This window comes from Podarcis raffonei, chromosome 9 (genome assembly GCF_027172205.1).
Source record: "Podarcis raffonei isolate rPodRaf1 chromosome 9, rPodRaf1.pri, whole genome shotgun sequence".
NCBI classification, from domain to species: Eukaryota; Metazoa; Chordata; class Lepidosauria; order Squamata; family Lacertidae; genus Podarcis; species Podarcis raffonei.
This window is the reverse complement of record NC_070610.1, coordinates 71,817,170-72,105,527: the sequence shown is the minus strand read 5'-3', so window position 1 is coordinate 72,105,527 and position 288,358 is coordinate 71,817,170. Positions and strand designations below refer to the sequence as shown.

The following is a 288,358-nucleotide window of genomic DNA, read 5'->3' as shown; positions in this document are numbered from 1 at the left end:
TTCTGAGATACATGTGTTACCAGAAAGATGCTGGAGGAATCTGAGCTCAGTCCTGAAGCTTCTTCTATGAGAGGTGCTCCAGCGATGCAGGGAAAATAGCCCATACATTGAAGAAGCTGGAGCAAAGAGCTTTAGACAATAGCTGCTGGTCCAAGAGATCTGATGACCAGCACTCTGATCTCCAACCCAGTTAAGGCCCATTCTTAGCCATTTCCAAGGCATCTTTCCTAGGGAGGCCCCCTTCGCATTTTGAGAACCGAGTCTGCCAGTCTAGAGAACTTCTTCAGTCTTATATTCAAGCCCAAACTACAAAGTGTTCCTTTGATGGGTTGCTCCCCTCCCTTGCTTTTAGCAGATGCAGATTCTAGTATTATCTCAGACAGCTGCTTCCCACACCTCCAGATGAATCATGGGTAATTCCAGTTGATTATCATGGGTCTCCATGCAGGAGTTCAGAAGCTCTCCTTGATCTTCCCCAGCCTTATTTTCTTCTGCTCTCACTTCTGTCTGTTCCCCTGGCTTCCACCCAAGCCTTTCTCGGGAACAGCTGTGACCACATGGCTTGGGTGTGTGCTTGCCGACTGGAGTGTATTATGCACATTTTCGCTATAAAACCTGTTGTTTCGATATCTGCAGTTAGGGTTGGGGGGAGAAATTTGGCTTGGCCCACATTTGAATAAGAACCTATCTCATTTGTGCTTCCAGGAAGAATGCGTGAACTGAAACATAGATTTCCTTTGAAATTGACAAAAGAACACAAGAAGACCCTGCAGGATCAGGCCAATAGGCAACTAGTCCAGCATCTTGTTCTCACAGTGGCCAACTAGCTTCCTGTGGGAAACCCACAAGAAGGATTCAGGACAAGAGCCCTCTCCCGTCCTGTGGTTTCTAGCAGCTGATATTCAGAAGCCTTGCTTTCTCCCACTGTGGAGGAAAGAGCATAGCCATCAGTCTAGTAGCTGTTGATATTCGTCTCCTCCATGCAGTACTCCGAATTTCTTTCTCCCCCCCCCCAAAAAAAATTTATACATTTTATAACACAAATAAACAACACAAACAGAAAAACAAACAAATTCTTGTCTTGTCCTTATTTTTTCTAAACATTGTTAGGTGAGCATCCCCAAGTCCCCCCATCTGATTTTCATTTTACCTCATCTTTAGCAGTTTACATATATCATAATTTTTAACCATTTTCTTTTCTATCACACTTACTTTTACCATAAAAATCTTCACATATTATCCCTTACAAACAATACTATTTTAAAATACACTATCTTCTACTTCTAACCCTACAGCCTATATCCCCTTCCAAAGCTATTCTAAGATTTAAATATTAACATATTTTTTCAAATATTCTTTAAACTTCTTCCAATCTTCTTCCACTGTCTCTTCTCTCCATATAGTCCATCATCTTCATCTGCCATTCTTCGATGGTTGGTAAATCTTGTTTCTTCCAATTCTTCGCAGCAGTACTCCGAATTTCTTAATGCCATTCTCCAACCCAAAACGTGTACAAAAATGTGTATATTGTGGGAAATTGCACATTAAAATGCAGGCATTCCTGAAAACAACATTTTAAAAGGGAGTGAATTAGGGCTGGCTCCTGAACCATTTCAATTAAAGAATTTAAAGCGGATTGGTGACCTTTTCCTTCAAAATTACAGGAAGGGCTTCATACGCCAGCTTCGTCATTTCCTTCCGTCACTGCAGATATTTTCATTATAAACAGGCAATGCTTTTTTTCTGGGGGAACACAGGGAGACGTATACCCCTAAACATTTTATGAATCTTTGTACTTTTATCTGCTTACTGTATTTATTTTCCCCGATCTACAAAAACTACAAAATGGTGATTTTCTTGAGTCAAAATGAGAGTACCCCTAAACATTTATTTATTTTTAGCACTGTAAAAATAAAAAAGCACTGTAAACAGGTCTCCATTTTTGCACCTACACAAACACATGCACCACATTTAATTGTTCTCTGAGATGTGGAGGAGAGGAAAAAGGGGAAATGGGACATTCCAGGGTCAAACTGAAACCTGGATGGCTTCTGTAATTCCATGACTATCCCTGTAAAACTGGGACACTTGGATGGAATGAAATAGTTCATCCTCCTAAGGCTTACTTGTCTGCTATTTAACTACATTCATGCATTCAGCTATGTGATTTTACACACACACACACACACACACACACACACACACACACACATTATTATTATTATTTTGGAGGACTGGCAAGGTACAAAGAAATGGTCTCATTTAGTTTTATGTGGAAACCCAGCTGCTTGTCGAATTAGCAATGGCAAAGCTGGAAAATATGATTTTGTGATATTTTTATAACAGGGTTAACACACAGCCAGCACAGGTGGCACCACAATTAGTGCATCACGTCGAAATCAGCCTACACGGTGCGCACAGACTCATGCATCTGTTTCTGGGGCTTAGCTCAGCCCAATTCAGAGAGGGCTGTTGTTCACATGGCAGATCCCGCTGCTCTTCTGGCAATTTCATCCCATGGCGCCTTTGCAATTTAATGCAATTTGGATTAGAGTCACTGCCAGCACATCAGCCAGAGCAAAACGGGAAGTGAACTTGAAGGGTCTTTCTTGGATGAAACATTAGACGATAAGGGGATGATAAGTGGGACACAGGTGGCGCTGTGGCCTAAATCACTGAGCCTCTTGGGCTTGCCAATCAGAAGGTCGGTGGTTCGAATCCCCACGACGGGGTGAGCTCCCATTGCTCTGTCCCAGCTCCTGCTAAACTAGCAGTTTGAAAGCACGCCAGTGCAAGTAGATAAATAGGCACCACTGTGGCGGGAAGGTAAACAGCATTTCTGTGTGCTCTGGTTTCCGTTACAATGTTCCATTGTGCCAGAAGCGGTTTAGTCCTGCTAGCCACATGACCCGGAAAGCTGTCTGTGGACAAACGCCGGCTTCCTCAGCCTGAAAGCGAGATGAGTGCCACACCCCATAGTCACCTTAGACTGGACTTAACTGTCCAGGGGTCCTTTACCTTTACCTTTTACATTAGAAGAGGAGTGGGAAGCCCCTGTGGTCAACTGTGGCCCTCCAGGAATTTTCGTCTGGCTCTCCAGATTTGGTCCAAGCATCATACGCTCCCCAGACCACACGTTTTCTTCCTGGATCCAATCTCTCACTGGCCCTTGCTCTATGGCCTTGAGTGCTATTTTATATTTATATTTATATTTCGGAGCACAATTCTGAGCACAAATCAAAGTGTTGCTGCTGACCTTTAAAGCCCTAAAATGGCCTCGGTCCAGTCTACCTGAAGGAGCGTCTCTACCCCCATCGTCCTGCCGGATACTGAGGTCCAGTGCCGAGGGCCTTCTGGCCGTTCCTTCCCTGCGAGAAGCCAAGTTACAGGGAACCAGGCGGAGGGCCTTCTCGTTAGTGGCACCCACCCTGTGGAACACCCTCCCACCAGATGTCAAAGAGAAAAACAACTACCAGACTTTTAGAAGACATCTGAAGGCAGCCCTGTTTAGGGAAGCATTTAATGTTTAATAGACTATTGTATTTTAATAATCTGTTGGAAGCCGCCCAGAGTGGCTGGGGAAAACCAAACAGATGGGTGGGGTATCAATAAATAAATTATCATCATCATCATCACCATCATATTTATATACCACCCTTCATAACACGATCTCAGGATGGTTCACCCTGGTCCCATGCCAGGGGTTGGAAATGTTGGGCAGATGCCAAGGCCCAGCATTCCAAAATGGGCCACATTGCCACCCGTTTAGGCTACCAGGAAGGGAAGTGAGGGCAGCAGCCATCACTGTTCCCTCACTTGCCCTCAGAGTAAAAAAATTGAAAGACAAATACAAAATACAAATGTACATATAACACTTAGGAACAATTTAAAACACCCCCTGCACACAAATAAAAACACCCACCCAGGGGTGCCAACTTGAATAAAATATTGGCAGGGGACGACAGATAAGTGCCGCCCTACATAATTGATCACATGACATGGCACAGCACATACCATTTGAATGGCAATGCCCATCAACTTGGGGGGGGCACAAATATTTTGTGGTGTAGTGGTTAGAGCATCATACCAGGACCTGGGGGACCGAGGTTCAAATCCCCACTCAGCCATGAAGCTCACTAGGTGACCTTGGGCCAGTCGCTGCCTTTCAGCCTAACCTACCTCACAGGGTTGTTGTGAAGACAAGGAGAATTGTGTAAACCACCCTGAACGCCTTGGAGGAAAGGTGGGAAATGAAGGCAATAATCAAATAAAATGAAAAATAGATAAATGAGGGGTGGATGAAGGGGCTGCTGGGGGAAGGGAGAATTGCCCCAAATCGGCCTTAGAACCTAAAATAGATTAAGTTAAGGAAGTTCGTGGATGGAAAGTCTCTTGTCACCTCCTCAAAACAGCCCCTTGTGTCTTGTTGCACATTGTTCAAAGGGACCCAAACTTCCAATGAATTTATATGTTAATTTGAAGCATTCAGTGTGTTTGGTTTTAGTTATAATCCCCAGAACAACTCCGCAAAGTAAATCAGTATTTTTATAATTAATGTCCTCTATCTACCCACACAACTTTGATTTCATCCACCGTACCAGACTCTTCATAAGTCTTGCAGTAATTATTCCCTTCCTCTTGTGCTCTTCGGAAGGCATCCACAAGCTTTGAGCTGATACAATGGGATGCGCTTACTTCGTTAAAACCAGCCATGCTAGTGGATTTGAAGAAACTCGAACCTCAAGATTGCAACACTGTGCTTTGCTTGTGTCTCTCAGGGGGCTGCAATAGCATCAGGGGCAGAAAAGGGGGGTTGGTTTTAAAACCCCAATGCTCCCCCTCCACATACACTTTTTATTCTGCCGCCATGAATTACTCTTTGCACCACAGACTTGGGTCTTTAAAAAAACAAGACACCAATCATAAACCACCCCGATTTCAGCTGTCAGACAAACTGTATTCCAGGAAAATTGGCCGAGCCCCCAGAAAAATGGAACTTACTAGCAGAAAGTATTAAAATCATAAAACTTTTATAGAATTCTTACTTTATTATACTTCCATCCCTTGGTATTTAGTGTATGTGTGTGCATATATATATATATATCTATACATAGTACACAAATCATATACTGCCCGATTCATTTTGGGCTTCTGTCAGTTTCACCGGCAATGCAATCCATACAAGATGTGACTGGCTCATCTCATTAAAATGCAGTAGATGAAAAAAGGGAGGGAGGAAGGAGGGGAGACATAGAATCTTATACAATTTTAGAGTCGTAAGGGACCCCAAGGGTCATCTAGTCCAACCCCCTGCAATGCATGAATTTGCAGCTGTCCCACATGGGGATTGAACTTGCAACCTTGGCGATATCAGCACCATACTTCAACCCATGTCAGAGGAAAGGGGGCTCTCACAAGATCAAGAATGCATTATGCATGGCTCTGGTGTTCCCTTTTAGAGAAGCTGTTTATAAAGTGTGCCACACAGCAAGAAGGAGAGAAAGGGTAACAAGGTTGTGACCAAGGGAGAGGTGATCTGCTTCTCTGGCATGGCCATTCAGTATGGTGGACTTCAGGTGGTGGCACATGGCCAGAAGTGGCTACCAGAAAGTATGTGGCCCTTGGTCTAATGTTAACTCTGCAAGCCATCAGTTCAGACTTTTGCAGACAGCCACCTGCATCTTCCTTGCACCCCACTAGGAAGGAAGGGAGAGATGGAAAAGGTCTATCGAGCCTGTAGGCCTCCAGATGTTTATGTTGTTGTTTAGTCATTTAGCTGTGTCCGACTCTTCGTGACCCCATGGACCAGAGCATGCCAGACACTCCTGTCTTCCACTGCCTCCCGCAGTTTGGTCAAACTCATGCTGGTAGCTTCAAGAACACTGTCCAACAATCTCATCCTCTTTCATCCCCTTCTCCTTGGTGCCCTCAGTCTTTCCCAACATCAAGGTCTTTTCCAGGGAGTCTACTCTTCTCATGAGGTGGCCAAAGTATTGGAGCCTCAGCTTCAGGATCTGTCCTTCCAGTGAGCACTCAAGGCTGATTTCCTTCAGAATGGAGAGGTTTGATCTTCTTGCAGTCCATGGGACTCTCAAGAGTCTCCTCCAGCACCAGAATTCAAAAGCCTCAATTCTTCAGCTATCAGCCTTCTTTATGGTCCAGCTCTCACTTCCATACATTGCTACTGGGAAAACCATCGCTTTAACTATACGGACCTTTTTTGGCAAGGTGGAGTTGGGAGGGACTCTGGGGGTCATCTAGCCATGTGAGCATTCCACAAACGGGGAGCCACCACAGAAAAAGCCCATTGTCACCCTCTGAACCTCTCAGGGAGGGGGACAAAGGGCTTTGAGGTCAAGAGCAACACCTTGAATCGGGCCTGAAAACTATTAGACAGCCAGTGAACCTGGAACATCGCTGAGGCAATATTGTCTGAATGGGTCACACTAGATGATAATCTGCTTAGAGCGTTTCTGAATCCAGGGCCCTCAGATGTTGTTGGACTACAACTCCAAACATTCCCCTGGGTATCATGGATTTGTAGTACAACAACGTCTGGGATTCAAATTTGGGGAAAGCTGTTCTAAGCCAAATTAATTTTCTGAGCACTTTTCAAGGGTAGCTTCAAACAGAGCATGCTCCAATGAGATGGAAGTGAGCAAAGCACCATCTGTACCAAACGTTCAAAGCAGTATCATACAGTCATGGCTTTCCCTGAAGACTCCTAGGTCCTGTAGTAGAAGGTGTAATGGGTTTTGAAGAAGCTTGAACTCAGGACGAAAGGGAGAAATGTGCTAAGAGGAAGGCACACTTGAAAAACCCTCACTGTGATCAACTCCCACCTGGAAACTTATGTCCCCACTGTGGAAAGACGTGTGGATCCAGAATTGGCCTCCACAATCACTTATGGACTCACTTTTAAAACCATGTTTATGGAAGGCAATCTTACTTGGCTACGAATGACCACAGAAGAAGAAGAAGAAGAAGAAGAAGAAGAAGAAGAAGAAGAAGAAGAGGAAGAGGAAGAAGAAGGGGTGCTGAGAGTTATTAGGAGACCTCCTGTTCTCCGCACAGAGCCAGTGTTCTCAGGGATCCCCAGGAAGAGGGATTGATTGTTAAACCATTCTGGGAAATGAATGAATAAAGCTTTGCTGGGGGGCAGAGGCAAGGAGATAAGTGCTAGGAAGGAAATATCCTAGCTGCTCAATTTACACATTTTGGCTGCTCTTTAAAGGGAGAGGAGCAAAGCAAGCGAAAACAGGTTGACGAACGGAGTTGTCAAGGAAGCTTGGCTAGGCTACTGAGGCGGCAAACTGGATTTGGAGCTGCTCATGGAAAGGCCTTGCCGGATCAGGTCCCTGATCCCCAAAGCGTTTTCCAGTGCATCGAAGCAGCTGTTCTTGGGATGCTTTGAAAGAAGAAGGAAAAAAGGCCTTGTAAAAATGAAAGTCAAGTCCATTGAGTGATTCCAACTTTCTTTTATTTAAAAAGGAAAAAATGCAAGGTATTCCTTTTGCTTAAATCTGAAGTGTTGGGGGGTTTTTCATGGTAAAGGTTGTGGTTATTGGCTGTTTGGGTGAATTTCGAGAGAGGAGAGAGTTCTTGATTCACCACTTTACTACAGGGCGTGAAAGACATCTGTGTGCAATCAGTCAAGTCTGAAATACAGGAAAAAAACATATGAGATATAGCAGCAGATACGATTTTCCCAGTGGATTTTAAGAAGCAAGTCCAAAAATTATTGTAGTTTGGGTGTCTTCTGACTGGTCAATCCATGAAGGTAGGGGATTGTGGGCTACTGGAGAGGGGTCTACAAGATCTTATTGCAACAATGATAGTGTATTAGTGTGGATTCTGCTTTCTTTGTTGTTTTGTAATGCTTACCCAATGTTACCACATTACTGCCAACTGGAGAGGCACTTTGAATGTTGGAAGATTCAGAACAGATAAATGAAAATACTTCTCCACTCAGTGCATAGTTAAACTATGGAACTTGCTCCCTCAGGAGGCAGTGATGGCCACTGATTCAGAGCTGTGAGAATCGCAGAATACGGGTCTCCTAAAAACTCTCATCACTCTCAAACTACAGTTCCCAGGATTCTTTGGGAGAAGCCAAAGAATGTATAGTGTATGGTGAGGATGGGGCCCTAGAATATCTCCCAGAATCCTATGCAAAGTGGTGTGGGGGTGCAGGGGTTGGACTAGATGATTCGTGGGGTCCCTTCCAACTCCGTGACTCTATGATATGCAGAAAGAGCTCCTTCAATCAAGGTTGAAAGTTCAAAAACAAATTGGTCTATTCCAGAGGTTTTCAACGTTTTTTAGTCCACGGCTCATTGACCAACTAAATTCTGTGTGGTGTAGAGGTTAAGAGTGGTAGACTCGTAATCTGGTGAACCGGGTTCATGTCTCCGCTCCTCCTCCACATGCAGCTGCTGGGTGACCTTGGGCTGGTCACACTTCTCTGAAGTCTCTCAGCCTCACTCACTTCACAGAGTGTTTGTTGTGGGGGAAGAAGGGAAAGGAGAATGTGAGCCGCTTTGAGACTCCTTTGGGTAGTGATAAAGCAGGATATCAAATCCAAACTCCTCCTCCTCCTCCTCCTCCTCCTCCTCCTCCTCCTCCTCCTCCTCCTCCTCTTCTTCTTTCTGTGGGGCTCAGGAGCCCAGTTATGTCACCTCTTGCTTGCAGAGCTGGCAGGCTCTCACCTGAAGTGTAGGTGGGTTCCCACGAAGCAGGACACAATAATAACAGCAAGAACCTTTATTGAACTAACAGAACTGGACAACAGGGGCAAAGCAACTGCTTATATACATTTCTAAAGACCTGGGCCACTCCCACTCTTAACGTGACTGGCTGTCTAAACTCCCAAGCTGCAAATCATAACTCAGAGTTTAAGGGCCAATGGCAGGGGCCCAAATCCTGAAATGTTCTGTGATTGGATATCATGCATCAAATCAGAACATAAGGGCTCAGAATCCTTAGTCCAGAACTCAAGCTCAGGCAAACATAGACCACTGAAAACATAACACATCCTTTTTCAAGCACCCTCCTTTGTGGAGTGTTTCCTCAGCCTCCTCTCCTTAGAATCATAGAATCATAGAGTTGGAAGAGACCACAAGGGCCATCGAGTCCAACCCCCTGCCAAGCAGGAAACACCATCAGAGCACTCCTGACATATGGTTGTCAAGCCTCTGCTTAAAGACCTCCAAAGAAAGAGACTCCACCACACTCCTTGGCAGCAAATTCCACTGTCGAACAGCTCTTACTGTCAGGAAGTTCTTCCTAATGTTTAGGTGGAATCTTCTTTCCTGCAGTTTGGATCCATTGCTCCGTGTCCGCTTCTCTGGAGCAGCAGAAAACTGCTGAGAGTCCTCTGGGCAGCTGCTGCTGCTGCCCCTGGTCTCTGAGCTGCACCCCCCTGCCCCAAAGAGAGGTGCCTCCTCATAATGCCCCACAGGGACCTGAGACTTCTTTGTCCATTCCCAACAGCAAAGGCTGAGGGGACTGGGCAGGCTCCCTCGGTCGATTGCTTGCTTCCTCTGAGACCACCCCAGCTCCTGGCAACCAGCACCCCCTGGCCAGCCTCAGAGGCACCATTCGCCTGGGGAGCTTGTATCCAGGGCTGCTGCAACAAACAGTCACACAAGCCTTTGAGAGGCAGAGACATGAGAGGGTATCAAAGGAGGGAATGACAGAGGCCAGTATTGCTCATGGCACCCCTGGCCATCATTCGAGTCACTCAAGGGTGCCATGGCACACTAGTTGAAAACCACTGGTCTATACTAAAGTGATATGTGCACAGTATCAGAGTTTGGTGTATCTATAGCAGCACAGCGCAGAAATGAATAGTCTGGGGCAGTTGAAAGAATATTTTGGGTTCCTGGGGAAACAAAGCCATTTTGGGTATAGGCAAGGCATTTGGCTATTATGAAGTCACAAGGAGGAAGGAGAAGACAATCTTCATATCAGCAAGTAGTCACTCATGAAGGAATCTGGGAGGAGATATTAGGTTGCCTTTCTGTCTATCCCCACCTCAGGTTATTTGTTATGAGTGCTGGTGTTTTATTCACAGCGTGCAAAACCTGCATCTTCCCCCAGGTTACCTGAAGTAGGTCTTCCACCCCAAAGATTTCGGAGGTTTGACTGGAATGCCATCTGGTTCTGCGTAGCTGATTTCCCCCTGTTTTATTGGGTTTGGCAGCAGAATGCTTCTGGTCCGAGAGCTGCAAAAATGCTTTCTGCATATAGGTATAAAACTTAATATTCTCCAGCACTCAGATTTTTCTCTTTCTTTTACAATTTCAGCCCTTCTCTCTCTCAACACTGGTGGTAGTGTTGGGGGAGGGGATTGCAGGGAGTGAAAGAGGAAGTGGGAACTTCCAAGAGGCAGTGTGGTTGAGTGGTTAGAAGGTCTGATTCAGAAAATCCAAGTTTGCATCCCTACTCAGCCACAAAACTCCCTGGGTGATCATGGACCAGTTTTTGCTACTTCTCGGCCTATCCTACCTCACGGGGCAGATTTGAGGATAAAATGGAATAAATATCATTTGTGATTCCCAACGGAGATGGAACACAGCCAATGTAGCTAGTGACCATTGACAGCCTTATCCATGAATTTGTCTCACGATCCACCCAAGTTGATAGCCATCCCTACTTCTGCTATGAGCAAATTCCATAGTTTAACTAAGGAAGGTGTGAAGCAGTCCCATATTTATCTGTGTGAAATCATTGGTTGGCTCCATTTAGGGTTGCCAAGTCAGGGTTGCATCCCAGAACCTGAGATTTCAGGGCCTCAACCTGAGACCTAGGTGTGGCCCCATGGTGACGTCATTCAACACAACATGTTGTGTCTGCATCCTTATATCTTGTGCCAGTTGCACATGCGCACTCAAAACGCTCTCACAAATCTCCTCCTCCTCTTCAGTCCAGCCCAGTTCTCTTTCTTCCTCTGTGTCCCTTTAACCACTGAGTCCTGGAGATGGAAGTTAATTGGGAGCAGGGAGGAGGGAGCAGAGGTGTCAAAAGTTTGCAAACTGCCATCACAGTAGATAGAAAGACAGATAGGTACTCTTACTCACCTAGAGATTCAAGATCTCCACCTGAGACCTGGAGGAAGTGAGGGAAACCTGAAGATTTCAGGTCAGCCCTGGAAGTCTGCCAGCTCTAAACCCAGTGTCTAGGATACCGAGTTAATACAATTCATAGGTTTATTGTTCTAGCAATGACCATGACAAATTTGTAGCAATAGTATTAATAAAATAATGCAGAACATATTTCCATAATATGAGTTGACTTCCATGCTGTAAGAGAGAGAAGATACCAGAGCTTAAATCTAGCTTTATTTCAGTTTAAACCTTCAAATACATAAAATCACTATATGTGGTTTTGGTTAACTCCTTTTCCTGATCTTTTTTGCAGCCAGTGACTAGAAGGCCAATCTGTGTTATGAAAAAACAAAGCAAATAATTTCTGCTGGGGTGTCCCAGCTTGAAACTGTCCCACAAACTCCAGTGGGTGCAGAATGCTGCACTGAGGCTCCTCACGGGGTCCCTGCCATGGGAGCATATTCACCCAGTGCTGTACCAGTTGCACGGGCTCCCGGTGGAGTATAGGGTCAGGTTCAAGGTGCTGGTCTTGACCTTTAAAGCCCTTTGTGGCTTAGGGCCCTCGTACCTACGGGACCGCCTCTCCTGGTATGCCCCGCAGAGGACCTTAAGGTCCATGAATTACCATAGTTTAGAGGTCCGGGGCCCTAAGGAAGTCAGACTATCCTCCACCAGGGCCAGGGCCTTTTCAGTGATGGCTCCGACCTGGTGGAATGCTCTGTCCCATGAGACTAGGGCCCTTCAGGATTTAACCTCCTTCCATTGGGTCTGTAAGACAGAGCTATTCCGCCTGGCCTTTAATTTGAATTCAGCCTGATCTTTTATTTACCTTCTCTTCCCTCCCCCTCCCCTTTTATGAAGATCACCCGCTCTGAGACCCCACAGCTAATTTTCCCCTGGTCTCCTCGCTGGCCCAAGTAGGACCAGTTCAGCCAGCTAGCCCTGGGGATTATCTAATTGATTTTTGAATTTTGAATTTTATTGTTATTCATGTTTTTATACTGTATTTTATGCTGCTTTTATAATTAAGAGTTTTAAAGTGTTTTAAATTTGTTGTTTGCCCTGAGCCCGGCTTTTGAACCGGAAAGGGTGGGATATAAATAAAAAATTATTATTATTATTATTAGAACAAAGGTTTCAGAAAGCGTTATTTTGAGTCATATGCAGAAGGAGATAGAGGTGGGCAGGCAATATGAATGAGAGAAGTGGTGGAAGGCGAATGAGAGAGATAAGTGGGTACCAGAGAGAGGGAGCCGTCATCAAGGATTGAGAAACAAAAAAGCACAGGTTAGGAAAAAAGAATATCTAACAGTTGGCTGAGGTACCACTCCGGTGGGAAGGTAAACGGCGTTTCCATGTGCTGCTCTGGTTCGCCAGAAGCGGCTTAGTCATGCTGGCCACATGACCCGGAAGCTGTCTGCGGACAAACGCTGGCTCCCTCGGCCTATAGAGTGAGATGAGCGCACAACCCCAGAGTCGGTCACGACTGGACCTAATGGTCAGGGGCCCCTTTACCTTTACCTTTAACAGTTGGCTGACCAGGAGCTGACCAGGGAGTAAGGAGTTGCTATGTGTGTGCATATTGGAATTTAACAGCCCAAACTCTGGCTGGATGCAGACTACTCATTTTTTTGCTGAGTTTATAGTGGCGAAGTTTTGGGCACCAATTGGCTGAGCTGATGTGATGACACGGAACGTTCATACACATTCCAACTTCTCAGGGAGCAAAGGTGTCAGGATGCTTGCAGTTCACCTTCTAAGTGTAGGTTACACACATTCTCACTCACAAACACACATTCTCTCTCTCTCTCTCTCTCTCACACACACACATAGGTTTTGTTTTTTGTCTTTTTGAGAATGACCTTACAGAGATGAGTAGCTTTGTGGAGTAGTTTGAGGACTAGGAAAAGGCTTGAGGAGGTAGGGAACTTGCAAACAAGGTGGCCGAAGGAGGGGTACTGAATAGGCAGTGTGAAATGGCAAGGTGGGCAACCTAAGACTAAGAAAAAGGGAGGAATGGGGGAATATTTGTATGTTGGGAGAAGAATGAATTTCACACACACACACACACACACACACATATATATATAAAACAAAATTTTTTCTTTTCTTCCAGTAGCACCTTAAAGACCAACTAAGTTAGTTCTTGGTATGAGCTTTCGTGTGCATGCACACTTCTTCAGATACACAGTGTATCTGAAGAAGTGTGCATGCACACGAAAGCTCATACCAAGAACTAACTTAGTTGGTCTTTAAGGTGCTACTGGAAGGAAAAAAAAAAAATTGTTTTGACTATGGCAGACCAACACGGCTACCTTTCTGTAACACATATATATAGTGTGTGTGTGTGTGTGTGCGTGTGTGTGCGTGTGTGTGTGTCCTGCATGACAGATAGTCTACCATTCAAATTATAAGTTCAAGATTCTTTCAAAAAGAAATCCTCGGGCCCCATCCCAACATAGGCCCTGCCTCAGACGAGCATAGCATAGTGTTGAAGCGCTTCCACCATCATATGACTGATCTTACGTCCTTCAGGTTACCACCCAAAAATTTAAATCGAAACGAGTATACTTACGGTGCCCCCTGGTATAATTCTCAGTGCAAACAAGCAAGACAGCGCCTCCGTGCTATATATAATGTATACAAGACCTCCAATGCATCTACTCTGCCAGCTAGCTATGCACATGCCAAGCAAGTTTACAAATGCACGCAGAAAATTGCCAAGCGTGAGTGGCAACATAATCGTTGGCAGGCTTTGATCACTGCTTCAAAACCACACAGATCCAGGGAATTCTGGTCTTTGATTAATAGAAGGGGGAGGAATTCCCCAAGGGCAGTCATCTCTGCACCGACATGGGAACTGTTCCTGAAGAGATGCTTCTCACAGGCAGATGCTCCCTCCGACCATCTGATGCACCTGTTTACCCACCTACCTATTTGGCCTCCCACCGATCCTGACGAAATAGCCAAGTTAATAGCTCAGCTGAAACCGGGCAAGGCCCCTGGGGCCGACCTGATCCCTGCTGAAGCCATCAAACTACACCCAAAATGGTGGGCCGGCATCTTGGCCAAAACCTTCGATGCAATCAATGCTTCCGGTCTCATCCCCAAAATATGGAAGGAGGCCATAATAGTACCAATTCATAAAAAAGGTTCTCCAACGGAGCCGGAAAACTACCGTAACATCAGCCTCCTTTCGATCATAGGGAAAATTTATGCCAGCTTTTTGCTGACTAAATTATTGCGATGGGTAGACGAGACTAACCAGATTGGTCACGAACAAGCAGGGTTCAGAACTAAACGCTCTACAATCGATCATGCGACAGTTCTTTATCACCTGGCACGGAAGTACTCCTCCCCTCCCCGGGGCTACCTCTGTGCCGCCTTCTTAGATCTAAAGGCAGCCTTTGATAGCGTTCCTAGAAATATTCTTTGGGAGAAACTTGCGAAACAGGGCATTGATAGAAGACTCTTATGGCTCATAAGCCAGCTCCACGAAGGTACCCTTGCCAGAGTGAGACTCACTCCTGCGGGCGACCTCACAAATTCGATACCAATAAACAAGGGAGTGCGCCAAGGATGCATATTGGCTCCCTGCCTATTCAACCTATTCATCAGTGACATGCGAGCACCCCTAGTTAACTCATCTCCAAGTATACACGCGCCTAGACTAGCGGATTACCGCTGTCCACTCCTCTTATATGCGGACGACGCGGTAATTCTATCTTATACACGTGTTGGACTAACCAGAGCTCTGAAGATCTTTGCCACGTATTGTCAACTCAATCAATTAACCATCAACCATGCTAAGTCCAAGATTCTGATTTTCTCCAGAAGCCGGAGATTATACAAATGGAAGCTTGGTGGAGCAAAAATAGAGCAAGTCCTAAAATTTCAATACCTAGGAGTTATTTTTCAATACAATTTGGGGTGGAAAGCTCAAATTCAACACCTACTTAACAAGGCCAAAACCTTGTCATATGCGCTCCTCCGATTCTTCTTTTCAGATGGAGCTTTGCATGTTCCCTCGGCCCTAAAGGTGTTCAAGGCAAAAGTGGTTGCCATGCTTGCTTATGCTGCCCCGCTCTGGGCCGTGATGTCAGATCTTGCTCCCCTCGAGACTCTGCAAAGCCAATTCCTACGTTGGCTCCTAATGCTCCCCCTGTGCGTAAGCAACGCAGCCATGCGACTAGAATTGAAGATCGCATCCTTAGAAACTTGTCTGTGGAAGCAAGTCTTCAATTACTGGTTATCACTGTGGCATAGATTACCAAACCATTACCTTGTCCAATGCTTATGGCGAGATGAATTCTCTAGCCTTTGGACTAGTAGAATTCATGCCAAACTCCTGAGTTATGGAATCTCTCCCTCAGATTCCCTAAAACTAGACCAAATCACTGCTCAAAGATTGATCCGCCAAAGACTGGATGACATCGACTTACAGCGAAATTATATGCTGGGGGGAGGTGTTTGCTCGCCCCAGAACATTGGTATCACTTTAACTTACTGCGTCCCATCATACCTCTCCTCCCTTTCGACTGTTGCCCATAGACTGGCCTTCACCAAAGCGAGGTTTAACGTTTTCCCCTCCAATGTCCTGAGACATAGATTCTCAAAGGGCCAAGCCCCCGCCGTGTGCGAATGTGATAAGGTGACGCCGGAGTCGCTCCAGCACATTATGTTCTTTTGCCCCTTGTTCAATGTGCCACGGGCAAATTTGCTGGGACCAATCATTCAGAAACTAGAGGGTACCCCATCAAAATTCCACCTTGCCCAAATCTTGCAGGACAAGGATACCCACACGACCCTGAAGGTGGCTAGATTCCTGGTCGCTGTCCTTTCCCAAAAGCGACGACAAGGAGCACTACAAGCTAATTAAGGCGTAGTATGCCTTTCCATCTTATAGTATTTTATTGTTATAGTGGTGTTTTAGCGACTGTTTTTTGTTTTTGTTTTTTTTCCCCCTACGGCACAAGCTGTCACTTATGTGTTGTTTTTACCTGTATGGGCCTATGGCCGTAATAAATGAATGATGATGATGAGACTAGGAAAAAGGGAGGAATGGGGGAATATTTGTATGTTGGGAGAAGAATGAATTTCACACACACACACACACACACACATATATATAAAACAAAAATTTTTTTTTTCTTCCAGTAGCACCTTAAAGACCAACTAAGTTAGTTCTTGGTATGAGCTTTCGTGTGCATGCACACTTCTTCAGATACACTGTGTATCTGAAGAAGTGTGCATGCACACGAAAGCTCATACCAAGAACTAACTTAGTTGGTCTTTAAGGTGCTACTGGAAGGAAAAAAAAATTTTTTGTTTTGACTATGGCAGACCAACACGGCTACCTTTCTGTAACACATATATATAGTGTGTGTGTGTGTGTGTGTGTGTGTGTGTGTGTGTGCGTGTGTGTGTGTCCTGCATGACAGATAGTCTACCATTCAAATTATAAGTTCAATTAAGAGCAGCAAGCGAGATCTTGACCCCGGAAAGAAAACCACCAACTATTCCTCTATTTTGTTTCATTTATAATGCTTATATGCTTGCTGCCAGTTTTCCTAATTCAAGCAACATGGGAAAATAGCAAAGAGCTCCATGCTGCCTTACCTATAAAATGCTGACAATAACATTGCAAGCAAGGCAAGCCAGTTCATAAACAAAATTAGGGGATAAATAAATAGAATTATTTCCCACTAATTCCCTGCAGGATCAGGGCCAGTATGCAAGCCCCAGCTTGTTTAGGTGTTCGTTTTTGGCAAGCCTTGTTAAATGTTTGCATTGGAGGCCCACAGCTAATTTTAATGAAAAACATGCGGCCCAATGTTTTCGTTGGAGGAAAGTTTGACCATTGGCCACAATGGACTAACACAGATTCCCCAAAACAAATATCCAATTCAACGTGTGTGTGTCTGTGTTCTTAGTTTATAATGAGCAGGCAATTTATTAAAGTTGGGAGACAATTTTACACACATTGTTCTATCTGGGAGGAGTTGGCAATAAATCAGAAGGAATTGAAGGTCCGTCTGGTAGATAGGATGAACTGGATTTAAAAAATAATTTAAAAATTCTTCAATAAGTGTCAGGAAGGGTCGCCAACTGCTGAAACCACCCATGATCCTGTGTCTTAATAGCAGCATGAGGAGCAGATAGGGATGAAATTTTCTGAAAATCATAGGTTTGTGTTTATCTGCACAGGTTTTTTTCCTAATTCCCCTCTCACAGTTTGATTGCAGTGAGAAGCAATATATTTTTTACCAGTACTGCTGAAGTTGTGAAAAATGCTTGCAAATTTTATGCACTATTATATCCCTGATATTTACATGATTCAGGTTTCCTAGAGTAACCAGGTACAAAAGCAGATATGTACAACAATGTGTAATGTAAAAAATAATGTATGTTTATAAATTATGCTGCAGAAAAGTAGTACTGCATGAGAGCTGACTTTTCTATACATATCTTCCTATACACATTGAAATGTAAGGCTGTCATCACGCAGCTCGCATTGCAGGATTTGTAGTGCTGCATCACAATCCTGGATTTGCATGCAGAAATGAGGTTGGGAAGGCAAAAACTGATCTTAGTAGTTGCATGGGATGAGAAGAGGGAGCTCTAGGGATTAATGTAGCATGGGCAAGGCCTCAAGTTATATGTAAAATACATATATTTTTCCCCCATACAATTTTGGATATATTTAGTTGCGCTTTAAAGAAAAAATGGCAATGCACGGATGGCTTGAACCTAAGTGGCCACTCAGTGCAAGAGGCAGTCTCATGTGGGAAAAATTGAATGTATGAATCAGTTTAAAATGGATTCTGATTCCATCCCTATGTGCAGACATTAACAGGTGATGTTTATCTCCATTGCATGCTGTGAAAGCTTCTTCTACTGATTTTCACTTTCATTTTATTTACTTTAAAATTCAAGAGCAGCCCAAGCCATTCTTCTAGTCAGCTGGCAGCCCAGCTGCTAGGTAACTTTTTGAGACAAACACAGTGCTTGATCAAATAAGAGCTGTACATACAGAAGATATCCTTACCTCAAACATTCTAATGTCACCTTCTTCCTGAGTAGGAACAATGGAGATCAGCACCCAAGAGTACTAGAGGAGTTTCTGTCTATAATGTTCGAGAATTCTGAGGTCGCTGCAGACTGGAGTAGAGCAAATGTTGTCCCCATCTTCAAAAAGGGGAAAAAGAAGACCCAGGTAGCTTACTGACCGGTCAATACCAGGAAAGGGCCTAGAACAAATGAGAAAACAGTCAGTCTGTGAAGACTTAGAAAAGGATGCTGTGATTACAAAGATCCATCACTGGTTTCTCAAAAACAAACCATGCCAGACAAATCCCATTTCTTTTATCAATGGATTTACAAGCTTGGTGGATCAGGGTGATTCTATGGATATACAGTGGTACCTCTGGTTACGTACTTAATTCGTTCCAGAGGTCTGTTCTTAACCTGAAACTGTTCTTAACCTGAAGCACCACATTAGCTAATGGGGCCTCCTGCTGCTGTCGTGCCGCTGCTGAGTGATTTCTGTTCTCATTCTGAAGCAAAGTTCTTAACCCAAGGTACTATTTCCGGGTTAGTGGAGTCTGTAACCTGAAGCGTATGTAACCTGAAGCGTATGTAACCCGAGGTACCACTGTAGTGTATCTTGATTTCAGGAAGGCTTTTGACAAAGTCCCCCATGATATTCTCACAAGGAAGCTGGCAAAATGTGGGTTGAATGAGGTAACTGTTAGGTGGATTTGTAGCTGGCTGACTGACCAAACCCAAAGAGTACTCATTAATGGTTCCTCATTATCCTGGGGGAAAGTGAAGGTGGGGTGGACCAGGGTCAGCACCTGTCTAATTGATGGCTGCTAGGCATGATGGCTATGTGGGATGCGAGTGGCACTGTGGGTTAAACCACAGAGCCCAGGACTTGCTGATCAGAAGGTCGGCGGTTCAAATCCCCGCGATGGGGTGAGCTCCCGTTGCTCGGTCCCTGCTCCTGCCAACCTAGCAGTTCAAAAGCGCATCAAAGTGCAAGTAAATAAATAGGTACAGCTCCGGCGGGAAGGTAAATGGCATTTCCGTGCGCTGCTCTGGTTCACCAGAAGCGGCTTAGTCATGCTGGCCACATGACCCGGAAGCTGTACGCCAGCTCCCTCGGCCAGTAAAGCGAGATGAGCGCCGCAACCCCAGAGTCGGCCACGACTGGACCTAATGGTCAGGGGTTCCTTTACCTTTACCTTTAGGCATGATGGCTATGTTCTGCCACCACAGTTGGAAGCAGTTGGAAGCAGTTCTGAATACCAGTTGCTGGAAGCCACACAAGCGGAGGGTGCTGTTGTGCTCCAATCTTGCCTGCAAGTTTCCCACAGGAATCTGGTTGGCCATTGTAAGAAAAGGATGCTAGGCTAGATGGGCTATTGGCCTGATCCAGCAGGCTGTTCTCATGCTCTTGTGTTCCTAAACTTTCGCTGGAGGATATTCCAAACTGCAGGTGCCATAACACCAAAAATCTGATTCCTGTTTTTTTTTTTTGTGGGCCTCCCAGTAATACGGCAACTGCAGGGTGCAGTGATCAATTGGGTGTATAAGGCGTGAGACGATCTTCCATGTCTCCAGGTCCCACGTGGTATAGGGCTTTTTACAGTCAAGCCAGCACCTTGAACTTAGCCCAGTACCACGAGTGAACAAGAATAATAGTTTTGTTTTTTATGGCAAAAAACCCCATTTCACTAGCAGATGAAATCTGAGTCCAATATAGTTTTGGATAATTGTGGAGGAAAACTGGAGGTGCCACATTCCTCTTTTGCCTGCTAGGCTCTGAGCAGAATACCATTGTAATATCCACAATAGCAGCCATTTGTGTGTCAATACAGTAATAATATTTTCCTACCTCCTCATCCAAATTGGCTTCCGCACTGTCCGTCTGGGATTTGGACCACCCAAGTGATCCAGAACAGTAAGTGTTACAGACAAAAGGTAACTGCAGCTAAATAAAGACACACACACAGAGAGAGAGACCCAACAACCCTGCAAAAAAGGAGGAGTGTTAGAAAAATTTGTAAAAAAATACCAACCTGCCCCCCAAATGCTATTATTTCAATCTGTGGTTTTTTTGTTTTTTGTTTTTGAAGTAACCAGAAAAAATGAGAATTGGAAGATAGAAAGGGGTTGGTGCATTAAAAAGTGCAGTGAAACTTATTGTGAGGCAGTGAAGACCTGGGGTGTGAATGCTCACCTGTGGACAATTGGATAGATGACTCTGACACTAACCCAGGGTGAAATAATTGCAGACTCTGGGAGGTTAGCATAAGGTTAACAGATTTTTTTCAAAGAATCTGGGGACACTTAAAAAAAAATAGAGGGGGGAAAGTTATTTTTTTAAAAATTAAGAAGTAATATCTTCTCTTCTGTGGTCTCCTCTATTGCATGACCTTCCACTGGGCCCTGGCCTGCTCTCTTGGAGTGCTAGCCGCCATGGAGTAGGCTCAGGTCGGGTCTGGGCTCGGCCACATGTCCTTGCCCTTCCGGTGCTCTCCTACCTCTCCTCCTCAGTGGCAGCAATGCTGCAAGGTCGGGGCTCCCCTCTTTTTTCTCCTTCCTCTTTCTCTCTCTTCCTTCTCCTTCTCTTCTCCTCCATCTCCCTGCATCAGCTCTGGGGCTTTCCTGGCTCTGGAGCGCCACTGGGCAGTTGGCTGGGTGGCCGGGCGCTCTTGCTCCTGGCTCGATTTGGGTCACAGGGGGGTGGGGTGTCAGCGGTTCCTCCAGTTGACATGCCGGGCATCCCCGGTTCCCCCTCAGCAGTGGCAGCAGCAGTCTCAGCAGCCCGGAGCTAGCCTGGTAGCACAGTTGGCTCTGGCAGGCTTCAGGAGCTGCTTGCTGCCGTGGTGCCCGCCAGTTTGCCTCGCTTGAAGTCCCCATATGATGTGTCTTGTGCCATTGAACCAATCACGCAACATTCATTCCCTACTAATAAATCTACAACACTTAAAATACAAATCCAGGGACATTAAATGAAATCCGGGGACATTCCGGGGATGGGTTTTGTCCAGGGACAGATTTGTAAATCTGGGGACTGTCCCCGGGAAACAGGGACGTCTGGTAACAATAGGTTAGCAGCATCTCAGGAGTTTCCCTAAAGGAGGTGTATCTAACCATTTATGCAACTGTCACCTCTTACTGGGTTACTGCAGTGATGCAGCAACAGCCATTGCATCAGTTGCTCATCAGGAAGTCCTGACTGCATTTCAGGATTGGTTCCCTGCTTCTTGACCCACTGGGTCTGTAAATGGAACAGTAGGCAGGTCAAGCTGGAACATGACCCCCACAGCCAAGCATCTTCCAAGGTCTAGGTAGGAATCATGGGACATAGGAGAGACAATTCTGTGCCACTTCATATTACAAAGCTCCCATATCAACTGATAATCCTCAGGATGTTGGTAGAAAACATATTCTCTGGTTTGCAAAGATTTGTTCATTTATTTATTTTTTAATTAAAGCAGTTTTAAACTACTCAAAATTTAAACTGAAGCTGTAATTTGCAATGGCATTTCTGGGAGATCTCACCCACTTAAGCCTACGAAATTTCCAAAACAAGAGGTAGATTGAAATGTAGCAATCCTTTGAAATTCTTGCTTCCCTGAAATTTGAAATTTGCTCTTCAGCCAAGTAACGGGTACAAAAGTGCATATGCTTGGGTAAGCTGTGCCTCAGCATGCGTGCATTATATCAGAGGGAATTGTTTATATTAGGCAGAATGCCATTTAAAATATGTCTGGCAGGAGGATTTCACATGAAAATGTTGATGAATTTTCATGAAAACTTTTTTTTAAAAATTGCAAACTGATATGGATATGTGCAGAACTGAATTTAGGACTGAGGGAAAAACAGAAACAGAGAGAAAGTGAAGTTGGAATATTTGCCCATCCCTAGAGTAGCCTCTCTCTTGGGAGAAAAGCAATGACAAACCTTGACAGCATCTTAAAAAGCAGAGACATCACCTTGCCAACATAGTTAGAGCTATGGTTTTCCCAGTAGTGATGTATGGAAGGGAGAGCTGGACCATAAAGAAGGCTGATCACTGAAGAATTGATGCTTTTGAATTATGGTGCTGGAGGAGACTCTTGAGAGTCCCGTGGACTGCAAGAAGATCAAACCTATCCATTCTTAAGGAAATCAGCCCTGAGTGCTCACTGGAAGGACAGATCCTGAAGCTGAGGCTCCAATACTTTGGCCACCTCATGAGAAGAGAAGACTCCCTGGAAAAGACCCTGATGTTGGGAAAGATGGAGGGCATAAGGAGAAGGAGATGGAGGGCATAAGGAGAAGGGGACGACAGAGGATGAGATGGCTGGACAGTGTTCTTGAAGCTACCAGCATGAGTTTGACCAAACTGCAAGAGGCACTAGAAAACAGGAGTGCCTGGAGTGCTCTGGTCCAGGGGGTCACGAAGAGTCGGACACGACTAAACGACTAAACAAAAACAACAACAGAGTAGCCTCTCAAAGATGGGAAGGACAACTGAGAAAACTTCAGGAATGACACTGCCATGAGATGGCAATGAGTGTTCCTCCATATGATCATTGTAGGGGTCAGGCATGCTGGGGACCCTGGGAAATGCAGTTCCTAGGATGCCAACCTCTGTGCATATTATAGAGAAGATGTACAACATTGTCCAGGGATTCTGGGAATGATGAGAACAATTGAGATTGGGAACATGTGCAGAAATGCATTGTGCATACCTCTCAGCTGAGATTAGACATGCATTAGTTCATGCATTTGATGAGGGAACTTACAGCAAAAAAAAAAAAACTTTTGCCATTAGTAATGTGTACTACAAAACTTATTTGCTGAAAAATGGACAGTAACATGGCTACCCTCTGGAAGTGGTTGCATCAGCTGACATATTCATCAAACGTTCATCATGAGCAGATCAATCCATGCAAATTTCATACATGCTAATTCCTAAATCTATTCCATCCTGTTTTTGCATGAATTTGTGGTGTTTTATTGGGGGGGGGAGTGAATGAAAATTCTTACTGTAATAGAACTTTGAATATATATTTATTTTATACATACTTTCATATAAACTTACTTTTAATATATATATTACCACTAAGTACAGACTTTAATGTATATTTTATCTATGCATACATTTCTAATGTACATCTCCTACCCTAAAATACACTTTGCAAATTATACTTGCCAGATTCTGAGAAATTCAGAGTATAATTATCATGTTCTGGTCCACACAGTTTGCATTGTAAATAACATGAGCTGAATTCCCAAGCATCCCTGCATGATATGCAAATGTGTTTATGTGCCACTCATTGTATAGATCACCATGTGCTGGAAAAAGACTAAAAGAGAGAAAGAAAAAGGAATAGTTTACTGGTGATCTCATGGCAAAGAGCTTATCACCAGAGTAGAATGGTACTATAAACACAGCACTTCTAGGGAACAGATGCTCATTAGCAAAGCCACTGTTACATATCATTAGTGGCTGAGTCAGAATCTATAGAAAGACCAGACCAAAAAAAAGAGAGGTTGGACCCAGGTAACCTAATGAGGGCATAAGAAAGAATGGGTATCAAATGCAACCTCTCCTTGATTGTTGGAGATCCCCCAAGGGAAGTCTCTGGGCATGACAACACCGATTGGCAAAGGCACCCACTGCTGGTGCAGACAGACCGGGTGAGAATTACTGCCCCGGGGGGAAGAAATTATTTTTAAACAACAAAGTCTATTGTCACGAAGAGCATCCAGTCGGAGGATCAGCCTTTACAAGTTCTGAGAAGCCTTCCCCGGGTGCAAACTCAGATTTATAGACAAAAATGGTTGTGGGTCGGGTGCTGTTGGTGCTCCTGTTTCTCGTGCTTGTCGAAGAATGGATGAAGTCATAGCATGTGGCCTCACTTTGACCGAGGACGGCGTCCACAAATGCCATTGGGATGAGCGACGTGGTTTCTGCTCAGGCATTCCGCTTTTTATTGCCTCGTTAAGGGTCAGCAAGGGGCCAGACGGGCAAGGGATGTGGTAAAACCAAGCATGTCCCTGTATGGTAGAATCCAAACAGCGAAGCTGCAACTTTGGCACGATCAGCACCATGCTCTAACCAAAGGAACTATCCAGACCGGTCTGTTGAGCTCAATATTGTCTATGCTGCATCGGGTGGGATGGACTACATGATGCTCATAATCCCTTCAAACTCTACAGTTCTATGATTGTAGTTTGACTCAGGGGAAGGCAGCTTCTTGTGCAAGAACACATTTAGAATTGGGACTGACTTGACTGAGGATGGGATATTTAAGGTGTTCGGCTTCTCGGAAGAGCCAGTGTATTGTAGTGGTTAGAGTGGCAGACTAGGACCTCGGAGACCAGGGTTCAGATCCCCATTTAGTCATGAAGCTCACTGGTAACCTCAGGCTGGTTACTGCTTCTCAGCCTAACCCACCTCACTGGGTTGGGTATTGAATTAGAATGCAGAGAACCAGGTGCACCACCTTGAGCTCCTTGGAGAACAGGTGGGCTAGAAGTGCAATTTATAAACACAGTGTTCTGTTAGCTATGCTAAGCCTGTGGATGTTGATCACCCATCCCTGTTGCTTATCCCAAGCAACAGGCATTTGGGGGGTAGACTGCATCCACAGATGAAGGTTCCATTAACCCACCATGGTTCAAATCACTATAAAAGAGAAGTGATGCGTTTGGAAGTTCTCTCCTCCTCTCGCTCAGTCTCCTGCCCAAGCATGTCTCGCTCGAGAATTTTTTGACTGGAAAAGCAGACAGAGTCTGGTAATGGTTACAAGTATTTGAAAAACTCTTTTCTTTTTCTTTCTTTTTCTTTTTGCTGACTTCTCCATTCTTTGCCAGCTGTGAAATCCTAAAGTAGCTGAGGTTTCACCTTGGGAGGTTAGTCCTCCGTTTCCCATCCAGAATTCAGAAAGAAGAGCAGTTTCTTACAGGGCAAAGATCTGGACAGTGGCAAAGAGCTGCCGGTTAGCAATATTATCAATGACAATTTTGCACTGCAACATTAAAAGGTAAAGGTACCCCTGCCCGTACGGGCCAGTCGTGACCGACTCTAGGGTTGCCCGCTCATCTCGCTCAAGAGGCTGGGAGCCGGCGCCGTCCGAAGACACTTCCGGGTCACGTGGCCAGGGTGACGAAGCTGTAACTGGAGAGCCAGCACCAGTGCTGCACACAGAAATGCCATTTACCTTCCCACTATAAAGCGGTACCTATTTATCTACTTGCACTTAGGGGTGCTTTCGAACTGCTAGGTGGGCAGGAGCTGGGACCGAACGACGGGAGCTCACCCCGCCTCGGGGATTCGAACCGCCGACCTTACGACCAGCAAGTCCTAGGCACTGAGGTTTTACCCACAGTGCCACCCGCGTCTCTTCTACTGCAACATTACATTCCTGTAAAACCGGTGCTCTCATAAGAATGCATGGAACATAGTAACATATGGTTAGGAATGGTCTATCTCAGGCTGCAGTCGTACTCAGAAGGAAGCCCAGTTGAATTCAAGGAGGTTTACTCCCAGGTCAGTGAAGCTAGGACTGCAGCCTTTGTCTATTCCATTTCCACTCCTCCCCTTTCTACATTAATCAGAAGAGGGAAATCCCATTTAAATCCATATGCATTAAATATGTATTTCAGCATGTTTTCTCCCAAATGATGCACTGCTAAAAGGGATGTGGGTGGCGCTGTGGTCTAAACCACTGAGCCTCTTGGGCTTGCTGATCAGAAGGTTGGCGGTTCGAAACCACACAACAAGGTGAGCTCCCATTGCTCTGTCCCAGCTCCTGGCTACCTAGCAGTTCAAAAGCACGGCAGTGCAAGTAGATAAATAGGTACCACTGTGGCGGGAAGGTAAATGGCATTTCCGTGTGCTCTGGTTTCTGTCACAGTATTCCCATTGCACCAGAAGCGGTTTAGCCATGCTGGCCACATGACCCAGAAAGAAGAAGAAGAGTTTGGATTTGATATCCGGCTTTATCACTACCCTAAGGAGTCTCAAAGCGGCTAACATTCTCCTTTCCCTTCCTCCCCCACAACAAACACTCTGTGAGGTGAGTGAGGCTGAGAGACTTCAAAGAAGTGTGACTGGCCCAAGGTCACCCAGCAGTTGCATGTGGAGGAGCGGAGACGCGAACCCGGTTCACCAGATTACGAGACTACCGCTCCTAACCTCTACACCACACTGGCTCCCTGAAAGCTGTCTGTGGACAAGTGCCGGCTCCCTCAGCCTGAAAGTGAGATGAGCGCCACAACCCCAGCATCGCCTTTGACTTGACTTAACCATCCAGGGGCCCTTTACCTTTACTGCTAAGCCTGTTTTCTCTCAATATATACTTCGATAAAAAGATTGGTCAGTTAGTGACTTCCCCTGCAAGTGAAGACAGGCTTCAACAGAATGGGCAGACAAGACTAATTGTGGGACCAATGGTCAAGAAGGCAATTTCCGCATGAGCTGTAGGGGATGTGAGGGGCAGATGTGGCCCATCAACCTGGGAAGGTAGCCCATCTAGGAGAAGGAAAGCTCTGGTCCTAAACCTCTGCTGCCTTGAAAGATATCTCTAGGAGAAGAAATGGCTAAGGCATAAACCCTGCACAAATGCAAAGTGAGGTCCCTAAGGTGGTTGGATGGCACCTTGTATGCCTCCTCCTGGCAACTCCTGCAGCCCATCTGATGCCCAACGTATTGCTCTGCTTTCCTTTGGACCACATCAGTGAGGCCGAGAGAGGGTGTTGTTTTCTGAGTAGCCCAGGACCTCCATCCACACTGCCCAGGCTTGCGTCCCAAGAAGGTCACTTCAGTGCTGCTAACACAGCAGTTTGACTCCACCCCTGGAGGCACACTCCATTGTCTCTTGAGACACATGGATGCCAACTAACAACCCATGGGTTCCTTGATGCTTATCAGGAGCTCCTCAACAAGGAACTTAGTAATAGTGGAAGAGCTTCATTGAAAGACAGCTTGCCCATCACTTCCTCTGCCATGCACAGCCATGGTTGTGTGGTGTAGATGTTCTAATTCATGTTCTCTGTTCAGGTGAGGCCCCAATGCCAGGACCTTCCATAAGCTGAGGTCTTAAATATGCTCCACAATTTTGCATAGACCACGCTTCCTGCATAGACAAATCATGGGGAAATGGAAGGTTTGCAAAGCACCCTGTGATCCTCGGATGAAGAGTGATATTGAAATGTAATAAATAAAATAACAAAATAAAGAGTTGATAGCCTCAAGGATATAAGTATGATGGGCACAACCTCAATGGCCTAGAAGCATTCCTTCCTACCAAGAGGAAGGGAAAGTTTTGTGAGAGATGGGATCATACCTTGGCTATACCCAGCATGAATATTGGAAGATTCAGGACAGATAAAAGGAAGTGTGTGTGTGTGTGTGTGTGTGTGTGTGTGTGTGTGTGTATGCGCTTGCTTTACAATTTAAAATATTCATTTTACATCCTTAAGATATCAATGACTTCCCTTCTTCTCTTTCCATGATTTATTTTACATATCATAAATCCCTGCATATTTTACAAAAAACTATACCATCCAGTATTCCATTATTGCATCCATCAAAACTTGTTCACACTGTTGAATTCATCTTTACACTGCCAGCGTTTTCCCATATATCCAGTGTTTTCCAATCTTCTCTAAACGTATATTCTTCTTGTTCTCTTATTCTATATGTTAAGTCTGTGAGTTGCCATTCTTCTCCGGTTGGGACCTCACTCCTTTTTCCATTTTGGGGCTAACAAAACCTGGGGCCACAGTAGTAGCTGCTTCTTCATTCAGTGCATAGTTAATCTATGGAACTCCCTTCCACAGGAGGAAGTGATGCCCACCAAACTAGATGGCTTTAGAGAGGATTGGAGAAAATAATGGAGGAGAGGGCAAATGATGGCTACAAGCCATGGTGGTTGCGCCTCAAGGCCCCAAGACCCACCCCCAAAATAATTACACACAGACACTTAGTTTAAGTTTTGGGGCAAATTTTGGCCACAACTTTATTGAAATACAATCACGTGAGCAGTATTGGCTTAGGCATTGACTCCCCACTATGACTGACTCCACCTCTCAGGGTGATCGTCCAATGGGGTAAACCAAACGAGGGAGCTAGGTTGATGAGGACCAACCTAAGCTCACCCCGGGGTTCCTGTGGTCCTGGCATGGCCCTAGCCCCTCAAGCGGATTTCGAACGAGATCCAGGACCCCCAGATTCCTTTAATGGACTACCCAGTTCCTGGAGGGGCAGGTGATGGCCGCACCTCCCCTCCCCACAATCCAACTGAGCCAATGCCTAACCGCCACCTTACAAGTTGTGACAATTTGCTAAGGGTAGGCAAAAACCCAATGGCTAATGCCATTCTGCCAAATGGAAAAATTCCTACCCAGCCTCTGTTCCAAAACAGGCGACCCAAACCAAAGCAAGGCCAAGCGACTCTCCCTAAACTAGGGAGGGTGGGCGGGTGTTCAGCAGTGCGAAGCAAGTGCCCCTGCTTGCATCACGCTGCCATTTTTAAAGCCCCTGGCATCACACCACCTACTGGCTATTGGCTAAAACAGCCTGGCATGATCCCAGGGGAATGGCCAGGAATTCCTGCTCCCCCCCCCACTCATTTTAACCCTGTCAGATGAGCTCTTGGGTCCCGCGCACAACCAGGACCCTCTGTTATGAGGAGCCCATATGTGCTCTGGAGGCACCAATGCTTATGAATATCAGTTGCTGGAAACCACAAGAAGGGAAAGGGCTCTTGTGCTTGGGTCATGCTTGAAGGTTTCCCACGGGCTTCTGCTTGGCCACTGGGACAACAGGGTACTGGACCTCATGGGTCATTCACCTGATCCATTGTCCTAAAGCACCCCTTTCCTTTCCTCCTCCCTGTTTGTCCCCATTCCCATTCTGGGTTGACCCGGATTACGCAACACCTTTTGAAGATCGTGGTGCCCTTCAAAGACATTGGCCTTTGGGCGACCTTTCCGAAGATCAAGAGGACACCTCCAGAATAGGAAGCAAACAAAAAGCCCTTCCCTAGAAAATGTGGACCTGTCCGAGCGGTGGCACATTGCAGAATAGCTATTGGAGGCAGACCCTCCGCTTGCCAGAAGTCAAATACCGTCCATGCGGAATGCCCAGCATGTGGACTGAAGCCACGGAGGAGTCCCATGCCAGGCGACTGAATAAATAAATAAATAAAAGCGCCCCTCTGCCCTGTTACGCCAGCGGGGAATGGCATTACATAAAGGAGTAGCATTCTCCAATGTTTAAGCAATCACATAACTAAGTCAGGTGCTGGAGTCTGCGATGAATGCTGGACAGCTCTCAGAGCAAGAATTGGGTCTCCTAGTTGCTCCCTTGTCTGAGTTACTCCCTTGTCTGATTCTTACCAGGATCTGCAATAGTAATAATAATAACAACAACTGTATTATTCTGCAATAATACTGGCACTGTTGTGTTTCCACAGTGCACTTTAGAATAGCCCTATGTCCTGCTTTACAGAGGACAGCTTTCTTTGAAGACCTGTTAAGCAGGCACAAAAAGTTGCCTTATACTGAACAAGAGTTTTGATGCGTTTAGCGCAGTATTCCCAAGAGTGGCTGGCAGTATATTTCCGGGGTTAACATAAGGACACAAGAAGAGCCTGCTGGACCAGTGAGGAGACCAGGGGAGAATTAGCTGTGGGATCCCAGAGCGGGTAATCTTCATAAAAAGGGGAGCGGGATGGAAGGAAGGGGAATAAAAGATCAGGCTAAGTTCAAATTGAAAGCCAGGCGGAAGAGCTGTCTTACAGGCCCTGCGGAAGGAAGTTAAATCTGTTCTGCACTCCCTACATTTTACCTGTTGCTGCATGACCAGTGACTGCCACATGTTTGGGATGCAGCTATAGCAGTCGCTATGGAATTTCCATTACAGTCGTACCTTGGAAGTCAAACACCTTGCTAGTCAAACATTTTGGCTTCCGCACGCCGCAAACCCGGAAGTGAGCGTTCTGGTTTTGCGAAAGTTCTTCGGAACCTGAATGTCTGATGTGGGTTCCGTGGCTTCTGATTGGCTGCAGGAGCTTCCTGCAGCCAATCAGAAGCCATGCCTTGGTTTCCAAATGTTTTGGAAGTCTAACTGACCTCCGAAACGGATTCTGTTCGCCTTCTGAAGTACGACTGTAGTTGCGGAAGATAATGCAATCCTAAATTTTCACACACCACACTCAGTCTTGCCCAGAAGTTGCAGAAGTTAGACTTAAGAACAAAAAATAGTCTCCTGGATCTGGTTAGTGGCCCATCAAGATGCCTGTTTGAAGTCTCCAAGCAAGACCTCAGACTAAGAGCTTTCTCCCTTCCTGTGATTTCCAGCAGCTGGTATCTGACTATAGTGACAGAAGAAGAAGAGTTTGGATTTGATATCCCGCCTTTCACTCCCTTTCAGGAGTCTCAAAGCGGCTAACATTCTCCTTTCCCTTCCTCCCCCACAACAAACACTCTGTGAGGTGAGTGAGGCTGAGAGACTTCAAAGAAGTGTGACTGGCCCAAGGTCACCCAGCAGCTGCATGTGGAGGAGCGGAGAAGCGAACCCGGTTCCCCAGATTACGAGTCCACCGCTCTTAACCACCACACCATGCTGGCTCTCTGAAGAGCCACATCTCACTGCCCAAAGCAGGGGTTCCAGGCACCACCAACCAGATGCTCATGGGAAACCTGCAAGCAGGATTCAAACACAAGAGCACTCTGCTTGCCTGCGGTTTCAAGCAACTGTTATTCAGAAGTTATTCAGAACATAGCGAGACTTCTTTCTCATGGGAAGTGAGGTACGCTCAATAGCTTGTGTCCACCAGCCATCAATGGTCCCTTAAGCAAGTGTCTCCTGGTTCTAAAGGCCCATTGCTAGTTATGTGGTGTAGTGGTTTGAGTGTCAGACTGGCACCCAGGAGACCAGGGTTCAAATCTACACTCGGCCATGAAACTCACCGAATGACCCTTGGTCCAGTCACTGCCTCTCAGCCTAATCTACCTCATAGGGTTGCTGTGGGGGTTAAATAAGGAGGGGGGAGAACCACGTGTGCCACCTTGAGCTTCTTGGAGAAAAGGTGGGACAGAAATGGAATAAAGAATCACAAAAATTAAAAACGCTGTTGCTTCTGCAACTGCAACTGCAATACCCTCCTGTTTCCAGCAGGGGGCTCTTTCCATGGACAGGGGAGGCTGAGATTCGCCATCACATCGTTCAGGCTGGAATATTACATTTTCTTCAAACCACGTGCTTTTCTGAAATGTGGAAAGCCACATGGGGGGAAAAACTGGAAGTTTTTTTTTTTTTAATTGGGAAAAAAATTAAACATCTGTTGGTTCAGAAAGCGACTGCTGAGCTTTGCATTAGCATCCAAGAGAGGAAACACCTGTCCACGTTTTATGAAGGTCTTGATGCCCACTCAGTGCACAGCACAGATGATTCAAGCCAGGGCATGCAAGGACATGGGCAATTAGCAGTGGGGCTTGGCCCCGGCTCCTGGCTCTTGACTGCTCCTCCATGATTAGCAGTGTGTGTGCAGAATTGGCCCATGCCAGAAACTGCATCATATGTTCACAAAGCAGGTTCTGTGTCCATTCTTCTGATTCATCCCTCGCCCTTTATGTGCCACCCCTCTGCCCGAACTCAGACCCTTCCAGCGTCCCTATTTTCCAGGGACAGTCCTGGATTTACAGAAGCCGTCCTGGTTTCTGATTTGATCCCGGAACGTTCCGCTTTTCCTTAGGATCAGTGCCAGATTTACGTATAAGTGAAACAAGCTATAGCTTAGGAGCCCACTTTCTTGCCCCCCCAAAAAAAAATTAAAGGAAAAACAACTGGATGTACATTTCCAAAGTATAAGATAAAAAACAAATAAAATAAAACCTACATACATACAGCAACAGTGTTTTGTGTTGTGTAGGCTCCTATTTGTTGTGTGCAAATGGCTTTAGATACCTAGTAGAGTGGTACCTCGGGTTAAGAACTTAATTCGTTCTGGAGCTCTGTTCTTAACCTGAAACTGTTCTTAACCTGAAGCACCACTTTAGCTAACGGGGTCTCCTGCTGCTGCCACGCCACCGGAGCACGATATCTGTTCTCATCCTGAAGCAAAGTTCTTAACCCAAGGTACTATTTCTGGGTTAGCTGAGTCTGTAACCTGAAGCGTCTGTAACCCGAGGTACCACTGCAGGTCCATTAATTACCATATAGCATATATTCAACACAAAAAACCAGAGACAATTTGTTGTTGACAAAGGACAGCTGGACATATAAAGGGCCCCATTACCTTCAGTAAATTAGGGCCTCATCAAACCTAAATCCTTCCCTGCTTAGGATGTCCCTATTTTCATTAGAGGAATGTTGGAGGGTATGGACTTATGCGACCCCCAAGCCAAGGAAATAAGTCACTATACCATCTTTAAAAGGCATCTGAAGGCAGCCCTGTATAGGAAAAGTTGTTTCTTGAAAAAATATTAATGTTTCATTATGTTTTTATACATGTTGGAAGCCACCCAGAGTGGCTGAGGAGACCCAGTCAGATGGGTGGAATATTGATGATAATGATGGACATCCCTATTTTCATTGGAGAAATGTTGGAAGGTATGTGAATGTGCTTCTAGTGGCCAACTTTGATCTTCATAATGTGTGAAAAGGCCCCAGATAGCAGTGCCGTGTTTTTTTTCCTTTCTTTTCTTTTTTTTTTTTAAACCCAGCTGATTTAAATCAGGAATAGTAAGGTGGCACAACAGTCTCAATGCAGTCCGTCTAATATCTGAAGTGTCAGTATTGGCAGATTCGTCAGCCCCGGTGCCTCTTTGATGAGGTGTGAAAGCAGCTAAAGAAACCAGGTTCCCATCCCAGCTTCTCTCACCTAAATATTGCTGGGAATAATCCCAGCGTCTGGTTTTGAGTCATGCCGAACTCACAGGCGCGCGCGCACACACACACACACATTTGAACGGAAGGGAAGGGTCTTCAGAAATATATGATGGAATCATTCTGGGTGGTCCTTGGTTCACAACTCGCCCACCCCTCTCCAAAAGCCCCTTCAGTTTCCAGCCTCTGTTTGCTATTTTGCCTTCAATAAAATACTAATTATCCACCTCAAGCCTCTACCCTGAAAGAAAGGAGGGGGCATTAGGAGAGGAGGAACTTCTGGCAATATTTTCAGGGTAAAAAAAGAGAGAGACCTCAGACCTTGCTCACAAGCCAACTTTTCACTGCTGTCTAATAAAATGAAATAAGAGTGAAAAGTTCAAATATTAGACTTTCCTGTGGAGCTGGTTTCATTGGGGTGGCTGGGATGTGAGGGCCAATGTAAACAGTGTCCGAGTGGCGAATTCATGTCTCTGTCTCGTCTGTGGCGAATGCATGTGAGGGCATCTGCTTAGAGGAATAAAACCTCCTTTGCAAAAGACAGAAGGGATAATATATGCAACTCTCCTGTATATAGATCATTGGGTCTGGTGACCTAAAGGTGAGATAATCTCTCTTTGTCTTACCCTCCTCCATCTGCCTTGATGTTGTAGTTACAGAACACATTGAAAACCTCTAAGTTAAGATTACCAGACGTCCCCATTTCCTGGGGAAAAGTCCCCTGACAAAATCTATCTGTTTAGTAGGAAGTTGAAAAGTGTCCCCAGATTCATTGGGGGGGGGGAGCTGTTAACCTTACTTTAAGTCCTTTTTGGCCAAAAAGTAGAGGGTGGGGGAGATTGGATCATGACTTTTGAAATATTTTCTGTTTTTGTTTTAAATTGCAAAACCCTCCAGTCTTGGGATTTATTTATTTCCCCCTCCAACTGTCCTAGGGACATGGGCACAGAACTTGTAATGTGTGGATAGTCAGGCTGAGGAATAGCAGGACTGGAGATTGAGCCATATTGATCTCACCATCGTAGTTGCTCTAACCATCTTGGTTGATTTGTTCATCCATCAATTCCTCTCCACGATGCACATTCTGGACACTAGTTTGTTATTAAACCACGCTGGGAAGCCAATAGATAGAGACGAGTTGGGAAATATAATGATCATAAAAACTAATCCCTAAGGAGAATTACTCTAAAAGATTATAAGGTTATGACTAGTATGAAGGCGGGAGGGAGATTTTTCTTCCTTTCTCATCATGCTAGAACTTGGGTGATATCACACTGAATCTGGAAAGTGCTACAGCTATAGACAGAATTCTGGATTCAACAGAACTTCAGTCATACCCAACCACCTCTGCTTATGACATAAACTTATCTGGAAACATGACTGTTCAAGGGTGTTCATCAGATGGAATGCCTTCCATCAGCTTCAGCTGGTGGCCCAGCTACGCCCCTATCTGGACAGGGATAGCCTAACTACTGTTGTCTATGGTAACCTCAAGGTTAGATTACTGCGATGCGTCATACATAGGGCTGCCTTTGAAGACGGTTCAGAAACTTCAGCTGGTGCAGAATTCAGCGGCCAGGCTGTTCACCGGAGCAAGAAGGTTTGAGCATATTACACAAATCCTGGTCCAACTGCACTGGCTACCGATTAGTTTCCAGGCCCAATTCAAAGTGCTGGTTTTGACCTACAAAGCCTCAAATGGCTCAGGACCTACCTGGACCCTGAGATCATCTCCCGAGGCCCTTCTTGGTGTGCCTTCTCCGCGAGAGGTCTGGAGGGTGGCAACACAAGAATGGGCCTTCTCTGCAGTGGCTCCCTGTCTGTGGAATGCTCTCCCCAAGGAAGTTTGCCTGGCACCTTCACTATAAACCTTTAGGTGCCTGGCAAAAACGTTCCTTCTCAACCAGGCCTTTGCCTGACTTGATCTACATCCTATACCCTTTTTAAAAATGCTGGCTCTTTGGTGTTTTTTTTTTTTATTGGGTTGTTGGTTTTGTTTTGATATATTTTGTTTTGATGTATTTGATATTTTATGTGAACCACCCTGAGACCTTCTGGTATAGGGCGGTATAGAAATTAAATTAATAACAATAATGTTGTTGTTTAGTCGTTTAGTCATGTCCCACTCTTCGTGACCCCATGGACCAGAGCACGCCAGGCACTCCTGTCTTCCACTGCCTCCTGCAGTTTGGTCAAACTCATGTTCGTAGCTTCAAGAACACTGTCCAACCATCTCGTCCTCTGTTGTCCCCTTCTCCTTGTGCCCTCCATATATCCCAACATCCTAGTCTTTTCCAGGGAGTCTTCTCTTCTCATGAGGTGGCCAAAGTACTGGAGCCTCAGCTTCACAATCTGTCCTTCCAGTGAGCACTCAGGGCTGATTTCTTTAAGAATGGATGGGTTTGATCTTAATAATAATAATAATGACATACCTTGCAAGAATTGTTTGCCCAATGTGGGATTCAAACCCACAACCCTGAGATTAAGAGTCTTAGAGCATGGCGCTGATAACACCAAGGTTTCAGATTCAATCCCTGTATGGGACAGCTGCATATTCCTGCATTGCAGGGGGTTGGACTAGATGACCCTCATGGTCCCTTCCAACTCGATGATTCTGTGACCTATGCTGTACCAATTGAGTCTTTACAGGAAGCCTGATGCCACACGGCTGCTGAAATCAGACAGTACTGGGGGAGATTTTGTGCAAAGCAAGCTCTTGGCATGTGGAGAAATCCTGGCCAGCTTGGAAATGCTGTCTTCTTTTCTTGTTTCCTTGCATTTCTCTGAGATTTGTACGTGACACTGTGGAAAAAGCACTGTTTTGGTCTCCCCAAGCACTGTGTAATCTACTCAAGCCACCTCTAGAGTGTGTCCCTACCGGCCAATGGAAAGGTGTGAGTCACACTGAAATTGCCTAGAGGAGGCTTAGGCATTCAGACCAATATCTCTGTGGTATTGGAGATTCTCTGCTCAAGGATAGCATTCCATGCTGTCTCAGCATGCTCCCTGGATTAGCACACACATTGAATTTCTACTTTAGGCTCTGCTGAAACAGCAAAATAATAGGGATGAAAGCTACGATGGAAGTACTTAACGCCTGAGCTGGGGAGATATCGGTGGTGCAGCAATAAAACCGCTAGCCCATTTGCAAAGCTAAGTAGGGGCCAGTATGGGTTCTAATTTGGTGGTTGAGATTCCTGCATTGCAGGGGGTTAGACTAGATGACCCCCAGGAACCCCTTCCAGCTCTCTGATTCTATGATCTTAAAGAGACCACCAGAAAAGCTTTGCAAAGATGTTTTTGGAAGTTTCGTTTGCTTCCCTGGGCATGTACTGGATGTGTACTGGTTGAGGAGCCCAGAAGCAAATGTAGCAGAGAGCTCCTGTATAGGGTTGCAATATGTCTGGAATTTCCTAGACGTACCCAGGATACTGTGTCCGGATTTCCACTTTTTGAAATATGGCAACCCTACTCCTGTATGATCACTGGGAGTTGCAACAAAATGTTGCAGGACAGAATGCTCTTGCTCAGAGTTCTTGTCTGCCAGTCATGCTATCATCCATGATACATCATTGCATTCAACTTCCTCTATTTCAACCCCCTTCCCAATGCACACTCAAATACGAATTCCTTGTTCACCGAGTGTATTGAGAACTGAAGTTTGTTTCTTCGTTTGCACCCTTTTTTGCCTTTGGATCACTTTGCGTAGCACACCCCTGTCACATAAAGGCTAATGTGATCCACCAACATCCACCATAAACATTATAAATTATTTGTAGCTGCATAATGATCTTGATATACACTGTTGCATAAAAGTTTTTTGAGGGGAGGGGATCGAATAGGTCAACAGAAATTGTGCAAAATAAATTCTGTTTGCTAGATACCGATCACTGCAGAAGTTACAAAACTCAGCAGATAAAGGCAAAACTAACTTCGTCAATAAATATTGTGCTTTCTTGAAATCTTTTGGAATCTATCTGGGTTGTCTTGGAGGAAGGGCAAACAGTCTTTTATGACGTATTTCAGCTTCGATTAACCCAGAAGGTCCAATTCGAGCCTGGAGAAGGAATCATTCTCAGCCTGAAAGCTTCATTCCATGAGAGGTGCATTCCAGAATTCACATGCTATGTTGTGAGTTGGGGACCTAGGCAAAAGTGGGCAGACCAGTTTGACATGCCATCCAGACTAAAACACACAAGTTTTGACACATACACACACCTCTTCACTGTCCATCCGGGAAAGTAAGAGGCACTGACATAGTCCAGCCAGGCAAAAGCTCTCAAGGAGGGCACAGAGTGAGGGGTGTGGTTCAGGCGCACGGGCGTTGTCTCATGGGGACCAGACAGAGAGCCACATTCTGCCTCAAAGTTCTGCACTCCTGCGTTAAAGCAGGTGTTTTGCTATATTTGAACTTTGCTCGCTGTCTTTAAGGTTTATTGAGATGAGGTCCATGGAGCTAAGGCTTGCAATGCTGGATTCGTGCTGCTTTCCCCTGCAAACGAATGCCCTTCTTGTCCAGGTATGTCAGCTTGCACGATGACGACCACGATGCGATATAGCTATTTGCTCATAAACGTCCCTGAGTATTTAGAGAGCCCGGAGAACAGGATGCCATGCATCTCTGGTCAACGGACAGGGGAATTTTTACGAGAGCAACCCAAAAAAGGGTAACATGGCTTGTTGGGCACAGCCTCATTTATGGAAGAAAGTTGCAAAGAGCTATGCAAAGCCAAAGTCATGCCAAAGGCTGGACGAAAGAGCTGCCTGCCAACATATTTGTCCTTGCTTTTGAAGCTATCCGTGGCCTTGTCCCCATCCTAGGTTTTTGCCCTTCTTTCTGCCCTGTAACTTGTGGTGTTTCACATATATTGTTGCACCCCAATCTCTGAGCAGTGAGAGACTCCAGGGTTCCCAGTGCTCACCCCTGAAATGCAGGAATATGCAGCTTTCCAATACAGGAATCTAACCTGCAACCTTGACATTATCAGCACTACGCTCTAACCAACCAAGCTACCCAGGTTCCTTGGAATGAAGGTCAGCAGAGACTGCAGTGTCTTTAGGATATATGGTTTTATTTACACATACATTTACACATACACGTACCAACCTTGGAACTTAATCCATTCCAAGAGTCCATTCGACTCCTGTGACCGTTCAAAAACCAAGGCATGGCTTCCAATTCACTGCAGGAGCTTCCTGCACTCCAGCAAAAGCCGCGTTGGACGTTCGGCTTCCAAAAAACATTCACAAACCAGAGCACCTACTTGTGGGTTTGCGGCATTCAGGAGCCAATTTGTTCAACAACTAAGCCATTCAGCAACCAAGGTTCCACTGTATATACAACCTGAGCATCTTGTGCATTAACACTCCAGTACATCTTGGTTCCCATTAAGGTTCCAATGCAGTCTCAAGTCACAGCTTTCGGTCGAGCACCGAGCAAGACATGCCTCTGTCTCTCCAGCTTCCAGCATCAGCCAAAAATGACACACATATAGCTTACCTTAGCTGATTATTCTCCATCCTAGAATTATGTGGCATGCAGATGAGTGAAATGAGAAAAGGCCCACCTATTTATCTCTATGGCAACAGAGCCCACTCTTTGGACATGTAAATGGTGGTGCTTCTCCGGTCAGTTACAGCCATTGTCTTACAAAGGACTGGTCTAACCATCCTGGTTCATCCTGAACTAGGACAACACGGTTCTTCAGCCATATTATTTCTGACCTACATATCAAGGCCTACCAAGATGGTCCAAGTGAGTTACCTACAGAACTCCAAAGTGCCTGAGAAACCTTAATCCACAATATGCTGCTTGAAATTGATTCAGCTGTGAGCCTTCCAACACATTTTATTAGCTATAGATATTCCTTGGGAGGGATTGCGGAAAGGGAAATCCTTTTCCTGGGGGGCGGGGGAAAGAAGTCGCTTATACTGGACTTCTGGGTTGGCGCCATCGTCTAATGGCGGATTCCCTCCAAGCTCCGGAGGGAATCTGCTCAACAGGGGTCGGGTTCTGCCGCGGCGGCGACGCGGGGACCCTTAGAAACCACAGGCGCTGAAGCCTGTGGACCTGGTGACTCGGCGGGCACCATTTGCGCCCCCCCGACCCGCAAAGGAGCCTTTTTAAAGGCTCTGGAACGGGGGACGGAGAGCGGCGTGGTGCTGAGAGTTCAATTGCTTCCCCTGCTGAGTGAAGCCGCATGCCATGGATGGAGAGCGCTAACTTCTTCCTTTGAACATTTGGATTAAAAGTAACGACCTGTGAGTAACACGGTAATTGGATTTAAAAGGGAAATTTATTTCTGGGAATTCGGCACGATCGGGCAAGGTGTTTAAAAGGAAGTCAGCCTACCCGCCTTGTAGACATCATAAAGCAAGGATTTTATTACTAAGGTTGGGAGAATACCTTTCTTTTTGTGGAAAAAAGCAATTAACTTTATATTGGGCCAATTTAAGTGACTGCGCTGGAGGATAAGAGCTAACATTGAGAACGGAATTCACCCCTCCCCCAAAACCCGGGAACGATCGGGGAGAGAGCCTGCGTAAGAGGTTTATAGATTTTGACAGCTGTCAAATTAGCTGTCAAAGTTGTGGGGGGGGGGAAGGAGAACTTTGTCTCTGCTGTCTTTGCTGGTTACATTTGATACAATTTGGTAACAAATTGTTAAAAATAAAGAAGAAAAGGTTAACTATTGGAAGACATTAAGTAACTAGAATCCCTCTAGAGGGGGTTCAGGACATTACAAAAATGGCTGTAAGTGGAAAAATACTGGCTGAATTGGAAAAGACCTTCCTTCTCTTGGGAAAACTACAGGAGCAGACAAATGTTTTGACTGCGAATGTAATAACAATGAAGGGAACAGTAAATAAAGTTGCTGAGCCTGGAAAGGATATGATCCAAGCTCCTGCAGATGAACAGGGAAGTGTTGTTGCTGATCTAAAAATCCTTACAGCCAAAAAGGAGAAGGAATCTGAGTCATTTGTGGAGGCGTTTAAACAGGAACATGAGAAAGAAGGAGGCGCTGTGATGCTGCAGACGACTAAAGAGAGCCAGAGGCCTGTGAAGCTGGATACAAAGGAAAATAAGAACATGACGATGAAAATCTGGTTGGAAGTGAAGAATGGAAATTGGAGAGATCTCCTTTTATGGGGATCTGAAGACATATGGAATATAAATATGGCCAATGCAGAATTTGGAGCCTTTGGGACATTTGGACTTATGAGAAGTAAGAAACAAGATTTTGGCTCCATTGTTAAATATGGAGGTCTGGCTGGAAGAAATATGGAGCTTATTGGAACAGAGCCTCTTCGAGATTCGGAATTTAAAATAAAGGACTATCAAGAAAACCGGCAGAGAGAAATTGAGAGAGGGTTAAGTGCCTCGGATGTGAGATCGCCAGGCTGATTTTGGACAGACTGATGGACTTTGGTTGGGGATCGAAACCGGGAAAGGGGGCGGTAGGGCTTCGGGAATCCAAAGGGTGTATAAATATATTCTGTTTTAATTAAGTTGGTTTTGCCACTAACACAAAAATGGGGATTTTGGGGAGGGATTTGGGGCCGACCTTAGCAAAAGATTGTTAAGAATAAGTGTAGGTGTATAAAGACTGAGATTTTTAAGTTAAAATAGATTAATTAAATTGATGGGGGGAATTTAGGAAAAGTATTTTAAGAATAAGTTTTGAAATATAAAGATTGAGGTTTAGAAGTTAAAATTGATTAAGCAAATTGAATTAGAGGAAACAAGGTAAAGTGGGGGACAAAAATTGCTGAACTAAAAATTGGAATTGGAATACAAGAAGGGCAGGTGTGGGGAAGCCAAGGAAATTGGGTATGGAATGTAATTAAGGGAAACTTTTTCAACTGTTGTTTTTTCTTTTTTTCTTTTTCTTCTTTCTTTTTTTTCTTCTCTGTTTTTCTTTTATACTTTTTTGAAAACTTTAATAAACATTTTTTTTTAAAAAAAGAAGTTGCTTATACTGTACCCTTTTGGTATAAATCTCGCTCTTAATAAATGTGGGTATTAGGAGCGCTGTGCACCAGATTTGGCTGATCTCCAAACTGAACTGAGCCAATTCAGGGGCATCTGGGTGTTGTTTTGATTTGGGATGAGACAGCCCCAGATCTCCATGGGGTGGGTGGACCAGAGTGACCCTGAGCTGCCAGGGGGTGGGACATCAGGCAGGAAAACCCATGAAAAGGCCTAGACCCATCTGACAGCTGGCTGTAGCTTCCTGGGAGAACAGGTGTGTGAGTGCCTTCAGTTATGGACAATTCTTTCCAACCTGATGTCCTTCCACTCCAACACCACCTGACTCTCCTTCCTGTAGATACCCAGGTCCTGTAGGATTGTCGCCTCTGTGCCACAGCTGTTGAGCAGGGAAATCGATCCTATGGGATGTAGGGTGCTCCTTTGTGAAGCAGTGCCCCACAGGATCCAAGTCCCTGAGCAACAGCTGTTGCGCAGAAGCACCAATCCTGCAGGGAGCAGGCTTCTCATTCACATGTGCACCTTCTCTGCACAGAAGCTGCTTGCAAAACAGCACCCTGCAGAGTTGAACCCCCCTCCCCAATTTCCTTCCCCAGTGCCCCTCCTGACCATATAATTAATTAGGGTTTTGTGTTCTCTTTTTAAAACCTAATTAAACATTAGCTCCACCCCTGAACTAATTCAGGACTAAACCCAGGGCATTCTTGTCTGGGCCCAAGGTGGGTTCCCAGGGCAGATTGGTGTGTGTGCGTGTGTGCGCGCACAACATTAGTTATTACTCCCCCAGTTGCAACTTTAAACATGGCATGAGAAATCCATGTTCTGAGTCTTTAAATGCACTGCTCTAATCTTTCGTCAGGAAGGTTATTATTTTGACAGGAACTCGGGTCTCTGTTCTGCATGTGTGCGGTGTATGCATTTGTTTAGCAGCTGTTCCGAATTAAGAGAGGGGATAGGTGTATTGATCTTGGGAAGTGGACAGATGTTCTTACTTCTCTCTTGAACGAAATGCGGGCCACAGGCAAGCAACGATAATTCACTAAACCTTGATCCCTTCCTAAATCTGGAGCTGAACAATTTCCCTTGGAATGAATGGGCAATTTTTCCGCACAATTCTGAGCAAGCTGTCAGAATGGTGTGATTGCTCAAGAAATACCCTAACTCTGCTGATGCAATTGCTGTGGCCAGCTTCTTTAATCAAAGATGAATGCAGTGGGTTTTTCTTTTTTCTTTTAGCAGTAAACTGCACGGCATCCAACAGAGCCATCTCTGAATTTGTTGGCATCCCTCTGTCTCGAGAGACAATAGAGTGCACCTTCAAGGGTGAAGTCAAACCACTGAGTTAACAGGATCTAAGTGACTTCCAAGGGTGCAAGCCTGGGCAGTGTGTATGGAGGTCCTGGGCTGCCCAGATGACAGCCTCGCTGATGTGGTCAAAGGAAAGCAGAGCAATGTGTTTGGTACTAACTTGCCTGCAGGAGTTGCCAGAATAAGATGTGCAATATGCCGGGCAACTGGCTTAGGGAATCCAGTCTGCATTTGTGTAGGGTTTTCTCCTTACCCTTTTCTTCTCCTGAAGATGTCCTACAAGGCAGGAGAAGTTTAGAGCAAGAGTTTTCCTTCTAGATGGGCTACCTTCCTGGGTGCAATGAGTTCCACCTGCCTATCATTTCCTTCTATACCACATGCAAAAACGACCTTCTTGACTGTTGGTCTCGTCTGATCAATCCACTTTGCATGCACAGGAAGTCCCTAACTCACTGAGGGTTTGAAACCCACCAGCTACCCTCACCTGGTTTAGCTGGCCAGTCAGAGCTCAAGGGCACATTCCAGCCAGGCAAAAACCCTTAAGGATGGTGCAGTGAGGGGCATGGCTTGGTGCAGAGGTGTGTGTCCTGAGGACCAAATAAAGATGCTTGGAAGACTGCCTTTGGTTCCATCAGCCCCATCCAGCATGGCCAAGGACCAGGAATGAGGAGGGATGGAATCCATCTACACCGTAAGGATGACAGGTCCTCCATCCCTAATTTCTGAGATCTCCAGGTATAGGGAGATATAATAATAATAATAATAATAATAATAATAATAATAATAATAATAATAATTTAGAGTCATCATTAACTGCTAGTGATTGTCAGCCTTCTGCTCTCTGAAAAGCATCTACGCTTTTAGGGCAGCACAGCTTCTGTCAATTGTGCCCTTACGTAGCATGACATTTCAGTGTTCACCATTACTCATTCCGCATTGGTCCTCTGAGAGAACAGGAAGCTAGACTACACAAGCCATTGGCCTAAACCAGCAGTCTTCTTATATTATTATTTTCTCATTATGCTTGCTTGTAGGGGTGAATGAATCTGTCAGTTTTGGTTGTTCTCACATTCTCATTTTCGCAGCCCTAAGGGCCTGTTATTCCCATTTTCATATCAGTTTCCATTTTAAAAAAAAAAGTCCCCAAGAAAATTTTAGCTCGTATTTCCCCTAAAATATACATTTTTGTTTGTGGTTTTGATGCACATTTTTGCAAGCAATTGTGCAAATGTTTGTGTGTGTGTGTGTGTGATGTTTGTGTGTGATGTTGACATATATATCCACACATACACACTTTTCCTCAATGCATGCATTACATAGAAACATAGAATTGCAGAATTGGTAGGGTCCCTAAGGCTAATCTTTTCCAACCCTTTGCAATGCAGGAATCACTGCTAAAGATTCCTTGATAGACGTCCGTCCAACCTCTGTTTGAAAACCTCCAATGAATGAGCATTCACCCCTTTTCAAGGTAGTCCATTCCACTGTTCAACAGCTCTTGCCGTCAGAACATTCTTGCGTGCACATTTTTGGGTGGGAGGACAGCACCCCAAAATTTGGAGAAGTGTCGATCTGGAACGAGAGCTGTGTTTTGCTCATGAATTGTTCCGCATTGAGTGGCCCTTCTTGCGAGTGCGCTTATCCTAGCCATTAAGTGCTTGCATAAATATTTGCTGGATGGGAGCCCACAATGCATAATGTATTCGGAGCAAAAATAGCTCTCCCTAGTATGCTTACCTCTCCGCTGGTCAAACATATGTACATCATCTCATAACAGAAGACTTTTAAGCAGCCTGCACATTTCAGCTGTCTCTTTTTAAAATGCCCTTTGATCCATTAGCAGTTTACGGGAATAGCACTATCTCCTGGGCTTCTGCTCTGACTCTGTGTTAAAAATGCTTACAAAATTGGAGGATCTTGGCAAGCGGGGGCGGGTTATTTTTACACATACGCCACAACCTTTCATAATGAAATCAAGGAAATGGGCGGGGAGGGGGAGCAGGAGAGGGAGAGAGAGAGAGGTGCAAGTTCACTGTGTGAGTAGGCCTTTTCGGATGAAATCCCGACAGGAATTACACATTCCAGGGCAACCACACGGAAGGTAGCGTTCTATCCCACTTCTTCTGAAAAAGGCATTTCCTACTGTACAGCGGGCCAAATTGGCTGCTTGCTATTGATTCTGAACCAGCCTTTTTCCACCCATTTCTATTGTACTTTTTAATTGCTCAGGGAAGGTTTTGTTGGCTCCTTCGCCTTCATTCTCTGTTTGGTTGGCTGCCTAGATACATGGAGAGGCTGGCTGGGCTGCTGCGTAGTAAAAGAGCCACAGAAAACGCAAGTAGGAATGTGGCTGAAGAACAAATCTGAGATTAAGGGCGTATCTGCACCACAGATTTTGGGTCTCATCTTTGTTCTCTCTCCTTGGGGGACTGTAGTTCCATTAAGAGATGCTTGGCATTCCTAGAATGGCAAATCTGGGCATTTGCACCAAATGTCATTTCCCAAGATTCTTTGGTAGGTTTCTGGCATTGCGAATATGACTCGGAGGCACCAGCTTGCAAGGGCGATTGTGGGGGGGTCAGCGCCGTGCGTGTGACACCAGGACATTGGGAGGAGCCAGGAGCAGAGCAGAACATGGTGGTCACATCATCATCATCATAAAATTAATAAAAATAAAAATAAATTTTATTTATACCCCACCCTCCCCGGCCAGAGTCGGCCTCAGGGCGGCTAACACCAATAAAATCACAGTAAAAACATAATAGGGGAAACAGAAAAAGAAAAAGAAAAATTAAAATACAGGTTAAAATGCAGCCTCATTTTAAAAGTAGCCAATAAATCAAGACCATAAGGGGAGGGAAACATAAGGGTCAGACTGAGTCCAAACCAAAGGCCAGGCGGAACAGCTCTGTCTTGCAGGCCCTGCGGAAAGATGTCAAGTCCTGCAGGGCCCTGGTCTCTTGTGACAGAGCATTCCACCACATCGGGGCCAGTACTGAAAAAGCCCTGGCCCTAGTTGAGACCAATCTAACCACCTTGCGACTTGGGACCTCCAAAATGTTGTCATTTGTGGACCTTAAGGTCCTCCGCAGGGCATACCAGGAGAGGCGGTCCTGTGGGTACGTGGGTCCTAGGCTGCTTCAATGGCTTCTCCTCCACACTTTTCGGACACTGGGGCCCCCAGCCCTGACCCCCAAAATATTGAGGGGGCCCGAAAGTGCTTGGCCCCCAGGAGCTGGTGCACTGATATTACTGTATGGCGCACCGTGAATAAATAAGTCAGCGTCTTGATGAGAAGATTTTCATGTTTCTTTGCAGCTGGGCTAACTCATTGAAATGGCAAATCACAGAGCCAGGATCTCTGTGCTCTGCTGAGGTGCACATGAGAAACTAGAACTTTTCAGAATTCCAAAGTGGGGCACACACAGCAAGTATGTCCCATGGAAACTTTTAGCAGTTGCATTAATATTCTGGGCATTTATTTTAACAACCTATTTTTTAAGGTCACCAATATCCTAGAAATCTAAACGATTTTATAAATACTGTAGCTAGCTGCACTTCAGCTCATTTGCTCTACATTGACTTTTGCATAGCTGGAGTGAAATAAATATTTTACAGTCTTCTCCCGCTCCTGACTACATTCTATGTTGGACTCAGAACTTCACTTTCACGGGTCTTGCTGTTAAATCTCTGCCATAAATTCTACTCTCCGGCACTATGAAATAATAAAGCCACCGAATTTCTCCCATTTCATGCTCTTGTGGAATTGAGGGCGTCTTTTAAAGCAATTAACTTTGGCTCGTGTAATACAATATTCTCCACGGTTTCTAACGTATGGAAAAGATGTTGTTTCATTAAGAAAGTCCATCCTAGAAGGAGATTATTTGTGATCATGAACTGTAAACGCATGCCCCCTTCCCCACCCCCCAAAAAACCTTGGGGTCTGGAATTGAGCTGTTGCATGTATGCATGTTTGCACATGTGTGCTCAGTTAAACTTTTTCCTGCATGCTGCATTTTCTGTGCAAAATGTCCAGAAACTGCTTTCCTCAAATAGAGTTTGCAGCATGTTTGCAAAGGCAATTATTTGAAGCCCATATGTGGGCCAATCCATACCTTGGCTTAATGTGGATTGTAAACCCCTCATGTCTCATTTAATTAGAATAATAGAATTGTAGAGTTGGAAGGGACACCAGGGTCATCTAGTCCAACCCTCTGCAATGCAGGAATCTCAGCAATTCTTCCTTGTCAATGTGACATTCTGCAACCCCTAGGCACAGTTAATGGAGCCTTAATTTTGGGTGGTGCAGGCAGTTCTCCTGCACAGGGCACCAAGTCAAGGGGGTGCAAAACTATGATGTAGCACACTTAAAAGCATGCACAGAATGGGAGGCAAGAGGAGGGGGAGGACACCAGATTTGGTCCTTGCTCAGGGCACTGTAGGACCCAAGTCCATCCCTGACCTTAGTAGATTCCAATAGGCTTAAAGGTAAAGGGACCCCTGACCATTAGGTCCAGTCGTGGCCAACTCTGGGATTGTGGCGCTCATCTCACTTTACTGGCCGAGGGAGCCAGTGTACAGTTTCCAGGTCATGTGGCCATCATGACTAAGCCACTCCTGGTGAACCAGAGCAGTGCACGGAAACACCGTTTACCTTCCTGCCAGATCGGTACCTATTTATCTACTTGCACTTTGACGTGCTTTCAAACTGCTAGGTTGGCAAGAGCAGGGACCGAGCGACGGGAGCTCACCCCGTTGCAGGGATTCGAGCCGCCAACCTTCTGATTGGCAAGTTCTAGGCTCTGTGGTTTAACCCACAGCACCACCCGCATCCCTCCAATAGGCTGAAGCATGCCTAATTCAGCACATTATCAGACCATGTCACCTATAAAAGTGACTTTAGGATCAGTTTGCTGGCATGTCAAATGGGCATATGAATGGCTTCCCTCAGAGTCTTGTTGCAAAGATGCATGATGCACAGATTGTATAATGCCCTTGACAAAACCAAGAGTGCTATAGAAATGAGTTGTGGTGGTGATGCTTGGGATATTTGGTTGGTCTGAAATTTTATGACCGGCTCTGGGATTCCTGTTGCAATGAAGAGCTGGTAATAAATATTTAAAATAAGAAATACAATTAGATAGCATGCACACTTGTCTGTGCACACACACACACACACACAAAATATAGGTTGTATTCTGAAATGTTTATATCTGCCCTGGGGCTGAAGGGCTGTAGCTCAGTGATAAAAAACATGCAGGACGTGTCAGAAGTCCCAGTTTCAATCCTTGATATCTCCAGATAGGAAAGACTCCTCCTAACTAAAAACCTGGAGATCTGCAACAGCCAATGTTTATAATATTGGGCTAGATGATCTGATGATTTGATGAGGGTATATGCTAGCTGCCTATTTTTCTGAGATATACGTCTTCTTCCAATCTGAGGGCTGTTAAACAAAGGGAAAATGCCTTCTGCGTGAATTCTGCCGTGTTCAGACTTGCATTCCTGGAGTCTTGCAACCCTCCTCCCCAATCAGAGGCTGATTCAAGTGTGTGAAAGGGGAACTTCGACTGCCCAATATTCCACCCAGCCTTGGTTCATTCTGTGCTGGGGTGCCCACTGCAGTTATAAACCAGCATGAAGCAAACTTTGCCCAGAGTTTCACAGAAAAGGGTGTATAAAGAAGACTCGAGATGAAGAATTGTGAAGGGGGAAAGGTTATATTTATCAAATATAGCAGCCTAGAGGATCTGCAAACCGAAGTAAAACTAGTTAAACCATAATATTCTCTGGGCAGGAAAGCTCCCTAAAACAGCAGGAACCTTGTTACTCTCTACTTCTTCGCTCCACAGAAAAGGATTTTGCTCCAATTTATTATTATTATTATTATTATTATTATTATTATTATTATTATTATTCATTTATACCCCACCCATCCGGCTGTTTCCCCAGCCACTCTGGGTGGCTCCCAACAGAATACTAAAAACATGATAAAAGATCAAACAATAACAACTTCCCAAAACAGGGCTGCTTTCAGATGTCTTCTAAAAGTCAGATAGTTGTTTATTTCCTTCACATCTTATGGGAGGGCGTTCCACAGGGCGGGTGCCACTACCGAGAAGGCCCTCTGCCTGGTTCCCTGTAACCTCACTTCTTACAATGAGGGAACCGCCAGAAGACCCTCGGCGCTGGACCTCAGTGTCTGGGCTGAACGATGGGGGTGGAGATGCTCCTTTGGGTATACTGGGTCGAGGCCATTTAAGGCTTTAAAGCACCAACACTTTGAATTGTGCTTGGAAACATACTGGGAGCCAATGTAGGTTTTTCAAGACCGGTGTTATGTGGTCTCGGCAGCCGCTCCCAGTCACTAGTCTAGCTGCAGCATTCTGGATTAATTGTAGTTTCCGGGTCACCTTCAAAGGTAGCCCCACATACAGCACATTGCAGTAATCCAAGCGGGAGATAACCAGAGCATGCACCACTCTGGCAAGACAGTCCGCGGACAGGTAGGGTCTCAGCCTGCATAGCAGATGGACACAGAACTGACCTGCGCCTCCATGGACAGCTATGAGTCCAAAATGACTCCCAGGCTGCGCACCTGGTCTTTCAGGGGCACAGTTACCCCATTCAGGACCAGGGAGTCCTCCACACCTACCCGCCCCTTATCCCCCAGCAACAGTACTTATGTCTTGTTCAGTACTTATGTCAATCTGTTAGCCGCCATCCATCCTCCAACCTTGGGTATGTAAGTTGGCAAGTGCACAGTGGCTCCACCAGCTCATCATTCAACCCAATGTTCATGCCAGGCATAAGGGGAACCCCAGTGACCCCAGTGCCCTTTACTCAGTTCTTTACTCCGTCTATTGACTTGCTATTCCTTCCCGGACTAATAGCTAATGAAACCCAACGAAACCCAATGCCGCTGCAGACACAAAAGTCCTGACAATTTGAAGAAGGTGAAAAAGAGGAGTTCCAAGGCCACTTAGGGGCTCCCCCCCAAAATATTCTACTCACCTCCCAAATGGGCAGCTAGTCAAGACCCATGCAGCATAGAGGGGCAGGGACTCAGAAGATTGGGGGTTGCTTAAAAACCTGCTCCCCTCTTCTTCAAAAATTGGTCCACACTGAGAGGTGCACCAGTCACAACTCTTCCCCAGGATGATACCACCTGAGTCTTCTTTCCCAAGGGAAAAGGTGGATGGCAATTTCATGCCCACTCAAGAGTGGGAGCTGCATTTTTAGAGGCCTGTCAAATGTCAGCTTCCCATGTTTCTGTGGAAGCCTCTTAAATGTTTTGAGACCCATTTGCAGCTGCAGCGCTCTCTGAGATTTATCAAAGAGCGTAGCCAAAACCAGAAATGCCCCCTTTTCTATTAATGTGCATTTCTGTCATTCATAAGTTATGCTGATTCAGCTCCAAATCCAACCACACCAGCTATCCAGAAGAAAACACTTCCAGCTGATGCCTCTCATACCGCCTTGTAAGTCCATCCTGCTATCCTGCCATTTCTCTGCCTCGCCATCCTTTACCTTTCTCTCCCTATCTGATCTCCAGGGAAACTGATAAGGTTAGGGCAGGGAGAGTGAATATTGGAGGGAATGGGGACTCTGCAGCATTTGGGACTTTTTAGCTTAGAGAAAGGTGAGAGGTGACTCACATCACTTATAATATGATGCATGGCGTGGAGGAAAAGTTTTCCCTCCTCTCTCATACCCCTGGAATTCAACGAAGCTGAATGTTGGGAGATTTGGGACAGATATCTCCACTGCCATAGACAGCAATGCTTCTGAATACTAATTGCTGGAAACCACAGAGGACGGGCAAGAATGGTTTTTTGTTCCGATCCTGCTAGCAGTTTCCCAAAGGCATCTGGTTGGCCACTGTGAGAACAGGATACTGAACTAGGTGTGCCATTGGCCTGATCCAGCGGGCTCTCCTTACGGTCTTATTTGCAGAAAATGTGAACTGGTGAAACTAACCCCACTGCCATTCTGTACAAGAGAGCAGAGGTTAACATCTGTGTCTGCAAATGTCTGCAAGTCTGTGCAAGTCTGCATTTGCTAATGTCTACAAGTCCAGTTATATTATTATTATTATTATTATTATTATTATTATTATTATTATTATTATTATTAATTTATACCCCGCCCATCTGACTGAGTTTCCCCAGCCACTCTGGGCGGCTCCCAATCGAGTGTTAAAAACAATACAGCATTAAATATTAAAAACTTCCCTAAACAGGGCTGCCTCCAGATGTCTTTTAAAGATAAGATAGCTGCTTATTTCCTTCACATATGAAGGTGCCACTACCAAGAAGGCCCTCTGCCTGGTTCCTTGTAACCTCACTTCTTGCAATGAGGGAACCACCAGAAGGCATTCGGCGCTGGATCTCAGCGTTCGGGCTGAACGATGGGGGTGGAGACGCTCCTTCAGGTATACAGGACAGAGGCCCTTTAGGGCTTTAAAGGTCAGCACCAACACTTTGAATTGTGCTCGGAAACGTACTGGGAGCCAATGATGGAATCACAGGAGGGAAGAGGGCTCTTGCCCTCAGGTTCTGCTTGAGGGTTTCTCGCAGGCATCTGCAAGGCCACTGTGAGAACAGGATGCTGGACTAGAAGGGACAATGGCCTGATCCAGCAACCTAAAAACCGTGCGTGAAGAAACACAAGCAACTGACATACTGCAAGCACTGGTCTATCCACCTCTACACTAACTGGCAGAGATTCTCCAAGGTTTCAGACCCAGGTTTCACCCTCCGCGTTGAACCGTCAGCTTTTGCAGATAGCAGAGGCTCAGTCCCTGATATCTCCAGGCACAACAGCCGGAGAATGCCCTCTGGCTGAAACCCAGAAGGGCAGCTGCCAGTCAAGGTAAGCAATGCTGAGCGAGGTGCTCCAAAGGTGAGACTTCGGATAAAGCTTCTCCCTCCATCTGCAGTTTCACGGGTCTCCTCGACTCCCGCGCCGTGCGCTCTCAGGCACCGGCCGGCCCGCGCTCTTTCCGCTAGCTTGCGCCTGGCGCAGCTCAGCTGTGCGCCCCTGCTCCGGAGCGCCGGTGCCCGCGCTCCAGTCCGAGCGCAGCCAAAGGCGCTTCCCGCCTCGCCAGAGCGTGGATGTCTCTGGCTGGAGAGGTGGAGCGTGGCCAAGAGGGGCGGACTCCCGAGCGGTGGCTTTATTAGCGCGCCCAGCAGGTTACAATGAGAGGAGCTGGCGAAAGAGGAGGCTGTGCGCTCTCGCCCTTTCCCGGCCGCCTAGGAAGAGACCTCGCGCAGCGGGAGAGGGGAAGGAAGGAAGGAAGGAAGGGGATCTTCAAAGAGGGCTTGTCCGTGCCTCCAGGCAGGAGTCGCCCACCCTTCTCCCCCGCCTCCTCCGCCCTCCTTGGCTTTCTCCGCCCCTCGCCACGGCTCTGCCTCTCCTCCGGCGCGGCGAAGGAGCTGCTTTGCGAGAGAGCGCGGGCTGCCAGCCGGGACGGGAGCGCGCGCGCTGCGGGCTGTGCAAAGCGCCAAAGAGGACCATCAGGGAATTCTCCCTCCGGCTCCTTGAAATAAATACATTAAAATTGCCCGTTTCTTTTTTTTTCCCATTCAGAAGTGCAATTTTTCATTCCGCACCCCACCCCACCCCGCAACATTTTACTTACATTTATTTATTTTATTTTTTAAAAAAGTGCATATATAGGCTGTCCTATATCCATCATCCACCATCCATCCTTTTTTTTCCCCCCTTTCGAGAAACTCACTTCGGGATGATTCTCCTGTCATTGTGCTTCACAGCAGCGGCTCTGATGCAGTTGAAGACTTCAGCTGACGAACAAGTAAGTCCATGAATATCCCAAGAAACCTGCGGAACAACGCACATCCCTTCCACCAACACCTCCATCTACTACTAATTACTATCATTTATTTATTACTTTCTTTATTACTTGATTGATTGAAGGTGATGGTGGGAAGACTTTGTTGTTCCTTTCCAAACTCCGTTCTTCCTGGTGGCTTTTTATAAACCCACTTTCTTCAGCCACCTCCCCCCCCCTTCAAAAAAAGAAAAAGAAAAACGTTTTGATTGTGTGATGATATCCCTGGCTCCTGCATGGAATTACTGCTTGGCAAAGCAGCCCAGAATTGCCTTAAGGTTCTAATTTGTAGCGTAATAGAAGAACTTTGTTTGTTTCCAACTTTCTCTTTTGCTAACACGGCTTCCTCTCTCTTTTCTTTTCCGTGTGTGCGAGTGTGTGTGTGTGTAACGGATTGGCTTGTGAGTATTAAATTGCAAGATTCTTAGCAGCTATTCCTCAGCAGCCCAAGGTGAAGAGGCTGCTGTGCAGATTAACTGCTGTCCTCTAGCCTGGGGGACGGAGTCAGCGGGTGATGGGGATGTTCTTATTCGTCTCTCTGGGGCGAGCGTGTGCGTGTGAAAGCGTTCATTCCGTGTGCAATTCCGCAGGTGGGAGGGGGGCTTCTCTTACAAGAGCCCCTCCGTGGCTCCCGTTCTCTTCACTGTGGCTTGCGCAAGAGAACTCCCCCATTGAATACTTTCCCTCTGTTAGGGAGTTATGATGCCTTTGGGATCCGTCAAGTAGAGACCAAGGCTGAATATCTTTTAGCGTGGCAGTGCCTGACCTTCGGAACTCCCTGCCTATTGACAGCAGGCAGAATCCCTTTCTGTACTCTTTTCAGCTCCTGTTTAAAACGCTTTTGCTTAGACAAGCCTACCCGGACACGTGGAAGCTGAGATTTAAACACAAGCCTTTTTAGTCTATTGTTGGTTTTAATTATATTTCTGTATGTTTTAATACCTGTTTTTAACACTCTTTCACTGGCAGTTTTCTAACTGCTTAGAGGTTTTTTTGTTTTCCTTTTTGCAATCAAGTGGCATATACAGTTCATTCAAATAAATAAATAGCAGCTTACCAAAGGTCTGGGACCCAATTTAGGCAAGGATCCTAAGCTCACGTACCTGAGAGTCATCCCCATTGAATTCAATAGGACTTACATCTGAGCAGTCATGGTTTGGCGTGTAATGTTGGTTGTGCTTAGAGTAGCCCAACTGAAATCCATGAGACTGTAAGGCATTGCTTATCTTTTTTTTTAAAAAAAAATGTGCACACACTAGGTTGGATCTCAATGTGCAGTACTCATACTCTGGGTAGACCCATTGAAGCCAATGGAACTTCAGTACTCTAAGTATGACACAGTGGAGATGCACTCCAGTGTTTGCACAAATAATAAAATAATTGATTCCTCGCCCCAGTGTAACAAAACCTGGAGACATTGCCATGGAAGAATGAGGAAATCCCAATGAAATAACAGTGGCAAGAAAAACTGATGAGTTATGCAGAGTTGGCTAAACTGACATATAAATTGCAGGATAAGAACAACTGTGGCTTTAAGGAAGAATGGGAGCTTTTTTCCAAGTTATTTAAAAAGACAACAAAATGAACTGGACTCCTTGGCAGGTTTTGAATAAACATGCACAAATTTATTGGTTGATAACATGTTAGATAGATAATGCAAGGATATCTAAAATTTTATAACATGCAGAGAATAATACGTGGTGAGAAATCAGAGACAGGAGCTGAGGGAAGTCTTGGGGGGGATGGAAGGGGGGAATAATGTATGTGATTATATGGTTTGATAATTTGTTATGTTGAGATTGCTAATAAAAAAATATATTTTAAACAAAACAAAACTTGGAGACATTGCCCATGGACAGAGATATACAGACCTGAGCAAACAGGTCATCCCACCTGCCCCAAGGCTGGCACAGGATTTGTTTTCCCCAGGAGGGAAATGGTCCAAAGAAGTCATCATTTCTTGGGAGATGTTTGTATCCTTAGCTTACTAGTACAGCCACCAGAGGTCAGAGAGCATCCTCACTAGAAGGTGAGATGCCCCTGGGCGGCCCAGGTTGGTTCCATTGTAAAACGCATTCAACACATTCCTCTTCTTTGTGCTTGGGAAGCATGGATGAACCTTTGCAACCTGACTCTTCATTTCCTCTTCCCATCTTTCATGGAATGGTTTTAATTTTTTTTATTGAAAAAAGCTCATTCAAGTCAAAGGGCTCCTCTTCCCACCCATCTGAGAATCCTTGCAATTTTCTCACAGGCTCTTTTCAGTTACAGCTGATACTTAAGAACATCCGAACAGCCCTACTATATCAATTCCAAGGTCCATCTAGTTTAGCATCCTATTCTCACAGTCACCAACCAGATCACAGAATCATAGAAATGTAGAGCTGGAAGGGATCCCCTCCGAAAATGCAACACGGCGTTCCACATCACGTGTGACATCGCTCACACTATGTGCTGATGTGTGATATCGCAAGTCCATGTTATGGCGGCAGACACCCACAATCCTGGGGGCGAGATGGAGCCCTGCCCCAGACTGTACTTTTGCTAGTTGCTGTTAATTTTCTTTGTGGGCCCACATACATTCCTGAACTTGGGTTTCTTCCCCTGCAAGTTGGTTGCTGTGAATGCAAATAGGTATGAGATGCAACAGACTTTCAGATTTGCTATGATAATAAAGCCGTCGCTTCCCAGAAACTCATTTCCCTCCCTCTCTTTGCCATCATCTTTGATCAAATAGGTTTTGCAGTCTTTTTGAATCACTCTCCGCACCTGCAAAACCTGTTCGTTCAGAGATCTAACTGTACTTCCTTTCTCTGCTAGCTCAGTTCCAGGGCTGAAAAAAAAGAGAGACTGACACTTGTCTTGGTTTCTTTGGCTTTGTGTCCCTGGAGAGTTGTCAGGATTCATGTTTGCTTGTTCCCCCTACACCATCCCTCAGGAATCGTGGGTTTAATTAGCTCTTAAAGTATTTCTTCAGCCACCAGACTCTAATTTTTTGGCGCAGCACTGCAGCATTACAGAATGGCCCATTCAGAAATCTGGGTTTATTAGCTCAAGCTGTTTATGTGAAACTTATTATTTATGGAGTCTTATTAGTGCATTGGGGGACAGCTGTTTATTCACTTAAGGGCAGCACCATTCCTGGATGTGGGGCAGTGGGGGGGGGGCGTTGCGGAAGGCAGGAGGAGGTAGAACAGTGTAGGATAAGCTGGCTAGACCAACTAGTTTGTCCTTTGCAAACATAGCAACTGCTCTGAAGCATGGCTCCTCAGTGGACAAAAATAGTATATTTCTGAATACAAATTGCTAGGGACATTGGTGATTGGAAACTGGTAGGGCAGAAGTTTGGGAGGCCAACAGTAGATGGCGCCAAAGCCAGTGGTTGGTGAAGCAAGAGCCAGAGATGGGTAGAGCCATCTAATTCTGGTCTGGTTCCCACCATCCTCTTTGGTGAGTTCCATGGGTGCGAAACTGAGACTGAGGAAGAGGAAGCTGATGGCCGTCCCCTGGACTGAGACAGGTGAGGGCTAGCTGAGGACAGACTGAGGCTGGTGGGGAGCTAGGGGTGAAAACAGGCAACAAGTAGCTCAGTCAGGAGAGCAGGAGGCTCTTAATCTCAGGGTTGTGGGTTCGAGTCCCACGTCAGGCAAAAGATTCATGCATTACAGGGGGTTGGACTAGATGGCCCCTCATGTTCCCCTCTAACTCTACAATTCTGTGATTCTATCACCTTTTTTCTTCTTCTCTCTGCTTGGTGAGATTTGCTTGGTCCCTGCTGGAATCAATGCTGAGCTAAATGGCCCTTACTTATTCCAGCACCTGGGTGCCCTTGCTTTGTTACTTTTCCAGAAACATACACTGACTATCTTCATCATGATCAGAAGCAAAGTAGCATTAGCATCATCCCACCCACTCATCCGCAAAAAAAGTTTCCTGGTCCAATTCAAAGTGCTTCTTCTTGCCTAATAAAGCAGGGGCGTGGGATGTGTGTACCTCCAGATCTTGTTGAACTACAACTCCCATCCAATCTGTCTCATTGGCTGTGCTGGCTGGGGGCTAATGGAAGTTGAAGTCCAGCAACAGCTAGAGAGGAGCACGTTTTCCATCCCCTAAGTGGCTTGGGGCTAGGACATCTGAAGGGCTGCTTCCATTGCATCCTACTCTGAGGTTCTTTTGAGGTTCCCACCATCGAAATAGGCTAGACTGGTGCTCTTGCAAGCGACAGGGCCTTTTCTGTGACAGCCCCTTCAAGACCCCGATTATGGAACTCCTTTTTTGAAGTTCTATTTATGTATTAGATTGATCTCCTGCCTTTCCTCCAAGGAGACCAAGGTTTCGTACCTGGTTCTCCCCCTTCCTCATTTTATCCTGAGAGGCGGTAATTGGCCCTAGTGAGCCTTTTGGCTGAGTTGGGGGGCGGGTTGAACTCTGGTCCCCCAGATTATGGTCCAGTAGTCTAACCACACTACACCCTGCTGGTGATTTGATTGTTGGACTATTGATTTGGTTTCACTGTTTTGACACTCTTCTGTCATTTAATATCAGTTCAATAATTTTTTTGTATGTAAACCGCTTGGACTGCCTGAGTGCCAAAAGTTGATCTATATGTGAGTATAGTGAATGAATAAAACAAATTATTGTTTATTTTTCCAGGCTGCTAAAGAAGACGTTATTCAAACAGGTAAGACCATTCAGTTGTATCTTGTTTGTGGTTTGTATATAAAATACTACTACTACTACTACTACCTACTATTGTTACGACTTTATTATTTATATGCCACCCATCTAGCTAAGTTGCCTCAGCCACTCTGGGCAGCTTCCAACAAAATATTAAAACACAAACTCAAAATATTAAACACAAGATAGAACTATTTACCACTAATATATCTTTATCACCCTGTGAGACTACACACACACACACACACACACACACACACACACACACACACCACACACCACACACACACTAAATAAATTGCCATGTAGTTGATATTTGACCCCAGTTGCCAAGTAATAGTGATACTTGTTGGAACCGTGTCAGTCTACTATGTATGGATGGATGGAAGGCAGGTGAGAAAACCAGGGGGAAAATATCTTCTTCTTCTTCTTTGGTGATCACTCGTAGCTGAGTAAGATTGTCTTCCATAAACACGGTTTTAACAATGAGTCCGTAAGTGACTGTGGAGGTCAGTTCTGGATCCACACGTCCTTCCACAGTGGGGACATTGGTTACGGGTGGGAGTTGATCACGGTGTGGATTTGCCAAGCGTGCCTTCCTCTTAGCATGTTTCTCCCTTACGTCCTGAGTTTGAGTGTCTTCAAAGCCCATGATCCCTTTGGTAACAGCTGTTGTGTGCAGCTATTAACCAAATGAAAAACAACAAAGCCAGTGGACCCGATGGGATGCCTGCCGAAATCTTCAAAGTGGGCAGAATTGAACTCATCAAAAAAATCTGGGAAAGAGAAGAAATTCCAGCAGACTTTAGAGATGCCAAAATTATCAATCTCTTTTAAAAAAGGTGACAGAACTGGTTGTGGAATATTATACATATACAGGAAATGATTGGCCATCTTATCACAATGAAAACTTTACAAATTCTCCACCCCTATAGCTCAGCCTGGACACTGAGGTCCACCTCAGAGGGCCTTCTGGCGGTTCCCTCACTGTGAGAAGTGAAGTTACAAGGAACCAGACAGAGGGCCTTCTTGGCAGTGGCACCCACCCTGTGGAACACCCTCCCAGCTGATGTCAAGGAGATAAATAACTATACAACTTTCAGAAGACATCTTTTAGAAACCCTGTATCAGGAAGTTGCTAATGTTTGAGGTTTTATTATGTTTTTATGTGAGTGACCCTGCCAGATGGGTGGGGAATAATAATAATAATAATAATAATAATAATAATAATAATAATAATACAGCTACCTGTATTTAAACCTGAATGCTGGGCTGGCTGGCCTTTGGCCTGATCCCACAATCTCTTCTGATGTTCTTATGTAATTATGGGCAGGCAGACTGAGTCCAGTGCCTTGGGGTCCTTCTCCGCCTAGGGAAACGCTCAAAAGATGTAGCTCTGGTGGCTCCTGACACAAGGCAGCTGTGCTCAGAGCTGGGGGCTCTCACTTCCAGCCTTGGCAGCTGTCAACACTATTGCAGAGCTGTGTGTGGGCAGACGAGCTAACGAAATGCCTATGGGCTTGTAACAGAGGCTCTCGTAACCGTTTCTTAATTTCCCTCCATGTGTGAATCTGGCATCTTGTTTTCCACGTAGCAGGAAAGAAAATGCTCCTGAAATGTCTGTGGATTTTTCAGATTCGTATTCATTCAGCGCTTGCCAACTGGAAACCGTATCGTCTTGGGGCAGTGGGGAGGGGGGGCAAGATGAGTTGCCAAGTCAGCCAGTCCTTGAAAACTAAATCTCTGGTGCCTTTGACCCCTTAATACGGAGGTTCAAACCTGTTCGGTGACTCTTCTAGCAGGCAAAATCTCGCATCCCGAACACTTCAAAAGGCTGCCTCAAAGCTTTTGCGATCTCTTTCTGTGACCTTTCGCTCTGAGCTCTTCTCCAGTTTGACAGCTCAGCTCCTCGTATTCTTAGGTGGCCTCGGAGCAAAAAGGACCAGTTTTCTGAAGCGTTATGGTCCTACGACAAGGATGGGCAATTGACAGAAACACAATCCAGCTGTCTTAAAAGGGAACTGGACAAAACATAGTCCTTCCTTGGCTGCAAGTCACAACAGCTAAATTTGGGCCATCATATTCAGAGGTTATATGCCATGGATAGGGGTGTTAAATAATTCTGATGCAAACAGGAATGGAAATTGCCATGTTTTTTTCTTTATGGTCCTGTGGCATTTTTCCACATTTGCACAAATTTCTCCTAGCATACACATTTTTGCATGCAACTTCATTTGAGATACACCTTTTTAAATGTGATGTTCCCAATATAACACATTTCCTTTGTAAGTATTTGCATCTTTACTCATTCTTTCCCACAATGTAGACAATTTTGTGAGCATTCTTTGACTGGCAAGCTGCATCACAAAATTCAGGGAAGTGCAAATTTGGGAGGAAAGTGCAAATTCAGTAGATTCGCATTCACATTCTAAATGAACCAATTTTCTCCTCCATTGCTAATCACCCACAACAAGTCCCTGTAAACAAATAGGCACATATATTTTTTCCCTTTTCCTGAGAGCACCCATAGTCTGTGGCTAAATGTCAGTGGAGTGCGGTGAAATATTTTGTAGAGGTGAAATTAGGGCCAGAGGCACCACATTGCAAGGGCAATGGGGTAGGGTGTGTGTGATGTAATGATGTCCTGATGTTGCGCACATGAACATTGTGCCTCCCTAAGCCAGGCAGAAGCTTCCTGGGCTTTGGGAAGGAGACACCAGGGGAACATTCAGAGGACTAGAATGGTCCCCTTGGCCCACTGACCGCACACCCCTGTTTAATGTGTGTGCTCCCCTTTGCAATGCACCTGTCTACACATGCTCCATCAATGTGACACTCTTACTGGTAAATGGTTGTGTGTGTTTTGAAGCACCAATATGCTCGGCAATACACAAGCAGGGGCATGGTCCCCTGCCCCAAGGAGCTTACAGCAGCTGCACCATTAGGGTGATTGGGGCGCTACCGCATCGACCTCAGTCTGTCCTCACTCAGTCCTCACTTCTCTGCCTTCTTATCCACAGTCAGGGAGTGTCTCTGACTGGTCTTGTATCTGGATTATCTTCCTGTTGGTCTCTATGCTTCTCGCCCTAGCAATACCAGCCACCACTGGCCTACAGTCATCCAGTGAATGTGATTATGGCACCTTGCCATCTGGGAGGGAGGGATTTGCATGGCAAAAGTAGACTTCTAGGCATCCAAACTGAAGAATATATATATATATATATATATATATATATATATATATATATATATATCCCCCAATATATATATAGGCTGAATTATGGAGCTGCATCTTTCATGCTCATATATAATTTAAAGCAAAGAGCAATTCTCATGCATCATCCGATGACATATTGCTAACAATAAAAAAACACACGTATTTTTAGCTCTTGCGGATAGGGAAGAAACAATCTTGGATGTGTGCAGGGTAGTTTGTGTTGCAAAGCCCTTTTGGCTCAGCCCTCTCGGCTCTCTCATTCTGAATGGCATGTGGAGCCGGGAGGTGATAGAATTCTGATAACACTGACGAGTTTCTGACAAGATCTTGGCTTTCGAACTTCGCGGGATGACATTGGCCAGCTGCCTTTAGGAGGGGCCTTGTGAAGCTTCCCTGATGACTCCCTGTAGGCCGAACCAGACATACTGGGGTGATAAATGAGACCCTTTTAAGTTCTGAATCAACGGGGGAATTTTAAGTGGCCCCTTGGGAGTTGTCATCTCTGGCTGAACAGGGAAATGTACTTCCAGAACTATTAGGCTATTAGATTTCATAGATTTCTCTCTCTCTCCCTCTCTCTCTCTCTCGTCCAATCTAAACATGCTTACATTTTTAAAATTAATATTTTACTAAGAGAATTTCATATATATATATATATATATATATATATATATATATATATAGTGAGAAAAAATGAAAGAAAGAAAAAGTAATTAGGAATGGAAAAATGCAATTGCATGTTTAACATGTTTACATTAGGAGTAAAAAGGTAAAGGTACCCCTGACAATTAGGCCCAGTCACAGACGACTCTGGGGTTGCGTGCTCATCTCGCTCTATAGGCCGAGGGAGCCAGCGTTTGTCCGCAGACATCTTCCGGGTCATGTGGCCAGCATGACTAAGCCACTTCTGGTGAACCAGAGCAGCGCACGGAAACACCGTTTACCTTCCTACCGGAGCGGTACCTATTTATCTACTTGCACTTTTTAGTGTGCTTTCGAACTGCTAGGTTGGCAGGAGCAGGGACCAAGCAACGGAAGCTCACCCCATCGCGGGGATTCGAACCGCCAACCTTCTCATCGGCAAGCCCTAGGCTCTGTGGTTTAGATTGCAGCGCCACCTGCGTCCCTTACATTAGGAGTACATCCTGCTTATTTTATTGGGACTTACTGCCAAGAAAAGGATGCATAGGATAGCCTTATGTGTCTGTGTGCCACATTGTGTGATTGGTTGTGCAGGTCAGGGCTTCCTTGCCCTCCAATGTTTTATTCAAGTTGGCACCAAGTTGGTAGCCAAAGTGGTGTAACAAGAACTGAAGAAGAGCCTGATGGATCCAGCCAATGGCCCCTCTCATCCAACATCCTGTTCTCACAGTGACCACCTGGATCCCTGTGGGGAACCTGCAAGCAGGACCCAAGGACAAGATCTATTCCCTTTCTTGCAGTTTCCAGCAACGTTGCTGGCTCCAGCTTTGGAGGTGGAGCATAGCCATAGGTGCTGGTTCTGACCTTTAAAACCCTTCATGGCCTAGGACCCTTGTACCTACGGGACCGCTTCTCCTGGTATGCCCTGCAGAGGACCTTAAGGTCCATAAATAGTGAGGTCCAGGGCCCTAAGGAAGTCAGATTAGCCTCAACCAGAGCCAGGGCCTTTTCAACACTGGCTCTGGCTTGGTGGAACGCTCTGTCTCATGAGACCAGGGCCCTGCGGGCTCGTGTTATGAGAGTTCTCGTGTTATGAGAGACCATGAGTTGCGATGAGCTCTAATAACGTGAATGAGATCACACATGCAAGTTAACTCCAGTAAGGTTGATGGGATCGACTTGGGTGGTCCAGCAGACCTGATTTCTTGACTTTTTTTTTTGCTCCCTCTGGGAATTCTGCTAAAAAGTTGTTACACTTAAAAAAAACAAACGCCTTCCTTTTGCTTAATTATATGTTTTGGAATGCTTCCTTATGAGAATATGATGTGCTTTCTTGAGCAAAACCTTACAACGTAACCGTTTTGCAACTGTAGCAGAAATGAGGAGCCTGAGAAACAAAATCAGGACAATTTTAAAATCCCTTATGCTGCACTCTGGAGTACTTACTTGGCTCTTCCACTGGAATCAATGGCTGCTTCCAAGTTTAAAAACTTGTGCGTAAGCATTTTCACTATTATCTTCTTCTTCCCCCTTTTTACTATTATTGGCTATTAGCAGAGCTCCTAATAAGCTAAAGAGGATGTGCTGGAACTGATGTGTGGGAGAGAATGAAGAGGGGGGAAATACTGTTTTCCACCACCAATGGATGGAATTGCATTTCCATAGACTGTAGACTCTGGAAAAGGGACAAAGGAAGTCAGCTGAGAAGCCTGGATGTCTTCAGAGTTTAAGCATGCCACATTTAATTTTAATTGCCTTTGGCTACTTAAAGGGGGGGGGGACGTGCAACAGCCTTCCATTTCTATGTTTATGGATCTTGGGAAGCTCTCTGCTGACTGCAAACAATCCTGCAGGCGTCTCCTTCTCTCCTATTTAGTCTCACCTGCTCACACGTAGTTGGTTCTGCTCCTTGAAGAGCTGGCTTTCTTCCCTTCTCCCCGCATGCTGAAATGTGGGGAGATGGTTACAGGACTTGCAAAAAGATGTTTTTGAACTGTAGCTGAAAGGCTGGAACTAACCATCATCCTAAAGGGAAATGTCTATACAGGGGACTCCCTCTGCTACTACTCATCCAGTGAGTTTTTTTGGGTTTTTTAATGCATTCAATGCTGGCAAATCAGATCACTCTTGTTTATGCTAACTGTGTCATTTGAAAAGTATTGTGTTTGTGGCAGTGGCGGACCTGGGGGTCTCAAATTTCAGCAGCACTCTGTGCAACAGCAAAATTTGGCACCCCATCACAGTCGCCACCCAGACACCATGGGGAAACCAGCAAGCGGAATTCAGGAACAAGAACACACACTTCTTCTGAGTTTCCCAGCATTTAGGTTGGTGGCCATTGCTGCCTGCTGTAGAAATGAGTCCCATAGTTTAACTATGTGCTTGATTGACGTCTTTCCATAGGTAGTGAATTGGCTGTAGTGGGTAAAGGATGATGATGATGATAATTTATTTCTCACCGCCCATCTGGCTGGGCTTCCCCAGCCACTCTGGGACGCTTCCAACAAAATATTAAAAATACAGTAATGCATCAAACATTGAAAGCTTACCTAAAGCAGGGCTGCCTTCAGATGTCTTCTAAAAGTCAGGTAGTTGTTTATCTCTTTGACATCTGGTGAGAGGGCATTCCACAGGGCGGGTGCCACTACCGAGAAGGCCCTCTGCCTGGTTCCCTGTAACTTGGCTTCTCACAGTGAGGGAACCGCCAGAATGCCATCGGCTCTTGAACTCAGTGTCCAGGCTGAACGATGGGGGTGGAGACGCTCCTTCAGGTATACTGGACCAAGGCCGTTTAGGGCTTTAAAGGTCAGCACCAACACTTTGAATTGTGCTCAGAAACATACTGGGAACCAATGTAGGTCTTTCAAGACCAGTGTTATGTGGTCTTGGCAGCTGCTCTCAGTCACCAGTCAAGCTGCCGCATTCTGGATTAATTGTAGTTTCCGGGTCACCTTCAAAGGTAGCCCCACATAGAGCACATTGCAATAGTCCAAGCGGGAAATAACTAGAGCATGCACCACTCTGGCGAGACAGTCCGCAGGCAGATAGAGTCTCAGCCTGCGTACCAGATGGAGCTGGTAAACAGCTGTCCTGGACACAGAATTGACATGCGCCTCCATGGACAGCTGTGAGTCCAAATGACTCCCAGGCTGTGTACCTGGTCCTTCAGGGGCACAGTTACCCCATTCAGGACCAGGGAGTCCCCCACACCCACCTGCCTCCTGTCCCCCCAAAATAGTACTTCTGTCTTGTCTGGATTCAACCTCAATCTGTTAGCTGCCATCCATCCTCCAACCGCCTCCATACACCGCCTCCAACCGCCTCCTGATGGACTAGATGTCATGGATGCTTTTAGCTGAGATTCCTGCATTGCAGGAGGTTCGACTAGATGGCCCAGGGGGTCCATTCCAAGTCTACAATTCTGTGATTCTATGATTCAAAGTCTTTGAACTGATCCAAAAGGGTTCTTCTTATGATGCTATGAAGGGCAATATTGATGGCTGTGTCTGCTCCATTTGACATTGATATAAATGCTGCCTTTTTTCTTTTTAACAGAAACATCAGAACACAAGCTAAGGCAGTATGTCTTAGCAACCCCGATCAGCACCAGAGCCGACGGAAGTTACATCTCCCATAGAGTTTCTGCAAGCCATTCAAGAAGAGCCGTGAGAGATGTATCGGCAAGCCCCAAGCAACTATATTTCAATGTATCTGCATTTGGAAGGGAATTCCATCTTAGACTGAGGCCTAACACTCATCTAATAGCTCCCGGGGCGGTGGTGGAGTGGTACGAAGACTCTGTAGAAACAAGAAACGGAACTGACGGCATTGGCCTGGGTCAGAGTGGGACTGTCTCCGAAAGAATATGGAAAAAAGAATCTTTATCGACCAACTGTGCTTATGTTGGAGATCTTGTGGATATCCCAAGCGCTTCAGTTGCTATTAGCAACTGCGATGGTCTGGTAAGATATGCTTTTGGTTACTGATAGTGTCAATATTTGTGGTTGTTTCTGTCACAAACATCATCAGTAACTCATAATAGCTTAAAGGATGCTTCCTTCCCCACAGATCTTCTCAGGTGCTGAGATCGGCAGAGGGGGCCCTCTTGGTAGTTCCCCCACCCTCAGAGACTCAGGGGGTGGCATCCCCTGGGAGAGGCTTCTCTGTGGTGGCCCCTAAGCTGTGGAACTCCATCCCCACAGAGATGCACCCAGCACCTTAAATTTACAGCTTCTGCCAAATGCTGAAGACACACTTCTTTACCTTGGTTTTTAACACTTGTGATGTTTCCTTTTTTAGAACCCACCTTATTTCTATGGTTGTTAAGTTGTTCTAAATTACCGTATTTTTTGCACCATAACACTCACTTTTTTCCTCCTAGAAAGTAAGGGGAAATGTCTGTGCGTGTTATGGAGTGAATGCCTACAGATGGCGGGGGGATCTGCTGCAGTCGTGAGCAGAGGATCCATGGTTCCCCTTCCTTCCCTCCTCCGTGGCTTGCATTGAAACAGCAAAGCGGGAGAAGAGCCGCTGAGTGGGGAGGAGAGAGGGACAGAGAGCCTGCTTGCTTTAAAGGAGCAAAGCAGGAGAGGAGAGGAGCCTTCTCCCCTTATACCCCTCTTCTGCATTATTAGCAGCATCCTTCTCCACCCACCCCACGCGTGTTCCTTGTCCCTTGAGTGCTTTCCCTTCCCTCCCCACTTAAAACATGGTTACAAAGCACGGATCCACATGGATCCTCAGGATTTTTGCATTGGGCTACCCCAAACTCAATGTCAGATCACATGTCTGTAGCCACAGCATGAACCACAAAAATCATACATCCACTGTTTCGTTTAGAATATTTTTTTCTTGTTTTCCTCCTCTAAAAACTATGTGCGTGTTATGGTCGGGTGCGTGTTATAGAGCGAAAAATACGGTACTTTTAATATTGCATTATGATGTTGTTGGACCACGGCTCCCATCATCCATAACCACTCTTCCTGCTAGCTAGGGATGATGGGAATTGTAGTCCAACAACAGCTGGGGACCCACGTTTGAGAAATACTGTACTGGGGCCTTAGGGTGAAGGACGGGCAAGAAATAAATATACAAATTTGGAATATTTTCCAAATGGGATGGGGGAATGTTTCTCTGTGTTGTAACTCTTTATGTTTAGCTATTTGCATTCAAATACATGAAGCTTCCTTGCTTCAGTGAACATGACAGTTGCTCTTCAGTGTTTTGGGTTACCCAGGATCCTTTTCACTGGTGAGGCTAGAGGTCAAGGGCCCCTCCCCTCTTCTCTGCCCTTCTTCCAAAGCAGGGGTGGTGAACCTGACCCCCCCCTCCTCAGATGTTTTTGGACTCCAACTCCCATAAGCCACAACCAGCAACAAGGATGGGATTTTTAGTAGAGGTCCACAGGTTCTCCACCACTGTATCTACAGAGTCCAGAGTCACTTGCATATCACTTTTACGTTTGGTCTGCCATGCAAACAAAACTCAGGGGACCAAGCCTACTCACCTTCAGCAGTCGTGCTTCATTATGGGATAAGACAATTAAATTTGTCTGCACCATTCTGTGTCCTTTGCAGTGCACCATGGGAGATGGATGTAGCTTTGATTCAAAATCTCAGTTCACGTCAAGATGACAGCTTCCCTCTTGGTTGATTTAGCGCTGGAATCTGTCGGGTCTCCTGGAAGAGATCCTGGCGGTGGTGGGGAACTGGTGTGGTGTAGTGGTTAGAGTGTTTGGTTAGGACTGGAGAAATGGAAGTTCAAATCCTGCACAAACTTTGAGCCAGTGACTATTTTTCAGTGTAGCTTATGTCAGAGGCTTATTGTGAGAATGAAATGGAGTGAGAAAATCCTTGAGCTCATTGGGGTGTGTATAAATAAATAAGCAGGAGACCATGTGAGTGGGTATTTAGAAAACTTGAATGGTTATGGTGGCCCATATCAGGAAAGCGGAGCTGTGCACGGACCCCTGATATATGAATTGGGTCAATTCATTCAGTGTCACCCAGGGGACTTTCACCTTGCACCGATCCATCCCTGAAGAAAGAGGGCAGGGCTAAAGGTTTTTTAAACCCTATTTTAACATAGAGTTGAAACACTGGGTTTCAAAAAGGTTGGGTGGGGATGCCTTAGCTCCATACAGGAGTTGATTCTCAAGTCCAATAGTTCTTAAGCAGAAGGATCCAATCCTGCACAGTATGGATCGCAGCTCCTTTGTGAACCAAGGATGTTTAAACTCAATTCGAATGATGCCTGGCTCCATTTAATAGTCCATTTCGGCTCAGTATTCAGGCCTCTGGTGAATCCAGCACACAGCCATCCTGGAAAAGCTGTCACAAAAGACAGATAATGATATTAAAGTGTGCAGTTAGTCTGAATGGTTCCATGAGGTTTCATTGCATCCAAATTTGTCAGTCTTGTCCTTGCTAGTACTTATGAAACAGTAATGCATTTGCATTATTGTTGTTCTTCATTTTAAAGTGATAATAATATTTGTCATTGAAGTTGAGGGTCGATGTGTTTTTTTGTTAACATTTGGTGCTCAGTCTTGGAATGCCCTTTCTCAGTCCTTCAGTACCTATTGCAAAACCTATTTATTTATTTATTTATTTATTTATTTATTTATTTATTTATTTAAAAACCAACCTTATGAAAATTCATCAGTATTTGAATGCAAATCTCTCTGAATAGACACTTATCTCTATGCAATTTTGACTAGTATGTGCATTTTTGCAAAGCAATTTCCACTAACATCACCTGAATTTTTGTTTGTTATTCCCCTCAATATATGCACTTTTATGCACACATTACCTCAGTAGATGTGTTTTTGCACACATTACTTGGCTGGAGAAGTGAACTACAAAATGGGCGTATGTGCTAATTCTGAAGGACCACTTTGTTCCAGTGCATGTTTAGTTTCAGAATGAGTGCAATTCCTCCCTCGTCCCTAGGGATAAGTTTCAAAAGGACCTGAGAATTAGCTGATGGGGAGGTAGGTGCTGATACTATCAGGGAACCTGGAGTCCTCCCAGACCTTCAGTTTCAATATTCTCTCTCTCTCTCTCTCTCTCTCTCTCTCTCTGATTTTGCATTTTTAGAATGGCAACATTGGACAATGAGCAAGGTAGCTACATAATTCCTTTACTTTTCAGGTCAGCCTTGGTTATCATGGCCCCCTGGACTGAATCCTTAGAGGCCACATACCTTTTTTCCATAGGTGTGCATTGCTGGATAGCAATACCAAGCCATGCCTCGCCTGCGAGATCCCTGACTGTGTGTTGCAACCAGGAAAATGCTTTGCAAGCTCAATTTGCAAAGCTGATTTGTGCAAGTCCCTTCAAAACCAAACACGAACATTGTTGCTGGGGATGTACATGGGCTGCTCTGCTTGAGCAATATCTTGGAACGAGAGAGTGGACCTTTGGCAGGGTCTAAGCATTTGGGAATCTCGTAATGTAGAAAGTCAGTCCTGTCTTTAAAGCGGACGCAAAACAGAGGGCAGCTGAGGTGAGAGAAAATGAGGGTCAAATGACAAGACAGTGAGAGGAACAATAAAGGCACCAGAAAAATATGCAATTAGTCGAACCATCTGAAATAATGAAACCGCAGATGATCAAAACATGTTAATTCTGCATGCTTTTTCATCTCTTATAGTTTGGAGCCCAATCAAGGGCCATTCATGACATTTGTTGCTCAGCAATGCGCAAACTGCAGATTGGGAGCGTAGCAATTTGTGTGCTGGAAAAGAACTTAAGAAGAGCCCTCCTAGATCAGGCCAAAGACCCCATCCGGTCCAGTGTCCGATTCCTAGAATGGTCATCCATATGCTTCTTGAAAGCCCATCAGCAAAAACCCAGGAGCGACAGCACTGTCACCAGGCGTGCCAACTCCTAGGGGCAGAGGGGTCTTTGGCGCCCTCTATGTTGAGGAACGGAGGAGGCTGGGCGTGCTTAGGTTCAATGGTTGGCTCCTCCTGAGCATGAGAGAAGAAGCCACACCATGCCAGGCTCTGCATTCAGCCTCCTCCCGACGATGCGAAATCCTGCATTGTCTGTATTACGTCACAAGAGCACACCTTGTGCCGTCCCCCAATCTTGGGTGCAAGACAGTATCTCTGACTCTCACCACTTGTAACTCCAAGCAACTGTTATTCAGAGGCATATTACCCCTGACAGCACAGGCAGAACATGGTCTTTGTGTCTTGTAGCCACTGCCATCTAGGAGAACAGGACTATTTCTAATCCTCTTTAAAAGCCAGCCAAGTTGGGAGCCCTCGTTACCTCCTGTGAGAGCAAGCTTCATAGTTAAACTGTTATTTATTGTTGTTTTCAGTGCCGTCTTTAGCATATGTGGCACCGGGGTCCAAAAAACTGCCCAGTGCCCCCAATTGCAGAAAGATCGGGGATTTGTTTCATTAAAAGCATTTCAAAACCACTTCGCAGTTCGAAAACCTCAAAGCGGCATACGTCATGTGCGTTATAATGGCAATATCCATTAAAGCAAACAGAAAACATACCAATTAAACAACAGCATAAAAGCATGGGGAAGCAAATGAAACAGAGATTCATGGGTTTCAGCCACATAAACAAAGGTCCAATCTCGTAGGTCAGGGGAAGGCTGGGAGCCACGATACGTCTTTGCAAGATGACTGGAGCAACTGATAGCTGCTGCTTTAGGTGTGGCAGAGGGAACTGGCAACAGCAGAAAATGGCCCTTCTCGGGTCACCACTGTATGATATTCTGTAAGGCATGGGGCCCTGAGCAGAATTTCCCTGGATGATCTAAGTCAGTGGTTCTCAACCTGTGGGTCCCCAGATGTTGTTGGACTGCAACTCCCATCATCCCTGAGCTCTGGCCTTGCTAGCTAGGGGTGATGGGAGTTGTAGTTCAACAACATCTCGGGACCCAAGGTTGAGAAAGGCTGATCTAAGTGATCCTACAGATCTATACAGGGGCAGTTGGTCAGGATATTGTTTCTGCTAGAGAGAGAGAGAGAGAGAGAGAGAGAGAGAGAGAGAGAGAGGCAGTCTCTCATGGGTCCATTTTATAAAAATGAAAAATGCAGAAGACATGCCAACAGTGTCCCAGTGATAACAGCTTTCCTGGCATTAAGTTGCTGCTGAATCCCAGATTTGTGTTTGTGTGTGTGTTGTGTTCTGCTAGAACTCAGTTATTACCCAGAGTATGTGCAACTGACATTTTAGAAGGAAGGTGGGGGCAAGAATTGCAGAACTGGCTTTAGACGAAGACTCTCCTTCCTATCTTTTGGCTGACGTCTGCTAGCTGGTGGCCCAATATTGATCCGATAAAGAGCCAACAAATCAATATGTTAATTGAATCCTGTGGTCATTCCAGCATCGATTCAGAATCCACTCAGCTCCCCAGAAGCATCTTGATGAATAGTTTATTGTTACTAGAATCCATCTTTTTGAAACGAATGTCTTGTTAGTCTTCCTCTCCCTCTAGTTTTTGGCTCAAAGTGTTTGCTGAGACAGCTTAGCTCACCACTGTATTTCGAAGTTTATGCTCGCTTTGTCCTGTTCGGTTTCAGCTCACTGGGGAACGTTTTCCAACCTGAGGGCCACTCTCCTGTCTGGGCAGGCTTCTGAGGGCCACATACCAATGGTGGGTGTGGCCAGAGGCAAAAGCGGGTGGGGACAAGTGTAATTTTGTGCAATCTACATGCGCTCACACACCTTTCTCCCTCTCCGCCAGCCAAGGAAACAAAAGGCCTGTTTGCAGTTCAAGGACACATTCCAGCTGGGCAAGAGGATAGCTTAGTGCAGGCTTGGGCAAACTCGGCCCTCCAGATGCTTTGAGACTACAATTCCCATCATCCCTGACCACTGGTCCTGTTAGCTAGGGATGATGGGAGTTGTAGTCCCAAAACATCTGGAGGGCCAAGTTTGTCTATGACTGGCTTAGTGGGTAGGGCATGAGATTCTCAATCTCAGGGTTGTGGGTTCAAGCTTCATGTTGGGCGAAAGATCCCTTTGTTGCAGGGGGTTGGACTAGATGACCCCATGGTCCCTTCAAATGCTATGATTCTAAAACCACTTTTAGTACAAAGCAAGTGCCAATGCTGGCGTGTGGCCAGTGGAATCTTTAGCATATGCACTTCCAGGGTGCAAAGATCTGCCCAGTGCCCCCAAGTCTGACAAGTGCTGCTGTTGTGAATGACAAGCACCGCCGCTGGCGCATCACGTCTTTGGTAAATGAGCGCACAAAGTCGAAAGTCCTTTAGTGAAACAGTAGGTATACATTTCGGTAATACCTAGGTATAACACCGGTCTTGAAATACCTACACTGGTTCCCAGTACGTTTCTGAGCACAATTCAAATTATTGGTGCTGACCTTTAAAGCCCTAAATGGCCTTGGCCCAGTATACCTGAAGGTGCGTCTCCACCTCCATCGTTCAGCCTGGACACTGAGATCCAGCGCCAAGGGCCTTCTGGCGGTTCCCTCACTGCGAGAAGCCAAGTTACAGGGAGCCAGGCAGAGGGCCTTCTCGGTAGTGGCACCCGCCCTGTGGAATGCCCTCCCACCAGATGTCAAAGAGAACAACAACTACCAGACTTTTAGAAAACATCTGAAGGCAGCCCTGTTTAGGGAAGCTTTTAATACTTAATAGGTTATTGTATTTTGGTGTTCTGTTGGAAGCCGCCCAGAGTGGCTGGGGAAATCCAGCCAGATGGGTGGGGTATAAATAAATTATTATTATTATTATTATTATTATTATTATTATTATTATTATTAATTATTATTATTATTTCTAGCTTGATGAAAATTATTTATTATTTTATTATTTATTTTTATTATTTATTATTTCATAACAGGTAGACAGTTAAGAGCTTAGGCGGCTTCAGCGACGGGTGCCTGGCGCCCTCCAGAATTCGGCGCCTGGGTGCCCTACACCCCTTGCACCCCCGGGTAAAGACGGCCCTGCATGTGGCCTGGCTAGAGAAAGAGAAGCTTGGAGATCTTCTTTCACCCACTCTCTGCATGAGGTTTCCTCAGCCTTGTTGTTTGATTATAAATTGCTTTCTGGTGGCACTTTTGGAGAGTCTGCAGTGCAGTGTTACAGTTCCTTTCAAATTAATTAGACTAAGTGTGCTGACTGGTCATTTTGCTTCCTAAGTGAATAATGCTGGCAAGAATTAAAAGTTACAAGTCTGCCCCCCTCCCCCCGTGAAGCTAACTCGGTGGGGACAAGCAGAAGAGGAAAAGAGATGTCAGGAAATACATCTTCTGGAGCCTGCTAAATTTCAATGCTGGTTCCCTCCTCTTTCAGCCCACTTGGTTTCTGTGCTGGGTGTAGAACTGCTTTGCAAAAAAATGTGCACATTAGGCAAAATTGCATCCCCAAAATGTGTTTGTTGGGAGAAAATTCATTCTGAAAGCTGATGTGGAGAACTGGAGCTAAGTCTGGAACAATGAAAAATGGAGAGAAACAAAAATGGATATATTTGCCCATCCTTCACTTTTGGGGTCTTGTGCCTTTCATCCAAGTCTGCTTTGCTGAGCTGCTCTCTAGTTCTAGTTCTGCATCTAGTTCGAACATATATGACTCCTGATCCGGAAGGGGTGTACATGCAGTAGGGATACATGAAATATCCTTCTAAACATGTATATCTGCTAGAGCACTCCCCCTCCCCCACTGAGAAATCTCCTGGGGTGTTTCTTTTTTCTTTTTTTCACCCCACTTCAGAAAATTAGGCTTGCATCCAACCGCCTTGAAAATAAACTGGGAAAAACAAAAAGTGGATCTCTTTTCAACCATCCTTTGCCCAAGTGGGTGTGTGAATCGACCCCAAATATCTGAAAGACCATCACTTTCCCTTCTTGGGTTTCTAAGCAGTGGAGACTGCTCTATTAGAGTGAATGGCCCACTGGGACCAAAAACATCAGTCAGCCCTCAGCCAGCCTGCTTCAGCCTTCTTACTTACAAGCAGTCCAGGGTCTAGCAGTCAGTTTCTTCCTCCTTGGTCTCAGGCGTTGCTCCTATACAACTCAGCAGGAGGAAGATGAGGGCAAACTTAAAATTACTAGGCTAGTCTTGTCACTGACCTTGGCTGCACCCATTGTTGGTCTTCTGTCCTACTAGTTTCTATTGGAACTAGTGACTGCTGGTGTTAACATTGGCAGAGGGACCTTCATAGTTAGGCTACTCTCAGATGTGCAGGGAATGGTGGCCGATGGAAGCAGAGGCATTTCTCTGTGGAAGCCCCTGTTAGAATTCCTGCTCCATGATTGCAGTCATGGGATTATTGTCTTTCACATGACGGTGTATGTTTTGACTCCACAGAGTGGGAAGTGATGGAGACAGGATGCTTGTGTTACTGTGTTCCGTGAAGTGGGACTATTGTCCTTTGTTCTTTTTCTCTTTGCTGTCTGATGCTAGAGAGAAAGGGAGCCATGTTGCAGTGCTCCGTGTGTGTTTATATGTAAATAAAGTAAATTAGCCAAAATGTTGAGTTGCTGAGGTCTGTTACACTACTGCGCAAACTCTGCGGATCCCTAAGTGTGCCGGTGTCAGTTGGCATCGGTCACTGTGATGTTCAGGCTGAAGAAAGCTTTTGAAGCTCCCGAACGAAAGACCAGGAGGGAGAGAACATGCCAGTCGGGCATGTGTCTCTGCCAGGGTCCTACTCGAGTGTAGGCTGAGCTCCTGACAGCCCTTACATTGTGGAACTCCCTCCCCAAAGAGATGCGTCCAGCGTCTTTGACTGTTAAAGTGCTTTGTATTACTCACCTCTTTCGCCAAATTAATACTGTTCTCTTCCATTGGAGGGCAGTCATAGAATCTTAGAGTTAGAAGGGATCCCAAGGATCAACTGGTCCAACCCTCTGCAATGCAGGAATCTCAGATAAAGCATCCATGACAGATGGCCATCCAAACTCTGCTTAAAAATCTCCAAGGAAGGAGAGTCCATCACCTCCCAAGGGAGACCGTTGCACTGTCGAACAGTTCTTACTGTCAGAAAGTTTTTGTGATGTTTATTCAGAATCTCCTTTCTTGTAACTTGAGTCCATTGGTTCGAGTCCTACCCTCCGGAGCAGGAAAAAAGAAACTTGCTCCATCTTCCCTTTGACAGCCCTTTAGACATTTGAAGATGGCTATCATATCTTCTCTTTTCCAATCCTGTCTATCTGTCATTGTAATGGTTATCTCCATTTTCACAACTGTATATTATGCCACTGTTACCAAACCTAGGACCCTCAGCAGAAATATAGGCAAGAAATCTTATAAACAAGTAAATAAACTGAAACATTTTTTCACTGCATTGGATTGGGTTTCAACCAGGAACTTGCCTGCCACAAGAAGTTCACAGATCAGACTAAACATCTCTCCCCGCTGCACCTCCAATTCCTCCTTCCGTTCAGCTTGGAGGCATGGTGGTTTTTCTGTCCCATGTAAACTGTTCTCTCTGGGCACAAACCTGCTTCCTTTTTCAGCTGAGAAGGAGAGTTCTCCTTGATTTTGGTGCAGTCTCTTGTTCTTGGCCCTCTCTGGCCTTCCTTCGCTTTGTTGCCATGCCTGATTCTTCCTACGCTTGAAACATATCCTTGGTTCTGCATGCCAAAATCACCTCCCTTTCCCCCTTCTTCTTCAAAACCTCTCTCTCTCTCTCTCTCTCTCTCTCTCTCTCTCTCTCTCTCTCCTCCCTCCAAACGTTCTCTTAAGAAATTGCTGAAGACTTGCCTTTTCCATGGTGACTCCCAGAGCTTATAGTCTGTGCTGGAGAGAAGCACCCTATCATAGCACCATAGAACTGTAGAGTTGGAAGAGACCCTGAATATCATCTAGTCAGACCCTGAACATCATCTTCTCCAACCACTTGCAATGCAGGAATCTCAGCTAAAGCATCCCTGACCCTCTGTGTAAAACCCTCCAATGAAGGAGAGTCCACAACCTCCCAAGGGAGACTGTCCAACCATCGAACAGCTCTTACCTTCAGAAAGTTCTTCCTGATGTTTTGTTGGAATTTCCTTTCTTGTAACTTGAAGCCATTGGTTTGAGTCCTACCCTCCAGAGCAGGAGAAAACAAGCGTGTCCCCTCTTCCATGTGACAGCCCTTGAGATATTTGAAGATGGTTAATCAAATGGACTTATATATGTTAATGTTTTAAGGCAGAGGTAGGGTATCTTTTAGGGATGCATGTGGCACTGTGGGTTAAACCACAGAGCCTAGGACTTGCCGATCAGAAGGTCGGTGGTTTGATTCCCTGCGACGGGGTGAGCTCCCGTTCCTCGGTCCCTGCTCCTGGCAACCTAGCAGTTCGAAAACATGTCAAAGTGCAAGTAGATAAATAGGTACTGCTCCGGCGGGAAGGTAAACGGCATTTCTGTGCGCTGCTCTGGTTCGCCAGAAGCGGCTTAGTCATGCTGGCCACATGACCTGGAAGCTGTATGCCAGCTCCCTTGGCCAATAAAGCGAGATGAGCGCCGCAACCCCAGAGTCGGCCACGACTGGACCTAATGGTCAGGGGTCCCTTTACCTTTAGGGTACCTTTTAGAGGTCAAAGGCCACATTCCCATCTGGGTAAACTTTTGGGGGGCACATGTTTGGTTGGCGGGACCAGCGGCAAAAGTAGCCAGAGCAGCACATGTGTTTTTTCCCTTTGTTCAGGAGGTTCAACTCTAGACACCCTCCTACACCTCTAGAGGGAGACAGGTGCACCATCCCTTCATTAAGGAAACATCTATTCTTTACCATCAGTTTAATAGGCTGTGATGCTCTAGGACAGAGGTTCTCAACCTGTAGGTCTCCAGATGTTGTTGGACTACAACTCCCATCATCCCTAGCTAGCAAGGCCAGAGCTCAGGGATGATGGGAGTTGTAGTCCAACAACATCTGGGGACCCACAGGTTGAGAACTGCTGCTCTAGGACTTCAACTTCTACCATTTTCAATCATTGACCGTTGACCAGGAATGGTGAGAGTTGTGGACCATCAAACTCTGGGTGGTCACCAGCCACAAAGCAGACATTAGCTAGATAGATCACTGATCAATGAGCACTCTGTGCCCTCTGAGCATGCTTGGTCCTTGCTAGATTACTTGCATTTACTCCCCACCCCTCAACTAAATAATTTTCGTACTTCTGCAAAGCTTGGGGTTCCTTCTGTGCCATTTTGCCAACCCAGTGAAAATTGAGCTTGCTGTTAGTAAATACATTGCAACTGGGTGGAATGTGCTATGAAATCAGAGTCCCCTTCTTTCCGCTGTGTATTATTGCGCAGAATAAAACTTTGCATTCATATATTTTTTTCTCCTGTTATACACTTCATCTCTCTTTTTTATAATTTGGGGGTGGGGAGAAGTGTGATTCACCTGACCCCAGTCAACCTTCAAAAATAATAGATTTTCCAAAACGGGGGTGGGTGTATTTCCCGCTTCCTGTCCTTCCAGGACTTGTTTGGTCATAGGAAAAACTGATTTGACACACACCAAGCTGAACGGCTTGGAACGTCACCGGCAGCCCTTGAGCCAAGTCGAAGCAGCTGGATTACACTTCTAGAGAGGGTGAAAACAGCAACTGGCTTCCGATACATTTTGCAATCAGATGAAGGGCAACAAACTAAGACTGGCCTGGTGTCCTCCATCATACAGGACAGGCCAGAATTTCCTGCAGTGTCCAGCCCAGTGTCCTCATTCCCTACACACCCACTAAACTTCCAGTAAACCAGATGCTCAAGGAAGGAGGTTCCAAGCGAGATGGTGACCTTTTTGGTTCTTAATGAATCAGCAAGCCAGCAGCTCAACTGCTGCTACTGCTGCTGGCTGTCTTGCACACCACAAATTGAAACCTCAAATGCTTTTGGGAAATGATGATGATGTGACACACCATGATTTCTGGGTCCAAAGACATTGGGGTAAGCACATTTGTCTGTCATCTATCTATCTATCTATCTATCTATCTGTCAGGGAACTGCCATCGGAGCCTAGGGTGGAGGTAAGGCTCCCTGACGATGCAGGAGAAGGAACCAGCAGGGAGAGAGAGAGAGCTTCCTTGGAGGAAGGAAATAGGAGGGACACCAGGAAGGAAGAGGAGGCTGCGGAGGGAGGGCTCCGAGACTCTTCCACAGAGAGCAGCAGGGAGAGCCCAGGACCTCCGTTGGGCACGCCCACTCTGCGCAGGAGACTTCCGCGCAGAGAGGCTAGGCGGAGACTTGGAGTGAAGGAATTTTTATGTTGGAAGAAGTTCAGAAAACGCCCACTAACGGATTCTGCCAGTGACTGAGACAGTCATGGAGAAAGGGCTGTCCAGCCAGGGAAAGGTTTATCCAGGCAACGCTGTCTAGAGCTGCAGCACCCTTTACGCACAAGCAACCCCAATTCCCTTTACACTATCTATCTATCATCTATCATCTATCTATCATCTATCATCTATCTATCCAGGGCCAGATTTAGGTTTGATGAGGCCCTAAGCTACTGAAATGTAATGGGGCCCTTTATATGTCCAGCTGTCCTTTGTCAACAATTGTCACTGTTTTTTGTGTTGAATATATGCTATATGATAATTTATGGACCTAATAGGTATCTAAAGCCATTTGCACATGTTGCCATTCAACCAGTCCATGCAGAATGTAGGCACCCTATATATAGAAATGAGCAAACCAGTGATATTTTAGGGAGCAGGCTAGCAGATGGGGCCAATTACTTACATTATAGAAGCCTACACAACACAAAACACTGTTGCTGTATGTAGGTTTTGTTTTATTTGTTTTTAATCTTATATTTTGGAAATGTACATCCAGGTTTTTTTCCTTTAAATTTTTTTGGGGGACCCAAGAGAGTGGGGCTCTAGGCTATAGCTTGTTTAGCTTATACGTAAACCCAGCACTGTATCTATCTAATCCTAAATTGAGGGTGGGGAACCTGTGGCCCTCCAAATGCTCTTGGACTTCAACTCCCAGCAGTCCCAGGCACCTATGACCAATGGTCAGGGATGATGGGAGTTGTAGTCCAGCAATGTCTGGAGGGCATGAAGACTTCACCTGCTCTAGACTATCATCTTAACCTTTCCCAGCTATAACTGAAGTTTTAGTACGCATAATGATGTTTCTTCACATTTTCTTCTCTCTATATTGTTTCATGAAAGCCCTTGAGGGAAGGGCCATAGATCAATGGTGCAGCATCTGTCTTCTGTGCAGAAGGTCCAAGGTCAAATCCTCAGCATCTCCAGGTAGAACTGGGACTGTCACCTGCCTGAAACCCTGGAGAGAGACTGCCACTCAATATAGGCAATACTGAGCTGGCTGAAAGATTCTCTGCATTGCAGGGGATTGGACTAGATGATCCATTGGGTTCCATCCTGTGGGAATGTTCGGGGATGCAGGAGAGGATATATTGTTTGATTATATCCTTTCCAACTTGTGTTAATTTAGCAGATTAACATTCCCCTTTTTAAACTTGTACAGTGGATACGTTTGCTCAGGCTCACTAAAGCCTCTAAAATAAATTTCCTTGGTAATTTCCCCTTTAGTCCCTCATAAAAAGATACACATGACACGGTCTTCTATAAAAGTTTTAAAAGGGTTTACTCACTCACATTCTGTTCACAGATAAATCCCAGAAGGCAGACCTAAGTTACAAAAGTAATATACAGCGGTACCTTGGGTTACAGACGCTTCAGGTTACAGACGCTTCAGGTTACAGACTCCGCTAACCCGGAAATATTACCTCGGGTTAAGAACTTTGCTTCAGGATGAGAACAGAAATTGTGTGGTGGCAGCAGGAGGCCCCATTAGCTAAAGTGGTACTTCAGGTTAAGAACAGTTTCAGGTTAAGAATGGACCTCCAGAATGAATTAAGTTCTTAACTCGAGGTACCACTGTACCTGGAAACTATCACATAAGGAGACAGCTCCTTTGTCCTCTCTTGGGTGAAAGCCAAGAGAGCATCTTAGGCTAAGCAGATGTTGCTTCTTCGATGAATCTAGTCAGAGAGAGAGAGAGATGGCGGCCTCCGCTGAGGTATTTTTTTACCTGCATAGGTGAGGCCACGTCCACCTCTGGTCACATGTAGAGGAAGCCTGTCCCACCCAGCCTAGGAGGAAACAGGAAGTTCCGACCGGCAGGTCAAGACATCCCCTTTTTACGTCCACTCTAGGGATGTTGTACTTGACTGCTCTGTGTTTCACATCCCACGCATCCAACTCTGCAATTCTATGATTCTATGAAGTAGTGGTCTTTTCCCTCAGGCAGGTTCCTATGTGAATACAGGAACTGATTTTGTCTATGCATGCTGATTACACAATATAAACAGGGCTTTTGTTTTCAGAGTACCAGAGTGAGCTGGAGCGCAGTTGTGGCACCTCTCAGGTGGGTGCCATTTCGGACCGGTGACGCTCCTGTCTCCTTCTTGTCTTTATGTACTTTTGAGAAGCCCCAAACAAACATTTCAAGTCAAAATGGAAGCTGGCCTGTATGGGAGAGTCTATGCTTTTTTTTTAGACTGCACCTAGCTCCTAGTTGTGATTGCTCAAGCTGTGGGGTGGGTCCAATTCATATTTCATTTTCTTCAGTCCATCTCCCATGTAGCAGTGACGGGCTTTAAGCTTTCCAGTCAGGCCTCTACCATTCCACAAGGACACTTCCAAACTGCCCTAGCCATCTGCCTGAATCTAAGAGAATGAGGGAAGAGGGGGGGGTACATTTATTTGACCTGTTGCTCCAACTCACCTGGTGACTTACTGTAAGTCACTGCATGGTGAGTTCTATTTGTCTTGAAATAAAAGTGCTGAGTAGAAATAAATGCAATCATAATTAAAACATTAGCTCTCTCCAGATTCTTTGTTTGCAGCACCCAGTTTTTTAAAAATACTTTTCTGAATTTCTGCATCATCTGTTGCCTGTGGCTTGAACTGTTCTAAAAACCAAGAGCACTGCTTCTTGCCGTGACTCATTTTCAAATACACCGTATTTTATTTTATTTTAAAAAATCTCTGTTGCCGTACACCTGCATTATAACTATGGTGGAGGGAAATTGCCTTGACAATTCTATCCTTGGAAATTGGTTGTTGCCAGTCGGTAACAAGCCCTCAATTATGTGAAGCAAGCAGGAATAAATATTGCAGCCGTCCACCTCCAACTTGGAGGGCATCCCCTGGCTGTGCATTAGGAAAATGGGTATTGAGAAGACTGACGGCTTTTTAAAGCAACAAGCTCTGCATCTTCTCATACCTGCCTTGGCTCTTCAGCGCAGGATGAAGTTTTTGCATCCCTTGGCTTTGCATAGGAACCAGCGGCCTCACGTACCATTTATTGACTTCACATTTAAAGCTGGACCTACCTAATCAGCACTTTGCAAAACAATATGAAAACTGAAATGCAGACGCCCTTCAAAATCTTCACCTCTTCAAGTTATGCACCACAGATCTCCAGTCCAGCAATGAGTACAAAAACGCATAAAGAGTGTGCATAAAATGCACATATGTTCATGGAAATAAACATACAAAATGCTTTACATAATAATGTAAAAAATGTGCACACTGGGAAAAATTGCTTTGCAAGAATCTGTACACTGGGCACAATTTTATGCAGAAATTCACATTAAATTCGGATAGATTTTCATGAGGGCTTTTTAAACAAAACAAAAAACAAAATGAACTGATGTGCAGAACTAAAAAACCAAAACCAAGGGAAATGAAAATTGACAGCTACAGTATTTCCATTCCTAGTTGGGGGTGATCTATTGAGGTGTGGGAAGAGAGAGAAGGTCTCCATATTTATTTATTTGCATTTATAGCTTACCATATGCATGGTGATACTAGGGTGGGTCAAACACAACTTAATACTAAAAAACTAAAAATAAAGTAAAATAAAAACTTGTATAATTCTTAGCCAGTCTAGAATTCACTACAGCCACCCAGATAATGGTCACTGTGGATTGGCAATAGCTAATATTATTATTATTATTATTATTATTATTATTATTATTATTATTATTATTATTTATACCCCGTCCATCTGGCTGATGAGCTGATTGTCCCTCTCATGTGTGCAGCTGCAGTTTATAGGAAAGAGGCAGGGAGAAAGGGATTGTGCCACCTGTCTGAGGGACACAGGAAACTGCCACATACAGAGTCAAACCCAGATTTATATTGTCTGCACTGGCAGGCAGTGGCTCTCCGGAATTCCATGCAGAAGTTCTTTACAGTCTTGCCTGGATATGTTAGGAATTGAACTTGGGACCTTCTGCATGTGAGCTGGATGCTCTACCACTGAGCTAAGGCAAGACTTCCCTGCCTCTTCTTTTGACCAGACCTGCACAGCCTGTGCTCGATGTCTGATGGCAGCTCTCTGTGCATCAGAACTTTACCATGTACAAAGGTGGGTGGGAGAGGGAATCTGTCCAAGTGGTTCTTGTATTGCCCAGCCTTTGCTGAGCACCTCATGAAGGTAAGGTAAAGGACCCCTGACCATTAGGTCCAGTCGTGACTGACTCTGGGGTTGCAGCGCTCATCTCGCTTTGTTGGCCGAGGGAGCCGGTGTTTGTCTGCAGACAGCTTCCGGGTCATGTGGCCAGCATGACTAAGCCGCTTCTGGCGAACCAGAGCAGCACACGGAAACGCCGTTTACCTTCCCGCTGGAGTGGTATCTATTTATCTACTTGCACTTTGACGTGCTTTCGAACTGCTGGTTTGGCAGGAGCTGGGACCGAGCAACAGGAGCTCACCCTGTCGCAGGGATTCGAACTGCCGACCTTCTGATCGGCAAGTCCTAGGCTCTGTGGTTTAACCCACAGCGCCACCTGCGTCCCCTCATGATGGTAGGCCCCACTTTTTGGGGGGTGGCAGGGAGATCACAATACAGTGGTACCTCAGGTTACAGACACTTCAGGTTACAGACTCCACTAACCCAGAAATAGTACCTCGGGTTAAGAACTTTGCTTCAGGATGAGAACAGAAATCGTGTGGTGGCAGTGCAGTGGCAGCGGGAGGCCCCATTAGTTAAAGTGGTGCCTCAGATTAAGAACAGTTTCAGGTTAAGAACGGACCTCCAGAACAAATTAAGTTCTTAACCCGAGGTACCACTGTAAAGCTGAACTGCAAAGAGATGTTGGGTTGGAGAGTGTGGCGGGTGATTAATTTAACAAACGCAAAGTGGGCGGTCATTAGATGTTCTTTAGTTATGTGTTTTGGAACTGTTGTTGAATCGCACCTTCTGTCCTTGGCGATACTCCCCCCCCCTTTTTTTTGCAAAAAAAGAGAGAAACCTAGAAACAACACAGTACTGGGCAGATTGACAAGTAATTTTCCTTCTGGATTTCTGCTTTTGTTGCCAAAAGGTGGCATCTGCTTCTTGAATCCTCTGTGACTGAGGTCACTGCTTGCAGCATACTGAAATAGCCTGCAGTACTTAGGAATTGCAGGCAAGACCAGTCCAACCCAGTGTTTGGTGCTGATGTTGCCCCAAGAAGGAGAAGCAATCTCCTGTTTCTCCAGGACTAGAAGGACAAGTTCTCTTCTCCCTCACTGTGTGGGATTGCCAAGCCATTGATAAACCTCTCCTCCAAGAATTGAAAGCCGTCCAGGTTGGTGACCATCACTGCCTCCATCATTCCACTATGAGCTGCATGAAAAAGTACTTTATTTCATCTGTTCTGAATCTTCCAACATTCAGCTTTATTGATGCCCATGAGTTCTAGTGTTATGGGAAAGGAGGAAAACCCTTTCTCTATCCACTTTCTCTTTTTCCATGCATAATTTTATAAAGCACTATAATACATTGGCTCCCAGTACGTTTCCAAGCACAATTCAAAGTGTTGGTGCTGACCTTTAAAGCCCTAAACGGCCTCGGTCCAGTATACCTGAAGGAGCGTCTCCACCTCCATCATTCTGCCCGGACACTGAGGTCCAGTGCCGAGGGCCTTCTGGCAGTTCCCTCACTGCGAGAAGCCAAATTACAGGGAACCAGGCAGAGGGCCTTCTCAGTGGTGGCACCTGCCCTATGGAATGCCCTCCCACCAGATGTCAAAGAGAAGAACAACTACCAGACTTTTAGAAGACATCTGAAGGCAGCCCTCTTTAGGGAAGCTTTTAATGTTTAACTGACCACTGTATTTTAATACTTTGTTGGAAGCCGCCCAGAGTGGCTGGGGAAATAATAAATTATTTTTATTATTATATATTATTATAAGGTTTCCTCTTACTTGCCTCTTATTGAACTAAGAAGTCCCTTATATAACGATCTCTGGCAGGCAAGCAGCCTGATAAGCTGCAACGACTCTCTGTCAGTTTTATACAAGTTTATTTACAACAAGAAGAAAAAACAAATCCAGAGCATGGCTTCCACGTGCTCTCATTAACAATAGTTGCTCAGTCTGACTCATCGTCCCTCCTCCAACAGAAAGAACGCCAAAATCCCGCCTTTCTTCTCCTTCCCTTCCATTGTTCTCTGAGCTTCTCCAGTCTCCTAGTACGGGGACTGAATGGCTGGCCCGTTTCATCACCACTCCCAGAAGACACAGCCTCAGACACTGGCTTATCTGCTAGTTGCCTGGCAACACTCGGGCCGACTTCCAACTCCTCCTCTCCTTGGGAGCTAACAGCTTCTTCCCTGGGAAGGAGGGGGGCTGGGTTGTCCTCTCTAAACTCTGGCAAACAGGTCTCAGCTGCAGAGTTGGCTTCTTGCTCGCTTAGCTCATTTTCTGAGGCTGACTCTTCTGCTGCGCTCTGGGGGGCCATGTTCCTGACACCTAACACTTCAACCTTATGTTGATTGTCCATTTCTGAACTTTTGCCAACTCTTCCATATCCATTTCGAAGTGAGGTGACCATTGTTGTTTAGTCATTTAGTCGTGTCCGATTCTTCGTGACCCCATGGACCAGAGCACGCCAGACACTCCTGTCTTCCACTGCCTCCCGCAGTTTAGCCAAACCCATGTTAGTAGCTCTGAGAATGTCCAACCACCTCGTCCTCTGCCATCCCCTTCTCCTTGTGCCCTCAATCTTTCCCAACACCAGGGTCTTTTCCAGGGAGTCTTCTCTTTTCATGAGGTGGCCAAATATTGGAGCCTCAGCTTCAGGATCTGTCCTTCCAGTGAGCACTCAGGCTGATTTCCTTCGGAATGGATAGGTTTGATCTTCTTGCAGTCCATGGGACTCTCTAGAGTCTCCTCCAGCACCATAATTCAAAAGCATCAATTCTTTGGCAATCAGCCTTCTTTATGGTCCAGCTCTCACTTCCATACATCACTACTGGGAAAACCATAGTGTCCATAAGAAAATAGCATAGTGACACAGAAAACTGTGAGGTGACCATAACTGTACACAATACTTCAAATGTGGTCTCACTGTAGATCTGTATAATGGCATGGTGATACTGGCAGTTTTGCTTACAATTCCTTTCTTAATGATCCCTAGCATGGAATTTGCCTTTTCCATGCCTTCCGCCCACAGGGTCGACAACCTTGCATGCAAGAGAGAGAACCGTTATGAAAATACCGTGCATTGCGTTCCCAACGCAGCTCACTTTTCTGTAGGTGATGATGAAACAATTTCTAAACACAGTAAAAATCCCCCTTCATGATTCTCTAATTTCTTATGTGGAGAAACTTCCAACTCTTGAAAGAACATAGGAGTCCAGGGACCTGCTTTATGCTGAGTCAGACTCTTGGTCCGTCTAGCTTGGAATTGTCCAAACGGACTGGCAGTGGTTCTCTAGGGTTCCAGTCAGGGTGCCTTTTCCAGCCTTGGAGCTGCCAGGCGTTGAAAACAGAACCTTCTGCCATTAAGGCAAGTGCTCTACCACCAAGTCGCTGTCTCAGAAGTATGGATCCCACTGAAAATCACCAACCCCAAGTTCCAAGGACACCTTATCCCCGTAGCTATGGAAGTAGGAAATCCATAATAACTTTTACTGCAGATGTGTTTGGATGTCGGGTGGGAGCAGCCAAAGGGGAAAGCGATGTGGGCATCATTGGCTCCTCTTAGCTTTCATTCCCCCCGCTTTCCCAGTAAATTGGCCAGTGTTCGGTGTGCGGTTCTGAACGTTTTTCATCCCTGGACTTAAAAAAGCATGTGGCAGGTATTTCGTGACGCAAGTTTTGCACAGTCATTGAACCCAACACACCTTAAACTAACAGAGAGGGTGAAAGGTGGCTGTGTCTCTTCGGTGCCTGGAGATGTGTTTTTTAAAGACATGGCAACATCGTAGCTATAAAAGCACGTTTTATGTCAACTCTTTAAGAAGTTAAATACTGGAGGGTTGTCTCCACAAACTGCACCCCCTCTCCTCTCCCCCACAACCCATGTGCACCTCCCTCCAGCCAGGTCTCCTGTGTTTGTCTTGGCAAGCAGAGACTGTCTGCTTGGCTGGCGCTCGGCTATTAGACAGATGAAACACAGAACTCTTGATCCTTATTTCAGTGGCGCTTCTATTTCGCGAATGGCAAAGCCGAGCTCCCATCAGCCGCTTGCAATTGTCCAAAGCAGTGTGTGTGTGTGTGTGTGTGTGTGTGTGTGTGTGTGTGTGTGTGATGCCCTTGCAAATGTGCCCATTTGAATAATGAGAATGGCAGCTGGAATAGAAAAGATTCTGTGGGAAGATGTAGGATTTCTTTCAGAACAGAATGCCCGTAAAACTGCAAAAGCTGTAAGGTGGTAATACCTTTGGGGGAGGGGCACTTTAGGGATGGAGGAGAAACCGGATCCAGATCATATTTAAACAGGATCCTGCTTAATTTTGCACTTTCTGAAACACAGGAACCGAAACACAGGAAAAATGTGCACATGGAGCAAATCTATAGACATACACATATTTATTGCGTACACAAATATATACAGTCACACCTCGGGTTGAAGTAGCTTCAGGATGAATATTTTTGGGTTGCGCTCCACAAAATGATGTCAGCGCATGCGCAGAAGCGGCGAAACGTGACCCACGCACGTGCAGTTGCGCAGTCGCGTGTTACGTTCTCTTCAGGATGCGAACGGGACTCTGGAACGGATCCCGTTCGCATCCAGATGTACCACTGTATATATCAGGAGAAATAGTTGAAGCAGGAAGTGCTATGTATATGCTACCGTTTGAGGACAAGCATAGACATTTATTGACATTTGTACTCCACAAATCTGCACCTTGGCTTCCAGCGTTGCAGACCTTTTTCCAGAGAGGGCAGGGCCTTGACTGACTCCAGCTACAAAAGCTGAAGCTGCTAAACACACTCATGTGCTGGGATGTTTGAGGGCGGAAGGTTGTTGTTGCTGTTAATGCTATTAATTTTTGTATCTTCATTTTAGATCTTATTACGATATATGTAGAAATTGTTTCATTTGGTTGTGTACTTTTTGATGTTTTATTTCTTGATTATGGCTACGCACGTTATGTCTGTCATTATGTATTTTTTTCACGTTGTGAGCTGCCTTGATCATGGTTTTCTATGGAAAAGTGGCATACAAATAAATTGATGGAGGATGGAAAATCACACAAAAATGCTTATGAATTTGTGTGAGGATTTAGTGCCCGGCCCCCACCAAGTGCATTTTTAAAAAAATAAAAAAAATGAAGTGATTTTGAAATGTGGAGAACTGAATTTAAAATTGGAAAAATGAAGGGGAAAGTGAAACCAAAATTCATGTATTTGTCCTTCCCTAGCAGTCGCAACAACTCTCTGGGGCCGAGGCCTCTACAACCTCCCCAATGACCACTGGGACAGGGCTCAGCCATCTCAATCTTGAGGGGCAGAGGAGGCCTGGCAGGATGTGGCCCTGGCTGACCTATGCGGCGGCCTGGTGTGCGAATGCCACATTGGGACATTGAACAAAAGTTGAGCTAACTTTCTCACAAGTATCAGCGTAAGCTACAGTGTTAACACACCATGTTGGCCCGACTATACGCCCCATCCGCAAATAAGCCACACCTTTAAAATTCAAGGCTTATTTGTGGGTGCGGCCCTTCTCCCATCACTACCACCCTGAACAGGGGGCAGCTGGCGCTTGGCACCCCCATCTCCAAGCCAGTGCCGGTGCTCGGCTCCGAATATGTTGTGGTTTAGTTGTTTAGTCGTGTCCAGCTCTTTGTGACCCCATGGACCAGAGCACACCAGGCACTCCTGTCTTCCACTGCCTCCCGCAGTTTAGTCAAACTCATGCTGGTAGCTTCGAGAACAGTGTCCAACCATCTCGTCCTCTGTCGTCCCCTTCTCCTTGTGCCCTCAATCTTTCCCAACATCAGGGTCTTTTCCAGGGAGTCTTCTCTTCTCATGAGGTGGCCAAAGTATTGGAGCCTCAGCTTCAGGATCTGTCCTTCCAGTGAACACTCAGGGCTGATTTCCTTAAGAATGGATAGGTTTGATCTGGATAGGCTCTGAATATAAGATGCACTTTTTCACAGTTGGAATTTTTTGGGGGAAAGTGTGGCTTATATTTGGGCCAATATGGTATTCATGCTTTTGAATTTGCCCTCTGGGCCGTACAGCGCCGATCCAGAAAATGCCCCGTGACGCTGCATCTCTATCTAAATAGCGCATTTGTGGAGTCAGCACATATAATCAAATAATTAGCCTCCTCCGCCTCCTCTCCTCAGCCTAGCATTGGAACAAAGCAACAGATGGTTGTTCTTAATTAATAGCTCCTCAGTGCCATGGGGCTTAGTGGAGAAGGCTGTTTAATTTCATTAGCATGGATCAAGGCAGGGTCCCATCCACTCCTGCAGCAGAAAAGGCTGGCTTAACCGTAGATTAGCCACGTAGCGTCTTCCAGACTTTGCCATGGCTTCAAACAAAAGAGCCCAAGGGGTGGCCAAACCCCAGGAAAATGTTCATACTTCCTCTCTTCATTGAGAACAAGATCAGCAACAAATCCCCAGCCCTGTTTGTTTGTTTATTTCTCTTAAGCTATTAATATGCATCTAAATCACTAAAGCTTTGAAGTGGTATACCCATTTATTTTTATACACACACATTGGATAAGATCAACTGAAATTAATAACGAAAGCAAAGCGCTTCCTTAAAATTGCCTGCTGGACTAGAAAGGTCTTCATCGAGCCGGATGGCTCAGTCCATAGAGCATGAGACTCTTAATCTAAGGGTTATGGGTTTGACCCACACATTGGGGGGGAAATTCCTCCATTGCAGTAGGTTGGACTAGATGACGCTTGTGGTCCCTTACTTCAGATTTTATGAATCTGAGCACCCGAAATTCAACAGGTTTCTAATCTCAGCCAGGAGAGAATTCTGCAGAATTGACCTCAAGATCAGTGACTGAGCCCCATTTATTCTGGCCTGTCTGAAAGCTGCTGGACTAATAAGGAATAGGAATAGTGCACTTTGACCCACTTGCACATCCAATTGTTTTTAAAATCACCAACACCACCACCATCCTGAAAATTCATCAGAGTGCATGTCTCCCATGTGTGGGCAATTTTGCCAAATATCCAACCTTTTTTTGCAAGCAGTTCTCCCCAGTATTGCTCTTATTTTCACCAATAGATTCATTTTATTCTCATTTTGTCCTAAAATGCACCTTTTCTTTGCTTGGAGAACTGCATCACACACTTTGGAGAAGCATGAATGTCTAAGGACAGCTGCACTCCACGTATTATATCAGGAACCGCAAATTAGGTCATTTCACATGAAAATGCGAAGCAGCCCGGAATTCTCCCCCATCACTGCTCTATGGTGAAGTACAGCCTCTTGAATGTGGCACTTGATTGTTAGGGCTTTTAATACCGGGATGAGTGTTTGGTTTTGGATGCCTGCTATTTCTGTTTGTGTTAAGGAATGTGAGCATCCAAATGCAAATAGAAACATGTAGAGCATGACAGCAGATTCCCCATTCAGTCTCAGGGTTTCAGAAACCGGTATTGGATATATTTGTTGGATATATTTGGAACTTAAAATACCAACGAGTCTTTTCCAGGTAACCGCAAGCTTCTTGGCTGCTGTGGCCATAGCAGTTCTCCCTCCCTTGAAACTCACACCCAGATGTATCCGAGAGGTGAGCACAGCTGGACATTTGACTTCGTGTCTTAGTGGATTTCTGCTTGTTAACAAAACTGCCCCCATCCCCAACCCACCTTCCATGCCAGGTAGGGATGGATGACTCTGTCAGTTTCAGATTCTCAAGTTTCCAGCCTTAAATTCAGTTCTCCACATTTCTACAGAAAATTCACCAGCGTTTAAGTTCTCATAACAAAGACATTTCCATGTGCAGTTTCAATATGTACATTTTTTTGCGAGCAATATTTCTCAATATGATGTATTTTTCTGTGTTATTTTTTAAGAATAGCTGCAATTTTAATGCAAACATTTTCCCCAACATATTCATTTTTGTATGCATTCATTGGAGCACTGTGTCACAAAATTCAGAGAAGGGCAAATTTCAAAGGATAACTCTGGTTTGGGTAATATATTTCAAAGGGGCTCGCTATCGGCTCTGATCTTCCAAAAGTTCAAGCAGACCTTCAAAAGAAAGAGGCCTGCATTGGTAGAGTGAGCTTGGCATCAGTTCTACAGGTGGTAGTCAAAAACCCGTGGCTTTTGGGGGGGGCATTTTTTGGGGAGGAAACCCCCAACAATTTAGGTGTCTTTTTAAAAGAAGCTCAGCAACTTTTGGGTGTCCTGGTTTTTACTGTTTGAAATATGGCACCACTGCAGTCCAGTACAAAGGTGGCTTGGATTGCAGAGACAATGGAGATCACCACCTTTGCTCAATCCACCACACACACACAGAGAGAGAGAGAGAGAGAGAGAGAGAGAGAGAGAGTCTGGAATGAAGTGGGTATGGGTTTCACCATAAGGCAGCTTTTTTTTTGTTGGTTCAAAGAATTTCTCCCTAGTATCTCAATATATGCACAGCCCTCGGCATATTTACTCTGAAGGAAATATTGCTAAATTCAGTGGCACTTAACAGAACATTCCAATGCACGTTCATGCAGCAATAATTCATGTTGAGCTTGATGAGACTTATTCCCTGCAAAGTGTGTTCAGGATTGCAGCATTAGTGGGGTAAGATAAGGACAAAGTTTGAGAGCACCAGGTCACTGAAAATCTGGGCAGGGGACATTTTAGAAGGCAAGAAAGCACTGCAGAGGGAGGGATCCTGCCTAGAGGCAACTCTACCCATTGATTATTATGTTGAAACAGGAGTAGACCCTGACTTCACAGTAAAGAGGCAATTAGGAAGGAAGCCAAATCTTTTTTCCCCTGCTGAACTGAGTAGAGTAAGTGATTGCTTATCCAGTCAGGGGGGAGATTGTATTACCGCGTTGCCTGGTGCTGGTAACACCACACCTGAATTCCTGTGCACCTTTTGACCTTAAGAGAGTAGAACTGCAAAGCAATAAAAACCGAATGTTGAACTGTGCATCCAGAAATGCCATATGGTTAGGAATGGCAGAGAAATTCAATTAAGTTTTCATTTAAATGTGGACTTACCTCATTTGCACTTCGTGAAACAGTATGTGAACTGAAGCCCAGTCATCTTTTGCAATTCACACTGTCTGAATTTTGCAAAGCAGTCCTCTAGCCATATAGCATAAATGCATACACTGGGGTAAAGTGTGCCTTATAGATGCATATATTAGTGACTATAACCTAACAAAGATGCATCGTATTTTCCTTTGCAAAAACAAACAAACAAAAGTTTATATTAGGCAAAAATGCATACATATCAAGTCCAGTAATATGTACAAAGATGCTTATGCTGGAGGAAAACCTGCATATAAATGCATATGCTAGTGATAGTAATTTGCAGAAATGCATTATAATAGAGGACACAGCTGTGCAAGAATGTGTCTATGATGCAAAATTGCATACAAAAACAAAATGTGCATATTAGGAGAAATTCACCTGCTGGTGAATTTTTACCTGGGATGGATACATGAGAGATAGATGGATAGATGATAGATAGACAAGCAGATAGATATAGGTCATGGAATCATAGAATCATAGAATCATGGAATCATGGAATCATGGAATCGTAGAATCGTAGAATTGTAGAGTTGGAAGGTACCCTGAGGGTCATCTAGTCCAACCCTTTGCAATGCAGGAATCTCAACTAAATCATGCATGATAGATAGGGCCATCCAACCTTTGATTAAAAACTCCCAATGAAAGAGACTCCACCACCTTCTGAGGGAGCCCATTCTTAACATCAGAAAGTTCTTCCTAATGTTTAGTTGGAGTCTCCTTTGAATGCATTGGATTGGGTCCTCTCGTCCAGAGCAGGAGAAAACAAGCTTTCTCTATCTGCCATGTGACAGGCCTTCACATATTTTAAGAAAGCTATCATATCTCCTCTGAGTCTCATCCAGGCTAAGTCTTATCCAGTCTTATCCAGGCTAAACATACTCAATTCTCTAAACCATTCCTCATGAAGCTTGGCTTCTAGACCCTTTATCATCTTGTTCGCCTTCCTATACATTCATACAAACAAATGAGGATACAGTGGACGCTCGGGTTGCGAACGTGATCCATGCGGGATGCATGTTCGCAATCCGCAGCGTTCACAACCCATGTCTGCACATCTGTGCACCTGCGGGTTGAGATTTGGTGCTTCTGCACATGAACAAAGCGTGATTTAGTGCTTCTGCGCATGCGCAACCGCCGAAACCCAGAAGTAACCTGTTCCGATACTTCCGGGTTTCAGCGGTCCACAACCCCAAAAAAACACAACCTCAAGTGGCTGTAACCCAAGGTATGACTGTATATGGAGAACTGAACTCAATATTGGAAAAATGGGGAACTGATAGAAACCAAAAATTACCCATCATTTCTCTATTTACCCAACACCAACAACTTGTTTTTGAAAATATTTCCCTCTGTGAACCTTTCATGAATAATGTCATCATCTATCTTACTACCCACCCCATCTATCGCTGTAAAATAGAAAAATGGAAGAGGAACCTGCTGGGGGAAAAGGCTGTTTTCTTTTATTTTATTTCCTTTGAATACTTCCAAGCTGAAAGCATTGAAAATGGGATATTTAAACAAACGTGGGAGTGCCAAGATAGAATCTTACGTCATGAGCATAGCAACTGTAGGCACAAACTCTCTCTGTCCGCCCCCCCTCCATTTCAAATGGCAAGAAAGCAATCCATTCACTTGCCAGGAGGCTGCTAGGTTGCCAACCTAATAATGCTTCTTGGCCATACGGAAAGGGAAAAATGAGGGTGTGATCCTGAAATGGACTTATTTGAACTTAAATATCCCAATGGTTATTGTTGAGGAAAGGGGCCATTCAGAGGCAGAGTGGATGCTCTGCATTGCACTTCAGTTCTGCCATATCCCAATGAAAAGGATCTTCAGTAGCAGATTTGGGAAATATCTGTGCCAGTGATCCTCGAGAACCACTGCCAGCTGATTTCTGCCTTAAGAATGTCTTGCGTGTTTTGATGGCGCTGCATATTAGCCTAAAAAAACCCACACACAACTTTTCAAGGAGCAAGAATGATCAAAACAGGTAATTATATGAAATATTCCAACCCCTGACTTCTTTCCTTGAAAGGAGCAGTGCCGGATTTACGTATAAGCTAAACAAGCTATACCTTATGGCCCCCTAAAAAATTAAAGGGAAAAAACCCCTGGATGTAGATTTCCAAAATATAAGATAAAAAACAAATAAAATAAAAGCTACATACAGCAACAGTGTGTTGTGTAGGCTCCTCTGATGTAAGTAAGGGGCCCCGCCTGCTAGCCTGTTCCCTAAAATATCACATTTAAAGGGCCCCATTACCTTCAGTAGCTTAGGGCCTCATCAAACCTAAATCCGGCCCTGGAAAGGAGTACAAAGTGGGGGTGGATAGACATCATGTCTACTCAAAAGTAAGTCCCATTGAATGCAATGAGGCTTTTAAAAAGGTAAAGGACCTCTGACAGTTAAATCCAGTCATGAACGACTCTGGGGTTGCGGCCCTCATCTCGCTTTACTGGCTGAGGGAGCTGACGTTTGTACGCAGACATTTTTTCCGGGTCATGTGGCCAGCATGACTAAGCCGCTTCTGGTGAAACCAGAGCAGCGCACGGAAACACCATTTACCTTCCCACTGGAGTGGTACCTATTTATCTACTTGCACTTACTCTATGGTAAGTAGATAACAGTAATACAGCCAAAGTCAAAATCTCTTCAGCCCCAAAAGCTTACATGTTCTCCCTTCCAGCAACCAAGTAGTTGAGGAGCTATTCCTCCGATCCTATAGACTAGGGCTGGGGAATTGAATGTGGCCCTTCAAGCCTCTCTATCTGGCTCTTAGGAATCTCCCCAGGCCACTTCCCTTACCCAGCCAAACCCTCTAGTGGCCCTGCTTTCCTTGAGTGGTTTTTACCTGGCTAGGATGTGCTTCTCCTTTTACTGCCCCTTCCCCCACTGCCTTCTCTCACACACAGCCAACATTTGAATGGCTTCGGGGCAGAGGTGTTCTAAGTAACCACAACTTTGAAGTGGCGTTGAATAACTTTTAAACGCCGGTCCTAAGCATTCCAACTAGGGAATAGATCCCACATGATTCTGCAATGTCTCTCTGCAATTTCTCATTGCTGTTTAATTTATTAGCTCCCCTCCCTCATGGAGCTGCTGCTGCTGCTGCTCCTATTCCTCCTGACTGTTCAAGACAGTGTGGTTTTCATGATGGATCAGGAGCGGGAAGATCCAGATTCAAATTCATATTCCCCCATAGCACTTAGTACATTGGGCATCCGAACATTGAACATTGGAAACTGCCTTAAAGGTAAAGGGACCCCTGACCATTAGGACCAGTCGTGGCCAACTCTGGGGTTGCGGCGCTCATCTCGCTTTATTGGCCGAGGGAGCCAGCGTACAGTTTCCGGGTCATGTGGCCAGCATGACTATGCCGCTTCTGGCGAACCAGAGCAGCGCAAGGAAACGCCATTTACCTTCCCGCCAGAGTGGTACCTATTTATCTACTTGCACTTTTGACGTGCTTCCGAATTGCTAGGTTGGCAGAAGCAGGGACCGAGCAACGGGAGCTCACCCTGTCACGGGGATTCGAACCGCCGACCTTCTGATCAGCGAGTCCTAGCCTCTGTGGTTTAACCCACAGTGCCACCCATGTCCCCGGAAACTGCCTTAAACTGGGCCAAACCACTGGTCCATCTAGTTCCATTTTGCCCCTACAGGATTTCAGGATTTCTGTCCCAACCCTACCTGGAAAAGCCGGGGATTGAACCTGAGACTTTCTACATGCAAGGTAGATGTTCTGCCACTGAGCTATGCCTGCTCCCCAATTGCCCAGACCCAGTAGTTCAGGGATAGCCTGACTCCAACTGGAGTCCTGCTGCATCTGAACCCATTACAGGGAGACAGTTGATTGCCAATTTGTAGATGCACACACTCCAACTTGTGTTTGTCCCTTAACATTTCCACACTCCTCTGCAGAGCAATTCCAACAGGATTTCTGTACCTCTCATCCAAGCATAAGGTTAGGTCTTCCACCCTTGTTTTGTACAGTGGTATCTCTGGTTGCGAATGTGATCCATTCCGGAGCCCCGTTCGCAACCTGAAAGGAACGCAACCCACATCTATGCATGCGCGGGTCACGATTCGTCGTTTCTGCGCATGCACGCAACACCATTTTGCGCGTCTGCGCATGCACAAGCGGCGAAACCCGGAAGTAACCCTTTCTGGTACTTCTGTATCACCGCGGGATGCAACCTGAAAACACGTAACCTGAACCAAACGTAACAAGAGGTATGACTGTACTACATTCAGTGGTTGACAATTGAATAATCCCAACGACAATTTATTATCATGACAAATCTGGAAGACGGATTCTTCACATATCGGTGTCTTCTTACTTATTTTCCTCTTTCTGCCTAGGCTGGAATGATCAAAGTGGGTGAAGATGAATATTTCATTGAGCCATTGGAGAAAGGGAGACAAATGGATGAAGAGAGAGGGAGGAGTCACATGGTCTATAGGAGGTCGGCCATTGCACAAGATCCAGGAGACATACTCCCTGACACCCTCAGTGAAGGTATTTCTTATGTCTATGCTTACTTGAACTCGCTGACTGCATTGGGGCTGATCACAAAAGGCTAGCATCCCCATTGCCTCACATGCTTCCACTCTCCATCCCCGAAGGATGTTAGAAGCTTTCGTTTTCCAGTTTTGATTAACCAGAGTTTAGCATTCCATCAGAACTTTAAATTGTGGTTAATCTTAAGTATATTGTGCTGAAGCAAGCCAGCTTCATAAAGCATTGTGTGAAACTGACATTTCCTATATTAACTACAGTTTAGGATTGTATCAGAACTCAGAACTGTGGCTAATCTTAGGTATATTTTGTTGATGCAAGCCAGCTGTGTGAAATTGACTTATTTCGAACAAACCATAATTCAGATTAACCACAGTTTATCAGAGTTTGGGCAATGCCACAGCTTCTGGTTAATCAAATGTGGAAACACAATCTTATGAACAGCATTGTGAATTGTGCTTGGAAACATACTGGGAACCAGTGTAGATCTTTTAGGACCAGTGTTTTATGTTCCTGGCCGCCGCTCCCAGTCACCAGTCTAGCAGCCACATTCTGGATTAATGTAGCTTCTGCGTCACCTTCAAAGGTAGCCCCACGTAGAGTGCATTGCAGTAGTCCAAGCGGGAGATAACCAGAGCATGTACCACTCTGGCGAGACAGTGCGCAAGCAGGTAGAGTCTCAGTCAGCGTACCAGATGGAGCTGGGAAACACAGTGTAGGCTAGTCTCATTCCTAACATCAAGGTTTAGTGTTATGTCTGTACATGGTCACTGTCACCATGAATATTTCTTTGTTTTATCTTTTTGCAGGGAGACAGGTGGATAGCTTTGAATAAGTAGGTAAAAAATTGAGGGTTTCTTATATTAACTGTGGAAATTTAATAAAAACAACATTGTAGAAGATCAGCAGCAATAGCGGTGTGGATTTTAATTTGGTTGTTGTTGACTGGATTCTTTTTTGCAGATCCTGAGCATTGATTTGATTAAAAACCTAAAATACTCTTTTAGGACTGGATTCACACAGTGATACAAACTACTTGTTGAGTTTGGTTCAAGTAGGATTGAGTTGCATGCGACTGTCGAAGGTGATGCTGAATAAATTGTGTGCACTGAAAACTTTGGACAAATTCAGTGTTGGCCTATGATACTGACATTTAACAAGAAAGGAAATGATGTGTTAAACTCAAGGATGATAGCTTCATCTGCTAAATGGAGCTTCCATGTTTAAGCAATAGTGTGTTGCGGAATACCAGTTGCTGGTGGCCTTCTGTGGAGAAGAGCTGTCACCTTCAAACCCTGCTTTGGGGCTTCTTGTGATGTTCTTTTGCAGTGGCAGACTATGTGGTAGACACAGGTGGTGGGAGTTGTGTCCAACAATACTGAGGATAATGGAAGCTGTGTGCTCTCCAGAAGTCAATGGACTACAACTCCCATCATCTCTGACCATTGGCCATGCTGGCTGGGGCTGATGTGAGTTCAGCAACATCTCGAAGGCTCTAACTTGGCTACCCCTGTTGGTTGGGGAGGGTTTTTTTGATAGCAGTGATGGGGATAGATAATGTGATACCAGCTATGCACTGAACCACCACGGGTGTAAATTTATATGTAATTTTAGACTCTGGACTTAATGTTCTTAGGTGGGGGACATCTTTGGATGGTAATATCTTGCTTACTTCAAATGGTGTTATGCCCCCTCCTTAACTCGCTTACTAAAAATTGAGGCAAGCCAACTATGCTGAGTTTGGAGGCCCTACTACTCATTCGACCAAGGGGGACCCTGGGCCTGGCTTGACTATGGTCAATTGTCCCATGAGAATCCAGTGTGTAGGATGAAGGGCCTGAGAAAGAGCAAAAGACGCATCTCATATGTGTGTCCCAGAGATTACCAATGTGGTCACCACTGTGATGCCTGTGGGTGCAGTGGAAGACTTGGGGTCTTTCCCTGGTGCCCGTAACATCTCTTACCTGCCCAACACTGCCACCACAGTCAGGAGGTGTTGAGGGCACTTCCTTCCGTCCCATGAAAGTACACAAAGGAGGAAGTTGGGAAAGTGATGCTCTTTCTCATGTTCTCTTTTACCTCCATGCTGTTTTCAAAGCTCTGATTAATGCTTTTGCCCAGATCCCACAGGAAAGCAGAATGTGAGCATATACAGTCTCTTGGGAAGAGGGCTTATACAGGAGGCAGGGTGAAGTGCAGAGAGCAGTTGGTCCCATGGCACTCACTCAAATTTCAAAAAATGTGCCCACCGGCTGAAAAAGTTCGGCAATGCCTGAAGTACAGTGGACACTCGGGTTGCGAATGTGGTCCGTGCAGGATGCACATTCGCAACCTACAGCGTTCACAACCCGCGTCTGCACATGTGCGGGTTGCGATTTGGTCTGCGTGTGCGCAAAGCGTGATTTAGCGCTTCTGCGCATGCGCGACACCAAAACCTCGAAGTAACCCATTCCGGTACTTCTAGGTTTTGGCGGTCTGTAACCCAAAAAAACCGCAACCTGAAGCGGCTGTAACTTGAGGTATGACTATACTCTGTGCAAGCACGGAGACCCATTCAGCTTCTTTCACTCACCAACTTTTCTTAATGCCCTGTATTTCATTTCCATTTCCACTTACAGATAAACTAGGGGATAAAACTGAGATTTTAACATGATTTGCTGTCTGAGCTTATCACTCTTTTGGAGTAATTGTTTTGTCTGGATATGTCTGCAGGCAAGCAGAATGCGGTTGACCCACCTTAAAACAATTATTGTCCAGACTATTCAGCAATATCTTTTCCCCCTCTCTTTTCAAAAATTATATAGATGCTTGAGAAGCCTAGTGGTTCGTAAACAAACAATGAATTCTCTCAAAGATGGTTGGAAGCTCTCAAGAGTGCATTCCAATGGATGTAAAGAATATAGCAAATGACTCTCTTCTATATTTAATTACTCCCTAGGTTACTAATGTGGCTCCATTGTATAGATGTGTTGGATACTGAAACATTATTATTATTATTATTATTATTATTATTATTATTATTAATGTATTAATAGAAATATTACTATGATGTGGCTCATTTTCAGGGCACCTCAGCATTTATTTGGAATTTTGTTTTTTTTTTATAATATTTTTTATTAAACAATTTTTATATTAACACAAACAAAACATACAAAAACAAACAACAAACAATAACAGAACAAAAAAACAAGTACCATTTCATATCCTAATTTCTTAAACCTTACTTCCTCGACTTCCTCTTGCTTCCCGTTTCTGTATTCCAAGATCTTACAATTATTCAGCGAATCTTCCCTTATTTTACTATAAATTTATGTTAATCATCCTTATTCTCTTTGTCTTAACCAATACTAATAGTAACCATTTATTTTAATCCAACATCATTTTAACTGTCATTAATTTTGTAATATTTCTTTAAATAGTCCTTGAACTTTTTCCATTCTTCTTCCGCCGCTTCTCTTCCCTGGTTTCGGATTCTGCTCGTCATTTCTGCCAAGCCCATGTAGTCCATCACCTTCATCTGCCATTCTTCCATTTATTTGGAATTTTGGTGGATGTGGTGCTTGGAGCTTATTTTATTGATGCAAAGTAGCCAAGAATGGTGTGCACCTTTTTCTTTCAATTAATAATTATTTCTTCAGCACTTTGCAGTCTCCCTGGCTGCCTACATTTTCTGAACGGGAATCTTCTACCCCAGTGGGAGAAGTTAACCGCATAAGGCCTTCTCCTGGCCTTCACTAAAGTATGGGCATCCACTTTTGATGGCTTTAAAAGAGGATTAGACGAATTCATGGAGGGTAAGGCTATCAGTGGCTACTAGCCACAATGGCTATGCTTTTCCTCCACTGTCAGAGGAAAGCCATTTTCGTGTAAACCAGGAATTTCATGGGTAGAGTGGTGTCGCGGTCCTGCCTTTGGTCTTCCCATAAGGCAGCGGTTCTCAACCTGTGGATCCCCATATGTTGTTGGACTACAACTCCCATCATCCCTGAGCTCTGGCCTCCCATCTGGAGTGATGGGAGTTGTAGTTCAACAACATCTGGGGACCCACAGGTTGAGAAAGGCTGCCATAAGGCATCCGGTTGGTCACTGTGAGAACAGGATGCAAGACTTGGTGGACCTTTGACTTGATCCAAGAAGGTTCTTCTTATGTTCCTAAGGCAGAAGGGACCCGTTTTTCCACTTAGGAGCCAGCAGCTCTGCTTTGACATACTCTCCAACATTTCTCCAATGACAATAGGGATGTTTTATTCAATAATAATAATAATAATACCCCACCCATCTGACTGGGTTGCCCTAGCCACTCTCGGCAGCTTCAAACATATATAAAAACATAATAAAACATTTTTTAAAAACCTTCCCTATACAGGACTGCCTTCAGATGTCTTCTAAAGGTTGTATACAGTAGTTATTTATCTCTTTGGCTCGGGGGGGCGGTGTCGCATAACTCCATATCCTCCAATGACAATAGGGACTTGTTATCATGGACTGCAAGAAGATCAAACCTATCCATTCTGAAGGAAATCAGCCCTGAGTGCTCACTGGTAGGACAGATCCTGAAGCTGAGGCTCCAATACTTTGGCCACCTCGTGAGAAGAGAAGACTCCCTGGAAAAGACCCTGATGTTGGGAAAGATGGAGGGCACAAGGAGAAGGGGACGACAGAGGACGAGATGGTTGGACAGTGTTCTCGAAGCTACCAACATGAGTTTGACCAAACTGTGGGAGGCAGTGGAAGACAGGAGTGCCTGGCATGCTCTGGTCCATGGGGTCATGAACAGTTGGGCCCGACTAAATGACTAAACAACAACAATTATACTCTCCAACATTTCTCCAATGAAAATAGGGATGCCCTATGGAAAAGTGGGATATTTGGGATCAAATATGAAACCGGGACGGCGTCTGTAAATCCGAGACTGTCCCTGGAAAATAGGGACACTTGGAGGGTCTGCTTTGAGTAACAGTAGACCTCTTTTGCTTTAAGGCAATTGAATACATGTACAGTTCTCAGAGCCACCTGCCCAAGACCACTGGGCTTTTACAAATCAAAGACACTTCCATGGCTCTTAGGACTGAAACTTCTCTTTCCTCCCTCCCTCCTGGTCATTAGACACTTAACTTACATTGGGCCCTTGAGGAGTCTGGAGGACAAATCCAGTCTAAGAAGATTGTATTTATAAAGGTGGAGTGCTGTGCGATTGGCTTAGCTCTGGGTTGCCACAACGGGCATTGTAATTAAGGAAGCCAAGTCACCTGAGGAAGAGTGTGTGGGAGGCATCTTGCCAATCCATTTACAGACCTGAAGGTTGATTACATTCAGCAGGTGTGGGCTTCCCACCTCATTCTTATCATTGCCGAGAACAGATTGAGCACACTTCGGAATTTTAATGCTGATTAAGGTGGAGTTGGGGAGGGGTGTAGATTGTAACCAGGGTGGACTTGGGATGTGGCATTCATCTAAGTCCTCCTCAGCCAAGCCCCATTAAAACTAATGAATCTAGCTTATTCTTTTCAGGTAACTTCAGTGGGTCTACTCTCAGTAGGACTAGCGGAGAATACCACTCTCAGTGCTACAGCAATACTGATTGCTTCAGATAGCTCTGAGTCATCTAGATCCTTTACATCAGAGTTTCCCAAACTTGGGTCTCCAGTTCCCATCATCCCTGACCACTGGTCCTGCTAGCAAGGGATGATGGGAATTGTAGTCCAAAACCAGCTGGAGACCCGAGTTTGGGAAATCCTGCTTTACATTTTGCAAGGAAAAGCAGCTGTATGGATTGTTGTGTGCTCAATTAATGCAGGCTTGTTTGTTTTTGATTAGACATGGTGTTATTTACTTTTGGAGGGCCCGAGGGCCACATTTGCTGTTACACAAGCCTCCAGGGGCCACTTGCTAGGGATGGGTGTGGCCAAAGCAAAAGTGGGCATAGCCAGAGTTTGCTTGCAGATAAAGAGAGAGAGAAACAGAGAGACAAAAGCAGACAGATATACATTTTCTCTCTCTGTTTCTCTCTCTCTCTCTCTCTCTCTCTCTCTCTCTCTCTCTCTCTCACACACACACACACACACACAGGCAGAGAGAGAGAGAGAGAGAGAGAGAGAGAGAGAGAGAATAGACAGGCAGTAAAACACACACACACACAATGACTTGAAACCCCACCAACCCACTCTTCTCTTAATCCATGGCTCTGCTGAAGACTTTTTCCCTCTCAGCTCAGTACCAAAGTAGAGCAGAACAGCCCTCTGCTTACTATGCAAAGCTGTGGATTACTACAGCAATCAAATCTCCACCGAAAGCCACTTCAAACATCAAACAGAAATGTACGGTATCGACAAGGCAGCTCAACACCATAGCAGATCAACTCCCAAGCCATTTACAGCTGCCTACCTCAGGCCAGCCCCCTCCAAAAGACTAGTCAAAAATGTGTTTCGTTGAGAAATGAATAATGATGGTGCCAGACAGAGCCATAGCTGTAAACCTTCCCTTTTTTGTGGGAAATTCCCTTATTCCAGCGCCGTTTCCTGCTGCTTCCCGCTGCTATCCCGGATTGTTAGATATCCCGTACACGGGTGAGGCTGCTGGTCCCTTATTTTCGAGGCTACTGATCCCTTATTTTCAAATCTGAAAGTTGACAGCTATGGACAGAGCTGGCCCTGAGATCTTTGGATGAAGGGCAGAATACAGGGCTGCTATATAGGGTTTTCCCAGACATGTCCGGGAATCGGACTGACAAAACGGCATCCGGCCAGATTTTTGCCGAATTGGCAAAATGTCCAGGAAAAATCTTGGTGGAAGAGATATTTAAATATGATTTTAAATGTCCAGGAAAACCTTGCTAAAAATATTTAAATATGGTTTTTTTTTTAAAAAAATGATTTGTAAATAAAAAAGCCCCCTAACAGCCTCAACCTGTTTCTCAAAACAATAAGAGTGCATGATTCAAGGGACTGCAGTGGTTTTCTTTTCTGGAGGAAGCAGCAGCAGAAGCAGGAGCACCCCTTCCTCCAGTGTGCAGACATGGCCTTGGCGAGGCGAGTGCTGGCTGTTCTCCCTCATCATCTTTCCAGCGCCTGCTAAGGAGAGGTTTCCAAGTGGACCTCACGGCCAGCAGCAAAGGCCGGGAGGGCCCAGCAGGAGGGCTGGGGGCACCTTTCCACTAGCCACCGCCTCTCCTCCCAGTTCTAGTGTTCATATCACCGGAGCCCGCCACCACTACCATCAACCTAGAACTCCTTGCACATTGCCATAGAGAGAGGTGGGTCTGTGTGTTGCTGGGGGCAGCAACCCCCTCCACTAACTGTGTCTTGCCAGGCCAAGCCTCCTCTTTCCACTGGTAGAAGAAGGGGGTGCGGTGGGTGCAGTGGATGTGGTCCACTCCGGGTGTCATCCCCAGGGCCTTGCAGAGCCAGGCAGAGGCCCAGGCCAGGTAGATAATGTGCCCCCCCTTTTTTTACCCTGGGGATAACTGAGCAGTTCGACCATCAACCTAGCAGTTCGAAAGTACGTCAAAGTACAAGTAGATAAATAGGTACCGCTCTGGCAGGAAGGTAAATGGCGTTTCCATGCGCTGCTCTGGTTCGCCAGAAGCGGCTTAGTCATGCTGGCCACATGACCCAGAAGCTGAACGCTGGCTCCCTCGGCCAATAAAGCGAGATGAGCGCCACAACCCCAGAGTCGACCACGACTGGACCTAATGGTCAGGGGTCCCTTTACCTTTTATTCCATCATCATCATCACCACCACTACCAATACGCCATCCATCTGATTGGGTTGCCCCAGCCACTCTGGGCAGTTTTCAACATATATAAAAACATAATAAAACATTAAACATAAAAAACCTTCCCTATACACGGCTGCCTTCAGGTGACTTCTAAAAGGTGTTAGTTACTTATCTCCTTGGCTCGGGGGTTGCATAATTCCACACCCTCCAATATTTCTCCAGTGAAATTAGGGATGTCCTAAGGAAAAGTGAGAGCTGGACCATAAAGAAGGCTGATTGCCGAAGAATTGATGCTTTTGAATTATGGTGCTGGAGGAGACTCTTGAGAGTCCCATGGACTGCAAGAAGATCAAACCGATCCATTCTTAAGGAAGTCATCCCTGAGTGCTCACTGGAAGGACAGATCCTGAAGCTGAGGCTCCAATACTTTGGCCACCTCATGAGAAGAGAAGACTCCCTGGAAAAGACCCTGATGTTGGGAAAGATGGAGGGCACAAGGAGAAGGGGACGACAGAGGATGAGATGGTTGGACAGTGTTCTCGAAGCTACCAGCATGAGTTTGACCAAACTGCAGGAGGCAGTGGAAGACAGAAGTGCCTGGTGTGCTCTGGTTCATGGGGTCACAAAGAGCTGGACACGACTAAACGACTAAACAAAGGAAAAGTGGGACATTCTGGGATCAAATCAGAAACTGGGATGGCTTCTGTGAATCTGGGATTGTCCCTGGAAAATAGGGATATACTTGGAGGGTCTGTGCAGGTGGCCCCCGATCTAAAGGGAATAATAAGACTGTAAGCCCTCCAGAGAAAGAGGAAGAGGGAATGTTGGTACCACTGTAAGCACACAGAAGCTTTCACTGGAAAGATCTCCTGGGCTCGGACCAGGGCTAGAAAGCCAGGCAAGTTCATTCTGGCAAGGGAGAACGGAGGAGAGCACAGCGTCTGAAGCAAAACGGCCTCTCCACATGCCTGCCTGACGCCGCACGTAAGGGAACAAGAGTCCTCGAGGGAAATTTCCTTCCCTGCAGGCCGGGAGCCAGAGCCAAAAGTACTGGGCAGCCCTGTTTCATAAATAAATAGGGAAGTGTTCCAAACAAACAGGGGTAGTGAGTCATAAGCAGGGAGCATATCTGTGGAAGGCCAAGTTCTCCGTGAGAGGAGAATTGCTGAGAATGTGTACGACTCTTGCTCTCTCCTGCGGGCACATCGAGGCATTCTGCTTTGCAAAGAGATTTTCCAGGTCTGTTGAACCTGGACACACAAACCGACCGGCAAACAAAACCGGGGTCCAAGAAGGGAGTGCCTGCCTTAAATCAGAGCAGAGAGTCTCTCAAAGGTCACACTGGGCTACCTTGTTCTTGGAAGTTGCGGAAAGTATTTGCCTAGAAAGTGCAATGCGAGGGATGGGGCGGTTTCAGCCAACATAGCTAGGCTGTGCTCTCGATTTCCTTCAGCATCCATTTAGCTTCAGCAAATAAAGATGCAAAGTTAGTACTCCACTTTTTTAAAAAAAGAAAATTGTTAGGGTTTTGGAAGAGGAACACAGTACAGTTGTGTGACTTTCTTGCCTTTGCTTGCTCCTTTTGCTAAACACTCATTCACCCAAACAGATGTGGGCTTGGGATGGAGAGATGTCCAAGGGGGACTGCCCTGTTCTGGTGTTGCAGAGGCACCTATCTGTACAGGGCAAGGACTACAGGTAGACTGAGGTCTTTTGAGCCTCTGTCTCTGGTCTGCCTTTCCTAGACTGCAACCCCTTTTTTAAAGAATTATGGTACTTAATGGGACAACCCTCTAGGGTGATGGAGTTTCATTGGTCCCAATGTAATTTAGCCTTCTGTTTTTGCAATTCTCTGAATGTTGTGGTAGTTTTCAGCTCAAAAACGTACCAAAATTGCACATTAAAAAACGTGTATTTTAGGGCAAGAATATTTTTTTAGAAATGCGTACACTGAGATACATATTTGAACTTATTCTGTTTTGTGACCATTGAAGAATGATTTTTTGAAGGGATAGTTTTTAAAAGGATTTCAGAGAATAACACATAAGTGGGATGGCACAGAAATATGAACACATGCAAAACTGACATGTATCTGTATTAAAAAATCAGAAATCTAAATAATTCATCTCTAGTGTACACACACACACACACACACACACACACACCCTCAGATCACTGGAATATTTGGGACTTTGCTCTTTCCAAGGCAGAGTGATTTGTGGGCAGAAGCTAATCTGGTGCCAGAAAGAAGAGGCTTCGTTTCCACAAGCTGGGTAGTATTTTGCGGTTTCTCACTTTAATTTTTCCACATGCAAATATTTGCATACAGCAGAAGGCATCCAAAAGCAGGCTTTGTGTCGCCAGTGAAGATGACAGGATCACTAAAGCAGTTGACTGCATATTTCCCTTCCCTGCAAGGACTGGAACTTTGTCAAAGTGCGGGATTTAAAAATAATAATAGTAATCATTTAATTTCAGCTGAGGTTTGCATTTCTTCTTCTTATAGCTACAGAAGGGTTTAAGAAATTCTGTGCTTCTTTGAGTCACTAGATTGGAATAAGGAGAGAAGAATAGCTGGCTGCAACCTTTTTGAAAGTCTTTCTTGTGATATTCCATTCTTATTCAAGCCTGTATTGTTACATAACCACCCCAACCTCTGAGTGGTGCGAGATTCCGGGGGTCCAGGCATTTATCCTGTGTTCATGTTTGCTTTGGAAATGAGGTGCAGCAGAGACTGTGGTGTCTTTATGATATATGGTTTATTTTCACACATATACAACCTAAGCCTTTGATGGAGGGGATACCCAGAATCACACTTCAAGAGGGTCCCATTTCTCCCATTGCTACAGCTTCCGATTCAAACTGACACCACACTTTGTGCTTTAGCCTCTCTCAGCAGTTTGCTGCATTGAACAAACTGACACCATTCTCCCTTAATCATGCCACAGCAAACTGAAACCCCAAAACTTCCTCCTAACAAAAACCAGGAAGTGACCTATCCAGACAACAGAACAACTCTTCTTGTCTCCTGGGTGACACCGACACCATTAGGCAGTTGAATGCGCATGTATACTCTGTCTGTTTCTCTCCCATCTACTGACCCCCTCTGTGTGGCCCTGGGTTCTGGCAACCCACGCTACACCACTGGCTTCACCCATCTGCTGAATGGCAGAGTCTCTGCTGTATTGATGGCCCATCTCCGTGCCTTTGTTCTCTGTTAATGGCCTATCTCTCAGGTGATCTCCTGACATGGGAAGCTGAATCCAGTTGTTAAGAGTCTGATTTCCAGTCTAATTCTCCAAACATTAAATTCTAACATATACTAAATCCAGGAATTATGGGTGCCTTGCAGCTATGAACGCACAGAATCATAGAATCGTAGAGTTGGAAGCAACCCTAAGGGTTATCTAGCCCAGCCCCTTTGCAATGCAGGAATCTTTTTCCCCACTGAGGGATTGAACCCACAACCCTGAGATTAAGAGTCTCGTGCAAGGTAGCCTCACCTACTTACACACCCACTAGTCCTGCCTCCCCTGCATTTGACAGACACCTCAAGCTGCTTTCTGTGCATATGATATCATAGATCTGTAGAGTTGGAAGGGACCCTGAGGGTCATCTAGTCCAACCCCTTGCAAACAGCTGTCCCTGGGTGGGCTTGAACTTTCTGGTTAACAGCCAGATGCACTTATATACCATGTCTAACCACTGGTCCATCTATCTCAGTATTGTCAATACTAATTGGCAGCAGCTCTCCAGGGTTTCAGGAAGGAGGCGTCTCTCCCACTACTACCTGACCATTGGTGGGGACTGAACCTTCTGCATGCAAAGCAGGTGGTCTACCACTGAGCTATGGCATTTATGCAGATAGAGCTCCTCCGCACAAGAGGGATATTGGGCTAATCAGGATCCCCTTTCAGGTGGATTAAGCTCTATGCACCAGGGTCTCATTTTCACCAAGCGTGCGGCCTGCAGTAGGTATGTTTTGTCAATGTGGGATGGGAATAGACTGTGTGACCTTGCAACTCCCCAATATGCATAAGGGGTGTTCCTACCACTGGATGTTGCTCAGTTTTAGAGCATCTTCTTTCCATGTGGAAGATCCCAGGTTCAGTCCCCAGCATCTCCAGGGAGGGCTGGATCAGAACCCTGTCTGAAACCCTACAGAGGCAATATGTAGCTAGATGGGCCAATGGTTTGGCCCAGATTAAGGCAGTTTCCAGTGTTCAGTGTTCCAATGTCTAATGTGGAGACACTATGGGGGAATACGAATTAGAATCTGGAAAATACTTCCTTTGTGAAACCCTGACAATTCTGAATGATATGGAGCAATAGGTCTGACTCAATATAAGGCAGCTTCTCAGTTCCTATTTGAGCATCTCACTTTTCATATCCTACATCGTCATATCCTTTGGGTGGAAGCCATGCAGATACTTCCTTTCCCTGTAATCTTTCCTGCATGTATTCCTCTGTGGGAATTGATTTCCTGCCTAGTCCACAATTGAAGTCACCTGTCTCTGGGAATTATTTCGTCAGAGGTCCCCATCATCGCGACCCCCTGCCCGTATGCCCATGTGCAGGGGAGATGTTCCTCTCGAGTGTGATATCACAGCACCCGGTAATCAAAGGCCCTGCGAAATCTCCCGGAAATGACTCATGTGAGAACATGATGTGCATTTGGGGAATGGTTCCCAGAGGACTCCAGTTCTGCCGTGCATGCTGTTAAAAGCTTGTTGATGTGCGTAAATTCTACCAGAGTGCATCAGCCAGATCTCCGACCGTGACCCACCTCTCTCCGTCTCTCTCTTTCTCTCTGCTGAAAGAGCTCTTGTTATCAAGGATTTCTCATTGCCTAATTTTCAAGTATTTCAAGTATGTGAGCATGCACATGTTTGTGTATGTGCTACTTCTCCCGAGAAAGCACCCAGAAGGCTTAGTTCTGCAATCTTGGTTGGAAGAGGAAGTACTCATTGCGTCTTTCCAGAGATAAAAGATATCAGTCTCCTTTTGTTTATAGTGGTGTTGATTTGTGTTGCTTTTCTCAGAGTGGTAAGCAGTGGCCACATTCACACCATACATTTAAAGCACTTTTGAACACTCATGGCTTTTCCCCAGAGCAGTGGTTTTCAACCAGGGTGCCATGGCACCCTGGGGTGCCTTGAATGATGATCAGGGGTGCTGTGGGCAACACTGGCCTCTGCCCCTCTTTCCTTCCCACCCTCCTCTGACGCCCTCTGACATCTCTGCCTCCCAAAGGCTTGCACAGCTGTTCATTGAAGCAGCCCTGGCTAAGAGCTCTGCAGGCAAAGCCACTTCTGAACTGGGAGAAGGTGGAGTTGCAGGCTTCACGCCCTCTCCACGTGCATGGGGGCTGGCTCTCAGCCTCTGCGCAATTGAGGGAATCCCCGGACGTGTTATCCCCTGGCCAGCCAATCGGCTGGCCTAGGGGCCATGGCTTGCGCTATATTACACTGGCACAGCCGGGGATCTCCCTCTTTTGCTGCCTCAGCTCATCGGGTTTCCCACCCTCCTGCCCCTTAGGTTTTTCCTTTGACCTTGCTATGGGCCTCGGTTGGTCGCCATTAAGGGGCCTGGTAGGAATTTTTTCCACTTGGCAAACTGGCACCAGCCACTTGGTTTTTCACCTACCTCGTAGCAAATTGTCACAACTTCCTTGGCATTGGCAGTTAGGCATTGGTAGGGGTATTGTTATGTAGATGGAAGAGGGGAGGTAGCGCCATCACCTGCCCCGCATATCGAAGGGGAATCCGGTAAAGGATTCCGGGGGGCGTGGCCCTGTCCGAAGCCTATGGAGGTGAGGGCCTAAGGCACGCCCCCTATCGGTGACCCCGGGGGAGTTCCTAGTTGATGTGCATCAGCAGGACTCCCCCTACTGGTGGTTTACCCTTCCAGGACTTCAAGCAAACAGGCTGAAGCCAGATAGTCGGTTAGGACCAATGCCTAAGCCAATACTGCTCATCACCTGTAACCAAAAAAGTTGTGGCCATTTTTAGCCCATTAACCTAAATAATTGTGTCATGTATCTTTATTTCCACTGGGGGGGAGGCGGGAACTCGCCACGCAAATGCAGCCCTGGCTACAAGCTCTCTTTGGGGCTGTGGGGGGGATGACAGCTCAGAGACCAGGGACAGCAGCAGCAACTGCCCGGAGGACTCCCAAGGAGTGGAGAGAGGAAAGGAGGCTGAGGGAACACTCTACAAGGAAGGGTGTTTGAAAAAAGGGTGAGAGACTTCCAGCTTGGCAGGCAAGGAGTGACATAATGGGTTCCTGAGCCCCCACAGGGGTGCTGCAGAAAGAGTGTACAGTGGTACCTCAGGTTACAAACACTTCAGGTTGCAAACACTCCGGGTTACAAACTCCGCTAACCCGGAAGTAGTACCTCAAGTTGAGAACTTTGCCCCAGGATGAGAACAGCACGGTGGAAGCGGCAGGCCCCATAGCGAAAGCGCGCCTCAGGTTAAGAATGGTTTCAGGTTAAGAACGGACCTCCAGAATGAATTGAGTTCATAACCCGAGGTACCACTGTAGTTGGTCCAGGAAGCCATGGATTCAAAAAGTTGGAAACCTCTGCCCCAAACCTCTGCGCACCGACCCCTCTCACTTTCCAGGCTTCAGCGAAAGCCTGCATTCGCTCCATAGGACGCACACACATTTTCCCTTGCTTTTTAGGAGGGAAAAAGTGCGTCCTATGGTGCGAAAAATACGGTATATATATATATATATATATATATATATATATATATATATATATATAAATACTTGCTACCATCAGTCAATTATTACAATCACATAGAGTCATAGAATTGGAGAGTTGGAAGAAACCCAAGCTCTGTGTTGTTTCATTCATCGTGGGAGTAAAAGCTTGCTGGTTTCCCAACTTCCGCGATAACTCTGTTGAATTTAGGTTAATAATTACTGAAAGTAGCGTGATGGTCACTTGCAGAGTTTTGAGCTGTTTCCTTCCCCGCAGCACCGAGTGATCCTGTGCCCTTTCCCCACTGGGAAGGTTGACACAGCAAAAGTTCAGCTGGTTTATTTTGCAGCTGATTTTGAGCGGCTTCCAAGTATGTCGCAGATTGGATCGCTTCCATGTCGCAGGGATTACGGGCATGACGAGCCCTCGGTGAAACAGTTTCGTTGACTAAGGTCAGCAAGAAATCAATTTCCCGCACTTGTGGCATTTCAGCTTCCTGTTCTTAGGAATGAATAAAAAGCAATCACCGGGGTGGTAAGAATCCCCCTTTGGTAGGGTATGTGGAACATAATGCAGTGCAAAGGCCTTAGAAATCAGCCGTAGACATTTTGCTGTCCTTCAGCCCTTAGTATATTTCAACTAAGAGTGCTGGAGAATTTCAACAAAAATAGAAGATAGAAACAGGAGCAGAACTTGCAGGTGCAGGCTTATTCATCCCACGTCCAGAACAGAAATCAGTCCAGCAAACACAATTGGCATTTGCTGCTGCCATTTTCAGTCCCCAAATGCTACGTAATTTGGGTAGTTCTCTGCACCTCCATTTGCATTGTATTTTCTTTGCTGTGATGCTGGGTCCTCTGCTACCTAGCTGCAATTTTTATTTTAACCTGGCTTGCCAGAACCGCACGTGAAAAGGATGTAGTAGACCACAAGCTTCACATGAGCCAACAGTGTGATGCAGCAGCAAAAAAATGTGACTGCTATTCTAGGCTGCATCAATAGTGTCCAAATCAAGGGAAGTAATAGTACCGCTCTATTCTGCCTTGGTCAGGCCACACCTGGAGGACTGTGTCTAGTTTTGGGTACCAAAATTTAAGAAGGATGTTGACAAGCTGGAACATGTGCAGGGGAGGGCAACCAAGATGATCAAGGGTCTGGAAAACAAGCCTTATGAGGAACAGTTGTGGGAGTCATGTATGTTTAGCCTGGACAAGAGGAGACTGAGAGGCGATATGATAGCCATCTTCAAATATCTCAAGGGCTGCCACATGGGAGATGGAGCAGTCTTGTTATCTCCTGCTCTGGAAGGGAGGATTTGAACCAATGGCTTCAAGTTACAAGAAAGGAGATGCCGATTGCACATCCATCAGAAAAGGATTTTCTGACAGTAAGAGCTGTTTGACAGTGGAACAAAGTCCCTCAGAAGGTCGTGGGCTCATCTTCCTTGGGGGTTGGCTGGCCATCAGTCATGCATGCTTTAGCTGAGATTCCTGCATTGCAGGGGGTTTGGACTCAATGATCCTTGGGGTCTCTTCCAACTCTCCAATACCATGAGTCTATGATTCACTAAAGGATGATCTCATAAAACCCCCTTGGGCCAGTTGCTGCCTCCCAGCCTAGCCTATCTCACAGGGTTGTTGGGATAAAATGAGGGGGGGGGGGAGAGCCATGGATACCACATTGAGTTCCTTAAGAGAAAAAGGTGGGATTTAAAAGCAACAAACAAAGGAATAAAAAATTCCCTTAGCAAGCTACCACGAGCGAGACACACACGCTTTGCCTCACTTTTTTATCCCTCCAGACCTCTACTAGTTCCAGGATGCTGACATGGTGTAATAACAAAGTGGGAGATGTGTTATTTACTCTTAGTTAAAAATGGCTTTTTAATAGGGAACAGAAGAGGGGAAGAAACCAATTGAAGGAGGCCAGCAATTGCTCCAAGGAACAATAGTTGAAATTCCCAGGGAAACTCCTAATAAACTGATTGAATATGCTGGAATGGGTTCCATTAGACAAAGAGAAGTCATGAGAGGGAGCTGAAAATGGAGAGACCTCTTTTTGCTTCTTGTCAAGCACTGTGGACAAATTAAAATGCATTGTTTATGTTTGGTTGTTTGTTTCAAATGCGAAGTGTGTCCAGCATTCTGGAAAACTATTACCACAAAAGGCATCTGGAATCCCTGTGCGTGTGTGAGAGTGCGCGCGCGTATGTTTGTGTATGTATATATCAAGAGAGAGGACTTAGCCATTACTCACTCCTCATTGCAAAAGTCATCCAGAGCATGTGGAAGCAGAAAATGCAGATGCAAAAAGGAAAGCAATCAATAAAAGCAAACAGATAACAATCATACAAAATAAAAAAATCTCTAAACTGGCAACGCCTGCTTGCGTGGCGAGTCCCCTCCCCAGTGGAAATAAAGACACATGACACAATTATTAAGGTTAATGGGCTAAATAAGGCCACAACTTTATTGGTCAGAGGTGATGAGCGGTATTGGCTTAGGCATTGGTCCTAACCGACTATATCCGGCTTCAGCCCGTCCGCTTGAAGTCCCGGAAGGGTTAACCACCAGTAGGGGGAGTCCTGCTGATGCACATCAACTAGGAACTCCCCCGGGGTCGCCAATAGGGGGCGTGCCTTAGGCCCTCACCTCCCTAGGCTTCAGACAGGGCCACGCCCCCCGGAATCCTTTATCGGACTACCTGCAGGGCAGGTGATGGCACTACCTCCCCTCTTCCACCTACAGAACAATACCAATGCCTAACCGCCAATACCCAGAAAGTTGTGACAATTTGCTACGAAGTAGGTGAAAACCAAGTGGCTGGTGCCAATTTGCCAAGTGGAAAAATTCCTACCAGGCCCCTCAACGGCGACAAACCAAGGTCCATCGCTACGTCAAGGAACGAAAACCTTATAGGGCGGGAGGGTGGGGAACAGGAACAGCTGGTAGGCTGCAAAATGGGCCTGCATTAAATAGGGCAGGCCACACACACCCCCAGAGCCAGCCGATTGGCTGGCCTGGGGGTGACGTGGCCGGGGATTCCCCCAATCGCACGGGTGCTGGACTCCAGCCTCTGCACGTGTGGTGGGGCCATGAAGCCTGCAACCCGACCTCTTCTTCAGGGCAGAAGTGGCTTTGTAGGGAACACTTTAAGAACATAAGAAGAGCCTGCTGGACCAGGCCAATGACCCATCTAGTGTGGCATCTTGTTCTCATAATAGCCACCTTGATGTCTGTGAGAAACCCATGAGCGGGGGAGTTCTCTCTTCTCCTTTGGTTTCCAGCAACTGATATTCAGAAGCATTATTGCAGGGTGCGCAAGCCAACACATGTTCCTGCCCTTCCATATCCTCTAATATTTCTCCAATGAAAATAGGGACATCCTATATTATTATTATTATTATTATTATTATTATTATTATTATTATTTTAATATACCCCACCCATCTGACTGTGTTACCCCAGCCACTCTGGGCAGCTTTAGACATAGATAAAAGTATAATAAACATTTTTTTAAAACTTCCCTATACAGGACTGCCTTCAGCTCTCTTGGGGGTCGCATAACTCCGTAGCCTCCAACATTTCTCCGATGAAAATAGGGATGTCCTTAGGAAAAGCGGGGCATCCCAGGATCAAATCAGAAACTAGGATGGTTTCTGTCAATCCCGGACTGTCCTTGGAAAGTAGGGGCACTTGGAGAGTCTGCACTCCACCTAATTTTCAGTTCCCCAAACAATACATGGACACACACAGCCATGATTTCATTCCAGCCGTACCTACCTTCCTTACACCTTATGTCAGGTGTGGACAGGTAAAGATGCAGCTGGGTTGAAATCAGGGTTCACAGGCACTGCCAACCAACCGATTATTGGTGCTTGCAAAGTGCTGTGCCTTTGGCCAACGCGGTTTTATTTCATACTTTGCATGTGCAAAGGAAAATGGAAAAGAAACACACACACACAATAATCAAATAATGATTAAACCGATGCAGTGCACTGCATTATTCACCCACAGGTTCATGGGTTTTTGTGAGTGTGAGTTTTCCGTCAGTGCTGACATAGATGCAATCTGAGTAATGACCGCCCTGTGTTCAGCCATGATGAACACTGCTACGCACCTCTGAACATTCTCGCACTCCCACAATATGGCTTTGTGATTCCAGAAAGCTGCTCTGTTAATTAAAAACCAATTCCTTAATTGAGGGGATGAGATGAAAAGGCATTTCTCTCAGTTGCTATGGAGAGTGTGTTTAAAGACAGAAAACAAGGTTGCTTTTTTAACATTATTAATTTCTAACTCCAGATTTACTCTGGCATTCCAGTTTGACTTCAGAGCACACTCCTCTGCCCAGAAAATGTAATAAATACAATAAGCAATAAAATGAACAGGAGGCGTCGTCTTTGTGGCAATCTGCTTTTTACAAAAATGCAGCCTGACAGAGAATTAATTTGTGCTAAAGAGCACATTTTGTTCATTTGCAGGCTCATCTGTTCTAGTGATTACTCCTTTCTCCCCCCTCTGCATTTTTTATCTAACTGACACAATCTTGCATTCAGTGTAGTACTAAGTAACTGTCCTGTCAGTACAAAGATTTATGCTTGAGCAACGGTACTCTCCCCATTTTCTACCCATGCCTTCCTCAAATCTGCCCCAGCGGAGTGGGGTAACTCCCAGGAAATATTTAGGGGGCACTTGGGCAGAGGATGGGGGGAAGTCCCTTTTTGCCAGCATAAATTCATGCACTGACAGGATGGTTACTTAGCACTAGGTTGTATGCCAGCCAGGAAACACACACAGGGAAATCATTCTTAAAAACAACTGACACATTGTCTTAAATCATTGGTCTTCCATCTGTAAATGAGGAGGATACAGTTCATTATATAATATATCCCAAAATTTCTTTATTTTCCTGCAATTCCACCACATATGAATCATTGTACCCTTTGCCTCTCTACATCTCTATATATTATATAATCTATAACAAACTCAAAAAGATGTTTAAATTATCCTTTGTAAAAAAAAAAAAAAAGCCCAAAGCCTTTCTACTGGTTATAATTGGTACAGACATTCCTAAAAATATGAGGAAGGTCTTTATGTATGCAACAGTTGCAGCAAGAATTCTAACAGCAAAAAAAATGGAAAGGAGAAACCACCCCAACTAAATTGGATTGGCAGGCAAAACTATTGGAATATACAGAATTAGCAAGAATGAGAGGAAGAATTAGAGACAATGCAGAAGAAACTTTTGTTAGAGAGTGGGATATTTGCAGAAAATATCTTGAAGAGCGTTGTAAAAATGTGAATCCTCTGGCAGGCTTAGACTGACCCCTGTATGAACATAAAAATCTTTACTAAAATAAAACCTGGGAAAAGTTTGAAGAGATAATGAAAAGTGCATCACACGAAAGGAAATTGGGACCCTTGACGGGGTGACAGTAAGTCACAACGGAAGTTATGTTGTGAGAAATTAATTTATCCTTTGTAAATTGTAGTAGTCTTTGGTTCTTCTTGGTTGATTGTAATTTTTCTTTTTAAAATTAATAAAGGGGTGAGGATACAGAAATGGCTCATGTCCTCACCTAAACCTGAAATTCTGAACATACCTACTAGATAGAATGATGGGGAGTGGCTGCCGAGACCAAATAACATTGGTCCTATAGATCCACACTGGTTCCCAGTACATTTCCGAGCCCAATTCAAAGAGTTGGTGCTGCCCTTTAAAGCCCTAAACAGCCTCAGCCCAGTATACCTGAAGGAGCATCTCCATCCCCATCGTTCTACCCAGACACTGAGGTCCAGCTCCGAGGGCCTTCTGGCAGTTCCCTCACTGCGAGAAGGTAGGTTACAGGAAACCAGGCAGAGGGTCTTCTTGGTAGTGGCGTCCACCCTGTGGAACACCCTCCTCTTCAGTTGTCAATGAAATAAAGAGCTACACAACTTTTAAAAGAACTCTGAAGGCAGCCCGGTATCGGGAAGGTTTTAATGTTTGACGTTTTGTTATTATTTTACTATTGCTGCCCAGAGTGGCTGAGGCAACCCAGTCAGATGGGTGGAGTATACTGTAAATATTATTATTATTATTATTATTATTATTATTATTATTATTATTATATCACTCTGAGAATTGCAGCTCTGGAAGAGCAATAGTGGCTTCTTAGCATCTCTCAGCATCCTTAGCAAACTACAGTTCCCATGATTCTTTGTGGGAAACCATGATTGTTAAAAATGGTATAATTGTTTCTTTAAATGTCTGGTGTGGTAGGGCCTGTGGGTAAAAACTAGCCTCTTGGACAGAAACTAACCTACTGGATAAACTGAAAATTTATATTTATAACCACACCTACTTTTGCCTCTGGCCCCGCCCACCAATGGAATGTGGCCCTGAGAAGATTGGCTAGAAGGGAACGTGGCCCCACCCCTGCTGAACAACAGCTATTATATGTTCTTCATAATATGTCTAACCAAAAGGACAAATGCCCTGCCCTCTGTAGTCATAAAGAACAGATTGCCAGTGGCATAATATGGGGGCTGGCCACAGGGGTGGTTGTCCCTGGTGCAAATTTGTTAGGGATGCAAATTTCAATACCCAGTGCTGCTGCAACACAGCTGCACACTTCTGTCACTGGGCTCCCTTGAAAACGGCTTTTCCATGCAAACCAGGGAGTGACCTCTCCAGATAATAGAATAACTCTTCTTTTCTTATTTTCTTATCTCTGCATCTGTGATCTCCTAGGTGTGATCTCCTCTGTCTGTTTCCCTCCCACCCACCCCCTCCACGTGGCCCCAGGCCTTGGCAACCCATGCTATGCCACTGCAGGTCATATCCACAGCATACGTCTAAAGCACTCTCCTATCACTACAACAGTCATGATTTATCTCCCAAAGAATTCTGGGAATTGGAGTGTTTTAAGGCTGCTGACTGCACAGAGCTGCAATTCTCAGCACCCTTAACAAACCACAGCTCCCAGGATTCTTGTGGGAAGAGGAGTCATAACTGTTAAAGTGGTAGAAGAGCACTTTAGATCTATGGTGTGGATGTAACTCAAATACATAAGAGGAGCTCTGCTGGATCAGTTCAATGGCCCATCTAGTCCAGAATCCTGTTCTCACAATGGCCACCCAGATGCTCCAGTGGGAAACTTGCAAGCATGTGTTGTTGTTGTTGTTCTTGTTTAGTCATTTAGTTGTGTCCAACACTTTGTGACCCCATGGACCAGAGCACGCCAGGCACTCCGGTCTTCCACTGCCTCCCGCAGTTTGATCAAACTCATGCTGGTAGCTTTGAGAACACCGTCCAACCATCTCGTCCTCTGTCGTCCCTTCTCCTTGTGCCCTCAATCTTTCCCAACATCAGGGTCTTTTCCAGGGAGTCTTCTCTTCTCATGAGGTGGCCAAAGTCTTGGAACCTCAGCTTCACGATCTGTCCTTCCAGTGAGCACTCTGGGCTGATTTCCTTCAGAATGGATAGGTTTGATCTTCTTGCAGTCCATGGGACTCTCAAGAGTCTCCTCCAGCACCATAATTCAAAAGCATCAATTATTCGGTGATCAGCCTTCTTTATGATCCAGCTCTCGCTTTCATATGTGCATTCCTCTCCAAAGTTTGGCTAATATTGGAGCTAAGTGTACAAAGTTGATTTCGCTCAAACTCACCTGCCTTTCCTTTTCAAAATTATTTATGATAACCCATATTTTTAAAAACTTGTTTTAATAAATTGTCTTGACAGTCTTCCTTGAACAAACCACAGAAGGAGAGAGAGGCCGAGAACTCCTTAATATACTTTCCTTGTCGTAATTTCAGAAATCAGTTTGGAGATGTCATGTTAAGGGCATTATTTTTGTGTGCATGCTAATGGGCTTTTGAATATTTTAGGAACATTTCTGCTGCTATAGGAATTACCAAAGGGCTCCTTTTAAAGAAGTGCCAGAACCCCAAGATGCATTAAACAGAAGGTTATGATCCTTTCTCCATGGGAAGAACAGAATGGGGTTTTTCTTCAAAACACCCTTTTGACCCCAAAGAAACATTGTACGTACTGTTATATGGGTTGGGGGGAAATTAGGCAATGTGAAATTTTAAGTTACATCCTCTTGTGGACTTGTGAAAGTTATCATCACCCTCTGGAAAGATTTGTGGGAGACTTCCTTTGTCTATTGCTCCATAGTGGTCGAGAGCATTGGCAAAGGCATCATCACAGTTTTTCTACAGAAATTGAAGTGGGGAGGTTCTGAAACCTTCAAAGCAGGGTTGCATAACCTCAAGCCACAGGGCTGAGTGCGGCCCTCCAGGCCCCTCAATCTGGCCCTTGAAAGTCTCTGCCTTGCCCCTTGTCATGCCCTTTAACATCAATAAAAGGGTATCGAGGCAGAGTTTTATGTCACCTTGCTGTCTACTTTTGCCTCTGTTCCATGTGGAGGCACCTGCATACAGTGGTACCTCAGGTTAAGAACTTGATTCGTTCTGGAGGTCCGTTCTTAACTTGAAACTGTTCTTAACCTGAAGCACCATTTTAGCTAATGGGGCCTCCTTCTGCCTCCATGCCGCCGGAGCACGATTTCTGTTCTCATCCTGAAGCAAAGTTCTTAACCCGAGGTAATATTTCTGAGTTAGGGGAGTTTGTAACCTGAAGTGTCTGTAACCCAAGGTACCACTGTAATACTGATGGGCTGGGACCAGATGTGGCTTGTTGGGTAGGGAAGAGTTACCAAACTAGCTTCCCAGCAGGTGGGTCACTGTCACTCACTGGGAGGTCTAGGCAGTGGGGAGGTCAGCAAGGTGCAAACACCCTGGTGGAGCCAATCTGGTGCTCTTGCTGGTGTGCTTGCCCACTTCCCAGTAAGAAATAGAGCCCCATCTACTGGCAGTTCCACCCCACCCAGCAGGCTGCTTTAGGCGGGGAGTTCCTTAGCCTAGGTGCTGCAGCAGAGAGAGATCCATACCTTGTGCTATCTTAACTCCAGATGCTCCTCCCCAACATCCCATCCTCTAAACTGCTTCTCCTGCCTCTTGCCTGTGCATCACACCCTCCAAGACATCCTCCCTCCTGTTTGGTCAAACACAGTTGATCACACTGGTGTTCTCTCTCTCTCTCTGTCCCCTGCTCTTTCTGTTAGATGGGGTCAAGGGAGCAGCTTCTTTGGACAATGATTGCCCAAGGCTCTCTTGAGTGCCCAGCAATGGCCAAGCAGGCACACTCCCTGCCGATCCTCCCCGCAGAAATGTGGGCAAGTTTCTTCTTTGGCTGCTGCTTGGTGGAGGCACTTTGAGTCCCTCTGAAGGACAGTATCCCCGCTAGCAAGGAAGTGGAAAGAGCCTGGTAGCCACAATGTTGGAGAACGTTTCACATAAGTATGAAACCCAGGATTTGGTTGGAAAAGGCTAAATGGCCTCTGCATTGGGAATGGTTGGGGCACCACTAAATTTCTTCTACAGAAAAAGTTCAGCAGTTAAAGGCAGTTGACACAATCCCCCCCCCTTTTTGTGTGTGCAAAAGACGAGGCACTCCAGCTTACTTACTCTGAAGAATGGCAAATCCCATTTCGCGTCAGCTAAGCTGATAAAAGCTTTACAATTTACTGGACCATGCCGTTAAAGCAATGACATTAAAACGGTGTTAAGGTTGGAGAAAAGGTTAATGCAATCCAAGTTTTATTCTAGGGAGAGAAAAACGTTCATCAGATAAAGCACTGTTGAGTAAGCCAATTCATTCATAGTGCATTAGTGGCTCATCTGCAATACGCCAAGCATCTGCTCTGTCTATATTGATTGACTTGCTTGAATATGATCTCTCTCTCTCTCTCTCTGTGTGTGTGTGTGTGTGTGTGTGTGTGTGTGAGAGAGAGAGAGAGAGAGAGAGAGAGAGAGAGAGAGAGAGAGAGAGAGAGAGAGACTACCAATCACAAGTTCAGACCCTCCAGGGACAGTCCCGCATTTACAAAAGCCATCCCAGTTTCTGATTTGATCCTTGAATGTTCTACTTTTCCTTAGGATGTCCCTTTTTTAACTGGAGAAATCTTGGAGGGTATGGAGCCATGTGAAGGCAGCCCTGTATAGGGAAGTTTAAAAATGTTTAATGTTTTATTAGGTTTTTATATATGTTGGAAGCCACCCAGAGTGGCTGGGGCAAACCAATCTGATGGGCAGTGTATAAATATTAAAATTATGAGGAGGAGGAGGAAGAAGATGGTGAGGATGCAATAGAACACCCCTATTTTCATTAGAGAAATGTTGGAGAGTATTCAAGTTTGATTCAGACCTTACAGGGAGAGCATTTCAGAAATGGTGGCCTACCACAGGATAAGATTAATAATGTCAGTCAAGTTTCTTTTCTTGAAGCTTGCTTGCCATCACCCACCTTCTCACTTAAGGGACCCCCAGTTCCCTGCAGATCTCACTTGAAGGGCAGAGGGGGAATGAACGAGATCATTTAACCAAAGTCACCGGGCATGCTGTTGTTCGGATCCAGAAATTTCTGCCATGAGACAGAAACAGTGTCTGGTCAGTTGCAAGAAAACCTACCACTTGCCAAGCTCCTGAGAACCAAGAGCAGCAATCGGAAGTCTCCAGCTGCCAGGATGGAAAGACAATACCACATTTATTTCAATTTAGGAGGATTGCTGCAACAAGATGACTGAAAGGGCTTGGAAGCCCTGGAGTCTGGGAATCCAGGAGGCTGTAACTGCCCTTGAGATCAGCTCCCATCCTTTTTAAGTAGCATCCAGAGCAGGCCCCGTGTCTTGAAAATAATTTCCTTTGCTTATAAGAAATGGGAAGCATCTGGTCCTTGTTGTGGCAGGTAAAAACTGCAGCATCAATGTTGGCAGTGTTTGCCGCAGGGATGAAGCCCCTTTTTAGTATTCCCCGTTTGATGGAGCTATGCCCAGTGTTAGTTCTACTTAAAGTAGATGCATTAAAAATAATGGACACGACTAGCTTAGCTCCATTAATTTCTGTGGCTCTGCTCCAAGTATAATTTAGTTGGATGCAACATTTAAACAGTATCTCGTGGCTCTTCAGAATAATTAGGCAGGGACATCAGAGTCATATGGCGTAGGCATAAGTGTGTATGTTTCACTTGATGAAACACATTGCATTATGAATCTTTCATGCACTTCTGCAGCAAGCTATTGATGGTACCAGCTGTTCTCCTTTAAGAGCCATAAAATAAAAAAAATGCCAACAGAGCTTCCAGCAAACGTAAAGGCCGAACCAATATGTCAGGTGTGTGGAAGAAAAAGCAGTTTGAGGAATGATCTCATAAGCATTCTTTAGCATGGAACTGGCAAATATTCTGTGTCCCTCACTTCTTTCTAAAAACAGCTTGGGTCTTAGCATTTGCTGCTGCCATTGCCCACATTCCACACCCTTTCCAGTAGGTTTACAGTGAGCAGGCGTGTGCTGGAGATGGAGGGGGATTGCTTGAAGGTCATTGAGAGAATGGTTTTTATTCAATGTGTTGCAGCAATACCACTGGGTTGCATTCACAAGCATTTTAGTAGAGGGTTGCTTCCAACTATATATCTCCAGAGGGTTGCATGGAGGGAGAAGTTCCATTGCACTTGTGGAAATCGCTGCAATGAAAGCAATTATTTCACTGGATGCAAATCCAACATTTCCAGCTGGAAGCTCAATTTGGCTCCTGCCCACTCAAAAAATGCCCAACCAAATTTGAGCACACACCATGCCCAGTCTAACAGCCCCTCTGCGCAGCAATAATGTGCCATTGTTGGTGAAGCATCGTGGGATAAATCTCCCACCAATGCAATATTCTTGTGTCCAGGAGGTGTTGCACAATACACCCACAATAAAACTTGAGTACAGAGAGCCAGGACCAGTTCAACATTTGTCAAATGTGTGCAGAGGAGGGCAACCAAGATAATCAAGGCCAAGCCTGATGAGGAGTGGTTGAAGGAGCTGGGTATGTTTAGACTGGAAAAGAAGAGACTGAAAGAAGATACGATAGCCAACTTCAAATATCTCAAGGGGTGTCACATGGAAGAGGGAACAAGCCTGTTTTCTCCTGCTCTGGAGGGGGGGACTCGAACCAAGGGCTTCAAGTTACAAGGAGATTTCGACTAAACATCAGGAAGCACTTTCTGACAGTAAGAGCTGTTTGACAGTAGAACGCCCCCCCCCCCGGGAGGTGGTGGACTCTACTTCCCAGGAGGATTTTGGGCAGAGGTTGGATGGCCATCTGTAATGGATGCTTTAGCTGAGATTCTTACATTGCAGGGTGTTGGACTAACTCTACAATTCTATGATTCTACTATTATTCTAATGGGTAAATTGGTGTGAGAAGGTCAAAAGTCAAAGAGGGGGGTAACCTGCCTTTTGCATTCTGAGCGTGGTATTAATTTCAGCTAGAACAAGACTTCACGGTGATCCTCCAGCCTCCATTTTGGCTGGTGGGCACCATATTTGTTTGGGCCAGAAATACACCAGAATGATGCAATACTCTATCAAGGGGCATTTTTGGATGAAATGGTGCTTCCTACTGGTTGAGAAAGAATCACTAAAATGTCCCTCCTGCTTTCATGGCCTACCATGCTGCCCTGTGGCATGTTGGAGGGTAGTACCCAATTGCCTGTGTGGATTTAAGATTTAGTTAGCAGTCCGGTAAATGGAAGTGGTGATGTTGGGATCTTATTGTGCCTTAGACAGCAACATAGCTTTCCTTATATCTCATACTTTGTCCTATGGAGCTGAAGGGAAGCCCCTGAGAAGCCCCCTGCTTTCAGTTCAGTCCTGCCCCAAAATTTACATAGCTCTGCCCTTACGCTATTTCTTGGTCACGCGAGAGTGTGACAAATATATGGAAACCAGAAACTCACCTTTGTATGTGGTTTTTTGCATTATTTCTTTGATAGAATCCCCTTTAACTTCATTTCTTAAAAACTATGGTGGGCTTACATTTTCTCCGCCATGCTGTTTAGACTGCAATGTGTGAGTTTGTATGGGTTTTAACATTTCGTCCTTTCAGCTGCTTCCATGTTTGTGTTATATGGAAAGCAGTGTTTGATCCCCCCCCCTCCTTTAAGTTACTTGTGGAATAAAGTTCTTTTTAGTAAACAGATTTACAGTACTTTTTGGCTCCATTCGCTCTTGGCATACAAATGTATGCACCTCCTTTTTTTATGAGACAGCTCATTTATTTCTTATTCTGAGGCCTGCAAAATACAGTTTTAACATAAAACAGCTCTCTGTGGCAAGCTATGATGCCCGTTCAAGGCACACACAGGCCAAAGGTTATTTTCAATCTGTGTCTCAAAATAATTATCTATATCCAAAGGGACATTGGTGACCTGAATAATTTATTCTCATTTACACATTTCTGTAAGCAAATTCTCGCAGTGTAACCCTTTTGCAACTTTTCCCTACCAGAAAGTATTTTTGCAACTTATATTCACAAATGCACACTTTACAAAAATGTGCATTTTTGTATACGTGATTTGGCTAGATAACTTTATTGTAAAAATTCAGCAATATGTGAATTTTGAAGGACTCCTACCTTTCAGTTTGTGCATAATTTCTTTTAAGGTCTTCTTTATGCCCAACGGTTGACTCTTTATTCCTCCAAATCACCTGCCCCTTTCAGGTAACCACTGACAAGGATGGACAACAGGAAATGTCTGAGGTGAGGCAGTTGCTGAGACCCAGGAGTTGTGAGTCATTGAGAAGTCAGGACCACACAGCAAGTTGTAACTGGAGCACAAGAAGGAGGCAGGGTCAGGGAGCAAGTCAGAGCACATCTGGAATACTGTGTCCAGTTCTGGGCACCACAATTTAAGTAGGATACAGTGGTTCCTCGGGTTAAGAACTTAATTCATTCTGGAGGTCCCTTCTTAACCGGAAACTGTTCTTAACCCGAGGTACTATTTCTAGGTTAGCGGAGTCTGTGACCTGAAGTGTCTGTAACCTGAGGTACCACTGTATTGACAAGCTGGAATGTGTGCAGAGGAGGGTGACCAAGATGATCAAGGGTATGGAAACCAAGCCTTATGAGGAACGGTTGAAGGAGCTGGATATGTTTAGTCTTAGGAAGAGACTGAGTGGAGATATCATAGGTAAAGGTAAAGGTACCCCTGCCCGTACGGGCCAGTTGTGACCGACTCTAGGGTTGCGCGCTCATCTCGCTCAAGAGGCCGGGAGCCGGCGCCGTCCAAAGACACTTCCGGGTCACGTGGCCAGCGTGATGAAGCTGCAACTGGCGAGCCAGCACCAGTGCTGCACACGGAAATGCCGTTTACCTTCCCGCTATAAAGCGGTACCTATTTATCTACTTGCACTTAGGGGTGCTTTCGAACTGCTAGGTGGGCAGGAGCTGGGACCAAAAGACGGGAGCTCACCCCGCCACGGGGATTCGAACCGCTGACCTTACGATCAGCAAGTCCTAGGCACTGAGGTTTTACCCACAGCGCCACCCGCGTCCCATAACCATCTTCAAATATCTCAAGGGCTGTCACATGGAAGATGGAGCAAGGTTGTTTTCTCTTGCTCTGAAGGGTAGGACCTGAACCAGTGGCTTCAAGTTACAAGAAGGGAGATTCCGACTAAAAATCAGGTAGAACTTTCTGACAGTAAGAACTGCTTGACAGTTGAATGGACTCCATTGGAAAGTGGTTGACTCTCCTTCCTTGGAGGTTTCTAAGCAGAGGGTGGGTGGTGATCTGCCATGGATGCTTTAGCTGAGATTCCTGCATTGAACTAGATGACCCTCTGGGTCCCTTCCAATTCCACAATTCTATGATTATAGCCCTACCTGAAGACACCAGGGATCAAACCTGGGACCTTCTGTCTGCAAGACTGGTGCTGTAGCACTAAGCTATGGCCCTTGGCCTACAGTCTGCAAGTGCTGATAACCTGCAGACCCCACTGAGCTTGTTAGTCCTCCCCTAACCTCATTAGGTCATCAGTTTGATTCACAAACTAGTTAAGCTGAAATGCTTCTGCCTAAGATGGTCTTGCCCCACTGACCTAAGTGGAACTGCACTGGCTTAAATCCAAGGATTCAAAGCGGGTTAGGTTAATAACTACAGGGTGTGTGTAGGTGTGTGTATAGCAGGGAATGAAGAGTGCACTGTTTGTTGAAATCCTTCATTTTCTAGGCCTATTAGCTAACAGGACAATCCTTGTTTAACCGAGGAAAAGGCAGGGTAGGTTTATTTAAACGATTGGTTTCAATCCCTGAGAAGGAAGGTGGATTTCAGTCAAGCTTTACATTTTGCAATTAATACATATCCTGAGCAAACATGCATTGGTCACTATTTTAAAAAAATGGTTTATAACTAAAAATAGCCTTTACTGAACCAGGGAGCATGATCTAACAGGGGTGCTTTACCTGTGGCCCTCCAAATGCTGGGAGACTCCCAGTTCATATCAGACCCAGCCAGCTAACCATTGGTAAGGAGTGGTGGAGGTCTATAGGTTACCCACCGCCATCTAAAACCTTTAGTCGTGAGTTCCCATGCACTTTTTACTCTGCTTAGAGATGAGCAAGAGATTTGTGTTTGCCCTTTTGTGCTCCCATGCACAAAAGGATGTTAATCAAGATCCATTTTTCTACCAGTTTCCAGAAGGAAAATTAGCAGGAAAATTAGCGTTCCTCTATGAGATGGGACCTTAAATGTAGATGCCATTTGGTTGGTAGAGTGCTAGAGAGTCATCATCTGGAACCGAGCACCTTGCACAGTTAAGAATCATAGAATCATAGAGTTGGAAGAGACCACAAGGGCCATCGAGTCCAACCCCCTGCCAAGCAGGAAACACCATCAGAGCACTCCTGATATATGGTTGTCAAGCCTCTGCTTCTTCAACAAAGAGAAGTATCAAATCATCAATGTGACCTCCATGGATTCTTAGTGAAAGGGTGGTGGCTCTTGCCTGACTTCCTGAGAGCCGAGTCTCTGCTGCATACTGGGAGGTGACGCATCGGAGAGGTCAGTGCGGTGCAGATGCAATGGCAGAGGCAATCTGGTGCTTATGATGCATTTGCACTCCACCAGCCTCTCTATCACCTCCTAGGTAAGCAGCTTCGACTCAGCTGTTGGGTGATCAAATGAGTGTATTCATCCCATCACACTGTCGGCTACTGATGTTACAGCAACTTGCAGGTTTTAGGTCTACAAGGAAGTCTTGTAAATATTGAATACATGACAGTGCTTAGCCTCAGAAGTCCAAAACATATACCCTCTGCACTTATTTTTCTTATATAGATTACAGGCTTTAATTCAGTACTTTGATACATGGCCATAATTCAGTTTTAAGGGAACGTGTGCCAAGTGTGGACATGTTTGTATTGAATTCAGTTTTCCCTTTAAATCAGGAATGGGGAATCTGTGGGTCTCTGGACGTATTGTTTTCTGCTTTGTCTTTCAGACTACAACTCCCATCATCCCTGACCATTGGCCATGCTGGTGGGGGGCTGATGGGAAATGGAGCCCAACAATAGGTTAAGCCCTTGTTTATTTGCCCTGGCATTTAAAACTGTTGGGCTTTCAGTGGACTGAATAGTTTCCCCCCTCTGTTTCATTGTACAGTTATTTTATTATGATGGTTTATTAAGTTTGTATCCTTCATCCATAGATTTCAGGGCAGCTCACAACATAAAAACACAAAATAAAAACACAAAATACAAACAAGAACAACACACACACAAACCAATAAACCTCCTCCTCCTCCAGCCTCTCCTGTTGTTTTGCAGATTTTAAATTCCTGCATATATCCGTCTGAAATCCATTGTCTTTTGAACATGCAGTTTATATATTTTTAAATCAACAAATGAATGAATAAACAAAATCTGGAGGGTCATAGGCTGCTCAATCCTTGTTTTAAACAAGGTTCCTATAATCGCTTACTATAACTGAAATCGTAAAACATCAAAAAGGTTAAAAGCTGGATTTTTGAAGGTGAGTGAGCGACCTCTTAAGGATCGTCTTTAAATCAGCACAGTTTCTACGTAGAAAAAAATGTGGCTGGCAGTGGCGTTACGTGCCACACCAGTGTAAAGCCAAAGAAGCCAGGCTGCAAGAGACACATAGATGAGAATGACCCGGCTAATTTCAGAATGAGATTACATGAGATTAGCATGTCTGCTTCAAACAGATTTGCTACAGGTAACGGAAACTTTAAAAAATAGCTTTTGGCAGCAGCTCCACAGCAGAGCATCTGCTTGGCATTCAGAAGGTTGCAGGTTAGCAAGCAGATTGGGAAGAGAGGATCCCACCTTCTGCCGTGTGTTTGCATTCTCTTTATTCCAGTGAACACTGCATCTGATTTGCCAATTGTCCTGTGGGTGGCTGGCAGGCAGAACTTGCTACTTGAGGATGGCTCGTGAAAAACAACCCTCTTTTAAAACCACCTAGAGCTCTGGTTTTCCCAGTAGTGATGTATGGAAGTGAGAGCTGGACCATAAAGAAGGCTGATCGCCAAAGAATTGATGCTTTTGAATTATGGTGCTGGAGGAGACTCTTGAGAGTCCCATGGACTGTAAGAAGAGCAAACCGATCCATTCTGAAGGAAATCAGCCCAGAGTGCTCACTGGAGGGACAGATCCTGAAACTGAGGCTCCAAGACTTTGGCCACCTCATGAGAAGAGAAGACTCCCTGGAAAAGACCCTGATGTTGGGAAAGATTGAGGGCACAAGGAGAAGGGGATGACTGAGGATGAGATGGTTGGACAGTGTTCTCAAAGCTACCAGCATGAGTTTGACCAAACTGCAGGAGGCAGTGGAAGACAGGAGTGCCTGGCATGCTCTGGTCCATGGGGTCATGAAGAGTCTGACACGACTAAACAACAACAGGTTGTTGGCCATCTCTTCCTCCATTGTTTAACTGTGCATAAAGTCTGGTGAACCCTGCTATGGAACTGCTTGGTGCTTTTGCCATAGGCTAAACCTCCCCCCCCCTCCTGTAAGCAGATGGCTGTACCTGTCCATTTGCCGGGGATGTAAATTAAGATCCTGAATATTTCACGCAGGGAAAAAAACAGGCAACGATGATGCTTTTTAACCTACAAATCCACAGTCCAGGAATGAGCTGGATATTTGGGGAAAGAAAGTGTTTCTCCCTGCCCCTTTCACACACAGAAAGGAAGATTCTCCACTTACTCCTGACCACAAAACCACTTATTTAAAGAGGGAAATGACAGCCAAGCCCATGGGCCCTGTGCGGAGCAGACGGCCCTTTCCCCCCCTCTGCTGACCTGCCGATTCAGACTATTCCATTCATGCAACGGGCATAATGATATGATGACATGACTGTATATTTCCATTGGACGTGGCGCTCCAAAAAAGAAAAAAAGAAAACCTGAAAGAAAACCACCCACCCTTGCCAGGAGGAGCAATTTTTAGAAATGGGAGCCAGGGGTATGAATTTCCCACTTGTGTGCTATCACAGCCTTTGCATTCTTGAGCCCTGCAAAGAAGCGGAGGTCAAATTGTAGAGCTTGTTTGCTAGGCTGGGTTTCTCACCCGCAAGGGCTCACAGCGCGAGGGAAGTCTCACTGTTTGATGTGGGGAAGGAAGGAGGGTTACTTATGTGTTGTTGAGCTACTGAGATGAATTTTAGGAGAGAGAGAGAGAGAATATTCTCCACTACTGAGCAAGGCACTGCAGCTGCTCACTGGAAGGAGTTGTGCAAATTTCAGAACTTTGGTTAAATTCCCTCTACTAGTTATTATTAATTTTCTGCACACACAACCCACCTTTTCCTCAAACATGCTCAAGGTGGCATTCGTGCTTCTTCCCCTTTTAATCTTCAGAACAACTCTGTGAAGTAGGTTTGGCTGAGAGTCCTTGGCTGTCCCAATTTCACCCGGTGAACTTCATTTGGCTGAGTGGGGATTTGAACCCTGGTCTCTGAGGTCCTAGCTGAATACTCTAACCACTACACCACATGTAGTGGGTTTATTATTTTAAAAGGGAATGTGGAATCAGCAGTGAATATTGATTCCCTGAAAAATAAAATGGCCATCCAATTCACAAGTGACTAATTCTGGGAATGGACAATCTTGGCGCTATTTTTTTTTTTAATGACTAGGTGGGTTACTTCCCCATAGGAGCCAACTCCTAGGGGCCAAGGTCCCTTCGCTCCCACAATACAATATTTGAGGGTGCCCTGCCAAGTTGACAGGAATTGCCATTTAAATGGTGTGTGCATGCTGCATCATGTGATCAGTTATGTGGGGTGGGACTTACGTGGGCCGCATAATATTTTATTCAAGTTGGCACCCCTGTACTCCCCCATTACTCCCCCCCAAAAAAAATTGGAGGTGAAGGCTACAATGATAGCTTGTTAGGCCTTAGGTGATTGAAGCATCCATGGATGCTGCTTGGAATCATTCTGTGATGCTGGGAATCATAGGAAAGAACATTTCCCATGGTTCCCAGTGCCCTGGAAGCTGCAGAACACATTCAGAGCTTAATAGAGACCCTGTAGAGGTGCCCGTCCTGCAACCACAGTGACATCCAGGCAAGCAGAGAAAACAGTGGCCACAAGAGCTCAGGTTGGAACACTGTTGTAGAGGCCAAAACAGCACGGGACAAAATTATGTTTCTTGAAATGATCCATCTATACTGACTGGCAGCAGCTCTCTACCGTTTTCATGCTTGGGGCATTCACAGACCTACCTGCAGATTCCAGGGATTGAAAAACAGATTCTCTATGACTGAGCTATGGTTCTTCTACTGGAAGGCATTCAGCAACATAATATGAGTTTCCAACATTATTTCCTAGCTGAGCTTGCAAGAAAGATGGTCGGGGTCTATCTGTAATTTATGGTACGGCTTCTGTAACTAAAGGATGTCAAGGGGCACTTGAACCCCCCTGGGAAATTCTAGGCAAATGAATTATAACAATGGAACCTGTGCTTTTATTTCCCCTTAGAATCTGGCCTTGGGGGGCGTCCCAGTCTTGACTCTATGTATGCAAATGTAGAGCAACAGCTGAACGAGACATTGAGGCAGCGCCGGAATGCCGGTGACAGTCACTACAACATCGAGGTGCTTCTGGGAGTGGATGATTCCGTCGTCCGATTCCATGGCAAAGAACACGTTCAGAACTACCTCCTCACCCTCATGAATATAGTGAGTTCTCTCCCTCTGTAGCTGTTCCGGGAAGCATGTTTTTTCTTCCAGTACTCAGGACTAACTCCCGCTCTCCTCAACTGGTGGGGCATTTTGCAGGTATATTCTGAAGCATAGAGGTGGGGAGGGGGATTAAGTCAAGGAACTAAGGGACGCAAGTGGCGCTGTGGTCTAAATCACTGAGCCTCTTGGGCTTGCCGATCAGAAGGTCGGTGGTTTGAATCCCCGCAACGGGGTGAGCTCCCGTTGCTCTGTCCCAGCTCCTGCCAACCTAGCAGTTTGAAAGCACACCAGTGCAAGTAGATAAATAGGTACCGCTGTAGCAGGAAGGTAAATGGCGTTTCTGTGCACTCTGGTTTCCATCACGATGTTCCATTGCGCCAGAAGCGGCTTGGTCATGCTGGCCACATGACCCAGAAAGCTGTCCGTGGACAAACGCCGGCTCCCTCAGCCTGAAAGCAAGATGACTGCCGCAACCCCATAGTCGCCTTTGACTGGACTTAACCATCCAGGGGTCCTTTACCTTTACTAAAGGTGCATTCACACAACCGTTTATTCCTTTCCCCCAGCATTTGCCTAACTGTTAATTTAGGCACTATATTTGAGCTTTCACATGACCTTAAAACCACTTCTGGAAATCTAGCAGAATATAGTGGAGGTTTAGCACTCATGTCCATGTTAATTGCTTCCAGAAAAGAAAACCCCTTAATCCAGGAAAACAACAGAAGTAAAGTGTCAACATTTGGGGCAGTATACTATCATACAGTTCTTTCCTGCAATTTTCATGGGTGTATCCTGAACCTGCAGAAAGTTGCAGAATAGTGACGTTGTCCGAAGAAGAAATAAAAATAATAAAAAATTGTCCAGTAGCACCTTATAGAACGACTAAGTTTGTTCTGGTATAAGCCTTCATGTGCATGAACACTTCTTCAGATACACTGAAACAGAAGTCACCAGACCCTTATATATAGTGAGAGGGTGGGGTGGGGTATTTCTCAGAAGGGTAGTGGGAGATGGGTGATTGGCTCAATGGGTATGGTAAACCTGTTGATGACTGTTAACGACTGCAATTAGTCCTACAGGAAAAAGCAAGGGATAGTATGCAGATGACCAAAAATAGCTTTAGCATGTGTTTGAGACAAGAACCCAATATAGTTTTCAGTTTGATAATAAGTTGTAATTCAGCAACTTCTCTTTCAAGTCTATTTCTGAAATTCTTTTGTAATAAGACAGCTGCTTTGAAATCTTGTATTGAATGTCCTGGGAGGCTGAAGTGTTCTCCTACTGGTTTCTCTTGTCCAAAGACATCATTTGTCGTTTCACATCATGCCCGCTAGCGTGAATTAAATTTAGCATGACATAGCCAATACATCCCTCAAAATGGCACAGTGCCATAATACATCAGAAAACAGAACAGACCTGCTAGCATTATAAGCGGGAAAACTAGCACAATATTCCCCATATCTGACTGCACCTTAAATAAACATCATATTAACTATAACATGCATAAAAATAAAAATAAAAACTAGCAAAAATTAAATCTGTGATCCAAAGATGCAGATCTGGCACAAGCCATTTTGTTGCCTGAGGCAAAAATGTGACTTCCTCCCCATTTCCTGTACAGAAGCAGTTTGGACCAGCATCCTGCACTGCACCTGAGGCAGCAGGATAGTTTTGGGAGACAAGGGCAGGGCATTAGCATGCAGAGGAAAAAGGCCAGGGCGCTTTGGAGCACCACCAGGAGGGTTTCAGCCACTGCTCGCAAGCATGTGGTGCAAGAGGCAATTGCCTCACTTTGCCTAATGATAGAGCCAGCCCTGTATAAATGCTTCGGTGCCATCTGTCTCTTAGGGCACAGATCTTTCTTTCTTGCCAACAGCCATCCTCATTTATGACTCTATTCCCCTTCCTCTGCCCTCACAACCCACGAAAAGTGCTTTGTAAGCGAAGGAGGGAGATCAATGTGTCTGCATCTTTGAGAGGATGACCTGTGTCAATTTTTCATGAGCCTTTCAAAACCACGCTCAGCTGAAGCATTTAAAAGGCTTTGGCAATCTGTGAGCCTGAGAGAAATGGATAGCCTCCAAGAAATCTAGGAAAAGTAAAATTGCTTGTAAAGCTGAATCTAGCCCCGTGTTTTTACAGAAAGTGTGAATCAGTGAACTAAACGTGAATTAAATTGAATTTCCCTCCCAAAACCCTATTAATGGGACACGGGACACAGAAGGGGTCTTAGTTCTTCCAGATACCTGAAATATTTTGGTGTAATCCCACGCACTATGCAAAGGCACAAGGAAAACACACAACATGTGATGCTCGTGGGAAGGACAAGGGATTTTGAAAAGTTCATATAAATCAGTGATTCCCGAATTTTGTTGACCTTCTGCCCCCTTGGTTCCATAAGCTCATCCCCCATACACTACAAAAGGCATTTATTCAGAATAGCATTCTGCATGACCCACTAAGGAAGATAATAATATAATAAAATATTAATTGCAGTAGCAATTACCATATTGGCCTGAATATAAGCTGCAGCCACAAATAAGCCGCACCTTTAAAATTCAGGGGGGGGGGATAAAAAAGGACAATACCTGAATATAAGCTGCTGCCTTAAAATTCTGCAAGGGCTCACACCCATAAATGGCCAATGTAGAAGAAAACCCTACATCGATATCGTAAAAGTCCATTTTTGTAAGGTCGCAAATTTAAGCCACACTTTAACTTTTCATGGTCGGAATTTGTGGGGGGGGGGAGTGTGCCTTATATTCGGGCCAATATGGTAATTGCACATTGATTCAAAATCCAATTAAAACTATTTAGTTTAATTAATTTAACAAAATAGATGAACTTGATCCAGTGATGTCAGCTTTCCAATGCCTGAAAAGTTATTTTCACTTCCGCATCCCTTGCCGCCCCCTTTGCCTCTTAGTTCCCCCCTAGGTCATCCCCCCAGAAGGAAGCACTTTGGGAACCACTGATATAAACTAAGGAGAAGGAATACTCATTTGGAGTGCAGATTTTAAGAAGCAACATGACCAGCTTGATGCATTTATCCTCCCTTTGACACAGTTGCAAAATCCCACTGTTCCAACACGCACTGTTTTGGAAAGTAGAAATTGGGTTGTCCTTTTAATTGTCGACTGAATCAAACTTTGGATTTGTTCAGATTTTACCTTCTCTGCCTCTCTCTTTTAGGTGAATGAAATTTACCAGGATGAATCCCTGGGGGTCCACATAAACGTTGTTCTGGTTCGCATGATGATGTTGGGCTACACCAAGGTAAGCAAACCAAGTGAATGGTCCCTTCTGTCTCCATTCTCATCCAAATTGCTTTTGGAAGGTGAGATGTTACTATGTGTGCTTCCTGAATGAAGACATCACATGTGTGTGGATTCTTTGTGTGTGTGTATCAAGAAGAGTAATGAGGGGAGAGAGTTGCTGCTGCAGCAATGGCCACCTCTGTGGGCTGGCTCAAATCCTGCCTTAATCCTCAGGTGATAAGCAAGGTCTGTGTCCTTATCATGTTTGCTTTAATTCTGAGCCTGGAAGAAGAAAGCAAATGGAGCAACATTCTAGAATCTAACAGATCTTTTCATTATTATCCTTTGCCTTGCATTTTTCTGTTTTGGTTGAACAAATAGAGTCTGGGGTTATTCCGTGTGGCTTCTTTTAATTTTTTTAAGGGAAAGTTCTGCACTCAAGGAAGCCCAAATCCTGTGCACAGAAGTAGCTGAAATCTGCAACCACCTGAATGATGCAAATAAAACACTTCATTGCAATTCCTCTTACTTTGCATGATTTACCCAGCAATTGCTTTGCAAATTTTTAACTTCAGTACTGCAGTCATTTGGACTGCTAAAGTAGCTTAACATTGAAACCTCCTTGCATGTACCAGGTCACTAAAAATTCCACCAAACCACCTCTTTTTGCTCCTGAGACTTCAGTTGGCATTCTGCAAACACTTTTACAAATAAAAAAATTCCACCACGAGGACTAGAAACTTGATTTTAAAGTTGAAAGCTGAGAGTCTCCGGAATCTGAATTCTCCACTCGGTTTCTGATTCAGATCTCCCCCAACTTGCACCCCACAAAGTCACAACCTTGGCCTGCATCCTGTCACTTCTCTTTAGGAGGATTTTGGCAGGAGAGTAAACTGAGCTGACCAAGTCTCTTTTGCCATCTAGTGGCAGTCAGCTTCTGAAAACCCAGCGATACCTTCAAATTATCGTCCTTTAAGTCATGGGTGGGGAAACCTTTTCAGCCTTAAGGATGCATTCTCTTCCAGGGGCCATGAGTCAGTGATGGGCGGAGCCAGGGGCAAAGGTGAATGGGGCAGCAAAGGTGAATTCTACCTATGTACTGAAGGCTATTTCTACAGATATTCCCCTCCATCTGGGAGGCTGAGAGGCATTAGCAGAATTCAAAAGCACATTCCATGTAGGCAAAAACATTCAAAGAAGCAGGATAAGTGAAGACTGTGGCCTGGGGAGACAGGTTAGACCCAGGGGTCAGCAAACATTTTCAGCAGGGGGCCAGTCCACTATCCCTCAGACCTTGTGGGGGGCCAGACTATATTTTTCTGGGGGGATGAACGAATTCCTATGCCCCACAAATAATCCAGAGATGCATTTTAAATAAAAGCACACATTCTACTCATGTGCAAACACCAGGCAGGCCCCACAAATAACCCAGAGATGCATTTTAAATAAAAGGACACATTCTACTCATGTAAAAATACACTGATTCCTGGACTGTCCGTGGGCCGGATTTAGGTGATTGGGCCAGAACTGGCCCCCGGGCCTTAGTTTGCCAACCCATGGGTTAGAGGTATGGCTTGGCTCTGTAGATCATCTCATCTATATCAATATTGATATCTAGATCATCTAGATTGTACTTTTGCGAGCCTTAGGAATCCTTCCAGCATACTGACACTTCACTCCAGTTTCTCAGCTTTATTTTGGCTACAATTCTGTTGGCACTCACCACTTTTGTTTTATATTAGAGGAACTGGTCTCTCTCTCTCTCTCTCAACCATACACTCCTTGACACTGAAGTTCATAATTTTGCCACCACTTCTGCATAATCTGTAGTTTGGTTGCCAGGGTTCTCTTTATGACGCTACTGCTCCTCTTTCTCCAAAAAGACAAAGAAAAAGCAGGCTTGGTTCTATAGATATAAATGGCTGCACAAAGCAGTCATTTGTATATATCATTATTCTAGCACTTAGTTGGACAGTATAATGCTTCTTGGGTGGGTGAAAGGACTGCTTCATTAATATCCGTAAGTGCTAATAAATATTCTTCTTGGGTGGGTGGAAGGACCACTTCATCAATAACCCGGAGCACTAATAAATATTTATTGCCTTTTCATCAGAGTGCACAACACTGCTGCTTCAAGCACCCCTGGCAGAAATGCTGGCAGTTCTGTGCATGTCATTAGCCTCAGATTTATTTTCCAAGAGGGTTGCCTCTTCTCCCCCAGCAGTTGGGAATGTAAGCAAAGCCCAGCTGTGCAGCCAGAATTGTCCTGGTTCTGAGACTGTCTCACTCATTGAGCATTTGTTCTGCACATGGCTTCTCCCACAGAGAAAAGGATAGCCCCCAATTCATTACCAGGATGAAGAATATAAACATCGGAGATAATGTCTTCTGCAAAGTTTCTAATATGCAGCTACAACAAGCAGATCTGACTGCCTTGAGCCAGAAAAAAGACAGTGTTTATAGCAGAACACTATCAGTGGTATTTTATTTTATTTTAACTATACACAGAGTTCCGTCTTTCATTTATGCAACTGAGGGCAGATGTCCTGACATGACAGGGCTGCCACTGAAAAGGGCATCTGTGTATACCTTCAATATATATGAAGGAGTGCCTCCACCCTCATTGTTCAGCCCTGACACTGAGGTCCACCTCCAAGGGCCTTCTGGTGGTTTCCTCACTGCAAAGTTACAGGGAAGCCGGCAGAGGGCCTTCTCAGTATTGGCACCCTCCCTGTAGAATGCCCTCACATCACATGTCAAGGAGATAAAGAATGACACAACTTTTAGAAAGCATCTGAAGTCAGCCCTGTTTCAGGAAGTTTTTAATGTTTGATGTCTTATGTTTTTAGATGTGTTCCCCAGAGTGTCTGGGGTGGGGTATAAATATGATGATGATGATGTGTCCAGGTCTCCTCAGCTTGTGAGGCATCAGTAGCTTAGTTTCTTCATACACTGCTCTCCAGCCTCCATCCAGGGGAGCAAAAAGCGTTATCAGAGTTCAAGGACACGTTCCATCAAGGCAAAAACACTTGGGGTCAGTGAGGAGTGTGGCTCAAGGATAAGGAGTGTGTCCTGGGGAGAGATCCAAGGGCCAAACAGAGAGGCATAAAGGTCCAGATTCAGTCCCTGAAGTTCCCCACACCTGTACTATGGAGTAGTGGGTTGGGGCAACCACGTGCAGCCCCTCACCATGAGGCCATGTGCCAGGTGAAGCATAGAATCATAGAAAAGATTCATATATTCATAGAATCATCGAGTTGGAAGGATCATCTAGTCCAACCTGAATATGCAGCTGTCCCATACGGGGATTGAACCTGCAACCTTGGAATTATCAGCACCACACTCTTGCAAACTGAGCTACCATCTGCATTTGCTGCCATGTTATTTTTTCTAGAATAGAATGAAATGACAAGGGGTCCAGAATATCACCACTGCAGGGGCTCTCCAGAGCCATATCATTTGCTCTGCCGTGCTGAGTGCTGGCGCCTGGCCTGGCCAGCAGCAATCTCTCCACTTGTGATCAGACCCATCTAACATATATCACATTCTTGCTCAGTCCATCAGCCTTATTGAACGAGGAAATCCATCCCGGAGCCTGGAGAATGTTTGCCGCTGGGCATATCAGCAACAGAAAGCAGACTCCAGCCACTCGGAGCACCACGATCATGCCATATTCCTAACCAGGCAAGATTTTGGACCAGCCGGAATGCAAGGTAGCGCGAACAAGACTTTTTTTTTTAAACAAGTATTTTGCTGTGTTGGCTGTTTTCAAGATTCAACTTACTTGATTCGGGCAAGTGGAATCCAGCCAGAATTCACAAGTCATTTCTTCTCTCTTTATTCAGAGTTGGTCAAAGTTTAGTAACTCAATCTATCCCTGCTGGGGAATGTGTTCAGCAATTTCTCTCCCAATTATTATTATTACTCCACTAGGTTTATGAAATAAAACTAGAGAACTTCTAACAGTTATTAAAAGAACGTATTTAGAAGCTAGGAATGGGTTGTAAAGGTTTCCTGAATCCCTCCTGGCTTCATGTTACTCTGATGGTGAATGGCAATCACACACCCTGGTTTCTAGTAGCCTTTTTTTCTTTAAGGTTCCTTCCTACTCAGAAGGAGATGGAGTAAGGGAAGAAAGTGTGCAGTAGAAAGGTAAAGAAAGAGTTTGAGGAAGGCTTTGCATGCTGAAGATCCCAGGTTCAATCTTTGCATAGGGCTTGGCATGATCCCTGCTAGAAACCATGGAAAGTCAATGCCACAATTCTAAGCTACATACACACATTATAAGGCAGCTATCTATTTTCATAAGACACAACTGGAAATCTCTCTTTTTCTTTTGCACAGAACTGTAACGAAATGTCTCCTTCTGCACTGTTGACAATTTTGTTCTGTCAGTAGGTTAAGGCTTCATGATACAGCTGTAGCCACGGAGGGCTAACAAACCGTGCTTTGTTTTGCTTTTAAAATCCAAGTCTTTCACATTTTCAACAGGCTATGCTCCAGTAACAGGCATGTGCCATCCTGTCCGAAGCTGCACTCTTAACCATGAAGATGGATTTTCTTCAGCTTTTGTGGTCGCCCATGAAACTGGCCACGTGTAAGTCTCAGTAGTATGTTTCCGAATGCCCGTAAGTTGGAGGCAGGATGCCTCTGAATTCCAGTTGTTGGGAATCACAAGTGCAAGGAGCACTCGGGTCCTCGTTGTGGGCTTCTCGTGGAAATCTTGTTGACCACTAGGAGAAGAAAGATGCAGGACTAGATGAAATCCAATAGGGTCCTTCTTATGTCCTTATGCTAGGGAATCTCTGGGTGTCCAGGGTGTCCAAGTTGGCCAGGAAGGCCATTTCCCTCCAACCACACCAAACTGCCCATCAGTTGGCATCATTTATGGGAGGGTTATATTCCTGCTGGGTGCTGCTTCACCGTCATGTTCCTTGCAGAGAATGTGATGTGAAGCAGACCCTTCCACCTACCAGGATGCACACCTATCAGTCATCTGATGTCACAATGACATCCAGCCATCCACCTGTCAAAGTTAGTCCTCTTGGGAAGAAGAGGGAGAAATAAAAAAAATGATCTGTGAGGCCAAGCATGTTCCTCACCCCTGAGGGTTAGCAGCTGGAGCAGACTGAGGATGGTAGGACAATGCTTCTTGAACCCTAATTGACCACCCCCCAGTGTTCAGGGAGAAGGATCCTAGACTAGCCTTCCAAATGTCTGTCTAAAGCAGTACAACACTGGTTTGCAATTGCAATGGAGTCCTAATGATGGGTCTGGGTCTGTGAAATTCAGACTGCAATGGCTGCCATGCTTTCCCTTCTAGAAAACCTGAAATTGAAGGAGCTTGAGAAGGGTTGAGATGTGTAGTCCTGCAGATATTGTTGAGCTCCGGCTCTCATCAGCCCGGCTCAGCATGACCAATGGTCAAGGATGATGGGAATATTTGTCCTGCAGAATCTGGAAAGCCACAGGGCTCTCCATCCCTGAGCTACCTAGACCAGCCGGGTAAAATTTATCAGAGTAAAAGAGAAGCTGGTCTAAGTCACTTTGTATGTGTAAGATGGTTTCATCCTTCTCCACTCTTGGCCCCAATTAATTCCATCATGCTGGTCTCTGATTTCAGGTTGGGAATGGAGCATGATGGACAAGGGAACCGGTGTGGGGATGAGACGGCAATGGGGAGTGTCATGGCTCCCCTGGTGCAAGCAGCGTTCCATCGATACCACTGGTCCCGATGCAGTGGCCAAGAAGTCAAAAGATACATACAGTAAGGACCAACCGGTGGTCAGCATATGCTGTATGAACAGGCACTAAATACCTGGAGCAAGACTAGGGAGCGCACATGAGGAAAGCCAAAGTTTGGCTAGTGTCCAGGCAAAGTCTCAGATCTGGCTTGGAAGCTTTAAGAACTGAATAAGGAGGAAACAATGGGTTGCAGAAGGCAGGTCAACAGCAAGACCAAGTAAAACAACCCTGGCCCTCTCTTCCTTCATAGTGACACACAGCAAAGGATACTGGTGCACAGATATGGAGATTCATTATTCAAATTTTGAGAAGCAGTTAATGCATTTTTTAAGGTCAATAGCAAAGCACCTGATGCAACAGTTGTTACTGATGTTTTGGGGTGGATAGTGATTGGGCAGCCCCTCATGGAAAATGCCTTCTTTGATATTCCAGGGGTGGCTTAACTGTGGCTTTCCAGATGTTGCTGAACTGCATCTCCCATCATCCCCAATGTTAGGCATGCTTACTGGGGCTCATGGGAGTTGTAGTTCAGCAACATCTGGAGGGCTACAGATTAGCCACCCCTGGTTTATTATGAGCCCTTCTGTTGCTATCAGTCTCAGAGTTAGGGGGCTTAGTGAACTGGGGAATGGGGTGGCTGACCGGAAATAGAAATTGGGAGAGAGCAAGGAATCTGAAGGGCCTACCAGCCCTCTTGCAAATCAGCCTGAGAGATCCCAAACACAATAAGGCAAACAGGAGAACATTTACTCTTTGCAGGGCAAGAACCACCAGTATCTTTAATTCAAGAACTGCTGTTGCCAGCATTGATAAACTCAAGTTCTGCAATCCCAGTGCATTTGAACTGAATATGTTTGCTCAAAAGTTTATCGGCCCTGCAGTGCCCTCTGGTGTTGGTCACCATGTGTTCATAGGCAGAAAGAATCTCCGTTGTCACTTACTTGATGCTGTCGAGCCTTTCTCAACCTGTGGGTCTCCAGATGTTGTTGAACTACAAGTCCCACCACCCCTATCTAGCAAGGCCAGAGCTCAGGGATGATGGGAGTTGTAGTCCAACAACATCTGGGGACCCACAGGTTGAGAACCACTAAACAGATTGAAAGATGGGCTGTGGATAAGGAATGCCCTCCTTACTTAGACTCAGTGGGAGTAAATATTAATTTAATAATAATAATAATAATAATAATAATAATAATAATATATTTATACCTCAGCCACTCTGGGCAGCTCCCAACAGAACATTAAAAACTCGATAAAACATCAAACATTAAAAATTCCCCTAAACAGGGCTGCTTTCAGATGTCTTCTAAAAGTCAGATAGTTGTTGATTTCCTTGACATCTGATGGGAGGGCGTTCCACAGGGTGGGCACCACCACTGAAAAGGCCCTCTGTTATAAGCTGTGGCTTATGCATATCCACCAGATGACTCTCTTCTCCTTCGTTTCTGCAATAGCTCCTACGACTGCCTCCTCGATGATCCCTTTGAACACGACTGGCCCAAACTTCCTGACCTGCCGGGGATCAATTATTCCATGGATGAACAGTGCCGTTTCGATTTTGGAGTGGGCTACAAAATGTGCACAGCGGTATGTCCAAAGCGAATTCTAGAAAGTAAAACCAGACCATTGAACTATTGAGAGATCCCACTTTTGCATGGAGAACTCAGTTCAATCCCCAATGGCATCCATGTAGATTTGGAAACCTGTCTGAAACCCTTGAGTGTCTTTGTGAGTCAGTGAAGACAATGTTGAGTTGGATGGACCAATGGTCTGACTCGGTGTAAGGCAGCTTTCTATGTTGTTATATTTCATTATATTATGTATCATGAAAGGTAAGCCCAAGTTGGTCATGATTCTTCATGTATTTATTCAATCTAGATCTCATCTTTCCTCCCAAACGAGAGAATGGGGCAAACCATTGATAAGCTGTAATGTGCCCAGAGCAGGGCAACCAGGATGATACAGGGTTTGGAAACCAAATCTTAAGAGGAATGGTTGAGGAAGTTAGGTGGGTTTAGCCTGAAGAAGAGAAGACTGAGAAGTGATATGAGCTGTCAGGGAACTGCCATCGGAACGAGAGGAGGAGGAGAGGCTCCACGACGATGCTGGAGAGGGGCCAAGTAGGGAGAGAGGCAGGTCTCCTGTTGGGGAAGAAATTCAGCGCGACACCAGGGATGGAGGGGGGCCAATGGGGGAAGCGGAGAGCAGGCTCCGAGACTCTTCACTGGACACCAGCGGAGAGAGCACAGGTCCTCCGCTACCCACGCCCACCCTGCGCAGGGAGGCTAGGAGGAGACTGGGCGTCAAACAACTTTTATGTTGGAAAAGGTTGAAGAAACGCCCACTGTCAGATTCTGCCAGCGACTGAGCAGCCACGAAGTGAGGGGCTGTCCAGCCAGGAAAGGTTTAACTAGGCCACCTACCCAGGAGTGGCGGCAACTTACGCATGAGCAACCCCATAACCATTAGATGAGCCATCTTCAAATATCTGAAGGAACACAGTATATGAGCTTAAAAAAATGTTTAAGTATGAAAAATATAGAAGCCTTTCTACTAGGGATAACGGACACAGGTATAGCAAGAGAAGATCGGAAAATATTCCTCTATGCCACAGAAGTGGCAAGGATCCTAATTGCTAAAAACTGGGAAAAAGAAACTGTGCCAATAAAAAATGGAATGGCAAGACAAACTGTTAGAGTACATTGAACTGGCTAGATTAAGAGAGGCAGTTAGAGATCACACTAGACAAGAGTTTCAAAAAGCATGGGGGAAATGCAGAGAATACGTCACAAAACAGTGCCCTAAAATACAAACCTGGACTTGTTTCGATTAATGTCTGCAGAAGACTTTGTGGATATTTAAGTTATAATAAGAAAAATCTTAATAATTATTCATAAAGGAAACAGTTTATAAGAAGTAAATAAGGAGGCCAGGTACAGGATAAAGGAAGTCTTTTATTAGGTTCTTTGTATTGTTATATGTTATGCTCACTGTATGTTATGTTCATGTTTAATGAGGGTGGATTTGTATTTTGGGGGGGGGGGTTATGTTATGTTGTAAATAAAATTCCATTTTTTAATTTATTTTTTAAAAAGAGAAGTGATATGATAGCCATCTTACATTTCTGAAGGACTGACAAATGAAATATGGAGCAAGCTTGCTTTCTGCAGCTCCAGAGGGCAGCACCGAAATCAATTACTGTAACTCAAATTACAAGAAAGGAGATTCCAACTAAAAATTAGGAAGAACTTTCTGACAAGAAGTGCTGCTTGATAGTGGAACAGACTACTTCCCAGGTGGTGGTCTCTCCTCTGTTCTTAAATAGAGGTTGTGTGTTCATTCACTAGGTTAATACTTTAGTTGTGGTTCCTGCATTACAGAGGGTTGAACAAGATCACCCTTGGGGTCCTTGCCAACTCTATAATACTATAATACTGTGAGATCGAAAACTTATTCAGGTGTCTCCCTTTTTCTAGTTCCGAACTTTCGACCCGTGTAAACAGTTGTGGTGCAGCCATCCGGACAACCCCTACTTCTGCAAGACAAAGAAGGGCCCCCCACTGGACGGAACGGAATGTGCACCCAGTAAAGTGAGTATGTATCTTCAAGTTTACATGTCCCAATACATTTCAAGGCAGAGAGATGCAGAGGTGATTTGATTTATTTCCAATTCCTTATACACCACAGCAGCTGTTTAGGGAAGCTTTTAATGTTTAATAGACTATTGTATTTTAATATTCTGTTGGAAGCCGCCCAGAGTGGCTGGGGAAACCCAGCCAGATGGCCGGGGTATAAATAATATATTATTATTATTATTATTATTATTATTATTATTATTATTATTATTATTTCAGTGGCTTACAGTGAGGTTACCAAACAGATACAAAGGATAACATCTGTTACAACTAACCACCAAATCAGAAAAGCTTTCTTAAAATGCTTGCTGGGGCGGGGGGAGATCTTCACCAATGGGAGCAGATCTGTTTGATTTCAACTACTGTATGTGTGGGTTTTTAACAGAATTAGGCCCCCAGTAATGAAGCTACAGCTCCCAATGAGTCTGACCCATGCATCTGAACCATGGGAGACCACTGATAGAGATCCTACCGCGAAGGCATGGGCTGGGGTAATTAATTGACTGTTAATTAATTATTAATTAAGTACAAACTCAATTATACTAATAGGGATAAACAGTGAAGCAATTTCATTGATACATTAAAATATAGAGGCTTAGACAAAATCATGAAGGAGAGGGCTTGGGATAACTTGCAAGCCACAATGGCTATGCTCTGCCTCCTCCATTGGAGACAGCAATGTTTCTGAATATCAGTTGCTGGAGACCACAGGAGAGGAAAGTCCTCTTGTGCTCGGATCCTGCTCACAGGTTTCTCATAGACATCTGTCTGGCCACTGTCAGAATTCTGGACTAGATGGGTCGCTGGCCTGATCCAGCAAAGCTCTTCTCATGTTAACAATTAAAATAAGAAGTTCAGGTGAAGAGATTAGGTGACTCCAGAGGGTCTAATTTGTGTTTGTGCCTCATTTCTCATTTTACCCTTAGTGGTGCTACAAAGGTCACTGCATGTGGAAAAACACCAACCAGCTGAAGCAAGATGGCAGCTGGGGAGCCTGGACGAAATTCGGCTCCTGCTCTCGGACATGCGGAACCGGCGTTCGCTTCAGAACAAGACTATGCAACAATCCTGCGTGAGTCGGCGGCGCTTCTCCCGCAACCTTTTGCACGCACAACGTCTTGGGGTGGATATAAGGAGGGTGCCCTCTGGGGAACACTATAGCCAGTGGCTCAAAAGAAAACAACAACTCAGGACTGCCTGGGTCAAAAGTCAGATAAGTGGAGAGATGGATCAGTGGGGTTTGTGGTCTGGATGGGGAGAGAGTGGGGGTCTGGGATCCGATCCAGCTTAGACCCACCCCCAAGCATTCTTTTCTCTCTCTCTTTGAAATCATTGTTATTTGGTTTCACAAATACAAAGTTACAAAAATCCAAATGTATATCCATATACAGAGATTCCTCCGAATCTTGGGACTTCTCCCCATCCCCTCCATAGGGTCCCATTTTGAACATTTAGAACTGCATATTCTTCCATACTCTAACTTTCACATCGATCCATATTATCCATAGTAACTGTTACAGTACAAGTGAATTCAAAATCATGCCAATGTTTCTATCTGCTTACAGTGGTCTCTTAAATAACTTATAAAAAAATTCCCATTCTTCTATAAAGTTTTTGTCCTCTTGGTTTCTGAGTTTTCTAGTCAGTTTTGCCATTTCAGCACAGTCCATCAACTTGGTTTGCCATTACTCTCTGGTAGGAACCTTGTCTTCTTTCCATCTTTGGGCTAGTAACATCTAGGCGGCTGTTGTTCCAGACATGAAAAGTTTTTTCCGTTCCTTTGGAATATTGGTACCTGAAATTCCTAATAAGAAAGCTTCTGGTTTCTTAACAAAAGTTATTTTAAACATTTCCCCCCATTTCATTATATATCATCTCCCAGAAAGCTTTTATCACCTTACAAGTCCGTCACATATGATAAAAGGTACCTTCAAGCATTCTAATTGGGCCTTGTTTCTCCCCATTAAGGCCTCATAACGGGGGTCAAGACTGTGCTGGCGTCAACTTTGAGTACCAGCTGTGCAACATGGAGGAATGCCCAAAGCATCACGAAGACTTCCGAGCCCAGCAGTGTCAACAACGCAACTCACATTTTGAGTACCAGAGCAGTAAACACCACTGGCTGCCTTATGAACATCCTGATGGTAAGTGATGGCCGGTCCTCTTCTGCAAAGAGCTGTTTCAAACGCTGCAAAGGAGTTGGGAAAGAAGAACAAATAGCAGATGTGCATTGCTCATTCCCCTCCACTAACTCTTTGCCCTCCAGTAGGGAAGCCATCAAAAAGCCACTTCTCAATAATAAATTCTTCTCTTGAGCCCTAATAACCAGAACTATTACAAAACGCAGTGACTGGATAAATATAACTAGGGAAGAAATTTTGTTATATCTTTATTCTATCAACTCGACAGAGTCTCTCGTGTAGTACAAATTGATCTCCTTTGATTAATGATGAGCCTGGCCTAAAAGAGGCTTTCATAGTGACCCTTCATAGCTTCTCTGACAATTTAGCGTGCTCAGGAAGCTAAGAATAGGGAGATGATAGAGAGACAGCTAGAAAGGTAGCTTTAGTCATTTATTGTATTTATATTAGGGCTGTTCAATACAGTCTTACCTTGGTTTTCGAACAGCCTAGTTCTCAAACGTTTTGGCTCCTGAATGATCAAAACCCGGAAGTGAGTGTTCCAGTTTTCAAATGTTCTTTTGGAAGCCAAGCGTCCAGTGGGGCTTCTGCGGCTTCCGATTGGCTTCAGGAACTTCCTGCAGCCAATCAGAAGCTGTTCTTTGGTTTTTGAACGTTTTGGAAGTCGAACAGACTTCTGGAATGGATTCTGTTTGACTTCCAAGGTATTAATGTAATTGTATTTATATTAGGTGCCTTCTGGTTCAGTCCAGGACTCATTTCAGTATCCGGGCTCATTTCCTGATTGGGCCTTGATCTGACCTGGCCATGATTTTGGGTCCCAAACTGAATCAGGGCCAGAGGGATTAATGTTAAACCACCCTGGGAATTGTAGCTCTGGGAGGAGAAAAAAGGGTCTACTAACAACTCTCAACAACATCGACAAACTGCATCTCCCATAATTCTTTGAGGAAAGCCATGATGGTTTAAAGTGATTTGAAGGATTGATGTGAATGTGGTCTGTGCTGCTTGTGTAATCCAACAATTGTTCATGGGTTTGGACACATATTTTGTTCACATTTCTACACCGTGTAGCTACCAAAAGATGCCAACTCTACTGCCAGTCCAGAGAGACAGGAGATGTTGCCTACATGAAACAACTCACCCATGATGGGACTCGCTGTTCATACAAAGACCCCTTCAGCATCTGTGTGCGTGGGGAATGTGTGGTGAGTGAGGTCTTCCTGACCATCCCAGTTGCTCTTTCTAGCTGGAGCTGTACACAAAAGACCTTGTAAGACGCGTTCAGCCAAATATACATGGAATATACATGGTGTGACTTCTTTTTTAAAATCAATTTATTTGGTTTTACAAATATAAGTTTATAATAATACCAAATACATATCCATATAAAGAGATTTCTCTTAATCTAGAGACTTCCCCCATCCCCTCCATGGGTCCTATTGTCAACATTTTCAACTGCGTATAATTTCGTAATCTATATTTTGTATCCATCCACATTATCCATAGTGTCTGTTGCGTTAACCCTAACCCTAAAAATCACTGCGGGAGGCAGTGGAAGACAGGAGTGCCTGGCGTGCTCTAGTCCATGGGGTCACGAAGAGTCAGGCACGACTAAACGACTAAACAACAACAACACCAATGTTCTCATCTGCTTACAGTGCTCCCCTAAATAAATTATAATTTTTTCCCATTCTTTAAAAAAGTTTTTGTCCTCTTGCTTCCTGAGCTTTTCAGTCAGCTTTGCCATTTCGGTATAGTCCATCAGCTTAGTTTGCCATTCCTCTCTGACAGGGACTCTTTCTTCTTTCCATCTCTGGGCTAGTATCATCCGTGCGGCTGTTGTCACATAAACATGGTGTGACTTAATTGGAGAGGGTGAAGGACAAAATTCTTTTATGAGAGAAGGTCTCATGCTCAGTTGCCAGCAATGTTTTCCTCCCTGTGTGTTTCTTTGTTACAGCTTTGCATTGAAGAGTTGCCCCTGACATTTCAGGGGGTGGGGGTCTAAAGCTCAGCTCCTCTCATTTTTCTGGGGGCAGCTCTGCAAAGCAGCCCCTTAGCAAAGCAGCAGAGAAGCAACGGAAGTGGTTTGAAGAGCTGACCCCATAAAATTTTGGTCTGGGATAAGGTGGTCGCCTGAAGAAGGTAGATTTTGATCCACTGCCAGTGTGGTGTAGTGGTTAAGAGCGGTAGTCTCGTAATCTGGGGAACCGGGTTCGCGTCTCTGCTCCTCCACATGCAGCTGCTGGGTGACCTTGGGCTAGTCACACTTCTCTGAAGTCTCTCAGCCCCACTCACCTCACAGAGTGTTTGTTGTGGGGGAGGAAGGGAAAGGAGAATGTTAGCCGCTTTGAGACTCCTTAAAGGGAGTGAAAGGCGGGATATCAAATCCAAACTCTTCTTTTGTGAGGTGCTTTTCAAAGAGGGATAGGCAGGCAATCTCCTCCAGCTTGGATTTTAATCTGATCTGGAGAAGAACATGGGAGCTCCTGATGCTCACTTCTCCTTTGAAGCAAGCATTACCAAGTACCTGAAACTCATTGAGGCCCTGAGCTGGAAGAATTTTGCCAGCTTCTCTGCTTAAAACTTCCAATGGTTATGCCTGAGACGCAACCCGTTGAAGAAAATGACATCAAAATTCTGCACAGATTCCAAAAATTCTTTGCCAGGAAATGTGGAATTCCACAATCTGCATAAGTATATTCTGTAAGGCCAGAATTTGCCTGGCTTCTGCAAGTCATGAATGGACGCAGTAAGTTGTGCAGAGTAACCCCTGAACTGCCAAAATTGCTTTTGAGTCCCTGAAGTTTACTCGGCCATATAAACTAGAGCAGGCATGAAGAACTGAATGCAGTTGGGGGTCTGAATCCTTATCTCCCCACCCCTCATGGGCAGGTTTGATAGGTGGGTGGAGCCCCTCACCTTTCAATCACCTGACACCACAATGACATCCTCTGCTGGTGCTTGCAAAGCCATTAGTTAGTGCTTTGAAAGCCCAGTGCAAAGTGTCTTGGGCCTGCAAACCCCTTTTTAGCCCAGCTGCATTTTTGCCCATCAAACCTGCAAAGCAGGTCGGCATCTCTTGACTGAAATAGCCTCATGGGCCAAAGGGTGGGCCTAATTAGACTTCATGGCTGAAGGTTCCCAACCACTGAACCAGAAACTTGCTCCTCACTTCCTCTTCTTTTTGGGTGATAAATGCAAAGATCTGCCAGAAACTGTATTAGATGCTTGGTATCAAAACCTGCTGTTATGGAGCACACATAACACCTGCACTTTCATTGGGGGGAAAATATTAGGAGTTGCAAATTTGACCTGTGCATTTGATTCTATACATTTCCAAACAATGCTTCTTCTGATTCTCTGCTCTGATGATACTGTGACTGTCTCTTTTTACAGAAAGTGGGCTGTGACAAGGAAATCGGGTCCAACAAAGCTGAAGACAAGTGTGGAGTATGCGGGGGAGATAACTCTCACTGCCGGACGATCAAAGGGACCTTCACTAGAATCCCTAAGAAACCTGGTAGGGATACCTCTACCTCCATGACTCTTCCATATTACCATTAGTTTCCATTGCTGTCCCTCACCTCTGCAGAGGAGAAAAGGTGATGAAAGCCTAAATCTCAACATGAAGTGCTTTGACCATGATTGCAAATGTTCACATGAACTGACTTCAAATATTCGTGTGGACTGGAATTGGTTTAATACAGGTCACAGCAGGGCAGCCAGCCTGTAACCCTTTAGATGTTGTTTTCGCTACCATCCTACCTATTGGCCATCCAGACTGAAGCTATTGAAGTCCAACATCAGTGTTAAACTGATTCCAGTCTGCACAACTATTTGGAGTCATTTCGTGCAACCATTTGAAGTCAACTGGAAATGGAAATTTCAAACTGATTTGCAGACCTTTAAACTGAGCTTTTGAATGATCCACAGTACAACAGCATGTCATGCTTCAATTATTTTTATTTATTTATTTTCAATATATCCAAGACGTTTTGCGGTAAGTTCAGGACACCAGTTGAAGCATTTGCAAAGCTAGCAAATGCAGAAAATCCTGTTAGCTGGTGTTTGAGGATGATCTTTGTCCTTGGGGCAGTGTTTGAAGCATTGATTTTCCATTCCACAATCATATTTCACAATTATTTATCATTAGATTCCATTTTTGTTTGGCATTGCAAGAAAAAAATCTAATCAACCTCTTCCAACAGGGAAACAATTAAGCAAGAGGTGCCAAAATGAACTCAAGGTTCTGGAAAATGAAATCTGCAAGTATCCAATTGATTTTTCACAGTCTTAATTTTCATTGACTTGATGTTTTAAAGTAAAAGAGAACTGCTGCAATGTGTGTAAAAATCTTTCAAACTGAGTTTTGAACAGAACTGATTCATGCTTGATTGATTTTTTTTTTAAAAAAGCGCTCCTATGAAGACTCAGTCAATGAAAACTCAAGACTTCCATGCCCTAAATTACTAACAAAAGACATTCTGTTTAAGGGAAGACAAGAGGCGCGTTCACTTTGCCTAAAGGAGCTCGTGATGTTTCTGTTTCTGAAAACAGAGAATCTAAAAATATTCTGGGTAAGTTTTGACTCTTTGCAGAAATTTGGGCATCCATAGCCGCCGCAGAACCATTTTTTCTTCTTGTATTACTTCTAATTGCTGACCAGTCACTTACAGGAAAAGCAAACTCAGGCAAATCATTTTATGCTTCCAATGGGAGCTTCTTGAAAGCCGACAATATTCTGACCATGAACTATATTCACTGAAGTATGTCAAACAGTAAGCTGAAATTCTTAGGGTGATGAATTTGGCTTGCGATAGCAGCTTCTGTGCTTCCACAAAATGGCCCACTGGCCTGATCTCAGCCACTGGGGAAGAAATGAATTCTTAACAATATGTATTTATCATTCTGGAAAGGATCTAACTGACAGATGATAACAGGGGTGAATGATCCCTGTGTCCTTCTATTTTCATTCCACAAAACATAGGAAACAAAAATGCTTTGTCTAAATTACCCAGATTGCTTTGGTTCGCCAGAGAACAAAATGAAGTAAGTGGCTTGCAATAAGATTGCCTTTCCCCTCCTCTTTCATGAAAATATGGGAAATGCAAGGCTGCCTAATCGCCAATATTGCAAACATACTGGTCCTTAAGTTGACTGTTCATGGGTTTATGGATGCACCTCTTCTGCAAATGGGGCCAACCTCTTCTTGCAACCTACTAACCCTAGCAATTATTTTTCTCTCTCTCCTTTTGTTTCTCTTCTGCCTTCTCCCAATGCCTTGCTGCACATGCCAAAGGCTACCTTAAGATGTTTGACATCCCTCCAGGTGCTAGACATGTGTCTGTCCAAGAAGACGAGGCTACCCCTCACATTCTTGGTAAGTGCTTCCTGTGCTTAGGTTTGACCATGCTGCCAACAACTCTAATAGACCTAACCCCACTTTCCAGAAGATGCCCAGGAGGACCATTGCGGATGTTACCCTGGCCACTTGGGGAGTCTGAGTGGTACCTCCTGTGGTTCAGGTTGTGGAGCAATTCACTTGACATTGTGACATTGTGTTTCATTATCACTTTTATAACCCGTGGAACTCAATTCAGCATAGGGAAGAGTTAAGAACATAAGAAGATACCTGCTGGATCCAGAATCCTGTTCTCACAATAATTGTCAGGCATGGAGAGTACTCATCTCCCTTCGGTAACTTCACAGATAAGAATTAACAAGCGGTTGAGAGATTTATAGCATCATTATTGCAGCATCATGTTACGAGCACAAATACACAGCTCTCTGCAAGGAGGAGGAGGAGAAGAAGAAGAGGAGTTTGGATTTGATATCCCGCTTTATCACTACCCTAAGGAGTCTCAAAGCAGCTAACATTCTCCTTTCCCTTCCTCCCCCACAACAAACACTCTGTGAGGTGAGTGAGGCTGAGAGACTTCAGAGAAGTGTGACTAGCCCAAGGTCACCCAGCAGCTGCATGTGAAGGAGCAGAAACGCGAACCCAGTTCACCAGATTACGAGACTATTACACCACACTGGCTACAGTGTGGAGGGCAGTGTGTGGCTAATTTAGACAACTGGAGGGCAGTTGGCTACTCTAAATCCTCCTCCCAACTTCCGCAGCATTTTGGGCGCCAGCGAGAAGTTCCTCCCTCCCTCTGACTCCTTTGCTCTCTGATACGCTTGGACCTCTGAGTCTGTGGTGGTGGTGAGGGGTCCCCCACACTCCCAAGTGACATCTCAAGTCGCTGCCCCCTCCCTTCTGGTTCTCTTGTCATTATCTCAAAAGTGGGTAACTCCTCCCTAAACTGTTCAGCTTCTCTCTCTCTGCTTCTGAACACACTGTGGAGGGGGGGCAGCTCTTCCCCCTCCAGCTCTCCATCAGAGAGAAGCTGGTCTTCCATAGAACATAGTCCCCAGTCCTCGTCTTCAGACCAATCCCTGACAATAACCAACCAGATGCCCATGGGAAGCTCACAAGAAGGACCTGGGTGTTCTCCTCATTTGTGTTTTCCAGCTACTGGTATTCTTAGGCCTACTGTCTTCAACAGTGGATGTTGAACAACCCTATTGAGGCTAGTAGCCATTGTCTGGTCCTGTTTTATAACCATCCAAGTGGTAGTCGTCACCACTTCTTGTGGGAGCAAGCATCCATATTTTAATGATGCAAAGTGTTTAGAAGCACTTCTTTCCAGTCTGTCCTGAATCTTTCAACCTCCATGCGCTGAACAGACCCAGACCTCCTTTGCTTTATCACAGTTGCTGCATCCTGTCTATCTGGGTGTACATCTAAGATGCTTAAATAGTAGACCAAAGAAATGTAATGTGTGAATGAGGCAAAGATGTTTAGTAACCTGAATCAGAGAGCTAGAAATGGATGCAGCTCCCTGCTGAGTTTATATTCCATCATGAAACCAGCTTTCCTGCCATGTAGGTCATGCCAAGGCACTTCGTTTGAGCAGGCAAGTGAATCTGGCCAAAAACTGAAGCTTAAAAACATTTGGTTGAGCTTGGCCTGGCCCTGTCAATTTCTGCTTCACATAAGTCACTAACTATGATAGGAAGGAGATTCCGACTAAACATCAGGAAGAGTTTTCTGACAGTAAGAGCTGTTTGACAGTGAAACGGACTCCCTCAGGAGGTTGTCGACTCTTCTTCCTTGGAGGTTTTTAAGCAAATGAAAGACTGGAGGAACTGCTACCCAAAGTAGTTTGGTCTCTCTTAATACATGGCTATGCATTTACAAGGTGGTGCTTCATTTGCTACCGATTTTATTGTGGGTGTTCTTGTTATTATTTTAAATTGTGCTTTTTCAAATCCATTTCTGTCTGATGTATTGAGTATGCAGACACAATTTAGCTTTGCAGAATTATATCACTTAAGGTGGTATTTGATCAACAGAGTCATGCCGCCATCTCCCACCCCCCATGTTTCCATTCAAAAGTTTACATTCTGAGGCATCAGTAATATTGTGCAGTTGCAGCTAGCGCTTTTGAGCTTTAGAAAAGCACATTATTCATCTTCCCAACATTTGTGTCTCAGAACGTTGCCATGTACTGTATTTAAAAATATCAGTCAGGAGGAATCAATTCCAATAATTTCAGATGATTTGCCGGCCATCTGAAATCTAAACCCCTCAAAGAAATAATAGCTGGTCCTTGAGAAATCAATAAGATGCTCCTTTGGTGCAGATAGTCGTTATATGAGCTCTTTTAAAGCTGATGTTCTCTCTCAGTCCACTGTTGATTTGCTGATATTCACTATAATGGCATATTTTAGGATGATGAGCAATCAAAGGATCCACAGATGGGAGGCGATTAAACTAAGTGGTGGGCCTCATCTTGAAAGCATGTAAGGAAGAGACGACAAAATAAATAGCTTAGCCATTTTATAATATCATTATTCAACAGAATTGGAGATGAATGAGGAGCTATATCAATTTGTCATGCAAAAGTCATGAAGCTGTAAGAAAACTGAGGGGCCAGGAAAGCTGATCCCTCAGGAAGTAGGGGTGACAGGGTGGTAGAAAGACTTCATGCCAGCCCCTTTTCAGAACCCATTAAGCCCCCAGAGATGAACACTATTCATTTAAAGAACATGCATTCACCCCCCCCCAAAAAAACTGGAAACTGTAGCTTATACCTCACAGAGCTACAGTTCCCAGAATCCTTCACAAATAGAACCCTGGATTTTTTTTTAGTGAAGGTATATACCTTAAATGTGTCCTAATTGTACTTTGAATGTTTGGAATGGATGTGATAGGGATGCGGGTGGCACTGCGATCTAAACCACTGAGCCTAGGGCTTGCTGATTGGAAGGTCGGCGATTCTAATCCCTGTGACGGGATGAGCTCCCGTTCCTCGGTCCAAGCTCCTGACAACCTAGCAGTTCGAAAGCACGTCAAAGTGCAAATAGATAAATAGGTACCGCTCCGGTGGGAAGATAAACGACGTTTCCATGCGCTGCTCTAGTTTCGCCAGAAGCGGCTCAGTCATGCTGGCCACAGGACCTGCAAAAACTGTCTGTGGACAAACATCAGCTCCCTTGGCCAGTAAAGCAAGATGAGCACCACAATCCCAGAGTCGTTTGCGACTGGACTTAACTGTCAGGGGTCCTTTACCTTTACCTTTTTATGGATGTGGTGTATCTCTCCTGGTTTGGTTACCCTTGACTTGATCAAGTCTGCAGAGATGGACAATCAACTGGTTGATCCAAATGAGCAGCAGGATATAGGGTGTTCCATGCTAGGGATCTGGCATAGATCACAATTGTATGCAATCAGTGGCATTTAATTCAGCGGGACTTCTGAATAAATTTGCATTGGCTTGTATAATGGTGAGCTGCGAGCCTGGAAGTCTCTGGTTCAAATCCCTAGGTGGGCAGACCAAGCTACTATTCTTTCAGCCTTAATCTGCACATTTGCAATATGGGAATGGAAGTCCTCCTGGCCTGTCATAAAGCTTGTTGTAATGAATGCTGCAATGATGAATATGAAGCGCTTAAACACTTGGGATTCACTCAATCTGAATAAGCCTCTCCTCAAAGGTTTACCGTAGTGCCTGAGGACACCTCCATTTCTATTTCTATTTTTTGCAGCAGCAGATTTTATTATTTTTATCAGCTTGTTTCCCAATGGGCCACTTTCCCCAGTTACATTGCTACAAAATAACTGCTGCAAATATCACTGTGTGTGCCCCCAAACTGCTGAAAAGTGCCCCCAGAGTCGTTCCACCGCCTCATGCACATTGAAAGCATTTCTGCATCAGCAGTGGTGGCTGGTGTCACTGATAGGGTGGGGAGCGGAGAGCCAGAAAGCCAGTGATGGGCAGAAGCAACTAAATCTAGTGTTATCTCCAGCCTCTTCCCTGAGAAGTTCTGCAAGGGCATCATGAAGCTAAGGAGGATGAAGCTGTCAGCCAGAGTCACCCCTGTTGGAAAAACGCCCGGGAAGTGTGCCACCTTCCCAAGACATCAAGGCGTTTCTCCGGTAATAAGCGACCCCTCCCTCCTGAGAGGAGCACACTCGTCTTCTAGCATCCCATCACAGAAGAAAGAGACAGTCAGTAGCTACACACTACTTTATTTACAGACTGTACACGGAGCTTTCATCCGACATGTCTGAGCAGCAGTACAGAAGTACGACTCAACACTCACTTCACCCAGAAGTGAAAGTAACTTATCCAGTTACTGAGAACAAGCAGAGACTTCCTGTCTCACACTCCCAGACATACACATGATGTCAACAACCATTGTGCTGCTTCTCGCAGCTGGTGAGATATAAAAATCCCAACAACCCCATGGTCTGGTTGCAAGTAAGAAGGCAGGAGGTGAGCTTGGTGGAATCGAGATTGAAGCTGGTGGGTGTCAGGAGCTTGGCCTACACTCGAGTAGGACCCTGGCAGAGACACATGCCTGACTGGCATGTTCCCTCCCTCCTGGTCATCCATTCGGGAGCTTCAAAAGCTTTCTTCTGCCCGAGCATCACAGTGACCGATGCCAACCTATACCGGCACACTTAGAGATCCACAGAGTCTTCACAGTTTGCATAACAGATCTCAGCAACTCAACATTTTGGCTAATCTACTTTATTTACATATAAACACACATGGAGTACTGCAACATGGCTCCCTCTCTCTCTAGCATAAGACAGCAAAGAGAAAAAGAACAAAGGACAATAGTCCCACTTCATGGAACACAGTAACACAAACTTCGTGTTTCCATCACATCCCACTCTGTGCAGTCAACACATACAACCGTCATGTGAAAGACAACAATCCCATGACTGCAATCATGGAGGAGGAATTCTAACAGTGGGACCCACCCTCCACTCAGCAATCTGCATCTTTCTTTCCTGCAGCTTCACTGCCAAAGAGATCTGATCTGATCTCCAAAAGCTACAGAATGCTCCCGATCATGGAATTGTAGAGTTGGAAGGGACTGTGAGGATCATACAGCCCAACCCTCTGCAATGCAGTAATCTCAAAGAAAGCATCCATGACAGATGGCCACCCAACCTCTGCTCAAAAACCTCCAAAGGAAAGTCTATCACCTTTCAAGGCAGTCCATTCCACTGTCAAACAGCTCTTACTGTCAGAAAATCCTTCCTAACATTTCATCAGCATCTTCTTTCTTGTAAATTGAATCCATTGGTTTGGGTCCTGCCCATTGGAGCAGCGTAAAACTAGCTTCCTACATCTGACAGCCCTTAATATATTTGAAGATGGCAATAATTTCACCTCATTTAAAGGATCTAGGTGTTTCATTACCACCTCTTTCCCTATCTCGGACTGCAGCTCCCTTCCTCCAATATTCATTACAGTATTTTATCACCAGGTTGGGCTATTCTTTCACATCTGAGTGCAGACAGGGGCAGGAGAAAGAGGGCAGCCAATGTAATAGCTCTTTAGAAAAGCATGGAATAAGAGAATTGCAGAGTTGGAAGGGACCCTGAGGGTCATCTAGTCCAATCATTTTTGCCCTATGTAGGGCAAAACCCACAACCCTGATATTAAGAGTCTCATGCTCTGCCAATTGAGCTATGATCATAATGGTTAATCATAATAAACATTAGAACTTGTAAATGCAATAAAGGTAAAGGTAAAGGGACCCCTGACCATTAGGTCCAGTCGTGACCGACTCTGGGGTTGCGGTGCTCATCTCGTTTTATTGGCCAAGGGAGCCAGCGTACAACTTCCGGGTCATGTGGCCAGCATGACTAAGCCACTTCTGGTGAACCAGAGCAGCGAACAGAAACACCGTTTACCTTCCCGCCGGAGCGGTGCCTATTTATCTACTTGCACTTTGACGTGCTTTCGAACTGCTAGGTTGGCAGGAGCAGGGACCGAGCAATGGGAGCTCACCCCGTAGCGGGGATTCGAACCACCGACCTTCTGATCGGCAAGTCCTAGGCTCTGTGGTTTAACCCACAGCACCACCCATGTCCCTCAAATGCAATAAGGAACATTAATCAAATTAATGGGGAACTTGGGCAATGGGGTTTAAATTTGAGAAATGAAAAAGGAGTTAAGGGGGGAATGCACTTGAAAATAATAATGAAACAAATTTAAGTGGGAGTCATGGGGGGCAGGGAGTGGAAATTAATAATGAAATTAAGTCATTAAGGAGTAATGGGGTGAATATTAATAGTGGAATGAAATGAACAAGGAGTAATAATGAAATGAATTTAGTGTGGAGTGACGGGGGGAGTAGGGGAATTAATAGTGAAATGAGTTTTTAAAGGCTTAATGGGGAAAGGGGTGGAAATTAATGGTGAAATTGTTTTTTCAAACAGGAGAAAGAGGGGGAATAACTATTAAGTCTGTCTAACATTTACGATTAAATGTGAAAAAGAGTAAGACGCACTTTGGTTTTACCCTTGACATTTGGCCCTCAGCCTGAAAGGTATGTTGAACCATGGGACTCACCCCCACAAGAGAGCCATTGTGGTGTAGTGGTTAAGAGTGGTAGACTCGTAATCTGGTGAACTGGGTTCGCGTCTCCACTCCTCCACATGCAGCTGCTGGGTGACCTTGGGCTAGTCACACTTCTGTGAAGTCTCTCAGCCTCACTCACCTCACAGAGTGTTTGTTGTGAGGGAGGAATGGAAAGGAGAATGTTAGCCACTTTGAGACTCCTTAGGGTAGTGATAAAGTGGGATATCAAATCCAAACTCTTCTTCTTCTTGTGATGGCTTCCAACATGGATGGCTTTCAAAGAGTATGAGACAAATGGCTTATCAATTGCTACTAGCCGCGATGGCTGTGCTCTGTGTGCCTGACTGAAGGCAGTAGGCTACTGAAAACTGCAGGAGGGAAGAGTGCTCTTGTGCTTTGGTCTTCCTTGCGGGTTTCCTGCAGGTATCTGGTTGGCCACTGTAAGAACAGGTTGCAAGACTTGATGGACCGCTAGCCTGATCCAGCAGGCTTCTCTTGCACTCTTAAAATAGTTAGCCACCATTGGTGCCATGTAGTAATACAATATTGGCCCGACTATAAGCCGCATTCGCAAATAAAATTCAAGGCTTGTTTGTGGGTGTGGCTCGCCTCCCAGCACGACCACCCTGAACGGAGGCGGGGGGTGGCCGGCACTCAGCACCCTGCTCCCCAAGCCAGCGCTGGCGCGCGGCTCCAAATATAAGCCACACTTTAACTTTTCAAAGCTGGCAAAAATGTATAGGATGAGGGATAAAATTTTTTGGAAATGTAAAGATGTGGATGGAGACTTCTATCATATGTGGTGGACTTGCAATAAAGTAAAGACATTTTGGGAGTTGATTTATAATGAACTTAAGAAAATACCAAAAAATACCTTCCCCAAAAAGCCAGAGGCTTTTTTGCTTGGTTCGATGGGGAAGGAGATCAAGAAATCAGACCAAAGATTATTTATGTATGCCATAGCTGCTGCAAGGACTTTGTTGGACCAAAATTGGAAATTACAAGAAGTTCCCACCATTGCGGAGTGGCAGACAAAAATGATGGATTATGCGGAGTTAGCCAAACTGACCGGCATAATTCAGGATCAGGATGATCAGAGATTCCAGGAAAATTGGAGTAAATTTACTGTGTACTTAAAGGGCAACTGTAAAAATTTAAAGACACTGGCAGGATTGAAGTAATTCCTACAATATGGATAAGACAGATATGATGTAAAAAGTTAAAATACATGGTTGGTGTTGATAAGGGATACCCGCTGAAGGGAAGGAGGGAAGTCGCAAGCTCAGCAGAGCAAAAAGTTCATATGTTGATTAATGTATTGAAAAAGTGATTGTGCAAAGAAAATAATAAAAAATTATTGATAAAAAAACCTTTTCACAATTTGAATGGGGGTGTGTGGTTTATATTTGGGCCAATACGGTATTAGTTAGTATCAATGACCACCACTTTTTCTTTGATCTCTGGATTATCTTCAAATAACTCTAAAGTCAGCCCCCTTCCCCAGCTTCTCGTTGCATGTGCTTTCATTCATTTTCTCCCAGCCTGCCCTTGCTATTTTTTTTAATCTGCTTTGTTCTTCCAAATTAGCTCTAGAGAAACCATCTCTGCAGAGGCTACAGCTACTTTCATATTGTGCATGGAACACAGTGGGAGGGGTGAACTAAAGCTAAAAAGAAGCACTAGATAATGGGCTGAGAAGCTCTGGGTCTTGGGTGGCCACTTATTCATTGCTAATGAAAAGATGAACTGTGTCACCAAAAGGAGGAGGAGGAAAGAGAACACAGATTTGCACAAATTGTGTGAAGGCTAAATTTCATTTATTATATTTATTATAATTGAAATAAAAATGCATAGTGGGGAAGACTTGACAGGTGACCCTAGTCAAACTGTGGCTTGGCAACTTCAAGGTCCCTGATCTCCCTTCTTAAGGTTCTTTAAATGGATTGGGAATGGGCAGCCCTTTACACAGAGGATGTCATCAAATAGATTGCATTCTGTAAAATAGAACACATCACTGCCCTATCGGGATCGCTAAACGAGAACCTAAATTTAATGGCATCAAGACAATGCAAAATGAAGGTCCAAGTGCCTTTTGTATTGTCTTTAAGACATGGCCACCCACCCAATTTAATTGCAATGGTTAATCAGCCACCATTTCTGCTTTTATTCCTTCCAGCTGTTAAGAACCAGGCAACGGGTCACTATATTTTGAATGGCAAAGGAGAGGGATCTGGCTCTCGTTCCTTCATTGATCTCGGCTTAGAGTGGGAGTACCACATAGAAGATGACATAGAAACCCTTCAGACGGATGGGCCATTGTATGATGCTATCGTTGTGTTGGTAGGTCATGATCCATTTTCTGTTTCGTAGAGTTTTCTGGTGTGACCAACAGGGCCTGTTCCAGGCCAAGCAGTATCAACTTGGGAGATCCACTCACAAAACCAACAAGGACATAGCCATGTGGTTGTGACAAAGTAGTTCTGCCCAAATTGTGAGTTTCAAAACTAGAGGCAACCCATCAGTCATACACAGATGGGGTGAACATGAATGGGACCTAAGATGCACCTTGTATCTGTCTCTGTGCCCTTCATATATTCCAGTCTATTTCTGAGTCACTTTGTGCTCTACACTTCAATCCAGGGTCGGATTTAGGTTCATAGCTGTCAACCTTTTCCTTTTCTTGCTAGGAATCCTATTTGGAATAAGCGAAATTCCCTTAAAAGGGGGGAAATGTTCACAGCTATGTTTAGGTTTGATGAGGCCCTAAGCTACTGAAGGTAATGGGGCCCTTTATATGTCCAGCTGTCCTTTGTCAACAACAAATTGTCACTGTTTTTTGTGCTGAATATATATGCTATATGGTAATTTATGGACCTAATAGGTATCTAAAGCCATTTTATTTGTTTGTAACTTATATTTTGGAAAGGTACGTCCAGGTTTTTTTCCTTTATTTTTTTTTGGGGGGGGGGCCAAGAGAGTGGGGCCCTAAGCTATAGCTTGTTTAGCTTATACGTAAATCTGGTATTGCTTCAATCTTTGATTCTGGTTCCTATCTACTCTGTGTAAAATGAAGCTCTGTCTTCTCCGTTCACTTTTATGGGGGATCTGAAAATGGCTAATAATCTGTAAGGACTGAAAAGGAAGGGAGCAGTTAGAATTAGTACAGTAAAGATTATATTTCCTTAACAGCGCATGAAGAGAAGCAGTCAGAAGCTCTGCAGTCTCCTCCAGCCACCATTGCCTGTCGGCATGAAAACTTCTGAATGCTCAGTAGGGAAAGCATAGGTTATAGGTGCCTTCTTTGGAGTTATGGGTATGATATTTAGATAGGCTCTGTGGCCACCCTTATTTGTGACTTTCCCTCCTGGATTGTAGCTGGATGTTTTCAATGGTCTGGCTGTCCCATCAGCCTGGAACCAGCCTGGAACTCAGTCTAGTGACCTCCACATGGTACATATTATCCTGGCTCCCAGCAGATGAAGGACTTCTATGCATAATGTGGTTCCTACCAGAAATGTTAATGATCAAATCACTGCATAGGCAAATTAGAGGTCAAAGTCACCACAGGTGCAAGCCATGGCTAGGCTAGCTAAGATGTTGATCCAACAGTTGGCAATGCCCTCTAACTCTGATTAGAAAAGAGTGAAGTAGGAATGGCTTTAGTGTGGCAAACATGGAGCATCTTTGGGCTGCACAAGAGAATGGGAATGGCTTCTGGTGGCTAGGCCTAAGCTGTCTGTTCTGGCCAGCGATGGGTGATGAAACAGCACCACCTGTGGGGTGCCTCCTGCAGCTCAGGTGCTGGTGCCAGGGACTGGCATGGAACAAAAGAGTGACAGCCCACTAGGTCCCTCTCCAAGATCATGCTGCTCATTGGCTGAGTCCCCACCATCACCAGGCAGCTCAGATATCTCACAAGACCCTAACATACCTTGTTCCAGGCCACTGGGTCCCTCCCCAGAGTCGTCAGCCTCCAACTCTTCACGCTGCTCCCACCTCTCAGTCTGATCTGACCAGCCCCTCCAAGACATCTCCTCAAAACTCATAACACATATCCCATCAGCCTCAGCCAGCACAACCGTGACCATGGATGATGGAGGCTATAGTCCACTAATATCAGGAGGGCATCAGGTTGGGGAAGGCTGCCCTCAACACTACCAGCCACAATAGCAGGGCAACCATCAACTTTTGAGTTGGGTATTCTTGTTTTTTATCATCTGCTAAGGTACAGCAAATACTGTATCTTCCTCTCTTGTGGCTCTGAAAAGCAAAGAAAATTCCTAAAGGAAAGAAGTGCCCATGTTTCCATCTACTGACATTATGTCCCATTTGCTCAACCTTTTGACAGATCATTCCTCGGGACAACGTCACACAGTCGAGCCTGACATACAAGTACATAATCCACGAGGATTCGGTCCCCAATGTCAACAGCAACAATGTACTTCAAGAGGACCTGGATACGTTTGAGTGGGCTTTGAAGAGTTGGTCCCAATGTTCCAAGCCTTGTGGAGGAGGCAAGTCATAGTATTGTCTGGTGTGAGGGAGTAGAAGAATATATTGGAGAACTGTATGTGTCTTTTTAGTGCCCATACATGCAGGGGTGGGGGAAGGGGGGTGTGGTGGGGGCGGACTGCCCTGGGTGTCACCACTGAAGGGGATGACAAAATGCTGGGTGGCACGGGCTCTGCAGCGCACCCAAGCCACACGTCTCTCCTGGGAGGGACACAGTGGCTTGAGGGCCTACAGGCTCCGCGCTGTCCCAAACAGTCCGCCTGTTGCCTCCCCCTCAGCTGTAGGGCGGCTGAGTAGGAGAAGGTAGGTAGACTCCTTGGAGGTCCTGTGGAGCGTCCTGCCCTGGTTTGCCCTGCCCTGCGGGCGGCTGGCCCCACCCCTGGGTGCAGGGCATGCGTGCCGCCCCAGGTACCTGATCGGCTTGCTCCGCCGCTGTGCACATGAAGAGTTGTATTTGACAGAACCACAGAGTGAGCAGAACAATTTTCACTGACGCAATGGAATCTCCCTTCCTTCTGCTCCCTCTGTGTGCCCCCACCCACACCAAAGCTACTCTGGGAATTTCTCCCAACCATCCAAAAAAGAGCCGCAAAAAGATCCCGTTGAGCACATGGATTGGCAATATGGACAAACTACCGTATTTTTCGTCCCATAGGACGCACTGGCCCATAGGATGCACCTAGTTTTTTTGGGGGGGGGAATAAAGGGGAAAATTTTTTCCTTTATTTCCCCCCCAAAACCAGGTCGGGGAATCCAAACCAGGTTGGGGAACAGCGGGATGGTGGTGCTGCACCTCCCCGCTGTCCCCCGAGCTTGTGGGGCTGCCCGATGTCTGCCCGAAGCGTGGGGCGCTCTGCTTCAGGGCGCCCCACGCTCCGTGCAGCAGGCTGCTATCCGCAGCCTAGGGAGCCCCGCGGGAACTCCTGCAGGGCTCCCTAGGCTGCGGATGTCTTCCTGAAGCCTGGAGAGCGAGAGGGGTCGGTGCGCACCAACCCCTCTCGCTCTCCAAGCTTCAGCGAAAGCCTGCATTCGTCCCATAGGACGCACCCAGATTTCCCCTGCATTTTTGGAGGGGAAAAATTGTGTCCTATAGGGCGAAAAATACGGTAGTTACTTATGAACAAATTGCATATCGACGCAAATTAAGAATGGATAAATATGAAGAAATTTGGAAGGAATACTTAAGAGATAAAGCGGAAAGTGGTGGGAAGTAGGGGGAGGAGAGGTGAGGAAATATTGATAAAAAGGTGTAGTTATAGGTATATCAGTACTCAAATCTGAATTGTTAAATTGTGTTATTAGTGTTATTGTGGTTTTTGTTGTATGTGTTTTTTGTGTTTGCTCTTTGTATTGAAAAAATGTTTAATTTTTTTAAGAGTTGGGGGGTACACAAGGGGGAGAGAGGGAGGGAAATGGTTCCACTTGTGATTCTGTTGGATTCAGTCCAAAGTAGTTGCAAAGCCCAAAACACGGTGATCTTCTGTAATAAATTAAAAACTGCACCGAATTCTGCACTTTGAATGACACTGGAGAGCTGATTGTGTTTGCATTGTATATGTGGGTGGGTGTTTTTTCCCCCCTTTACTGAATTGTTGTTTGGTTTCCATCCCCAGGTTTCCAAGACACTAAGTATGGGTGCCGCAGGAAGAGTGATAGCAAAATGGTACACCGCAGCTTCTGTGAAGCCAGCAAAAAACCCAAGCCCATTCGTAGGATGTGCAACCTTCAGGAATGTACGCAGCCATTGTAAGCATCTGCTCCTGTTCAGTGATGTATTGGCACCAGCAGTGTGGGGTCAAAAAAGCTTCATCCAAGCAGGCATAGAGTCTCTCCTCAGTGAAACAACAGGCAGCCAGATTCAGTGATAGGTCCTGCTAGTTGATTTCCCACAATTTACCAAGGCAGCATATTACGGACGACAGGAAATACATCAAGTGCTAACCCCAAAGCTATAATCCAGCTGTCTTGAAGGCTTTGTTTTGGAATCGAAGATTACACTTTGCAGCCTTCTGCCTCTCCTGCACATCCTCAAGTTTCTGCATACTTGGGCTGAAAGTTTGCTGCCTTTATCTATGTGATAGAAAGAACTTGTCATCCTGCCTGTTAAATCCTGCTCAGAGTAGACCTGTTGAAATTACTGGGCCTAAGAGAACCATGTTCATTAATTCCAAGGAGTCTACTCTGAGTAGGATCCAGTTATATACACATCGACTACTATCATTATTAGATTTCTATGCAGCAAACTCATACAAAAACATATCCATTCAGTGTCCAGAAGCTCAATTAAAACTGAAACAACTTAAGAAATTAAAAAAAAGAGCAGAATACATTTAAGAAACAAAAATACATATATGGGTCATGGAATCGTAGAGTTGGAAGGTACTGAAGGGTTGCCTACTCCAACTCCCTGCAATAAAGGAATCACAACTATAGCATCCTTGACAGGTGGCCATCTAACCTCTGTTTAATGCCCCCCCCCCACGAAGGAAGGTGCACCATCTTCCGAGATGGTCCATTCTATTGATTGACACCTGACAAAAATGTTCTAATCATGACCAATCATTTTCAGAAGAAGGTTTTCTAAAAGAGCCAAGTCTAAAGTTGTTGCCTGGAGATCTTTGCAGGTGATGCAAACTAGATTTCCTAGTTTCCTTACAACAGTGACAGCCAACGGCAATAATATTTGTGCTGCGTGCAGATCAATCCTGGGTAGAGTTAGTGTTTTGTACTAGTTAGTGTATTCCTATTTAATGCTCTTCTCTCTGCCCCATCTCAGCTGGGTATCAGAAGAATGGGAGCATTGCACCAAAACCTGTGGGACCTCTGGTTATCAGATCCGAACCGTGCGCTGCATCCAGCCTCTCCACGATGGTGCAAATCGCTCCGTCCATTTCAAGTATTGTAGCGGGGATCGCCCTGAGAGCCGTCGGCCATGCAACAGGACGCCGTGCCCTGCTCAGTGGAAAACCTGGCCCTGGAGTCCAGTAAGCAAACCAAGTCTTCTGTGTTTCATCAACCATTATGGGCGCAGGTAGCCAAAAACCAAAAAAACCCACCTCTGGGTTCAAAAGCCCAGGACACCGATACTCCATTTTGCCAGAATGGAGAGAGGTTATTGACCAGCAGGCCCTCCAACAAAATGTTGTAGCATGGAGTGCATCAGTTCAAGGTCCCAGCCATTCCACTGCATTTCTTCCTTCCCCCTCAGTTTTCCATTCCTATAAAATTCAGTCCATTGATCTTGCTTTGCCATCGCTGGGCTGTTCTTTGGGGCAGAGACCCCCCAGCTGAGGGATTTCCCTAGGAGGTTAAGTTAGAAGCCTCATGACCCCCCCCCCAAATATCCTGGTGATACAACACTCTTTTGTTTGGGTTGTGGGTGATTTCTTCCCCCAAATAATGATTTTACTACAAAGGAATTTCAGAAATAGACTGGAAAGAGAAGCTGCTGAATTGCAACTCATTACCAAACTTAAAACCATGGAGAGACCTGGTCTGAACAAAGACATTGGATTCTTATCTCATTATACATGACAAAGCCATTTTTCACCTTCTCACCCCTTGCTTTTTCCTGTAAGACCTATTGCAGTCGTTAAGAGTCATCAACAGGCTCATCACAGCTATCTGCCAATCACCCATTCCCACCACCCTTCTGAGTAATACCCCTCCCCACCTTCTCACTATATAGAAGGATCTGGCAACTTCTGTTTCAAGTGTATCTGAAGAAGTGTGCATGCACACGAAAGCTCATACCAAGAACTAACTTAGTTGGTCTTTAAGGTGCTACTGGAAGGGGGAAAAAAATTGTTTTGACTATGGCAGACCAACACGGCTACCTTTCTGTAACCCAAATAATGAATTATTCTTAATTAATTTTGTATACTGCCCTTCATCCATAGATCTCAAGGCGGTTCACAACATAAAAATACAAGGTAAAAAAACAAAATGGCTAATAAAACCAGAAACAAACCAGTAACCCCTGCCAGGAGTTCAGCCTACACTCGAGTAGGACCCTGGCTGAGACACATGCCCAACTGGCATGTTCTCTCCCTCCTGGTCTTTCGTTCTGGAGCTTCAAAAGCTTTCTTCTGCCCGAACATCACAGCAACTGATGCCAACAGAGATCAGCACACTTAGGGATCTGCAGAGTTTGCGCATCATGCGCAACAGACCTCAGCAACTCAGCATTTTGGCTAATCTACTTTATTTATATATAAACATACACGGAGCACTGCAACATGGCTCCCTCTCTCTCAAGCATCAGACGGCAAAGAGAAAAAAACAAAGGACAATAGTCCCACTTCACAGAACACAGTAACACAAACATCCTGTTTCCAGTTACTTCCCACTTTGTGGAGTCAAAACATACACCGTCATGTGAAAGACAACAATCCCATGACTGCAATCATGGAGCAGGAAGTCTAACAACCCCCACCCACTCACAACTTAAACACTGGAAATAGAGGGAATTATATTTGTCTAATTACACACACACTCATGAGTCATCTTGAATCAGACCAAAGACCCAACTAAGTCCAACATCCTGTTTCTCAGGGTAATCAACCAGGTGCCACAGTGGGATGCCCACAAGCAGAGAATCCCCTTTAAATTGAGATAAATGAAATAAAGAAAAAATATGCCTCTCAACAGAAAAGTTTAATTTAGCCATCATGGATAAAAGCCATTATATAAGCAGGAGCTTCTAACAACCTTCATGTCTAAAACCTCCAAGGGCTTTTGGTCATGCAACAATGGTGGTTAAGCAGTTCGAAACTTGTTGGCATTGAAAATGTGAGCATGCTTCAACCGAAGGCACAGTTGATACAGGGCTGCCTCTTGCTAAAATACTATATATAATAAACTAGAATCATCCATCACTTTGTCATATTTCCGGACTCAGACAAAATCTGGACGTGCACCCAATTAACGTGTGCTAATTTCAAGGTCTGTTGTTTGATTTCATTTCCTATTTGATGAGTATTGTTTGTATGGCTATATATCATTCTTTTTTTCAAAAGAAAGGGGAAAGTATCCCTTACAACACTATTGTGTGGCAAGGAAAGGCAGGAGAAAATATTTAAAATAAATTATGAGCAAGCCTCTAAACTTCAAGGATGTTCTCTTAGTGCTACCTAGATCACATTTTAATAATTGTGAGAATGGATACCTGCATCTGGATGGAAGCAAAGCAGAACTGTAGTATTTACAGCTGCTGTTTTTACCAGCTATGGATTTTAGTTCTGTGCCAAACATCTATCCTGTGTGGGTTTCTTTTACCATTGTCCACCAGTTAACAGGAAAAGAAATTGCATTTGAAAATTAACAGAAGGGCAGGAAAATTCAGTGACATTCTCATCAGTGGAGTCCAGGGCTTTAGTCACATTAGTCTTACTTTCAAGATGGTTGAGAGATGTTCACAAGTATATTTATTTCCTTCCTTCCTTCCTTCCTTCCTTCCTTCCTTCCTTCCTTCAAATCATCTCAGCCTTCCCAGATGCTTTCAATCAAAGCCCAGGGGAGGGCATCATACCTCCATCTATGGGGCTTTTTCAAATCAGGAAGCACAGACAGCCAGGGAGGCTGCAGAATATTTTGGGGAAAATGTTTCCTTGAAAGAAAACCTCAGCTGCCTTGCAACAATAGGCTAAGCTCTAAACTCCATGCTCACCAAAATTCTAAACAAAATCTCTAGTGTCCTGAGAATGAGGCAGTAAAACGGGAGCTTCTTTTGCAGAGGAGGAAAACTTTTGAGAAACTGAGGGGCAGATTTTGGCTCAGGGGTAATTGGTTATAGAGCCCATCAACATGCATGGCTGTTTTGCAGCATAGCACAGGCCAGAAATTGTAGTTTCCAATTAAACACTGGATAACCACAGAGTAGAAGGAGAATTGGGAAGGTTGAGGTTACTAGCAAATGAATGGTTGATGGGTAATGCTGAGTTAACAGAGCACTCATGAAGCATGTTTCTCCTTCCTTTAAAGGTCTTCTTGCAATGTCATGCATGTCCATATTTTGGCAAATGGTTTTGGTTTAACCAGGACAAGGTGGGAAGAGACAGTATTGCATCAGTGCCACAATCTGGCTTTACCTGTGGAGCAGCTAGAGGTAGCTGTTCAACCTGGCAATGTGTCATTTATTGGGAAGGAGGAAAGGGGGCAGTCCCAAATCTGGTCAGATTTTGACCTTTTCAAATAGAGTTTCATCCTTCCAGCTCCAGCAGCAGCAATGCAGCCAGCCACCTGTACAGCTCCCTTCCTCATTTGGTTAAGGATATATGTGCTGAAGTCTCCATGGTTTCTCTTATCCATAGTTCCTTGTTGCTTTTTGTCCATAGTGTTCTGTGACCTGCGGTGAAGGAACAGAGTCCAGGCAAGTCTTATGCCGCGCCGGCGACCAATGCAATGGAGAGAAGCCAGAATCCGTGAGGGTTTGCAAGCTCGCCCCCTGCAATGGTAAGCAAAATGTTGTCCTCTATCTGCATCAGGATTGGATAGTTCCAGTTTCTGGAATTCTGGCAACATCTGGAATTTGGTGCAAAGCAAGGGGAATGCTCTGAGAGTTGCTCCGGTTTGATGCAGAACAGATCTTCCCATTTCTGTGTACCATGCTATGAAAATTCCACAGGAGGACCTCCCATTAATTTAGAACAAAAGTGATTGGTGGGGGCCTGCCGGATATTGTTTTTTTTTTTTAATATTTTTTATTGAAGAATTTTTATAACCACAAAAACATAAACATTACAGTACAATAAACACAACAAATACACAAACAAACAAAAACAAAGAAACAAGTACAATTTCATATCCTAGTTTCTTATACCTTTCTTCTCCGACTTCCTCATGCCTCCCTTTTCTGTATTCCAATTTCTAATCAATTTTTCAGCAAATCTTCCCTTAATTTAGTTTAATTTAATCTTCCTTATTCTCCTTGTCTTAACCGTTACTAATAGTAACCGTTTATTTTCTGGTCCAACATCATTCTAACTCTAGGCCTGCCGGATATTGTTGAACTACAACTCCCATCACTGATGGACACTGGCTAGGATGGCTCAGCCTGATGGGAACTGAAGTCTGACAACATCCAGAGGTCACTCTGTCCACTATCCCTGATTTGGAACACAGAGCATATAGCCAGCTTGTTAGGGGAGATATTCTCACTGGGAAAACAGTGGCAGGGAAGGCTTAAAACAACAACAGCCCTGAATTGCTTGCTTCCCAGGCCTTTTTTACCCCAATAAATTTTATTAAAGTTTGAAATAAAATATACCAAAGTTAATATCAAACATCCAATATCTTTTTTATCAAAGATAAAAAAACTAATCTAAATAAAAACATGAACCAAAAGGAGAAAAAGAAAGTAGACTGAGAAATAAAGAAAAAAGAGAACTTCCAATTCTTCGTCTGTCGGCTATACGTAAAAAATTCAAGACATCCAGCTCAACAACTCTACTTTCTATAAACCAATTATTTTCTTCAATCCTCAAACCCAGATATCATAAGTTTATTTTTCACGCGAAAAGTTTCTGATCTTTAGTAAATATTGACAAAGATTTTTTCCCCTCTGATTAAACACATCAGCTTCGCCATATCAGCTGAGTCCAATAATTTTAACAACCGTCCTTCCACGATAGGTAACGATGAATGCATGCATCCCAGTCCGGATGAATTTGCACACCCTGCGAGTGGCATGTGATGTAACAGAAAGAGATAGAAGCAACATGAAATACCTGGTTATCAGAAAATTCTGCTGCTCTAAAAGCCTGGTGCACAGTGCTCTTCTTGTAAAAATGAATAAATGAATGAGATGCTGGCACTCCACAGTCAGAGGCTGTATGCTTCTGAATTCCAATTCCTTGGTACCTGAAGGGAAAGTGCTGTTGCTCTCTGGTCCTGCTTGGGGGCTTGCACCAGAGCTTCTGTTTGGCTGCTGTGGGAAAGGATGCTGTACCAAATGGTCCACCAGGCATCAAACTCCATTAGTGTTGGTTTTGCATGTTCCTGGGTTGAGGAGGGCATTTCAGAAGGGTACCACTATTGAGAAGGTCCTCTCACAAGTTGCCACATATCTTAGCTCAGAGAACCATGACGTGGTAAGAAGGATATCCCCTGGTGATATTAAAGTCTGGGCAGATGTATAAGAGAGCAGGCAGTCTTTCGGGTATCTATTTCCCAAGCTTCCTAGGACTTTATATTAGTATTATTCATTTCATTTCTATACCACTATATATTTTAAAGAACAAATCCCAAAGCAGTTTACAGCACATTGTTGTTGTTGTTGTTTAGTCGTTTAGTCATGTCCAACTCTTCGTGACCCCATGGACCAGAGCACGCCAGGCACTCCTGTCTTCTACTGCCTCCCGCAGTTTGGTCAGATTCATGTTGGTAGCTTCGAGAACACTGTCCAACCATCTCGTCCTCTGTCGTCCCCTTCTCCTTGTGCCCTCAATCTTTCCCAACATCAGGGTCTTTTCCAGGGAGTCTTCTCTTCTCATGAGGTGGCCAAAGTATTGGAGCCTCAGCTTCAGGATCTGTCCTTCCAGTGAGCACTCAGGACTGATTCCCTTTAGAAAATTCCCTTAGAGCACATTAAAACGGCAAATAAAGCAATCCAGAATAAAACAAACTCAAGCTTTGAGGAAAATATTTCAGATCCTTCTCTAAGTGACCTTTTGCTTTCCCCATTCTCCAGCCCGGCATGCAGAGATCTCTGCATGGTTGCAACTGGACCCGTTGCAAAATGTGCCTGGCGCCTGGCTAATTTCTAACACTGTATTCCCGCAATGCTAATTTTATTTTCTCCAACCTCTTTCCCATTGGCCTTACAATAGAGAAAAGGAGAAAAAGTTGCAGCATTGAAGCCTAACTGCAATCAAAACAAGCACTTTAAATTTAGCTCGGTAGAATTTTGGCAGTCAGAGCAATCAACACCAGCGTTGCATTTGGGAGGTGAGCTTCCAACTGAAGCTTCCGAACCACTCTCAAAGCCAGTCCTACATAGAGTGAGTTGCAACAATTCAACTGAGAAATTACCAGCTCTTTAACTACAGCAGCTTTCACATGAAACTTTACAAAGTCTAAGGCCTTGTTGTATTCACAAGAGACACTAGAGGGAAGCAAAGATGTATCTGTTAGCTGAGGGTGGAAAAACATGGAGGTTTTCATTGGTATAAAATGGCATTTCGCCTTATCTCTCAAGCCCTGTCGGAAAGAACAGTGCTTCCAATAGAATATTATAAGGGAGCCATATTCATTTTTGGCTCAGAGTAAAGAAGGGGCAGGCAGTACAACACCACAGGATTATTTCCAGGTCCATCCCAAGGTGTCATGGACAGTTTTGCGAGACCACTCTTGCCTCTTCCTTCCTCAGCTACAATGAGGCTCACGACCAAATGTAAGAAGGAGAAGGTTTTCTACCGTGGGAATCTAGTGAATAAGAAATGGATGTCTAGATTATGTGTAGTCCATCTAAAAGGCAAAAAAACCCCAACCCCCGGGAACCTGTGAGTACGCAACTCAGAGTTGGTACTGATGTGCTCAAAAGTAGACTTTTTTTTAGAAAATGAAACAAAACTTTGCACTGCTATACTTGGATCGATCTGCCCCACCATGAAATGCATGTGATAGTTTATTGAACAGGTAATAAACATGGGGTGACTTTGGGGACCTTTGTGAATACAGTGGGACCTTGGTTTTCGAACTTAATTGGTTCCAGGAGTCCATTCGATTCCCAAAACTGTTCAAGAACCAAGGCATGGCTTCCGATTGGCTGCAGCAACTTCCTGCACTCAATCAGAAGCCGTGGAACGTTCCAAAAAACGTTCGCAAACCAGAACACTTCCGGTTTTGCGGCCTTCGGGAGCTGATTTCTTTGGGAGCCAAGCCATTCAAGTACCAAGGTACCTTTGCAGTTTAGAATTGCATTTGCTGCACCAGACAACTAAAATCTGGTCAGTCTACACATACAGCAGAGAAGCAAAAGCTTCTCTGAGGTGATAAGGTTTTTTACAAGTAGGAACATTTTTAAAAAATGGCATTTCTCAATCACGGTCAGAAGTGGTACAGCCTCCCTCCCCTTTCGCTTTAGGGTTTTTCTACAACCACCTCATTCTGTTGCAAGTTGCAGATCAGGCCAAAGTGACAAAGTGTTCAGCAACTATAACGTAAGGATGACATTTGGCAAAACAAGAACAACACATCTCTGGTGCCCCTCCGCATATTGGAAACCCAGTGCAAAGATTTGTGCTTCAGTGGCAGTAGCTGCTGTAGTTTAGATATCATCTTAGAAGTTTTCAGCCTCGGATTTGTTGTGCTTCTGATGAAATTCCTATAGCTGTTTTGTGTTTATGGAGCACAGCAATCTGTTCTTGTGTGTAGCAGAAATGGTTGTTATCATAAGATTTGAGTGGGTAATTCCATGGTTTCACACGGTTTCATGCATGTGAAGGGCTTCAAACAGGCTAAAAATGCAGTTATGAGCCTTTGGGTAATAGGATCCTTGCTGGAAGGCTGATAATTCTCTCACCTGAATCTCTCCTGGGGAGCCACACTTTTTCTTCCTCCTTTTTTTTTATAAGATATTTATTAAGATTTTTTATAATATCACAATAAAAGAAAAAAAGAAAAAACAGAATAACAAAAATACAGAATAACAAAACTTTTTTTAAAAAAAAGAAAAACACACATACATTTTCAATTACTTATTTTCTTTTAACTTGTTTCCCGGACCTCCTCATACCTCCCTTTTTTGTATTCCACCCCAAATTGTTAATTCAGCAAATCCTTACCATCATATTATTACCTATTTATAATCCTTTTTTTTTCATATCTCTTAAAGCATTACAGCTGGAAACCACTTAATTTCAATCCAACATCATTCTAACACTCATTAATTTTACAATATTTCTGTAGATAATCTTTAAATTTCTTCCAATCTTCTTCCACCGACTCTTCTCCCTGGTCTCAGATTCTGCCAGTCATTTCTGCCAATCCCATATAGTCCATCACCTTCATCTGCCATTCTTCCAAAGTGGGTAGTTCTTGTGTCTTCCAATACTTGCTGCTGTTGTAGCATACATAAAAAACGTTCTGTCCTTCTTTGGCACCAATTGGCCGACAATGCCAGGAAGGAAGGCCTCTGGTTTCTTCAGAAAAGTATATTTAAATACCTTTTTCATTTCATTGTAGATCATTTCCAAAAAAGCCTTAATTCTTGGGCACGTCCACCAAAGGTGAAAGAATGTACCTTCAGTTTCTTTACATTTCCAACATTTGTTGTCGGGCAAATGATATATTTTTGCAAGCTTGACTGGGGTCATGTACCACCTGTATATCATTTTCATAATATTCTCTCTTAAGGCATTGCATGCCGTGAATTTCATACCTGTGGTCCACAACTGTTCCCAGTCAGCAAACATAATGTTATGTCCAACATCTTGTGCCCATTTAATCATAGCAGATTTCACCGTTTCATCCTGAGTATTCCATTTCAACAGCAAGTTATACATCTTTGACAAAATCTTAGTTTTGGGTTCTAACAGTTCTGTTTCTAATTTTGATTTTTCCACCTGGAAGCCGATTTTCTTGTCCAAATTATATGCCTCCATTATGTGATAATAATGGAGCCAATCTTGCACTTTGTTTTTTAGTTTCTCAAAGCTCTGCAGTTTTAGTCTATCTCCCACTTTTTCTTCCTCCTACACCCCTTCTCCAACATAAGCTAATGGATAGATCTCTCCCAGGGAAAAGAAGCGGGGCCCCCAAAATACAAGCAGAACCCCCCCATGACCCTTAGGAAACATGATCCTTGCTGGATGGTAACACTTTCACCACTGCCATCTTTCTTGGGGTCCCATGCTCCATTTCCCACCTCACCTACTGGAATTATGATTTTCCCTCCCTCCAATATTAAAGTTTACCCTTGTGAGTGACCCACTGCAGCTATTCTTCTGAAACTTAGCAGGCTCGGTCTCCTTTGAAGATGTGAGTATTCCTGCAAAGTATATCCAGTTCCACCAGAAAAAAAAAAAAAGTAAAAAAGTAAAGCTGCTCTGCATGAACACCCCTGGGTAAATCTGCTTACAATTTGGCAGGCTTAATCCACTCGGGACGGACTCTTAGGCCTGCAAGTTTTATCTGCTTCTGTGAAAATAGAAAAGAGTTCTATCTGTTTTTAGATTTCCGATGTTGTTGAATGGGAAGGTGAAAGCGGGCTTCGTTTTTAATAGATCTAATCCCATCCCAAATAAGGAGACAAATTGGAAAGACAGAGAGTGGCTCTGAAACAGATCAGGCAACTTATTGAAGCTCTAGAAGCCGATAAATACTAATGGGTGAACACCCCTAGTCTTTGCTGCAACCCTGCAGAGATCATATTGCAGAACTTCAAAACTCCTGTCTCATTTGCCCAGGGACAAACCGAGGATGAGACCATCCAGGTGTTTTGCCTCATGCATGAAACACCATCAGGTATGTTGCTTAGGCAGAGTGCCTAAGTCACAGTTAGAACCGGTGTCCGCACTGGGAACTCTTGCATGCAGTGTGAAAAAAGATAAACTAATTTATGCATTGAAAACTTTTCAGTAACTTTTTTTAGTAAATGCAACCTTGGCACCGTTTTGGGAGGGGCGAAAGTTTGCATCCGTATGTTAGTCAGCTGTGGGCGGCTGAGATCACAATATAAAGATGAATTCCACTTGTCGGAAAAGGTTGCAGTGCATACAGCTGTTCTGTAAAACTGCAGTATAAATAGAAACGCAGGACCAAGAGTGAATATTTGTTGTTTCCTATAAAAAGGCAGACTTTGAACTAGATAAAGATAGTAACTATCCATTCTGTACATCTTTGTGTTTATGATTCCGTAAGGCTTTTTCGTATGCCAAATGTTCTGCAATTCAAGTTTCAGTGCCTCTGACACACACACAATTTTGGAAGTAATTTCTATTACAATGTCTTATAAGCAGGTAGGTTAGGAAAGGCCCAATTCTCACAGGTCAGTTAACCATGTCATCAAATACTGTCTGCTCAAAAGTGCATCCAACTGAGTTCAATGAGGTATGCAGGCCTGTAAATTACTGATTTATTTATTGAATACTTTTTTCTATACTTAATATACAGGCAATCTTTGTTCTGCACAGAGGTTGCATTCCCACCCTGCCTCCATTCTGCCCATTTAGGGACATTTTAAGTTCACTTCCAGGTGAACTTTAAGTTCACCTGTGTGCCCATGCACAGTCATGCGCCAATCGTCAGGGCTGTAGCCAGGGGGTGGTGAGGAAGGCTGCCATCAGGGGTGCAAGCAAGGGGGGGGGGAGAATGCAAAAGCAGCTTTAAAATATGTCCATAACTATGTCTATAAATAAAAATATTGATTATTGCCTCATAATAAAAGATTTTAAACAAAGGGTCTTTATATGACATACGGGGGCCCTGTTTTTCCCTATTTTTTTCTGTGCCACATTCCTTTTCCATGACGGTTCTGCCCGGGGTGCAAGTTCATCTAGCTACGGCCCTGCCAATCATATGTGCATAAATCAGTCGTTGCCTGTATAAAACAATTCTAAGTGGAGTGTGCCTCTTTAATCTTCTACCCTCAGGCAGGAGATATAGAAGTATAATCAGTTGTACCAACAGGCTAAAAGGCAGTTTCTATCTGTAGGCTGTTAGGCTGCTGAACGGAAAATAATATAGTGCAACTGACTTTTGGGGTTGGTGTGTGACAAGCACACAGAGATTGAGTGTTTTTTTTGGGGGGGAGGCTCGGTTAATTTCATTGTACACAGCTTGTACATTGACAATAAAGGTTTTATTATTTATTTATTTATTTAGTATAGGCAGCAATTTCAAAAAGAAGAAATGCAAACACACAAATATGTTTTATCTATAAATATATTTGTGCTGAAACCCTCAGACAGGATAGCTCGGTAGAACTTGAGATTCTGAATCTCAGGGTTGTGGGTTCGAACCCCACATTGGCCAAAAAGATTCCTACATTGCATGGGGGGTTGGACTAGATGACCCTCGTGATCCCTTCCAACTCTATGATTCCATGGATACAACTTGCAAAGAAAAGCAATAAAATGTTTGGAAATGCAATAAAGACTTATAACTGGGTGGTGGGGGAGCGGGTGAAGCTCATTTTATCTTCACAGCAACCCTGAGAGGTAGGTTAGGCAAAGAGGGAGTGACTGGCCTAAGATCACCACGTGAGTTTGGTGGCTGAACATGGATTTGAACTCTGGTCTATGCCGCCCACTATGCCAAACCTGAGTATAGTTAAATAGAAGTGCACTGCAAGCTTTCTGTTAATTGATTGCCTAGCCACTTCATTTTCAGATTAATGTGGCCACTTTGGATCCTGTGATTATTTCACTGCTCTTTTCCATTGCTGTATGCAACTCTGTTTAGTGAACATTCTTACTAGATGAAATTCTTCATCTTAGATTGGTGGCCTTGAAAATTTTCTGATTTGTAAAGCTGTAGGCAACTTCATTGTTATTTTTAATTACTCAACCATTAAGTAATTGCTTGTTAAAATTAATTAAGATATCTGTTATGGTTTTCGGCCGTTTCTTATCTTATTTACCATTGGCTTGCTTTTATTTATTGACATTCCACCCTTCAGTGTAATGATGCTCCACGTAAAATCAATAAAACAATGAAAGCATATAGCTGTAATAAAACAACAGAGTAAAACAGCAGAGAATGGCAGTGTTAAGACAAACCCGTCGTGTCTTTAAAGCCCCAGGAGCAAAGTTTTTAAAGACTATATTTATGGAAAGACATACACCTGCTTTCCAGGAAATGGCAAAATGATACACTGCCAAGGCAGGAGTCGGGAACAGGTCAGGAATAACTCTCAAGGTGTCAGCGAAGTTAACTCTTTATTCAAGGAAACAAAACAGCTCAAGCAGGCCTAGTGTGGTGTAGTGGTTAAGAGCAGTAGACTCGGAATCTGGTGAACTGGGTTCAATTCCCCGCTCCTCCACATGCAGCTGCTGGGTGACCTTGGGCTAGTCACACTTTTTAAAGTCTCTCAGCCCCACTCACCTCACAGAGTGTTTGTTGTGGGGGAGGAAGAGAAAGGAGAACGTTAGCCGCTTTGAGACTCCTTCGGGTAGTGATAAAGTGGGATATCAAATCCAAACTCTTCTTCTTCTTCTTCTAGTGAGTGTGGGAACTCTTCCCAGTATGTCTTGCCCCAATGAGGCAGTTGCGAGGACTGAAGGTCCCATCCTTCCCACCTCTCCCTAAGTCTCTTCCTCCCTCCTCCTCTTCCCCAGCAATCTGAGACTTCTTCACCTTGTCTGTTTTTGCTGTGCCCTCTTCATACCTCTTCTGGTTCTGGGAGACCAGAGGGAAAGACAGCTGGTGGCAGCAGGAGATGGAGACTCCCTGACTTCTTCAGCAGCCTGACTTATCTCTGCTTCTTGGTTCTTCCCCTCCTCTCCTGCCTCTGATTCTGGGCTGCTCTCTGCCACAGACTCTCCCTTCTCACTAAGCAAAACCTGTTAGCTCTTCAGCTCCTGACACTTCCATTTCCCAGTCTGCTCCCTCTTCTCCCTGTGACTACTCATTGTCATCCCACCACCAACCCTCGGGCTCTGAGCCTTCTTCCCTTGGGGGTTCCCCAACTGGTGCCCTTCAGCATTTCTCTATCCAACCAGCCCATGACATCTTTTAAGGATGGGGGAGAATTTTGATTCTGTACTCATTTGAGCCTACCTAACGTTTTCTGAAAGGGTATGCAAACCAAAACACAGCAAACTTCACATTTCTACAAATTTTGCAATACCATTATATGACTAAATGTTGTGCCTAAAAATGCAGGAACTAGAGTAAAGTGTGCATAAAATTTGGTGAAAATAGCATATGAAAATGCACTATATCAGGTGAACTTGCCTCGTATTAGGCAAAATTGCATACAAAGAAGAAACTTGCACTGAAATACTGGCGGATTTTCCCCATGACATTTTAAAAATTGCAAACCTGTGCAGAAATGTGGAGAGCTTAATTGTAAGTGTGGAAAAATGAGAACTGGTGGAAAACAAAAATTGACATATTCAATCATCCCTAATTGGAACATCCTCATGAAATAAATAAATGAAAGACAGTTAAGGGTATTTGCTAATTTCCAGATTTAGCTATTTTCCATTTTAAACCTTCATTAATACACTTTTTTTCATTTCTGTGTGAATTAAATCACTTATACTTAATAAGCCATACTGAGTTCAGTGGAATTTACTCCCAGGTTAGTGAATATAAGGTTCTAGCAAGAAGAGAGGGGACAGCTCTTGAAGCAAGATAGACCTGGGCATTTGAGATAAACATGAAAGTGTCTGCAGAATGGGATAATCCTCAAATATGAAACGGGTCTCTGAGCACAACAGCAGCAGACATAATTGTAAATGTTTTTTTCCAAGCAAACAAGCGTGTATTCAGGTGGGATTTATTTATTTTTAAATGCACCTCTAATCTCACCTTCTGTAGATGCTTCAAGAACTGGGGCTCCCATGGTGGATGCTTAGAGCACTTGATTAAACAAAAAAAACCCACCTGTTGTTAAGTAAGGGGTAAAATCAGCTTTCTGAAAGAGCTACCAGCAGGCTGCCAGGAGAGGAATAAGCTCCTTTAGGTAATTTTAGATTCCAGATTTATTGGTCTTCTCACCCAACTGTGCACAATCTTTATTTCACTACTTCAAATGTGGTACCCAAGTCTGGCTGCATTCAGCGATTCTCCTGCTCATTCTGCTGAATGGGTCTCTGGTCTTCTGTCCCAAAGTCCTGCCCTGATAGCACCACTGAAACTCCTCCCCAATTCTCATCTATCACCTGCTGCCAAGACCCAGTTTTCTAATACATCTGGATTCTGTTCCCCAGAAATGGAGCACAAGCAATTTTGTGCACTTCTGGTACCACATTTTGGCCATCCCTTTGTTGATGTGCCTATGGCTCTTCTCTTCCTCTGCTCCATGGTCGGTCGTAGTGGGAAGGGAGAAATCAGCCTTGAGCAGAGTGTGGTTTTCAAAGCTGAGATTCAGCAGCCTGGACATGGAGCATAGAGGCTTCAAGGGAGCAGGTGGATAGCTCTGTTGGTGAAAGCATGGTGCTGATGGTGCCCAGGTCAAAAGTTTGATCCTTGTATGAGACGGCTGCATATTCCTGCTTTGCAGGGGGTTGGACTAGATCGGTGTTTCCCAAACTTGGGTCTTCAGCTGCTTTTGGACTACAACTCCCATCATCCGTAGCTAGCAGGACCAGTGGTCAGGGATGATGGGAACTGTAGTCCAAAAGCAGCTGGAGACCCAGGTTTGGGAGACACTGGACTAGATGATCCTTGGGGTCGTTTACAACTCTACAATTCTTTGATTCAATAGTAAGCGCCGAGGGCCTTCTGGCAGTTCCCTCACTGCAAGAAGCCAAGTTACAGGGAACCAGGCAGAGGGCCTTCTCGGTAGTGGTACCCGCCCTGTGGAAACCCTCCCACCAGATGCCAAAGAGAACAACAACTACCAGAATTTAGATGACATCTGAAGGCAGCCCTGTTTAGGGAAGCTTTTAATGTTTGATGCATTACTGTATTTCATTATTGTGTTGGAAGCCGCCTAGAGTGGCTGGTGAAACCCAGCCAGATGGGCGGGATATAAATAAATTATTATTATTATTATTATTATTATTATTATTATTATTAGCTGCAGGCAGGCAAGCAGAGGAATATCAGAGGGAAATAGGATGCACTGAGAGGTATAGAAAGCACTGAAGTAGCCACACAACTCCATGGGCATTCCTTTTTTTTTTAATGAGTTTGAGAAGACGTTGCTCTCCCTTCTTGATATTAAATCTGAATTGGGTGTTTGTGTGCAAGAGAGAGGAGTTGAGCAAGGTAGAGAGTTTAAAAACTATTTTTGAGCTGGGAAAACCCAGCTGTGGGTTGTTCCTGTGAGATCATAGAAGCCCCAGGATGTTTGCACAGGGACAGTTCCAAGGGTTTGGGTATATACGTTTTTGCGTATACGCAGAACCCTTGGAATCGAACTCTAAGATGAGATCATGCTGTATATGCAAATGTGGATGTGGAAGAAATTGTTATTAACAAAAGGAAATTAGATACACAAGGACACAGTTCTTCCAAGGAGCCTGGTGTTAAGGTTACTCAAGGATTTTGCATTTTAAAGCAAACGAACCCGATTTGCAATTCCTAGGCTAATAAATCAGAACGCAGGTATGTTTCAGTTTTTTAGACTATTCTGAATTTTGCAACACAGTTTTCTGCTGAAGTGTACCTAAATCCAAATTAAAATATGCATTTTGTAGAAAACAATAAGAGCGAGAGAGAGAATGAATGAATGAATGAATGAATGAATGAATGAATGAATGAATGGACTCCATCAGGCTCATCTGCTGTCCTTATGTTCTTGACTCTTGTTGGGTTCTGTCTTTCAGACGAACCATGCCTGGGTGACAAATCTATCTTCTGCCAAATGGAAGTGCTCTCCCGGTACTGCTCCATCCCGGGCTACAAGAAGCTCTGCTGTGAATCTTGCAGCAAACGTAGCAGCACCCTCCCACCACCTTACCTTAGCGAAGCTGCCGAGACCGAAGAGGGAGTGATGACCGGCCCTGGCAACCTCCCCAAGACTTTGGCTTCTCCGACGTCTTCAGTCCCTCCTCGCTCTGAGAGGCGCGGTTCTTTGGGCAGGATGTCCTTGGCAGAAGAAGACAGGCATGCCCTGATCCCCAATGCCTACGGAAGGGCCAGGGTTGCCAGCCCACCTCAGCGAAGAGTTCAAAGCCAAGCGAGGAACAAGACTTCCGGGCCGGTTGCGACGCCGTTACAACTGCCAACCATGAGTGGGCACCTTGCGACCCACACATCCTCAGCCTTGTTAGATATCGGTCCAGCTGTGACACAGAACAGCAGTTCAGCTGGTGTCCTGTCTCCAAACAGACCCTCAAAGAAAAATGAGAAGCAAGCGGACAGGCGGCAACCTCCGAGGCCTTCCACTGTGGAAAGATGAAACTTAGAAATAAAAAAAGGGGGTGGGAGATACCTAAAGTGGAGAATGTGTCTCCTTGCTTTGTTTGGAGTACGGTGATGCATGCAAACCCTTCCAACACAAAACTTTCAACAAGTCAACCGCAGAAAAGGAGGTGAGAGGAAAAAGTGCTGGCTCACTTTCCAGTGACATCCATCCTTCACTCAGTTCCTCCTCTTCTTCTTCCTCCTCCTCCTCCTCCTCCTCCCAACATCTGGTCACTCCAAAACCTTTGAAGGGAAGCACCAAAAATCACACTGATGTAAAAAGAAGAAGAAGAAGCAAGTAGCTGAGTGGGTTGGCCATTCTCTGCCACCCAGACCCCCTAACGTTGCACGTCGGCTGCTTTTGAGGGTGGAAAGTATGATTGATTAGAAATAAAGGAAGGAACGAAATTAAATGTTGCTTTTGAGGGGCGGGAGGGGGCAACCAAGCAAAGGCACCAAAGTTTACACGTCTACAGCGTATTTTTTACTGTGGAACATTTGACCTCCATATGAATTGTATTGCTAATTTATCTCTATAAGCAAATGCTAGAGTATGGTTCACCGTTGTCATGTACATAGGCTTGGTTGGCACATCATGCTGAACCAAAGCATGGCTGAGCATGGCCACATGAAGATGCAGGCTCCCAGAGGGCAATTCAGCTGTGTTGTTCCTCCCCAGCTACTTAGCCATGAGTTAGCTTAGTATAGGGTCCTGTGAGGCTCCAGAGGTTACTGGAATACAACTCCCATCATCCCTGCCTGTGGGCCATGCTGGCTGAAGATGATGGGAGTTGAAGTCCAACAACATCTGGAGGGCCACAGGTTCCCCATCCCTGGCCCAGTGTGTCATCTGAAGCCAGGATCTCTCGTGGCTTAGCTCTCCCGTACAAACCACGAGGCATAAAAAACACACGCAGGCCATAGTTTGGTTTTAGCTTGTGGTTAACCTGGAGAGAGCAGGCCCACAAGCCTGTTAGCCAAGCCAGTTAAATAATGCAGGCAGAGTACACAATGAGGAAGAATCCTCAGAAAACTGTGAGGACACTGGAATCAACCTCAGTGTATAACTTGAGGGGGAATGAACAGAAAAGTTTATTCATAGTCAGGAGATATTCAGTCAAATGTACAGAGGGAAAACTTATTCAGAGTCACACAGCCAATCAGGGCACATGCTGCCTTTGGAACCATCATGTCTTGCTGCCTGGTTGCTAAGCAACACTTCTACCCCGCCTCTAGGCTAAGTGGCTTTAACAGTGGCAACAGAATTAACCCTTCAATTACAACGCCTGGGTTCAGGTCCCACATAACAACAGCACAGCAAACAGAAAGGATCAAAGCAGCCACAGTCTCCTCTCCTGGAGCCTGCTCTCTCATGTGCTCATGCTAAGCTATGCTTTGTTTTAGCACAATGTGCAAGCTAGGTCATAGTGCATATAATGAATAGAGAGGGAGGAAAAACAGTGTTATTTTTTCAGAGTTTTATGTTATTCAGCCATTTGTTTATGGACTTTGCATTTCAGGATCATGTTTAGGTGCCTGCCGTTCAGTTCTGCCTTATTTACAAGCCATGAACATGTTTGTTTTTTGCTGGGATCCAAAGACCTGGATACAAACAGTGCTGCACACCAATCCAGGTCGCTAAATGGCTTTGGACATCCGTGAAGGCTTTCCAGATCTCCATTTCCCAGCATGATTTCCTTGTGCTGCCTCGGACTTACTCTAGAGTATCTCCCAACATTCTGATGTGGGCACAGTATCAACTGAGGGAAAGTGTGTTGGGAGGAGAGGTTAAGTCTGAAGACCTGAAAGGCCAGCCTTCACTCCCAGCTAGGCTGGTGAAATATACTCGGAGTCAAGTGTGAATTTCATGCTCTTTATTCAGCTCGTAGTAGCAATGAATGAAATTTTCCCCAAAACGTCTAGCTATATATACATTATGTACACAATGGGCCCCGCGTGATTGGCTAATTCCAGGCTGCTCCTGTAGGCCAATCAGGTTGCTGATTCACTTCCTCCAGGAGCCTGATTGGCTGCTCCTTTATATCCTTCCAAGGGCATTGGGGTGATCATCTCAGTCATGCAATCTATGGCTTGGTGAGATGAAAGGCAGCAAAAAGTGCATGTTCTAACTTGATTCATTCGCACCACTTTAGGTATGTGGGGTCGCTGAACTGTCTTGGCAAGGAAAGGGAAAGCAATTCTCCGTGCCTCTGGTGGGTAGGAAACAAACATGCAACCTAACACCCCAGCCTATACTTAAGGGGGTTAGTGAGGCCTGGACTCACAGTGCCTTCTTCCTTTGTCTGTACCCCAATGCAGCATCAGTTGCACATGGGCTGTGCACACCAATCCCAACATTAGATGGTGCAACTGAGATTGCAAATGACCACGATTTACAGTGCAGTTGGTCACAAGTGGCATTGGCACTGCCTTGTCTAGACAAGGTCCAGGATGGTTTGGCCCATCACAGGGACATCACCAAAGCTGCAAATTTAAATGGAACCTGAGAAGAAATTGCTGGAAAAGGTGAAGATAATCATGGGCACAACCTCGATGAAATGAATGCTAGAATTTGGGGGTCACTTGCTATGAGAGAAGGAGGGTGTAAGGACTTACTGACGGAGCACATGGCTCCTGCCTGGAGACATGATAATAGCCACCTACCTGAAGCTGAGCACAGGGACATAGGAATCTGCCTTATCTCAAGTCAAACCATTAGTTCATCTAGCTCAATATTATATGCCCTGATTGGCAGGATCTCTCTTGGCTTTCGGGCAGGTTTCTCTCCCAACCCAACTTGGAGATATCAGGAAATGAATCTGGGGCTTTCGATGGGTGAAGCAGATGCTCTCCCTGACATATACTCAGAGTCCTGCAGTGATTTCATGCTCTTTATTGCAGCTTGTAAAACAGTGATTGAATTTCCCCCCAAACCTCTGGCTTTTATATACATTATTTACATAATGAGTCCCGTCTGATTGGCTGATTCTGCTTCCCTCCTGGAGCCTGATTGGTCTTCTCCTGCAGGCCAATCAGTTATTACATTCTACGAACCTACCTGCCTATTGTTCTAGGATCCAAGCTTAGTAGTCTGGTCAGTCCTTCCAAAAGAAATTGCCTGGGGACCCTGTGTATGCTACCTTGAATTCCAGGGGGAAAATGAAGGGATACAAAATTAATCACTAAGTAAGAAAAACGATCTGTGTGCACGCAGCCCCAAGTTCGGTTCTTGGCATCTCCAGGACCAGAGTTGAGAAATGCCCTTACAAGAGACCGTGGGGCACTGCTGTTGGTCAAAGTATAGAGTACTTGAGCAGATGGACCCATGTTTGCCTGACTGCCTTTCTTTTCAATAGGGCTTGTGCATGAGAAGGTCTTGCTTATAGGACTCCCCTGGTGTGCAGTAAAAGTATGGTAATGTCCCTGAAAAGAAGGTGACTTAAGTTTACTTTTATAAAAATAAAAATCTGCTAAATTGCCTGTTTGTCAAAGCCAAAGAGCGACTCCAAACTAGGACAGGAACGTGGTGTAGGAGTGGCAAGTGCTGGAAAAGCACTTAACTTTTTCATCGACTTCAAGCTGAGAGAGTGCATTGACCAGCTGCACCACCGTATATGCACCCAACTGGGACAAATTGCCAGCCATTTGGGTCACTATCAAACTTGTCAGGCAACTTCTCTCTCTCTTTGTGTGTGTGCGTGTGTGTGCAGGGTTTCGCTGTAAGGTACTTGTATATAGGAATGAAAAGTAAAGCTATTTATTAAAAGTTGGTTGTGGTGGTTTTCTGTGCCAGTGTTTCATGTGCTGAAAACTTGCGCTTAAGATGGCAGCACCGTTTCCTCTGGTGTAAAGTGTTTCAAATTGAATTTCACACATGGCTCCAAAGGGCTGTTGCAGTCTAAGCATGTTTATATGCATGTAAGGGCCCCACTGCAGAGGACATACCTTAAAAAATGTTGACGTGTGTCAGCTGAGCTCTTTCCTATTTAAATTTCCGAGCAAGGACAGAGAGGGCCCATCCCACCAACATTTTGCATTTTGCTTTTGAAATGTCATATCTGAATCTATTTGAAGGTTTATAGCATGTCCTTCCAATGCATTTCTATTAGCTCTGTGTTCAAATATGCCCTTTCAATTTCTTGAAATGTTTCTTCCCTGGTAAATGAGGCTTCCAGTTATTTTTGTTTGCCTCTTTCTCAGGGTGCTTTAGAATTATTTTAGACTTTCTTTATCATTTTAGCGGCTGTAGGAATGCAAGAGCACACCCGTCCACGGCTGGCTGTCAGATGCCTGATATCAGTGTGGTTGCTGATTTTGTTTTCAAAGGCAGTCTTTCCTTTTACCTTGGCAGGGGGGGGAAACTTTTTACATTGACTTATTTAGAAGTAAAGCCATGCCAGTTAAAACACACACAACTCAAACCAATTAAGGGCTGTCAGACTCACAGGGGGTAACTTACCCATCTTCCTATATGTACAGGAAAGTTTTCATGGAACATGGGTACCATATTTGCTCCTGAGGGTTGGGGAAAACCCCAGAACAGATCTAGGGCCACGTGGAGAGCACACAGGGAGAGGAGAGGGGTTGGAAGTCCCATCAAACAGGCAGAAGTCCTTGTACTATATATGCCTTCTCCTCCTCCTGGACTGTAAAGTCCATAACACAAAACAACAGTAGACTAATTTCCCCCACCCTGCTCCACTCAGTTGCTGCTTGTGGTGTCAGAAAAACTAATGGGCCAACTTCAGTAGATACAACCCACAGAACAGAGATGAATTAAACATGGAAGTTGTGGAATCTCCTCTACAATATTTGTAGATTTCACTCACAGAACAATTTTGATTGATGCCTCAAAAACCGTGTTATCCACCAGGATGTTCCCAAATGCCACATTTTAATGTAGGAATCCTTACTAGCAATGTTGCTGGTCTAGTGCAACTGGCATTCCAGACACACATGAAATTCAAAGTGGAAGAAAGTAATGACGCATTTCGTACATCAACATGAGCAGAGATGCTTCTTGCACAGAAATCCCACCCAAACACACATGTTGGTGTGATTCTACAGCCAACCTCCTCAAGTTCCTTCCCTATTAATTATCAGCATACACCATTCCGTAGCCGTGCCACCACCTCCCTCCTACAACTGCGCAGAAGCACTCCCACACAAATCCGCTGCTGGAAGCTTCCTTGCTCCCAGGTGTATTGCCGTGCAGGTAGATGGACAAATCGGTTTCTCTCCATTTTGTCATTTTTCCAGTCGTCAGTTCCACCCACTCCATTTCCACATCAGTTTGTCATTTTGAATACTGGAACTAGGCGAACCATTGAGTCTCACTGTCAGGCAGCTTCTGATGTTTCTATTGGATTCTTCCCAGAGTCCTCTGAGTCTGAAATCACGTCTAATGGAATGGCATACCGAGCCAAAACAAGCAGACAAAGAAAGCAGACAACATTAGACTAGGAGCCTGAGTGGCAGTCCTATTATATGCCATTGCAAAAATGACAGGACAGGCAGCTTGGCCTGTGATTTTGAAGTGGTGCTGGCTGCATGGTCTGTAATCAGTTATTTTGATTGATTAAGGTGCCTGTGAACTGGAGAAGACGCAAGGGAAAAACAACTCACAAATGCCATCTGCCTTATTGATTGAGAGCAGTGAAAAGATAGTTATAAATGTAACTGGACAGTATTTGGCACGCCAGTTGTCCGGCTTAGCATCTGAACTGCAAGCTTGGCTAAGACCATCTCTGGTACAATCTCCTTGAATTGATATTCTCCTGCAAATCTCCTCCTTATACTTTAATCAGGGGTCAGCAAACTTTTTCAGCAGGAGGCTGGTCCACTATCCCTCAGACCCTGTGGGGGGCCAGACTATATTTTGAAGAAGAAAAAATTGAACGAATTCCTATGCCCCACAAATAACCCAGAGATGCATTTTAAATAAAAGGACACATTCTACTCATGTAAAAACATGCTGATTCCTGGACCGTCCGCGGGCCAGATTGAGAAGGCGATTCGGCTGGATCCGACCCCTGGGCCTTAGTTTGCCTACCCATGCTTTAAATGCAAGTTGCTCCAATCCAATTCTAATTGTGCGTTTCAAAAGGGAGGGGGCACTTGTGATAGATGCGGTAGAATGTGGATGGAGATGATTAATGGTGCAGGTGCAGATATTGTCCATGTTAGCGGCAGACTGACACCCGAAAAGGCTTGGTACCTTTGAATGGGCTGTAAAGAAGTACCCTGTTGAGGATAAGACTGCTAAATAACTCATAACACATTTAATGACTGCAACTCGACTTACCATGATGAAGAATTGGAGAACTCTGAATACAGACATAATTCGATATGTGGTTGGTGAAAATATGGGACATTGCTCTGATGGACAAATGAACTGACAAGATGCAGGGACACAGAACCAATACAAAGACAGATGCCTTTCAAATGAGATGCTTTGATTTTCTTTGGAATGCTGCCGTGAAAGAACATGGGTCAGAACTCCTACAATTTGCGGCAGACTGTGGATAGAAACATTCATTTAACATTTAACTGAAGATGGAACATATCATTTCTGTAGTTTTCCTCTGCAACTATTCTGCGCTGGGAGTGGGGGGGGGGTCTCCAGACAATTTTGTTTATTCTGTTTTGTTTTGTTTTTGTTTTTTGTTTGTTTTGTTTATCCTGTTTTAAAGCACAAACACATCTTGCATATGGCTTACATTCCAGGGATGATGTATATGCAAAAGCATGTATACTCAAAGTGCTCCCTTGGAACCAAGCATGTGCAAACACACCTAGCCTTGCAGAGCTGGGCCCTTGAGCCCCAAGCAAGGCAGATACCTTAAAAGCTCTTTTTTGCTGAGTTTTCCCAGTGCGAAAAGAGTTTTTAAGCTCTCTGCCTTGTACGCACTTAACTTGTGGGATTTCAACCAGCCTGTTGAAATTGTGTGAGTTAAATGAGTGCTAAGATGCAAACATACTGGACCTGGAAAGATAAACACTTCTTCTTCTTCTTTTAAAAATGAGAGAGATATATACTCTGAACAAAATGGTAGCAGTAAGACTGCTGCAAACTATTCATACCCCACCAGAAATGTTGGAGGGTATGTTTTTCTAGGACAGGGTGAGAGACCTCTGACCCACAGGCCAAACTTGGCTCCCCAGGCCTCCCCATTCAGCCAACAAGACAGTTTGGGGAAAGCTGCACGCACCATGTATATCAGGTGCGGGGGTGGAATTTCTCAAGTACAAAGGCTCACACCAAATTTCCAGTTGTTCAGACTTCATTCAGTAGTGCATTACCAGGCAGAGCTCAAAGAGTCTGCAAGAACATTTTCATACCACTATACAGTGGTACCTCAGGTTAAGAACTTAATTCATTCTGGAGGTCTGTTCTTAACCTGAGGTACCACTTTAGCTAATGGGGCCTCCTGCTGCCACCGCACTGCCACTACACGATTTCTGTTCTCATTCTGAAGCAAAGTTCTTAACCCGAGGTACTATTTCTGGATTAGCGGAGTCTGTAACCTGAAGCGTCTGTAACCCGAGGTACCACTGTACAGTCATACCTCGGGTTGAAGTACCTTTGGGATAAGTATTTTCGGGTTGTGCACTGCGGTGACCCAGAAGTAATGGAGTGCGTTACTTCCGGGTCTCGCAGCTTGCGCATGTGCAGACGGTCAAAATGACATCACACGCATGCACAGAAGCAGCAAATCGTGACCCGCGCACGTGCAGACAAGCGGACATGGGCTGTGTTCGCTTCTGGATGCGAATGGGGCTCGGGAACGGATCCCGTTTGCATCCAGAGGTACCACTGTATAGGCAAATATATATTGTCTTAATTGTTTATACTCTACTCAACCACCTTCTGCCACTCCAGTACTTCACTACCTTTCATCCAATTGCAGTGCATAATATGGAATATAGGGCCCATACATTTCCCCTTTAACTAGTTCTTGTATTCCTGTTTACGTGACATTGGCCTCACTAATAAGGGTCCTAACAGTAATTCACACTCACTGGTGCGGGGCAGGTAAGAACAGGGCTTCAAAGGAACAACTGTAAGCTTAAATTGGGCTCCCAGTTGTTCTGCTCCTGGAGCCAAGGCTAATGTGCAGTGAGAGCATACTTTGTTCAAAGAGGAGGAAGCTGTTTCCATGCAATGAAAACGACTTATCCCTCCCAGCTCTGTGCTTTGAAGTAGCCTGCTCTGCTCCTTAAACCTTGGATTTCTGAAGGTCTAAAGGAACAGGACACGGCCACTGGCAAAGGGTTTTCAAACAGCCCTGAGGCACAAAATTGAAATGTTTCATGATCAACCAGAATAAACAACAGATACAGAAATGCTTAAGGGTCACGATAATAAAGCACATCCATAAGCTATCTGGGCTTGTGGCAGCATCCCAACCTACAAACAATAAAAGAACGCTATCTTAAATGATTATTAAGAGCTTAGTTCTGTAAAAGTGGAGGAAACTCCAGCTATCATAGATGAGGGGGAAACAGTGGCCCCCAAACATATTATTCCTGATGTCAACGTTTCCATCAGTTAAATTTCCTCAATTGTAGAAAACGATAAGAGGAAAAATATGGTCAGAGCAGAACAGCTAACAAAAATCTAAATCAGAAAATATGCTTTATGGAGTGGGAGTTATAAAGAGATCTTATAAGGCCTCAAAAATAGCAGTGACATTAGAATCATTTGGAAGGAACCATAATCAAGTGCTATCAGCAGAAAAAGAATTGTACAAGTCTTTAAAAGCAACCACAGGCCAAAAAGAACATAACAATATTAATGTATTCGGTGTGACTTTATTGATTACACAAATAATGAGGCATATGGTAGAACAGTACCCACAGTTTACAACATTGTCTGGCATGCATGAAATGTATTTTAATTGTTTCCCCATCACCCTGTTCCTCTCCCCTTCCTATAAATGTCTATAAATTCTAACTGCTATTGTTACAAAATACCTTTTGCTCATTGTCACCAATCTGAGCAATACACATTAGACTATGTGCATCATTTCATATCTGTAATAATTGTGGTATATACAATTTGACACAATTTTGTTAATAGGTTCAGAAACCTTTATCTGAGTGTTTATTGTTGTTTTATTTTTATGCTTTTATTTTGTGCAATGGTTGCATGCCATATACTCAAGTGAGAAACAGAATTGTACAAGTCTCAATTATGGGAATGACTTTGGTTCAAACCAAAGAAGCTTGTAAATTATCTACTTTCCTCCACTAAATCAATACTAAAGATTCAGAGTAATTGTTCTCCAAAGCTGGCTTGAGAGCACTACATGTGAAAAGGATCTAGGAGTCTTGGTTGACCACAAACTTGACATGAGCCAACAGTGTGACGCGGCAGCTAAAAAAGCCAATGCAATTCTGGGCTGCATCAATAGGAGTATAGCATCTAGATCAAGGGAAGTAATAGTAATAGTGCCACTGTATTCTGCTCTGGTCAGACCTCACCTGGAGTACTGTGTCCAGTTCTGGGCACCACAGTTCAAGAAGGACATTGACAAACTGGAACGTGTCCAGAGGAGGGCAACCAAAATGGTCAAAGGCCTGGAAACGATGCCTTATGAGGAACGGCTAAGGGAGCTGGGCATGTTTAGCCTGGAGAAGAGGAGGTTAAGGGGTGATATGAACCGCCAACCTTCCGATCAGCAAGTCCTAGGCTCTGTGGTTTAACCCACAGCGCCACCCGTGTCATACAAAAAGGTACTAGCTAAAACCTCTCAACCATCTTGAAAGTAATGTAAATTGAGGGTTGATTCTCACCCTTGAGAATCTCATATATTTCTGCCCTCTCCATTTGGCAAATTTGCTTCTCACTAAATGGTGGAGAATGATTTGTGGAGGGGGCAGGAGAGATAGAAAAGAGATATTTGACAAAGCACTTATCTAAATATATAGTTTTTGGAGCCAAGAACCTAGAGATGAAAGACAACTGGGCTCACCTGCAGGCTGAAATACAAGCCAGTTTCTAATTAGGTATAGCTGCTGGTGTTGGACCAGAAATAATTCTAGAGGAAATAATTGCCTTGTTTTCTCTTGGCCTGTACACCCACAATTCAGCTGAAGAAAGACAAATTGAACACATTTGCGCCCTGGCACAGCACAGAAGACCTTGGGATTGTGATTGATCACACACTGAGCATCAGGCAGCAGTGTGATGACCCTGCAGAGTACAACTCTCATCGTCTCTAGCAGGACCAGTGGTCAGGAATGATGGGAATTGTAATCCAAAAAACAGCTGGAGACACAAGTTTGGGAAACCCTTGTCTACACTGAGTGGCAGTAGCTCTCCAGGGTATCAGACAGGGGTCAGTTTCAGTGCTACCTAGAGATGGCAGCGATTGATCCTTCTGCATTCAAAGGTGTTGTGGTTATTAGGGCATGTTTTCAACTTTCCAGTTCCAAAAATGAGGGGTTCTAAAAAGGCGTAACATGACTTAGGAATTCAAAATATATTTTGGTTAAGTGAATACAGTAGAATTTGGTTTTGCTTGGTAAGTAAAAGGTCTGCAAAATGGTACAGAAATCATTAAACATGATTGCCAAGTAGATTGCAGTCATATTATATCTTAATATTTGTTGTTGTTGTTGTTGTTGTTGTTTAGCATTATCTGACATTTTCAGAAGATCAAATCACAAGTCTTTGGTTTCCTGAAAGCAGTTTATTTGCTTCTTCATCAAATGCAGACTTACCCAGCTAAATGTTATCCAATCACAAAAAAATAATGGCAGGTTAGAATTGCTCACACTCAAAAATATATATTTAAGACCGCTCACTGAAGAAATTTGCAGATATCAAGCTTTGCTCCTTAAAATGGCGCACCCTAAAATGACGTCCCCATTGGATATGATTTCCCAGCCTGGCCCAACAGTCAGAGCCAGGTGTGTTGACTGGCTGGTATGCTCACACACTGTGAGATAGGGCTGTTCTGCCCTGTATTTGTCACATGCGGCATTGCTTTCATTTAACTGCACTTCATCTTCTAGCAAAAATTACATTATTCATAGACTCGTAGAATCACAAAGTTGCAAGGGACCCCAAGGGTCATCTAGTCCAACCCCTGCTGTCCCCACTGGCAAAATGATATAACTTGTGAAATCCATTCTGCACATTAAGTATGTTGCTATTCCACCCCATTCATGACAATGCAAAGGAAACACAATGCAAATGGGGAAGAAGAAAACCATAATCAATTACATATACCACAATCAATTATATATAATTTGTGGGCTAAAAGCAACAACAGCACATACCAATCAAATTTGCTGGACTGATGTCCAAACAAATAACAACAACAACAAACACAACAACAACAACCATTTATTTATACCCTGCCCATCAGGCTGAGTTTTCCCCAAAACACTCTGGGAGGCTCCCAATAGAATATTTAAAACACAATAAAGCATCAAACATTAAAAACTTCCAATAATAATAATAATAATAATAATAATAATAATAATAATAATAATAATTTATAAGTGAATAAGTGAATGACAGCAACTTCTGCTGCCGTTCCTCTTTTACGTCTGAAATCTTTGACACCCCTACTCTTGGATTGCACTTATCTGAAATCATTTTTTAAAAATTCCCTGTACAGTGGTACCTCTGGTTACGCACGCTTCTAGTTACGCATGCTTCGGGTTACGAGCTCTGCTAACCTGGAAGTTGTTGCTCCTGGTTGCGAACTTTGCCCCAGGATGCAAGCAGAAGTCATGCGCCGGAGGTGTGCACAGTGGGAAGTGCCATTAGCAAAAGCGCGCCTCAGGATAAGAATGATTTCCACTTAAGAACAGACCTCCAGAACGAATTAAGTTCGTAACCAGAGGTACCACTGTACTCAAAACAGTTGTCCTGTTAAAAAGTTAATATTTTAAAAAAATTCTTCTCCAGCATGGTTGTTTTAATTCTAAAACATTTTCTCATATAAGAGTGAAAGTGGGGAATACTCCAAGGAATGAATAGAAGGGCAGAGTCTGACTCTAGATATCTCTCTAAAACTGCGCCAAGTCTCCATCTAAATGTCTTTGTTAATAAGAAGAATTAAACTTAGAAAACGTATCTGCTGTAGGCAAAAAGCAGGAGCACCTGGTATCCAGGCAAAGAGACTTTCTCCAATATTTTCTGAAAGCTGGAGATGGAATTGATTCCAGATGTCCTGAGGCAAGTTATATAGATCTGACTCAAACCAGGCATGCAGAGCTTCCCTGCATCTTTCAGGGGACTAGGTTTTGTCAGGGTGGGGGGCTTTTGTGTTGGGCTTGTAAATTTTACAGGAGCATTTTGCTGGCTGGTCCAGCTATTTGATATCTCAGCCTATCCTTAAGCTAATCAAGAGATGCATCAAAGGTCCACTGCTACAAAGACCTTACTAAGTAAAAGGCGAAAGATTTATACGATCTGAAGAGAAACCAGAGTCCAATCAAAGGCAACTATGGGGTTGCAGCACTCACTTTCTGGCCGAGGGAGCCGGCATTTGTCCACAGTCAGCTTTCTGGATCATGTGGCCAGCAGGACTAAACCGCTTCTGGCACAATGGAACACCGTGACGGAAGCCAGAGCGCATGGAAATGCCATTTACCTTCCTGCCACAGTGGTACCTATTTGTCTACTTGCACTGGCATGCTTTTGAGCTGCTAGGTTGGCAGGAGCTGGGACAGAGCATTGGGAGCTCACCCCGTCGTGGGGATTCGAACCGCTGACCCTCTGATCGGCAAGCCCAAGAGGCTCAATGGTTGAGACCACAGCACCACCCGCATCCCTAAGACTAGCACGCCTGTGGGTATCTGGTGGTCTCTCCTGGTGTCTTTTACTCAAGCACCATCAACCTGCACCCTCACAGCTCCATTTTCTAAGGCACTTAGTTCAAGAGAGCAATCATCCATGGTTCTCCAGGGTTCCAGGTAGGAGACATTCCCAGACCCACCAGGAGATGCTAGGGATCAAACCTGGGGTTTTCTGCTTACAAATCAGATGCAGTACAAATGATCTGGCCCAGTATAAGGCAGTTTCACTTAACGGATGTGCATTTTGTTGCCACAGAGATATAGGAAATCTGTGTCAGACCTCTGGTCCTTCCAGCTCAGTATGGTCTGCACTGACAGGCAGCCGTTCTCCAGGGTTTCAGACAAGGTTATCTCCTAGCCCTCCCTGGACATGCAGACCCCCCGTGTACCCCCATTTTCTTGGGATGGTCCTGGATTTACAGAAGGCATCCCAGTTGCTGATTTGATCCCGGAATGGCCCACTTTTCCTTAGGACATCCCTATTTTCATTGGAGAAATGTTGGAGGGTATGGAGCTATGCGACCCCTCAGCCAAAGAGAAAAGTAAATATACAACCTTTAGAAGACGTCTGAAGGCAGACCTGTATAGGTATTTTATTATTATTCTTTATGTTGTATACTTATATATATATATATTGCAAACCACCTAGAGTAGCTGGGCCAACCCAGTCGGATGGGTGGGGTATTATTAATTAAATTAATTAATTATTTATATAATAATATAATAATAAATAATTAATAATATAATAATTAATAAACATAATAATAAATATAATAAATAAACATAAATAAATAAAAATAAAAAATTGAATAGGGTATCCCTATTTTCATTGGAGAAATGATGGAGAGTGTGGACATGTCAGAGACTGAACAATTATTTATTTCAGCTTTCTATATCGCCCAGGTTTTTCGTGGTGTATGTCAGGATGGCAAAAGAAGCATATCATGGATGAAATTCATTGCAGAAGAGAAAACTTCCTAATAGTGCCTGGCAAAATCGAAAGATTGTCAACCACCTGAATTTCAACAGGGAAGGACCACTGAATGAGGTCCACAGTGCTGAGTGCCCAGTGCCTGAAACATAACCCCTGTGAGGAGTTGCCTGCCATCAGGGTAGGCTAAAGGAATCCTGCAAACAAGCTGTTGGAATACATGAGGGCGGAGGCAGGTGGGTGGGAGCTGGCTGTGAGCAGACTGAGGTTGATGAAGCAGCGCTCCAATTGTCCTCATGGACCAGTCTCCATTGCCCCACCTCCACCACCACGAGTCTTCTCCATGTCAAGCATATGTTCTTCCATGGATCCCAAGCACCTTCTGCAGCAACTGAGCGAAAGAACTGGAAACGAGCTCAGTGGTAGAGATCCTGTGTTGCATGCAGAAGGTCCTAGGTTCAGCCGGCAACATCTCCAGGCAGGGCTGGGAGACACCTCATGCCCGAAACCCTGGAGAGACGCTGACGGTTGGTGTATACAACACTGAGCTTGGTAGAGCAATGATCTGACTTGGTGTAAGGCCCCTTCCTATGATATAGTTTCCTTCCACATCAGGAAAAGGAACTGCACTTTGGAGGTGATTAGCCCCGCTGGCATAGAAATCAATCCACCTAGTTCCTATTTACAGACGTTCTTGCTAATGCAGTGTGGAACTCGATGGCATAGCAGCATTTCCCACAAGCAATCAATTGCTCCATATTGCAGCGGGAAATTGTTAACTGGAGACACATCATTCTGTCCAACTTTATTTTCTCACTCTCAAAGTCAGATGGAAACTACCATTCATAGACACCCAGGAAGGACAGAAGTGACCAACTGGCAACAATAATTGGAGGACTGAGTTTAAAAGAAAACTTTGAATGCCACAGCAAAGCTTCAAAGGCAGCTTTGAACTGCTCCTGGAACATTTTGCTCATGGGCCAAGTTGTTTAACTTGAAGTGATGAGCTTGTCAGTAAAAGGATGCATGGGGGATGTGTTTTATTTTCTTTTTGTACTTCTACATTTAAATATTTAGCCTTCCAAAGGGAATATTTTCATGGAGAGTAAGTACTCTTGGGTAGAGGAGAAAGCATTCTGTAAATACCAACTGGGTTTATTCTGCAAGTTCATTAGTTTTCTAAAACAACACAACACTGATTGATTGGGGAGACTGCTTCAGGCAAACAAGAGAACTGAAGTGTGCTGGCTGTGACATGACATTTCTCAGTATCTTATGCAACCACTATCAAAGTTTCCAATCTCAAGGTGGCTTAAGAACTTGAAAGACCTGCTGAACGAGACCCAAGGCCCATCTAGTCCAGCCCCTAGTTCTCTGACCAACCAAATGTCTATGGTTCATATGCATTTTAGGCCACCCATAAAATCTTCAAGGAGGCTACAGGGCGGTAAGTGTGATTTCTTCACATTTATATCCAACCTCTTTTCCATCCTAGAAACCAAGGCATCATATGTGGTTCTGAAGTAGCTGCCTATCCAAGTACCAGGCCCAGACCTGCTTTACTTCAAAGTAGTAGTGGACTTGTGTACCTTCAGACCACACCCTGGCCTGAGTGCATTTGGGTTGTCCCACTCCATTTTGCCAAAGAGAAAAAGAACACCACACTACTACAGATTCATGCCAATAATTTATTTTATTCTTGAACATTACACTAAACAAACTTGACTTTTCTCTTTTTCTAAAGTGACGAGAGGATTCAGCTGCTGCTCTTCAAACTGAGCTTGTCAAACAGGTACTCCCCTGTGCCATTCTGGGGCAGTCCCAGGCGCCTCAGGTTCGTGAGGTGGTCTCCCAGCTGCTTGATGACCTTCACCTCTTCCTCCAGGAACTCAGACTCCAGGAAGTCACACAGCTGAAAGGTGAAAGACAAGCACTAGTCAACTGCACATATTATTCACTGCAAGCTATGGACAAAGATAGAGAATCTGCCACCCTCCAGATGTTGGATTTCAGATCAAACCAGCCTGCCTGAACAGTGATTAGAGTTTGTGATAGCTGCAATCCAACCACATCTGGAGGGTCACAGATTTCCTACCCATGGTTTAAAACTTTTGTATGCATCTTGTTTAAGAACTGGGTCACAAGGGGAATAAGGCATGTAGATTTAACCTTCTCTAGATAAGCTAAACCAAAACCAACAGCCACCAATTGTGTCAAATCATAGAAGGGCTACAACAAGGCTATACCCTTCCAGTTTTTGAATGCCATGGAGAAATTAAAGATATACCAGGCATTGGTACTGGTTTTATGGAAGGAAACAAACCTTGCAAGTGGGATGGGCATGTTTACAGCTAGCTCCTCTGTCAGAGGTAACTAATCCTATGAAACATCCTGGAGAATGTAGCATTATTGAGAACTTACATGAGGGTCTCCCTTCTCTGTTGCCAGCTTGTGCAGATCCAGCAAGGCCTGGTTCAGCCTTTTCTCCAGCTGCAGGGCAGACTGCAGGGCATCCAGGCTGTTTCCCCACTCGTCCTTCTCTGGCTTCTGTGCCAAAAATCAGATACAGAAACTCAGAACACCAGCCTGTGTCTTGCTACATGCAAACAGCACCATCAAATCACAACACAAGTCCTCCCAAATGAAGCCCAACTAAAGATCTTCCATGTTCACTTACCTTGAGGTCCTTCAGCAAGATGCGCCCCCCTCTCTTGTTCTGGTATTTCAGGAACTTGTCTGCATGCTCCCATTTTTCTTCGGACTGCTCCTTCAGGAACTTGGCCATGTGACACAAGGCAACGTCATCCCGGTCAAAGTGGTAGGACTGGAAGGGGAAGGAAAAATAAAGGTCATAGTCAAATGAGGACATGTCGCCAATATGCAAACATATCCCTTCCCACCCCAGGTGTGTCCATGTATTTTGGACTCACTGTACTCCACTTTGCATTGACACAACATCTGAAAAGATACTACTTGAATAGATGACCTACTGTAGCAGCAGTACAGATGGAGAGTTGGTTGACCACCTTCAGCCCCCAGACCTGAGCTTCTCCACAAGCACCCTCCACATAGAGGTAGTAAAAGCAAACTAAAACCCCCTCCAGTGTACTGGAAAAGCTTCCTAGTTACCATAATAACTACATTCTTACAGTGCAGTATGCTAATAACAATTCAGCATAGTTATTTCACTAAGGGTTCTAACAGGTCTGGAGTTGAAAGACATGGTAAAGGGTCTTCCAAACCCTGTAACTATTATAGTTTATCAGAGGCACATTCTCCCCCCTATTGCACACTTACTTAGAAAAACAACCCAATAAGCTACATGAGACTTGAAGCTTAACAAACATACCTAAGACTGGGGTAAATCTAAAATTACACAAACAAGTTGCAACCAGGTTCTTCTCATTAGATAGGCAAAAGTCACTTACCATAGACAGATAAACATAGCTAGCATTCAACTCCAGATTCACCAGCTGGTTCAAGGTAGCTTCACAGTCAGCATGGAAGTTCTGGCACACCTGAGAAGACATCTCTGTATCCTAGCAAAATAAACTGAGACCAAACAACACTACAAGCCCTACACTGCTGTTGGTGTAGAAAAACATGCAGCCCTAGTGGTTTTTATACCATTTGGGGCAGGTAACTAGTTTGTGATTAGCAGCAGAATCATCCAATAGAAATGCCAGTTGGCTCTGTGGGTGGGAGAATGACTCAGCAGAATGGGACAAAGCTAGCAGCTGATGACAATTTGGTCTCCACCTAGTAATCAAGTCTTATTTGACCATTTTCTGCCCTTTTTTTTTTTTAAGAGAGAGAGAGGGGATACTTAATTAGTTTTTTTGCACTACTTTGTGGGTTGTTTCCATCACAGCTGCAGGAGTTTAAGGAAGAAGCACGAATGTGTAGGGAAGAGCAAAGACTCACAGCACAATTCTAGGGCATGCCTACACAGGAACAATTCCATTGAACTCAATGGGACTTGCTTCTGAGTAGGCATGCATAGGACTACACTATGAACTTTGAAGAGATGTGCAAAGGTGGGAGTGAATTCATGCAGAAAAGCAAATCTGTCACCTTCTTCATTCTCCTGCACAAGTGAAAGATGAGCATATAGAAAATCGAACTGTGGGGGTGTGCAAATTTTACAATTATTCATCATAGCCTCAGATTCAATAAGAGATACATAAAGTAAAGTAATGTACTGTCTTGAGGGCCAGTGTGGTGTAGTGGGACAAAAGCATGGGTAGCTATCATGGCACCCACCAGATGTTCCTGGAGTCCAACAACATCTGGAGGATGACAGGAGTCTTTCTTAGCCCATTCAGGAGATGCTGGGGTTTGGACATAGGAATTTATTCATGCATATTTATTCATTATTACATTTCCCCTTAAGCAGGGATGAGGAATCTGTCACCCTTCTGATGTTGTGGGACTTCTGCTCCCACCTCCCCTGTCTATTGGCCACACTAGCTTAGGCGGATGGAGGCTAGAGTTCAACAACATCTGGAGGGTCAAAGGTTCCCCATCCTTGCATAGCTGTCAACGTTTCCCTTTTTTTAAGGGAAATTCCCTTATTCCAAATAGGATTCCTCGCAAGTAAAGGGAAAAGTTGACAGCTATGCATCCTTGCCAAAACCAGAGATCAATAAAGGAACAGGATAGGGGGAAACCAATGCTAATGTGGATTAGCATTGAACATGAGCCATGAAAGAGCCATTCTCTACAAGTGACACCACCATGCAAGGATTGGTGCAGCTCCCTTTTAGGATTTTGCATTATCCCCCCCCCCACACACACACAGAGGTAGTGGATTGTCAGGCGACAGATAGACAGGCACACATAGACAGGCTTGTGTTTTCCTCTTAAAGTTTCAACATGCACTTGAAGAGCAACAGCAGCAGCAGCAGGAGCCGCCACAAAAGCAGTTTTATTATTTATATGCTGCCCATCTGACTGGGTTGCCCCAGTCACTCTGGGCAGCTCCCCACAAAATATTAAAAACACAGTAAAATGTCAACCATTAAAAGCTTCCCTGAACTGGACTGCCTTCAGATGTCTTCTAAAAGTCAAATAGTTGTTTATCTGTTTCACATCTAACGGGAGGGCGTTGCACAGGGTGGGCGCCACTACCGAGAAGGCCCTCTGCCTGGGTCCCTGTAGCTTCACATCTCACAATGAGGGACATGCCAGATGGCCCTTGGAGCTGGACCTCAGTGTTCAGGCTGGGCAGTGGAGGTGGAAATTACTCCTTCAGGTATACAGGGCCGAGGCTGTTTAGGGCTTTAAAGGTCAACACCAACACTCTCACTGAAGCACCAGAGACAACTCTAGAACTTATGAACATCCAATGAAAAGGAATGTTGGAAGATCCAGGACAGATAAAACGAAGTCCTTCTTCATGCAGTTAAACTATGGAAGGCAATGATGACTACCAACTTGGAAGGCTTTAAAAGAGGAATAAAGAAATACATGGAGGACAAAGCCATCAACGGCTACTAGCCACCATGGCTATGCTGTGCCTCTATGGATGGAAGCAGTAATGCTTCCGTATACCAGTTGCTTGGGGTGATGGTTTTGTGATGGGGTCCTGCTTATGGGTTTCCAACAGGCATCTGGCTGCCCACTGTGAGAACAGGACTAGATGGGTCATGGGCCTGATCCAACAGGACTCTTGTCACGTTCTTATGACACAGCACTAGCTTATGACATCCTGCACATCACTGGCCTTTCCAGAAAGCCCTGCATTGTGGTAAAAATAATGATGCCCTTTATTGGTACCCAAAATCTGGTGCCAGGGATGGGTTACTCCTATGTTGGTCCTGTCTGGCTTCTCCTTCCACACTATGCTATTCTGATCAATGGGTGCATTTAGGAGAAAATGTCTCAGGTGAACCTACCTCACGGGTTCCAGTTACAGAAAGGTAGCCGTGTTGGTCTGCCATAGTCAAAACAAAAAATTTTTTTCCTTCCAGTAGCACCTTAAAGACCAACTAAGTTAGTTCTTGGTATGAGCTTTCGTGTGCATGCACACTTCTTCAGATCCAAATGGTCCGTTTCCTCCAGGCGTGCTTGGAGTTGTTCAGCAACCACCCGCTCAATCACCTTGCCCAAGAATGGCAGATTTGAGACTGGGCGATAGTTGGCCAAATTGGCCGGGTCTAAAGATGTTTTTTAACAAGATGTTTTTTTAAGAAGCGGTTTAATGACCGCCTCTTTCAGCGGGTCTGGGAAGGCTCCCTCACAGAGGGAAGCATTCACCACCCCGCAGAGCCCATCGCCCAGCCCTTCCCGGCTCGCTTTTATCAGCCAGGATGGGCAAGGATCAAGGAGACAGGTGGTCGGTTTCACTTGTCCAAGCAGCCTGTCCACATCCTCGGAGGTAATAAAACTGTAAGAGCATGAGAACATGCAAAGAGCGTGATGGATCAGGCCAGTGACCAGTCAAATGCCTGTGGGAAACTCACAAGCAGGATTCAAGTGCAAGAGCACTCTCCCTCCTGTGAACTGGAGCAACTGGGATTCAAAATCGTTAGTTCAGGAATCCCCAAACTCGGCCCTCCAGATGTTTTGGGATTACAATTCCCATCATCCCAGACCACTTGTCCTGTTACCTAGTGATGATGGGAGTTGTAGTCCAAAAACATATGGAGGGCCGAGTTTGGTGATGCCTGCATTAGTGTCTCCAAACATGGAGGCAGAGCACTGCTATACCTGAGAGTAAACCCACTGAAAAACTGGAATTTACTTCTGAGCAGATATATAGATATAGATTGTACTGAAAGAGATTGAGCATACAATTGTCAATAGGGCATAGCAATTCCACAATGTTCACTGAACTTCACATTGGCCAGTATAGGTGCCAACTCCCTGGGGCCCTGTGTGCCTGAGCACCCACAAAATTCCCCATTATGAGGCTGAGTACCCACAAATTTCAGTGCCAGGGTCTTGCATGCTGTATGGCACCCACAGCCCCAGGCACCCACGGTCAGGGGGCCAAGTTGGCACTCCTGTAATGGCCAGAATCGCCTTTCAGAAATTTTCACCTGTGACTTCATTGGATGTTGCATTAGCAGAAATTCTGCAAGTGAAATCTTTCCAGCTATGTGGGTGTGTTGATGGGGAAAATGCACTAGCTGTTTTCTTAAAGACATAGGAGCCCAGCTAGAAAACAAAGTGGTCAAAGAACTTTGTTGTAGGTAGACAGTTAAATTATTGAATTTTTAAAAATATAATAATTACAAACCAACACAGTCAAAGAAAGTACAGTAAAATCAATAGTTTAGAAAAATAATAACGAAAAGGAAGGAAGAGTAATTGTGTTGCACCATCCCAAAGCAATATTGTTCGGTATCTTTACATTACATGCAGCCTTTCAAACTGAAATTGGAATTTATTGTTGGGGAAACACATAAATTAAAAATGCTGGAAGGGGGTGGGTGCGGGGAGGGAGAGGAGGAGATAGTTTCCCTATGCTCAGATGCACTTTTAATGCGTTTCTGTTGCTTGTAGAAATTGCTGTCAGCAACTTAAACACAACTGCAACTTTCAGACTTCTAGATGTGCCAAAGCAGGGGTCAGCAAACTTTTTCAGCAGGGGGCTAGTCCACTGTCCCTCAGACCTTGTGGGGGGGGGGCAAACTATATTTTGAAGGGGAAAAAAATAAACGAATTCCTATGCTCCACAAATAACCCAGAGATGCATTTTAAATAAAAGGACACATTCTACTCATGTAAACACATGCTGATTCCTGGACTGTCTGCGGGCCGGATTGAGAAGCCGATTGGGCCGGATCTGGCCCCTGGGCCTTAGTTTGCCTACCCATGTGCCAAAGGCTTCAAAGTGCTTTACATAATGATGTGAAGGTGGAGAAAGACATCATCACACAGTTCGGGGCTATCCAATGTTTTTGGGTCCAGGGACACGTTTGCAAATGTAAAGAATTGCTGGGAATACCCAAAATACCCATCTGACTGGGGGAAGCGGATGATGCCCAGAACCCCACTTCCAAACAGGTAAAATAACTGCAATGCCCATCTCCCTCCCCCAAAAAAATCCCAGACAATGAAACAGGCACCCTACCCCCCCAAAAAAAACCCCAGGTAACTGCCCTCTTACACAATCCCAAAAGGACCCAAAATGCATTAAAAACAATTTAGGAAGTTGGTTTGGTGAGTGCCAAAGGGGTGTCTCAAGTCATCACATTGGGGACTCCAGATGTAGTCGTTCTCCTGTGCCTTGCGCCATGTGTTTGGGGTATGCAGTATTGGTTCTGCACTGAACCCCAAATGCATCACCCAGCAGCTGATCAGCCAAGCACCTCTGTGAGGGGAGATGAAAGAACAATGGTTTTTCAGCCATCAAATGCCTGGGCAAACTAGATCCTGGTCTATCTAGGAGGCTTAGTTTGGTCAGAATTGAGTGCACACTTCCAGAGTTAACACTAAATACATTACTTCTGGTAAATGAGCCAATATAACCACTAGGTAAAGGTACCCCTGCCCGTACGGGCCAGTCTTGCCAGACTCTAGGGTTGTGCGCTCATCTCACTCTATAGGCCAGGAGCCAGCGCTGTCCGCAGACACTTCCGGGTCACGTGGCCAGTGTGACAAGCTGCATCTGGTGAGCCAGCACAGCACACGGAACGCTGTTTACCTTCCCGCTGGTAAGCGGTCCCTATTTATCTACTTGCACCCGGGGGTGCTTTCAAACTGCTAGGTGGGCAGGCGCTGGGACCCAACGACAGGAGCGCACCCTGCTGCGGGGATTCGAACCACCGACCATGCGATCGGCAAGTCCTAGGTGCTGAGGTTTTACCCACAGCGCCACCCGCATGAGGTCACCACTAGAGGGCTGTGCAAATTTGTGTCCCGGGCTTTTTAGATTCTTCTAGCCATGTACTATCTGAAACCAAAGGGGCACATTGGTTTCCAGGTGTGATTTTTCCCCCCAGCTCTCCAACCCCATTAATGAGACAATGAACACTGAACTAAGTGAGAAAGGAGTTTTCTGAACCAGGAACTCTGGGAAAGGCTGACTACTGGAAAGCAGGATAATTTTGGTGTTCTGCTGGAAAACTCTGCTGAAGCTTTGCATACTCTGCTGATGATACTTTTTCACTCTCTGGCCATTTTCTCTTCCAAGAGGAACATAAGGAGCCATGGCACCCAGCTGGAATGGCATGATCTTGAAGCCCCATTTCCACAAAGTCTGGCAAAGACGAGTGACCCCATCAACCTGCTAGGAAGACCCTCAGGAGGAAGTCTCACTAGGCAATGGCTCATTGTATTGCTCCCCATCCAGTATTTGAACCAAGCAGGAAAATTGCGAGGTGTCTCACCGAACGATAGCACGCAAAAGTCTGATCATCAGTCTACTACACTTCTGAGTGAGAGCTGATCTACAATCCCTTTATGTACCTTTGGGGACTACAGTGGTACCTCAGAAATAGTACCTCGGGTTAAGAACTTTGCTTCAGGATGAGAACAGAAATCATGCTCCAGCAGTGCAGCAGCAGCAGGAGGCCGCATTAGCTAAAGTGGCACCTCAGGTTAAGAACAGTTTCAGGTTAAGAACAGACCTCCAGAACGAATTAAGTTCTTAACCCGAGGTAACACTGTATTAACCTGCCGATGAAGAAATATCACTGAAACAGTTCATTATCCCGGAAAAAAACTGTTTTGTTTGTGGTTTGTTGCTGCTGTGCTAACAGCACCACCCGGCTCCAGTTCATACTCAACCAAACTTTGATATAGAAAGGCTTTCTGCCTCAACTTCAGTGTTTCTTTGTGGTTACACACCATTCGAAGCATTTCTGTTGATGGAATATTTATTTGACTTCTGTTAGCTCATGACTTCTTGCACGTATTATATGGCTTTTGTTTCTGAATTAAGAAACAATTGGTAGTGTTTCATAAATATTGCCAATACGTTATTAGCCCACGTGTTGTCTTTTGTGCTCCGAGCCCCAAAACCCAGCCCCCATGGAAATAAAGACACAGTGGAGACAGAAATTTGTTTAAATGTTAATGGGCAAATTTTGGCCACACTTTATTAAATACACAAATGTGACTGGTATTGACTTAGGCATTGGTATCAAAACTATATCTGGCTCCTGCCCACCCTGCAGGAAGCCTGGAAGGGTAAACAACCAACAGGGGGAGCTCCATCAATGTATATTGACTGGTGCTCACCCCTGGGGTTCCCGGGGGTCCTGGCATGGCCCTAGCCCATCTCCAGGCTTCAGACGAGATCGAGACCCCCGGATTCCTCTAACAGAATACCCTATTAATTGAAGGGGCTGGCGATGCCCGCACCTCCCCTCCCTACATTCCCCATAACCAATGTCTAACCACCAAACCTTACAAAGTTGTGATGATTGCTAAGAGGTAGGCAAAAACCAAGTGGCCACAGCCAATCTGCCACACTGGAAAAAATTCCTACCCGGCCCCCGTTCCAAAACAGGCAACCAACCAAAGTCCCAAGCAAGGTCAAACACGACCTAATTAACGGGTGGGTGGGCGGGTGCTCGGCAGCGTGAAGCAAAAGGAGGTCCCTACGTCACGCTGCTAAATAAATACCCCCAACCCCCAACCTTGCCAGGCTGCTGATCGCCTAAAGGCCAGTGGCATAACTGTGGCACCACCAGCTTGGAGCGAGGCAAGCCTTGCCCACAAGCCGGTTGGGGAAGAGTTCTAGGGCCAAGCACAACATGTTGATCAGGCAAAAGTACAGCGGCTCAAGGAATACTGCTTTAAGCTCATCCTTTTTCCCTGGAGAGCACCTCAGAAAAGGATAGTTTTTTTAAAAAAAACAATAACAACAACACAATGTTGGGCCCACGTCTAGCAGGTTATGGGCCAACTGACTTCTACAAATCATAACAATATGGGGAGCAGCAAGGGTGATGCATAGAGTTCTTGCCTGTCAGAAAAAGCATTTGCGTCTATAACATTCCACCCACGGCTTCCCTTTCTTCTTTCATTTTACTCAAGGGGCCCTGCTTTACAGCTCTTTGCCTCAGAGGGAAAGGGAAGTTGATTTCCTTCGCTGCTCTCCTTTTACCTGCATCAGATTGAATTATCACTTTGTCAGATGTTATTTGTCTGTCTCCCACGTGACCAGTCCTAGTCGCTGTCACTGCAGCAAGAGATCTTGCAGATGCTTCCGATATCTGATTGCTCTGGCTTAATGTAAAGGTCAGGGCACAGTGGGGCTGTGTGGGGAGAGTGGTGGGGCAGAGAAGAGAGATAATCCTGTGAAATATTGCTAATCGGATTAACGGAAACATTTTGACCGAAGACAAATACAGTATGCTCTCTGCCTCTGTCGACGTATTTCACTCTGCTGGCTCGGCCAACTGTTTCACAGTGTGCTTTTATTGCTCGTTGTCGTTCCCCTGCTACATTATAAGCTCCCAAAATGGCCCAAGGGATGCGCCCAGGAAGCCAGCAAGCTGGGACATAAATACACAACTCTGCTGGTGCCCATCATTTTATGATTCTGGCCACGCTCTGGGGGAAATGATCTCCTCTTATTCAAGGGGGAAACTGTGTGGCATGCAGGCAAAGAGCAAAACCCTGTCGCACAAGAAGTCCTCATTCCACTCTCTCACACCCTCCACTTAAAGTTACGGTATATTGAATTTCACCCTATGAGGGGTTTTGTGGTTGTTGTTTTTTCAAAGAAAGACCAATTGCATTTCGTTCCAACCCATATTTCATTACCTTTATCATTGCTGTGGGGATTCATGGCACACTTGACACCACAGACATCTGCACAACAATTAACCATGGCTCCTTTGCTCATTAAGCAGTCTGTGGCTAAACAATTATGTATCAATATCTATTTCCCCTTCTTAGTAAAGGAAAAGGAAGAGGGGCGGTAGAACTAATCTCTAGGAGGCAACATCTTGAAGTGCTCATTAGTGCATTTTGGTAGGAAAATGAAGCAGACATCCCCTCTCACCTCAAAGAGATTTTAATTAAATTTCCAGCAGTGTCCCTAATTGAAGGGATCGGCTAAGTGGGGGAGAAGAAAATGGATTGTAGAATAGATATTAATGTTCTCATGATGTTCTGGCAGAATAAATAGCACATCCATTTGCTTCTCAGGCAGGTACAAGTAGGAATGGTCAAATCCATCCATTTTAGTTCCTCTTGGTTTCAGCTCACCAGGTTGCCACTTCAGTTAACATTTTGTTTAATCATAATAATTTTATTATTTCTATCCCACGCATCTGGCTGGGTTTCTCCAGCCACTCTGGGCGACTTACAGCACATGCAGAAACAGTAAAATGTCAAACATAAAAAACCTTCCCATACAGTGCTGCCTTCAGATGTCTTCTAAAAGTTGTGTAATTCTTTATGTCCTTGGCGTCTGATGGGAGGGTGTTCCACAGTGAGGGCGCCACTACCGAGAAGACCCTCTGCCTGGTGCCCTGTAACCTCACTTCTTGCAGTGAGGGAACCACCAGAGGAGGGTAGTCCTCATGAAAATTAATTCTCATTTTTTTCTGCTTTTATAGTAATAGACACATTTTTGTGTGCAATTTTGCCTACTGTAATGCATCTGATAAGGGACGCGGGTGGCGCTGTGGGTAAAACCTCAGTGCCTAGGGCTTGCCGATCGCATGGTCGGCGGTTCGAATCCCCGCGGCGGGGTGAGCTCCCGTCTTTCAGTCCCAGCTCCTGCCCACCAAGCAGTTCGAAAGCACCCTTAAGTGCAAGTAGATAAATAGGTACCGCTTTATAGCGGGAAGGTAAACGGCGTTTCTGTGTGCTGCGCTGGTGCTGGCTCGCCAGAGCAGCTTCGTCACACTGGCCACGTGACCCGGAAGTGTCTCCGGACAGCGCTGGCCCCCGGCCTCTTAAGTGAGATGGGCACACAACCCTAGAGTCGGACACGACTGGCCCGTATGGGCAGGGGTACCTTAATGCATCTGATATTATATCAGCACAATTTCCTCCTGCTTAGGCCACAGCAGGGATTGTTCCCAAGTTCTTTTGGGAAGGGCTGAGGACAGTGCAAAGGCATAAGGCATTACCTTTATAATATTTGCGTCTTGACTGTATATGTTAAAAACGTTGAAACTTAATAAAATAGAATTAAAAAAACAAAAAACAAGGAGGGACTGAAGCAGGTCTAGTGAAGGGTGGGGTTCAGGGAGAGCCTTGGGGGCCAGACAGAAAAGCCTGGAGGGCCACATTCAGCTCAAAGCTGTCAATGTTTTCCTTTTTTAAAGGGAATTTCCCTTATTCCGAATAGGATTCCTCGCAAGAAAAGGGAAAAGTTGACAGCTATGATTCAGCCCCTGGTCATGAGTTCTCCCACCCTAGCACTATGCAATACCTTTACAGATTGCCCTTCCTACTATTTACTCGTGTGCCCTGGAATACATTTGAAAAAGAGATATAAAAGCATGAACGCAATCAGCAAATGGGAGTGAGTGGGAGCAATCAGCTCACAAAGTCAGTGTAGTGCTTTAAATAAAAAGAAACATGCATTCAAAAAGGGCATTTTGCCACTGATTTTTATTGCTAACATGCCCTGTGATGCACCTGCTTCTCTTCCGGTCCTACCGGTCCCTAGCTGCACTGGTTCCTGCCGCTTAATTTGGGGCACACTCTGACTCTTTTCCCCTCGGAGGAGGCAATCAGTGTTTGCATTTGCACCTGCAATGGCTCAAACCAATGTGACTGCTTGGAGCCCCTGCAAACTGAGAAGCCGGCGTGGAGGAAAAAATTGTTGCAGCGCTAATTGCCTGCTACCCAAGGGGGGAGTGTGCCGAGCAAACCTAATGTGCAAAGGCTCAGCTGGAAGTGAGAGGCAGGTTGCTTGTTACTGCTTGATGCCAGGCAGCTCCAAAATCAAAATACACATGTCTCTGTATGAATGGTCATTAAGGAGGCATTCTCACAGCTGTGTGGAGGGGAAGTAGAGATCCTGTGAATTAACCTTCTGGTCACAAACCTGGGTGGCTTTTAAAATAATTGCACAAATGAATGGAGGATAGGATTATGGCTACTAGCCGAAATGGCTATATTCTACCTCCTCTGTCAGTGGCAATATTCCTCTTTACACGAGTTGATGGGAGATGAGCAGTGGTGGCAGCCCCTAGTACAGGCATAGGCAAACTCGGCCCTCCAGATGTTTTGGGACTACAACTCCCATCATCCCTGACCACTGGTCCTATTAGCTAGGAATGATGGGAGTTGTAGTCCCAAAACATCTGGAGGGCCGAGTTTGCCTATGCCTGCCCTAGTAGTATTAACTGGTTATTTTATTAAATAATAATAATAATAATAATAATAATAATAATAATAATAATAATTTATTTATACCCCGCCAATCTGGCTGGGTTTCCCCAGCCTCTCAGGGCGGCTCCCAACAGAATATTAAAAGCACAATGAAGCATCAAACATTAAAAACTTCCCTAAACAGGGTTGCCTTCAGAAGTCTTCTAAAAGTCAGATATTGTTTATTTCCTTGACATCTGATGGAAGGGCGTTCCACAGGGCGGGCGCCACTATCGAGAAGGCCCTCTGTTAATTTATTTATTTATTGACTTAAAAAAAAATGCTGTAAATTTTACTTTGATGTTAGCTTTTTGAAAGGAAATTAATAAGATGCATTAACCCAGAGATGGTTTCACTTAGGGGCAACATCAGGGGGCGACAGGGGGCCTAGGACCCCCAAGCATTTTCAAGGAGAGGGGCCGGCCCCCTCAAAATTCCATGGCGACCATGCACACAGGGCATGCTAACATCATCTGCCCAAGCTGCAAGGTGTGCGCACAACATGTCAGCACATCCCGGAACATGTGTGAATGACATCAGCTGACACATGCATGCTTATGTCACATGACCCCAGCCCCCTCAATCACAGGGGCAAGGTACTACACTTGGTTGCAATCCTACAGCTCTTTATGTCACGCTCCTCCTTTCCTGATGAGTGGAGTACAAATCTTTCTTTCGTACAAGGTCCATTCTCTTTGAGAATCCTGAAGATTTAGACTAGAAGAAGTTTAAGGAATATTTGAAAAAATATGTTAATATTTAAATCTTTGAATAGCTTTGGAAGTGGATATAGGCTGTAGGGTTAGAAGTAGAAGATGTATTTTAAAATAGTATTATTTGTAAGTGATAAAATGTGAAGTTATTTTAAGTGTGATAAAAAAAAGATGGTTAGAAACTATGATATAAGTAAACTGCTAAAGATGAAGTAAAATGAAAATCAGATAGGTTGGAACTGGGGAAGCCCACTGAACAATGTTTAGAAAAATAAGGATATGACAAGAATTTGTTTGTACTGTTTGTTTTTTTGTGTTATAAAATGAATAAAAAAAATTGGGGGGGGGGAGAGAATCCTGAAGATTTGGTGTCTCCATAGCAGGCCGTTCATTTTCTGACATAGAAACAGGAATCAGTTTGCAGGAATGCAGAGGCAAGCTTGATGCTTGTGATAGATTCAGAAGTGCGGCCCAGTTTTCCCGAGCTTCGCAGCTAGTCACTTACAGACACGACTCCTTCCAATCCAAATCAACATACTCTTAATGAGCTCTACTGATTCAGACTGTCTGACAGCCCTTTCAGAATCCTTGTGTTTGATGGATGTGCTTGCAAATCACTCGAGTATATTATTACAGCACCTGTAATGCACTCTGGGACGCGGGTGGCGCTGTGGGTAAAAGCCTCAGCGCCTAGGGCTTGCCGATCGAAAGGTCGGCGGTTCGAATCCCCGTGGCGGGGTGCGCTCCCATTGCTCGGTCCCAGCGCCTGCCAACCTAGCAGTTCGAAAGCACCCCCAGGTGCAAGTAGATAAATAGGGACCGCTTACTGGCGGGAAGGTAAACGGCGTTTCCGTGTGCTGCGCTGGCTCGCCAGATGCAGCTTTGTCACGCTGGCCACGTGACCCGGAAGTGTCTCCGGACAGCGCTGGCCCCTGGCCTCTTAAGTGAGATGGGCGCACAACCCCAGAGTCTGTCAAGACTGGCCCGTACGGGCAGGGGTACCTTTACCTTTACCTTTACCTTTAATGCACTCTAACTATATATTAACCCTTTCACACTGGGAAAGATTTAACCTTGCAAACCACACACTTACACATAACAGCATAAAAAGAACCTGCAGGATCAGGCCAATGGCCCTTTGAGTGCCACATCCAGTTATCAGAGCACTGTCTTCTCCTCTGGTTTCCAGCAACTGGTATTCAGAAACATTGCTTCCTCCTGCTGTGGAAGCAGAGCAGGTTAAAAAAAAGGTAAAGGTGAAGGACCCCTGGATGGTTAAGTCCAGTCAAAGGCGACTATGGGGTTGTGGTGCTCATCTCACTTTCAGGCCGAGGGAGCTGGCATTTGTCCACAAACAGCTTTCCAGGTCATGTGGCCAGCATCACTAAACCGCTTCTGGTACAACGGGACTCTCGGAATACACTGGGGGGTCCACGCAGCCCCCAGGATGAGACAAACCTCTCTGGGCATCTTCCTGGTATTGTGCAGTTCTGGGACATCCATAAATCAGTTCCTTCACGCTCCAGCAACACATATCAGATGCCTATGTGCACGCACACTCAGCAGAGATCAGCAGACACAAAGTGGAGATTGGTGTGCTCATTCTAAGCTTTTATTAAGTAGTATATACAGGGCAGGGACACGGGTGGCGCTATGGGTTAAACCAGAGATCCTAGGGCTTGCCGATCACAAGGTTGCTGGTTCGAATCCCTGCGACGGGGTGAGCTCCCGTTGCCCAGTCCCTGCTCCTGCTCCTGCCAAGCTAGCAGTTTTAAAGCACGTCAAAGTGCAAGTAGATAAAAAGGTACTGCTCCGGTGGGAAGGTAAACAGCGTTTCTGTGCGCTCCTCTGGTTCGCCAGAAGCGGCTTAGTCATGTTGGCCACATGACCCAGAAGCTGTATGCCGGCTCCCTCTGCCAATAAAGTGAGATGAGCACCACAACCCTAGAGTCAGTCACGATTGGACCTAATGGTCAGGGGTCCCTTTACCTTTACTTAATATACAGGGCAAAATAATCATGGCGTTCTCTCCCTTCAGCTCCAAGAGAGAACAGAAAGTGAAAAGTACAAAAACACAATGGAGCAGAAAAGATAAGGTTAACTTCCCTTCTCAGGCTTTCCAAGCCTAGAAAGTAAACACAGACATGTGATGTAACAATCACACATCCAGCAGTGGAGGAGTAAAATGCTAACAGGGACACCGTGACAGAAGTCAGAGCGCATGGAAATGCCGTTTACCTCCCCACCGCAGTGGTACCTATTTATCTACTTGCACTGGTGTGATTTCAAAATGCTAGGTTGGCAGAAGCTGGAAAAGAGCAACGGGAGTTCACTCCATCATGGGGATTCGAACCACCGACCTTCTGAGAGGCAAGTCCAAGGGGCTCAGTGGTTTAGACAACAGCTTCACCCACATCCCATCCTGGCTAGTAGCCATCGATAGCCCTCTCCTCCGTTAAATTGTCTAACCCTCTTTTAACGCCATCTAGGTTGGTGGCCATCCTGTGGGAGCAAGCCCCATACTTTATCTATGTACTTGCAAGACTTCTTTAATATTTTAATTCCAGCCGGTCAAAACGTCTCATTATTGCAAGGGAAACACATTAGCAGAGTGACTAGAATGAAGCAAATGGAATCCAGAGAGAACAGAAACTTGCTTTACTGAGGTGAAAGCTGAGCAACAGTAAGCTTTAACTTGAGGAGAATTGAAACAGAGAGGCTTGTCTGTTTTTTGTCTCTCAGGCCTACACATGTTTATTGCTCAGATAAGCCTTGGTGTCCAGCCCGCTTCGGCTGCGCAGCTACCAGCCGGGCCTCCGGACTTCAAAGGCCACATTCCAAAGGCTCTGAGCAACACGCAGAGATTAAGCAGCGGTAAGAGAAAGCTGGAAACTCAAATGCTTTCTTCAGTGTGCTTAAATAAAGTCCACTCAGGATATTAGCAGCTAGAAGCAGTTTTTATTTACAGCAGACTATCCATTGTCTATCACAGCGAACAGCATCGTGAAAACACGTCCTCTCTCCTCAAAAGCGAAAGTAGAGGGAAAAAAACAAAGGCTGGAGACTCTCTGAAATGACGAATCTCCCCCCTCCCATTAGTAGGCAGGGCATACACTCTGAGCTGTTTAACCCTGTAAGCTCAGGTTCTCCTCACAGAAAATTCATTCAGAACCACTTTTCTACCCAACTCCCTCAGCTGTCAAAACGCAATCATCTTCCTCGAGATTCCAGGGAGTTTCAGGCACACTTGACCCAGGGTCTGTGTTCCCTTTTTGGAAAATGAGGCACAGCAGAGATTGTGGTGTGTTTATGATATATGGTTGTCATACGTTGGGAATTTTCTGGACATAGATGGGATTCGTCCATCAAAAATGGCATCTGGGTGCAATTTTCACAAAGTAGCGAAAATGTCCGGGGAAACCCAGGCAGTCCATATCAGAAGTGTTGATTTATATTTATATTTTTTTTTGTGATTTTCCTAAAAAGAAAAAAAGGTAAAAACTTCAACAACTTTGCGCCCCTCTATCTATCTATCTATCTATCTATCTATCTATCTATCTGAGCCTACAATGAAGGAGTACACAACATTTGTACCCCAAGAGGCTTCCCCCATAAACACAAACAGACACCTGTCATTTTTCTCTGCCTCCTGCTCTCCACTTGTCACATAACATACTCCTCCCAGCATCTATCCCACATTCCTTTATCTGTGGAGTGAAGGGGCCCCCACCCCACTGTCGCCTCATACAGAGTTTCCTATGATTCATTGCTTTGCTAATAGCTCATTAGCCCCACCAAGGAAACTAGTCTAATTAGTTTCCAACAATGCTGGTTCTGAGGGAATCTAATACACAGTGTAGAAAGATTGCCTAGCTTAATTGGCCTTTCACACATGCTAATTCCAGAGGATTAAAAAGCATCTAGCACACATCTTAATGCACACAGGTCTTGATCACATTCTGACACTCGAGTCTTAATTACGTTCTAGCCACTGCAAACCTACAAAACTATTAAGTCGCACACTGAACGATCCCTGCTATTGTACTTCCAACAAGAGGAAAGAAAACTGGCAAAATATGATACCTTGGTTCTATGAAATCCACAAGGCTGTGCAACTTTGTTTGAAACTCATGTACAGGAGTCTTACAGTGAAGTAAGAACTTGGAACACTGAAAGCATAGAGAACCAGCCAAAATTGAGTAGGCAGATGGGTTTTTGACAGAAAATGGACGCGGGTGGCACTGTGAGTTAAACCACAGAGCCTAGGACTTGCTGATCAGGTCAGCGGTTCAAATCCCTGTGACGGGGTGAGCTCGCGTTGCTCGGTCCCTGCTCCTGCCAACCTAGCAGTTCCAAAGCACGTCAAAGTGCAAGTTCATAAATAGGTACCGCTCCGGTGGGAAGGTAAACGGTGTTTCCGTGCGCTGCTCTGGTTCGCCAGAAGCGGCTTAGTCATGCTGGCCACATGACCCAGAAGCTGTACGCCGGCTCCCTCGGCCAATAAAGCGAGATGTGCGCCGCAACCCCAGAGTCGGTCACGACTGGACCTAATGGTCAGGGGTCCCTTTACCTTTAACTAATGTATTCCATATTTGACATAGACAGACAGACAGACAGACAGACAGACAGACAGACAGATATTCATGGCTACCTGTGCTCACCTTTTGAGGATAAGAAAACTATTTTTTAAAACAGAATGATTAAAATTAACTGAGACTTCAAGTTTTAATCAGTAGGTTTATCATCTGAAAGAACAAGGTACCCTCCAGATACTTTGAAATAGGATCTCCATCAGGCATAGACATAAAGGCCAATGGTTAGAAATGATGAGTACCATCGTCCAACAATATCTGGAGGGTGCCATTTGGCAACCCCTCATCTAAAATTTGGGTTGATTACATGGGAAGTGCAAATTTTAAAGAATGAGGCAATCTGTTAAGGGCACACTCAACATCTATATTAAGGCTTTGGTTATATGTGCATTGATTTGAATACAATCGCCTAATCCCTCAGTTAATTGCTTAAAAGCTGGATGATTGATGAACTAAGCATTCTTTAATGCTGCATCATGCCTGCTCTACAATGTAAGTGGCAGTGCTTTGCAAGGAACAAATCAGCCCTATTAAGCTGTAAAGCAATAAAGGCAATTTATAATCCATTCTTCTTTATTTTTTGTTTTGGCGTTTTCCATGATAGATCTGATTCAAAATGAGGCAGTTATAATTTTCTGAAAACCGCTAGATCTGTTTTCAATTCCCTCAATTATAGAGATTTTTTATTTTTATTTTTTATTTTTGTTCTCATTGCATGAAGCAATCATATGCCCATGAATATCACTCAGGGGATTTGCATTCAACAAAACACAATCAGTTTCTACAAATCTCCTGAATGCAAAATGAATTGTCGGAGTAGCTCCCCATCTGCCCCAGCCAATAAGCCTAATGGAAGAGCCAGCCCAAGACATTTTGCCACCTGAGGCAAACCACAAAATGCCTACCCCCCTCCTGTGGGGAGGGGAAAAAATGGATGAGGAAAGATCACAAGAGACTAGGGCCCTGCGGGACTTGACATCTTTCCGCAGGGCCTGCAAGACGGAGCTGTTCCACCAGGCCTTTGGCCAAGGCACAGCCTGACCCCCTCCTTTGGCAATCATCACAGAACTCTAGCCCAATGGTTGCCATTAATCTGATTTGAACTGATTTTATAATGAAATGATTTTAGAATGTTGTATCATTTTACTGTTGTTAGCCGCTCTGAGCCCGGCTTCAGCTGGGGAGGGCGGGATATAAATAAAATATTATTATTATTATTTATTATCTACATCACGAATGGGGGCGGGGAGAGAAATCAAATCAACATTACGTGGCAGTTGAAGTTGCGCTGCACTCAAAGGGCGTCATGGGGTGGGGAGTGGGGAACAGTGCCAGGCGGATACAGATCCCAGGAGACCCCAGAGGGCAGCCCCTACCATTTCCTCCCTGGGGGTGGGAGAAGACCAGCAGCACTTCCTATTTGTTGAGAGGCCACTGTAAAAGCAGCATCGCTTCTAGCAGTGGCGGAGAAGGGGGTGCGGTGGGGGCGTACCGCCTGGGTGTCATCCCTCAGGGGGTGACATCGGCGTGCTGCCCCCCTGGGACTCCTGCCACAGGCTGCATCCCCCTGGGACACTCACCACTCACTGCAGGTGGCTAGCCCCGCCCCCACGGGCAGCTAGCCCCGCCTCCGGGTGCCAGATCAGCTAGCTCCGCCTCTGGCTTCTAGAGGCCAATAACTTTTGCCCCCCCCCATGTTAGGGTATGGGCCAGGTGTTCCAAAAGTGTGGCACCAAAGCACAGAACTGAGTGCATGTCAGACGTGCATAATACTCTCCCTCCCCCAATGGCACCACGAAGCAGGGAAGAAACAAGAAAGATATTACTTACAATTTTATTTCAGTCATCACATTGAAAGAATCCAGTCGTTCCTCAATGATGGCATTGATATCACTGAGCTCCTCCCCCCTCCCTTTTAGCCACAACATCTGCCTCTATGGCGTCCATCCGTGGTCAACTGCCTCTGTGCCCTTTGTTCTTGCACACATAACAAACGCCATGTTTTGGGAGAAGGAGGGCTGGTTAGGCTGTCCAGAGATATATAAGCTAGCTGCCCTGCCTTCCCTCCTCCTCCTAACACCTCATTGCTGTTCACCTTTCTCTTGCGTCTCTGAAGTGTTATCTTCCTCAAAGCCCTGCTGTAATCTGAGACTGCCTTCCTCCTCTCTGGAAGCTACAGGGAGAGGATTCCTCAAGCTTGACAAGGTACTACAGTACTGCTGGCACAGGAGCTGAGATGCCAATTTGTAACTGCAAGGAGCCCTAATTTGAGACCTCTTCCATGCACATGCATAGTAACATGCCCCTCAACATTTCTCTGATGAAAATAAGGATGTTCCAGTCAATAATAATAAATAACCGAGGGCCTTCTGGCGGTTCCCTCATTGCGAGAAGCAAAGCTATAGGGAACCAGGCAGAGGGCCTTTTCGGTAGTGGCACCCTCCCTGTGGAACGCCCTCCCACCAGATGTCAAAAAGAAAAACAACTACCAGACTTTTAGAAGACATCTGAAGGCAGCCCTGTTTAGGGAAGTTTTTAATGTGTGACATTTTAATGTATTTTTGAATCTTTGTTGGAAGCCGCCCAGAGTGGCTGGGGAATCCCGGCCAGATGGGCGGGGTACAAATAAATAATAATAATAATAATAATAATAATAATAATTATACCCCACCCATCTGACTGGCTTGCCCCAGCCACTCTGGGTGACTTCCAACATATATAAAAACGTAATAAAAGATTAAACATTTTTTTAAAAAAACCTTCCCTATACAGGGCTGCCTTCAGATGTCTTCTAAATGTTGTATAGTTATTTATCTCCTTGGCTCGGGGGTCACATAACTCCATACCCTCCACCATTTCTCTGGTGTGAAAATAGGGACGTCCTATGATACCCTCCAACATTGTCAGAGTCTGCTAGTGTAAATGGTCTGTAGCTTGACTGCTGTTTCGAAAGCCCAAGTAGCAGGAGTATCATATTTGCCTTGGAGAGATACAATATTCAGAGTGGTTTAACACCTCTGTGAGGGGGATAGAGGTTTCCTAAGAACTTTCAGCAACCTTAATAGACTACAGTTGTCAGGTTTCTTTAAGGGGAGCTGTTTATAGTTATACGATACTGCTTTAAATGTATAGTGCAGCTGAGGTATATGGATTTAAGAAGGACCCTGCTGCATCTCCCCACCTTTTCCACCAACCTGTACTCATGGTCTTCAGATGTCTTCTTAAGGTTGTATACATGGGAGTAGCCAGGATTTATTTTAGGGGGTGGGCAGGCATTATGTGGGGGGCCCCCAGAATTGAGTTATTTGTGACACAATTGGTCAGTTAGTTAAGTATTTTTATTTATTTACTTGATTTTGGGGAGGCAGCTGACCCCCTGACCTCCTTGGCTATGCCCATGGCTATATAGTTACTTACCTCCTTGGCTAGGAGGGGTCACATAACTGTTTACATTTGCTTCCTTTTGCCTGTCCTCTGTCTCCAAACATTCATTTTCCTTGGACATCCACAAATTCTAGTATTAGGAGAGGGAGAAAAGCTTTTCTCTCCTGAGTTTCTTTCTGTCTGTGCTTGCCAAGACGTGTTTTTTTCATAGCTCTCTGGAAATCATTAGCAGAAAAAGTAAAAAACAAACAAACAAACAAACAATAATAATGCATAAGTGCAGCTGAAACCCATGGGATATCCTCCCTTCCCAATACATACTCTCCACAACATTATTTTTGGTCCAAGTGAATCAGTCAGTGAGCAGTCAACCTTGCCATAAAACTAGAATCATAGAATCATAGAGTTGGAAGAGACCACAAGGGCCATCGAGTCCAACCCCCTGCCAAGCAGGAAACACCATCAAAGCACTCCTGACATATGGTTGTCAAGCCTCTGCTTAAAGACCTCCAAAGAAGGAGACTCCACCACACTCCTTGGCAGCAAATTCCACTGTCGAACAGCTCTTACTGTCAGGAAGTTCTTCCTAATGTTTAACTTCCTGACAGTAAGAGCTGTTCGACAGTGGAATTTGCTGCCAAGGAGTGTGGTGGAGTCTCCTTCTAATACCTCTCCAATTGCTGTTAGCATTAATTTGTCATGTACAGGATTTGTTGGTGGCTAAACAATAAATTTTTAAAACATTGCTAGTCCTTGAAGTCCTCAGGTATCACAAGCATCATTCATTATACTGCCGTTTTGTTCTGCTGGCAGGCAGCCAACTGGGTACATTGATGTACTCCTCCACTGTAAAAGTGGATTCTGCGACGACAGCCTTACTCTTACCTTGGGCAAGTTGCCTTTATAGATTTCAGTACTATGTAGGAATCTAGGAGTTGAGAGCTACTACACCCCACTTTGTTCAGCTCAGAGATGGATGCTTAAGCCAGGCACACTCCCCCAAAAACACTCAATGTAAAATGGGGGTTATTACTACAGACGTTCCAAGTATCCCTATTTTCCAAGGAACCATCCCCTATTTTTACAGAAGCCATCCCGGTTTCTGATTTGATCCCAGAAGGTCCCACTTTTCCTTAGAATGTCCCTATTTTCATCAGAGAAATGTTGGAGGGTATGTAGTTATGTGATCCCTTGAGCTGTCTGAAGACAATCTTGTATAGGGAAAATTGGTTTTTTTAAATGTCTAATGTTTTATTATGTTTTTATATGTTGGAAGCTGCCCAGAGTGGCTGGGGCAACCCAGTAAGATTTGTGGGGTATAAATACTAAAATTCTCATTATGGACTGGGACATCCCTATTTTCATCGGAGAAATGTTGGAGGGTATGACAGCCATCTCAATACATGTTGCTGCCTGAGGCAAAGGACAAGATGGCGCCTAACAGAAGCCAACTGGATCAGTAGTTGAATCTTACTCCAATACTGCTGATGGCACACTGTTTTCCACTGCACTTGAGGGCAGCAAGCTAGCGTAGGGGGTACAGTGAGGGCCACATGGCATTCATAGCTCTGTCCCCTCCCTACATCTGCTGCCTGAGGCAACTGTCTCACTCTGCCTCATTATAGGGCCAGCCCTGCATTAGGTATAGCCCCCAGACCATCTTCAAAGGCAACCCAATGTAGAGCACATTATGGTAGTCCAGGTGGGAGTTAATAGAGTCTTCAATATGCTTTTTTAAAACTTTGTTTTTAATTGTATGGTTTTGTTACTTTGCTGCCCTGGGCTCCTTTGGAAGGAAGGATGGAACAGAAAATCACTATCATAATAATACAGTGGTACCTCTAGTTAAGAACTTAATTCGTTCCGGAGGTCCGTTTTTAACCTGAAACTGTTCTTTTTAAAAAAATGATTTTTATTAAACACTTTCAACGTACCAAATTATCAATCGAAATAATCAATTGCATTATTTTCCCCCTCTCCCCCCACCTCAGCTCCCCTCTCTGATTTTTTTGCACATATTGTTCTCTGCATGTTATAAAATTGTACATATCCTTGCCTTATCTGTCATGTGTTCAGCTAATAAATGTGTGGATGTTTATTCAAAACCTGCCAAGGAGTCCAAGCCATTTTGTTGTCTTTTTAGATAATTTGTAAAAAGTTCCCATTCTTCCTTGAAGTCACGATTGTCCTTTTCACACAGTTTATATGTCAATATACCCAACTCCGCATAGCTCATCAGTTTTTCTTGCCACTGTTCTTTCTCTCTCTTCTTAAAAACAACGACGACAAAGCATTTATATCACCAGAGAATAGCATTTTCACTGCCAATTATGTTATAAAGGTAAAGGTAAAGGGACCCCTGACCATTAGGTCCAGTCGTGACTGACTCTGGGGTTGCGGCGCTCATCTTGCTTTATTGGCCGAGGGAGCCAGCATACAGCTTCTGGGTCATGTGGCCAGCATGACTAAGCCGCTTCTGGCGAACCAGAGCAGCGCACGGAAACGCAGTTTACCTTCCCGCCGGAGCGGTACCTATTTATCTACTTGCACTTTGAGGTGCTTTTGAACTGCTAGGTTGGCAGGAGAATTATGTTATACGCCTTCCCAAATGGATGTACAGTTGTACCTTGGGTTAAGAACTTAATTCGTTCTGGAGGTCCATTCTTAACCTGAAACTGTTCTTAACCTGAAGCACCACTTTAGCTAATGGGGCCTCCTGCTGCCGCCACACGTTTTCTGTTCTCATCCTGAAGCACAGTTCTTAACCCGAGGTACTATTTCTGGGTTAGTGGAGTCTGTAACCTGAAGCGTCTGCAACCTGAGGTACCACTGTACTAAATTTCCTGTTTTACTTCCTTGCTGGGCTACCGGCAAGATAAACGATACATTGGAGAGAGTTGCCCATGTATCAAGTTATTTTGAAATGCTGTTTTGAAAAGCACAGTGATGCCATCCCTGCTATTAGCCCTTCTAAACCTATTCACAGATAAAGAGTCTGTTCTCTGTAGCAGGGAACTGACCAGTCACTTACTCACTAAGTAGCCACTGCAGGAGTCTGGAGAGACCAAGGTGGGAGCAGATATAGATGATTGGTATGCAAAGGAGAATTATTTGTTACATTAGTTTTGCATTATAAGAAGAAATGGCACACAAACTGAGGACACTTAGAGGCCCGTGTAAAAGTGGTAAGTTTAATTTGGTATGATTTTATGATTGATGTTAACATCCAGGAGCTTGCCACTTCCCCACCGAAAGCTTTTAAATGTATGTGGTTGAGATGAATCATTTTTATAGTTCCCCCCCTGGTGATGTGTTTTCTTTCCAGTGGACCCTTGAACTCTGCAATGGATGCTGCATATTTCATTTTATATTGCCTGCTGTAAAAGGTAAGGTAAAGGTAAAGGTACCCCTGCCTGTGCGGGCCAGTCTTGACAGACTCTAGGGTTGTGCACCCATCTCACTCTAGAGGCCGGGGGCCAGCGCTGTCCGGAGACACTTCCGGGTCATGTGGCCAGCGTGACATCACTGCTCTGGCGAGCCAGAGCCGCACACGGAAACGCCGTTTACCTTCCCGCTAGTAAGCGGTACCTATTTATCTACTTGCACTCGGGGGTGCTTTTGAACTGCTAGGTTGGCAGGCGCTGGGACCGAGCAACGGGAGTGCACCCCGCTGCGGGGATTCGAACCGCCGACCTTTCGATCGGCAAGCCCTAGGCGCTGAGGCTTTTACCCATAGCGCCACCCGCGTCCCACGCTGTAAAAGGTAGAGGGTGTTTAATGGTTTTTTTTATTTTTAGAAATTTATCTACAGTGAATACTTCTGACAGATTTATGTGTTTGCTGGCTGAGTTTGTTAAGAAGTAAAGGGAAGGGTTAAACCCCTTCCCGCAGCCGATCTGCTCCAGTCAAATTAGCAGCCACCTCACAGCAGCTGTGATAAAGTTTGTTGAGAAAGTTAAAAGACCCATCCTTTATTCCACCACATTTGTTTGGGCCCAAGATCAAGGCAAGATCCTGCAACACTTCCAGGATATCTGTGTTTGGTAGGATCACTATGACAAGGCTGCACACACTCAGCTACACAACAGGTACAATATTTTTCTGTGTATAAGACAATGCTTTTTGCTATTAAAAAAAAGGCAAAAATTGGGTGTTGTCTTATACACAGATAGTGAATGCAGAGGGGGACGTGCAATTAGTGGCAGCAGCAAGCAGGAGATTGGCAGCGGCGATTGGGCGGGTGATTGGTGGCTGTAGCAAGGCCGGCAGGTGATTGGCGGCTTCAGCAAGTGGGCGGGTGGGCTGTTGGTGGCAGCGAGCGGGTAGACAATTGGCGGCTGAAACGAGGTGTGTGGGCAGCAGAGGCTGTGACAAGCGATTTGCAGTGGTGGGCAGGCGGGTGAGCGATTGGCGGACGTGACCTCCCCCCCCCCGGAAAAAAGCTAAATAACTTAATTTCTTAATTTCGGGTTAAAAAAATTAGGGGGCATCTTATACACAGAAAAATATGGTAAGCCTTGATTCCAGTAGAGTTGGCAAGAACCTGTTCCAAAAATCATGTGCCCTCTGGACTCCCTCCATCACCAGTGAACAGGGAAACCTGGAAAGAAGGCAGAGCAAGCCTCTGAAACTACAAATGCTTGACGTAGAATCTATAAGGCTCTCCTTTGCTGGCACTAACAATGCTGCTTGCTTTGCTTCACCCGCCTTCTTTGTGCCAAAATCCTGCCCAAATCCTGTGACCCACAGCAGGCAAAATGAAGGCAGCCAATCTGCCCAGTTGTCATGACTTGGGGTGCATAAATATAAGCAAAAGGGATGAATATTGGCAAAAGGGCACCTTAATCCACAGAGTGACTCAGCAGTTTGTACAGGAGTCATAGAATTGTACAGTTGGAAGGGGTCCTGAGGGTCATCTAGTCCAACCCTCTACAAGGCAGTAATCTCAACTAAAGCATCCATGACAGATGGCCATCCAACGTCTGCTTAAAAACCTCCAAGGAAGGAGAGTCCACCACCTCCCAAGAGAGACCATTGCACTGTCAAACTGAAGCAAAGACCTCTAGCTAATCTCCTTTGCACCAAAGAGTTGCCCCAACATTGGCATATGCTGTTCCTTTATGGGGGACCGCAGTAAACTTGATGCCCTTGGAGGTAATTCAAAATCAATTTCTAAGACGACTGCTAAAACTTCCTCAGTGCGTTAGTAACGCAGCTATTCGCTTAGAATTAAAAACTACATCTTTAGAAAATACTCTTTGGAGGCGCAGCCTTTGTTACTGGTTGTCCTTAAGGCATAGGCTCCCGAATCTGTATTTGATCCAATGCCTCTGGAGAGATAATTTTCCCGTCCTAGGGGCAAAAGAGATCCATTCTAAAGTAGTGACCTATGGATTGTCTCCATCAGAATTATTGGAATCGGACCTAGCCACAGCAAAAAAAACCCTCACTCAAAAACTTGAGGAGATTGACCTACAACAAAACACCATTTTGGGTAGTGGCACTTGCTCACCATTAAATCTTGGCATAGTGCCCGCACAGCAGATACCATCTTATTTGACTTCCTTGTCTGTAGCGGCCCACAGATATGCCTTTATTAAGGCAAGATTTAACGCCTTTCCTTCCCATGTCTTGAATAATAGATTTTCCAATGGTCGGATCTCAGCGGTGTGTGTATGTGCTAATAGATCTATAGAATCTTTACAACATATACTATTCTGTTGTTCACTACATTCAGTTTCTCGGATCAGATTTTTGTCCCCTTTATTATTGGAAATCTCAGGTGACTCCTTGGAAACACAGCTAATACATTTATTGCAAGATTCTGATCCGAGTAGGTCCCTTTCTGTTGCCAGATTTCTGATAACAGTATTAGCCTATAAAAGGAAAAATGGATTACTCTATGATTATTGATTTTGCCTAAATAATATTGATTTATACTGATAATTTGATATTTTAAGCGCTATATTGTTCTTATTTTAATGGAATTTAGAAACTTACGGTTTGAGATGTACTTGATTTAAACGTAATTTAATTTATTAATTTTATCTTGTTATACCTGTTTTGCTGTATGATGTATTGAATATGGGCCTATGGCCATAATAAACTATCTATCTATCTAAAGAGTTGCCCCATTATATTAGGAAACATTCTGTCCTTAAGGTACCAGGAACAACCTTACTCCTTATCTTGTTTACCACATGCCAGAGTGTATGCATAATAATAAGAGCCCCACTCTTCTTCACGTGCTGCAAGGTGATACTTAGGTAAAGGTAAAGGTACCCCTGACCATTAAGTCCAGTCATGGACGACTCTGGGGTTGCGCGCTCATCTCACTCTATAGGCTGAGGGAGCCAGCGTTTGTCCGCAGACAGCTTCCGGGTCATGTGGCCAGCATGACTAAGCCACTTCTGGCGAACCAGAGCAGCACACAGAAACACCGTTTACCTTCCCGCCGGTGCGGTACCTATTTATCTACTTGTACTTTGACGTGCTCTAGAACTGCTAGGTTGGCAGGAGCAGGGACTGAGCAACGGGAGCTCACCCCGTCGCAGGGATTCAAACCGCCAACCTTCTGATCGGCAAGCCCTAGGCTCTGTGGTTTAGACCACAGCGCCACCCGCATCCCTTACTTAGATACTTAGAAAGAGTCTTTGTTCTGCCTCTAATGCATATGCAATTAGAGTTGCCCATATAAGGATCTCATTAGTAAAATGTGTAATTCTAGGGTTGGACAGAAACTTACGCATATTCATGCCTTAAGAATTGTATATCAGAGAGTGCCCGCTTTGTAAGTGCCACTCAGAATTTGGAACTGATTCCTCTGAGTCAACTTTACTGGCCAATAAAGGCAATGAACCCTTTTCTGCTCCTCAACGTGTGTGGGTTTTCCTTTCAGGGTTTCCCTGAGTTAATTTGCAACAAGTTGCTGACATTGTGTTTGGGGATTAGAGCCTGAAGCCTAATGTAGGTTCATTGATTTCAATGGGTCTACTCTGAGTAGAATTTAGTTCAATACAACCTATTGCATTTACCTGAATGTGATCTAAATGCAACACGTCTCCAGTCTCTTAGACAGATGTTCAACTTCCAAAGAGAGGGAGCAATAACCTGAAGGCCGTATGTTATACATCTGTGTGCACAGTCCATTTTTCACAAAGGGCATTCAACTGAATGTGCCTTAGGCAAGAAAATAGAGACAAAATGTGGAAATTGTTTGTCCAGACACGGACCAACTTCCAAGGGGCCGAAGCTGTTTATAGATTGTAGATTTGGGCAGTGCCACAAACTCTCTTCCACATAACTGCCAATAGTAAAATGTGGGGAATGGCAAACACTTGCCATTTTCGATATATCCAGAATGGAAGGAGGGGTGTGTGTGTGTGTGTGTGTGTGTGTGTGTGTAACAGGAATAACAGAACTATGATCTGTTTTCAACCAGCCTTTTAATGTTCCTTGTGTGCATTTCTGCTGCTTGGCAGATCTCATCCTAGGCAGAAACTAGTAAATTACTTCTTACCGTGACATTTAGATTTATAAATGAAATTGGAATGTACTTTCTAATTCCCCGATCAACTTGATTGATTTGTCTTTTCATTCCCTTAATGGCATTGCTTATTAGACTGTCTAATACAGACTTTATTGGAGGGTAGGGGCAAGAATATTAGCTTCCTAAGATTTTGACATAGTTATAATGACACCTGGATCCACTCTGAAGAGGCAGAATTATATATCTTATTTTCAGCAAGATACACTTTTTAAAATAATAAAAAGGATGGTCTTTCCAGCTAGTATAGCAGTAATCTGGAAAGACCCTACAATACCAGTACTGTAGAGTGGGGAGTGAAAACCTATTTACATTCTCTTCATTACAGCTGCAAATAGCACATCTTGTAAGCACACATTTAGTAAGCATTCACAGGGTGCTTTCAATAAATGCAGAGGCATAGCATGGGGGGCAGGGAGCCATGGCCCTCAGCACACATTTTTGAGGGGGCGCAATCAGGTGCCACCACGACAGGCATGAAGCGGCTGACAGCTGAGGTGCAGTGGCAGGTGGGTTGGTCTAGTGGGCAGGTGGATGGAGGCAGTGAGAGAGGAGCCTGTTGGAAGGAGAGTCTGTTCACCCTCCATGAGGGCTCCACACACCCCACTGGCATGCCCCCCCTACCCCAGCTGCCCAGTCCACCAGGGGCATTCAACACTTCCCTTGCCCCGGGCACCAGCAACCCACACTATGCCACTGAATAAAGGGGCAGTTGCTGTGACTATGAATTCAATATCTGAGCTGTACAAATGTACAGTGGTACCTCAGGTAAAATACTTAATTCGTTCCGGAGGTCCGTACTTAACCTGAAATTGTTCTGAACCTGAAGCACCACTTTAGCTAATGGGGCCTGTCGCCGCACCGCCGGAGCCTGATTTCTGTTCTTATCCTGAAGCAAAGTTCTTAACCTGAAGCACTATTTCTGACTTAGTGGAGTGTGTAACCTGAAGCGTATGTAAACTGAAGCGTATGTAACCCGAGGTACCACTGTACAGATATTTAAAGGTAACATGCAACGAGTGTAGAGCCTGAACTGTACAAATCAACAAGCACGTGCACTTTCACAAAAGCACTTGTACATGTACATATAAAGACAGCTTGTAGTTGTTGTAGATGAGTTTCTTGAACATCCTCATGCTTACTCAGAAGTAAGTCCACCTTTGCTCAGTTGAGCTTACTCCACAGTAACTGTGTGCAGAAGTGAAGCTTAATATTTCAGGGCACAGAATGGACCAGTGCTTTTTTTCTTTCCTTTTCTTTTTAGTAGAAAAGGGTGCCAATATGCACCATGAAGTTGTTACAGTAAGTGCCACACTTTTAACATTTGTAGGGAGAAGAAGGTGCTGGTACTGCATACTTTTGAATACGCCCAGAAAAAAAGCAGTGGAAGGGACAATACCAAAAAGCATTTAGTACACCCAAAACTCCAGTGAATTAAAACCTTTCGGGAGATTAAATATGGCAATAACTGGAATAAGGAGGAAAATGTTATTTTAAAATGAAGGGATCTGAGCTAAAAGACAAAAGACTTTAACATTATTACCTTCCAAACTGACATATCGCAAATGGCAACTGACTCAGCTACATAACAAAGAGATTACTGTATGTGGTAGGAGTACCCAGGGTGGATATTATCTGGCATTGATTATTGCCTCTTGGATGGCAATTGCTACTTTCCTGAATTTGAAAGAGCTCAACAGTTCTCTGTCGCTGTACTATATTTTCATGTGTTTATGGGCTGCAAGCACAGGGTGTTTCTTTTGTTCCCAGAGAATTCAGCGTATCAAATACATTTTAGTTCAGCATACATTCCCAGCAGGAGTGCAAGCCTGCTTAAATTGCAAAACACTTCACAAATGTGCCTGGAGTGGTGCCAGAACTCAGAAGGTGAAATCTCTGAGGAGTGTAGCTGCTGTGCTCCCCTATGACCAGGGACAATTGGTGGTGGTTGGGAGAAGGACTGGGACCTGAAATTGTTTTGGCATTTAATTCATTTCACAACTTGTTTTTATGTGCATCCCTCAGCTTTGTTGTTGTTTAGTCGTTTAGTCGTGTCCGACTCTTCGTGACCCCATGGACCAGAGCACGCCAGGCACTCCTGTCTTCCACTGCCTCCCCCAGTTTGGTCAGACTCATGTTTGTAACATGCAACGAGTGTAGAGCCTTCGAGAACACTGTCCAACCATCTCGTCCTCTGTCGTCCCCTTCTCCCTGTGCCCTCCATCTTTCCCAGCATCAGGGTCTTTTCCAGGGAGTCTTCTCTTCTCATGAGGTGGCCAAAGTACTGGAGCCTCAGCTTCAGGATCTGTCCTTCCAGTGAGCACTCAGGGCTGATTTCCTTCAGAATGGATACGTTTGATCTTCTTGAAGTCCATGGGACTCTCAAGAGTCTCCTCCAGCACCATAATTCAAAAGCATCAATTCTTCGGCAATCAGCCTTCTTTATGGTCCAGCTCTCACTTCCATACATCACTACTGGGAAAACCATGGCTTTAACTATGCGGACCTTTGTTGGTAAGGTGATGTCTCTGCTTTTTAAGATGCTGTCTAGGTTTGCCATCGCCTTTCTCCCAAGGAGCAGGCGTCTTTTAATTTCGTGACTGCTGTCACCATCTGCAGTGATCATGGAGCCCAAGAAAGTAAAATCTCTTACTGCCTCCATTTCTTCCCCTTCTATTTGCCAGGAGGTGATGGGACCAGTGGCCATGATCTTCGTTTTTTTGATGTTGAGCTTCAGACCATATTTTGCGCTCTCCTCTTTCACCCTCATTAAAAGGTTCTTTAATTCCTCCTCACTTTCTGCCATCAAGGTTGTGTCATCAAGGTTGTGTCATCTGCTATGGACCACAGGTATGAAGTTCACGGCATGCAATGCCTTAAGAGAGAATATAATGAAAATGATCTACAGGTGGTACATGACACCAGTCAAGCTTGCAAAAATCTACCATTTGCCCGATAATAAATGTTGGAGATGTAAAGAGACTGAAGGTACATTCTTTCACCTTTGGTGGACATGCCCAAGGATTAAGACTTTCTGGGAGATGATATATAATGAAATGAAAAAGGTATTTAAATATACCTTTCGGAAGAAACCAGAGGCCTTTCTCCTGGGCATGGTCGGCCAATTGGTGCTAAAGAAGGATAGAACTTTCTTTATGTATGCTACAACAGCAGCAAGAATACTTATTGCAAAGTATTGGAAGACACAAGATCTACCCACCCAGGAAGAATGGCAGATGAAGGTGATGGACTACATGGAACTGGCGGAAATGACTGGCAGAATCCGAGACCAGGGAGAAGAGTCGGTGGAGGAAGATTGGAATAAATTTAAAGACTATCTACAGAAACATTGTAAAATTAATGAATGTTAGAAGGATGTTGGAATGATGTTATGTGGCTTTAGCAGAAATGTTATAAAGGATTTGGGGGAAATTGACTGTTAATTGGTGAAAGGAGGGAAAGTAAAGGTTTTTTTTATAATAATATTTTATTAAGTTTAACAATAAAAAGAAACAACCAAACATAGAACAGTAAAAACACAGGGAAAATATAAAACACAACAATACAAGCTTTCACAATACATAAAATACAAATATTTAACCTAACAAGGGGGGGGGGAAATCAGTCAACACACAAAAAATAAAATAGGAAAAAACACAAATCACTCTTTTCTAATTGTTCATCTTTGATTAACTTATTTTCCTGACTTCCTCACGCCTCCCTTTTTTATATCCCTTTTTAACAGTTAGTTCAGCAAATTCGTATCCTACTACTTTGTCCTTATATATTTTACCTCCCAAATTTATAATTTCAAATTTTTATCTCTTGTTACTAGAACCCCTTCATTTTATTTCAATGTCATCAGCATTCATACATTTTACAGTACTTCTGTAAATAAATTTTAAATTTCCTCCAATCTTCTTCCACCAACTCTTCTCCCTGATCTCTGATTCTGCCAGTCATCTCAGCCATTTCCATATAGTCAATTACTTGCATCTGCCATTCTTCCAAGGTGGGTAATTCTTGTGTCTTCCAATGCTTTGCGATGAGTATTCTTGCTGCTGCTGTAGCATACATAAAGAAAGTTCTATCCTTCTTTGGCACCAATTGGCCAACTATGCCCAGAAGAAAGGCCTCTGGTTTCTTCACAAAAGTGTATTTAAGTACCTTTTTCATTTCATTATAAATCGTCTCCCAGAAAGCCTTAATCCTCGGGCACGTCCACCAAAGGTGAAAGAATGTACCTTCAATTTCTTTACATTTCCAACATTTATTATCGGGCAAGTGGTATATTTTTGCAAGCTTGACTGGGGTCATGTACCACCTATACATCATTTTCATAACATTCTCTCTTAGGGCATTACATGCCGTAAATTTAATCCCAGTGGTCCACAACTGCTCCCAGTCAGCAAACATGATATTGTGTCCTATATCTTGTGCCCATTTAATCATAGCAGATTTTACCGTTTCTTCCTCAGTACTCCATTTCATCAGCAAATTATACATTCTTGATAATATCTTAGCATTGGGTTCTAACAATTCTGTTTCCAACTTTGATTTTTCCACCTGAAAACCAATTTTTTTTGTCTTGATTATAAACCTCTCTTATTTGAAAATAATGTAACCAGTCTCGCACCTTCCCTTTGAGCTTCTCATAACTCTGCAATTTCAGCTTGTCACCTTCCTGTTCCAAAACATAGTCTGTATGGCACCTTCAACCTCTTGTTCTGATATTTTATAGTTCAACAATAATTTGTTTTCTTGAGAAATTTTTTGTAATCCATTGGCTTTCAAAAATTGATCAATTTTAGTCTCTATCTGTGGCCCTTGTGTATAAAGTTTTTAAAAATATCTCTGGAAGCAGTTTCTAATCTCCTGTGGGTTTTGTATATTCTTTCCATTCACTTCAAGATTAGTCACAGTATTTAACTTATATCTTTTCTTCAATTGCCATGCTAGCAATTTCCCACATTTATTAGCAGATTCAAAAGTCTTCTGTCTCATCTGTTTAATTTTCCATTCTATCTCCTGATTTGTCATTTTCATATATTGTGCTTGATGAAATTTGATCTCTCTCAAGATTTCCTGCGACTTTGGTTTGGCTCTAAGCTTCTTCTCTTCTTTTATTTTTTCCAAGATCTTTCCCTTTTTCTCATCTTGAGTTCTCTTTTTTTATTGCGTTCTGCTGAATTAGGAATCCTCTCATAACGGCTTTACTTGTGTCCCAGATTACCCTTTTTCCCACTGATGTCTTCAAATTTATCTCAAAATAGTCTTTCACAGTTTTTTGGGCCTGCCTAATGATTTCTGGATCTCTGAACAAGGTGTCATTCATCCTCCATCTGAAGGAACCAGTCGGTGTTAGTTTCATTTCCACTTTCACGGGGTTATGGTCAGAGCAGGTTTTTGGGCAGATTTCCACCTTTCGAATCTTTGGAGCCATTCCTCTAGTTATCCAGATTTGGTCAATTGTTGTCCAAGTCTTTTTGGCTTCAGAAAAGAAAGTCCCTTCTTTACTTAGGGGGTTCTTTGTTCTCCAAGTGTCAATTAAGTCCATATTGTCTGTCATTTCAAAAAAAGATTTCGGTAGTCTTCCATCTTTTGTTATTACTTGTCTGTCTGACTCGTCCATGTTTGTCGATACCACTCCATTCATATCTCCAAGCAGAATAATGTTATAATCCATAAAATCCAACAACGTCTCATGCAGTTTCTTAAAAAATTCTGATTTCCCCTCATTTGGTGCGTAAACACCTACTATCAAGAATTTCTCTCCTTGGGCTTGTATTTCAATTGCCACGAATCTTCCTTGTTCATCTTTGAAGACAAATTTTGGGGATAGACTTTCTTTCGCATAGATCACCACTCCTCTCTTCTTAACTTTGTCTGATGAAATAAATTCTTGACCCAATCTTTTGTTAATCAATACTTTCCTATGTGTTCTAATCACGTGGGTTTCTTGCAGGCAAATCAAGTCCAAATTTTCTTTTTTCAACAAATGAAAAATTCTTTTCCTCTTGTCAGGGGAGTTCAGACCCCGGATATTCCAACTTAGTGCTTGCAGAGACATTGTGTGGTTATTCTGTAGTCCCTCCAACTGCTCCCGTCAGTTGTTCTTGATCAGTGGGTGGTATTGCTTTCTCTGTTTTTTCCAAGCCTGATGGTGGGTTCCCTATGTCCAGGACTCCTGGTCTTGATGCCTTCGGCTCTTTTTCCGCCTCTTTTTGTAGATCTTCCTCGCGATAGTTCAAAAATCTCACTTTATCTTCCTCTGATCTTATCTTCACTTTTTTCCCTTTGTAATTAAAGGACAGGCCCTGGGGGAACTCCCACCTGAAAATAATGCTGTTTCTTCTTAGCAGTTGGACTAAGTCACCGTAGTTAGCTCTCAGATCCAATAAGTGTTTTGGAATATCTTTGAAGATTTCAATTCTCAAATCTTCTATCTCCAATGGATTCTTGTAATGGAGGCTCAATATTTTGTCTCTCTCTTCTTTAGATCTAAGTGAGATCAAGCAGTCTCTTACTTTGTTCTTTCTTCCCCCTTTGCCAATTCTAAAGGCACTCACTATCTTGAAGTCTTTATCCGACTCAAGGCCCCAAAATTCCTCAAACTCCTGTGTAAGAAAGTCACACAAATTGCCTCCTTCCACGTCCGGTACTGCTCTAATTCTTAAATTATTCTGTTTGTCTCTAAGTTCAATTAGAGATAGTTGGGCCTTATGATCCTCCAATTGCTTATTGATTGGGGATATCTTTCCCTCTACCTCCAGCACCTTCTCTTTCACTTCTTCAGCAATTTTCCTTGTCACTTTAGATTCCTGGAGCAGCCAGTCAATAGCCTGTGTGTTGGAGCTGATAGTTGTGGTGTTTAAGTCAATTTTAGCTGACAATTTTTCCAAAGCTCCAAATATTTTGTCAAGTGATGCATTTAATGTCTCATCAGGGCCTGCTCCTTTTGCTTCTGTCTGCCCAGTATCTTCTTTTTCTGGGACAGATGGAACTACTATTGATTGTCTTCGTTGCTGCTGCCTAGTTTTTATCCTTGTAGATTTTTCCTGGGGTTTTTCCTGATCCATAACTTTATCTTAAAGTCCCAAGGTCGTTCTCACAGCTTTGACTTATTTTGTTATGAGAAAGTCTCCAGTCCAGCTACAGTGGAAAATCCCCAGTTGTCTCCCAGACCTCCTCTAGGGGAGCACAATATCAACAATGCTCTTTTCAAAGCAACTTTTGTCTAGAGGCAGCAGTATCTCTTTTTAACTTTCCAATTTTCCCATAGAAAGGCAACAGTTGCAAAGGGGGTCCTTCAATTCAGTTCAAATGCAGGTTAAACACATATAGTTACAATGTCTCTAAACGGTGCAATACTTTCCACTTTCCTGGCAGACCAATATCAGGGATTAAGCGGTGGTCTCTTCTTTCCTTCCACTTTTCCCTTCAAATCAAGGTACTTTCTTCTCCTCCCCCCCCACTCTGAAAGGGAGTTCTTAAATCTGGCATTAAAATTAAGTCTTTTTAGCTCAACTTTCCCAGTTCTTAGTTCCAACACTCTTTGCTTTAGTACTGTCTACAAAACCGGAAGACGGACTTCCTTTTTGCGTCTTCCCGCTTCAGAGCCAAATTCAAGTTCTTTATGCCGATCAAAGGAACAAATCCTTTGATCTTTCCAACTTTGCAGAATCTTACTCACGGGTTGTAGTTTAAAAGCCGAATTCCAAGGAAAAGAGGACAGCGCTCTCCGGCAACAGCTGCTGCGGCTTCACTCCACAGAAGTAGCGATCGACTCTCAGTGCCGCACCACCCCCGTTCCGCTCCGGAGCCCCTCGCGGGGTCCCTTTGCCACTTGGGGGGGCGCTTTTGGCACCCACCGAGTCCCACGGCCGCTGGCTTTCCCCGCCTGCGGTTTTTTGAAGGGTCTCCACTGTGCCGTAGCGGATAGACCCGATTTCTGCAGAGCTTCTCCCTCGTAGTTAGAAGGAGACCGCCATTGCCGTTGGCACTGCCTCTGGAAGTCCTCAAGGAGGGAAAGTAAAGTTACATTTTATTAAGATAAATTACAGGACAAAAATTTGAAAAGACGGAAAGGATTTGCTGAAACAGATAATTGATTTAGAATACAAAAAAGGGAGGTGTGAGGAGGTCAAGGAAATAAGCTAATGAAAGATAAGTAAAGGGAAGATTTGTTGTATTTTTTTGTTTTTTTTCTTTATTGTTTAATGGATTTTATTTTTCTGTTTTTTTTCTTTTGTCCCACTCTTTTTTTCTTTATTGTGATGTGTTGTATTGTTTTTGTTTAATATGGTGTTTTTCACTTTTTCTTTCTGTAACCTTTAAAACTTTAATAAATATTATTTAAAAAAAACAACAAGGTTGTGTCATCTGCATATCTGAGGTTGTTGATGTTTCTTCCAGTGATCTTAATTCTGGCTTGGGAATCATCCATCCCAGCCTTTCGCATGATGAATTCTGCATATAAGTTAAATAAGCAGGGGGACAATATACAGCCTTGCCGTACTCCTTTCCCAATTTAGAACCAATCAGTTGTTCCATATCCAGTTCTAACTGTAGCTTCTTGTCCCACATAGAGATTTCTCAGGAGACAGATGAGGTGATCAGGCACTCCCATTTCTTTAAGAACTTGCCATAGTTTGCTGTGGTCGACACAGTCAAAGGCTTTTGCATAGTCAATGAAGCAGAAATAGATGTCTTTCTGGAACTCTCTAGCTTTCTCCATAATCCAGCGCATGTTTGCAATTTGGTCTCTGGTTCCTCTCCCTCTTCTAAATCCAGCTTGCACTTCTGGGAGTTCTCGGTCCACATACTACTTAAGCCTGCCTTGTAGAATTTTAAGCATAACCTTGCTAGCGTGTGAAATGAGTGCAATTGTGTGGTAGTTGGAGCATTCTTTGGCACTGCCCTTCTTTGGGATTGGGATGTAGACTGATCTTCTCCAATCCTCTGGCCACTGCTGCATTTTCCAAATTTGCTGGCATATTGAGTGTAGCACCTTAAAAGCATCATCTTTTAAAATTTTAAATAGTTCAGCTGGAATATCATCACTTCCACTGGCCTTGTTATTAGCAATGCTTTCTAAGGTCCCTCAGCTTAGAGTGGCAAATTTTAGCAAGCAATTTGGTAAAAGACATAGTCTTTTTATTAACTGTGATAGTGTAGTGGCAAATTCAGAAATGCAAGGTCTTTTCATCATAGTCACAGCCACACCCCTTCTAAGATTATACAATAATCTTATATTTGCATAATAATGACAATTAGGGATGCATTGCAATGATCAACCCAGATCTCCATGTGTTGCCTTTTGACTACATCTTTGATTTTCTGCACACATAAATGTGCAAATGATTTGAAGTGCTCCAGTATCTTTTTTAAGGGGGTGGCTTAAGTTGATTTTTTTCATGAAGTTCCACTGAATGCAACAGAACTTGCACATCATTCTCTTGAAACTAAAGCACCTTGTGTTTTCATTCTTCCTAAATGCTTAGCTTTGGAGCATACAGAACAGCGCCTCAGTGTTCTTCCTGCATAGCTGTCAACTTTTCCCTTTTCTTGCGAGGAATCTTATTCGGAATAAGGGAATTTCCCTTTAAAAAAGGGAAACATTGACGGCTATGCTTCCTGAGTGCCTTCTAACCCTCGGACCCAACCTCCATGGCTGACTCATTTCCTTTCACTCAGATTGACTCAGATCAGATCCACACAAAGGGTGAAATGATGTCTTCTCAGTGGCTGAAAATCTCCCCTTTCATGGTGACTGAGCAGCTCTAGGACTCTAGAAACTGGGACCATGCAGAAAAAGAGTCATGGGTCTTTAAACTCCTGCAACCAGGGACCACTACATCTCTGATTGACAGATATAGATTTTGTCATATTAAAAGGTTACAAATGCCCACAAATATTAATAAAAAATATATTGGTTCTGGGGGCAAAATAATAGACTGTGATGAGCAGCTCCTTGCAGATCAGCTAATGAAATAAACCAGGGTTTCCAGAACTTGGGTCTCCAGCTGTTTTGGACTACAGTTCCTATCATCCCTGAACATTGGTCCTGCTAGCTAGGGATGATGGGAGTTGTAGTCCAAAAACACCTAGAGATGCTTTGCCTAAGGGGCCTCAAATGCTGGAAGTGATCAGGGCCTCTCTGTACCTCTGAAGGGCCTGCCGACAACACTTCCTGAGGTGATGTAGCTTTTAGTTTCTTCTGAAACTGAAAGAAAAAAAGAAGGAGGCTAAAGCTGGAGTGTTGTCACCACCCTGCAACCCGTTAAGAATATATTGAGACGGGGCCTGTCATCATCTCATGAATACATGCTGGAAGTTTCCTCAGCAATCAAGGTCTGGCTGGAGGGCATGGCTCTCTCACTGTGCAGAAATAGAAGAAATTCAGGGGTGGGAGAGTTGTGGGCTTGAAGAAGAGAACTACTCTTGTCACAGTTACAGGTAGGTAGCCGTGTTGGTCTGCCGTCATCAAAACAAAATTAAAAAATTCCTTCCAGTAGCACCTTAGAGACCAGCTAAGTTTGTTATTGGTATGAGCTTTCATGTGCATGTACATTTAAAACATTTAAACATTCATTTAAAATATTTAAACATTCAAGCATTTAAAACTTCCCTAAACAGGGCTGCCTTCAGATGTCTTCTAAAAGTCAGATAGTTGTTTACTTCCTTGACATCTGGTGGGAGCGTGTTCCACAGGGTGGGTGCCACTACTGAGAAGGCCCTCTGCCTGGTTCCCTGTAACCTCAGTGAGGGAACCACAGTGAGGGAACCATCAGAGCTGGACTTCAGTGTCTGGGCTGAATGATAGGGGTGGAGATGCTCCTTCAGGTATACTGGGAACCACTGCCCTAGACCAAATCCTCACCACCAGCCCAACTGTCTTTCTATGCTCCCTTCAATTCCCACTTAACCTTGACATTCAAGCAATCTCTTCTGCCACCCCCTCCAAACACCAGACCTGGTTCACTGCAAGTCCTTTTGGGATGTCAAAGGGCAAGTGAGGCTGTGTGGTTATCTGTTGTTGTTTTTTAAAGAATATTTATTAAGTTTTCCAATTTTTTAAACAAACAAACAAACAAAACAAACAGAAACATTAAACAAAGGCATAAAATTCATAAACCATACTTTTAAATAACAAATTTCTCAGACCTCCTCATACTTCTCCTTCTTGTATCCCAATTAAGATTATTTGTTCAGCAAATCCTTCATTTAAAGCATTACAGCTTATAACATTACCTTATTTTTCAAACCCTTTCCCCCCCATCTATGTTCTTATATATCATTGCAGCTAGAAACCTCTCAATTTCAATCCAACACCATCTCACTTTCTTAAATTTTACAATATTTCTGTAAATAGTCCTTGAATTTTTTCCAATCTTCTTCAGCCGACTCTTCTCCCTGGTCACAGATTCTGCTCGTCAATTCTGCCAGTCCCATACAGTCGATCAATTTCATCTGCCATTCTTCCAGAGTGGGTAGATCTTGCGTCTTCCAATACTTTGCGATAAGTATCCTTGCTGCTGTTGTAGCATACATAAAAAAAGTTCTGTCCTTCTTTGGCACCACTTGGCCGACCATGCCCAAGAGAAAGGCCTCTGGTTTCTTCAAGAAGGTATATTTAAATACCTTTTTCAATTCATTATATATCATTTCTGTGGGGTTATCTGTTGAGCACTGCCCCATCTATGCCATTGACTGTTGTGGGGCATAACTTTGGAAGATAGGAAGTTGCCTTATATCAACTCAGACCGTTGCTCAATCTAGCTTAGTATTGCCCACACAGACTGGCAGTGACTCTTCAGGGTTACAGACAGGGGTTTCTTCCATCCCTGCTTTGGGAAACCAGGATTGAACCCAAGATCTTCTGCAGATGCTTTACCACTGAGCTATAGCTCTTATGAAGCAAGAAGCCTGCTCTTTGAATGGAAGATCCCGAGAAGGGCAATTAGTCCAGTGAATATGATCAGGTTGTTGTTGCTTTCGGTCCATAAATGCTAGGCAACTGGTAATTATTTTGGTAATTTACATAATTTCACCACAGCAGACAGTGAGAACAGTCATGTAGTGTCTGGCAGAAGAAGAACTGCAGCAGAACAGAAACAGTGTTGCATATGGTGAATACAGGGCAAAAAGGAAGACGATACCCTCTTTCATCTCCATTCCCTCTTCACACAGTCCCTGCTTTCTGGCCTGTTGCAATGAGGGTATTTTGCTGTTATCGTAATTACAGCCACCACAATTTCAAACTGTGATAATTAATCACCCAGGTTTTCCGTATGTGCTTTCCCAGAATATGCTGGGGTTACCTGGGGGCTGAGCAAGCGCTTCTCAGCGTGGAGATCAGTAATGGCAGACTAGTTTCAGCTTGCCTGTTATTACCAGTCTTACTTAGCAGTGAGCCACAAATAATGCCGCATATATTCAGGTCATACTCTGTTTACTTTCCATTCACAAGCTGAGACAGAAAGCCATCCTTATATGAAAAGGCACCTGAGAGGAATGCTTTAGAAATGTGATATTTGCACATTTCAGGAAGAACTGATCTAAATTATTGTATGGATGAGAATTTAGGCTGCAAACCAAACCCCACTTACCTGAGAGTAAAGGTAAAGGGACCCCTGACCATTAGGTCCAGTCATGGCCGACTCTGGGGTTGCGGCGTGCATCTTGTTTTATTGGCTGAGGGAGCCGGTGTACAGCTTCCGGGTCATGTGGCCAGCATGACTAAGCCGCTTCTGGCGAACCAGAGCATCACACGGAAATGCCGTTTACCTTCCCGCCAGACCGGTACCTATTTATCTACTTGCACTTTGGTGTGCTTTCGAACTGCTAGGTTGGCAGGAGGAGGGACCGAGCAACAGGAGCTCACCCCGTCGCGGGGATTCAAACCGTCAACCTTCTGATCGGCAAGTCCTAGGCTCTGTGGTTTAACCCACAGTGCACCCACATCCCAATTACCTGGAAGTAAGCGCCATTAAATGCAAGGGGATTTACTTCTGAGTAGACATGGTTAGGATGGCAGTGATAGAGCTTTTTTTCAGCTGGAACTCACCAGAACTGAGTTCCGGCACCTCTTGGGTGCATTCTGGCACCCCTTTAGCATTGCATTCCTTTGGGGGGGGCTGTGTGGCTGGTAGCATGGCTCTCGTATCGTTCTTCAATAACCCCTAGAGAGGACATGATGTGTGTCCAACTTTCATTTCATTAGAAAAAGGAATGAAAGGAATGATACAGAATCAAGGTCATTTCTGTGTCTAGCACAGCTGTTTACCAGCTCCACCTGGTGCACCGGCAGAGACCCTACTTGCCTGCTCCCTGTCTCACAAGTGGTACATGTTCTGGTTATCTCCCACTTGAACTACTGCAATGCACTCTATGTGGGGCTACCTTTGAAGGTGACTCGGAAACAACAACTAATACAGAATGTGGCAGCTAGACTGCTGACTGGGAGCAGCCACCGGGACCATATAACACTGGTCCTAAAATATCTTCACTGGTTCCCCATACATTTCCGAGTACAATTCAAAGTGTTGGTATTAAATGGCCTCAGCCCCTTATTTCTGAAGACGCGTCTTCATCCCCATCATTCAGCCCAGACACTGAGATCCACCTCTGAGGGCCTTCTGGTGGTTCCCTCACTGCAAGAAGTAAGGTTACAGGAAACCAGGCAGAGGGCCTTCTCAGTGGTGGCACCCACCCTGTGGAACACCCTCCCATTAGATGTCAATGACATAACTAACTGCACAACTTTTAGAAGACATCTGAAGGCAGCCCTGTATCAGGAAGTTTTTTAATGTTTGGTGTTTTATTGTGTTTTTATGTGTTGGAAGCCACCCAGAGCTTCTGGAACAACTCAGTCAGATGGGCAGGGTATAAATAATAAAATTATTATTAAAATATTAGGAGCTTAAAAAATAATAATCCAGCTGGATCAGGCCCATCATACATAGTCCATGCAAGCAGAAGCTGAATGTGAGGTCTCTCTCCCTGCTTATGATTCCAGCAACTAGCATTGAGAAGCATATTGCTGCTGACACTTGGCAGCTTTTCCCACCACCCAAATTCACTGTCATCCTTCATTAAAGATCTCTAGCTTGTAAGAACCTCAGAGGAGCAGGCACATCCAGCAGCTATAGCAGGTGCTCACATTACAAGCAAATTGTTCATAATGAGCACCACAGTTGCTCTCCCTCAACCTCAAAAGCAAACAAGCAAACAAAAAAACCAAAAAAAAACTGAGCTATAGCTAGTGGGGCTTTTAGCAAACAACCATCATTAGCAAATCTGGTACCTAATGGACAGCACAATAAAGCATAGCAGAACATGTTGGCTTAATGGGGAGGATATTACTGAACACTGGACCATGTCTGCAGCTTCCTCTGTCGCTCAAGTTTAATTCGGTACCATGAAAGCAGCACTCATCAGTGTTTATTGATCCATTCATTCATACCTCACCCATCTGGTTGGGTTTCCCCAGCCACTTTGAGCGGCTCCCAACAGAATAAGAAGAAGAAGAAGAAGAAGAAGAAGAAGAAGAAGAAGAAGAAGAAGAAGAAGAAGAAGAAGAAGAATAAAGCAGGGGTCAGCAAACATTTTCAGCAGGGGGCTGGTCCACTGTCCCTCAGACCTTGTGGGGGGCCGTACTATATTTTTTTTGGGGGGGGGGGAGGAACAAATTCCTATGCCCCACAAATAACCCAGAGATGCATTTTAAATAAAAGGACACATTCTACTCATGTAAAAACATGCTGATTCCCGGACCGTCCACAGGCTGGATTTAGAAGATGATTGGGCCACATCCGGCCCCCGGGCTTTAGGTTGCTTACCCATGATAATAAAGCAATCAAATATTTAAAACTTCCCTAAACACTAGCAAAGATGACCAATGTGCACCCCTGCCTAGCAGGATTCTTGTTCAGCTGGTGGGATTTTTTGTGTGCTATGGCATGCTCATTTGAAAGGCGTTGTTGTGAACAATGGCTGCATGTGTGCTGCACATTAAAAACACATGAGAAAATCAAAGAATATTGGGAGCTGCAATCTGCCCTTCGCATAGCTATAATTCACAGCAGCCTTAAGGAGCTACAGTACCTTGGATTCTTTGAGGAGGGCGTATGTGTGTTGTAAATGTTTGGCATGTAGGCAGGCAGAGTACAGACTGAGGGAAATTTTCTTCAATGTAATGTCATTTCTTTTAGGAGAAGAGGCAGTTTTCTAGCACTGCATGAGACTCTTAATCTCAGGGTCGTGGGTTTGAGCCCCACATTGGGCAAAAGATTCCTGCATAAGTTCATCCAACACTACAATTCTACAATACTACAATTCTTTCTAAAGAAGGGAATTTCTCAGGAAATGACAACACAGGGCCTTCAAAATTATTATTATTGTTATTATTATTATTATTATTATTTTATTAATTCTACCCCGTCCACTCTGGGCAGCTTTCAACAGAACATTCAAAACAGAATAAAACTTCAAACTTCAAACATTAAAAACTTCCCTAAACAGGGCTGCCTTCAGGTGTCTTCTAAAAGTCAGATAGTTGTTTATTTCCTTGACATCTGATGGGAGGGCGTTCCACAGGGCAGGTGCCACTACTGCAAAGGCCCTCTGCCTGGTTCCCTGTAACCTCACTTCTCTCAGTGAGGGAACCGCCAGAAAGCCCTCGGCGCCGGACTTCAGTATACTTTCCCATTTCTATGCTGATGATACCATATGATTTTCATGTTATCAGAAATCCATTAGAGATTTCCCCACTCCAGAGATAATGATTTTTATTATTTATATGCGTCCCATCTGACTGGGTTGCCCCAGCCACTCTGAGCGGCTTACAGCAAAATACAAAAATACAATAAAGTGGATGTTGAAAATTGCATTTTAGGTGGCAGTGTTCGCCTGGATTTGTTGTCACCATATAATGTGCCTCTTTTCCCTCAGACCCAAGTGCAGTAGCAATGCCTGGGAGCCACTGACCTGAGATAAAGAGAATACACATACATCTTATATGCTATTCTGTCCTTGCAGAGCTCAAACATGTCACCGTTGAGAGCGTAGCTTTCTAAATTGGAGACCACTGAAGCATCTTTAAACTGAATGCCTTTCGGTACGGAGAATTGGAGGCTCTTTTCAGTCTATAATCCAGGTGTCTATTTAGTTGTTATGTGCCCTCCATGTTCTGATGTTGTGATTATGACCCTGCCAAGGAAATGAGGAAAGAGGCTATGCCCTCTCCAGTCTCAATGGCCATTGATTATCATGATTTGGCTGGCTTTGAACCCAAGGAAGAACTGCTCTCCCTGTCCCTCTTGAAAGGTTCTCAAGTGGCTGTGGGAGTCTCCCTTCTTAAGACTAATATGATCGATAATTTAAGAACAATGAGGGCCTAATTTACATAATGGCCTGGCACCATTAATTGAGGATCATTCATTGTTATTGCTGCTTTCTCCTCTGCATCTTCAATGGAAGCATCAAATTGTCCTCCTGATCATGAGTGAACTAAAGGCGTTGTTTCCCCTTGTTCTTTTTTTGGGGGGGAGGGGCAGCACTCTGCAAAATTCAGAATCAACCCAAGTATCAAAGTACAAACACAGCCTATGCATGCATGGTGGCAACATATACCTTAATGAGCTCTTTAGTGTGGCGAACAGTACACTGAGCAAACAAGTCATTAGCGATGATGACAATAAAAGTCAGGTGAGGGAAGCATGTTTACTTCCCCACCCCCAACCTTCCTCAGGAGAAGCACACAATGTCTGTGTTGCATTAATTAATAGAATCATAGTTGCAGAGTTGGAAGGGACCCAAAGGGTCATCTAATCAAATCCCCTGCAATGTAGAAATCACATGGTCACCAACCTCATCCAGATTCTGCCTTCTAAGGTATTAGTTTGGTGTCATTTGCGAATTTGATGAACATTCCCACTGTTCCTTCATCCAAGTCATTTATAAAGATGTTGAACAACACTGGACCCAGGACAGAATCCTGCAGCACCCTACTTGTCAGGTTTTTTCCAGGAAGACGAGGAACCATTGGGGAACACTCTTTGGGTTTGGTCAGTCAACCATCTACAGTAAAATCATTTAGCACACATTTTACCAGCTTCACAAGAATATCACAAGGGGCTTTGTCATACACCTTACTGAAATTAAGATACGCTACATCCACAGCATTCCCCTGATCCACCAACTCTACTAAAAGAGAGAGAGAGAGAGAGAGAGAGAGAGAGAGAAATAAGATTAGTTTGACATAACCAGCTTCTGAGAAACCCATGCCAGCTCTTAGTAATCATAGCATCCTTCTCTAAGTGCTCACAGACCAACTATTTAATTATTTGTTCTAGGACCTTTCCTGGAATCAATGTCAAACTGTCCTCTCTTTCTTCCTTTCTGTAGATGAGGGCATTTGTCAGTCTGCAGGGACCTGACCTCTTTTCCAAGAATTCTCAAGTTTATAGACAGAGGTTCTGAGATTACATCTGCAAGCTCCTTTAGTACCCTCAGGTGCACCTCATCTGGCCCTGGATATCTGAATTCATTTAAAGTGAGTAGATGTTCCCATCCCACCTCTTTCCCTCTCTTGGGCTACAATTCCTTCTCTACTTCATTTATTCTATTATCACCAGGTTGGGCACTGTTTTCCTTTTGGATTAAGACACAGGCAGAGGAGGTGGTGAGCAGTTTCGTCTTCTCTCTGTCACCCAATAGCATTTCTCCTTCTTCTTTGTACAGAGGAACTACTGTTTTCTTGTTCCACCTGGTACGCAGGCTGAGACCCTACCTGCCCGCGAACTGTCTCGCCAGAGTGGTGCATGCTCTAGTTATCTCACGCTTGGACTACTGCAACGCGCTCTACGTGGGGCTACCTTTGAAGGTGACCCGGAAACTGCAATTAATCCAGAATGCGGCAGCTAGACTGGTGACTGGGAGCGGCCGCCGGGACCACATAACACCGGTTCTGAGAGATCTGCATTGGCTCCCAGTACGTTTCCGAGCACAATTCAAAGTGTTGGTGCTGACCTTTAAAGCCCTAAACGGCCTTGGTCCTGTATACCTGAAGGAGCGTCTCCACCCCCATCGTTCAGCCCGGACACTGAGATCCAGCGCCGAGGGCCTTCTGGCGGTGCCCTCATTGCGAGAAGTGAGGCTACAGGGAACCAGACAGAGGGCCTTCTCGGTAGTGGCGCCCGCCCTGTGGAACGCCCTCCCATCAGATGTCAAAGAGATAAATAATTACCTGACATTCAGAAGACATCTTAAGGCAGCCCTGTTCAGGGAAGTTTTTAATATGTAACGCTGTACTGTTTTTAACACTGATTGGGAGCCGCCCAGAGTGGCTGGGGAAACTCAGCCAGATGGGCGGGGTATAAATAATAAATTATTATTATTGTTGTTGTTGTTGTTGTTGTTGTTGTTGTTGTTGTTGTTGTTCTTCCTCTTGCTTTGAACATAGTAAAACAACAACAACAACAACAAAAACCCAACATTTTTGTTATTTTTTAATCTCTCTTACAAGCCTGATCTTGTTATGATCTTTAGCCTGCCTGACCTTTTCCTTCTAAATGTTGGCTACTCATACATACTCCCTTCATGATTTGCTCCTTCTTCCATTTCTTATACATGCCCTGTTTGAATCTCATCTAAGTTAAACCACCCAGCAGTGCTCTAGTTGACACTTTGCATGCTGTTTCGTTCTTTCATTCTGTGGGTGGAGATTGACATAACTGATTATCCCTCCATACAAAGCAACAACAATGTTGCACATAGAAAACTAGCCTTTTGGGGTGACATTTTCCCAACCTTGCCTTGTCCCTGACAAGCTAGACCTCTATATGCGAGGAATTTAAATTTACATTTTTGGCTTGGGGTAGCATTGTTTCATGAGATTCCCCATCTGCAGTCTGAAGTGGTTCAGCTCAGAGAGAGCTTTGCTATAGCATTATAGGGATTATGCGCACCATCAGAGTTTCTGATTGTTCGTGCTTCAGAAACCATGCGATGGATTGTCTACTTTACTCTCAGATTCCCAATCTCTTCTTCGAGTCAGTCCAGCTTAAATTGCAGATCAGTCTCTTGAAAATATCTGTGACAGCGCCCCTAGGCAGAGGCAGCAAAAACATATGCACACTAGGCAAGTATAGTCACATTTATTTCAGAATCCCACAAGGAGCTGCTATGTGAGCTCTACTTTCTCTAGTTAACATTCCTTTGATTGTATGTTTTGTGTTTTATTTGTAACTTTTGCTAACCCTGCCATCTGTTGAATCAGTTGCCATCACTGAAACAGCCTTTCTGGGTGGTGGCGCCTAGGCTTTGAGATCGACTTTCTGTCTCTGGCTGATGCACAATATGGGGGTGTGGAAGGAGAGGTCTTGGAGCATGTCTACTAGAAGCACTGACTTGCATGTGTACACACAAACACACACAGTGGTACCTCTGGTTAAGAACTTAATTCATTCTGGAGGTCCGTTCTTAACCTGAAACTGTTCTTAACCTGAAGCACCACTTTAGCTAATGGGGCCTCCCGCTGCTGCCACACCGCCGGAGCACAATTTCTGTTCTCGTCCTGAAGCAAAGTTCTTAACCCGAGGTACTATTTCTGGGATAGCGGAGTCTGTAACCTGAAGCATATGTAACCCAAGGTACCACTGTATACACTGGCAAACCTTTCAGGTTGCTATGGGAGGCATTGCATACCCAACCTCTCATTTTATATGCATTTGTTATTTATGTTTTAAATGTCCAGTTGAATTGAGTCAATCAGGCCAAATCACCTTGGTGCATTCTTTATAGCTGCTAATGGCTTGATTTTCCAAAATACGGTTTCTGCTTTCTTGACGAGCTGGCTGCGGTTGTTTTGTGAACATTAATAGCTCAATCAATTCAGCTATATCTTTATTTGTCAACTATCAGTTATCATTTTAAAGGTCACATTTTCCACCTACTAGGACTCCAGCAGCAAATGAAGTTTCCAAACGAGACATCTGACCAGTGTGCTCCAACTGTTCACTCCCAGCTAAGTGGCTATAAGATTGTAGTCTGAATCTAGTTGCAAGGTTTGTGGATCGAGGGCCCGACCCCCGCCATGTGAAATAAACACACAAGGACACGTGATATAAGGTTAATGGGCAAGAAAAGGCCACAACTTTATTGATTACAGCAGTGAAAAGGTATTGGCTTAGGCATTGGATGACTATAGGAGGTGAGGAGGAGGCGGAGCTGGAGCCACAGCATTAAGCTGCTAAACACGCCCCCGGAGACACCTGGTTGGCTGCCTCCGGTGGGCGTGGGCGCCAGCCAGGTGAGGAGGGGTGGGGGCTAAGGCCCCCGGCCAGGGGCGGAGCTCGGGCTCCCGCCCACAACCACTCCCCTCTCTTCCAGGGAGGAGAGTCTTTATCACAATGTAGCAGCTGCTTCACATCTTCAGTCCTATCAGGGGAACAAGGAAAGAAATATGCAGGGACCCGCAAGGACAAGCATTAACGCGATTGGAATCTTTCATGCTAGTGTTCTGCTTACTTGAGCAAACCAAGGACACAACAGAATGAAAATTAAAAGCTTCGAGGAAGATTGGGGGGAGGGAGGGTTTAAATGGCCACGGCACAAAATCAAAAATCAAAAATCCAGCTACAATTGTTGCCTTTTACAAATGAAAAATTGGTCTTTGCACATGGAACCTCCTGTCTGTTTCAGATAAACCCCATTTTGCTTTGAAAATGAGTTTGCAGCATCAAGGATAATCCATATACTCTCTGTGAAGGAAAACACAAGCAGAGCACCCATTTTGTCAAGCAGGGAGATAAATGCAAATCAATGGGGAAATGTCTGAACAAGGGCTCAATTTGTGTACATTGGAGAATGGTGGGGGCATGTCTGGTTTCAGGGAGCTGAAAATGTTTCAGGAAGGATCAAAGCACAGTGGTAGGCTATATAGAAGGACTCCGTTTTGATCCTTGGTATTTCCAGGTAGGGCTCAGAATGTCTCTTGCCTGCAGCTCTGGAAAGCCACGGCCAGTCACTGTTTATTCAATTTATTTTTATTTATTTGCAGATACAGTGGTTACAGATGCTTCAGGTCACAGACTCCACTAACTCAGAAATAGTACCTCAGGTTAAGAACTTTGCTTTAGGATGAGAACAGAAATTGTGCGGTTGTGGCACGGCAGCAACAGTAGGCCCCACTAGATAAAGTGGTACCTCAGGTTAAGAACGGGCCTCCAGAATGAATTAAGTTCTTAACCCGAGGTACCACTGTAGATAAACTGCTTTAAACCCCAAGAGCTATCAAAAAGGTAGATTAAGCAAAGTAATAATAATATATTTTTGGTGATTTTAAGTTGCTTTAAACTGTTTTACATGTTGTGTTTTAATGTTGTGGACCACCCTGTGACCTTTGGGTGAGGAGCAGGTACAGCAAGAAAACCAAACTCTGGAACGTTGCCCGGCAGCAAATCATTTCCTTATTCTCTCCTGCCACTGTTTTCATAAGCATCAGGACACCAGCATTAAGCATGGATGAGATTGTGCTGGAGGTGACATGATGCGTGATCAACCCTCACAGCAGGCTACGGCTCGCTTCCTGGCTACTGTGGAGCATAACATCCAAGTCATGTTGAGTCATTCATTACATTCAAGTCATGTTGCATTAGCTGCCAGACTAAGCTCAAGATGCTGGCTTTGGTGTACTAAGCCCCATACAGCTTGAGACCAGGATACCTGAAAGCTGATCTCAGCCCTTATATACCCCATCGATCACTGGACTCTGCAGGTGATGACCTCCTGCAAATGACATTTCACCAGGAGCTCCATTCCTGATCAATATAGGAACCAGACCTTTAGCACTGTGGCACTTTCCCTTTGGAATTCCCCCCTCCCTTGAATATAAGACTGTCGGTTGTCATTTCCGCTGCCTTTTCTCTACTGTTGCCTACTGAAGACCATACTTCTTCAAGAAATCAAGAGCGTTCCCAGTTTGCATCTGCATTGGAATTGTTCTTAAGATACTTTAGAGATTTTTATATTGTTTTTATTATGTAGGGCTGCTTCCCTGGGTTCCTTTGGGAGGAAGGGAAAGATATAAATTTAATAAAGTAAACAAAAGAAAGAAAGAAGTAGACCACTCGCAACACCTCTGTAGACTTCAGTCCACCTCTTGAAGCTCTAGCCTCTGGGGCAAAGGTAAGAGTCACATCAGCCCATCTTTGGCCTGGGGCTGGCCCTGTGCACAACTTGCATCTGGCTGGGAATGTTGCTTAGGAGTGAAAAGAAGGAGAAAAAGTGCCCTACCCATTACCAGTCCTGGTGGGCAGTTGCTCTGTTATACTGCCCACGCCTGGGTTTGACCTAGGAATGGCTGAATTAGACAATCTGGGTTTCTCATGTTTCCAGTCTTCAGATGAGGTCTTCACATTTCAACATCTGCTTTGTGATCTTTGTTTTTTTAAAAGAAGACTTTGTGGACGTGCACCGGTTTCCCACCCAACTGTTTATAATCAATACAGAAGGATGCTATGCCAAGGATTCTGTTGGTTTTGTGATTTATTTATTTTGAAAATATTTTTATTAACAATTTCCACACAACAGCTTATCAAAACATGTCATTTTCATTATTTCCCCCCTTTTTTTCTTCCCCCACCCCCCTCAAACCCATCCTCCCCTCCACCACAGACTTTCCTCAGCTCCTCTCTCTGATTTCTCAACATTTATTATTCTCTGTATGTTATAAAATTATACGAATCCTTACATTATCTGTCTACCATGTTATCAATCAATAAATTTGTGTGTATTTATTCAAAACCTGCCAAGGAGTCCAGTTCATTTTGTTGTCTTTTTAAATAATTTGTAAAAAGTTCCCATTCTTCTTTAAAGTGACGGTTGTCCTTATCTCACAGTTTGTGTGTCAATTTAGCCAGCTCTGCGTAACTCATCAATTTCTCTTCCCACTGTTCTTTTGTCAGGATTTCCTCAATCTTCCATTCTTGTGCTATCAAGACTCTTGCCGCTGTTGTTGCATACATAAACGAATTCTTTATTTTCCTTGGCAGGTCTTGTCCTACAATCCCTAACAAAAATGCTTCTGGTTTTTTTTTTAACAAATGTCATTTTCTGTCGGTTTTGTGATTCTAAGATGATTGCGGGGGACACACTGAATAATAAATTGGTCGACTTTGAGATGATGGATATTGGACAAGGATTCATGAATGGTATTAGTGCAATATATAGAGATCAAAGAGCAAAATTAATAGTGAACAATGTGGTAACAGAAATATAAAAATAACCAAAGGTACATGACAGGGATGTCCGCTTTCACCATTGTTATTTATCACGGTCCTGGAAGTCTTTTTAAGAGCAATGAGAGGTAATGAACAGATAAAAGGGATAACAGTAGGAAGTAAACAATATAAGGTTAAGGCCTTTGCTGATGACTTGGTACTAACTCTGGAAAATTCGACAAACACTGTAACAGAAGTTCTGAATGAAATAGAGCAGTTTGGCCAATTAGCGGGATTTATTTTGAATAAGAAAAAGACAAAAATGATTAGTAAAAATATGGACCGAGAAACCATTGATAAAGTGCAGCAACAACTAGAAATAGAAGTGGTTAAGAAGGTTAAATATTTAGGAGTTTGGTTAACCCCCAGAAGTATTGACTTGTATCAGAACAACTATGTACCAACCTGGAGTAAGATTAAAAAAGATTTAGAGGTGTGGGGAAGAATGAAATTCTCATTTTGGGGAAGAATTGCAATAATAAAAAATGAATGTGCTACCTAAGATGCTATTTCTATTCCAAACTGTTCCAGTAATCGGGGGGCAGCTATTTTTAAAAGTTGGCAAAGAGAAATTTCAAGGTTTATATGGCAGGGTAAGAAGCCGAGAATAAAGTTTAAGCTATTGACAGATGCGAAAGAGAGAGGAGGCTTCGCCCTGCCAGACCTGAAATTATATTATGAAGCATCTTGCCTCTGCTGGTTGAAGGAATGGATGAAATTAGAAAATACTGATTTATTAGACCTAGAAGGATTTGATAATAGATTTGGGTGGCATGCTTATTTATGGTATGACAAAAAGCGAGTACATAAAGGTTTTGAAAACCACATCATAAGAAAATCTCTGATAGAGGTTTGGGAAAAGTATAAAAATTTGTTGGAAGCCAAAACTCCGTATTGGTTATCACCACTGGAGGCATTGCGTGTGAAAAAAATCAATATGAAAGGGGGATGGACAACTTATCAGAACCTAATAACAAAAACTGAAGGCAAATGGAGTTTGAAGCAGTTTGAGATAGTTAAAGAATATGTTAATGATTGGCTGCATTATTTTCAAATCAATGAAATCTTTAAAAAAGATTTAAGATTAAGAGGCTTTGAAGATAAAGAGTCAAAATTTCAGAAAGAAATAATAAATTGTGATTTTAAAGTGCTGGCTAAAACGTACAAGATATTACTAGAGTGGCACACAAAGGACGAAGAGATAAAATCGGTTATGATTGACTGGGCCAAAGATTTTGGATATAATAAAGTGGTGCCTCGCAAGACGAAAAGAATCCGTTCCGCGAGTCTCTTCGTCTTGCGGTTTTTTCGTCTTGCGAAGCAAGCCCATTAGCGGCTTAGCGGATTAGCGCTATTAGCGGGCTTAGCGGGCTTAGCGGATCAGCTGATAAGCGGCTTAGCGGCTTAGCGGCTTAGCGGATCAGCTGATAAGCGGCTTAGCGATCAGCTGTTAAGCGGCTTAGCGGCTTAGCGGATCAGCTGTTAAGCGGCTTAGCGGATCAGCTGATAAGCAACTTAGCAGCTTGGGAAAAAGGGGGGGAAAGGAAAAAAACCCTGCAGGAACTCGCAAGACATTTTCGTCTTGCGAAGCAAGCCCATAGGAAATTCGTTTTACAAAGCACCTCCAAAACGGAAAACCCTTTCGTCTAGCGGGTTTTCCGTCTTGCGAGGCATTCGTCTTGCGGGGCACCACTGTATACAAATGGAGGATTGGGAAAAATTATGGAAAGAAGGTTTAAGATTCACTGCATGTACAACAATAAAAGAAAATGTGATGAAAATGATGTATCAATGGTATGTAACACCAGTGAAGTTAGCAAGGATGTATAAAGGATGTAACAAATGTTGGAAATGTAAAGAAAAAGAGGGTACATTCTATCATATGTGGTGGGAGTGTAAGAAAGTAAAAAGCTTTTGGGAAATGATATATAATGAATTGAAGAAAATGTTTAAGTATACTTTTGTTAAGAAACCAGAAGCATTTTTACTTGGCATTACAGGGAATGAGATTAATAAGAAAGAAAAGAAGTTATTTTTATATGCAGTGACTGCAGCAAGAATACTGATGGCTCAGAAATGGAAGCAAGAGGAGTTGCCTACACTAGATGAATGGAGAATGAAGATGACGGACTATGCAGAACTCGATAGACTGACTGGAAGGATCCGAAATCGACGAGATCAGAGATTTATAGAAGAATGGGAAAAGTTTACAGAATATATGCATAAATTAAGTGATAATCAAATAACATTTGTAAGCTTTAATGAAGCTCTGTAAGAAGAAATGTTAGAATATGAGTAAAACTAAGAAATAATTTATAAAAACAATTGAAGAAAGGCTTTAGAAATGTGTAAGAAATTAAGAAGGGAAGGAGTATCAGGCAAGTTGAGGGAAGTAAAAAAGAGAATGCATATAAAAAAGATGTATGATTTGTATAAATTTTGTATTGGAAAAATTGATTAAAAATAATTTATATATATATAAAAAAGAAACCACAGCCTGCCCACCCACCTCCACACCTGGGAGGGTCTATTTCCAGCTGTGGATTTGGAAAGGGGAAAAAAAGAATAATAAATTGGTCGAAGCACAAGTTCCATGGTTACTCTGGGTTCAAATCAGAATGTTTTGAAATAATGTGACTGTAAATGAGACTGCGATGGGGAAATGATCAAGTTTGGTTCTTTCAAGCGGAGACTGTACTTTTACCCTGCAGTACCTGCTGTAATATGCAGGGGCGTAGGAAGGGGGGTGCAGTGGGTGTGGTCTGCCCCGTGTGTCATCCCTGAGGGGGGTGACAAAATGGCACACCGAAGGGATGTCACTTACCGTGGGGCGCAGCTAGCGTGCCCGAGCCATACATCTCTTCTCGGAGTGATGCGGTGGCTCTGGGATCTGCGCTGCCCGAAACGTTAGTGTGGGGCTTGCGTCTGCCAGGCAGACTCTGTGGGCAGCTCACCATGCCACCACCTCTGGGCGGATCACCACTCCGCCCCCATGCACAGATCTCCCCGCTCTGGGTGCCGGAGCAGCTAGCTATGCCCCTGGCAATATGAAACTGTGGCATTTTGAATAATATACCACTGTGTCGTGCTAAAAGTAAATCACACCAGCAAGCATGTTGTTGTTTAGTTGTTTAGTCATGTCCAACTCTTCATGACCCCATGGACCAGAGCACGCCAGGCACTCCTGTCTTCCACTGCCTCCCATAGTTTGGTCAGACTCATGCTGGTAGCTTTGAGAACACTGTCCAACCATCTCATCCTCTGTCGTCCCCTTCTCCTTGTGCCCTCCATCTTTCCCAACATCAGGGTCTTTTCCAGGGAGTCTTCTCTTCTCAGGAGGTGGCCAAAGTATTGGAGCCTCAGCTTCAGGATCTGTCCTTCCAGTGAGCACTCAGGGCTGATTTCCTTCAGAATGGAGATGTTTGATTTTCTTGCAGTCCATGGGACTCTCAAGAGTCTCCTCAGCACCATAATTCAAAAGCATCAATTCTTCGACGATCAGCCTTCTTTATGGTCCAGCTCTCACTTCCATACATCACTCCCATACATCACTCCCATACATCACTACTGGACCAGCAAGCATAGTGTGACATAATGGAAACTGGCATTGTACACTTTGTGACTCTCCCACCCTTGCTGGGTGTGCGTGTTTCTGTCCCCCCCATGATTCACTGCTCTGTATGCCAAAATACCTTCCAAAATTTCATTATATGAGGAAAACAGGTGTGTTGTCTCCCCCCCCCCCGGATATGGTTAACAGGGAAATGAGCCCTAAACTTCCACTAGATTCTGCTAGGTTTCCACAAGTGGAATATACACCATGTGAAAGATAAAACATGAAAATAAAGGGTTAAGGAAGATGGAATGAATACAGCTTAAGTGACAGTCAAGGAAGCTGGGCTTATACCTAGTCCATTTTCTGCTGATGCTTTTCATTCCTCTCTGCTATGTTTCAGCTGCTTTGACTACAAGAGTATAATCATCAGCAGGTCATATCCAGCACTTGCTAAGTCTAAGCTCAGCGCTTTAAATTTAAATCAGTAAAGGAAATTGTTGATACAGCAGAAGCTTGAAAATGAAAACTTCCATCACCTAAAAGGCTGTGCATTATTTAGAAGGAAAGGATATGTTGTGCTTTAGTTTTTGTTTTTGTTTTAATTAGAGAGATGTGAAGATTTGGTTCTTGCACACTTTAGGGAAGCTTTCAGCTAGAAGCTTTTCAACGGCCATCTTTTGAGACCAGCTGTTCTGATCTTAAGTGGAAAATCCTTGGCAGTTTCCATGAGCACCAGACATAACAGAGACTTCGCCCTTTCATGCCCCCACAGCCTCTCAGGGGAATGGTACTGTCTGGTCTCCTGTTTTTGTTCATAAAAAGGAAATCAATTTGCATAAAACCTGCATAAGGTATTTTATATTTCTAGATGCAAATTTAGAAATAAATTCTGGAATTTAAATAGAAATTCAATACACCGTGCCATATATTCCAGAGAGTTCAGTTGATTAGAGCGTGGTGCTCATAATGCCAAGGTTGCAGGTTTGATCCCTACAAGGGACAGCTGCATGTTCCTGTATTGCAGGGGGTTGGACTCGATGACCATCAGGGTCCCTCCCAACTCTATGATTCTGTGGTTCAGTAGTGGAGATGACACCAGGTGTCCTGTGAGCCCCATGTGCTTGCTAAGTCCACCGACCAGGTGCTGATCACTGTTGGTGCACAACTTCAAGTTCCCTCTTAGTCTCCATTTTTGTGGTTCCTTATGTTTAACCCAGACTTGAACTGGACAACCCTCAAAATGTGGTGCCATCATTAGAGAGTTGGACTAGAACCTGGGAGACTGGGGTAACACACCCCTACTTGACCATGAAGCATGTTGGGTGTGGCCTTAGGCCAGTTACTGTCTCTCACCCTGACCTGCCTCACAGGGTTGTTTCAAGGATAAAATGTGAAGAGGGAGAATCATGTACACCACCTTCAGGGAAGAAAGGTGGGCTATAATCATATATAAATAAATAAATAAATAAATAAATAAATAAATGACTGTCCTCTATAAGGTAGGCCACATGCCCACCGTTATCTGTGGTAATCTGTTGGGGGGTCACATTGTTAGGAGTGTCCTACTCTCGTGTAGGACCCTGGCAGAGACACATGCATGTTCTCTCCCTCCTGGTTGATCGTTTGGGAGCTGCAGAAGCTTTCTTCAACCCGAACATCACAGCGACTGATGCCAAAAAGCATCAGCACATTAAGGGATCCGCAGAGTATTCGCAGTTTGCATAACAGAACTCAGTAGCACAGCATTTTGGCTAATCTATGTTTATTTACATATAATACACTCAGAGCATTCTGGTTTAGCTCTTTCCTCTTTCTCATCAGATAGCAAAAAGAGAGAAAGAACAAAGGATAATAGTCCCACTTCACGGAACACAGTAATACCAAAACATTCTGTCTCCGTCACTTCCCACTCTGTGGAATAAAAACATACACTTCATGTGATAGACAACAATCTCATGACTGCAAATACGGAGCTGGAATCCTAACATCATTGGTGAGCACAGAGTGGATAGGTTTTCAGCAGTGGACCCACTTCTCTCTCTCTCTCTCTCTCTCTCTCTCTCTCTCTCTCTCTCTCTCTCTCTCTCTTTCCTGGTACCCACTTTCCTCTCTCTCTACTACCACTTCCCCCTTTCTCTCTTCCTCCCTCCCTCCCTCTTCTCTCTCTCTCCCGTACCCACAGTATTTTTCAAGCAGGTAAGACTCTCTTCTGAGCAGTAGGAGAGACCAGTCTCCCATTGTTTCCTTCCTTCTCCACATCCTGTACAAGTAAGAGAAGATACAAGCTCCCACCACCACCCCGAAGCCCCTGGTCCTACCAAAGGATGCAAGGGAGGGAAGTACTGGTTCCTGGTCTTCATGGAATGAAAAGCATTTTCTCCAAAAAGGAAAAACAGGTCATTTCCAAAAATATGTTTCAGGTCATCTCAAGAAGGTTAATGTCTGTGTGGTCTCTGCAGATGGTCAGAGACATGCCCACACTTTTCTCTCTCATCTACAGTGGCAAATAGTATAATGGAAGTCTCTCTCTTTCCCCCTCTATCCTCTTAGCTCCTACATCTCTTAAGGGCATCCTAGGGCATCCCTTCTGTATACTCTACAAACAGTAAAGTACCAAAGTCATTCAGTGGCATCCTTTACAGCATTCAACACAAACAAGGTGAGGGAACGACACATTAGAATAAGGAGCAGTGTTCTTTCACAACTGGTCAGGGTGGCAGTTGACCACATTACCAGACAACACATCCATGGGAGGCTAAACAGAAACACCAGCAAGGTCCACCTGGGATGACTTTGCAAGCATTTGGAACAAGATGCTGGAGCATAATCAAAGCGGAGCAACAGGAAAGGTCATTTGTTACCAAGTTACCAAAATGATGTGGAAAATGTTCTGCAAAACAAGAGGAAGCATCAAGATAGTGAGCTAGAAATGAGGATCTAATACTTCTTCTTTCTTCTTTGGCGATCACTCGTAGCCAAGTTAGATTGTCTTTCATAAACATGGTTTGAACAGTGAGTCTGTAAGTGACTGTGGAGGCCAATTCTGGATCCACACGTCCTTTCACAGTGGGGACATAGGTTCCCAGGCTGGAGTTGATCCCGTTGAGGGTTTGTCAAGCATGCCTTACTCTTAGTGCATTTCTCCCTTTCATCCTGAGTTTGAGTGTCTTCAAAGCCCATGACACCTTTGGTAAAGGCTGTTCTACATTTGAAGTGCCCGCAGGCCAGTGTTTCCCAATGTCGGTGTTTATACAACATTTTTTTAGATTTGCCTTGAGAGTCTTTAAACCTCTTTTGTTGACCAGCAGCATTACACTTTCCATTTTTAAGTTCAGAATACAGTAGTTGCTTTGGAAGATGACCATCAGGCATCCACTCAACATGACCAGTCCAACCCGGTTGATGTTGTAGAATCATTGCTTTGACACTGGTGATCTTTGCTTCTTCCAGTACACAGGCATTAGTTCATCTGTCTTCCCAAGTCCCATGTGTAAAATTCTTTGGAGACACCATTGAAAGAATCTTTCAAGGAGTTGGAGATGGCGTTTATAAGTGGTCCATGTTTCACAAGCATACAGTAAGGTTGGTAATACAATAGCTTTGTAAGCAAGCATTTTGGTTTCCCTGAGAATGTCCTGGTCCTCAAACACTCTGCACTTCAATCGGGAAAAAGCCGCACTCGCAGAGCTCAGGCGGTGCTGGATTTCGGCATCAATGTCGGCCTTAGACAAAGGCTACTATATTCTACAGCAGGCTCTATCTGACAATGGAAAAGCCAGTGATCCAGCACTTGTAAGTCAGGATGTACCTGCATATTCTCTCTGCAATGATGGGGTGGCGTTCCTTGCCTCTCTGCCCACTCTTTGTTCTTTCTCTTCCTTTCTGCAGTTTGGATGCCTGCAAACATCTGAACCTGTCTCAAGGGAAGCCAGGCACATCTGCTGAAATAGAGAAGTGTGTTTGCTACACCCACCAAGTCCTGGAAGATTCCTCTGAGGACTACTTCCTCATCTATGATTCCATGTTCCCATTGCTATGGGATTGCCTTTGCAAAATACTGCTTCTCTCCAGCAGTTATCTAAAGGAAGCATCAACCCAACATGAGCCCTCAAATCTCTACCGTTGTCATTGCCAACGTGTTGACATGGGCATTATCATAAAATGCTTCTGCGAAGCACAAATGCTGGCTGTGCCTTGATTGCCAGTGCAGAACGCCCCTTCCTCCTCTATTCTCTGTCAATTTGCCTAAATGGAGCAGTAAACCCAATTCGTCAACTGCAATGCAAATCGTTGCACAAACCCATCAGTCATGGTGATATCAGGAAAGTTGCAGAACCAGGCCAGAATGAAATATTTAGTATAGTACAAAGCAGGGGGTTGGCAGCAAAAGGGAAACTTTTCAGCTTGACAATTTCGAACGTGTATATCACTAAAGTGCAATTGAACAATTATGAAGATGGGAAGACAATGAGAGGAGGAGAAGGAGGGGAGTAAAGAGAGATTGCTACAAATAATTTAGCACTCAGTTGCTGAGCAAGTCTACTTTGGTGATGTCTAATTTTGGACCTTTTTAAATGTCATTGTTGTTGCTTCTGATGGAGATTCTGGCATGCTGGTGGAGATACTGTTAAGTGTAACCAGCATAATCCACAGGGAAATGAAAATGTTTGCATATTAATGAAGGTTCAAAATGGAAATTGGTTGAATGTGTATTGCTAACATTGGGGTTTTTCCACAGTAGTTTTCTAAGTGGTCTCCATATTTCCCTTTGAATTTGCTTTAAAAACCCAGAAAAGTCCTCATCAAAATCCATCAATGTTTTACTGCAGATTTCTCATAATACAGATTTTTTGCGTGCAGTTTTGCCCAACATACACATTTCTGCATGCAGTGTTCCTTGACGTGGTGCATTTTGCTTATGGTATTCACTGATATATGCACTCATATGTAACCTTTACCTTAGTAGATGCATTTTTGTACACATTCCTTGGCTGGAGAACAACACAGCAAATTTTGAAGAATGGTTTGTATTTCTGTTCAGAAAGTGTGAATTTGTTACGAAAAAGGAGCAATGCAGAAGCGAGCTCCAGGTGGCTGGAATGGTAAACAGGAAACTGATGTTATGGAAATGTACCGTGGGAACAAGGGACAGTGTACTGAGCACCGGATGTTAGCTCAGAGTGTCACATGACCCTGTACTGGAAGTACATGGGTGGAGTTTTTCTCTCTCTGCAGTTGTGATGAGAGGGTACAGACTTGATTTCTCTGTACTGCTGGAAAGACAGAAATAAAAGCATGTAAATATATTTCTGTCTGTCTCTTTCCCCTCCCTGGGAGAGGAGGGGGAGGAATGGTGTGTTCTTTTTCACGTTGAAAAGGATCGCCGAAGAGACCTCACCTTGATCTTGCCGGGAGTCAGGACAGGGAGGTCAACAAGGATTCAAGCCGGGCACCTGGAGGGTGGCCAATTTCCTTTGGACTTCGCTGGCTCTGCTGGCTTGAATCAACATCTGGTAGCAGAGGATGGTTAATGATCTATGGGAATCAGCATGAGAGGTGAGAGGTCGATGAATCGTTGCCATCCTCTGCACCTAAGGAGATAAAGAAAGCGTCTGCCTGCAGCCAGAAGCTGGACACCGAGAGGAGTGTTTTCAAGGCAACGGAGCCCCAAAAGGTATGTTGAATTTCGGGCTAAGAGAGTGAACACAGAAAGAATTATTCTCTGTTCACGAGAGAGCTACGTTTGGAAAAAACAAGCTCTGAAAGCTAGGCTGGCATACCAGGAATTCCTGTGGTAGATAAAGATTCCCGTCCCGAGAAAGGTTGCTAGGCAACGACCGTCAGTGCTTGGAAAGTTACTGACAAATGGGACTGGCTCAGAGAGCGTGAGAAGTCAAAGTTTGTTTTGACTACGCAGCTGTGCGAGGATTTTGAAAACAGCTCAAAAGTTTGCCTGCCTGTAAAAAGCAGTAAACAGCCCAGAAGAGAACTTTTGGATTTTACTGGCTTGAGATTGAAAGCTGACCCTTGGATTCAGCATGAATGCCAAGAAGGGGGGAGCCTTACCCTATCCACCTCCCCTGAGTGCCGTGGTTCTGGATGAACACAACCGGCTTGCTGCACTGGAAGTAAGGGACAGGGGGAGGGAGGAACGGAGTTCTAATTCCCCCGCAGATGAAGCTACTGGAGAGAATGCTGTAGCTTTGAACGTTGTCCGATGTTACAATTGTGGACAGGCTGGGCATCTTCAGCGGAACTGTAAGAAGCCACGTCAGCCAAAAGGAGCTAAGGGCCACTCAGCAAAGCCTGAGGCGTCAGGCAAAGGTCATACCAAGTCTATGGTGAAACCTGGAAAGGCTTTGATGGCGAAAGGAACCACGCCAGATGTTGGGAACGCGTTTATAATTGACACTGGATGTACCGTTCATATGTCCCCACACAGAGGACTCTTTTCAACGTTTAAGAAGCAGAGCTTCGCTGTGAAACAGGCCAACGGTCAGGAGCTGGATGCGACCGGGGTAGGGACTGTCTATCTTAAGAGTCTGAACTTGACTATAAACAATGTTTACTTGGTTCCTGAATTGAAGTTCAATTTGCTGAGTGTTTCACAGATTGCAAAGAAAGGACTGAGACTGTCCTATGATGCTGAGAGCTGCAAGATCTACAAAGATGGAGAGTTATTTCTTTCTGCCAGAGAGAAAGATGGACTATATTTGTTGACTTTTGCACAAAGTGATTACATGGAATGTAATTCATCTGTGTCTAACCAAGTTTCTCTTGCAGGTGTTACCAAGAAGGTGACCGGGGTCAACAGAGCTTTTCAGCGGGTGTATGCTGATGTGATTGGTCCTCTAGAACCATCTAGAGGCAATGCAAGATTTTATCTTGTGTGTGTGGATCATTTCTCTAACTTTGTCTGGATTTATGTGTTGAGAAAGCCACAGGAAGCCTTGGAGAGGTTTCAGGAGTTTTGTGACAAGGTTAAGAATATGCATGATGCTAACATTGGTTGTCTATTCACAGATGAGAAGCAGATTTTTCTTTTACAGGATTTCCAGAGGTTCCTGCAGAAGAAAGGGATAAGACACAAAGTTGCTGTTTCAGAGGAAGCGTGGAACAGGGGTGTCTGTGTACGAGTGAACAAAGAATTGCAAAAGGGGATGAATGCGCAATTGCTTAGTTCACATCTGCCACATGAGTTCTGGGCTGAGTCTCTGATGTCGTATTGTTATACGAAGATGAGAAAGGTTTCAAAAGAGTTGGGAAGTTCTCCTTTTGAGAAACTGTTCCATAGAAAACCTTCTGTTGCCCATTTCAAGGTTTTTGGGTCTCATGTGAGAACAGAAGCTCCAGGTGGAGTAAAGAATGCCAGAGGCATTTTTGTGGGGTATGAAAAGGGTTTCTACAGAGTAATTTTGTCTGAATCTGGTCAGGTGATTCTCACAAAATTTCTAGAGAGTGCTCCTGAACAGGAGAGAGTGATAGTACACACATTTCCCACTGAGGACGATTCAGATGATGATGGTGATTTTACTGAGTACAGTGGTACTGAGAGTGACAGTGATAGCTCGGAGAGCTCAGTTGTCACAGTCATTGAGAGGAAATCTCAAACAATAGATAGACCTTCACAGGTGAAGGATGAACCACTGTTTACCATTGGAACTGGTTCTCCAAAGAGTCCTGAGACTGAACCAGTGAGCAGAGAGGATCAGCACCTCATACCTAGGTCTGAGAGAGTTACAAAGGGTCAACCACCCAAGAGGTACTCAAAAGAGTTTGCTAACTTAGCTGTTGCATGTGTTGCTGTTGTACACAACCGAGGACAGGTTGGAGCTGTGTCTAAGTCAGAGACAAAGACGCAACAGAGAGTTGCTAGCCAAGGTAATGCAGATGCACTCATTCCTTGGAAGCCAAACAACCAGAGAGGTACACTGGGGAAACCAGTGGCGGGGAGTTCCAAGGGTGGAACTGAAACAACAGGGGAGTGTTATGTGTATAACAACTGTTTGTTTTCTTCTCTGGATCACGCTTTGCTTGCCGCAACACGCATTGATTCTTTTGGGGGAGGATGTTACGAAAAAGGAGCAATGCAGAAGCGAGCTCCAGGTGGCTGGAATGGTAAACAGGAAACTGATGTTATGGAAATGTACCGTGGGAACAAGGGACAGTGTACTGAGCACCGGATGTTAGCTCAGAGTGTCACATGACCCTGTACTGGAAGTACATGGGTGGAGTTTTTCTCTCTCTGCAGTTGTGATGAGAGGGTACAGACTTGATTTCTCTGTACTGCTGGAAAGACAGAAATAAAAGCATGTAAATATATTTCTGTCTGTCTCTTTCCCCTCCCTGGGAGAGGAGGGGGAGGAATGGTGTGTTCTTTTTCACGTTGAAAAGGATCGCCGAAGAGACCTCGCCTTGATCTTGCCGGGAGTCAGGACAGGGAGGTCAACAAGGATTCAAGCCGGGCACCTGGAGGGTGGCCAATTTCCTCTGGACTTCGCTGGCTCTGCTGGCTTGAATCAACATCTGGAGTCTCACCTTTAGAAACAAACTCAACAGAATTGCTTCCCATTCCTTATGTGTGTGTTTATGTGTCATGGTCTGGGGACAGGTGAGGTATATGCATTATTATCCTAATGGTATTTGTGTTAGTTTGCAGACAGAGTGGAAGTGGGACTTTCTGTTGGTAAGAGTTGTTTGGCAGTGGAATGAATCTCCTTCCCTGGAGGTTTTTAAGCAGAGGTTGGGTGGCCATCTGTCATGGATGCTTTAATTGAGATTCCTGCATTGCAGGGGGTTGGAATAGATGATCTTTGGATCCCTGCCAACTCTACAGTTCTATGATTCTATGATGCTAAGTGTGTTGACCAAGAGTTAATTAAAACTGGATTGGAGGGGACTTAGGTTCCGTTGGGTATAACAGTTTCTGAAATTCCCAACTATGTTATTGGGCTCAAAAAAAGATTTTGCCGAGGTCAAAGAGTTAGATAGTTTGGAATGTTTTTGGTGAAAAGCCACTATAAACCCCAAATTTCACTGAAAGAGGTGGTCTCTCTGTCTGTCTATCTGTCTGTCTGTCTGTTTGTTTCTCTCTCTGTGTGTGTGTATGTATACACACACACACACACACACACAAACACATATGTTGTTGTTTAGTTGTTTAGTCATGTCTGACTCTTCATGACCCCATGGACCAGAGCACACCAGGCACTCCTGTCTTCCACTGCCTCCCGCAGTTTGGTCAAACTCATGCTGGTAGCTTCGAGAACACTGACCAACCATCTCGTCCTCTGTCGTCCCCTTCTCCTTGTGCCCTCCATCTTTCCCAACATCAGGGTCTTTTCCAGGGAGTCTTCTCTTCTCATGGGGTGGCCAAAGTATTGGAACCTCAGCTTCACGATCTGTCCTTCCAGTGAGCACTCAGGGCTGATTTCCTTCAGAATGGATAGGTTTGATCTTCTTGCAGTCCATGGGACTCTCAAGAGTCTCCTCCAGGACCATAATTCAAAAGCATCAATTCTTCAGCGATCAGCCTATATATATAAAGTGGCCCAGTTCCTTCAAGTCAATGGTATCTGCTTATCACAGAAGTCAAGTGTGCTCACTGCCCTTCTCATTTCAGAAGGGTTAGGAGCAAACTGACAATTGAAGAAGAAAAGGGAGGCGACTTTTGAAACCTAAAGGAGTCAGCCTGCCAGGCAGGAGAGATCACTGATCAAAAGAGAGTAGAGAGGTAAAAGGATAATGTACAGTGTAATGCAATCCTGGGCAGGCTCACTCAGAAGTAAGCTTTTCAGAACACAGAAAGCTGTATCTATTCATCCACACGCAGAGAATTATTTTTATGTGGGCTTATTTTTTTCAGGATCATTCCATAAACTCGAACCATGGTGGAGCTACTGTATCAGTTCCTCGTCATACCTAGCATTTGTAATGTTCCTGACTTCTAATTAGCAGTATGATAGAATGGGTGAATATTGCAGGGGTGAGGGGTGGATTTTTAAATCAATTTAGAGAGGGTGGAGGTGATCCTGAGGTCAGCACACCTCCATTAATTATTGGCCCTGACTCCTTAGTTTTGGGGGCTGCCTTCCAATCTGGACCAGATTGGCCTATGCTAGCCTACTGAACATAATGGGATATAAAGTCTTTGTTTCATTCCCCTGCCTTTCATAAGTAAGATGCCATGTAGTTAGCAGTTTAAAATAGACATTATTATTAGCTTCTAGACCAAACCTTGTTCAGCTTCATGCTTTAATGCCATGAATGGCATTTCAGACTGCCAGATCCTTCACAGCAGGGTGGAGTGCTCTGTAGGCGTGCAGAATGTAACTGTACATATAACTACCAATTATATCCAACAATTAACAGCTGCAAAACAACTCATTTCATGTTTAACAGATCCTAATATTATAATACATTTTCTTTTCACAAACCAGGGAAATTTGATGGCTGCTAGTTAAGATGGCTCTGCTCTGCCTCCATGGTCGAAGGCAGTAATGCTTATGAAGACCACTTTCAAGGAACCATAGGAGAACGCTCTTCCACTTGGGTCCTGCTTGAGGTTTTCCCATAGACATCTGGGCAGCCAGTGGGAGAACAGGATGGTGGACGAGATGGGCCATTGGTCTGATTCACCAGGATCTTCTGGTGTTCAGTCATCAAAACCTGCCAGTTTAAGATCAAAGTTAAGATAACGCTTGTTGGCTCACCTTCCACAAAGCAGGGAAATTGTATGCTGTGAAAAGGTCATGGATTGTGCTTGCTTAGAAATTAGGAGCATAATTATGAGCCCAGACATTTCCTTGGTTTGTCAGATCCAAATCAAGATGGTAAAGCTGGAGTGCCTGGGACCTGTAAATATGTCCCACCATGTCCTGGTTCTGCATGATATGACAAGGATGGGGAACCTGAGACCCTCCAGATGTAGTTGGACTCTCATCATCCCTAGGCAGAGTACTCAATGGTCAAGAATGCTCAGAACTGGAGCCCAACAACATCTAAAGGACCACGGGTTCTTCACTTCTGCAATAGATTAAGATGCACTTCAAGTTCTCCAAAGAGGTTCTCTGAGGGTTAAAAATGGGGCCTGCAATAAAGGTAGAAGGTCAGAGAACATAAATCACTGGGAGGTAGTTACCCCTAATGCAACTCTTTGGTCATGCTAGCACCTGGGGCATGCTAACAATGGCATTATGGTAGCCATAATAAGAACATACAAGGTTATTGCTGGACCAGGCCAATAGGCAACTAGTCTGGCATCTTGTTCTCACAGTGGCCAACCAGATGCATGTGGGGAGCCAGCAACCAGGGCCCAAGCACAAGAGCCCTCTCCCCTCCTGTGGCTTCCAGCAGCTGGTATTCAGAAGCATTACTGCCTCCCATCATAAAGGTAGAACATAGCTGTCACTAGCTAGTAGCCATTAATAGCCTTATGTCCCATGAATTTGTCCAATCCTTTTATAAGAGCATAAAAAAGGTAAAGGTACCCCTGCCCGTAGGGCCAGTCTTGCCAGACTCTAGGGTTGTGCGCTCATCTCACTCTATAGGCCGGGAGCCAACGCTGTCCGCAGACACTTCCGGGTCACGTGGCCAGCATGACAAGCTGCATCTGGCGAGCCAGCGCAGCACACGGAAACGCCGTTTACCTTCCCGCTAGTAAGCGGTCCCTATTTATCTACTTGCACCCGGGGGTGCTTTCGAACTGCTAGGTTGGCAGGGGCTGGGACCAAACAACGGATTCGAACCGCCGACCTTTCGATCGGCAAGCCCTAGGCGCTGAGGCTTTTACCCACAGCGCCACCCGCGTCCCCATATTTTATAAGAGCATAAAAAGAGCCAATTCTCGTTATGCATTTGAAACTACTCCAAAGTGAAATGCAATTGTCAAGGGAGTTTAAATCAAAGCACATGGAAGAATCTGATGGAGAAAATAATTTCACAAAACTGTATCATTTTGACAATTACATTTTCTTTTGAGTCTATTACCCAGCTAAACTGAAAAGGCCAGTGTCTACCTTCTACAGTACAGAACTAGTTGTTTTGAGGTTATATAGCAAATGTTCATTCCAGAACGCTGAAAAGAATAGACTGTTAAAATCTATGGGGGCCATTGTATGCTTGAAGAGAAAATTGGCTAGGTATGGCAATTGTGATTAACCCTGAGTTGTTTTGTAGATAGATGAAAGAGGATATTGGGAGACCTCTGGTGAATAAGAAAATTAATCAAAGTCTTAAGAAAGAAAGATATTATGGTGAGGGGCTGGTCTGTAGAGCTAAATGATTTTGATTGGTTCATCTCACTTTATTGGCCGAGGCAGACAGCGTACAGCTTCCAGGTCATGTGGCCAGCATGACTAAGCCGCTTCTGGCAAACCAGAGCAGCACACGGAAATGCCGTTTACCTTCCCACCGGAGCGGTACCTATTTATCTACTTCCACTTTGATGTGCTTTTGAACTGCTAGGTTGGCAGGAGCAGGGACTGAGCAACGGGAGCTCACCGCGTCGCGGGGATTCGAACCATCGACTTCTGATTGGCAAGTCCTAGGCTCTGTGGTTTAACCCACAGCGCCACCCGTGTCCCCCCAATGCAATTTACATGTGCATTTTTCTACTAAGCTAAGAGTCCATTTATGTATATACCATGAGTCAAGTGTCAGATCATCACATAATTTCCAACATTTAGCTATTTCCATTTGTGCTGCTACCGGTAGAAATGTCAGTAGTTCTTTGTAACACCCACATTGGTTAGCATCATCTACTATAACTGACAATTAAAAACTCTCTTTCTGATGGTTTCCTTCAAAGGGAGCCAGGACATGTTTAATCTGCCACCTTGTAATTTACCAAACTCTGTTCCTGGAAAAGAAAAAAGAAAACTGACACACACACACCCCTGATTGCTTTGACTGATGCTCATAGAGAAATGTCGGGCAATCTGGCCACTAAGGTTTTCTCTCACTGTCCTCTACTGGTTATGAAGGTTGTAAACAAAATATAGACTTCCAGGTTAGCGCCATCGGCTAATGGCGGATTCCCTCCGAGCTCCGGAGGGAATCGGCTCCGCAGGAGTTGGGTCTTGCCGCCGCGGTGACGCGGGGACCCTCAGAAATCACAGGCGGTGAAGCCTGTGAACTTGGTGACTCGGCGGGCACCATTTGCTCCCCCCGACCCGCGAAGGAGCCTTTTTAAAGGCTTCAGAACGGGGGACGGGGTGAGCGGCGTGGTGCTGAGAGTCGACTGCTTCTCCTGCGGAGTGAAGCCGCATGCCATGGTCGGAGAGCACTGACTTCTTCTTGTGAACAATTGGACATTAAAAGCAACAACCCGTGAGTAGTACGGAAATTGGATTTACAAAGAAAAATTTTTTTGAATTAGGCACGATCGGGGAAGGCGCAAACAGGAAGTCCGTCTCCCCGTCTTGTAAATAATCTAAAGCAAGGATCAGGTAACTAAGGTCGAGAGAATTTTTTCTTGTTTATTGGGCAAAAGACATTAACTTCACGATTTGGCAGTATAAGTAATTTTACTGGAGGATAAGAGCTAATTTTGGGAGCTGAAGTGCCACCCCCGGGAGGGATCCGCGAGAGAGCCTGTTGAAGAGGTATTGAAGAGTTTGACAGCTGTCAAATTAGCTGTCAAGACTGAAAAAGAGAACTTTGTTTCTGTTGTCTCTGCTGGTTATATTTGTTACAATTTGGTTATAATTTGTTGAAAACAAGGAAGAATTGATACAAACTAACTTGACTTTTGGATTTGAACTGGAAGGAATTTTAAGTAACCAAAATCCCTCTAGAGGAGGTTTTGGGACATTACAAGAATGGCTGAAGGAGGGAAAATACATGCTAAATTGGACAGAGTTTTTGTTCTCTTGGGAAAGTTACAAGGCCAAATTGATGTTTTGGCTACAAATGTTGCAACTCTGGATTTAACAGTAAATAAACTCATTGAATTTGATAAGGACTTGACTCAGGAAGTCCATGCAGCTGGACAAGAAGAGAAACTTGAGAACTTTGAGAGTGTGGAGAAAGAGATATATGTTGTTCCTGAGGAAAAGGAAGGAGGAGCTGTAATGCTGCAGATGACAAAGGAGAGCCAGAGGCCTGACATGACGGCTACAAAGGAAAATAAGAACTTGATGTTGAAAATCTGGTTTGAATTGGAGATTGAAGAACGGAGAGATCCCCTATGTGGAGATCTGAAGATCCAAGGATTACAAATCTGATTAAGATGGAAGTTGGAGCTTTGGGGACATTTGGACTTGAAAGGAGTAAGAAACAAGATTCGGGCTCCACTTTTAAGTATGGAGGTCTGGCTGGAAGAAACATGGATCCCAATCGGCTAGAGCTTCTCCGAGATCTGGTGTTTAATATTAAGGACTATCAAAAAAAACCGGCAGAGAGGAATTGAGAGAGAATTAAGAGCCTCAGACGTGAGATCTCCAGGCTGATAGTAGATTAAGACTGATGGACATTTGTTGGGGATTGAAACCGGGAAAGGGGGGTGGAGTTTGGAGATCCAAAGGGTGCATAATTACAATCTGTTTTTGCTTTTACTCTGTTTTGCTATTTGTATGAAAATTGGGGAAGTCGTGGAAAGGAATTTGGGTCGACTTTAGAAAGAGGTTTTAAGAATGAGTATTGATATATAAATATTGATGTTTATAAGGTAAAATTGGCTTTTTAAAAAATGAACTAAATAGAAAAAGGTCAAAAATTGGGGACAAGAACTTGTTGAATTAACAATTTGAATTGGAATATAAGAAGGGGAGGTGTGGGGAGGTCAGGGAAATATGTTATAGAAAAATAAGGATTGTTATCTTTATGTGTTTCTAACTTTTTTGTTTTTTGTTTTTTGATTTTTTAATGTATTAAAGTGGAAAATTTCAATAAATATCTTATAAAAAACAAAAACAAAATATAATTACCTACCTGGAATTTAGACATGGTTGTTAATAGATACACTTTAAAACTCCACAATGTTAAGTTTGCTTACCGGAGAAGACCACACATATTTTCATATCAAATAACTAAATTCAGTGACAGTTGAAAAGTATTTTATTCATTATGGATTTATTATTATCCCCTGTCAGGATGCTGTCAGCAGCTCCTGGCTGGTTGCCCAGGAAAGTATAAAGACAAGGAAAAGATTATTATAGTCCTTTTTTATTTCAGACTTTACAGAGAGAGGCTATAGAACCCAGCCTCTTGGATAATGGTGGTGTCCTGAGTGACACCCCCCATCTCTCCCACTTCCTTATTCATCATCATCATCATCATCATCATCATCATCATCATCATCATCATCATCATCTCCTCTATGGGTGCTGCTAAGTGCCCCCTGTCTTTTAGGTCTTTGCTCTCCTACCTTTCAGGTTCACCAGGTTCTGGGAGATGGTGGGTCTGGAATGCTTTCTAATGATGTGTCAACCAGCTGTTGCTCTGGCTCTCATATGATTTCCCATATATTCCCCTCATCTACCTCTGATCTGTAACCTCCTGCAACCCCCTGTTGTAAATCTATGCTGTCTTCCTCTTCCTCCTTCCTGGAAGGGTCAGGATGGGGAGGCAGTCTCTGTTAGAATTCCTGCTCCATGATTGCAGTCATGGGATTTTTGTCTATCACATGATGGTGTATGTTTTGACTCCACAGAGTGGGAAGTGACGGAGACAGGGTGTTTGTGTTACTGTGTTCCATGAAGTGGGACTATTTACCTTTGTTTTTCTCTTTGCTGTCTGATGCTAGAGAGAGAGGGAGCCATGTTGCAGTGCTCCGTGTGTGCTTATATGTAAATAAAGTATATGTACTTTATTTACATATTTATATGTAAATAAAGTAGATTAGCCAAAATGCTGAGTTGCTGAGGTCTGTTATGCAAGCTGCGAAGACTCTGCAGATCCCTAAGTGTGCCAGTGTCTGTTGGCATTGGTCGCTGAGATGTTCGGGCAGAAGAAAGCTAATGAAGCTCCCAAACGATCGGCCAGGAGGGAGAGAACATGCCAGTCAGGCATGTGTCTCTGCCAAGGTCCTACTCGTGTGTAGGATGAGCTCCAGACAGTCTCCACCATTCCCCCCCTCCTCTGCCCAGTCCCTGACACACACACCCCTGCTTTTTAGGCTTTGTGTTCACTTTACCGTTTTAAGAAACCAGACTTCTTTCTTTGCATTTCAGTTACATGCAGTGAGTTGTAAATCTTTGTATAAGATTTCTAAAATAAATGAAATTTGAGAAGTCTAACAACAACAACAACAACAACAACAACGTGAGAGCAAGACAGATCTCACACATACAATGGCGAGGGGATCACTGTAGACTTTCCCCTCAGGAAATATTTTTTCCCTTCCCCTCCATATATGGTTGATGTGGTGAGAGAAAGGGTTGAAAAGATCAGCACAGCTTGTCTGGAATCTGCGTGTGACTGCCTCATGTGGCGAACCACTTCTCAATGAAGAAACTGAATCTTCCCATCTAGACTAGTGCTTGGTGTCAAGGAATGTGAAAAGGGTTAATTGACCATGAGCTGGCATAAATTATTCCATTGCAGTACAGCTGCAGGCATCTTGTGATTGTCTTATCTGAGTCCCTGGAAAGTTTAGCATGTAGCACTGAGTAGATAAAGGCTCAAGTTACAACATTCAGTGTTGGAGAGTACAGGAGAATCTGTTGGAGACTGTTGGAATGATCCTGTGAAAATGTGGGAGACTTTGTGAAGCATTCATCTGATGGAAGTTGGACAATTTGCAAGACTTCTGGACTCAGAGAGCTCTGGCAGTTGCAGGACTTCGTTAGCATGTTGCGTGTGCTGTGTGGGCTCTGTCTCAGCAAGGACTCTATAAGCAAAGAACCCTCTCTGGGTTCAGAGATTGAAGACTTTTTGTAGCAACTGTTAATAGTGTGTGTGTGTAGTTGTGTTTGTATTTGCCATCTCTGCTACACAGGTATTTCCTGTGGTGAGCTTAACAACTTGACTGAACTTCCATGCACACTCAACAGTGGGCAGGAAGGATTATAAAGGGCTTCCTGCTTCAGTTTAGCCTAGGTCTTTCCTAAATCTGTTGAGTTTATGTATCCTTGGTTGGGCTTTGGTGCTGACTTCTGACTTGCCCCTCAACCTTGCTTCCTGGTGTGTCCTTTGGTCCTTGAGGTGTTTGTGAAATAGAAACTCCTTTCCACCGTCTGGGTGTGGTTCAGCCCATGGCTGAGTGGGAGCCTGTTGTAACTAGTCTTTCTAGAGTATCAAGTCCTAGCTGTTGTTCATAAACAAACAAACAAACTATTGATGTTCTCCTGACTCCTGCTTCCTGGTCTTTGTTGTTGTTGTTTAGTCATTTAGTCGTGTCCAACTCTTCGTGACCCCATGGACCAGAGCACGCCAGACACTCCTGTCTTCCACTGCCTCCCATAGTTTGGTCAGACTCATGCTGGTAGCTTTGAGAACACTGTCCAGCCATCTCGTCCTCTGTCGTCCCCTTCTCCTTGTGCCCTCAATCTTTCCCAACATCTTCCCCAACATCAACCCTCCATCTTTCCCAACATCTTTCCTGCTTGGCAGGGGGTTGGACTCGATGGCCCTTGTGGTCTCTTCCAACTCTATGATTCTATGGGTCTTTTCCAGGAGCCTCAGCTTCACGATCTGTTCTTCCAGAGAGTACTCAGGGCTGATTTCCTTAAGAATGGATAGGTTTGATCTTCTTGCAGTCCATGGGACTCTCAAGAGTCTCCTCCAGCACCATCATTCAAAAGCATCAATTCTTCGGCAATCAGCCTTCTTTATGGTCCAGCTCTCACTTCCATACATCACTACTGGGAAAACCATAGCTTTAACAATACGGACCTTTGTTTCATGGTTTCCTCACACAGTGAGGACCCTTCCCAAACCCTATGGGCTTGTTCTTTAATTCCCTGTCTCTGGCTCCTGGTTCACCTAAGGCTGCTGCCCAGGTTCCCAACCCTGCTGGTCTGAACTAAAACTAGAACTCTGTAGGGTGCTGGTGAATGCAAAGCCTAGTGCATGTAGCCTGTGTTCCTATCCTTTTAAGACATTTGTTTGATTTTGGGGGGGGCGGGGAGAGTTGGAAATTTGGGTGACTACACCAAGAAGATTTTTGAGCTTGTGCACTTCTCAGACTGCTTGCATATAATCAATCAATCAATCAATCAATGCAGGAACAGAAGAGAGAAAGTTTGTGTCCTGGAGCATATTGACATATTTTCTTTTGCTAATGTGTTTGAAGGTATGTGTTGAGTTCCAAAGGAATGCATCTAGGCAGGATTTCCCTGAGGGGAGCTGTTATTTCATAAAACAAAATTCTATGTGTTTCAGAGCTGAAATGCATCATTCTATTGATACCCTCAAGCATTTGACTTTTATTGAAGAGAATTGTTTACAGCATGTTACAGCTGTGTCTGGATGTTTCCTTTTATTGTGTCTAAAGGGTTTCTGACGCATCAGTACAACCATCAAAAGAACTGCACAGAAAGGATGAGTGAGTGATACCTTACCAATGGGTTGTCATACTAAAGGATCGATTCCTGCATTGCACAGAATGGACCTCCTGATAAGATGACATCTGCAGGATGTCCTCTCCTGAAGGATACAAAAACTGGTTGGGTATCTTTGGTGATCACTCATAGCCGAGTAAGATTATCTTCCATGAACACAGTCTTAACAGTGAGTCCGTAAGTGACTATGGAGGCCAATTCTGGATCCACAAGTCCTTCCACAGTGGGGACATTGGTTTCCCAACGGGAGTTGATCACAGTGAGGGTTTGCCAAATGTGCCTTCCTCTTAGCACATTTCTCCCTTTCATCCTGAGTTCAAGCGTCTTCAAAGTCCATGACACCTTTAGTAAAGGCTATTCTCTAATTGGAGCGCTCGCAGGCCAGTGTTTCCCAGTTTTGGTGTTTATACCACCACCACCACCACCCCCTGGGAAGGCTTTGCCATCATCACTACCATCACCATCATCAGTACAAAGGAATGTAGCAGTCTCTGTGGAAAAAGAAGAGATGAGGAAGGTGTTGAAGGGAATCAACCCAAGGAAGGCCACAGGGCCAGATGGGGTAGCTGGAAGGGTATTGAGAGACTGTGCAGATCAACTAGCAGGAGTTTTCACTGGGATTTTAAATCGATCCCTAGCCCAGGCTATTGTTCCATCCTGCCTAAAGTCCTCTATTATCGTTCCAATAGCAAAAAAACCTAACCCGGAAGAACTGAATGACTTTCGTCCAGTAGCACTCACACCTATAATCATGAAGTGCTTTGAAAAGCTGGTACGAAATCATGTCATTGCCTGCCTACCAGAGGGACTGGACACATTCCAATTTGCTTATAAAACGAAAAGATCGACAGAGGACGCTGTGGCGATTGCCCTCCATGCCGTCCTTGCACATTTGGAGCAGCGGGGGGGTTATGCCAGACTGCTTTTTTTAGATTTCAGCTCGGCATTTAATACCATTCTACCACAGCGTCTGATGTCTAAACTGGAAGATCTGGGGCTTCCGTTATCACTTTGTGGGTGGATATTGGACTTTTTGTCAGACCGCTCCCAGAGGGTTCGGTTGGGCCCTTATACCTCTAAAATGCTTAAGACTAACATAGGAACACCACAGGGATGCGTACTCAGTCCGCTCCTTTATATTCTCTACACGTACGATTGTGTCGCTGCTCACCCTAGTAATAGGGTTGTCAAATTTGCAGATGACACAACCGTGATTGGGCTCATCCCTGAAAGGGAGGGTGAAACGCACTATAGAGATGAGGTGGAGCGGCTGACAGAGTGGTGCAGAGCTAACAACTTGCTCATAAATACAAGGAAGACAAAGGAGCTTGTGGTGGACTTCAGGAGACAGAAGAGCAATATCCAGCCACTTTTGATTGATGGGGTCTGTGTGGAGAGGGTAACAACGTTCAGATTTTTGGGCATTGAATTACAAGAGGATCTGTCCTGGAGTGTCAACACAAGGGGGCTTGTGAAGAAGGCGCAGCAGAGACTGTACTTTTTGAGAATTCTAAGGAAAAACCATCTTCCGCAGAAACTGCTGCTTGCCTTCTATCACTGTGCCATTGAGAGCGTGCTCACTTATGGCTTATGTGTGTGGTACGGAAGCTGTACTACCCAGGACAGGATGGGGTTGTGCAGAGTTGTTAAGGCAGCAGAGAGCATTGTTGGCTGCCCACTCTCCACCTTAGAGCAGATTTATGCCACAAGGTGCCATAGGAAGGCACTGGACATAGTAAAAGATCCATCGCATCCTGGTCACTGTCTCTTCGAGCTCCTGCCGTCGGGACGGAGATACAGGACGATGAAGACAAGAACGAGCCGTCTTAAGAACAGCTTCTTCTCCAGAGCGATCTCAGCCCTGAATGGGAAGCCTGGACTTTGAAAGTCATCTAATCTTCCTTGCTGTACTATGCTGTATTGTTTTAATTAGTGTTTTTATGGAGCAGTCGAGTAATTTCGTTGTCCCTGAGAGGGGGCAATGACAATAAAGATATTATTATTATTATTATTATTATTATTATTATTATTATTATTATTATACATTTTGTATAGATTTGCCTTGAGAGAGTATTTAAACCTTTTTTTGTTGACCACCAGCATTACTCTTTCCATTTTTAAGTTCAGAAAAGAGTAGTTGCTTTGGAAGACAATAATCAGGCATCCGAAGAACAGGACCAGTCCAATGAAGTTGGTGTTGATGGTTGAGTATATAAGCCTCAAGGCAATATCTTAGGTATCCAAACTGAGCCATGTTGCTTAGGACTTTGCAATTTTGGTGACCGGAGCCACCACTATTTCTCTATCTGGCTGAGCTGGATCATGGTGGGACTTACGTAGCCAAGGTTTTGAAATGTTACACCCGATCACCACACCTCTTCTACATACAATGGGTTTCAACCCAAATCCCTTCGGGCTTCTCTCAATGGGTGGTTTAGCTCACATAAGGCTGTGGGGATCTTTTTACATTTCCTTGGTTGGCAAGACAAACCCTGTGCTTTTGATATTTGCTAGATCATGGCTTTTGCGTTTTTAAAATGCAACCTTCCAGAAATCAGGGTATTCTCTCAGATGGCATTTCTACATTGAAAATAACCCCACCCAGATGGATTGTTTCCTGTTTGTGAGAAGATTTGCCTCTGCATTGCTTCTGATGAAGTTAACAAGACAATTGCTTTTTTGAAATTTGACATATTATTCAGGACTGAATTAGATGAATTAAAAAATAAGCTCTGTTTCCTCCCCATTCACTACACTAGGGAATTTAAAAATGGCTAGAACAACAAATGTTATTGTTTATAGCCAATGGCCATCACAATACAGTATGGGCACAAATCACACACCTACGAAATGAAAGACATTACAGGGATGTTAACTAGAAGTAACTTTCCTAAATTTTGGACATTGTAGATTTGGTCTGGGGCTGGAATAGCAGCTCCACCAGAGTGCATTAAGCCTCCCAAAGTCTAGGCAGATACATCCAGAAAGTTTCATGCAGGGCCCCTTTAAACTTCAATTTAAAAATGAATAATGGAAAAGTCTATAACTGTTTCATTTTCGACTCAAACTGGATTGAATTTGCAGGTATGCTCACCCCTTCTGTGAGGATGAAGTCTGCTAAATTTGAAAATGATAGCTAGAGTGGTTCTTCTTCAAGGGCAGACTTTATCACTGTGAGGTGGGTACAATACAATGGAAATATTGTATTATCACAGACTCCATAAACTGCAATAGGAACCATAGGGAGGTAGGGTGGTAGTGAAGGAAGCACAGATAGTTTGCTAGATTCAACTCATCCATCCAAGTTTTCTTCATTTCCCCTCTCCCCTATTCACTACTGAGAAACAATTATAATTATAACTTCTTTTATTATTCCTTTGACAGAAGTGCAGTGAATGAAACTGGCAATCATGGTAGCCCACCCAGAGTGAATAAAGTCTGCCAGATTAAAAGCAAATAGTGGGTGTAACATCTAAGCTAGACAACTTAGCAATAATTTATTTTTAAAGCAGCATCCCTAATATGCTTATCTCTGCCAGATTTGGATGAAATTTGCAGGCACAGTTATCCCTCCTAAAGTACTGAGCCTCTGCAAATTTCAGGTGGATAGACGCAGTGGTTTTCCTGTAGAGCGATACATTATAGTTTTGAGGATCTGGGCAATTCCTCTCTTTGAGTTGTGTGTGTGTGTGTGTTTAGGGGGAAAAATCTTTTTCACAGAAGTGGATGAAATTGACAGGTAGGGAAGCCCCTGCAGCAGAATTGGATAAATCCTGCCAAATAGGTACGGGCACTTTGTGTTGAACAGCTTTAGAATGTGAGTTTGCCCCATGGAAAGGTTGGTTCAAGGCATTTTTCTGTCTTGAGTCATAACAACATGCCCTCATCCAAGTCAAGGAGCATAGTGTCTGAGGAAGCCCAATTATTATTATCATTTGGCACCTGGAGCAGAAAACCTCCTAAGTATCTCTCTTGCTCCCTGGCAGTAAAAATGCAGTTCTGAATTAAGCAACAATTTGCTGCTTTTCCATAATATCCAAAGCCATTCTATCTAACAGTAGGACTGGCTTGATCCCCAGTTCATACTGAACCATAGAAATACACTCTCAGAGCTGGTATGTCAGCATTTACCAGAGGATGGAAGAAAGCACAATTTTACTGAACGTAGCAGTAAGAATGCTGTCAAACTGTCCCCACTGCTCTTAACACCTTACATCAGTGTTCACTCTCTTTAAAGTTATTTCAGGCTAGGGACAGAAATAAGAGTTAGCTTCATAGAATTTCATGAGAAACTCTGGTTATCAACTGCTTTAGCCCATGCTGTATGAAAATACAAAGGAACACAATGCACACTTCTAGTTATTTCCTGGTTCCCCTTTTCCCAAATAAAGCTGACCATTTACTGTAATAACAGACATTTGTTGTAATAATGGACTACCTCTTCCAGATAGCCCTCAGAAAACTGTATAATGAGACTCCCTGGTAGGATTGTCCTGAGATAATTTAAAGTTTGCCTTTAGCTGGCAGCTGCCTCCACACTTCCTAGTTCCCAATCCCTTCACTCAGAATGTTAGAGAAAAGGATGTCCTTGAACACCACTCATTATTGACGAAGATACCGCCCTATGCACTTAATCACCTGGATGGTTAAGTCCAGTCAAAGGTGACTATGGGGTGTGGTACTCATCTTGCTTTTCAGGCTGAGGGAGCTGGCATTTGTCCACAGACAGCTTTCAGGTCATGTGGCCAGCATATCAAGACTTCAGGGAATTGCAATCCCTCCCCCGGTGGCAGTCGAAAAGCAGATAACCATAATTTATTCAGTTTTCACACACAGAGAGAAAGCAACACTGTCTCTATTAAATAATGGCATTGCTCCAAGTAAATCCCAAACCCCTATGTATCCCTTATTCTGCATCATCCCTGCACCAGCTGAACTGAACTTTCTGCCTCTGAGTTTTCTGTTCTATCACTCTCAGTGCCCATCTACATCTGGGAGAGGGGGGCTCAGGAATGCTCTCCAAAGACACTGAGTCTGCCATCTTACTCTCCCCAGGTTCTTCTTCCTGCTGCTCCCCCACTATTTCCCAGCTTTCCCGCTCTGCAGCCTTTGAACTATGCCCTTCTGCAAACCACTGTTCTAAATCTATACTGTCCTCCTCTTCTCTGGAAGGTGCAGAGAGAGCGGGGAGTGGCTCCCCTCATTCCTCCTCAGTCCAGCTCCTGACATAACATGACTAAACCGCTGCTGGTGCACGAAGGACTGTGACAATTGCCAGAGCACTTAAGGACTACTTCTATTAACTGGAAATGTCTGAGCTGTTGAGCTTTTGTCTCTCACCAATTTTGTCTCAGCAAAGGGAAGGTCTCATTTCCTTTCCTGTAGTAATGAGGGTGATTCATACAAAAAAGATGTACACAATCGACAGTCTAATCAGCTGGTGATTTGCCTTTTAACACTTCTGTCCTCCAACTAGAGAGAAGGCAGAAAGGCTGTTCAGTTTGCATTTTAATGTGAACCTAATCAGCACTTCCTGGGGGGGGGGATGTGTGAGCTGAAACACAGCTGTGCTTTGAAATTTGTACTTTTGTCAATTTTGTGAAGTAGGTGTCCAAATAAAAAATGTGTACACAAATGTACATAGTGTATTAAAGTGTGTGAAACAACATATACCGGTATTTGTGGAGGGGACGCAAAATGCATTATATTAGGGAAATTGCCTGCAAAGATGTGCATGTTAGGCAAAACTGCATACAAAAATGTTTCCATTTGTAGAAATGCACACTAAGATGCTAATTTGTGTTTGTGTGTGTGTGTGTGTGTGTGTGTGTGAGAGAGAGAGAGAGAGAGAGAGAGAGAGAGAGAGAGAGAGAGAGAGAGAGATTTGTTAGCCGGGAGATCAGGGAAGGGAGGCCCTGCTGGCTTTTTTTGACATTTCAATGGCTTTTGATACCATTGACCATGGTATCTTTCTGAAGTGATTCAAGCAGGTTGGGGTTGAGAGCACTGTATATCAGTGGTTTGGCTCCCACCTTCAGGGCCGTTCCCAGAAGATAGTTATGGGAGATAGTTATGGTTAGGCACCATAAGATCTTTCCTGTGGTGACCTGCAGGATTCCATCTTGTCTCCCATGCTGTTTAACATCTATATGAAGCCACTGCGAGCTGTAATCAGGAGTTTTGGAGTAAAGTGTCACCAATATGTGGATGACATCCAGCCCTATCTCTAAGTTCCATCTGAATCAGGAGAGGCAGCTGAGGTTCTAGACGTGTTTGGAGGAAGGGATGAGCAGGACATATAACTCAGAGCTCTACTTTGAAATTTTGAACCGTGCGGCCTGTAATTTGCTCTGTGTTTAAACCACATGGTGACTTGTGGAATAAAGCCTATGGGAACAATCAAGACAAGAGGAAATGGAGGTAATTTTAATCTGTTTTAGTATTTTAACTTTTGCATGTTTTAAGGTACAGTTGTGATTCCCTCCCCACTTGATTTTACTGTTTTAACTTTTTAAAAAACCACTTTGAGATTTTTCACAATTCAGTCTTGTATAATTCTTAATAATACTACTAATACTACTACTACTACTACTACTACTACTACTACTAATAATAATAATAATAATAATAAATTTTATTTATATCCCGTCCTCCCCAGCCGAAGCCGGGCTCAGGGCGGCTAACAACAATAAAATAATACAACATGCTAAAATCATTTCATTAAAATTAATTCAACTCAAATTGATGGCAACCATTAGGCTAAAGTTCTGTGAAGATTGCCAAAGGAGGGAGTCAGGCTGTGCCCTGACCAAAGGCCTGGTGGAACAGCTCTGTCTTGCAGGCCCTGCGGAAAGATGTCAAGTCCCGCAAGGCCATAGTCTCTTGTGACAGAGTGTTCCACCAGATTGGAGCCACAGCTGAAAAAGCCCTGGCTCTAGTTGAGGCCAGCCTAACCTCTCTGTGGCCTGGGATCTTCAGGATGTTTTTGTTTGAAGACCGTAAGTTCCTCTGTGGGACATACCAAGAGAGGTGGTCCCGTAGGTACGAGGGTCCTAGTCCGTATAGGGCTCTGAAGGTTAAAACCAGCACCTTAAACCTGATCCTGTACCCCATAGCAAGAGATGAATGTGATCTCTTATGAAATAAAGAAAGAAAAGAGTCATAAGAACAGCCTGCTGAATCAGGCCAATGATGTATCTAGCATCCTCTCCTCACAGGGACCGCTCAGATTCCAGTGGAAAATCTGCAAGCATGATTCAAACACAGGAGTATTCTTCCAGCAACAGGTATTTAGACGCATTGCTGTCTCAAACCATGGAAGCAGAGCAGAACCATCATGGCTTGTAGCTGTGATGGCCTGGGAGTCGGGCTCGGGCTCGGACTCGGAGCCAGAGGAGTCTCAGTCCACACTGAGAATAGAGTCTGGGGCCTGATTCTGTAGAGCCCCAGTCTGCACAGGTTCCCTGCAACAAGCACCAGCTGGGCCGAGTTAGGGGCCTGAGCCTGCCATGGCTCCAGATGCGGGGATTACCTCGTTGCCTCCAGCTGGGCCGTCACTTACAGCTGCTCCACTACCAGTTGAGTCAGGAGAGGCTGAGGCAGCCTTTGGGTCTAGTAACCCACCAACATCTCCTTTTTTTAAAAAAATTATATTTATTGAGGTTTTAACAATAAACTCAACAATAACAATAACAATAACAATAACAACAAAAACCACTACACACTACACAAATACAAAAAAGAAAAAATACGGAACAAGAAAGAAAGATGAACAATCAAACACGTAAAAGAAAAAAAAACAGCACATAAAATTAAACTTTCCAAAATGTCCTTTCATTAACTTGTTCCTTTGACTTCCTCTCGCCTCCCTTTTTGCATTCTATTTTAATTTGTTATTTTAGCAAATCCTTCTGATTTAACATTACCTGCTTTTTCATAATAATATATTACACACAATCTTAAAAACAGCTTTTGCAAAAGTCAAATTGTTTAATACCAGTCTCTTTCTAAACTTCTTTAATTTTGCTGTATTTCTGTAAATAGTCTTTAAATTTCTTCCAATCTTCTTCCACCTTCTCTTCTCCCTGGTCTCGAATTCTGCTGGTCATTTCTGCCATTTCCATGTAGTTGATCATCTTCATCTGCCAATCTTCCCGGGTGGGTAAATCTTGTGTCTTCCAATACTTTGCAATAAGTATTCTTGCTGCTGTCGTAGCATACATGAAGAAAGTTCTATCCTTCTTTGGCACCAATTGGCCGACCATGCCCAAGAGAAAGGCCTCTGGTTTTTTCAGAAAGGTATACTTAAATACCCTTTTTATTTCATTATAGATCATTTCCCAAAAGGCCTTGATCTTTGGGCATGTCCACCAAAGGTGAAAGAATGTACCTTCAGCCTCTTTACATTTCCAACATTTATTATCAGACAAGTGGTAAATTTTTGCTAGCTTGACTGGTGTCATGTACCATCTGTAAACCATTTTCATAATGTTCTCTCTTAAGGCATTGCATGCCATAAATTTAATACCAGTGGTCCATAACTGTTCCCAGTCAGCCGCCATAATATTATGTCCAACATCCTGAGCCCACTTAATCATAGCTGATTTCACCGTCTCATCTTGAGTATTCCATTTCAACAGCAAGTTATACATTTTTGACAAATTTTTACTTTTGGAATCTAATAGCTGTGTTTCCAATTTTGATTTTTCCATCTGAAAACCATTTTTTTATCCAAATTATAGACCTCCATTATTTGATAATAATGGAGCCAATCACACACCTTGCTCTTTAACTTTTCAAAACTCTGTAATTTCAACTTATCTCCTTCCTGTTCTAAAATTTCCCAATACTTCGGCCAATTGGCCTCCATATTGAGTTTTTTCAAAGCTTTTGCTTCCATTGGAGACAGCCACCTTGGGGTTTTGTTTTCCAGTAAGTCCTTATATCTTATCCAGACATTGAAGAGGGATTTTCTAACAATATGATTCTTGAATGCTCTGTGTACTTTGACCTTATCATACCACAGATATGCATGCCATCCGAATGCATTATTAAAACCTTCCAAATCCAAAACATCCATATTTTCAAGAAGTAGCCATTCCCTCAGCCAGCAAAACGCAGCTGATTCATAGTACAATTTAAAGTCCGGCAGGGCAAACCCACCCCTTTCTTTAGCATCAGTTAAAATCTTAAATTTTATTCGGGGTTTCTTGCCCTGCCAGACAAATCTTGAAATATCTTTCTGCCACTTCTTGAAACACTCCATCTTATCTATAATCTGCAATGCTTGAAACAGAAATAGCATTCTAGGCAATACATTCATCTTTATAACAGCAATTCGACCCAGCAATGACAATTTCAAGTTCGACCAAACCTCTAAATCCCTTTTCACCTCCGACCAACATTTTTCATAATTCTCTTTGTATAGGTTAACATTCTTTGCTGTCAAATTCACCCCTAGATATTTCACTTTCTTAAGCAAAGTTAATCCTGTCTCTCTCTGGAATTTCTCTTTCTCACTGTCTGTTAAATTTTTCTCTAACACCTTAGTTTTCATTTTATTTAGTTTAAAACCAGCTACTATTCCAAACTCTTGAATTAATTCCAGTACTCTTTTTGTACTGGACTCTGGTTCCTGCAGTGTCAATACCAAATCATCTGCATATGCTTTCAATTTATACTGTTTTGCTCCCACCTGAATACCTTTAACCAATTGATCCCTTCTTATTATATTTAACAGGACCTCCAAAACAGATATAAAAAGCAATGGGGAGATTGGGCATCCTTGTCGTGTACCTTTCTCAATTTTAAATTCTTCTGTTACTACATTATTAACAATTAGCTTGGCCTTTTGCTCTGAGTAGATTGCACCTATACCATTCTCAAACCCCTGACCAACCCCCATCCCTTGTAGATTTTTCTTCATAAAACTCCAAGAAATGTTGTCAAAGGCTTTCTCCGCGTCCACAAATATAAGAACAGCTTTAATATTAATGTCCTCTTGTAGTTTCTCCAAAATGTTTATGATGTTCCTTGTATTGTCAGACAAATGTCTGCCCGGGAGAAAGCCCGCTTGATCTTTATGGATTCCTTCAGCTAATACTTTTTTCAATCTTTTAGCCAAAATGTCTGCAAATATTTTGTAATACACATTAAGTAGGGATATGGGGTGGTAGTTTTTAAGCTGTGTCTTTTCAGATTCTGTTTTTGGTATAAGTGTAATTAAGCTTCCTTCCACGACTCGGGTGCCCTTTTCCCATCCAATATCTCATTGCAAACGTCCTTTAATGGTTGTATTATCCAATCCTTCAGTGATTTGTAGTACTTCGCGGACAAACCGTCCGGACCTGGTGACTTGCCCAATTGCATATTCTGAATGGCCGATTCTACTTCCTGATCCGTTATTTTATAGTTCAGCATTAATTTATTATCTTGTGAAATTGTTGGTAGACCATTTAGTTTCAAAAAGCAATCAATGTCTATTTCTTTCTGCGGCTCCTGTGTATATAGCTGTTTAAAATACCTCTGGAAGCACTTTCTTATCTCTCCTGGGTTCTGTATGTTCTTTCCTTCCACTTCCAAGTTTGTTATGGTATTCAATTTTTGTCTTTTTTTCAATTGCCAAGCCAACAGTTTCCCGCATTTATTTACCGACTCGAAGGCTTTTTGTCTCATTTGTTTAATTTTCCACTCTATTTCTTGATTCATCAATTTCGTATACTGTACTTGGTATAACTTTATCTCTTTCAAAATCTCCTGTGATTTTGGATTCAATCTCAGTTTCTTTTCACCTTCTTTTATTTTTTCCAAGATTTTATCTTTTTTCTCATTTTGTAGTCTTTTCCTGATTGCGTTCTGCTATATCAAAAATCCTCTCATAACAGCTTTACTTGTGTCCCATATTACTCTTTTCTCGACCGTTGTACTTAAATTTATCTCAAAATAGTCTCTCAGGGTTTTTTGGGCCTTTTTAATCATATCTTCATTTCTGAATAAAGAGTCATTCATTCACCATCTAAAGGATCCAGTTGGCATTAATTTCAAATCCATCTTAACTGCATTATGGTCGGAGCAAGTTTTAGGACAAATTTCCACTTTCGTGATTTTCGGAGCCAGTCCTCTGGTTGCCCATATTTGATCAATCCTCGTCCATGTCATTTTTGCCTCAGAGAAAAAAGTTCCCTCTTTTTCTAGAGGGTTCTTAAATCTCCAAATATCAATTAAATCCAAGATATCTGTCATTTCAAAGAAGGTTTTTGGTAATCTACCATCATTGGTAATTACCTGTTTCTGTGCTTTGTCCATATTAGTTGAAACCACTCCATTCATATCTCCCATCAGAATCAAATTATAGTCCAAATAGTCCAGCAAAATCTCATGTAGCTTTTTAAAGAATTCCGATTTTCCTTCATTTGGTGCATAAATCCCTACAATTAAGAATCTCTCTCCTTGCAGCTGCATTTCAATTGCCAAAATTCTTCCATATTCATCTTTAAATTTTAATTTCGGTGATAGAATTTCCTTTGCATAAATCACAACTCCTCTTTTTTTTACTTTGTCCGATGAGATAAATTCCTGTCCTAATTTTTTATTACTGAGGAGTTTCCTGTGTATTCTAGTCACATGCGTTTCTTGTAAGCAGATCACATCCAGTTGTTCTTTTTGTAATATATGAAAAATTTTCCTTCTCCTTTCGGGGACGTTACAGCCATTAATATTCCAACTTAATATTTGTAGCGACATGGTGTACTTATTCTGCTTTTCCTCCAACTGCGCCTTGAAGTTGTTCTTCCTCTATTGGTTTCACTCTGTTGTTCAATCCAAAAGATAGGTTCAGTACATCCAATGCAGATACACCCGGCTGTTGTCCTGTCTCGTTGTTTGGATCTTCCTCGTGTTTCTCCAAAAATCTAATTTTGTCCTCCACCGATTTGATTTTAATTTTCCTTCCTTTGTATGTAAAAGATAGGCCCTGGGGAAATTCCCACCTAAAGTTGATTTTGTTCTTCCTCAAGAGGCCTACTAGATCATAGTAGTCCCCTCTTAACTCCAAAAGAAATTTCGGTATATCCTTGAAGATTTCCACTCTTGACTGTGCGACTTCTAAGGATTTTTCGTAGTGGCAACTCAGAATTTTGTCTCTCTCCTCTTTGTATCGTAATGTAATCAGGCAATCTCTTATTCTGTTCTTTTCTTTCTTTCCTCCTCTTCCCAATCTAAATGCTGTCACAATTCCAAATTCCTCCTTTTCCAAATTCCAATAGTCCTGAAATTCTTTGGTAATGAAATCTGCCAAACTGCCAGGTTCCAATTCTGGAATTCCTCTAACCCTTAAATTAGCTTGTTTATCTTTCAGCTCAAACATAGACAATTTCAGTTTATGGTCATCCAATTGTTTTCGTAGGTCTGGAATTTCTTCTACTTCCAACTTTTGTACTTTCGATTCAGTGGCAGATGCCGTACTAATTGCAGTCTCAGCTATTTGTTTAGCTTCCTCCGCTGTTTGCTTTATTACTTTATTTTCCTCAATTAATTCCTGAATAGATTGTGTATTTCTATTCATATCCTTATTTAATTGCTCCAATGATGCATTTATTTTTTCAAAAGCTTTAACGAAAGTCTCTTCTGAAATCATTACCTTAGGTTGTGTTGGGGCTGGAGGTATATTAGAGGATGACGAAAGACCTGCTATTGACTGCCTTCGAGTATGTTGCCACTGTTTCCCAGATCTCAAAGTTCCCTCACAAAGCTCTTTTGCCATAACAATAAAAGGAATTTCAAGGTCACACCAGAGTCTCACGGTCTCACAGTCTGTTTTACCAGTGGAAAATCCCCAGCCTTACAGATCTCTTATGGCAATGGAAATTTCCTAATGCCAGTCCTTGTAACAATTTCAAAAGCCAACCTCTTGGGGGAGATAGTTGCAATTTATTCTCAAAGTTTTGATACTTCCCAAAGTTTTTGATACTTTAAAAAAAGTTTTAAAGTTTCAATTATAGTCCAAATTTGTTGCTTTTGTGCCTTTTTTATAAGTTTATGAACCACTGGAAACAAAGTCTTTACTTTCTCACCCAGAGAGAGTTCATTCCAAGTAACAAAGTAACAAAATATAGCAAACCCTCAGCAGACCAAGTCCAGGTTTAAGATGGTGGATTTCTTCCTGTTTAAAAAACTAAACCCCTGCAGGTATTCAAAGTGTCCATAAAAAAAGCACCCCCTCTTTCTCCTGACAAAAGAGGGGGGGAGAGTCCTTCAAAGAACTGGGTTTTGACGTTTATAAATAACTTTCCAAAAACTTTGCTTGCAGCCTCTTTGCTTTGTTTTATTTACAAAAACGGAAGGCGGACTTCCTGTTTAAGCCTTCCCGCTGTAGCTCCGAATTAAGGTTAAAATTTATATATCTTCCCAAGATTTAAGCAGTCTTTAATATGTTCTTAATAGTCTTCCAAATTGTTCTACTCATGGGTAGTTGTATAATCCAAATTAGTTTCAGGAAAGAAGTTGGCGCTCTCCGGTCCCGGCAATGCAGCTTCACTCCACGAGGTAGCGATCACCTCGTAGCACCGCGCCGCTCTCTCCTCACCGCTCTGAAACCTCCCAAAAAGGGGGGTTTCTTTACAAAAGGAGGGGGCGCAAAAGGTGCCTGCCGAGTCTCCACGTCACAGGCTTCTCCCGCCTGTGTGTTAAGACGGTCCCCACTTTTGCTGTAGCAGACAGGACCCAAACTCACGGAGCACGTCCCTCAGAAGAACAGAGGGACGCCGCCATGAACCGCTGGCACCAACCCGGAAGTCCCCACCGACATCTCCTAAGCTGCAGAGACTAAGGTCTGAGAGAAGGAGAGACCTGAGTACTCACAGGAGGAGTGCTCGCCTTCAGGCGAGACAGGGAGGTGAGTCACCGGATGTCAGGGAACTGCCATCGGAACGAGAGGAGGAGGAGGGGCTCCACGACGATGCTAGAGAGGGGCCAAGTAGGGAGAGAGGCAGGTCTCCTGTTGGGGAAGAAATTCAGCGCGACACCAGGGATGGAGGGGGGCCAATGGGGGAAGCGGAGAGCAGGCTCAGAGACTCTTCACTGGACACCAGCGGAGAGAGCACAGGTCCTCCGATACCCACGCCCACCCTGCGCAGAAGGCTTCCGCGCAGGGAGGCTAGGAGGAGACTGGGCATCAAACAACTTTTATGTTGGAAAAGGTTGAAGAAACGCCCACTGTTGGATTCTGCCAGCGACTGAGCAGCAACGAAGTGAGGGGCTGTCCAGCCAGGAAAGGTTTAACCAGGCCACCTACCCAGGAGTGGTGGCAACTTATGCACGAGCAACCCCATAACCATTAGAGCAATCCGACAGTCCCTGAAGTTGCTTGTGCGCAGCGACAGGCAGGCAGCACCATGAGCCAAACCGGGGGAGCAGGCGCCACGGAGCAGGTAGCTGGAGTGCAAAATCTGGTGGAGAAGAACCGAGATTTGGAACAGCATGTAGCTCTGCTGACGGAGCGGCTAGAAGAAAGGCGGGTGCAGGATGGACAGGTCAGAACCACCCCCGTCGCAAGGAAGGTACCGGGACTGGTACATAACGCGTTCCGGACGGAAATAGAGTACGCTTTGGAACTGCAGCATAATGACTTTCCTGATGATGGGGAGAGGGTCGCATATGTCATTGGGCATCTACAGGATGGCGCCCGGGAATGGGTCAGGCCCCTAATGGCAACGCAAAACACTGCCTTGAAGGACCTTAGGAAATTTTTTGGCGCGATGGATGCAATGTACTCCAGCCAAGTGGAGCAAAATGTGACTCGCCGGGAACTGATGGGGTGCAAGCAGGGGAGCCAATCAGTTAGAGAGTACTGGTCGCGTTTTGCGATGTTGATCCACCGGCTCGGGTGGGATCTAGACTCGGAGCCCATTCAAATGTTATTTGAGGAGGGGTTGTCCCCAACGGTGAAGGACGAGCTTTCCCGCGCGCCCCGCCCGCAGTCAATGGATCAGCTGACCAAGGCTGTGCTTGCGATTGGAGTACGCCAGGAAGCGCGGGCGGAGGAGAAGCGCGGAGGGAGAGGGGAACGTTGCCATGACTACCGCATTCCTGAAATACCGAGGCAGTCTCCCCAGCCAGCTGAACCAATGGAGATAGATGGAGCGCGCGAGAGAGAGGTTTCAAACTCCGGTGAAGGTCGCAAAAAGGAGGGAAAGGATTGGAAAACCACCAAGAAGTGTTACCTCTGCCAACGGCCAGGACATTTTGCCAGGGTCTGCCCTCAAAAAAAGGCCTGGCAAGGAATGGTGGGAGCCGCTGGTGAGGGGGAGGAGGAGGAAAATGGGCAGGGGCAGGGAAACGCCAACGCTTGGCTGCCGATCAGCGGGCACAGCAGCCAGGCCAGCAACTAATTGAAGTGCCCCAGCCAGACCCCCCCAAGGCAGCAATAGCCATAGAAGTGGTGCTAGAACTCCCGAATGGGCACCCAGTCAAGGTGAAGGCGCTGCTGGATTCAGGCAGCTCCTGCAATTTCTTTAGCAAGGACTTCGCTCTGGCACACCAACTCCACCTGCTGCCCCTGGATTTCCCCTTGCAAGTGACCACCATAGATGGCAGAGAACTTCTGGGAGGGGAAGTGACGCACCAGACCCCGCCAATGAGAATGAGGGTTTCCCGGCACACGGAGACCGTTGCCTTTCACGTAGCCACACTGGCAGGACCCCCAATAATACTGGGAATGAGCTGGCTGTCACTGCATGATCCAGTAGTGGCATGGCATCAGCGGACAGTCACCTTTGGGTCAGCTTACTGCTTGGAACATTGCATGGGGGGGGAAACCCCAAGGATAGCAGTGGCCAGGGTGGCGGGAATGGAGGTGGAGCCAAAAGGGAAAGTGCCACCCCAATATGCTGACATGCAGGAGGTCTTCAGCGAGAAGGAGGCGGATAGACTACCCCCCCATAGGCCCTTTGACTGCCAAATCAACCTACTCCCAGGGGCTCAGCTGCCAGTGGGTAAACTGTATGCCATGTCGGACAGGGAGATGCAGGAGTTGCGGGAATTTATTGACAAGAACTTGAAAAGAGGTTTCATAAGAGAATCAAAGGCGGTGGGGGGCAGTCCGGTGTTCTTTGTGGACAAAAAGGATACAAATCAGCCCAGGCTCGTTGTGGACTACCAGGGCGTCAACCTGGTGTCAGAACCCGTGACCTTCCCAATGCCCAGGATTGACGACATTTTAACACGGGTGAGGCAGGGGAAATTTTTTACCAAGCTGGACCTCAGGGAGGCATACAATTTGATCAGGATGAGGGAGGGGGACGAATGGAAAACCACCATGTTCACCCCCCTGGGAGCCTTCGAATACTTAGTTATGCCATTCGGATTACAGTCCGGCTCCGCCTGCTTTCAAGCTTCCATGCACCACGTGTAGGGGTCCCTGCTGTACAAAAACTGCATAGCCTTCTTGGACGACGTCTTAATTTTTTCTGACAATGAGAAGCAACATGTCAAAGACGTCAGGGAAGTGCTAAAGAGACTGCAGAAGCACCAGTTGTGGGTCAAGCTGAAAAAATGCCAATTTCACACAAGGGAGGTCGAGTTTCTGGGGTACAAGTTGTCAGACAAGGGCCTAGCTATGGACCCCAGCAAGGTGCAGGCGGTACTGGAATGGAAGGCCCCCAAGACCCGGAAGGACGTGCAGAGGTTCCTAGGGTTCAGCAACTTTTACAGGAAGTTCATCAAGAACTTCGCTCATTTAACAGCACCCATCACAGACTGTCTCAGCAGCAAAAAGAAGTTCGTCTGGACGGAAGGGGCCCAGCAATCCTTTGAAAGCCTGAAGAAAGCATTCGCGTCAGAAGAGCAACTCCTGCACGTGGATCTGGAAAAGCCCATGAGGCTAGAGACCGACGCGTCAGACAGGGCCATAGGAGCCGTACTTTTGCAGCCCGGAACCCAGCGACAGTGGAAGCCGTGCGCCTTTTTCTCGAGGAAGCTGAACAAGTCGGAGTAGAACTACACGGTGTATGACCGCGAACTGCTAGCTATCTATGCAGCGTTTCGCCGATGGAGACACCTGTTGATAGGGGCGCGGCACAAGATCCAGGTTTGCACGGATCACAAGAACTTGGAGTACTGGAGGACTGCGCGAGTACTCAACCAGAGACAGATTCGATGGGCACAAGAGTTCTCCAAGTTTTCCTTCGAGATCCGGTATGTGCCGGGAGCGGAGAATGTTAGAGCCGATGCTCTCTCCCGGAAGCCGGAGTACATGGAAGGAGAGGGACCGCCGGAAGCCCGACACGTGTTCCCCGAGGACAGATGGGTGTGTGGGGGAGTGTTGGTTGGGAAACGAGAACTGGCCGGTCTCACCAGGGACGACGAGTTCGCCCAAACTAAAATCAGGGCACTACGGGAAGGAAGGGAAAACCAGGGAGAATTTGAGGAAAAGGAAGGGGTACTGTACTATAAGGGAGCGCTGTACGTACCGGGGGAGACATTGAGGGGAAGGGCACTCAAACAACTCCACGACAACCCAACAGCAGGGCACTTTGGTCAGCACAAGACCATGCTGCTTGTCACCAGACAGTTCTGGTGGCCAAGGGTGAGGGAAGATGTACGGGAGTACGTACGGGGGTGCAACCGCTGCCAGAGGGCAAAGGGGGAGAGGGCGGCACCTGCAGGGCTACTGGAACCCTTACCTACACCGGGAAGACCCTGGGAGGTGGTCTCCATAGATTTTATGACTGATTTGCCCAAATCAAGAGGGAAGACAGCAGTCATGGTAGTAGTCGACCTACTGACAAAAATGTGCCATTTTATTGCTTGCTCGCATGCGGTGATGGCAGAGGAAACGGCCCGATTGTTTGTAGATCGGAAAACAACGGACAAGCGGAACGAGCGAACAGTATACTCCAACAATACCTATGCTGCTACGTCAGCGAGAGACAGAACAATTGGGTAGAGAAACTAGCGCTGGCTGAATTTGCATACAACAACGCTGAACACGTGTCCACGGGAATGAGCCCGTTCATGGCCAATTATGGGTGTCACCCCTGGACCTTCCCGGGGAGAGGGGAGGAAGGGTGGAGCGTACCTGCAGCAGAGCAGTTTGTGGAAGAAATGGAGGCCTTGCACCAACTCCAGATGAATTTGAGAGGGCCAAAGAAATTTACAAGAGGCAGGCAGACAAGCACCGTCGGGAAGGGGAGACCATACGGGTGGGGGACCGGGTGTGGTTGTCAACCCGAGGGTTACCCTTTAAGGGAGGGTGCAAGAAGTTGCAGCCGAGGCGACTGGGGCCTTTTGAGGTAACACAGCAGGTGAACCCCGTGGCATATAGGCTCAAGCTGCCTGACAGCATGAAGTTACACCCGGTGTTCCATAGGTCCCTACTCTCTCCGTACAGGGAGGGGCGGGAATTCCCGGGACGAGAGGGAGAAGTCACCACACACCCGCAAGTAGAGGCGAAAGAACACCACAACCAAGCCACGGAAATACTCGATTCCAGGTGGCGAGGGTGCAGAGTAGAGTACTTGGTCGCTTGGGAGGGGGAACCCCGGTCTGAAGACACGTGGGTTCCCGCGGAGGCAATCAATGACAGGTATCTAGTGGAAGAGTTCCGCAGTCGGTTCCCACGCAAACCAAAACCACCAGCGAGATTCTGGGAGGAGCAATTTGGCACCACCGACGACGAGGAGGAGTTCGAGGGTTTTCCTGACTCCGAAGAGGAGGGAGGAGAAGCGTCGGAGAGGGAGGATTCAGACTGGGAGGCCCACCCCGCGAGGAGAGATCAGAGAGGGTGGGAAGTGGGTTTTGAATCCTCTGAGGATAGCGACAGCTCCTTCCGAGGATTTCCCGCATCGTCGGCCGAGGACCGGGACGAAGTTGGATCCAGAGGTGGGGCCGGGGGTGGAGGGGGTGGAGGGGTGGAGATGGATGTCAGGGAACTGCCATCAGAACGAGAGGAGGAGGAGGGGCTCCACGACGATGCTGGAGAGGGGCCAAGTAGGGAGAGAGGCAGGTCTCCTGTTGGGGAAGAAATTCAGCGCGACACCAGGGATGGAGGGGGCCCAAAGGGGGAAGCGGAGAGCAGGCTCAGAGACTCTTCACTGGACACCAGCGGAGAGAGCACAGGTCCTCCGCTACCCACGCCCACCCTGCGCAGAAGGCTTCCGTGCAGGGAGGCTAGGAGGAGACTGGGCGTCAAACAACTTTTATGTTGGAAAAGGTTGAAGAAACGCCCACTGTCGGATTCTGCCAGCGACTGAGCAGCCACGAAGTGAGGGGCTGTCCAGCCAGGAAAGGTTTAACCAGGCCACCTACCTAGGAGTGGCGGCAACTTACGCACGAGCAAC

The 288,358-nt window shown here is 44.6% G+C and overlaps 2 protein-coding genes across 2 annotated transcripts; one reads left to right on the top strand and one right to left on the bottom strand.

Annotated features, from left to right (window-relative positions):
• Positions 1–51,528: 51,528 nt before the first annotated feature.
• On the top strand, positions 51,529–183,179 carry ADAMTS3 (ADAM metallopeptidase with thrombospondin type 1 motif 3). The gene is made up of 22 exons (XM_053404496.1): positions 51,529–52,124; positions 56,814–56,841; positions 64,252–64,658; positions 94,480–94,636; positions 128,949–129,148; positions 132,344–132,427; positions 135,965–136,121; positions 136,900–137,005; positions 138,032–138,175; positions 139,608–139,740; positions 141,630–141,743; positions 142,715–142,860; positions 143,757–143,932; positions 145,004–145,137; positions 147,332–147,455; positions 149,235–149,315; positions 158,045–158,208; positions 160,217–160,382; positions 161,994–162,126; positions 163,157–163,364; positions 166,716–166,833; positions 178,821–183,179. Exons 1-22 carry the CDS (start codon positions 52,056–52,058, stop codon positions 179,393–179,395), a joined length of 3,624 nt encoding a protein of 1,207 aa, XP_053260471.1. The 5' UTR covers positions 51,529–52,055; the 3' UTR covers positions 179,396–183,179.
• An 11,726-nt stretch (positions 183,180–194,905) lies between these two features.
• On the bottom strand, positions 194,906–196,723 carry LOC128421545 (ferritin heavy chain A-like). Its single transcript, XM_053404502.1, has 4 exons — positions 196,579–196,723; positions 195,828–195,974; positions 195,572–195,697; positions 194,906–195,062 (listed from the first exon to the last, which is right to left on the bottom strand). The coding sequence occupies exons 1-4, from the start codon at positions 196,678–196,680 to the stop codon at positions 194,907–194,909; spliced, it is 531 nt and encodes a 176-aa protein (XP_053260477.1). The 5' UTR covers positions 196,681–196,723; the 3' UTR covers position 194,906.
• Positions 196,724–288,358: the final 91,635 nt, after the last annotated feature.

Coding starts and splice junctions, on each gene's coding strand:
- ADAMTS3 (XM_053404496.1), top strand. CDS start 52,056: ATGATTCTCCTGTCATTGTGCTTCACAGCAGCGGCTCTGATGCAGTTG. Junction 94,637..128,948: donor CCCTGACACCCTCAGTGAAG/GTATTTCTTATG, acceptor ATTTCCCCTTAG/AATCTGGCCTTGGGGGGCGT. Junction 147,456..149,234: donor TAGAATCCCTAAGAAACCTG/GTAGGGATACCT, acceptor CACATGCCAAAG/GCTACCTTAAGATGTTTGAC.
- LOC128421545 (XM_053404502.1), bottom strand. CDS start 196,680: ATGTCTTCTCAGGTGTGCCAGAACTTCCATGCTGACTGTGAAGCTACC. Junction 195,698..195,827: donor TCTTGCTGAAGGACCTCAAG/GTAAGTGAACAT, acceptor TTTTTGGCACAG/AAGCCAGAGAAGGACGAGTG. Junction 195,063..195,571: donor CAGAGAAGGGAGACCCTCAT/GTAAGTTCTCAA, acceptor TTCACCTTTCAG/CTGTGTGACTTCCTGGAGTC.